Below are 288,358 nucleotides of genomic sequence, written 5' to 3'. Positions count from 1 at the left end.
CCCGGCATCTCCTCCTGTTATTAAACTCGGTCCCATTCTAGTCTTCACGAGGCATGAGCATATAGTGCTATATTCTTTCTATATGTGTTATACACGGGTGTTCGGTTGGGACCTGGCTATCTCTCACAGGTTTATGCCCCCCGGGGTATGGTGGCTTATATACAGCCCCCTGCTGACATGTGGGCATTACCAGGGGAGTTCTTCCCAATTAACGCTGAGACTATTCACGCTCACGAGGTGATTTAGTGTCCTTCTCCACTCTGATAGCTGTTGTGTGTTTCTGAGTACTACTAGGTGCTTGTGATAACTGATACATTGGTTATTATCTTTTTATATCTTTAGGGTCGTGACTTTGACTACCCCATTCCTACTATTTATAGTAGAGAGCCCCCACAGGCACACTGTAAGGTAACTATGTCCCTTTACCAGTTGCCTAGTTCATACTCTGAACTTTCCAAAATATATAACTATCTACTAGTTTATTTTTGATGATTGTTGTTTTTATTTTTTTGCAGGTGCTATGATACTGTAGCGGCATTAATGCTTTCTATCCCAATTGTTAAATAGGCGATACTGTTATTCATTTCCTCCTGATGAATGTTCCACACCTCGCTCTTTAGGAACAGAAACATGTCGAGACAATTCTCTGAACTCTAGACAGAGAGTATAACTGATGACACATTTATCCATATTTGGATAGGGTACCTTGTTACTTTGGAAAGTACCCACAGTGGTCGTATGATTGTTACAACATCTTTTTAACTGGCCCCTGAGCCTGTTATGTATTCCCTATTTTTGCCTTTGCACATGGGATTTGACTATGCCTGTATTACTTACCTATTTATTTAATTGAGGTTTTAATCTTAATGATATGTTTATTATTAAAATTTGATACTGTCTTTTTTAACCATTTTTGGGTCCTTGTTAATGTTTTTACTAAAAATGTTTACACCACACACTTCTAGTACCTGCTAGATAACTCTGTCTCCTGATACCCTTATCATCGAGCAAGTGACTGGTCCAACCCCCTGGGTCTTCCCGATGGTTGTCACCAAAAAGCCCAAACAACCCGGGAAGGTGCAGATATTCATCGATATGTGCCTACCCAATGCCGCTATAAAAAGGGAGAGAAACATCAACCCAACCCCAACATTGGACAAGATCATCACTAAAATCACAGGGTAGAAGATTTTCTCCAAAATTGAACTCAACGCTGACTAACACCAGCTGAAGTTACATCTGGACTCGAGATACATAACTACTTTCTCAACCCACCTGTGCCTGCAGCGTTACAAAAAGCTAAGCTTTGGGATATCCTCGGTGGCAGTAGTATTGCAACATGCTATCCAAGAGGTAATACAGGGCATCCCCAGTGTACTAAATGTCAGTGACGATATCTTTATCCATGCTGAAAACATGGAGGAACATCTCCGCCGCCTAGAAATTGTACTTGACAAGCTGGAGAAAGCAGGGCTCATGATACACAGGGATACATGCGAGTTCCTGATGGAGGAGATCACTTTTTTTGGCTACGTCTTCCACAAAAAGGAATATTAGCTGACCCCAAGAAGGTATCTGATATAAAAGAAGCCTCTTCTCCCACCACAGCCACAGAAGTGCACAGCTTCCTAGGCATGGCCACGTACTGTGGCAGATTCATCCCCAATCTGGCCACTATGTCAGAGCCGTTCCAAGAACTCACCAGGCAGAATGTCAAATGTGAATGGAGCCAACAATGCATGGAAGCATTGGAGTGCATTAAGAAGTCACTGTAAGCCAACACCATGATGGCTTATTACAACCCAACTCTGGTCAAAGAGCTACATGTGGATGCAAGCCCAGTCGCACTCAGGGCAATCCTGGTGCAGAGGTCAAGAACAGGGGAACAAGACCGATCGTATACGCATCCAGAGCCCTCACACTAACTGAACAGAGGTACTCCGAGAAAGAAGCAATAGCAGTCCTGTGGGGGTGCCGACACTTCCATATCTATCTCTACGGACAAAGATTCAAGACATTCACCGACCACAAACCACTCCTTCCGATCTTCACGGGATTATCAGCACACCCTCCGGCAGGATATGAAAGTGGTTACTGCATCTACAACAGTACGAATTTGAGTCGGTGTACGAGGCGGGGGGTGGACAACCCCACAGATTTCCTGTCCAGGCACCCACGACCGGCGACACAAGGAGAAGTGGACTATGCGGAGGAGACAGAGGAACACATATGCCAATATGCCAGATGCCAAGTCATCAATGCCACAAAGCCCAAAGCAGTCAGCATCGCAGACATCATCGAGGCTACGCAAGATGACCCGTGCTGCGACATCATCAAAAACATGATCATAGTAGGGGATTAGAACTCTTTCCTACAGAATGTTCACAACTGCACCCGGCGGCTAGAGAATTCCTAACAGGGATGTTCCCGGTGCGGCAAGAACTGTCCATTACCCGTGAGGGCCTGATCCTAAGGGGCTCCCGGATTGTAATCCCCCTACAGCTTGCAAGACAGGATCATCTCCCTTGCACACGAAGGACACCAAGGGACGATCCATACGAAGGCCAGATTAAGACACCGGGTGTGGTTCCTGCATCTAGACACGAAGGTTGAGGATACTGTTGGGGCCTGCCTCCCATGCCAAAGCACGGGGGCACCCCCACACCCAGAGCCGATACAGTCAGAGGAATGCGGATCCTCGAGGTGGGACGCTATCATTATAGACATTTGCACCATACAGGAGGGTATCTATCTCCTGGTAGAAATTGACAACCATTCACAGTACCCCGAGGTGGAGATTGTCAACTTTGGCTGACACAGAAATCCTTGCACTGGAGAAAATGTTTGCAATGCATGTTTTACCACAGCGTGTCAAGAGCAACAACAGACCACTGTTTCATGGAACAGATTTGAAGAGATACATGGAAGAACTGCATATCCAGCACCATCACATCACCCTCTGTTGGCCACAAGCTAATGGGGATGTGAAGAGATTTATGAGGAAAATCAATGAGGTGCTACGCATCTCCAGAAGCCAAGACAGCAATTGGAGAGTGGACCTATACCAGTTTTTGAGAAACTATTGAGTCACACCCCATAGCTCCATGAATGTACCCCCAGCAGATCTCATGTACGGGACAATAGTAAAGTCGTCCATTCCCCATCACCCGAGCAAGGTATGGATGATATCGACAGTGAGAGCACTCATGCAAAAAGAGTTACAGCGAACAAACACATGAGCCACAAGAGGAACGCCAGGCACGCCAGACACAAAGTAGGTGACAATGTGTTGGTGTTGCGAAACCCGACAAAGTCAAAACTGGAATCGAGATATGATCAACAGAAAATGGGAGGGTTGTCAAGGCCCGCGCTCGAACCTAGTAAGATATAGAGTCCGAATAATGGCTTCAAAAATTGCTGAGAAATCACTCCAAAAGAAGTTCCAATGTCACAAAAGTTATTTAATATGGTGAACAGCCGACACGTGTTTCGACCACTGGTCGTCCTCAAGGCTGTATTAAGTAAATGGCCATGCATGTCGGTGTACAAAATACAAAATCAAATGATAAAATATTATTACATTTGGTTATTTCCCAAAGTAAAAAGAAAATGTCCAAAGTATATTACATGCGTATTACCAGAAATTGGTCGCACAAAAAGAAAAAATTTAAATCATACCATATTGTGTCACAACACCGGGTCAGGATGAACAGGAGGGTTCGGGGTGGTGGAAGGAAGAATAAGCAATAAGGGAAAATAAGAAATGTTTCTATGTATCCTTTTTCAAAAATTGGTTATCTCGGACCAGTGCCATTAAAAGTGAAATTAGATTAAAGTTAGAATAAATATATACATCATTCCACCTTTATAACTGGCTAATTGGGGAGCCATTCCATCCAAAACCAGATAACGTAATTAGAAACGATATTGAATGTTCATTGTACTATACTTCTCTTAAATTCAACACCTAAAAATTACACATAGTTAAGTAATTAAGCTTATCAGGCAAATGTTCCGTTTGATTAAATAACCTGTTGTGAAAATAGGGAAAAATTGCTAGTTGTCATGAATTCTGTGTATCAGCTTGGTCACAAGTTCTGCATATCAGCTTGGTCTTCCAATTATTATTTGGTCAACTGTAAACAAAAAGCCCCGAAATTAGTTTAAAATAGCTTATACAGTGTTTGGAGTACCCAAAAAGAAGGGAAAGAATGAATGAAAAAGGGTAACGTATCAGAATGCTGTAGCTACTAGTAAAACAATCCTGAAAATTAACGATCTTCTCCTTAAATCAGATTATGTGTGGCTTCCAAAAGCCCAAAGTGAAATTCACAGCTGTCAATAGCTTCTGTCACCTATAGATCTAATGTAGTGATATAATAAAACAATGTATTCTGTAATATTTTCTTAAACCATTATCAAACATTGTTAGAAACATTGTGTGATCTTATTACAACTAAAGTTTTAGATGCCAGGTCTTCATCCTTATTAATAACCCCCTCCTCAAACTATAGTACCCACTGCCCTTTGTAGTGTGTTAGATTGTATTTTAACTGATGTCATGACTGTGAGATTCTTAACACGGTCAGTTCTACTTATAATGCACAGTATACCATTTATTCCCTTGTTATAGTTTACCTTATTCAGTAACGAGTATTGGCGGGATCTATCCCGTGTGTTCCGCATTTCCATTTGGCAGAATCCCGTTCGCGCAAGAATTGCGAGAAAACGTGTCTTTTACGTGATGGCTGTAAAGACAGGAGGGGGGGTCTGCACTTCCACTCTCTATATGGTAGAGGGGAGGCACAGAGACCCCTGCCAAGATTCTCTATTACGGTAGCAATGGACGAGCAATCAAGCCCTAGCTTCTCGGGAGGTGATGCGAGCTGGTACTTAAGTACAGTGTAGTCCGCAAGCCCCCACGAAGGAATGTCCACACACTGTATCAGTTAAAACACAGTCTTTATATAATTAATATTCAAGGTCCTATACACGATCACGGTAACTCACTTTGTACTCTGAAAATCAACAATGGTAAATATGTACAATTCTAAAGTGGTACCACTAATGTTATTAGCTCTTATTAAAGTGCATATGGTCAGAATGACACACAGATCAAAATAAAGAGGAAACCAGCAGTAGAGAGAGGAAGGAAAGCAAGATGGTTGAGCAATAGTCAGAATACTGGTAACTACCGTTAAACACAGATCTGTGTGGAGATCCCCCCACCTGGGCAACCTGTAGAATAAAGATACAAGCCCAGTCCGTATATTGTTCACACTAGACTTTCCAATAGTTCTGCAACCCCAAAGTACCTGGCGTTGTAGCGTTCCTTGTCAGGGAAATCGACAACCCTTCTTGAGTGTCCTCCCTTTCAGGCAGGAGTCACAGGTCGTCAAATGTCCGACAGAGAACAGGTCCAGCTACGACAGTGAGGTAGCGCGTCGTTCCTAGCGGTGCTCGTTGACGGGGAAGCGTAAACGTCCTGCAAGGAAGAGGCGTGCGGGGCACCTCAGTGTCGATAGTTCTGGACCGCAAAGAGTTGAAGAACTGTGGCCCAGCAAGGGCATCGAGTTGTCGGCGTCTCTGTGGTCTTTGGGTGGCGGGAAACCCACCGGTGGATGCTCCTCAGCGCGTCAATGGTCAGGCCTTCTCCAGCAGGATACAGCGGCAACGATACGGATGAGAGCGTCCTTGGATCAATGAAGTCCTTAGGCAATGGGAGCGCGCCGGCTCCAGTCGGCCGCGGCGGTCAGCAACAGTGGTGGACAACAGTCTGGGCGGTTGTCCTTGGAGTTCTGCAGCAATCCCTGTATCGGGTCGACAGCCTGTCGAAGGTCTGTCTACCAGGGATCTTAGGCAAAGATCAGCTGTGCACGATGGTCCCTCGTAGCTCGGGAAGAGGGCACCTTACCAGGTCCTCTCTGGGTCGGTTCTTGAGGCACAGCAGCTTTCAGATTGTGAAGGAGAGCAACAGCAATTCTTCTCGTCCAGCAGGGCTCAAGGTTAAGCTTCATTTACTCCAGTTACTCGTCGTAGTGGACTTCAGCTTCCGAACACGAGTCCTAGCAGTGAGAGGTCCCCAGATATACTGTTGATCTCACATTCATTCCGCTGGGTCACACTCAAGCATCCAATCACAACTACGGGCATTCATGCAGGCAGGCAGCCAATCAGGCACACGAGGTATTCAGGCCATTCACTTCTTTCCAGACACTCACAACAAGTTATGTGTATTGGGACAAGCACCAAGCCATTCAACACTCCAAGCTGCATTCATGCCGGTTTCGGGCAGGGCTGTCTCAACCATTGTGTCGAACACCAGACAGCCACAACATAGAATGCATATTCGTCACACACTCCATTCACCCAGGTCCCACTAACAGGCGTACCCACAACAGGCAGTCGTTGAGAAGTCTCCAGCCAGTCTAGTCAGCACTTCCCCACACTACCATATACAGAACTTCCACCCAACAGCCAGTCAGGGTGGAGGGACAGAGGCAGGGCTTCCAGGGACTTCGGGAAGATCAAGGTAACAGGTGATGGAAGGCAAGAGGCCATGGGGGCCATTTTGTCTCCATCAGGAATCTACCGATTCCAATGACAGGGCTTGGGCATCCCAAAATGGAGGACGCTCAGGGCACCAGTCATTTCAGCACAGAGCTGCCACCAGCCCGTACCCTGCTCTGTGGCTCACACACAGGTGCCCAAAAACATACACTAGGGGCACAGGGTTGTACCCCTACCCATGGGTGCCATAAGGGTATCCCACGGGTCTGTTCACCAAACCAAAAGAGAGAGAACTGCACCGCCAGGAGTTCCACATGAACTCCTGCGTGGAAAACACGACAGAAAACACGATAAAAAGCAGTAAAGGACAAGGATACAGAGGCCCTGTCCCTCCAATGCATTTCCAGCATCACAGTCACCCCCCCCCAGACTGAGGTTAGGGTGCCTAATCTCCCACGGGATAGGCACCCTCATCCAGACGGTCAACATACCTTCTGGAAAGGCCATATGCGTTATCGTGACTCTTCCCTGGTCTGTGCTCAAAATTGTAAAGTCTAGTCCTTGCAGACTAATGGACCACCTGAGCAGTTTCGGGTTTTCACCCTTCATCTGCATAAGCCACTTAAGGGGGAAGTGGCTTCTGATCAGTTTGGACCTTGAAGGGAGACCCGGTAAGGTAGGGCCTAAAACTTCCAAAGCTCCAAACTATACTAAAACACTCCTTTTCAACAGTAGCCCACCTAAATTCCCTACCCTTGAGTTGTCTACTGATGAATATGATCGGGTGTTCCCTTCCTTTGTCACCTAACTGGGACAAGACAGCTCCAATTCCGGTGTCACAGGCGTCAGTTTGAACGATAAAGGGCTTGCTGTAATTAGGCGCACAAAATACGGGTGCCCTATACAGACTTGCTTTCAAGCCATCAAAGGCCCTCTGACAGTCTTCCGTCCAATTAACTTTCCTCGGTTGTTTGGGCGAAGTCAGAGCTGTCAGGGGTGCAGCTATGGTTCCATAGTCTGCCATGAAATTGCGATAATACCCAGTGAGGCCCAAAAAGGCTCTCACCTGGGTTTGAGTAGTCTCTCAGTCCTGTATGCCCTGTACTGTACTGGGGAGAGGTTGGATTTGACCCCCTCCTACCTCATGACCAAGATACGTGACTTTCCCCTGAGCTATCTGGAACTTGGTGGCCTTGAAAGTGAGGTTAGCCCTTTTTAACGCTTGCAACACTTTATCCAGATGAGTCAAATGCTCTTCCCAGGTGGAACTGGAGACGGCAATGTGATCTAAGTAGGCCACACAAAAGGCCTCCAGCCCACTTAGCCCATGGTTCACTAATCTCTGGAAAGTGGCAGGGGCGTTCTTCAACCCAAAGGGCATGACTCTAAACTGGTATAGAGTCCCTCTGGTGTTGAGAACGCCGTCTTTTCCTTGGCATGGTCCGTCAGAGATATTTGCCAATAGCCTGAGGTAAGGTCGAAGGTGCTCGCAAATTGGACAGCACCTATCGTGTCCACGAGCTCATCAGCCCGGGGCAGTGGGTGCGCATAATTATTGGTGATGGCATTAACTCCTCGGTAGTCCACACAGAACCGCCAATGCTTAGTACCTGCCTGGGAACTTTCCTTGGGGACAAGGACCACGGGACTGGACCAGGGACTGGTTGAGGGTTCAATAACACCCAGATCCAACATCCTGCCGACCTCAGCCTGGATGTGGTTCTTGACAGTATCTGACATACGGTAGCTCCTGCTTTTCACAGGCCACTGTCACCAGTGTCAATCTCGTGCCTACACCACGGTGTAAGGCCTTGGTGTCAGGGAAAACAGAGAGGCGTACTGCCGGAGCAAAGCCCTGCAGGTCCTCTGCTGCTCTGCTGTCAGATCGGGAGAGAGATGTACTCCCTCCACGGAGTCATCCTGAGGGTTGCAATGCAGCAAATCAGGAAGGGGCTCACTCTCATCCTCTTCTTGCCCTGAAGCTAGCAAGAGACATGAGACCTCGGCTCGCCTATGGAAAGGCTTGAGCCTGTTGACATGGAATATCTAAGGGGTGACCCCCGAGGCTCCCATGTCAACCAGATAATTGACCTCGCCCATCTTGGAGATTATGCTGAAGGGTCCAGTCCATTTATCTGCCAAAGCCCGAAGTTTGGTAGGCTCCATCACGAGGACCTCCTGTCCCGGAGTCCAATCCACTTGCGATGCTTTAAGGTCATGCCAGTACTTATTCAATTCCTGGCTGGCCTTAAGATTCGCTGTTGCCTGACCCATCATCTGTATCATCCTCCGTCTGAGGCCTAACACGTAGTCCCCCACTTGCGTGGCGAGACCTGGAGGGGTGGTCTCCCAACCTTCTCGGATCAAGGCAAGGGGCCCCCTCATGGGATGTTCAAAGAGTAACTCAAAGGGGCTGAAACCAACACCCTCCTGAGGTACTTCTCTGTAGGCAAACAGCAGGCATGGCAGGAGAAGATCCCACTTCTTCCTGAGGGGCTCTTCCAAAGCGCCCAACATGACTTTGAGAGTTTTGTAAAATCTCTCAACCAAACAGTTGGTCTCGGGGTGGTAGGAGGTGGAGAACTTGTAAGTTACTCCGCACCCTTTCGACATGGTTTTCATGTAACTCGACATGAAGTTGGATGCTCTATCAGAGAAAACCTCCTTAGGGAATCCAACACGGGTGAAAATGCCCAGGAGAGCCCTGGCAACCACCTTGGCAGTAACCGTCCGAAGGGGTATAGCCTCAGGGTACCTGGTGGCATGATCTACCAAGACCAGGATGAACCGATGTCCACCTGACGTGGGAGGGTCAAGATGACCGACAATGTTGATGCCCACCCTCTCAAATGGTGTGCCAACCACTGGCAATGGTTGCAGTGGGGCAATGACTCTGCCTCCAGTCTTACCAGACAACTGACAAGTGGGGAAGGCCCTGCAGTGGGCCTCCACTTCTACTCCCATCCAGGGCCAGTAGAAATGGGGCGAGAGCCTCTGCTTAGTCTTCTTGGTACCAAGATGACCAGCCAAGGGCACCTCATGCGCCAACTGCAGCAGCAAGGGCCTGTAAACCTGGGGTACCACCAACTTCTTGAGGGCACCAGGTTCAGGCTTAGTGGGTTCACTAATAAGGAGCTCACCCTCCCAATAAATCCGAAACATCCTAGGCACTTCTCCTTGGGCCTGGGACAGGGCCTGCGTCCTCAGACCCTCGAGAGAGTGGCACTCTCTCTGTCCCTTACAGAAGTCTGCCCGGGAGGGTCCCCCTTCAGCCAACAAGCATTGAAGGTCAGGATAATCTTCTGGGTTGAGAGCCTCTCCCACAGGAAAGTCTTCTGGCTCATCTCCCACAGGAGTTGAGATGGGATTTACCACTGGAACCAGCCTGTCCAGAGCATGGATCCAAATGGGTGCTGTCGGAACAGTGGGAAGAGCAGGGGCTCCCTCCACAGAGGCGGCCTTCTTACTCCTCCGTTTCTTTCGTGCCTTGGGTTTCCCCATCGACAAGGGTGCCGGGCTCTTAGCCGGACCATGTGTGACCTGCAATCGGGTGGCCGCCACAGCAGCCATGGGTAGACCGTCCGTGATCATCCCCAACTCGACCAAATCGTTTCCCAACAAAATGTTCGCAGGCACCTTGCCCTGAACCAGGAACGGAAGCTTTGCTGTCTTGTCTCCAATCCTAATGTTGACTAAGGCTACAGGCGATAATTTGGGATGCCCACCAGCTAACCTGGTGGTTTTCAGAGGAGCACCTACATAGTCCTCTAGCTTGAGCAGGGTCCTGTCCACCACTGTCATGCTTGCCCAAGTGTCTCTCAAACCAGTAGAAGGCTGGCCATTCAAGAGGACACTTCTCAAAAACCTACGAGTGTTTTGCAGGATAGTCGCCAGTACTTCTGCGTTCTGGTCCCATGCCCCAAGGGACACTAAGGAAATCTTTATGGGAGCACCGAAGGTGATCCCAGTAGAGGAGGGGAGGACGGTGGCCTCCACTTCAGGTACGGAGTAGGGGTAGGTCAGGCTGACAGCCGGGACTCCAAGTGCCTTACCCTTACACTTGGGGTCACCCATTCGGTGGTCCAGAGCCCGACATTCCCAACAAGTGCCAGGAGTGCAGGGTACGGTACTGGAGCCACTGGGACCCTGCTTTGCAGCAGGCGGACCACTACTCTTACTTCCACCCACAACAGACTTATCCCCACTAGGTTTTTGGGTCTTCAGAGAGGAAGGTTTTGGTTTACCCGAATGTGATTGCTTTTAGGACTCCTCAGTTTTCTGAGAGTCCCCCTTTTCTTTGTCCTTGTCCTTCCCACTGGAGTCCTTAGGGGACACCCAGTGGGAGACCCACTTGTCAGCCAACCTAGCCAGCTTAAAGGGGTCCAAAATGTTCTGGTCAGCAACATACTGACGCAGCTCTGGTGAACAGGCTTCCGAAAAATGCTCAAAGAACAAGAGGTGAGACAATTCAACAAACGTTTTCACTTTGTAACCATCAATCCACCCCATCATGTTCATGTGCACAGCACTCACCCAGTCAATCCAAGACACATTCTCTTGTTTCTTAAAATCCCTGAACCCTATAAGATATGGGGTAGGCGTCTTGCCAAACTTGGCAATTAAAGCAGACTTCATGCACTTATACCAACCCCTTTCTTCCACACTCAGCTTCAGAATACAGTCATATCCAGTTTGAGGCACTCTGTTTAACAAACACTAAGCCCAATTTCTCTTATCAACATCATGAATTGCACAAGCCATCTCAAACGCTTCAATCAATTGATGGATATCAGAACCCTCCGCATACACACCAACCAAATCTTTCATAAATTTAGTTGCTGGGGGCCTGACACTCTCGACTGGTTTTGCTGAAATTTCCACTCGAGCTTTCTCCAACTGGATTCACTGACATTCAGTGTCCCGGTTCTTGAGTTCGAGGTCCTTATCTTTGAGTTCAAGATCCCGGTATTTGAGATCCACTTGCTGGGCCAACTCCTCTTTCTTAAACTCAGCATCTAGTTCTAGCTTGCGATATTCAAAGGCTAACTTCATCCTCAATAACTCAAGCTCTAAAGAACTGCTGGGGTTTGCAACAGAGGCAGCAGGAAGGGTGGCATTTCCAGAGTCGGATTCAGCGACAACCCCCAGGGTAGAGTCCTCATTGGTTGCAACCCCCCTTCAAGAGTTTCACAATCGATCTGGTAGTCCACCAGGGCAGCTATCAGCTCCGCCCTAGACTTATCCACAAAGTATAATTCCCTGGTTTCACAAGCACTCTGGAGAGCCTCTAAGCTCACCGGAGTCAATTTACCATTCGCAATAGATTCCATTGCTTGTAATGCAGTTATCTTGTACACGCCTAAACCTTAATTTAACAAAGTGCAGATATCCTTTGTAAGTGGCACGGTTATACACTGAGTCTTAAAACCATAAGCATCCCACCGCTGCCACCAGCTGCAAAGACAGGAGGGGGGGGTCTGCACTTCTGCTCTCCATATGGTAGAGGGGAGGCACAGAGACCCCTGCCAAGATTCTCTATTATGGTAGCAATGGACGAGCAATCAAGGCCTAGCTTCTCGGGAGGTGATGCGAGCTGGTTCTTAAGTACAGTGTAGTCCCCAAGCCCCCACGAAGGAATGTCCACCCACTGTATCGGTTAAAACACAGTCTTTATATAATTAATATTCAAGGTCATATGCACGATCACGGTAACTCACTTTGTACTCCGAAAATCAACAATTTTATATATGTACAATTCTAAAGTGGTACCACTAACGTTATTAGATCTTATTAAAGTGCATATGGTCAGAATGACACATAGATCAAAATAAAGAGGACACCAGCAGTAGAGAGAGGAAGGAAAGCAAGATGGTTGAGCAATAGGCAGAATACTGGTAACTACCGTTAAACACAGCTCTGTGTGGAGATCCCCCCACCTGGGCAACCTGTAGAAGAAAGATACAAGCCCAGTCCATATATTGTTCACACTAGACTTTCCAATAGTTCTGCAACCCCAAAGTACCTGGCGTTGTAGCGTTCCTAGTCGGGGAAATCGACAACCCTTCTTGAGTGTCCTCCCTTTCAGGCAGGAATCATAGGTCGTCGAACGTCCGACGGAGAACAGGTCGAGCTACGACGGTGAGGTGGCCGCATCGTTCCTAGCGGTGCTCGTTGACGTGGAAGCGTAAACGTCCTGCAAGGAAGAGGCGTGCGGGGCACCTCAGTGTCGATAGTTCTGGACCGCAAAGAGTTGAAGAACTGTGGCCCAGCAAGGGCGTCGAGTCGTCAGCGTCTCTGTGGTCTTTGGGTGGCGGGAAACCCACCGGTAGATGCTCCTCGGCGCGTCAACGGTCAGGCCTTCTCCAGCAGGATACAGCAGCGACGATACGGATGAGAGCGTCCTTGGATCAATGAAGTCCTTAGGCAATGGGAGCGCGCCGGCTCCAGTCGGCGGCAGCGGTCAGCGACAGTGGTGGACAACAGTCCGGGTGTTCCTCCTTGGACTTCCGCAGCAATCCCTGTATCGTGTCGAAGGTCTGTCGACCAGGGAGCTTAGGCAAAGATCAGCTGTGCACAATGGTCCCTCGTAGCTCAGGAAGAGGGCACCTTACCAGGTCCTCTCTGGGTCGGTTCTTGAGGCACAGCAGCTTTCAGATTGTGAAGGAGAGCAACAGCTAATCTTCTTGTCCAGCAGAGCTCAAGGTTAAGCTTCAGTTACTCAAATTACTCGTCGTAGTGGACTTCAGCTTCCGAACACGATTCCTAGCAGTGAGAGGTCCCCAGATATACTGTTGATATCCCATTCATTCCACTGGGCCACACTCAAGCATCCAATCACGACTAGGGGCATTCATGCAGGCAGGCAGCCAATCAGGCACACGAGGTTTTCAGGCCATTCACTTCTCTCCAGACACTCACAACAAGTTATGTTTATTGGGACAAGCACCGAGCCATTCAACAATCCAAGCTGCATTCATACCGGTTTCGGGCAGCGCTGTCTCAACCATTGTGTCAAACACAGATACTAGACAGCCACAACATAGAATGCATATTCGTCACACACTCCATTCACCCAGGTCCCACCCACAGGCGTACCCACAACATACGGTTGTTGAGAAGGCTCCAGCCAGTCTGGTCAGCACTTCCCCACACTACCATATACAGAACTTCCACCCAACAGCCAGTCAGGGGGGAGGGACAGAGGCAGGGCTTCCCGGGACTTCGGGAAGATCAAGGTAACAGGTGATGGAAGGCAAGAGGCCATGCGGGCCATTTTGTCTCCATCAGGAATCCACCGATTCCAATGACAGGGCCTGGGCATCCCAAAATGGAGGACACTCAGGGCACCAGTCATTTCAGCACAGAGCTGCCACCAGCCCGTACCCTGCTCTGTGGCTCACACACAGGTGCCCAAAAACATACACTAGGGGCACAGGGTTGTACCCCTACGCATGGGTGCCATAAGGGTATCCCACGGGTCTGTTTACCAAACCAAAAGAGAGAGAGCTGCACTGCCAGGAGTCCCACATGAACGCCTGCGCGGAAAACATGACAGAACTCACAATAAAAAGCAGTAAAGGACAAGGATACGGAGGCCTGTCCCTCCGATGCATTTCCAGCATCACAATGATGTCACGCGTGAGTACGCGTGAAGTCTAATGTAAACAAACTCATTGTGTTTGACTTGATTTTTCGTGGCTATTCGCAAAAAAGTGACTGGTTGTTTCTTAAATTATTCTCATGGGCATATTAGTTTTATTTTATGTTGGCACTAGCCATTCAAAGAAAACAAATGAAACGAATCCATTACGTGGTGACGTCACGTGTAAAAACGTGTGACGTCAAATGTAAACAAACCCCTGATATAATCAAATATTGCCGTAACCCAAAGAAGATATCTTTTTGGCGTGGTACGCTATGGACTGTTTTAGTGAATGGATTGCCTTCACAATATGGGAATGCTAAAAATGCATGACTTATCCAGAAAAAAATATATACTGTTAGCTTCACCATTTATATTATCTTGTCCCAACCTGATTCGTATTGATTAGGATTACACAATGGGACATACGCGACTGTGCGTGATGTCAAAAAATCAATTATATGTTTGCCTGACCAAAAGCATATCCCATCTAATCTATATGCATCCTGTTCAGAAAGACTTGTTTTTGCCCCTACATGTTGTGCTCTTATATATAATCTTTGTATTCTGGGTTCCTCTATCATTACTGTTAAACTCCACACAATCATGCTAATTATTATATGTATTATGATGGGAGTACTTGAAAATTAATTCCTGTTTCTTTAATTATTTTGTAAACCAACACACTTCCTTGGGTTCTAGGTCCTGAGTCTGCAAACACTAGTCTAAAGATCTTGATACAGACGGTATGGCTTCACATCTCTCCCTCTGGTTGCGTTAATTTGAAAAACCTATATCGAAAAGTGGTTATCCCATCTATTTCATAGTTATTGGTTAATGGGTTGTTACAGAAAAACATGCATCTCATGATCACAATTGAGACCGACTTGAGTACTTCTCATAAAACATATAAATTTACATACCACCTTGTTTACCCATTTTAGCTTTCATTAGGCCTATGAATCTTATGTCATCTTTGTTGTTCATCTGATGTTGTTCTTGCCAATGAATGGCCAATGGTGATTTAGGTTCTACATTCCTCAAACTCGCCAAATGCTCTCTAATTCTTATTCTCAATTGTCTGATGGTACTTCCTATATATAATTTACCACAGACACAAATGATGGCATATACTACATAGCGTGTTTTACAGTTAATAAAATCTCTGATTCTAACAGTAGTGTCTGTGAAGACTTTACAATTGTTGTGAGCAAATTGACAATGATTACAATTCCCACATTTGAAAAAGCCAATGTCCTTGTTGAGCCAATTGGCCTTGTTACCTTCCATAAGACCCAGAAAAGATGGACTCAGTTTTTCTTTTATAGTACCTGCTCTGGTATATGCAAACTTGGGTTTTTTGGACAAATAGGGTAACAGATCATTGTCAAGTCTTAGGATATGCCAGTGTTTGGATACCATACGATACTAGGTAGAAGAATCTCATGACTACTGTGTTATGATTGATATGTGATCATCATCCGGTTTATTTTTTGCACACTCGCCTTGACAACTCTCCCATTTTCTGTTGATCATTTACCATTTACAGAACTTTGCGGCAAGCTCTGTGGGAGTGGAATTGCCCACAGCCAACCGTCTCTCTTTCTTTCTCTAATACATACATTTGGAATCAACAACTTTTCTGAAAATTTGAAAGTGGTCACTAGCGCACATTTGATATATACGATCCCACACTTTATATTTACTGGAATCGAGATATGATCACCATCCATGGAAGGGGACAAGTACTGAAGGGTCGATGGTGATGGCAAGCCGAGGACAGCAAACCATCACGAGAAACTCCTCCTGGTTTAAGAAAGTGCCCGAAGAGATGTGGATGTACGGAAGTGAGCAACCACAAGGAGATGACGACCCTGCACAACACCATCCGGCACCAGTGGGTGAGGAGGAGGACATGCGAGGTGGCAGCCCAGGTGAGCCATCAGACTAAGAGTTTGCACCTTACCAAATAGAAGGTGAGCAGAATGTGGGAGGTGAATCGGAGACAATGCTGCCACTGCGGCTCCATGCATACAGCCTGAGGGCCGCCTCATTATTTGTTAATGTTCTGATCAGTTGAAATAAAGGAGGAATGTTGTAATGTCTCATGTCTCTTTTTCCTGCCTTCCTCTCACCCAGACGGAGCCCCTTCCCTCTGCTCCCCAGCAACTGGACTACCACCTTATTGCGCATTGCTGGGGGTAAGGATCGAGACTTATGTTGACTTTAAAATTACTATAGCGAGCGACCTTTGTGTGTGCCTGTAAATTACACAATTCCATTGTGCTTGCGTTTCCTTGGCCTAGCGCGGCCAACATGCTGTGCTTTACGCACTACCCACTTGGGTTTAATATCATCTGGTACGTTTTGTCCTTCTGCATCCATGCTTGCACGCCATCCAAGATGGCCGTTGTAGTATTTTGAAAGTAATGTTGTTTCCTGTTGTGGGCTAGCCCCTGCCCCCTCCCATTGGTTGCCTTGGCCCCTTAAGCCAATGGCTGCAACCGGGAGGTGGGAGTCGGCGACACCATCTAAGGCCCACAACAAAGGCCCTGTCTGCCCCCGTACGCACCGGTATGCTGACACGCTGCCCCCCATCCCTCCTTGCCCCTTGTGATGGCTGTGTGTGTCCCCCACTCCTCCTTGACCTCCGTGATGGCCGTTTGTGTTGCCCACCCCCCAATTCCCAAGTTGATAGCTATGTGTGCCCCCCACGCCCCATTGGCCCCCCTTGATGGCCATGTGTGCCCCTCACCCCCTTGCCTCCCGTGATGGTTGTGTGTGCCCCCCATCCACCCCTTGACCCGTGATGGCTGTGGGTGCCCCCCACCCCATCCTTGCCCCATGGGATGGCTGGGTGTGCCCCCCTTGCCCCTGTGATCGTGTGTGTGCCCCCACACCCTCTTTGCCCCCTCTAATGGTTGTGTGCCCCCTGCCCCTTTGATGATTGTGTGTGCCCTCCACCCCCTCTGTTCCCCTGTGATGGTTTTGTGTGCCCCCCTTCTGTACCCCTTCATGGTGTGTTGTACCCCCATCTCCCCTTCACCGTTCTCCAGCACTTTGCTATTCATACATGCCTGCTGACCTGTATGATAGCTGACTGTCTGTGCCCCCCCACTTTTTGTTCTTCTTCTACCTCTCCCCTCCAGCACTATTCAGAAAGGTCTTCAGACCTAGTATGTAAGTTGCTTGTTTTGTCCTTCTCCTTCTCCCTCACTCCATACCTCTCCTCTTGTTAAATTAAGGCACTACCTCAATTGCTGTCAGGCATAGTAATTGTATCCGCCTATCTGTCTCATTCACCTGCCCTCTCCTGCTCCCCTCCCTATCACTGTTCATTAGCGCTTACTCTATCATTTGTCTCGTGACCTGTGTGATAGCAGCTTGTTTGTCTCTCCCCCTTCCCTCATTGTCTTCTCCTCCCACTTCCCCCTCCAGCATTATTCTGAAACATCGTCAGACCTAGTATGTTAGTCGCTTGTGTTTTTCTTCTCCTTCTCCCTCACTCCATACCCCTCCTTCACCACCCCCTCCTCTTGTTATATTCCGGCACTACATCAATTGTCATCAGGCATAGTAATGTAACAGCTTGTTTGTCTCATTTTCCCTCCCACACCCCTCCCCTCCTCTTTTATTGTTCTTTGCACTTGCACTATCTGAAATGTTGCCAGGCTGATTATGATAGTTATTTTTCACATTCAGAATTATTTCAAGAACTTGAGCACGTAGTATACGCAGCATGTTTTGCCTGATTAAGCTCCCGGACTGCACCCGAACTAACGCCTTAGCGTGGCCTACCACCCGCATATTCCCAGCCGGTACTCCCGGTATGGGAAAATAACAGCATGCATGCAGGAAAGCGGGCATTGAGCAGTAGAATACTCAGTGGTGTCCAGGTGTCTTATTTTTGCCCTCTCACCGCGGCCGAGGCCTCCATCACACTCCAGCCTCAGTCTGCAGTATATCACACTGAGGTGCTTTCCCTACATGTGGGCTTTTCAATCATTTCTAATACGGTTTATGTTTCCTTTTTGGCCACAGCACTCCCTCATGTGGTGTGGTCTGGTGTGGCTTTGGAAAGGACTGACATTTTTTCACCACCCCTCGAGGCCGTTGAAGCTGATCTTCTGGTGTGCCACAGTGATATTGCACTATCGAGCTCAAGGGAGAGGAAAACAAAGGAGGAATGAGGAGAATTTAATTAAGAAACATTTGTAATTTTTTTCCACTGCACGACTACACATTTAGCCTGTCAGACCGACAGTTTGCCGCTTGGTGCACCACAGTGTTTTTGTGAGTGGGTCTGGAGGCTTTAGGACCAGGGCGCAAAGGTGGGGAGTCGAACTCTGTATGCCCCATTAGCTAATCGGACGTTCTTTGCCCCTGGGTCCTGTTGATTATTGACTGTGCGGACTGGAGTGTGGATGTGATCATGTGCTACCGTATGGTTTGCTAATTTTAGCATTTTTGCTCCAGACCATTGCTCCTTCTTTTCCTGTCAAATATTGCGCAAATGTGCACATCTTTCAGCTTGTTGATTTCATTTACTTGTTTACCGCTTAGTTATTGTCGGTTCTTTTAGCATCTTATAACCCCTTAGAATTGAATTGGACTTCGGAGATATTGTCTCTGCATATTTGTAGTAGTTTAGTATTTTAGCATAGAGTCGCTGTGGATAATAGCGTTTTAATCCAGTTTTATATATAGGCGGATTCATTTTCTAAGGTATTTTAAATATTTTGAAAATGTTTAATTACTTCAAGGCACTGCACACTTTTGTGAAGGAGGGATTGACCAGCAGCCGCTGTGATAAGGGCAAGGATTAATTGTGATTTTTGTGTCAATGGTCCCATACAGGTTCTCCCTTGAGCCATGTCTAAGAGAAACACTGTTTTTGACGCCTCCCCGGTGAAAGGCTCCCAAAACAAATTACAAAATGTTTCAACCAAATTATGTGCTGAGCTGGAGAGCTGCAGGAGATAGTGACTGATGTGGTAGGCCCTAGTGACCCAGAGAAGACCACCGGTCCCTTTAGTGGCAAGATGGGAGGACTGCAGAAAGAGTCCCTGGAAGCTTTTGCCACAGATATGAGAGTCGGCCAAGAGGGGGGTGAAAACTATTCACTACCTGTTGGCAAGGTGAGTCTGGGGAGTCCAGCACTGCCATATTACCCCGTATAACACCACCTGGTCTAGAAGCCCCAGTGTATATCAACCAGGCACCCCCGAGAAGGTCACAGGGACAGAGGTACCAGCAATTTTGGCATGGGAAACCCCAAAGTTAGCTAACTTGGAACCACTAGAGGATGACCAAGTGGTAATCTCGCCTTCAATCCCCACCGCCACTAAATACTGAGTATTGAATACACTAGAATGGGTATGAAAGTGTGCAATAGTAAGGTACAAGGAATGAGGACTAAAAGGGAAAACAAGAAAAAAGGATGCAAAGGTAGGGCCGAAATATTCCCATACAAGGTAGGGTATAAAAAGATAAGGAAAGGGTCTGAAAGCAACAAAGCACATGATAAACGCCGAAAGACCTCGGCATTGAGCAATAAGGTAGAAGAGTGTAATAACAATGACCTAAGGGTAGAGCTGGGGAGCCTCAAGGAAGCTGTTGATAAATATTGGTTGTGTTAGGCCCCCTTATAGCAAAAGTAGATTAACAAAACTCCCAGCAATTCGGGAGCCTAGGAAAGCTGAGGGGCCCCATGAAAGACATAATGATCTCCCCAGCCAAGACCCAACAGGAACCACTGGGGAACTTGACTAAGGAGACATTTGGTAGTGGTCTTGCCAAGGAGCAAATCCCTGGGACTAGACAAGTAAATGATCATCTTAGTTGGACCAGACCAATTACAGATGTCATCAACAATCAATTAGCAAAAGCAAATAAAGGCACACATATTTCAGCCCGTCAAATTAAACCCACAAAGAGTCCCCAATGTCCCTGGATTGCAGGTACTCATAGCTCCAATATGATCGCTACCTAGCCTATGAATTTAGGAGGCACACAGTTAAGAGATAGAGGTGTAATTGGCAGATGTATTGCGGGAGCAGCTCCTCGGCCCGGCATTCCAGGAAGGCCACTGATAGGGTCGTCCACTCAGGCCAAGCATTTTTTTCACCCTTATCATGTAACTCCGGCTGGACCTTTGCCTGTGAGTGAAAAAGGGGGAAGTGTGCCCAGGGGCAAGCTGCGTGAGGTATTGCATTCTGTCACTCTCTATAATGTGCCTTGTTTGGAAAAGGGTGTCTACGAAAATCCTGATTCCGTGATCAACAAATGTACCTATTGGCTTTGAAGAGGGAGACCCAAGTGTGGCCCTCGTGACCCCACCCGGCTCGCAGCCCGAAGGCAGAGAAATGGGAGATGCACCTCACTCCTGGGCCCCTCTTTGCCATAGTTGATGTATCGCAGAGGTGAGAAATGCTATTCACTTAGACAGCCATTCAAATCGTACCCGACTGACAATTTGGAGGAGATACAGTCATCATCGATCGAATAAATTGACTGACTATAACCTCGAAAAAGCTGATGACGTCACCACTGACATCATGATATAGATACATTAGATATGAAGCATATAGGCATCCATGTACGAAGCTACACGACCCCGATAGTTTATTGCAGATAGACACGAAACAAATGCTTATGACTCACATAGATAGATGACTGTCACACAAACACATAAATACTTTGCCAAGCGAAACCAGCAAGACGCCATGAATACGTACAAATAGCTTGCTCATGCTTTTTTGCAACTAATATGGACAACCATAAGAACCAAGATGGAAGTCATAGGCGCATTGAATTGAATGGGGAAAGGCTGGCAGATTGATCCATTTAAAGCAGACAGACAGAGCTTCCAGTGCAGACACAGTGCACAGCCTCACCAAGGACGAGGAGAGACAGAAAGGTTCCAATTCACCAAGGTGATAAGACACCTGCAAGGCATATAGCCTAGAATCCTCATAATTACAAGCAGGAGAGCTTCATTTCGTGGTCCCTACACGTGACCTGGAAGAACAGGACAGTGCCTATTCATGCGAGGCAGATGTGGAAAGGCTGTTCCCATCGAACTAGAGGTGGAAAGACACAACTATTACACTGCTTCAAAGCTGAATGTTCTGTCTCAGGGCTAAGGCGATCAGAGATGGCAACTTGTTGGGAACACACAATGCCTTCATAATCATTTACATTGCCTTGAACAGGTTCATGTAGCCTGGTAGCTGTCCAATGTCCCAAGGCCGAGAATACCTGTTCTGCCCAATACCTAGCTACCTTTGATGGTAAGGCCCACTAAGTTGCATGAGTCAATTACTCTGAAGCTAACCTGAAACTTTGCATTTGTTACACTTAGAAGTGGTCCTAGGAGGAGCCACCAAATATGGCTATCCAATGGTTATACTATCCCCTATATATTACATATATAGTTTTCCTAAATGAATCAATTCTCTTCCCAATAGGTTTTTTGGAATGCGACTTGTTTTTGTGATGTCACTAGCAGTTAAAATGGTGTGACACACGTTTGGAGGATGTGAACTCGTGGAATGATATGCTAGTCTAGTGTGATCCCTGTCATTTTGATTGATATTAAAGACAGTAAACTTCGCCCAATGTTTGAGTCTTCCGTTCTTGCGGCAGGGAATTTGGTGGGGTTCAAGTACCCTCTTGCTGGTAATCGGGGTAGCTGCTAATAGTGCCCCTGACACTCCTTTGCAGTTTGACATGTAAGAGGCTGTGTATCTGTTATTAGAGATGACATTCACTATTACTTCAGATTGAGGAAGCCAATGTGTGACGATGAAGCTATTCAGGTCATCTTAAAAAACAATGCTTTGGTTGACTGGTTCCTGGCTATCACTATGCATCCCTTTCCAGCTGCCCCTGAAACAACCTGCATACCTTTAGGCCCTGCTGGTTCAAGGTCCTTGGATTGTCCTTTACCACCCGCCCCCGAACCAACCCGTACACCTTTAGGTCCCACAAGTTTAAGGGCCCTGGGTTATCTCGTTGTTGGACCCGACAAAATGGGAAGTAGGACCAGCAGGGGAGGAAAGAAGGGCCTAGAATTTAGTGAAGTAGACTGATAGGATGTCCCCTCCCGCCTCCATAAGTGTACGTTTGTTAGGAGCATGGCCTCTTAATCTTATTATTCTCAGGGTCCCACATATTGGTAAATTGTCATCTTAAATTAGGATTACAAAATGTTCTTGTTTGAGTTCACCTTGTAACTCCTAGCACTTCTCCGATAAGGTAGGATTCTTTCAGGATGGCGGCATTCTGCGTGTTACTGCGTACAGCTATATACAAAGATTAAGAGGCCATGCTCCTAATAAACGTAGAATTTACGAATAATCTAATCAGAGAAGACAACTGCATTGAAATTAAGATATCCTGCTAAGACTGAAAGCTAAATTACCACTCTAAGTATCTACATTAAGAGAGAAGATTTCTAAAACGGTTTTAGAAGATTAGAGCTACTAACCACTGTACACCCATCAGTTGTTCAAAATAACTTCTATGAACCAATACTGTATGAAATATGCATGCAATGTTACTGTGAAGCAACAGTCAGAACATTATGTTTACCTGGGAAAACAATGTATTGAAGCCTTGACTGATTAGAAAACCGTGCATGACCACTCCACTGTTGACATCTGTATAATGGCAGTACCTGAAAGCAGTTTTGTGCCTTGAGAAAGCCTGGGTATGGACGAAACAATTGCACATGCCTCCAAATGGAGAATGTTGGCACTACTTATTATCTAGAATTCATCTAGTATTAAACCATCAAACAAGATTAAAAATCAAGCTCTCAGTACAATCATTTGCACTATGGAAGCCTAGGCTCACACTACAAACCTACCACACCCACAGCATTTAATTGTAGTAACCGACTGACTAGTGAATATCAGTCAGTGCTAGGTTTTGCTGCCAGGCAACACCAATAACGAATCATCAACAATATTCCCAGGGTAGGTGCACTGAACAATATTCACTATCCCCATATCTGCTGGAACGTGGTTGTGAGGGATCGCCCATCAGTCCTCCAACGCTATTTTGTTAGAAGTGGTGGTGAGGCTGAACCCACGTTGTGTATGTGCCATTTCATCCTTGTTGTGGATTTGGCTCATATTCTGGTTGTGCTGGCATGCTTTATAGCTTTGTTCTCAGCCAGCTAGCTAGGATTCCTTGGTGTGGATATCTATGTATAATCTCTTTAGGGCCAGTTTTCAACTGACCATCTCAATTGCGGGTAGAGCATTTTGAAGAGTGGTCTGGCAGTTTGGCAGGCTCCTTAGGCTCTTGAGAGAGGTTGTTTTGCTGGACGAGTGTGTCATGCATATTTAAAGAGTGCCTGGTCTGCCTTAGACTAGTGAACCCGTGGGCCCTTTAAGACGAGGTAACAGTATCTGAGATGGATGGGGATGCAGATCTTACTCTAACATCAATAATCAAACCGACTCAGGAAGTTGGCAAAACATAACTGTTTTTAATAGCAATTATCTAAAACAGGAAGTACAGCGGAAATCAACAGACACCGCACAAGTATTCTCTCTCAACGTATCACATGAAAAAACACAACTTTATACTACAAATGTGTCATCACTGACGTCATACTACATGGCAAAATAAGAAAAACTAAGCTGGATTGTGGTAAGTATACTTTCTATGGGGTATGTGCAGTGATTGGATCTCTAAGGTCAGGTGGACAGCTATGCCCACCCCTAGTGGAAGTCATCTTCCGCGTCATGAAAATACACAACGTTTCACATGCTTTCAAACTATAGGGCTCTCTGCTACGTGGCCCTCTACAATTGGTTCACATGCGTGTACCCTTCTGGAATATTCCACTCACTAGCAGCACGCAAGCTGGTACCACAGGTGCTGGAGGGGTTGGCCCGATCAAGCCTCTCCACCCAATTAGCCCAATATCCATCATCAGACCTGCTGTCTGACCTTCAATTAGTCCTTTGAACTCGGCCTTGAAAAGGATCACTGTGCCTGAGAATGAAAGGTAGTGTGAGCATGGCCTTATCTTCTGGTCTTTGTGTAGCTTGCTGAAACTCTATTTTCATCTGACCATGTGACAGGAGACTGTGTTTTGATCTCCTTCTTTGCATTTAGCACTATTAAATGAATAAAACCTGGCACTTCTAGTGTTTTTACATTACACCTTAACAGGAGCTAGCCTTGCGTCTCACGTTCATTGTAACTCCTCGAATAGATAACCAGGTTCTTGGCACTGGGCCAGGCAAGCCTTATCGAATCTTCCTTCACAGTCAGCTTTTTCTGCAACTGTGCCACACTTCCAGCCCTTCTATTCATGGGGTCCTAGTTTGCTAAAATGCATCATGGAACATCCAGATGCTCCACACACACATATATATATATATATATATATATATATATATATATATATATATGTATATATATATATATATATATTCAGTGAAAAAACTTTGTTAAAGGGACGTTATGGTTAAGTTGCGCTACTAAAAACCTATGAAATTCAGTGAAAACACTTTGTTAAAGGGACGTTATGGTTCCAAGTAAAACCGAAAACCCCTTGAAATTCGCCAGTTATGGTAAGCTAAGCAACCATAACTCGCGCCACCACCGTGCACTGCTAAGACTAACACCCAGGACATCAAAGATGACATCACAAATGTCATTGATGACATCACTGATGACATCACATGTCTGGCTCACTATTTTTTCTTTTGCTGACATATCTAGGCCACATGGTTTTCTTCAGTAACAGTCAGAAACTAAGAATTATATTTTATTTGTAGACATATCCTTCTAGTAGATTCTTACAGTAATTCCCTTAGAGTACAGTCACATCATATGAAACATATACATATGGGAAAACACAAGCTTGAAAGACAGCAATCCTTTTTGTGCATAAGGATAATCACTAGACTTATGAGCACTTTCTGATAGTTCTGTTGTTTTTTTTATGGCTGTACTTTCCCTGTATATGGTCATATTTGTATACATTGTACTCACACTACTTTCCTTAGGGTCCAATCACATCAAGTGATACATATACATAGAGTAAATAGCAGCTTTGAAACAGAGCAATCATTTATTTGCATGAAACTAATCAGTTAAGTTATGAATTGTTTCTGCTACTACTCGTGCTTTTTTGCTAACTTCACTTTCCCTGTATATACCCATATTTGTATGTGTTCTTGTGTCTTTCTGTTTTGTCTATTGTAATGCAATTATGTAATACATGGGTTTTATTAGCTACTTATTACATATTTCACAGTACACAAAAATCTATTAAGAAAACAATTATCATTTCATTATTCAACATATTAACATTACGAATATCATACCTTCATCTTGTACGCTGCACACAATGTTATGTTTCTGTATGGGTAGCTTAGTATACTAGATAGAACCCCATAATAGGATGCTATGTATATCAATGCATCGTTCAATGCACTTATTAGGGTATATTTCTTGCAATGATTCTTGACACTTTTTTCGCAACATAATAAGAATCCCTTCTGCACATATTTCATGAGAAGTACATACACATGTGATGTCATCAGTGATGTCATCAATGACATTTGTGATGTCATCTTTGATGTCCTGGGTGTTAGTCTTAGCAGTGCACGGTGGTGGCGTGAGTTATGGTTGCTTAGCTTACCATAACTGGCGAATTTCAAGGGTTTTTCGGTTTTACTTGGAACCATAATGTCCCTTTAACAAAGTTTTTTCACTGAATTTCATAGGTTTTTAGTAGCGCAACTTAACCATAACGTCCCTTTAACAAAGTTTTTCCCTTTAACAAAGTTTTTTCACTGAATTTCATAGTTTTTTAGTAGCACAACTTAACAATAATGACTTTGACTTTATATACATGTCATATGGAACTGACTAGATCTCTTCTTATGAACTTGATGTTCGCGAACTTATTTAATGTTCGCGGACATGTTCGGAGAACAGTACCACTACCTAAAAACTGTGTGGGGGGGTATGTTTGATTGTTATATCATAATATAGGAACATTTAACAAATTCAAAAAGCAGCACACAAACACATTATATATAGTAATACATAAGAAATGTAACCCATATATGTAACACACTAACCATTCATTTAAATACAATATGCTCTGAAATGGAATATACCACAAGAAGATAAATTGGCTTCCAACATAATTACCTCACAGACACAACAGAACTGAGAACAAGACCATACCCACTGAATACATAGGACTTATCTTACCAGAAATAGTAAGTGTACTTCATTTTACTCATATATTTATAAACTTTCTGTATTAGATTAAAAAATATATTATCTTTTTTTTTTTCTCACAGAAATGCCTAGTACTCTGGAATGGCTAGAGGACAATTTCCCACATGAAGAAATGTCACAAGATAGTGAAACTAATGGTAAACACTTTATAATATAAACCATTTATTTATTATTTTTTTATATACATTTAACATATATATTATTTTTTTGTACAGAGCATACCAGAATGGAAAAAACTTCAGAAAACCCTGTTATGGATAACAGTCTTCACAATATAGAAGATAAAAATGGATGTATTGTTGGCTAATTTTAATAATTTAAAAACTTTTGTAGAAAATCATTTCAAACCAAAAACCTCGTACCATTGCCCCACATGTACTTGTCCCTCCTCACCATATCCCAGTTAATTATCCCCAAACCCTCTCCATAATCCAAAACGTTTTGATGAGATTTCCATCCCTTCTTCACCTAATACCAATCATGTTGAAACCCCAAATTCTCCTGTTTTTGTTTCTGTTTCTGCCTCACCTTCTCTGTCATAAATTATTAATATATGTTAAATAAAGTTTAATTTTTATATTGTATTGTGAATAGTTTCCGTTTTTTTTAAAAAAAAAAACAATAAAAGTGTCCGCGGACTGTGCGAGTGTTCTGAAATGTTCGTACATAAACGAAAATGGAGGTGTCCTGAAGAACACCACACCTGTTCGTACTGTTCGCTAGCAAGTTGAAACTGTTCTAAGAACACACGTGGTGTCCTGAAATGTTTGTAAAGAAACAAAAATTAAAGTGTTCTAAAGAACACTATATCTGTCCGTAATGTTCGCTATCAACTTAAAACTGTCCTAAGAACACAATTGGTGTCCTGAAATGTTCGTAAATAAACGAAAATGATGTGTCCTGAACAACAGTACAACTGTTCGTAGTCTTCGCTAGCAACATGAAACTGTACTAAGAACACACGCGGTGTCCTGAATTGTTCGTAAACAAACAAAAATTAAAGTGTCCTAAAGAACACTATACCTGTCCGGTACTGTTCGCTAGCAAGTTCAAACTGTTCTAAGAACTCTATTGGTGTCCTGAAAATGGAGGTGTCCTGAAGAACACTATACCTGTTCGTAGTGTTCGCTACCCAATTGAAACTGTTCTAAGAACACAATTGGTGTCCTGAAATGTTCGTACATAAACTAAATTACACGTGTCCTGAAGAACAATATATCTGTCCTTACTGTTCGCTACCAAGTTTAAACTGTTCTAAGAACACACGCGGTGTCCTGAAATGTTCGTTTCACGTGTGACGCACTTTTAATTACTTCAGAACCCGAACAGTGTCCGTAGGACATCAATGCGCATACGCTAACCAATCTCCGTGCACTTGGTGTCCTGCGGACAGGCGCTTCCTTCGCGGACTAGTTCACAAACGGATCATATGACCGCGCCCAGGCTCATCGTGTGTCCTGAAATGCGGACACTGTTCGTGTCCCCGAACAATTTTAAAGTACATTTTCAGTTAATTCATAATATTTTTCAATAAAATCGCACCATGGCACAAGTCCCACATAGCAATCTTCAGTTTCTATATACCTTTTGAAACTTTCCGATCCTTTTTTTGTGTTCGATCTGTCCGCGGACAGTACGCACGTCCGCGGACCGCGCACAAGCACCCCTATAAAAGACCACGCCCAAGAGCTTATTCCCATTGTGTTTCTGGCTATTCTTCAGAACACAGTGATTTTTGCTGCCACCTGCAGACTACACCATCATCGAGATGGCATCCTTGGCTGCTGAACTGCCACTTGGTGCAGCACCTGCTTCAGCACCACCACCACCCCCAACCCCTCCACCACCACCACCTCCCCAAGGGCCTAAAGAGGGGAACAGGAGTGAGGATGCGGAGGAGGAAGAAGAGGATGATGAGAATGAGGTAGAGGAAATCCCTACTACCCGCACTAGGCGTGAGTCTTGGGTGTGGCGGTTATTTACCATTCATGGGAATGGTCCTAAGGCTCGTGCGAACCGTGTTACCTGCAATGAGTGCAAAATGATACTCAGTCGTGGGAAGCACGGTAAGTACAGCTTTGGGACCACTCCTATGAAGCGACACCTGAGGTCATTTCACTCTGGGGCTATTCGCAGGGTTGTACCTTGCAAAGAACGTAGCAGGTTGATTTCCTCTACTTCATCCTCTGTTTCTGATCCTGTCACCACAAGGACCACCTCTGTGGGACAGCGTCTTTCTCAAGCTGCCTCACAGGCCATACAGAATGCTGATGACCCTTACCTTTCGAGGGTCACAGTTGTATGTATGTACTGTGACACAGTACTCTGCAGGGGGGAGCGACTTCGGAGTGCTTTTGAGACTATCGTCTCAGAGCACGAGAAGACCTGCTCACTACCCAAATAAAACCCACTCTACATCTTCCTCTCTCAGCTCGCCCTTTCTTATCCCTGTGGTTGGTGTCCCCCCCTTTACCCTCCTTTACCCTCCTCTCCTAGTGTGTCGTGTCTGAAAAACCAAAACAAATACAAAATTACAAAAATCAATAAAAAATAAGGCTCTTTTCAGAGCCGCCTTTCCCAGTTAAAAAATAGAAGTGAAAATAAATGAAGCAGCGCTCTTTGTATTTTTTAGAAGTCCGCGGACAGTTCGCGAACATTAAAAAAATTGGGTTGCTACTCCATCACAAACATTGTAATTTTCTCTGGAAAGAAGTGGTGGCTCTGAAAAGAGCCTTTGGGTGGTGTTTGTAAGTCAAAAATTGTAAATGCTTAACATCTACTTCAAAATCGTTGTTGTAATTCCAAAAAAGGTCGCAATGCATTTTGTACATTTCTCAGAAAAATCTGATTGCCAGCATAAGTAAGATGGACTCCATCTCTGCGAAAAATGTATGTACTACAAAACATAATATTTTCATTGTGAAAAGAAGACATGCCAAAATCTCTTAGAAAGCCACAAACAGCCTTATTAACATTGTGCCTTGCTTTTTCCATTTGTGGACCAAATGAAGAAGAAGGAAGCCACATTTGTCTCTGCGCAATCCGTGAAAATATCACTTGAGAATTAGGAAACATGTCCATAACCTTCCTAAGTCCTTCTTTCATAGCAAATTGCAAAGAAATTCCAGTCACATGTCCTAAACTGTTCCCTCCACAATGAATTACAATTATGTCTGGATGTTGCTCTGTCTCCAAAGTAGCACAGAGAGGTAGCAAGTCCAACCACTTAATTCCACGTACTCCATGCCAGTGTACTTCCACATGTGGGAATCCAAGATCTACAGCTACTCCACAGCTTTCTGCATGCACCTTCAACCAATGTATCCACGAATTTCCTAAAATCCAAACAATCTGTTTTCTGAAACACACAGCCATAGCTATCTTTTGTTCTCTCAGCAAAAAGAGTATCTGAGAAAATCTCTCCTGGCACAACACACCCACCAAACTTTCCTGACCAATCCCTTTCAGTGCTTATTCTCATTTGCATGACTTCTGAACCCAAAAATCCCCGGATGTAACTCCCGATGTCCGCGAACTACCGCCATGTCCGCGGACATATCGTAACATGAACAGCCCTCCTACCATTTCCTCTACACTCTCTCTGCCATTCCCTCATTGGATGTACCTCAAAAATCACATGACCATGCACCAATCACATTCAAGACCTCTACATCTAACTGCATCATCATAGATCAGCACTGCAAATGTACTCTGAATCTCTCTGAGTACAAGTGTCATATCATTGGCAAGCAGCATCTACCAGAAATACTGTACAAGTCTTCAAGATTTCTACTTGCAGCTCCATGCATATCCATATGCATGAACACAAACTTCAGGTATGCATATTTTCTGTATAGTAGATGAACACATTTTCAAACAGACTTTTACCTTGTAAAATCTGTAAAATGAATTTACTGTACTTTTTTCAATTTCCTAAAATCAACTATCACTTGTAAACCTTTATACTTTTTACTTTCTTTATACACACACACTCAAATCATGTTAAACTAACATTTTTTAAATGAAATATATAGACTACATATATTCAAACAAAATTGCATGCAAACACAATCTAGTTTTAAAGCTTTATAAAAATACTTATACAATTTCATATTTTTTGTTTTTATTTATTTATTTACTTAAATACTTTAAATTAGACATGACATTGAGGCACTATTACCTAGAACAGTTTACTTACAGAAATAGTGGTATTCACTAATATATTATACATTTCAGAAGACATAGTAAAGATATTTTTTTTTTGCTACAGTTAGTCATTCAATACAATTTGTTCATTAAGAACATATCATATGTACTGAACTGATGCAATGTATCTTATGTAAATAAATTAGTTTAATGGTTTTATAGAAGGCACTGATGATTTCAATTAAAAAAATCAATATCTAAATTAAAAACAGTCCTATATACAAACAAAGTTACTAATTTGAAGCTTTTACAATTGCAGTGAAGACCAGTTTCCAGAAAAGAAGCAGCCGAATTCGAAGAAGAAAGAAAAACTAAGAAGTCACCTGTTAATTTTAAAAAAAGTAAGTAAAATATCACCATAATTTGTATTATTAATCAAATATACTATAACATTAATACGAGCTACTGAGGTTTCTAAAAATAGAGATTTTGTACCATTTTGTCCAAAAATTTCCATGTCTTAAACAGCGATTTACAGCCAGAATGGCCCACAAATTTCTATTTTTGGACACACAAATTACCCAACTGAACCACTACAATTTTCATATTATAGAACAAACAACTGTTTTAATTGTATACATTAGATTTACTATTTGTACTTTTCCACACCACTAGCTTACTTTTTTTTTGTCATCTGAACCCCAGTTTAGTAACACATAAATTCAAGAATACCTATCCCTACTAGTTTTAGTTCCCAATGCACAATCACACACCATTACATACATCTTTATCATCTTACTCAAACACTCATGCACACAGCACACATACATTCAAGAATACCCCAACCCATATCTTCTTTATTTTTTTCAACAGACCCTAAAGAATGCCTACCAAAAGTCAAGTCCGTAGAGAGCAACGCAAAAGTAGAGCAAATGAAAATAAAGGTGTCCAACACAAGCATCCATCTCTAGCAGAATTTGTAAAAAAAAGTTGAAACAAAACAGCTAATACAATCATTTAGTAAAACACAAGAAGTTTCAAGTACAACAACTTCGCTTCCTCTATCAAAATGTAAAACAAACCAAAAAACAATTAGCAGAAAATCAACTATCAGTACAGATAAAACTACTTCTTCAAATTTTAATATAGTGCAAAGTAAGCATACCAAGAAAAGTATTTTAGCCAAAATATACCGTCACAAAGTCCTTCAAAATCTTATAAAAACAGGAGAGAAATCAGGTTCAAAGCTTAAAACCTATCGTAGGAAATTAATCTTAGAAGCATTGATGGACAGTGCAATTCTTCTCAAAAGAAATGTATTTATTTTACTGTTAAACAAAATGAAACCACTAACAAAACTAATAACTAAATTACAAAAAAGACTTCTCAATAAGCAAAATATCAACAGAAAGAACTTCTTAAGTATCAGCGGAGGTGAATGGAATCACACTACAAGCACAGAACCATATTTTAATGAAGAAGCGTACAAACAAAAGCAAACTAATACAATTGCCATACATAGCAGTGGTCGAGGTTATGAAAAAGTGAATAATACCATAATGGAACAAGAAGTACTTCTTACAAAAATATGCCCTGAAAACTTAGAATTACCCCTCCATTCAAATGAATCAGAACGTCTAGTGTACAAATGGCCATGCACGTCAATGTGTAACATTCCCAAACAATGTTTCAAATCTTTACGCCAATTCCTCAATAAATATGTAAAAAGCAAAGACAAAATCAAAATTAAATTACTGCAAAATATAGATACCTGTCCAGTGCGCAAGTACACAGGACTACAAGGACATTCATTGGCCTGCATTACAGGACCTACTTGTAAAACCACTTTCCATGATATCAAAAGGATATCAACACATCATTCAACTATAAGAAATCTAGTCTATAAACTGTACTATGCTAAAAGTCCTCCATTAGCACTAGCAAAGTTAAATAACATCCTTCTACATGGTACAGCAAAAGACCTACTTGAAGAAATTCACTATATCCAGAAAAAATATTTTGGAAGTGAAAGCCATTTACAGAATGAAATAGCTTTAAACCAATTAAGCAACAATTCTACACATGGCAACCTTTTGCTAAACACATACAAAAAAGAAATACTAAAATTTACAAGTACATCAGCTGAAGTACCAAACCATGTATGTGTATGTTGCCGTAGAATTTTTTATAAAAGTAACACAAAAACTGTGGACCTATCATACAAAATAGAAGACAATGAAGTTTCTAAATGGTTTGAATTAGCTCTCTACCTTGTAGCAGAAAACAAATATGAAATAACTGAGCCCTTAATACTTTGCAGTTATTGCACTACAAAACTTGACAACAACCAAACTCCTTCACGTTCTATCACAAATAATTTGGAATTATACCCAGTACCAAAACCTCTACAACAACTTAATTTATATGAGAGCATCATAATTCAAACAGTACACCCATTTCAAGCAATAATACGCCTTCAACCAAAAACAGCAAAATTACCTCCCTCTGAATTGGTAAAAGGCATTCGTGGAAAAGTAGTTTATTTACCATTAAATCTAAAAGAAAATGTGCATACTCTAGGAGTGCAACATCCAATGCAGCAATCTTTAATTATATTAGTAAATGGAGTACCTACAAAACACAAAAAAAATATGGCAACAGCTGGTAGATTTATATAAAGTTAGACAAGCCTTCCAATATCTTAAAGAGAATAATGAATATTACAAAGAAATTAATATTGAAGAAAACTTGAAAGATACAACTGAAATAATTCAAGAAACACAAGAAGCTGGTCAATTTGAGCTACTAGATCCTGCTACAATATCAAATACTTTAGACCATTATACAATTCATCCTTTGCACTGTAATGACACCGTACAAGATGTACTGGAAACTTACCAAATGCGTCAAACAAAAGGATCGCCAATCAGTATATGGGAAAAAAGTATAGAAGCACGTGCTTTTCCTCTACTCTTTCCTACTGGCAAAGGAGGAAGGTATGATGATAGACCTATTCAAATATCAGCTTCAGAATACCGCTCATTACGGATGTATTCTGAAGATCCCAGATTTAGACAAAATGTGGAATACATAGTCCACCTACTCTTTGAAAGTGAACTAGCAACTTTATGTTACGGAGTTGCACACATATTAAAATCAGGATCACACTTTCAAAATATGCCAGCTACACAATTATTAGAGAAAGTGCAACAAAAGGATGAGGTTTTACAATCAACTATTACAAATCTATTAGCAAATATGCGTGGTAACAAAGAGTACTGGTTTCGACGTCATGGAGATGTACGTTGTATGATCAGAAACCTTGGCCCACCCACTTGGTTTGTTACATTAAGTTGTGCAGAATATGCATGGGAAGATTTACATGATTTCCTACGCATATCAAATAAAAACAAAACAAACATAGATATTCTAACACCTGGAGAACTTTGTTCTTTGGATCCTGTTAATGTTTCAAGATATTTTCACCATCGCTTCATTGCTATGCTACATTTTATTTGTAATAAAACTGTTCCTCCCCTTGGAGAAGTGCAACACTTCTTTTGGAGAAAAGAATACCAAGCCAGAGGAGCACCACATATCCACATGCTTTTATGGATTAAAGATGCTCCTAAATTTGGTCAAGACAGTGATGCCACTGTTTTACAGTTTATTGAAAAATATGTCACTTGTGAAATTCCATCAGAAGCCACAAATAGTGATCTTCGTGCACAAATTTTACAATTTCAAAGACACAAATGTGGAAAATATTGTCGTCGCAAATACAAAAACAAAGGCAAATACTACACCAAATGCCGATTTGGTTTCCCTAGACCAGTTACAAATACAGGTCAAGTAAACAACCTCATGTCTTCAGTTAGACATAGTGTTAAAGGTAAGTCACCTAAAAATACATATTACATAAAAAGAAAAGAAGAAGAAAAATATATCAATGATTATAATGCAATCATTGCCCACTTATGGAATGCAAACATAGATGTGCAGTACATTGCAGACAATTCTACTGCAGTTGCACGATATGTCACAGCATACTTAACTAAAGCAGAAAAGACAGAGCTCCAAGACCTCTGGAATGACCTGTCATCAGATAAAACAGTATCTCAGAAATTATACAGCTTGGGCATGAAAATGCTCACCCATAGAGAATGTGGATCTTATGAAGCAGCTGATCGTTTAACTGGTACTTCATTGTATGGTAAATCTGAAAATATAGTATGGCTAAGTCTTGGTCCAGCTAAATCTAGAAAAAGAGTTCTAAAATCATATGAAAATATAGAAACAATAGCCAAACATGATCCCAACAGCCAAGACATTTTAAAAAACAATTTATTGGACACATACTACCCAAACAGAAGTAATACTTTGGAAAACATGTGTCTATACCAAATAGCCCAAAACTATACATACAAAAATAATATGAAACCTGATGAAAAAAAGGTAAATATAGAGTGACAGACTGTGAAGGCAGCTTAGTTAAACTCACTAAACCAAATTTAATTAATCATATCAAATTGTCATTGAAGACTCCTCAACATAAAGAAGTATATTACATGTCCCTGCTACAACTCTTCAAACCATGGAGAAAAGAAGAACAATTACTAGATAACTATGACTCATATGAGGATGCTCTCAAAGCAAATGAAAGCACTATAACTGATGTAAACTTTACACAGTACAAAACAATGTTGCACAATGAACAGCAACATGAAGAAGAACTCCAAGCCCAACTAGATAAGGATACTCCTGACAGTAGTCAACCTTCTGTAACAGGAAGCCAAGAACCACTGGGAGAACCACTAATAACAAATGAGGCAGAATTAGCTATGATAGAGGTAGAAAACACCATGTGTCAGTATGAAAATAAGGAAGACTTAACTATACTACAATCAAAACTAAACAATGAGCAAAGTAGCATTTTTCAGGAAGTAACAAAACAAATTGCACATGGTGTAAAACATGAAAATAAAGAATGTTCCTGCCATAATTATAAACCTATACTACAGTACGTCAGTGGTGAAGCTGGTTCTGGCAAAACATTCCTAATCAAAATCATTAGTAAGTTCCTTCAACAATTGACAAACAACAAACTGTCAGCTGTTGTCACTGCCCCACAGGTTTAGGTGCCTACAACATAGGTGGTGTTACATTACACTGATTACTAATATTACCAGTAGAACACCAGAACAAATTAGACTATTACAAACTTTCTGCAGAAGCTGCAATGGAATCACGCAGAGTATTGAAACAAATGAAAATGCTACTAATAGATGAAGTGAGCATGGTCTCCAACCTGATGTTAGCTTTGATTCACCTCAGATTACAAGAAGTACTCAAAACAGACTATGAAGAGCTCTTTGCAGGAAAACACATTATTGTTTTTGGAGATCTGCTTCAATTAACACCAGTAAAAGGTGAACCTATTTTAAAACATTAGGGCACAAACTCTGCCGTAAAACTGTTGGCAGCATTGGAAATGTCAACCTTTGGCAACATTTCCAATACAGAGAATTAACAGAAAACATGCGCCAATCTGCAGATCTAACCTATGCCAACATTTTAAAAAGTTTGAGGGTTGGTATACTTTCTAAAGAAGCAGAAGCAACATTGAAAACCTGGCACATTAATGCACTTTATGGCGATAATGCATGTGCTACAGATGTTATGGAACAATTAGCCCACAAAAATGTCAATTGTATGGCCTTAATGCCAACTCTTGCAAGCTGTCTCAAATTCAATGAAATAATGTTAAGTAAAGAAATGCAACCAATAATGGAAATTAGTGCCACAGACAAACTAGATGTACATGGTATGACACTACCCATGTGTGACCAAGCCACAACAAGACTAAATAATTTAGAAAAATCAATCTCAAACACAGCAGGCTTAGAAAAGATGTTAAAATTATCCTTAAATTGCAGAGTAATGCTTAAACGTAACCTTGACGTGGACCAAGGACTAGTTAATGGAGCACTGGGTACAGTTGTTGGCTTTCAAACATACCCACGTGACAACAAAATTCAGTTTGTCAATATACTCTTTGACAAACTTTCAGAAGTAAAACGGATAGGACGCTCAACAGCTAGATTCCTTCTCTTCAAAGATATGTATGTACGCAGAGAACAATTTTCTCTAACTCTTGCATACGCAGTCACGATTCATAAATCACAAGGTCTTACCCTAGACAAAGCAATGATAGATATTGGTAACACAGTCTTTAAAGAAGGCATGAGCTACGTAGCACTATCACGCTTACGTACACTTGACGGTCTATTTCTAATCAACTTTGATGCAAGTAAAGTAAACGCTGATATTCCTTGCATTTTAGAATATAATAGACTTCGCTCACTATACACTCCCCATCTAAACACATATTCTGTTCCACAAAAACTAAAACGTTGTAAAAGAAAACTAAATCAAACAGAAATGCAACAGGACGTCACTGCAAATCCTCCAAAAAGAGTAAAAGAAACTAATACTTCATCAAGTACCACAAACAAAAAAGAATCAATTAGAGAAAGTAAACCAGGTACTTCTTTAAAGAAGGAAGACAAACTCCAAAAAAAGCAGTTAGATACAGAACTACCTGGACCATTTAAATTCTCAAATATAGTTGGTGTAAGTTGCTATGCAAATGTAGCAATGAATATTCTATTTCAATTACCACCAATTGTTGACAACATTTACTTACACAGTACAGACCCATTGTGTTTGCAAATGTTAGTACTTCACAGAAATGCAGCAAACAATCCTGACAACACATATAGTGTTTTTGGAATAAGACGACAATTGGACTACTGTGCTGGAATGGTGAAATTCACTATAAACTCACAGGAAGATCCACAAGAATTTCTAATGTACTTACTACAAGTACTGGAAAACAAAAACATACCTATAAATGAAATCTTTTAGATTTCATACATGTGGAAACATACATGCACTCTCTGCAACAATGTGACACAAGAAGAAATCCCCAATGAACGCTTCATATATATATATCAATACCAAATTGTGAATCCATTCCATTTCAGCAACTTGTACAAAATGCAAACCATGGTAGATTATGCTCTACCTGCAATTCAGATAATCGCTCCACGTTAGTAATACAAACACATAGTAAATACATAATACTAATGCTTCTACGTTACAATGCAGATGTTACCAAAAACAACTGCAAGCTGACTGGATTCACACATGGTCAAATATCACTTGGTAAGAAAACCTTCACAACAATAGGTATAATCTACCACGCAGGAGCCACAACCAATTCAGGGCACTACACTGCATATATAAAAAAGAAATGTGGATGGTTTGAATGTAATGATAGTACCATTACTCTAAAGCAGAGATTACCAGCAAATCTTACAAACGCTTATTTGATGTTCTTAAAACCAAAATTTGATAAATAAACTGTATTTAAACCTTTAAGTAAATTTGTGTTAAAAAAATATAAACTGTTAGAATACTCCAAAAGCTATCTAACTGCTCAAAGATTCTTCAACAAATAATCAGATAAATGAATACCACTAAATTAGACCAAAAAATACACAGTTAGAATACGCCAATTGGTATCTAACTGTCCCAAAATTATAAATTTGTGTTAAAATAATATAAACTGTTAGAATACTCCGAAAGCTATCTAACAGCTCAAAGATTCTACAACAACTAATCAGATAAATGAATACCACTAAATTAGGCCAAAAAATACACAGTTAGAATACGCCAATTGGTATCTAACTGTCCCAAAATTTAACACTATCCAAATAGATAAATCAAAACCACTAAAATATATTAAAAAAAATAGACAGTTAGAATACGCCAATTGGTATCTAACTGCTCCAAAATTTTATAATATCAAAACAAATGAAGAATCTGTTACTGCTCCAAAAACAATACAACAAAGCAAAGTATAAAGCATTAGCCAGACACAACAAGTGAACACTGAAAACAAACAAACAAATAAATTGTAGCATAACAGAAAAAGTTTTTTTTTTTAATCCAACATGGATTTTCTTTTCTCCCACAGACCCAATGATTTTAGCAACAAATACAGAAACTGAGCAAATTGCACAGTACTCTGATTTGTACTCTACTAAATATGAGGGTCGAAAAAAAATAAAAGTATATTGCTTATACAATGTAATAAGTCAGTACAAAATACTAATACTAACATGCTATTTTCTTTTATCACAGAAATGAAGAAGAAAAACATGGACTCCCATTACTAGACCAAACAGTAAGTATACAATAATAAGGACAACCATAGCAGCATATCACATCCATAGTATCTAATACCTTTGTTCCTTATACATTTGTTTTTCACCCAAAGTTATAAGCAAATATGAATGTGATATGCTGCGGTGGTTGTTGCCAGGGCATAGCGTCTTGGGCGTCTACAAATGGCCATGCACCCAAGACTCTATGCCCTGGCAACAACCACCGCAGCATATCACATCCATAGAGTCAAACATTTCAACTATGATCTATGGGAAACTTTTAATGTCCGCGAACAATGTGAGTGTTCTTAGAACACTTTGAACTTGCCAGTGAACAATACGGACACCGTTTTCAGGACACCCCCTACGAACATTTCAGAACAACGCGATAGTTCTTAGAACACTTTCAACTTAACAACGAACAATACGGACAGCGTCCTAAGGACACCCCCTACGAACATTCCAGGACACCAGGAGTGTTCTCAAAAACGTCTTCAGAACACCCCCATTTTGTTTATTTGCGAACATTTCAGGACACCGCGGGTGTTCTTAGAACACATTCAACTTGACAGAGAACAATACGGACAGCGTCCTCAGGACACCCCCTACGAACACTCCCCGGACAGCGCGAGTGTTCTTTGAAGCGTCTTTAGAACACCACCATCTTGTTTATTTGCAAACATTTCAGGACACCGCGAGTGTTCTTAGGACACATTCAACTTGACAGAGAACAATATGGACAGCGTCCTCAGGACACCCCCTACGAACATTCCAGGACACCGGGAGTGTTCTTAGAAGCGTCTTCAGAACACCACCATCTTGTTTATTTGCGAATATTTCAGGACACCGCGAGTGTTCTTAGGACACATTCAACTTGACAGAGAACAATACGGACAGCGTCCTCAGGACACCCCCTACGAACACTCCCTGGACACCGCGAGTGTTCTTAGAAGCGTCTTCAGAACACCCCCATTTTATTTATTTGCGAACATTTCAGGACAACGCAAGTGTTCTTAGGACACATTCAACTTGACAGAGAACAATACGGACAGCGTCCTCAGGACACCCCCTACGAACACTCCCCGGACACCGCGAGTGTTCTTAGAAGCGTCTTCAGAACACCACCATCTTGTTTATTTGCGAACATTTCAGGACACCGCGAGTGTTCTTAGGACACATTCAACTTGACAGAGAACAATACGGACAGCGTCCTCAGGACACCCCCTACGAACACTCCCCGGACACCGCGAGTGTTCTTAGAAGCGTCTTCAGAACACCCCAATTTTATTTATTTGCGAACATTTCAGGACAACGCAAGTGTTCTTAGGACACATTCAACTTGACAGAGAACAATACGGACAGCGTCCTCAGGACACCCCCTACGAACACTCCCCGGACACCGCGATTGTTCTTGGAAGCGTCTTCAGAACACCACCATCTTGTTTATTTGCGAACATTTCAGGACACCGCGAGTGTTCTTAGGACACATTCAACTTGACAGAGAACAATACGGACAGCGTCCTCAGGACACCCCCTACGAACACTCCCCGGACACCGCGAGTGTTCTTGGAAGCGTCTTCAGAACACCCCCATTTTGTTTATTTGCGAACATTTCAGGACACCGCGAGTGTTCTTAGGACACATTCAACTTGACAGAGAACAATACGGACAGCCTCCTCAGGACACCCCTTACGAACACTCCCCGGACACCGCGAGTGTTCTTAGAAGCGTCTTCAGAACACCCCCATTTTGTTTATTTGCATACATTTCAGGACAACGCAAGTGTTCTTAGGACACATTCAACTTGACAGAGAACAATACGGACAGCGTCCTCAGGACACCCCCTACGAACACTCCCCGGACACCGCGAGTGTTCTTAGAAGCGTCTTCAGAACACCACCATCTTGTTTATTTGCGAACATTTCAGGACACCGCGAGTGTTCTTAGGACACATTCAACTTGACAGAGAACAATACGGACAGCGTCCTCAGGACACCCCCTACGAACACTCCCCGGACACCGCGAGTGTTCTTAGAAGCGTCTTCAGAACACCCCCATTTTATTTATTTGCGAACATTTCAGGACAACGCAAGTGTTCTTAGGACACATTCAACTTGACAGAGAACAATACGGACAGCGTCCTCAGGACACCCCCTACGAACACTCCCCGGACACCGCGAGTGTTCTTAGAAGCGTCTTCAGAACACCACCATCTTGTTTATTTGCGAACATTTCAGGACACCGCGAGTGTTCTTAGGACACATTCAACTTGACAGAGAACAATACGGACAGCGTCCTCAGGACACCCCCTACGAACACTCCCCGGACACCGCGAGTGTTCTTAGAAGCGTCTTCAGAACACCCCCATTTTATTTATTTGCGAACATTTCAGGACAACACAAGTGTTCTTAGGACACATTCAACTTGACAGAGAACAATACGGACAGCGTCCTCAGGACACCCCCTACGAACACTCCCCGGACACCGCGAGTGTTCTTAGAAGCGTCTTCAGAACACCACCATCTTGTTTATTTGCGAACATTTCAGGACACCGCGAGTGTTCTTAGGACACATTCAACTTGACAGAGAACAATACGGACAGCGTCCTCAGGACACCCCCTACGAACACTCCCCGGACACCGCGAGTGTTCTTGGAAGCGTCTTCAGAACAACCCCATTTTGTTTATTTGCGAACATTTCAGGACACCGCGAGTGTTCTTAGGACACATTCAACTTGACAGAGAACAATACGGACAGCCTCCTCAGGACACCCCTTACGAACACTCCCCGGACACCGCGAGTGTTCTTAGAAGCGTCTTCAGAACACCCCCATTTTGTTTATTTGCGAACATTTCAGGACACCGGGGGTGTTCTTAGAACACATTCAACTTGACAGAGAACAATACGGACAGCGTCCTCAGGACACCCCCTACGAACATTTCAGGACACCGGGAGTGTTCTCAAAAACGTCTTCAGAACACCCCCATTTTGTTTATTTGCGAACATTTCAGGACACCGCGGGTGTTCTTAGAACACATTCAACTTGACAGAGAACAATACGGACAGCGTCCTCAGGACACCCCCTACGAACACTCCCCGGACACCGCGAGTGTTCTTAGAACAGTTTCACTTTGCTTGCGAACAAAACGGACACATATTGAGTCCTTAGAACACCCCCTAGTCAGTTTATTTAGAACATTTCAGAACACCCGTGATGTCCGCAAACAAATCGAACACAAAAAGAACATCTAACACATAAAAAACACAACTTTCATCCTATCTCATACACTCCCACCCTCCCCAAACACTCCTACACACCAACACACTCTACAAAATACACATTTTGAACAAGGTTTCACCGCGCTGTCCGCGGACGTCCGTGAATCCAAGTTGGCGGGCGCTACCGAAAAATCTGACGCGCTTCACGCTCCACGCCGTCCAATCAGCGAACACGTTGCATGTCCGCGAACATCACGCAAGACGATTGGCCAATCAGGACACTGTCCGCAGAGTGAACAGGGAAGTGTGTCCGCGAACCGAACACAGATATCACTAATTTTTTTTACCTACTTTTTGGTCATTTTAAAAAAAACTACTGGACGGATTTTCACCAAATTTGCAAAAGCACGCTTTCGGGACCAAGCCGCTGCTCCTGGTCCAAATTTGGTGGAAATCCGTCCAGCAGTTTGGGCTGTAGGCGTGAGCAAAAATGTTTTCCCATTGAGTCTATGGGAAAAAAAAAAGTTTGGGACCCCCCGTATAACTTTACCCCCCCTGGACGAATCCTCACCAAACTTTGCAAAAAAATTCAGAGTGACCCAAATACTTTTTTTGCAATGTTTGGTGAGGATCCGTCCAGGGAGAGCGAAGTTATAAGCCACCCAAAAAGTGCTCTTCCTATGGAAACAGCAACTTAACCATAACTTATATGTGTATCAATATATATCCAAAGAAAGGAGGAGAAGGCGAACCACACCCCTGCGGGCCAGGCACTAGTGACAAGCTCCAAGGTGACAGACAAACAGAGAAAAACACTGCGTTGTAGATACAGATGTTTTTAATATTTAAAAAAAAGAAAAGTTGTACAAAAAAATATTCAGTACAATAAGCAGCAACACAAAGACAAACAGAGGCAGGACGCCATGGTGCAGGACCTGCAAAACAACGTGTTTCGCGCTACACTGAGCGCTTGATCACTTGAGGGGAGAAGGGTTAGCTGGTAGAAATACAAGCAGTAAAAGCAGTCCTATTACTCTGTCAGTCAACTCGATAGGCCATGGGTATGAATGGAAATGCAGGCGGCCATGATGGAATGGGGTCAGGTACATGAATAAGTAAAGGAGATGGAATACACCTTAAATAAATAGAAACTAAGGGACAAAGCCACAGACTAAGTGCATAATGCACATGAGATACTGCAAGTGTATAACAATACGGCAAGAAAATAAATAAATAAATCCATATAATGTTGAAATCAACAAACATGACACAGTGCCGTATGTGCAAATAAATATACACAGTCATCAATAAAGGCAGATATGAAACAGGCTAAGGCTAAAAAATCCCTAAATTTCAATTCTATATGCACACAGTAAAGATAAAATAGTACCCCATATTGGAAAATACTAGGTGACAGATTGGCAATAATATGGACAACATGGAGGTACGACATGACTTAGTCGTCCCGGGCAGAGGCGGACCCTTCAGACCCTGACTGCTATCCTGAGATCAAACTATCTGCTGCCCGTTAGAGGATCGCGCCTACTAGGCTTCCCACAACGCTTATGCTCACCGAGGTCATATAACCACGGCACCGCCTGCCTGACATGGCAAGTGCAACCCAACCCTACATTGACCCCACAAAGGAATTGAGAGGGTCACTGGTACCGTAAAGGTTTCATCCCTCAATGATACACTGACCCCTGCATGCTTGCATCCTAGTGCCTTGTGGAAATTGGCGCAGCAAATACTGGCTTCCTCCCTACCAGCCACAGGCTGACTTGCAATACTGAGCCACGGTGCTGATGGCGGCTCCTCCATTAACTTCCAGCCCGCCCTTAGACCCAGTGGCACGCCTGTGGCACCCAACAAATCTGTTCGGGTGCGTTATTTGCCTGCTTTGTTACCCTGTTGCGGAGTGACGGGGGACCCCCTTGCTCAATGTAAGAGCCTACGCTACTGGGGAACTACCCACACCCAGAGCGCCGTTGGCTGCTTTGCCCCCGGCACTTCATTGACCCTGTGCGGTGGAGACTTGCTGGAGCGGAACAGAGTGGCCACCCTCCCAGATGAAGAGCATTACCATACCTACTGGTTCCAATTTGGTAACAACTGTCCCATTAGCCCTAAATGCTGCCGGCAGGCGACAACCTCGCCCCCTGCTTCTGGACTGGGTGCATTGGGGAATGCACTGAGCACAGACTGAGGAAACCCCCCACATTCCTCATTGTAGGATCTGGTGACACCTGGGCACAAATCCTGGGGGACAACCAGGCTGAACCCAGCAGCAAGGTCAGCTCAGAAGCACTGGCACACATGTAGCGGCAAACTGCTGGTTATCTGTATTGGGGGCTAAAATACTGAGAGCACCGATATCCCCGGAGTATAAATCCGTCATGTTGGCGACAAAGAGCCCAGGGGCGGCGCCCACATAATCCTGCACCACTGCATATCGAAACGCTGTGCTCCACTATTTGACCACAGCGTGCTGGGTCGCCCCCCTGGGACGTGAGGCTCCCAATATCAACCTCTATCCACACTACCTCTACATGTATCAAATCCAGCCTCAGCTCAGTAAGCAAGGGTAGGCTGTGCCCACCCAAGCAACAAGTGGTGTCAGGCCCCTGTTGAACTCCAACAGTGTCCGGTCGCTACTTGGAGCGTTGCTACTGCGTACACAATCACCTTGAATCAGACAACCCACGCTAACCAAGGGAGCCTGGTGCCAGACCCCTTTGGGTGGACTGCCTGCACTCAACTGCAATGATGAAAGGAGCTGGCAAAAAACAAAGTTCAATGCACATGTTTGCCAAGAACGCGGCAAAGAAAACACTGATAAAGCGAACGAAGTGGGTGCGAGTGATTCTCCTGGAACTAGCACCGAATCCGGGGAGCCAAGTGAGCTCCTGCAAATGATGGAGTACATGTGGGAGGGATTCACCATGCTACACTCGAATCTCGATGACATGAGTGGCACAATAAGCTCCATTAAAGCTTGCATGGACAAAACGGATACTCGTATTACTCAGGTTGAGAACAGGGTGTGCAAACTGAAGACAAGGTGAGTGCACTCAGAGCTGACGTCACTGCGCTGTCGAGGCAGGTGCAAAGCATCGGTAAGAAGAATGGAGACCTAGAGGCTAGATCCAGGTGCAACAATATACGGATCATTGGCATACCAGAAAACAACATAGAGGGGTCAATGGAAGACTTTGTGGAACAAACATTGATGACTCTATTGGATAACCCAAAGCTGTCACCGCAATTTGTCATTTGAACGTGCTGATCGACTCTGGCTCTGAAGCCCAAACCTGGCGCCCCTCCTTCCCCAATAATAGCTTGTGTATTAAATTATCGAGACAGGGTTGCACTGCTCTGTGCCGCAAGAGCCAAGGGTGTGCTGTTGCTGGGTTCTTGTAGGGTCCATCTCTGTCTCTACCCGGACTTCTCTGCATCGGTACAGCAGGAGCATAAATCATTTCTGGCCAAGAAAAGACTGCGCAATCACAACATAAAATATGCTATGCTCTACCCTGCCAAGCTCTGCATCGAACTTAATGGTAAAGTGTACTTTTTCATGCTAGGTGAGCAAGCCATGCGTTTTATGGAAGAACACTACCCAGGATGATGAAGGCGGCCGCTTGGCCCTACCAAATCTCACTGGCAAATCCTAACAGGCATATTGAAAGAGCAGTAGCTCTGGGTATCATTGTCCTCTTTTCCTTAGCAACTGCTGAAACCCATCTACCACCCATGATGCATGATAACCGGAAATCCACTGTTTAGCATTCCCACAGTCGAGCCGACTGTGCTGCACCGGAAGCAGTCAGCGCACAGCCCCCCATGCAAGGCTGCAAAAATTGTTGGGATGTTCATGAAGGGGATGTCATCCCTCTGATTGGGAGAGGGATGGGGTGGAAGAGGGAAGTTGGGAAACAATTAAAAAAAAAAGTGTTCGACATGTCTTTAAGCACCAAATACAACCACAGCATGTGCAGTAAAGATATACACACCTACTTAGTGTATAAGATGACCATAATAATAAATTACCACATACATAGATCAGATGGGGAGGATTTGATGAATGATGCCACAGCAGCCCACAGTAATTATTCAAACAGATTAGATGGGGACTGAACCATTGCACCTAGTTAGTTGGAATGTTCGGGGGTTAGGCAACCCGATCAAGATGCAGTGCCTACAACTATACTTTGAATGACAATTGTACTGATGGAAATGTAATCAAGGTGGTAACCGAGGTAAAAACACTGGGTTTCTACCTTGATTCTACACTATCTCTCAAAAAACAAGTCAATTCCTTGGCTTCCTCCACAGCCTACACCTGCAAATTGATCAGGGCCTGTAGACCCTACCTATCTAAAACTAACTGTATCACACTAGCCAATGCTTCAATAATGTCTAAGTTGGACTATTGCAACACACTATAGGCAGGTGCTAACAAAACCACTATAAACAAATTGCAAATATTGCAGAGCAATGCTCTTAGAGCAGCCTTGGACATACCCCATAGAGAGCATATATCTGACTACAGGAAAGACCACCACTGTTTAAAAATGAGTGATAGAATTCTCCTCAAGACGGTATCTCTCACCTATAAAGGACTGAACAATACTGCGCCCCCATATATTTTTGCTAGATTGACCAGAAAATTCTCCAGTCATTACACCAGAGCTTCTAACCATTTCTTACTAGAAACTCACAGATTTAGACTAACTAAAGCGGGTGGAGTTAGCTTCCCTGTCAGAGCTGCTCATGCCTGGAATGCACTTCCCATTGCATTGAGAGCTGATCAGCCCTACTCTAGATTCAGATGTAACGTGAAAAGTTGGCTCTGGACCAATGACGCCCATTAACTGTTCCCCTGCACTTGATCCTGGATTTCTGTTTATAACTATCATGATTCCCCTAAAACTTGTTCTTCAGACCATCTCTCTTCTTTCTTTGTGATGTGTTGTACCCATATCTCGAATATATGTACTGTAAATACTGTAATTATCATGTACTGTAACCAATTTATGTAACCAAGATTAAAAATTCTTGCTTCTGCTGCGCCCGGTTACCCCTGGGTTTGAAGCGCATTGTCAAATAATAAACTAAACTAAACATAAAGTACACATCCTGTTCTTGCAAGAGACGCATGTACTGGTGCAGTCCTGTGAAGCATTTGCCAAGATCTGAGGCCCGCAGTGCTTTTACACTATCTACTCGACCCAATTTAGGGGAGTCATGACACTCATACACAAATCCATCCACTTTTCACATATTAGGGCCCTTACAGACCTGGCTGGACGTTATGTTCTACTGCATGGGACATTACGTGGGCTAGAGGTACTGCTTTTGAACACATATCGTCCCAACATAGATGATCCAGACTTCTATAGGGAGCAAATAGACATATTCAATCAATACCCCCTGATACCCATATTCTGGGGGGTGACTTTAATACCATATTAGACCATGACCTGGACAGATCTGGTGCTCGCTCCGCCAACCGACCAAAGCTGCTCAGGTGCTTCAGGAGGGACTCAGGGACCTCAGCTTAAAAGATGCATGGAGAGACCTTAACCCGGTGACACAGTGCTATTTGTATTATTCCACAGTTCATGACTCCCATTCCTGCATAGACAGGCGGCACATCTCTGACACTATGATTGGCAATGTGAGTGGGGCAGAAATACTACCTAGAAAGTTCTCTGATCATTCCCCGGTAACATTAAGGATATCCTTGGGGATTACACCCAATAAAGATAGAGCATGGAGGCTTAAGTAACAATCCCTGATAGATCCTGTGTTGAAAGCCGAGTAAGCTAAACACATTGCAGAGTATTTTTAACTAAATAGGGGCACGGTTGATATGCAGGCAATACTTTGGGAAGCCTTTAAGGCATATATCCGAGTAGTAGCCCTGGCCTCTGAGGCTGGTATACTCAAATGTATACATGGGGACATGCAGCGTAGCAAGACCCACTTACATAGGTTGGAAGAAGAACTAAAACCAACACCTGGCAACTACGTCCTGGGGGAAATTAAAACAGAGCTAGATAGGTTCCATCAGCACGCAGAAAGGGAACTGAAGTTCCTAGATGGTCTAAATCGGGCAAGGAGGTATGGCGAGAATGAGCAACCTGGCAGGCTCCTTGCTACAGTGGTCTATCAATCCTGTGGTAGCCAACATATCCCTGCTATATTAAGTGCTTCATGGACATTGGCCCATGCTCCAGAAGGGGTGAGTCAGGAATTGTTCACGTTCTACACAGAGTTATACGCCAGTACTGACACGGGGACCACTAGTGAAATAAATAGTTACCTGGACAGCCTTCCGCTCACGTCCCTCTCAGCAGAAACCAGAGCGCCCCTGGACTGTCCCATTACCCCTGAAGAAGTCTCCCCCGGCATCAATGAACTATCTGCTGGCAAAACTCCCAGCCCAGATGGCTTGGCAACTGAATTTTATAAACAATTTAAGCCTCGTCTTGTCCTGGAGCTATTGGCGATGTGGTCCGAGTCCTTAACAACTGGGGTGATTCCTCACACATCACGGGAGGCAGTGATCATAGTCCTGCTAAAACCTGACAAACCTTCCGAACAGTGCGGCTCCTACCAACCCCTCTCCCTTATTAACTCTGATATAAAAATATTTTCCAAAGTGTTGGCCATCCGTCTCGCCCCCTACATACCACATATCATACACCTAGACCAATCAGGGTTTATTCCTGGCAGACCCACTGCATTGAACTTATGGCGCCGATTTATTATACTGGCAAAAATGGACCCCAAAGTCCAAGCGGTGGTTGCAGCTGCAGCCCTAGACATACAAAAAGCGCTTGACTCTCTGTCCTGGCAGTTAATGTGGTCAGTGCTAGAGAAATGCAGTTTTGGCCCGCTCTTCATCTCATTGGTCAAATTGCTATAACCATATCCAGTAGCAAGAGTATACACCAACGATACCTTGTCAATGCTGATCACAATAGGCCGGGGGACCAGGCAGGGTTGCCCACTGTCTCCCCTGCTATTTGCTATAGTGATGGAGGTAATGGCAGATGACATACAGAGTAAACACATTCACAGAGGGATCAGACTCATAATGGAACCTGAAATCATTTCACTGTATTCAGCTGATGCGTTACTTTTCACACGAGGTCTCACCATACACCTGGCACCCATAATGCAGACCGTTCATGAGTTTGGAATCATGTCTAGATTACGGGTCAATTGTACTAATTCAGAGCTATTTCCCTTAACGGACTCTACCACTCCCCCGCCTGATCTGATGGGTATCACTTGGTCCCCAGCTGAAATAAAATACCTAGAGATAACTGTAACTCAACAAAAAGCTACGTGCAACTTCGGAGCTTACCTACCTCAACTAAACACCAAACTCCATGTCTGGGCAAACCTTCCGATCACTATTGCAGGCCGAGTGTCACTACTAAAGATGCTAATCGTCCCAAAATTGCTGTATTACTCTGTGAACATTCCATTGTGGCCCGGAACAGCATTTCTCGAAACACTAGAGAGGGCGATAGGCAGCTTTATGTGGCACACGGGTGTGGTGCGCCTTAAATGGGACAAACTGGCCAGGCCATATGAGAGTGGAGGCCTCTCAGCCCCTTATTTTGAGCGATATTGGGTGGCAGTGCAGTTTCACTCCACAAACTACTGGTTCGATGCAGACACGACTCACCCCCATCTAAAATTGGAAGGGTATGCCGCAGGCGCTCGGGACGTACGCTCTCTTGTACTCCCTCCACGCTTCGGCTCACGAGCAGACACAGACCCAGTCATGGTAACAGCCCTAGCAAGGGAGAAAATATGCAACGCTGATGTCCAGCAGTGGGACAGCTGTGGGTACGCCACTTTTGGGGATGTATATAGTAATCACTCCTTTAGAGAATTCAGTGAATTGTCTGAACCCCCCGGCCCCCAAGGGCAGTCAGCGCAATGGTTACAATCGGTTGGTATGCGCCGAGCACTTAAGCACACCTGGGAAATGTTTCCAATACAGCCACCCGATGAACCTCTACTCGAAATTGTAATGATGGGTACCACACCTGGTGTGATGTTTGGTAGGCTGTACAAGGCACTGCAGGACCGTGGCTGTGCACCCTTGATGAGAGTTAGAGAAGCCTGGGACAGAGATCTGGGGGAGACCATTACAGACAAGAGGTGGGAATCCATGTTCTGGCAAACACATGAGGTATCCTTTAACACAAAATTCCAACTGATTCAGTTGAAAGTTTTACATCGCTTTCACTACATCCCCATCCGGCTCCACTGAATCTCACATAGTCATCCGTCCACATGCCCCCAGATGCACAGCAGGTTTAGCAGACTACATACATATGTTGTGGGGTTGCCCGATGCTGGAGGAATTTTGGTCCGGAGTCTGCAATACCATGTCAATCATACTAAACACTGAACTCCGCCCCTCCCCAATGATCTGCCTATTTCATCAATTCGAGCACTTACGCGGCTCCATTCATAAACTGGCAATTCTGTTTGTTGCTGTCTGATGTATACTGTTGGTGTGGCTTCGCCCTGCTAGTCCAACTGTCTCCCAATGGCTAAAAGCAATTGCGTGGGCCTCAGACATGGAGGAGCGCTGAACAGCCTTGCAGTTTATGAACTCTCGCCCAAAAGACATATGGTCCCCATTCTGCAGCTATTTGATTTCTGCCCAATCTCATGCTGACAGCTCCAACGAGCTGCCACCTGCAATGTAATGCACCTGCAACTCCGCCCTTACTGACTCTATGCCAAATCCCCCCTACCCCGTTCCTCTGTTGATCGGGTTGCTCCTTCCCCTACACAAAGTGTACTGATGTATCATGATGTCAATGTATGAAACGCTGTGTATGTCGCTGATCAAACTGTTCTTGTTGTAATGTCGAACACACTCTTAAAATAAAGTTTTTTTTTAAAACAATGTTGCTCAATTCTTTACTTTGCCATCAGATTCTATAAGGTCTATATGCTCAATTCATCTTTTCTGTGTGCGTCATTTCTGCTTCATGTGATGTGACCAGTGTTCTCTTTCATTCATCTTCACACTTCTTCCGGAGTTTCCTGCAGAAGACCGTCATTTATTCGCAGGTACATCCTATAGGGTTTTCTCATTGAATACCTTGTTGCAAGGACTCTTTGCAGTATAGATACCACTACTAGCATTGTGCATGTCGTAATTTCCGGCTGCTAACATATAGGCAGAATGGGTCGGGACTTCTGGTAGAGGCCCTTGTTTCCTCCTATCACTATATCCACCTTTCCTCCAAGCCACAGATCCTTTGGGTTGTGGTAGCGAGTGGGTGTCCCTTTAGAATTTGTGGATGTGGGTATGAATATAGGTTCTTTGGATCCTGGTTCTTTCTGCTTTTGGTGTCTACTTCTTCAGTTCATCTGATGAGCATCTTGGGCTGGTACTGGAGGGCAGGATTGCTTGTTGATGATTTTGAGGCACAAGAACCTAGGTAGGAGGTCTTCAGTGCAACTTCTCTTATGAAGGGGGCCTACTCATTTGACACCCTAGGATCCTGGCAGCCTTTTGGGAGCTGTTTTGGTTCCACTTTCTCAGTGGTTCAGTGGATCCATGCTTAGACTGCAGCAGGTCAGGGATTAGTAAAGTAATCTTGGATAAAGGGTTTATCTGAAGAGCTCTTCCTAATCTTCTGGCACTGGGAAGTGTTATGCTGAAAGGGAGTGTTGGGTCTCCATCTTGCTTGGCTTTCCTTCTTATGGCTCCTTGAGTTAGAAATCAGCCTGGGGATGCCTTCTTCCCTGAGACTTCTGCGATTCCCTGGTGGGCCCCGAATTTGGACTATCGAGGGCTAGGACCCTTGCCTTACCTGAAGTAGTACTGTTGAGTGTCTAGATATGTCAAATTTTATGCTTGGCTTTTTACTCACTCCTGGGTTGGTCTGAGAGGGTTGTCATCCATACTCCTCGTTCTCTCCTTGGGGGAGGCAAGGAGAAGGCAAGGTGGCATGTGAATCCACATGGGATGGCCACTGCTTTCGCTGCAAAGGGGTAAGGGCATTCATTTTTTGTCCATGTTTGTGCCAGTCCGCTCCTTGGATCATTGGTATACTTCATAAGTAAGTACTGTAACAAGGAAGAGGGATGTAGAGGTAATGCTCTGATTATTTACCAGTGATCTTCATTACTCTTAGTCTCACTCATCCTATTGTCACAGTCCTCACACCTTTCTCTCCTCCTCCAGTGATAAAATCATAGCAGTTCTGTTGGTATACACAGGAGTATGCTTAACATCCTAGGCTGGAAGGGGCTATACAAATAGAAAATGAAATGTTGAAAGACATATCACCTTCATTAGTACTGTGATGAGGTACTAAGAGTAATGAAGATTACCAGTAAGCAATCAGTGCATGCGTGTATATGTTCAGTCCATAGCTCGCTGGCACTCCTCGTGATTCAAACCCAAGTAGTGATTCCACAGGTCTACCACTGAACCTGTGGGTAGTGGAGGGGACCTCTGGTCTGCTCGATGCCACTCTATAACATGGGACACCTTCTGTTCCTCATGGATTTCTAGTCATTAGCACTTGCTCTTTGCATCTGGGGACCTATTAAGGCCTGTAGAGGGACAGATGAAAAGAGAAAAGAAGGAATATGAGTCCCAGAGTGCAAAGATGTTCACTCTAGAAAGCAGTTGCATACCGCGCGAGGGGTTGTGGGTGGCACCTTGCCCCAAGAGTGGCTCTTTCCAGAGTCAGACCGGGACTTTGGCAGCACAATGAGGGCACCCTCATTGTTCGAGCTCGGGGCAAAAGAGCGTTCTCCCAGGGGACGGACACTTTTCTTTGTGTCAACAGAGCATTACACTGAGAGCCATTAGGTACTGATGTGAGAGGATAATATTAGCCAGTACTTGTGACACTTAAGAAATGTGTATGGGGGTGATCAGAAGTGAGAAGGGTGCACTATGGTACTCGCTTTATGAAATAATGATTATTGCTTTAATACCCATTGGGAATTTGTTAGGCTCACATTCATCTGCATGAGTCTATTCCAATTTAGCATGCAGGATGGGGAAAGTAAAACTAAAGCAATACTCGTATTGCTCAACATATTTCTGTGATGATGTGTATAGTGTAAAGTTATTTTATTATGAAACACAAGTTTATTATTTAATGTGGTATGGTTCCAAGACCTTGCTTTAAATAAAGGGTCCTTTAAGCACATGAAGTGCAAAGCATGTGTTCAGTTGCTTAAATTGCCCACATCACGGTTTCACCATTTAACCAAAGTGTGTGATCCTGGGTAAATCATTTAATCACACTGTGTCATTTCCGCAGCTCTATAAGTGATTCACTTCATAGTTTAGTTTAATATGCCATGCCATTATAAACAAAAAAGCCTAATGACTATAGAGTTGCTCCATATATATATAATAGTGCAATTTAGGAATTTTGCACCACAACGTTATTTGCCACTTTGCTTACTTATGGAAACATATTCTAAAGTCACTTCAGAGGTGCTTCTAAGTATCAAACATGCTCCTGCAATGTCCTTTTCTATGAAGTCACTTCTGGTGGTGCAATCCATATGCAAAGTAGGAGGTTTGCATGTATTTTGCCCCACAGAGCCTAGGCAGGCTCTAATAGATGGGTTTCCTGCATCTGTAATGATACTGCAGTTTTATTTTTGTTGTTGTTATGTGTATGTGTTAAAATGTCATCTGCCACTAATGTCACCAAAAACATTGATGGACCGGTGTGAATGATACTGTATAGAATCGCACTACCATGTACAATTTATCTTGTAAGACCATTTTGTAAAGCTACATAGCTATGATGATGTGATCATTAAGGAGGCCGACAAAGGCGCCAACATAGTAATTCTCAAAAGAAAGGACTATATAAAAATGGCAGATAAACATCTATGGCAACCGGGGTGTTATGAGAAAAGCAATCTAGATTTTGTGATGAAAACCATCTCTAGTTATAAAGAACATATTGACAAAAGGAATAGAGTGCAATTGAATACGGATGAGGAGAAGGGTTTTCTGGCTTGTGAGACACCCAGTATTCCTACTATTCATTTTTTACCGAAAGTGCACAAGGACATACTCAGAGTTGCCTGACGTATGACCAATTGTGAGTGGAAATGGTTAGCTAACCGAAAATATGTCCAAATGTGTTGATATTTTCTTGAGACCTGAAATTTTGAAACTAAAATCATACGTAAGGGACACTATGCAGGTATTAGAGATCCTAAGAGGCATTGAATGGAACACAAATCTAATTCTGGCTACAATGGATGTTAAGGTGCTGTACAGATCAATAGATCATCAATTAGCACTGTCAAACATTGAATATTTTTATAATACCAAATCTGCTTCCTACATGAAATCTGTTACAATGTTCAAAGCGTTTGTTGCCTTTACTTTGCATTATATAATTTTCTTATTTGACCGAGTTTTGTAAAAACAGATCAAGGGTGTGGCAATGGGGGCATGTTATGCACCTTTGCTGGTGAATTTGTTCATGTGGGATTTTGAATAAACACGTGATGAAATATCCAGATGTGACTAATAAAGTATGTACATGGATGAGAAACATTGATGATATTCTGTTGAAATTGAATGCTACAGATGACGAACTTACAGCTTTTAATGAATATCTTAATGTCAATGAGTTTGGCATTGAACTAACCTTGGAAAAAAGTAGTAAACATGTAACATTTTGGGATTTACAGATCACGATTCAGGGGGGTAACCTACACACCCATATGTTTAGGACGGACACAGAAGTAAACTCAATCTTACATTCTACTAGTTGTCATAAAAAAGTGTTATAGATAACATTCCAAAAGGTGAATTGTTGCATGCAAAACGGAACTGTAGTAGAGCTTGTGATTACATGGATGAGAAATTGCTTATTGAGGAAAGATTTGTACAAAGAGGTTATGCTATGGACATTATTGATGATGCCAAGACAAGATCTGACAATGTATATAGTGATGTGTTACTAACTCATAAAATAAAAACGGTCAAAAAAGAAAGAAAGACTAGAATGATAACCCAGTTCTCGAATTTTTTAAAAAACATTGGTTGATCTTGCAATTAGATGATGTTTTGAAAAAGCATATTGGAAACAAACCAGATTTTGTGTATACTAGAGCACCTGCACTAAAAACCATTTTGAGTCCAAGTTTTATGATTAGCAATGTTGACTGTACACAAAAAGCTGCCCTAAGTGGGAAGCCGGTGAAGGGCTTTATCAAGAGCATGAATGTGTAAATATGCATTGAACAATGTAAAAACATATGTGATGGGAGACAATCAGAAAATTCAAATACACGATCTAATTAATCATAGAAGTACATTTGTTATATATTATTGTCTGTGTTTGTAACAAATTATAAGTTGGCTCTAAAATTAGAGAATTGTGATTCCATTTTAGAGAACATTGGAACATGTCTATTACTTCAGAGAAAAGATTGCCACTACAAGAGCATTGGGACAAGGTGCACCAATTGGACAATAAGGAACAAATGAAATGTATTGGAGTCAAGCACATACCGTCCGGTAACAGATGGGGCGATCGTGAAAGAATTCTAAGACAAGAAGAGGCCAAACACATTTGCGGGCTACGGAGCACCACAAATGGACTAAATCAGGCCACGGAAATTGAGATATTTTTATAATTGATGATAATACTCACAAGATGCATGTTGGAAGCTACTTATATGACAATGTATATGACTGGCTGAATTGTTACTGACTGAAATATGCTATAATATATACCAAATTAGAAGCCTGGTAATATCAACCAGAATCGAGCAGCAACAATAATTAACTTTGATTTGGGGACCATGTTTAGTACTACCAGATCACACCTCCATCAGAATGATAGAATGGGAGTCAATGACCCCCTGCCGATATATGACAATTCTACTTACTTTTCAATCGGGATTGTAGTACAACTTTAAATGGCTTTATGTGTTTAAAGACAATATATCTTAGTATTTTGGGAATTTGAAAACTATTGTGGAGAATAGATAAATGTATAATAATATACATTGTTTGAATTGAAACAGCATTGCAGGTCCAAAATGGCCAACGTGATGGCGTAACTGATGTCATGACGTTAATGACGACATGCAATTAGTGGCGCTTTAAATGAAGGTCTAAACATAGCAGGGTGGTTCCAAATTGTTGATGCCGCCGTATCGGGAAATGGAAATTTGATGAAACAAATTCATGAATTACTTAAGGTAAAGTATTTTTAACAAGGCAAATACTAAATTTAGTGTCAATATAACATGCACAACTTTATATCTTTTTTGATTGACATGGTAGAATTTTAAGAAGGGTTTTTTTCAACTTTTGTTTAGCAATCCTAATCAAGAGTAGAGTACTGATTATGAAATACTCACATCAAACGCATAGAAATACATTGGGAACATAAACCGACCCCAGGTAAATTAAGTTGAATAATTTGGAGACTATCACACTTTATGATCAATGATCAAGATTTGGACATGTGGGCTATAATGGAGACTTAACCCAAATATATGTACAGTCTTACTATACGGGACAGAACAAGTGCTGAACTTACAAAAAACACAAGCAGCAATTTGAGGATATGCAAAGGAATCCTAACTAGGTAAGAATGCACAACTATTTATCCAATATGGAGTGATTGCTAGGACTATATGAAATTTAGTCTAACATTATTCTATTGACCTGGTTGAAATATTATAATGGATCTGTAGAGAGGGATTGAACAGCGGTTGTCATTATTATATATGACCACGTGACATAATTAACAGAATGTTGGGGGTGACATGACAGGGGTGGGGACCTGGAACCTAAATCAAACTTAATTCTATATATGAATTTTTTCATATTTTTTGTAATTTTATTTGTTACTTGAGTGATGAATTGACATGATTCTTTTCCTTGATATCTCATTAAGCTATGTGTTAAAATATATATATTTCCCCCCTTTCCTTTAGACAACTATCTCTAAAGAATATGGAGTTAGGGTTGATAATTCATTAATAAGATTGATACTGACAAATTGTACATATGAATTAGGAAAGTGGTCTCTGGAGATAATATGTACTGCCTATGTGTAACAACAGTAATTAATCTAACTACCTCAACAAAGCCCAGGTGGGCGAAACATTGGCATGTGCTATCTAATCAGTTATTGTAGGAGATTCCAGATATGTAAATTGATTTATGGATATTTCAGTCATGTTAATTGATCTACTATAAATTGTGAACCACAGCGCATTAGTGTCTGGATGTTTTCTTTTCATTGTTGTTTACATTGGTTGTTTGTAGTGTTTCAACCGCCTGATCACTGTTGCTGCAGGGGCTGCTTTATGTTGAGCACCATTAGGTGGGCCTATTTTAGAATTAAATAGACTTTTTGCACACATAATTTCTAGTTAGGGATTGCACTGTCCTGTTTAATTAACACTTCACATTTAGAATACATTTTGTAAAGTTGGCCACCCTAACAATGAGGGTGCTACCATTCGAGCAGGAGCACATGGCAAACAGGTGTCCATGTCCCACCCCGCTCTGGGCCACTGCAGCAGCTGCAACTTGGACACCAGACAGTGATTTGCATGGGCTTAGCAAATGGGAGGGACAGGGAGGACAACCCCCCGCCACAATTTTAAGCAATGCCATTTATCCTGCACACTATTGCCACAATCAGAGGTGAGGCGAAAGTGAACCAGGGCAGTCTTTTTCAAAATGTGTATTTTTCCAAATGTGCTTTCTTGTTCCCCTTGCCTTGAAAGGCTCAGAAAGACAAGTGACAAGGCCACACCGAGCAGGAAGGGGGATGCCCTGTCTGGACTGCTGTTACAGATTTGTAACAGTAAACAGGGCTGTACTTTGTGTAACGTCATGACTCATGTCATGTGAGTGCTCAGGCAGAGGGATCATATCAGGCATACTGAGACCAGTAAAAGCAGATGGTCTCATCTCCTGCACTCTTCCAAGAGTTATTTATTTCGAGCTGAGGTGTGACTTCAATGCCATCTGAAGTGTTGCACTTGCTACTGCTGTCTGCTGCAAGGACGCGTATCTGAACAGGCCTGTTTTGCTGCTCCAGTTAGGTTGCTAAGACGTTTATTTGCAGTTCTCCTTGCTAATGCACTGGAATGATCGGGGCTGAGTCAGCTCTGCAGATTCAATCAATCTTGCTGGCAGGCAGACTGGCCTGCCAATCTATCACAGACTGGCCTCGGCTTTCCTTGGATGGAAGGGCAGCTGGGTGCTCACACTACAGGAAGGGCTCAGAGAGAAACAACCCAAGCAGACCTTACAGTACTGCTCCTAAATGACCCTGCACACTGATGTCGAGCATTGCTTCTCTCACAACCTTCCTTCCTGGGCTGTGACGAGCCACTGTCATTTCAATATATAAAGTAGACCCCATAACTCTTTCATCTGCAAGTTCAACTAGTCAGTTCATGAGGAATCGCTGCCCTGCATTTAAATACTTGCCAGCGGGGAACTCACATCAGGCTATCTGGCCACATATAGACCGCAGTGCCATGCTGGACATATCACCCTTGATTTCTTGCTTCCCTAAAACACACACACTTCGAGTTATGAAAAAATGTCACAAGTCTCTGAAAGGCAAAAACAATACAGGTACATTTTAGAAAGCATGCATCAAATTGTATGTATCAAAAATGTCTTGAAGCAGCTATCATGGTCCTAGCGGGTTTAGCAGTGTTGCTGCACGTCTTGTTACAGAAAGCAAATTGCAGTAAGGTGTCTGTATAAAAGTGACACAGTCGCATGACATTCAGTGCAGCTCTGCATTTAGATATACATGTTGCTAGCTCTTAATTATAGCCCTTAGAAACTGATTTTCAATTGGAAGCAAACATCCTGCATGATCAAATTAGCATCTTAAATGCTCTGAGTAAAAGTACAACTCCAATTTTCAGCTATACTGTAATGAGAAATGTTGACTTGCTGTGATATTATCTTGACCATGCATTCCCACATGACAGCAACAGTACTACGTTTTTACACTGAGCTGAAGAAAAATTGAGTTACATGTCCTCCCCTGTGCCTTGTTTTTTATGACTATTTTGTATCACCATGAGTACATTCTAAGCATTTTATCATAGGCTTTGATCTGGTAACTACGCTTAATGCGCCCTTTATATTTTTTAACACAGGCAATATGATAATACATGTAGAGAAGATTCAGATACGTATGCTATATATATGGGATAAAGTACTGCTTACTATATGTTAGCGGGCTATTGCATGTCCCTGAGGAGTTCCGTGACCAAACAGAGGAACAAGAAAGAAGGTCACTGCACTCCAAGGTGACTTTCAATATAATTTTTATATACAGTATGGGGTATTTTATTCTGTATAATACATGGCCATACATTGTCATCCACTTTAATACACAAACATTTTCTTAATATAACGTAAGAAGCTAACTCTTTGCTGATCCATATAATCGATTTACAATCTGTTTGGATTTTAAAAAGCTAATATGCAGCTTTTACTGTTTTGCAAGAAAATACTTTAAGCAGTTTAACAATGCATTAAAAACGTTTCATGTTTAATAAATAATTTGATGCAGATTCTTGCTTGTATGTGTTAAACTGCACTCACATCAACCCTAACACTGCGGGTAGGTACACAGTCCCAACCCTGCTCCTCACACTCTCCTCCATCCAGCACATTGTGAATGCACAATGCCTCAGCACTGCACTGTCTACACACATGCACACTTGCTAAAACACTTCCCCCACGTACTACACTGCTTACACACATTACTTTCAGCACCACACACATTTTCCCCATAACTGATTTCCACTACACACAAAACACATTAACCCCAGAACTGTATACACATAGTACCGCAGCACTGCACTTAACAGACACACCGACTTCAGCACTGTGCAAACACACCACCTGCAGCACTGCACACATACCCCACCACCAGCACTACACGCACACACACTGCCCCAGCACTTCACTGCATCCACACACATGCACACACACACACACACACACACAGTCTTCTATGCCCCTGGTGCTGTGCGCTGTGCCTTCAGTTCCAGTCCTACCCTCATTCACTAGACTGACTTCAGAAAGAATTAGGGTCATTTCTTTCTGGAGTCGGAGTGCATCCCACTTCAGAAATAAAAGATCTAACTTCTTTCTGAAGTCAGACTATTTGAAGCCTTCAGCGACTTAAAGGATAGTTCCGGGACTTTTTTTTTATTGTCCCTACGGTTCGGCCATGTGTTTTTAAGCATAAATCGGTAGATCGTAGAAAACTTTCCTATGGACCTTACCCGACTTTTCGTCCATTAACGCACTCGAAATCAGCTGCCATTTTGTGATAATACTATCACTTTCCGCATCGCCCTGGCTGACCTGCTTTTGCGGCACTAAATCAAACCCCCCGCCCCTGAGCCTGACATCAGCAGGCGCGTACCGCCCATTTCCCAACACCAAAGCACGTTTCGTGTCAACAATCGGTGCGCCTCAGCTAATGGAGTGTCGCCATGGAAATGGCAGGACGCCTCTTTCCTCAATAAGTATAAACACACCGTTTCACAACACACAGCAGCCGATTTCCGATTCCATTCCTCTCTCTGTGTTACTTTGAGTATTCTGTGACTCGTTTCTGTGCTCTGGTCAGCTACCTTCGCCGCTTCTAGGCCTTGTGAACACCTGTACCATCTCTGTAAATTATTTTACTTTCTTTACAACACAATGGCTACAATAATGCCGTATATGTACGAGCCCGAGTACACCGAGGAGGAACTACTGGAAAGGCAAGCACGCGAAAACGATGGGGATTCTGACGGCAGTTGGGAGGACCAGTCAACGGATGAAGAGCCTGGACCATGTTGCATGGACGGCGTCTCCACCTGGTGCACGTGCAATCGGTGCGAGCTAATGCCAACTGAGGAGGAGAACTGCTGCTGCCGTGAAAATTCCGGGTGCTTGGCCTACATTTCGGAAGGCGAGCCAAGTCCGCAATGCATCACCAAGCTGCCAGAGTTCAGGGAAGCCTGCCTCTCACGGACCGTGTTGAGGATGATGATGGTGCTTATGCACGAACTTCGCGGCACTGTTCGTCCGCGTAATCCGAGTAACGAGTAAGTGTACTCTGGTTGTGATGTCAGTGATGCCACTACTATTTCATGGTCGTCTCCCACATATAAAATTACATCTACATATCATTCGAACGCATGTAAATTGGTTCAATTGCATCTTTCTTTTTCACAGGTGGTACAGGCTGGTGGCCTATCGTTGCTTCACTTGGTGGCTTCACGGGAGGCTCGGACACCGCGTTCGGAGAGTAATTCCTGCCTGTGCGGTACTTGCCATTAGACAACATTTGCCCAGCGACAGTGGACAATACCGCAGATTTTCCCTGGATGTGCTGCAACCGGAACTTTACAATGTGTAATGTTTATTATTTATGTTCAATTGAAATTAAGATCTAAAATAAAACCCAACATATATTTTAACTATGGTTGTTTTGATTTGATTTGATTTGGTATTTATAAACTCACCCCCCTGCCTTCCATGTACTCGATCCTGCAGCCTGCCTCTTACATGCAGTTAGATGGCCTCTCCTTGGTGAGGCCCTGCGGCAAACGAGTCTTGTCTGCACGACCACCGCCCCAATCCACCCCCCGCCCTATCAAAGGCAGTTCGCACCGGGGTACTTGCGCTGGCAAGTGGAGCTGTCAATGAGCGATAAAGGCCAAGAGGTGCCAAAGACCATGTACACTTCAAAGTGGTCTATAGAGCATGGGTTTTTGTTCCCATGTCTACCTCCAGACCCCTTGTCTCCTGCCAAGCATACCCCCTCACGCTGGACGCCCCCCTGCAATCCACATAAGTGTGTCTCCATTCACGAGTCTTCCTGTGTCTTGTCTGCACGACCACCGCCCCAATCCACCCCCGCCCTATCAAAGGCAGTTCGCACCGGGGTACTTGCGCTGGCAAGTGGAGCTGTCAGGGAGCGATAAAGGCCAAGAGGTGCCAAAGACCATGTATACTTCAAAGTGGTCTATAGAGCATGGGTTGTTGTTACCATGTCTACCTCCAGACCCCGTGTCTCCTGCCAAGCATCCCCCCTCACGCTGGACGCCCCCCTGCAAACCGCATAATGCCACGACATACACACGTCATTCATTCACAAACACACCCCTGTTTCGAATTCTTTATAACCCACTTCATATTTTGAATGAGAACTTCTTTGCGCTTTGCTAGTCAACCCGTGAAGGTGCTGGTTATCTGCTCTTCGTCTCTGTGAACTTCCGTGACCACTTCGAGCAAACTCGTCAGTTTGCAACCTGTGAACTGCTCCCTGTTCTACGACAAGAAACTACTCTGATCCCTGTATCTAACTGTTTGTTCGTCAAGGTAAGGCCATGTACCATAATCATTTTGCGTCCAATTTTTTAATTTATATCTATTTGCTAGTAGTCATCAAATTGCATCCATGTTTTCTTTTCGTTCAAGACAGTACATGCAAGGAACTAGTCACATGTTCTGAGTTTAGTCAAATTATTTTTCTATTTTTTTAAAGTTATTCAAATACTTATCCGCATGTGAATAACGTGTAGAGTTCCAAGAACCAAAACGAACCTTGCATTGGACCTTTTATGTGTCATTTAATTTTTTAACACATTGGTATTCATTGAGAATTGTTGATCTTTACTTTTCAGAACTTTCCACAATGCCTGCCTGTTCCATTGGCGGTTGCCCTTCGAAGACCCATAATAAATCTGAAGGTACTATAATGCATGTTTTCCCTAAGACAATAGATCAGATAAGAGAATGGGTCCGATATTGCGGATATCCACCGTCTGAGCTTGAAAGTAGAGTCCTAGAAGTCTTTGCGGACAAGAGGGGTGATCGATACCGCATCTGCAGCAGGCACTTTAGCTCAGACATGTACTCCACATCATTGCTAATAAAGAAGAAAACACCGCGAGCGAGGCGAAAATTGCTCTCAACCGCTATTCCCACTCTATTCGTCCACATCCCTCCACTGGTGAGTCAAGTTTACGGATCTAGCTCTCGGCCTTGCGGTAGTGTGTAGCATTAGCTAACAATAATTTCCCCATTTATGTATCCACTCAATATGAAGGCGGAAGATTCTCCATCCGTGTCGTTATTGCAGTCATCAGCCACTTCAAGCGCCTATCGGGTAATCTTACTTAGCTATTCTGCCACTGACTTGTTTTAGGCATGTAAATCAATACTTTTAATTTATCGTGTAATTATTTTACCTAATGGTACACCCTAGTACTCGTCCTCTAGTCTTTGTTTTCAATTATAATTATTGTTATCCAAAATAATGCAAGTACTGTCTTTCAGGGAGATGCTGAGGAGTCCAACGCATTGACGACAACCGTTGATGTCACTCAGATGCTCGAGGTACGTTTCCGGACAGTTCCATCGATGGAGATCATCAGATCTTGCATTCTTGTAGCGTGATTGTTACACACAATGTTTCTTTCGTTTTTAGCCATTGATATGTCCTTCTGTCGTCGCCCTCCTATGTGTCTTCTTTTTTCAATATTGTGTTCATTACTAATGAAAGTCCTATGTTTCAGGGAGTCGATGGAGCATTAGTCCAAGAAGAAGGGGGAGCATGCAGTTACGGGTCGGCGCAACAGCTTGCAGAAGTGTGCACCGCAGTTACAGCGTCCCTTGATGTTCTTATGCATTTCGAGGTATGGATACTGACAGTTCGATCAAGCGAGATCATATGACGTGATTACATCCGCTATACTTCGTTCTTTGTTAACGCAAGTACTATGTTTCAGGGAGATGACGGAGCTTCTTCTACAAGAACATCACCCCTAGTAGTTGATGCAGTCTCTGGGTGGTGACACTTCCAACGATCGAGCAAATCGAATCATATTTAGATATCCATTATTTATTTTAGACAACTGATCATTTGTGCAGGTCTATTTAGATGAGCCGTTGACGCCTGCACAAAGTTTATGTTCTTTTTAACAAAATAGAAAACCATACTAATGCAATTACTGTGTTTCAGGGAGTTGCTGAAGCGTCATCTTCAATAATATCATCAATGGAAGTCTATGCGGAGCCCGAGGTATGGATCTTGACAGTTCCATCTAACTAGATCAACAATGCGTGAATAATTGTCGTTTGAATGTTCTACACAATGCGTTCATTCGTGTTTTGCTATTGAGATGTACGTGGGTATTGGTCCCCAAGTACATTTTGTGTTTTCAATATTATTATACATACTAATGAAAGTTCTATGTTTCAGGGAGTCGATGGAGCGTCAGTGAGTGATGGATGTGCTTATCGTGAAAATATAGTCGTTGCATCGCAAGAGGAAGTGGAGACATGCACTCACGAGTCGGAGCAACAGCGTCCAGATGTTGAAGTTCGAGGAAAGAAAGTTTCAAAGAAAAAAAAGCAAAAGAAGGTTAGTGTCCTGGTCACTATATTATGTTGTTTTTCACTGTTAATAGTTCAATACTGTAAGTTGTGTTTAAACTGAACATCCCTTTTGCAATCTGTCCTCTAGTTGCGAGTGGGTGTACGAACTAGATCTACACAGACAGTGAAGCGAACGAGAGATGTTGCTTGTCAAACCTTTTGGCAGGGACTTGAGACTGGAGATGCATCGTGCCAATGGGAAGAATATGAAGTGATTGACAACGGAGCTATACCACCACCAGCCATTGATAGTGAATGTCCTCCTGGTAGTTCGGATGCAGTCGGAGATCAATTCACAGAATCCACACCCGCAAAAACTAAGACCGCGAGAAAGTTGAAGAAATTGTTTTATTCTCCCATCGCCGGAGAAGGAACAGATGTTGCAATGGAAGAGAATGTAATGGACAACAATGAAACACCATCAATATCACTGAACATAGCGGAAGACGTTATCAGAGATTGTACCTTTACTGTGAGTGACATGTCCTCAACGTTACAGGCCGAACCACCTGGGATGCAGAGTGACAGTATAAGGAAAGAGGCCAAATTCATTGTATTCGATAGTTGTTTGATTGATATTATTATTATGCTGAAATGTGGGCATTTGGTTGGTGGGGAAGTATGTGGGGAGCCATTGATTAATGTGACTTGTGCAATTCGAGGCACTAACCTTAAAATACATGCCACCTGTACACAATATCATCCGTTCTCATGGTCTGCACAACCCATGCTGGGGCAACTGCCAGCAGGCAATCTACTTTGTGCAGCGGCCGCACTTTTTAGTGGTTCAAGTTTTAAAAAGTTAGAGTATTTCTTTCAGTTTGTGGGAATCCATTTCATTGCGAAAACTCAGTTCTACAAATACCAAACCGATTATCTATTTCCAGCCATTAGCGAAGCTTGGAGAATGGAAAAAATGTCTATTGAAAGTACATTGGCGGGAAAACGGTTCAGGCTAGCCGGTGATGGACAGTGCGACAGCCCAGGATTTTCAGCCAAGTTCTGCACCTACCACTTTCAGGACATGGAAAGTAAGAAAATTGTGAGTTCGGTGGTCGTGCAGGTGTCACAAAGTACATCCTCAGTGGCCATGGAGAAAGTTGGCTTTGTAGCATCATTGCAAGAACTACAATCGCGGGGAATGGTGATCGACCTGATAGCCACGGACAGACACGTTTCAATTGCCAAGACAATGAGAGAAGAGTACAAAAATATAAATCACCAGTTTGACGTATGGCATCTTGCAAAAACAATAAATAAAAAAATGTCGGCTGCAGGTAAAAAAAAAGATATGCAAGGTATTTCACAGTGGTCCAAGTCAATCAGCAACCATCTTTGGTGGAGCTCAAAAACATGTGAAGGGTCGTTGGAAATTCTACTGGAAAAATGGCGGTCAGCAATGCTACACTGTAGCAACGTTCACCGCTGGACCACGAACCAACATTTCCACAATTGTGAACATGGCCATTTGTCCACAGAGGAGGCACGGAAGAAGAAGTGGTTGATTCCTTCATCACCCACTCACAAAGCCATTGAAAAGATTGTATTTGATAAAACTATAACAAGAGATTTGAGGGGACTCACGGAATTCTTCCACACAGGAGATTTGGAGGTGTTCCACAATATGTGCCTAAAGTACAGGCCAAAACGATTGCATTTTGGCATGGAGGGCATGATAAATCGGACTCTTCTAGCGGTCTTGGCACATAACCATAATGTTGGCCGTCAACAAAGTAGGACGACCGGAACTTTAGGGACGCTTCGCTACAATAAGGCCTTCACTAAAAGAAGTAAACAATGGGTGATCAAACCAGTGTTTGAGGATATGCAATATGAGTTTATTGAGAGACTTATTGTTGATGTCCTAGATAGGCACATACATGGAGTTGTGAACGAACCTGTGCAGGGGACAACTGCATTGCCACCCAACATTGCCTCTGTTCCATGTCCACCTAAAGCAGAGCTCATTGAGAAATACACATCACGGTTTAAATGATTGTAATTTGATTGTCTGTTCTCTCGAGTCTCCTCATGTCGCAGGCCCATTGAATATGTGTATCTATGTAATGTGTAAATAAAAGTGATTGCTCAGTGTAATATAAATCATTTTTCAAAAAATATAGAATGTCTCCGTATTTATGGTTCTCTGGGGCTGCAAAGCACGCAGACAAAATGCAAAGATGGAGTGTAAATTACAAGTCCTGTGAGATGGCCTTACACTGAATGTAGCTAACTAGGAATGTGTGCTCGTTCAAAGTGAAGGTCAGCTGCTTTGATTTTTTGCTCGGGTGCCGGAATGGCCCACGACTCAGTATAAGGTTCTATTGTTATTTGACCTTGACAGGCCGGGACCATCCCGAAAGACTTCTTTTCGGGGGTGTGGTGCAATAACGTAAGAAACGATAATGAATAAAATTTCAGAAACGATAGCCATTTAATGTTCGTTCATTAGAAGAAATAACGTCGGCATAGAAGGAGTGGTATTTCGGGGCTGCCCTACGCACAGACACAATGGAAAATGCAAATATAATGTAAGTAACTCTTTAGATGAGTTTATACCGCAATTTAATTACTATACAGTAGCTTTAAAGACGGGTTAAGTTGTACTTGTTCGTTCTATGTGGCATATTGTTTTGTACCGTGCACTATCTTGAGGAGAACCATCTCCTTTTACGGAAGCACCTCAAAACCTTCCTCTTTGCTTCTGCTTTCTCTCTCCCTCTCCCCTGCTACAACTGGTCCACTGTCTGCGACCTCGGTCCTGGGCCCTTCCACTCTCCACCTGCACTGCCTCCCTGTCAACCCCTGCACTGGGGGACTGTCTCAGTATCCTACAGCCCCCCCTTCCCAGCACTTGTTCTGCACTTACCTTGCCTCGCCACGCCTTGAAACACTTGTGTATAGGCGCGTTGCAAATGCCATATTATATCATATCAGTGACGAAGTGGTCCACTGGCGCTCAGGCGGCTCTGAAAAAGGCGGAGGAGAGGGGGTGGGTTACTGGAAATGACGTATAATACCCAGTTGCACTGTCCTAGCTATGAAATAATTTCCCGACCTAATATATAAAATGAATAATTTTAATAAAGATCTTATGGTGAGACTAATTTCATTTTTTATGTTTTTAAAACAGGTACATCCTTCATTATTGTCCGTGTCACGAGTACCAGACACCGGCGGATGGATTTTACAACCGCCAGTTGCTTCTCCGCGTGAACAACGTTACCACCCTGACCATTTTATGGGACGATCGCCAAGTACAAGTATGCCCTTACGCGGTACTAATGGCTAGATGCAACATACATACCGTTGTGGTGGCCTAGTGCCTCGTTGTTGGAACAGCATTGCGATTATCAGTGCGACCGAAGAGCTTATTTTATCGTAAACCAACACCCTGTGTACTGCACACGAACATTGCTTGCCTCAAGACGAACTATTTTGGATCGAGAGCAAAGAAAAATGCAAATCGCTGAATATTCTCTAAACATTTGATGTCCAATAAATGTACTTTACCAAATGTACCATGTTGCTGTTTGATTTTAAAGTACAGTTTCATATTCCGAATTGTGGCGCGCTGTGTTGTGAGCTGATCTGTGTTGGTTTCCGGGTTCTGTGTGAAGTCGCGTAGAAGACGCCTGGGCGCGTTTGCCTACGCAGCACAGTAACGTCACGGATAGAGGCGGAGAATATGAATGTTTTGATAAAGTCTGTTTCAGGGGCGGGGGTTTGATTTAGTGCCGCAAACGCAGGTGACCCAGGTCGATGGGGGGAAATGATAGGATTATCACAAAATGGCGGCTGATTTCGAGTGCGTTAATGGACGAAAAGTCGGGTAAGGTCCATAGGAAAGTTTTCTACGATCTACCGATTTATGCTTAAAAACACATGGCCGAACCGTAGGGACAATAAAAAAAAGTCCCGGAACTATCCTTTAAGAAAGTAACATTCTAGTTGCAGCAAGTACGCCACTCTGCATCATATGCAGGGCAGGAACCACTGTACGACAGTTTAGCATTCATTCTCCAATGTGCATTTGGGGGGAGAGTAGTAGGCCTTTTTTGGGGGCTTGCCCCCCTCGTCAGCCCCACTCTTGCAATGCTCTATACTCCCCTACTAGAATGATAGCACTACCATGTTTACACCTAGGAACAAGACATGATGCAGATCTCCCTTTCAGACCATGATCTGGACATTGGGTACAAACATTCACAGAGAATAAGATCCCTGGCCTTGACTCTAAGAAAAGGGGTGTTTTTCAAGTGGGACGCCTCCCAACTGCCCTTGTGACAGAGGACGTCAGCGTCTCCAGCCGGCGCTTGAGCGGCAGTGCTGCTGCGTCATGCCCCCTGCACGGCAGAGTGCTGGTGCCTTACACGGAAGTCGCCTGCAGCTGCTCGCGCGCCTTCTGGGAATTTCCTCACTTCAGTTTCCCTGCAGGCTGTCGATGCACTGATCTTTGGTTCAAGGGCTGCTTTAAGTGGATTTGCATAGCAAATTGCTATGAAATTGTCAATTAATGGGGAAGCTACCGTACCGATGCTTCAGTATTTAGAGACGGTAAAACGTTAATGAGCGATGGAAGTCTCAATCAAGCGCCTTTGTAATTCGAGAGAGAGGAATTGCAGGGTCCCTGTCCACTCAGGTTTAGTGATGGTCATGCTATAAATAAAGCACGTGTGTAATTAAAGCAATCAATGTATGGTGACTTGCTTCTCAAAGAGCTCTGTTTTATTTCCATCAAGCTACGCTTATTTTGGGACTGTCAGGACTGGGGCCTAGCTAGCCTTTTTGGTTGTAACCCCTGAGCCTCTATCCGGTGCTACAACAAAAAGACCCGGGGCTATAGCCCCCTGAGCCCCCCACCCCCTAGCAAAGCCTCTGCGTTTGTGTGCGTCTGTGTGGATACCTCTCTGCCTTACATATGCATCTCTCTGGCTCTCTATGGGCATCTATCTATCTGTGGGTCTCCTGCTATCTATCTTTCTAACTTTATGTAATTATATATGTGGGCCCCTACCTATCTATGTATATGTAGACAACCAGTTCTGTACAGGGTGCTCTGCGGGGAAGTGGCCATGCAAAGGAATGTATTTTTCTGCGGATTAAGCTTGAGGCGGTGTAGCAACATCCAAATCTGACTGTGAGCTAAGAATACGAAATCAACTATTTGGGTGATGTCTTGTTCAATTGTCACCTTGAGATACAGGCATGTATCATCTGTTTAGGTGTATTTTGATGTTACTTTTTCCACTAGGGTTTCCCAGTGCCGAACAGCCTCCGCAAAGTTACCAAAATTCACTAGACTCCGGAACTCATGTTATACAAATTTGTAATTTGATGGTGAGGAGCTGTTATGTTTGCACTGCAATGCACGTGTGTATGCCACCTTTTGCCTTGCACGATTGTACTCCGCCGTGCAAAGTGATAACTGCTCTAATGTCAGGTAGCGTTTACTTTTCATTTACAAATAAACCCTACTTTTAATTGTAAATGCTGCCTCACGTGTGAGAATGGCAAGCACCATTTTCAATGGATACCTGTGGGGTCGCCTGATTTATGCTTGTGCATAAAGCAGACAGACGCCATAGGAATAGCCAGCATTTGCGCCGGCATGAAAATCCATGTTGGTGGAAATGCTGCAGCATTTGCATGGCGGAAAGGAAGGGAGGCGGTGGAAACGCAAGTTGCATTCCGCCCTTACTCTCCGCCATACAAATGATTTAAAATAATCTGTGGAGTGAATGAAAGTCGGTAAAGCCTTACTCAAGCCTTTAACACCTCTCATTCACGTTACGGCTCAGAGGAACCTATGTACTTCCATGTCAAAACAACCTGCCAGGATCGGAACTGATGGTTTTGGTAATGCTGTTGGCATTACCATTACCTCCCGGTCCACTCATCCGCGTCCCATTACTTACTTCATGAGGCCCCTGCCTCTGACGCAGGACCTTCTTCTATTTCTTTTCTTCCATATAACTCCTCCCCTTAATCCCCTGCTTAAACATATTCAAGCCAGAGCATGGGACTCCCCCCCCCACAACCCATAGGGAGAGGAGGGTCATCAATACTGTGAAGAGGAAGAGTAGGACTAGGCGGAATGAAGATCACCAGTAAGTCATCAGAGCTTTAGCCAAGGTACTGCAGATCACAGGACATGCATAGCAGTTCAGGAGTGCTACAAACAAACTTTTGAGGCATCTAAATCACCATTTACCAGTAGAAGAAATGACCGAATGCTCATCTCAGTATGCTTCTGACCTTAAAGGCACCTGTCGGATATGAAAGGTCTTTGCCATTTATGGGTAATGAGCCATCAGAAATATTAAGATAAATGCCTAATCATAGCACACCAACCTTAGCGCCAGCCGGACTCTGACCTTAAGAAGGCCATTTTGTGAAATCGTAGAAAACTGATTTGGTATCGAGTGCTTTGAAACGTGCACTTGCGGAGAGATTGTAAAAAAGAACTGAAGAGCTAGATAGTAGAAACCCCAAGGTAATGTTTTCAATATGCAAACATCGGAATGCAAAATCTTTAAAAAAAAAAAAACAATAATCGCTCTACTTTGCATTCTGTGGCTGGATCGGTGGTCCTGTGTTCATAATGGGGAAATGAAGGACTACAATTCCCAGATTGCAAAATTTAAAGCAGGATTGGGCTAGTCTCTGCTGTGTGGAATGGAAAAAGTTGGCATGTATGCATTGGACATCCTTATTGGCAAACTGCCTCTCGCGAGTGCCCACGCAATGATCTCTTACTGAGAGGAGATGCTGACATGGAAATGCACCAATTAATGGCTTGCAGTCCATGGGTGTTTTTTAAATTACAAGCATATAAACTGGAAGTAAATATCCTAAGGGTATGTGCCAAATCCTCTTTCATGCTCCCTAACTAGTCCAGACCGCCAGATGTACTTCTCTATTACAGTACTAGCACTACACCTGAAGGCTTGGAGTATATTTCTGAGAAGTCTGCTACCCGACCTTAACATCTGCAAAAGAATGAAAGACATGTCCTAGTTATCCCTAAGCATTCAGAATATGGAAAGGAGGGCATTGCCATCATGGCCATTACAAACTACAATGCGGTGGCCTATCAACTATTACAAGGCAGGGATCAATGTCAGATTTTTCAATCAGAACCATCATATGAAATGAGAACTTTAACTGAAAAGCTTACCGAAGACGCCTCCATGTATGACCTTATTAGCAATACTGAACATGACTGCCTGAAGAGTGTCAACCCAAATCCCCCTTCTTTATCTCTTCTAAACAAAGTACAGAGAGACCTGACCCATCTGCTTGGCGACCTCTTAGTCTTTGGATGTGGGGCGCTCTCAGTCCCCATTGGGTAGGCACCCAGTGTGATTCTTGTGACTCCTAGCCATGCATGCTGGGAAGCCGCTTGCCTGCTAAAGAAGGACAGCCAGCACCGAGCCCCGAATGACCCATAGATTGCCGTCCCCTTACTGGTAAGGTGTTATCATGAATGAAATAAGTAGAAAGGCCAGTGTGCATTATCTGCTCAGAAAGGTTGCGCGGTTCCATCACTGTCAGCTTCTATCACTGTCGCAGATATGTCAGATATACAAATGTGTGTTCTTTCTTATTGTCATAAAAGGCACTATGTGAGCTGGTCGAAATTCCATTTTACTTTGTCACAAATATATGCGGGGGAGACTCCCTGCAGCGCCCTTCCCCCCCCAAAACTCCCCACATTAGTTATTCACCTAAACCCACCCCCACATACATTTGCGGCAAAAATCATTAAATAAAATTAAATGAAATCGGATTCCACCAATTCTTCCGCGGCCAAACCTTCTGTTACCGTCATAAAATGTTCTGTGTTGTTATATAAGCACCAAGGAGTTCACGGTGGTGCTGTGTGTCCTCCTCCTTTATCTGATGGGTGATTCCAGGCTGAGCTGAAGATGTTGGAGGTGAAGTCACGGTGGTGCTGTGTGTCCTCCTCCTTTATCTGATGGGTTATTCCAGGCTGAGCTGAAGATGTTGGAGGTGAAGTCACGGTGGTGCTGTGTGTCCTCCTCCTTTATCTGATGGGTGATTCCAGGCTGAGCTGAAGATGTTGGAGGTGAAGTCACGGTGGTGCTGTGTGTCCTCCTCCTTTATCTGATGGGTGATTCCAGGCTGAGCTGAAGATGTTGGAGGTGAAGTCACGGTGGTGCTGTGTGTCCTCCTCCTTTATCTGATGGGTGATTCCAGGCTGAGCTGAAGATGTTGGAGGTGAAGTCACGGTGGTGCTGTGTGTCCTCCTCCTTTATCTGATGGGTGATTCCAGGCTGAGCTGAAGATGTTGGAGGTGAAGTCACAGTGGTGCTGTGTGTCCTCCTTTATCTGATTGGTGATTCCAGGCTGAGCTGAAGATGTTGGAGGTGAAGTCACGGTGGTGCTGTGTGTCCTCCTCCTTTATCTGATGGGTGATTCCAGGCTGAGCTGAAGATGTTGGAGGTGAAGTCACAGTGGTGCTGTGTGTCCTCCTTTATCTGATTGGTGATTCCAGGCTGAGCTGAAGATGTTGGAGGTGAAGTCACGGTGGTGCTGTGTGTCCTCCTCCTTTATCTGATGGGTGATTCCAGGCTGAGCTGAAGATGTTGGAGGAGAAGTCACGGTGGTGCTGTGTGTCCTCCTCCTTTATCTGATGGGTGATTCCAGGCTGAGCTGAAGATGTTGGAGGAGAAGTAACACCTTGAGACCAGAGCTTCATTGGCAACATCATCATGGTATGAATGGGAGGTGCACTGATGCTTGGCACATTCCATGTATGAAATTAAGGATGACTGGAGATGTAACTCTTAGGAGGGTACTTACCGTAAATAGGTAACACATACTTTCTTGGATAACATTTTAAAATCAAAATACTACTTCGTCCTCAAATTAAAACTTTTTAAATGCTTCGTTATTTCCTTTGCACCAAACTGTTGTTTGTTTTTCATTAGCTTTGTTTGCTTTTCATCTGCCAACGTGCGTTTCAGACCGGACAGGTGCTTTTTCAAGCCTTTTATTCAACTTTCATTTTTGATGTGAAGGGTCGTCTTAACAACACCTTATCAAAGGTAATGGAATGAGTCTTTCGCTGGGTAAATTCTATGATGGCTTATGCAGACAGACCCCAACTTTCGTTTTGCTATTAGAGACAATGTTAACCAAATAGTGTTGGCAGGGCGGTAGATGTATAAAGAGGAAGGTAAATTATCAACAATGTTGGGCCATAAACCGATGGATGGGGGCACAAACGTTGAATATACTAGCCAAAACCCTAGACCACAGGGGCATAGCGCTCTTTGATGTTAAGTCCTCGGGAAGTCCTAAGCTGCAGAAGAATGGTTTGTAGATTGAGCAACCGCCCTTACCACAATTGGGGATAATGCCAATCGTGACCCGATTGAATAAGCAACCACTTTTCTTCTAGCACTGCTCCGATATTAAAATTTTAAACCTGGTATTTGGTATCTGATCAGTTTGCGGTACTGAAAGGTGATCAACCACTCTGTGATTAGAAGTGATTGGAATTCTGGGAACATACACAGGGAAATATACCAAAATGTCATCTCTGGAACTACAACTGCCGAAATGTCTGACTTCTTTTTTTCCGACCCCCCCTTACACCACATATATATGTGAGTATGGGTTATAATATAAGTATGGGGGGCTGCGTGTGGTCTCCCTCCGCATATGTATGTGGTGTAAAGTGGTTTGAAAAAGAAAGTCACCATTTTCGGCCGTCGGACTTCTGGGGGTAGCAGTAATCACATAAATCCTACCCAGAATCAGCAGACTCCATCCCTTGAATTCTCATTACCTGCAGACTGAAATTCCGACAATTCAGGTGTTTGTTCAGTGGTAGGGGGAACAAAATTGACCTGTGGGTTGCTGGCACGCTCCATCCAACCAGGGTGTGATGAATAATCTGGCTCGCAAACTGGACAAAACGTCCACACTACCATACTGCCAGATTTCTCAACCTCTCAGAGTGGGCAGATTTCTGCCCACGCAGAGCGGTGGTTTAGGATATAATTCCGAATTCAACATAATGAGCTGATAGACTGTGGGGGAAATGCGTGTCAAATGCACCATTCCAAACCACAGTCCAGAAAAGCGATATACGCCACACTCCCATCCAAGACCAAACATAGGGGGTTGTGCCAGAGAAAAGAAGGGAATGGGATTTTGATGTCACCCGCCTATAGGTGATGAAAGAAACCAGAGCAGGAGATACTGTTGCCCAGAGAGGGGGATCTAAAGGATAATAAGAGGTGTCCATGGACAGAGCCCTTAGATTCACCTCCTGCTGGAGAGGGGCTGAGATTAGGAGGAGGACCAGGGCATGGAGTATGATTGCCAGTTAGGCAAAATGAAATCCAGGAAGGAAAATGTAGAGGGAGTGAAATCCAGACTTGTCATTGGCAGCAAAGGTATGCTGTGGTCAAGCACATCAAAGGTAGTAGAGAGGCAAAGAAGGATGCACAAAGAGGAGTGGTGCTTGTGGTGGTATAAGGTATGAAGTTGGATATATGATTGAGTGTTGCATTAGTTTAGCACATTTCGCAGGATCCTAATTTCAGGGGATTGCAATAGTCACAGCAATTGTGGCATTGGATGAGTTATTTAAGGCCATAAAGAATCTAGCAAGAATTGGCCTGTCAAATTCTAAAACTGGGGAAACAAAGAAGACTAACCCAAACCTCCACAGACTGAACCTGCCGGGATTGGCTATCGCCAGCCTCAAAGATGAACGTCTTAGCTCGAAGATCTTTGATCTGATTTATCGTTGTTTTGCCATTCGGCACATCAGGAGCAATTCATGTGAGATGACTGCACACGCAGCCGGAAGTGAGAGCCTGGAAGAGCTATTCTCCATTAAGAGGTGTGGATGATGAGTGTTTAGAAATTGGAGGAGGCATAACACTGCATGCTGTGTGAAATAATGACTTCAAGCCGGTGACGCAATAGTTATTTATCTTTTGCTTTGTTTTTTTCCATCTTGAAAGGGAGTTCAAAACCTAGTTTAGATTTGTTTTTGGCTATCATTACTTTTCATGCTAAGAATTGGAGGCTACATTCAGGATGTGAAAGATAAAGCTGCAATCAGACTCTTTTTTTTCTTCAATGTCATAATAACAATCTATGGAGACTGACTGGTTGGTTTAATTAGTGATTTGTGCATGTTTCAAGTGATCTCTACAAAAGTGGTCTAATTTTGTGTGAGCTCTGTGTTTTTTTATACATTTTAAAAGCATATCACTTGACTGCCAGGACTTGAGTACCAGGCCGCCCAGTTTGCTCCGTAGCCACTGCCCCCACCAATGTGGCATCCCTGAGCATTTTATGTTCCATTTCCAAGACTGATTGAAGTGGTAGCAATCAAAGATTTTTAAACCTAAGGGAAGTTAGTCGATGTGGCAGTTGTGTGGCAATGAAGAGTGGGGGAACTGGTGTTGATATTGTTATGGAAATGTTTTTGTAGTAGGGAACAGGCAAAAGGAAGAAGAGAAGAGTTGGATAACTGAGCTAGATGGCACATACAGAGCTCTCAAGTTCCCGTGGCCATGCACGAGACAGTCATCCAGTCCTGCTTTTCCCTTTGGCGAGTCCGACCAGTAGATTCTTTACACCCACACCCTGTGAGTTAGCTTAATTGGACAGGCATTGTGGATGTGCTCTCCTTTACAGAAGAACAACTGGCAGAGGCCATTAGTGGGCCTTCGTTTTTTGATATCACCATTTCGGATTCCACAGACATTTCTAAGATTACCAGTGACTCTTGACTAGATAAATGTTTGTACTTTGATGCATAGTCCTCTGTTAAAAGAGTACATAAGAGGTTATATTATCCCTTTGGGTCTTCAAGTTCGAAATTAGCCTTGTCTTTTTTTAGATGACGAGGAGTATAAAGCATATTTCTCCGGGATTGGCAGTAAGTGCAGTAGGGATTGGCTAGTTCTAACTTTTAACGAAGCTCTAAATGCCAGCGAAAAGATGAACGAAGAGTTGGAGCAGGCTGAATTGGCTTTCCTCAATGATTCATGTATAAAAAATGCTAAAGCTAAGGTAGAGGTGATACAGAAACAGCAAGATGAATTTGTTAAGATTTTGACCAACAGGAAAATGGATACATTGAAAAAAGATTTAGCCAATTTTGACAAAATGAAAGTATATCCCTATCTCCAAGCAGACTATATTGGACAGTCATTTTGGACTCAACCATCATCGAACAGGGGTACAAGAGGAGGATATCATCACAAGAAATGGGTGACATTTTCTGACTCATCATCTGGGTCAGAATTGGAATCTGAGCAGCACTGCGACAGACGACAGCAGGAAACGGACAGTCTTTTTTTAGGCAGATGTCATTGGTGCCAAAGGGAAAGAGGAGATTATTTACCCCAACATGTTCAGCAACCAGCGGTGGAGATCATACCGCAGGTATTTCCAGCATTCGAGGTGAGGAACAGAGCATACCAGAAATTAATAAGACCTCTCCTGTATTTAACATATCTATAAGAAGCTGTCCTAGAGTTAGGTCTTTCCTTTGTACCCATGTGTAATGTTCCTAAAATAGGATTGAGATGGAAATTCAGCTGTTTTTTGGGACAATCAGACTTCAAGATACTTTTGAGGGCAGTGAATTGCAATCGTCCAAATTAGGATACACTCCTTTTCATCCCAAATCTACTTTTACCCCCACCAATAACATGGTGTCAAAGGAAGTCCTGACTTTTGAGAAAATCATTTTAAAGGGTTTTGAAAGATTGTTTAAGGAAGAGGTGCCCAGGTGTAGTTTCAACTTTGGCAAAAAGTGCAGAGAGAAACTTCAATCCCTTCACAGTGACCCTACCATTGTTATCAAAGGTGCTGACAAGTGTGGGGGCATTGTAATTATGGCTAGTACGTATTAAGATCTCAAAGCACTTAGACTACTTAATCAAGAAGACACTTATGGTTTGTTTCAAAAAGAACCTACAAGTTCTGTTAAAGATCTGATCAGTGAAATAAATAAATCTGTCCTCGATGGTGGTTTCTTTCTAACAAGGAACACATTTTATAGTCCCAGCAGTCCCAGATCCCCCTCTTCGATATTTTACCTAAAATTCATAAGGATGCCATGAGCCTTCCTGGCAGACCCATTGTTTCTTTGTGTAGCACTATTTTGGAACCCATTGGAAAACATATTGACTCCCAACTTTTGGCTGATTCCAGAGATGTGATCAACATCGTGGAGGGCTTATATTACGATTCTGTGAGCGACGTGTTGGTCACCCTAGATGTTGAATCCTTGTAGTTTAATATTCCACAGGTTGAAGCCCTTCGAGTGTGCAGGGATTACTTAAATAGCAGAATTCAACCCCACGTTGTACCAACAGATACTATACTGGAATTGTTGGAAGTGGCACTGAATAAAAACTTTTTTCGTTTCAAGTACCAGTTTTATATTCAAGTAAAGGGAACTCTGATGGGTGCTGCCTTTGCCACCAATGTGTCCACCTTATATATGGCTAAGTTTGAGGAATTATTTATTTTCAGTATTTCTAATCCATTTTTTCCAGCAATAATCCTTTTTAAAAGGTATAGTGATGATATTTTCATAATTTGGGATACCACCCGGGCTGACATTGAGGATTTATATGGGTGAATGGGTTAAACACCAACCTTAAATTCATTCTGGCTAAGAGTACAGAGTTGATCCTCTTTTTGGACTTAGAGATCAAAGAAATACAGGGCAGATTAGGGGTGAGCCTGCACAGAAAGACAGCAGATCGGAACACTATCCTTCACCATCAAAGCAACCATCCACAAATGCTCAGGGGCAATGTACCTTTTGGTCAGTTTCTCTGTATCAGGAGAAACTGTACCTTGGTCAAAGACTTCAAAAAAGAGACGGATATTGCTTTTGAGAGATTTTCCAACAGGTGATACCCAACCCATACTCTCAGACAAAGTATAAAGAGAGCGAGAAATTTGGACAGGTCCACTTTCTAGGAGAAAAACAGTAGCAAAGCGGAATCTTCCAGAATTGTTTGTGTGACATTTTTCAGTCAACATAGTAATGACATCAAGAAGCTGATTGTTAAAAACTGGCATATGTTACAACTAAATATTCCTGAGTTTGAACTGCTATTTTTTGCCGTCAAGAAAGGGAAACATCTTAAAAAGCACTCTGTATCTGCAGATAGCATCATGACTAAACCACCACGATCCAACATACAATCATTTTTGGGTCTTCCCCCTGTGAAGGGCCATTATACCTGTGGTGGTTGCGTGGTCTGTACATTTTTATTTACTAAATTGAGTTTTACAATCAAGAACAAAGAGTGGTATTTAAATTTGCACATCAAATGTAAGATATACCAATGTTATCTATATTATCCAATGCCCTTGCTTGAAAAGCTATGTAGGGAAAACATCTAGAGAGGTCATGACCAGGATAATGGATCATTGTTCTAAAATTAGAACGAGAACCATGTGGCCCCCTTAGTGGAACATTATGTTTTGTTTGGGCATAATGAGAATGAGATTAGATGGTGGGTAATTGATAAGATCAATGGCATTGACCAGAGGAGTACTGATCGCCTTCTATCACAAAGAGAGAAAAACTGGATGTACACTTTGGATACATACAGATCTGGTCTTAACCAGCAGGACGAGTGGAGCCCTTAGGGGTTACTGTAAGATTATGCTGGGCATTTGACATTGATGACCTTTTGCCTTTGGCAAGACACTTTGTAAATAAAGATAACAAAAGGGTTACGAATTAATTCCTGCTTGCTCGTATCTGTTAACTTACATAACTATATGCGTTGTGAATGCAATTGTGTTTAGGACAACAACAGTACATTTACCACATGTGGGTAAAACCTTGGTTTAACCCAGTTAATTGTATACTTTTTGAATGCAATTGGAAGCATGATAACAAAAGCACGATGTTTGCTTTATTATACATTTTTGATGTTTCACTCTGGTCTTTTGTAATTATGAAAAGAGAAATTTCACGTGTTCCTGTTTTATGCGACTGGAAATCATGTTGTAATTCCAGTGCACTTTTACATCATGATACAATGTGTATATGGACATGTATGTACTGTCTGTTGTATTTGGATATATATGCATTGTCTGTGAAATGGTAAACCTGTTTACCTGCTTCCCTGCTATTTATATATATTGTTAAAACACTTTATGAGGTTTCTTTATATTTAGGTTTGCCTTTTACAGCAATATGTTTATACATTGGCATTTTCCATAAGAACATGTGTCAGAGCAATGATGGGTATTTTTTCCACTTGGGACCTATGGTGGATGCTATACTTTGTTGATTTCCATGGTTCCTTCCACCGTATCACGGGGTGCATGACATGGAGATATTTAAATTTTCATATCACGTGATGAAGGACACACGCAGGAGAGGCTCACACACACAGAACCAGTAGCAACTCAGCTCTCTTCCCGTGTGTGTGTGTGCCATCGCATGCACGTGATCAATTATTATCACGTGATGGTTGCCAAGCTTCACTGGGGGCCGGAGGCAATCACAAAAGACTCTGCGTTACTGACCATAGTCAGGCAGCATCTTAGATGAAGTAAGATCCTTCTCCGTATTGTTACCGTAGCGGAAGCGCTTCTTGTCTCCCATGGGATTTCCGAGCAATCTGTTTATACAGGCTAACGGCGGATTGGCTCATGGCGACATGGTGCAGTCAAGGTAAAACGCTACACGACATGTTTCTCTGGAACCTAAGGGAAACCATTTTTGTGCAATTTGAGTGTTAGTCAGAGGGTGTGGATTATTTGTGGCCGACGGTCCCCCAATGGGATGTCTGACTGGATTTTCCCCTTTTTTCTCCCCACCTCCTTTTTTGTTTCAGTGCCATAATGCATTGGAGACACTGTGTCTCTTTTGTCTTTTTTATTCCACAGTAGGTGTAGACACACTGCAGCTAGACTGATAATGTGTCATTGGCTTTACTGTCTTTGTGACCTAGGGAGCAGTTGGGTGACTTTACAGAACCAACTCCTTGAATGCACGATTGGCTATAGTACCAGTAAGTTCATACACATTTTTATATTGCCATTTTATGATGTTGGTGCACTTTTCAGGTAAGGATAACATGTCTTTAAGAAAACATTCCCTAAAATAGGAGAGATGTTGAAACTAGGAGGAAGGGGAATTTAGTTACACCCTTCGGAGAGCTCCATGATAACTTGGAAGACATCAGTTTCACAAGCTGTCTCGCGTAGTAGACTATGTTTTTCAAAACTATATGTCACACTTATGTATAGGCATTTTGAATTGAGGTGACATTGTATGGTCTACCTACGCCTATGTCTGGCGCAGGTATATGTCTTTTCCTATTATACATCCTTTCTCTGAGGATATTATGGTGGATATTTTCAGTTTACTGCACGTTGCACTGAGGTCCATCTGTGTATGTATGTTTACTGTAATGGTGTTTGACATTTTTACTGTGTAAATAATGTGTTGCTAATGTAATATAAGCCAGTTATGGCATTTCTTAAAAAGAAAAATAATGTTTGAATACAAATAATGTTGGTATTCAAATAACATCCTCATTCTACTTTGTATAACATTGTAGATTTCTTTTGCCATTTCATATTTTCAAATTTAGGAAAACTACAAGTCCTAGAATTCCAAGCGAAAACAGGACTCAATGGCCTTTTCCCCCATGGCCACAGGAAATGTGAGACCTCTAGGCACATGAGCAGTGTGGGTTGTGAATTATTTACTGCAGATTGACTTGAGGAATCCACATAATCCTGTCAAGAGCAGCTATTTTGCTGCATCCCCCAAATCCCCAAGCCTTGGCCATGCCTGCTGGGAAGCAATCAGGCACCCTCCTTTAATGTACACACAACAGTTGATAGAGGTACAGGGGAGGACTACACAAATGGAACGTTGAGCCAGGGAACGGGTAACGATGTCCTCCCCACAACATTGCATACATCCCAGCCTGATCCATTCCAATCTGTAGGTGCTTATCTAGTCCTGTTTTTCTATCCATTCTGGAACTTGTAGTTCTGCTTTTATAGGGTGACCAGATTTTCAAAACAAAAAACCGGGACGGCCAACAACATAAAAGAGGGACTACCCCATCGCAGCCGACCAATTACCGCCCCTCCCCCAACACGCCCCCACAACCACCCCCTCAACCATATTTCCAGAACTTCTCCTTTCTATAAACTGTATATAATCTCATTTGTGCAGTTTTGTCTGTGAATTGTGCCATGTTGATTCAAAAAGAGCGTTAGCTCTAATTGATATTAGATGGCTTGCTGTACATTGATTTCTAAGACAGTCTCTGTGGCACAGTCAGTAAGTGTTCTGACTTGTACCTGAGAGGTTCGAGCCAACCCTCCAACTTCAAAATTTGGAAGTGTTGTGAAAAATAATTACGGGAATAATTACCGTAGCCCCAGGCGGGGTTTCTAAAAAAAAAAAAAAACCCGGGACCCCCGGACTGTCCCTGGAAAACCCGGACGTCTGGTCACCCTATGCTTTTACCATTATGCAACTCTGAGTACATGTCCCACCGATGACATCAGAGACCTAATTCAAAGATCCTAGAGAGAGCAGGCGGCAGTATTTTCTTTTAAAATGAATTCCCTTTATAGAAAAAATGCCTATACAGAAGCTCTGAGCAATAGCAAAGCTCCCGGATGCTGCGTTGCCTTTAAATGAAGGTTTCCTGTCCTAATTGGATCACACTATCAGTTACCAAGAGAGAGAGTCTGGGCACTTAAGACGCAGCAAGGTTCACCTCCTCTTATTGCTAGGCTACAGTGCTGCAGAATGGCTGGCGAACTCATTTAATGCAGCTTGGACTCATTCTTCCAATTACGTCTTTATGGCCTTTTAATTAGAGGGAATTACACTCATTTAAGCCATTCTTGTTCGCAGAGGCTTCTGTTGAGCAGCTGTTCTCACGCGAAGCTTTCACTGTGCGCGAGAGTAGCCCTGCCGCAGCCCCCTTACGCAACCAAGCTTTCGTCTGAGCAAGTCACGCGCATCATGATGACGAGCACTGAAGAGCGGGTGACCTGTCAGTGACCCGGGGAAGAAAACGTTCCCACTACACTTTAATAGCCACACTTTACTATTGGGTACTCGCTAAGGGCTCTGTGGTTGTCATAGCAAATGGGGTTTCTACTTTTTTCCTAGCGTCCGTCCTTCCAAGTCATTGCAGAGCTCCCGAGTTTCCCAGTTCTACCCAGTCATGTTTTTTGCTTGGAATTCCGGGAATTGTAGTTTTTTTGTTTGCATTTTAAATTAAGGGCTACAAATCCCAGATTTAAAACAAAATAAAAAATTGAATGGTTGGCTTTCTCACGCATGGAACCGTAAAACCTGAGCTCTGGTATTGTCCAAAAAGGTGGGGGACCCAGAATATTCATGGATAGGGCAAAGCCAGAAGAAATCCTGAATGGAATATTTTGTAAACAACAGATGCAGCCCACACTGAAGTTGTGAGAGGGGGTCGCCGATTTTTTGCGGCATTCTTGAATGGGGGTTTCCCAATTATCAAAACATGCCCAGAAACAGCTTAACCTTCTAACCAAGTACTCTGATTTAGTAATATCCCATATTCACACGGCATCACGTAGGCCCATAGCTCTCGACTCACCCGCTTTTGGCGGGTGTCACCCACCTTGAAAGCAGATGAATCACCCGCCAAGTCCCTCATACACCCAGTCACTTATTGGGCCTCTCACCCGCCAAAAAGAAAATCGGGGGTTTTCATCCGCCTTGGTGACAAAAAAGGTTGGGAGCTATGTAGGCCGGGGATACCTTAAAATGCCCGGCTTTTGCTGCAAAGCAGTATCTGCACCTGTGATGAAGCATAAGATAAGTGTTGAGTATCAACATCTCAAAGCAAATAATGCAGACAACACACTGCCCGCTATTCTCATCTAACATCCCTAGATATAAGGATGTGGTGATGAAATAACTCACAGAAAAGCGTGAAAGTCAGCTCCAGCTTCTGTTAGCACCCCATTTTGCATTCTTGTTCAGCACTTTTAGTTTGTTCACATAATGAATGCAGGACTACAAGCTACACAATGCAATATGATGCAAGCAAAACCAAAAAAAACGGACCGGCCCATGATGGCACAGCTTCATTGCTGTAACCTGTTCTATGAGTTGGTATTCTTTTAAGATATATAGACAGAGACCAGAATGGCATGTGCGACAGACACCTGTTTTATTGTTTGACACAGGCTTGCGTGATATTGCTGTGAGAAAAACAAAGTATGGTGCCATAAAAAAAGTGAAGCTGTTTATCTGCATTTCACACGCAATATTTTTTTTAAAATTTATTTGGATTTATAGAGCGCCCTGGGGCCCGGAGGCGTTGTGGCGCTATTACAGAATATTCACTTAATGCAATACAGTATTAACTTAGTACAGGTCAAGACAATATTCACTTAGCACAGGTTAGGATAGAAGTTTAACAGACAGTAGTGCATATACAATGACAGTGTAGAGGGGGTGTTATGAGGTTACAGAGGAGCAGTGCTGGAGTCTGTGCAGTGTGGTAACTAGTTAAATAACTTTGTTTTAAGCACCTTCCTGAACACTGTGAGGGATTCTATGTTTCTTAAGCTTGGCCGGAGCGTGTTCCAGGCTTTTGGGGCTAATACTTCAAAACTGGTGCCGCCAGCTTTGACTCTGTTGAATGCTGGGACTACCAGTAGTTGGGAGTATTGGTCACGTTTTGGTCTGATGGCCGGGGCCTGGTGTATTCTTTCAGCCAGGTAGGCTGGGGCGGTCTGGGAGAGGCATCTGTGTGTGACCGTTAGGGCCATGAATGTTATGCGCATGGGTGTAATTATAGGGGGGGGCAGGGAGTTTTGTCCCCCCCAACTTTTGTGACATGCCTTTTTGTCCCCCCCAACTTTTGGAGGGAAGGCATGGGGGCTGCAATAATCAATTATGTAATTGGACAGCGCAAGCCCGGCTGGGGTGCCCAGCAAGGCTTGCGCTGTCTCATTACATAATGCTGAGATGCCTGGCAGCTGCACTGCATATTCATGGCCGGGATGCCCTGCATGGCTCAGTCCCTCACCCTGGCTGGCCCGACTCAAAGTCAGCAACCAGGGTGCTGAACTGGGTGTTGCAGGTAGGGCCATCATAAGCACTTTTGGGGCCCTGGGCACGGACATCTTTGGGGCTCCCCTCCACCAAACCAAAGGAATTAAGGGATCAAGAATACTGGTCACGAGCCCCACCGCTCACCCGTCGCGCTCCCAACCAATAGGTTCATATGCTGTCTCGCAGCATAATAAGCACGATTACTCCCTTCAAGTCCCCCACCCTCTTCATTCTTGCTCTAATCAGAATGATAAACAAGTAGCATTAGAAGACCAACATTAGCAGTCTACATAGGGGTTACTGTTCTAGTACATACAGGATACTTTTTATCAATAACATCCTGGAAGGTAGATGTAGTATTAATGCAGGATCGTATGTACAAGGTACATGTAACCCATAATAGACACATAACTCACATTAGCTGCCTCACAGAATGCAAACATGCTCATGCATGGATAGAGACCACCAATTGGAAGGAAGGAGAACGCTACACATACCGTAGCATGGATAGTGGAGGCAGATTGCCATTAGATATCAAAGGAACAAATGCCTGTGGTGTGCGATATAAATATCCTCATACCATGAGAAGGAAATCACTTGGAAGGGCTGACAATTTTGAAAGGTTTAGGGACTGGGAATGATATGATATGATTGGTTATTTGTAACACGCTTAATACCCACAGGGTTCTAAGCGCGGACCCGGGGATCAAACCTGTGCTGCTCCATGCTATTTTGCTTCCAAGGCAAGCAGGTTGCCCCTGAGCTATCCTCACAAGATTCAATATTGAGAGGTTAGGCAATACAAGATTAAAGGAGATGCCCAGGATCACACATTGGTTAAGGGGTGAAGGGGTGAAGCTGGGATTTGTGCCAACTCTGCAATTTCTGCATTTTTCAACACTTTCTTTTCCAGTTTTTAACATGAACTAAAACAATCTAATTTTATCAAAAAACACACCTGGAAAGTACACAAATCACATTCCCAAACATGATCATTTTAAAACAAAATATAATAGAAGGGTGTTATGCAAAATGGGAATGATTCTAGCTTCATTCTCTCCATCATCAATGGAAGTATATAAGTACCAGCATACCAATCGAAGTGATTTAACACATTTAATCTGGGTTCATCTTTTGTATTTTAAAGCTATAAATACTTCCAAAACAATGGCTTGTGACATTTTCATTTATAAACGTGCATAAAAACCTGTTTTTTGTGTCAGACAAGGAGAACGTAAAATATGCTTGCTTGAGGCCTGCAACATATGGTCCACTCTCTTCTGTCTACCAACCCTTCCACCCAAATGTCCTACATAAGAAGAAAGATCAAGTAATGGGCAAAACTATACCAGCAGCATGCAAGAAGGCAAACCTCACAGAAGACAGCACAGTAATGTAAGATATATTAGATGATTTGACCAGGATCACTGTATCATATGCTGGCGAATCCAGGATACAAACATGAATGCTGTCGTTCCATAATCTTGAATTTGGATACTTATTCACCTCTTGGACTAACAGTTTATGCCATTGTTGGAGGAGATCATCTAGGTTTTACAACACCCCACCTGAACAAACCAATTTCTAGACCTTCATCATACGGATGATATTTTTGTTTTTATGGTGCAGGCCCATTGCTGATAATAGCAGATGTTGTTCTGCACATCCAATTACATATGCAGGCAGGTTTATAAACCTCAGCCACCCTTGCTGGAATTTGATATTCTAATTTTGCATAAGAACACATATCTCTGCAATGGGTGCTTCACACACTGCGCTAACTTCTGAACCATTGTGGCACTCAATTTATTAATATGCATTTCACCATTGCCTATTGCACATGATCAACATATATTCCCACAGGAAGGAAAGAATGCTACAGAGTTGGGCCATAAGGAACGCACAAACTAAGTATACCACAGTGAACACAGAAAGCAATACATGATGAATTGATCAAGGCAGAATGTACTTGCCAAAACAGAAAGGCATTGGATTTAGAGCCTCAGCAGCACCCCATAAAAAATCCTGACGGGTGCTATTTAAGACTGGTGAACAATGGAATCTTACTTCTTCAGATCAGCTAGCCTTGTGGGGCCCCCTCCAAGGTGGGGGCCCTGGCCAAGTGCCCCTTTTGCACTCCCATAAAATCGTCCCTTGTTGCAGGGCCTGGCGCCTGTGCTGCCACGCTAGCAGCTGTACTTCCAGGGGCCGCGGCGCAGAGAATCGCTTTCCGGCTTTGTGTTTGTGCGACACACAGACAGGAACTAGGAGGTTCATTCTGCTTGCTGGTTTCTGTCTGGAGGTGCGTGAGTGTGAAGAGGTAAGGTCGGTGTAACATAAGACATGGCCTGTGCGGCATTTGAAAGCAGAGCAGAGGTACTTTTTTTTTTATAATGTTTTATTGTGTTCGTTTGTTGGGTGGCTGTGTTGCGGGCTGACCCTAGTGAGGGCGCGTGTCATATTTGGACAATGTGAGCAGAGCTCACAGTACACATTAAGGACCCATGCATGAAGACACACTAACTATAACAAATGGTGCATTCTCTGTGGCACGCCACAGCTCTGCAACCCCTCTATTATTAGTCTAGCCACTTTTCAGATGCTACTAAAGCACCATCATCCTAATTTCAAAAAGAAGTTGATGGAAGGTGCGCCCTCCCCAAGAAGAGTGAAAAGAGTCAAGCTGAGAAAACATGTGACCCAAAACTGTTGTACTCTGCAAATTCTGTGAAATAAATGCGAGTGTTATACGCCTTCCAAACATGGTGAACTTTAGTTAAGCAGTTTTTGGTCTCGGTGCGCAGAAGGAACCTATGGGATTTTGTGATAAAAGCACACTTTTAGGAGCCGTGTATAACTTTCCCCCCTGCTGCCAAAAATGATCTTCAACAAACTGGCGAAAAGTATTTCGAGTTTTGCAGACACTTTTTCAGGACGGTTTGGTGTAAATTAGTAAATGGATGTCATGGTTCAGGTTACAGGCCACCAAAAACTGCTTCACTTACCAAACTAAGCAGGGGAGTATCCAGCATTGTAAGAGTGGGAGTGGGGGGTTAGGCGGGCGGCAACGAAATGCAGTGTGTGGAATTCTATGTGGTCTCATTGGTGCCCCAAATGGGCCACCCTGCCCCAATTTGGTAACATTAGTGTAAGATGGCATTTTAACACACAACAACAAAAATAAAACTGCAGGATCATTCCAGATGCAGGAAACTCATCTATTAGAGCTCTGTCCAAGCCCTCTGAGGCAAAATACATGCAAACTTCATAATTATTATATGGTTTGCACCAACAGAAGTGACTTCACAGAAAAGGACATTGCAAGGCGCATCGTTAGTCCTTGATACTTGAAGACACCACGGAAGTGACTTTAGAATAAGTTGCCAAAAATAAGCCAAGTGACAAATAACGTTATGGTGCAAAATACCCAAATTGCACTTTTGTTATATGTGGAGCAACTCTATAGTCATTAGGCTTTTCCATTATAATACCATATATTGACATACGCTTTGAAGTGAATCAGAGTCACTTGCAGAGCTGCAGATAAGGCACAATGTGATTAAATGATTTGGTCAGGATCACACACACTTGGTTAAATGGTGAAACTGTGATGTGGACAATTTAAGCAACCCACACATCTTTCCAGGTCCAGTTCATATAGATAATTATTAAGGTTTTGCTTTACATTTCATGTGCTTAAATCATTATTTATCGCAAGCCCTTGGAAGCAAACCACATTACATAATAAACTAGCCTTTCATAGTAAATTAACCATACACTGTATACATTGTCAAAGAAATACGTTGAGCAGTGGGAGCATGGCTTTAGTTTTATTCTCCCGATTCTGCATGCAAAGTCACAATAGCATCATGTAGATTAATGTGAGCCTAACACACCCCCCTTGGGTTTTAAAGCCATAGCCATTATTTTATAAAGCATGCAACATCATGCACCCTTCTCACTTCTGCTCACTTCCTCCCAATCACATTTCTAAAGGGACAAAAGTCCCTGCTAATAGTACTCCCTACCCCCCATCAGTGCCTAATCGCTCACATTGTAATGGTCTGTTGATACAGAGAAATGTGAGGACCCTCTGCTGCGCGGAGCTCCTTGGGACATTGTCCTGGCAGCGGGACACCTGTACCATTTAGAACGGGTAAGGTGTCCTGCTGCGCAGGAATTGTTCAGCACACATTGTCCTGCCAGCGGGACACCTTTGCCACTGGGTGCCCTCTTTGATGTACCGAATGGGAGAGTTGTCCCAATGAAAAATGTCCTGGTCTGGCTCTTAAAAGAGCCACAGGAAGCAGCTTGGCCCCCTGCATCTCCTGCTTGGTACTTCACTACTTGGAGCCATATGAACACAGGAAAACATACCTTAATTTTAATCAGTCAGAATCTTGGAGAAAAAATCTATCAGCACGTGCACATATAAGGTGCTGTGCCGAACCCAAGTTTGGAGATATATGGCATTTAAAAATGTTTACCAAGTATACTTAGTCACCCACTGCGCTGAATTAACCGATGGCTTCTGCCTTTGACTGAAAGGAAAAATCAAGGGAATTGCTGACATTCTAGTGAATCTGTTCCTTTCTGCCATGGCTTTATAGTTCGGCTAGGTCAAGTCAACATAGCCCAACATTTCAGGGATCAGGGGGTGATAAAGTCTGGTCTGCTCAATGGACGTTGCGCCACTGTTTCCATGTGTTATTGTATATGCACATATAAATGTTGTATGCACACAGTGTATGTCAATATAGGTGCTAGGTGCATTTGTGTGTGAGTGAGAGTGTATGCAAGCATATGTGTGTTGACTTTTGTGTCTGAATAAATGATAAATAATGCATTGTTTGTATGTGCTATTGGAATTAAGTTTGTGAATGTTATGCTGTGTCACAGGGTGCATGGCAGGCCGGCTGGAGATGTGTGGGGCCCCAATTGAATTTTAAAGAAAGGCCACCAGTCTTATGAAAGTTATAACAGAGCGTCAGCAATGGACTTTTGTGGTGTAGTAGTCTAGTGTTATCCCTCAGGGATTTGTGAATACGTTTTTACCTCGGTACAAAAAAAAAACATGCCCCCCCAAACCGCTAGTATACCCATCAACACACCCTACTACCTTTACTCCATCCGCCGCCTCTCCTGTAACCTGCAGACTCAGATCCAACCAGCTAACGCGGATCGGATCTGACGCTGAAGGGTCCCTTTTTCTTCTTTTTTTTTGTTGGGCCCCCTGCCACCAATGCTGAGGAAGCGGGGGACACCCCTGCAACTGCCGAAGTTAAAGATACTGAACATGGAGAGCGGCGGCGGACACCCCCGCAACCCCAGCTCTTCATGTTTGGTATCTTCGGCTTCAAACGAATGGTGGTGACCGAATTCAGTCAAATTTACCATTCATCCAAATTTTATCGAACAATTTGGCAGAAACAATCCCTGTGGTACGATCCCAACGATCTATGGAAGGTACAGGTTTCCACCCCAAATCATCCTAGAACTGGTTGCTGAGTGGGAGGATGACCTCACATCACCCACCCTGTGCTCCCAAGCACTGAGCCCCTTGGAAAAGGTGCTCAATGTACTGCATTTCTTGGCTACTGGGTCATTTCAGCACACAAGTACAATAGTTGGATGCGTCTCACAGGCCACGCAGTCACGCTGCCTACACCAGGTGTTGGCGATCATGACTGCACGCCCCTCAGTCCGCAGGCACATATACATGCCCAGAACACCCACAGAAAGGCAGGCCGTGGTCCAGGACTTTTATGGGGTGGCACACTTCCCCAAAGTCCTAGGTGCCATTGATTGCACCCATGTGGCTCTACGTCCTCCTAGGGCAACTGAGCACATCTATCGAAACCGCAAGCACTGGCACTACAACAACGTGCAGGTTGTATGCGATGCAAAGGGAATCATCACCTCTGTATATGCCGACTATCCGGGGTCCAGTCATGATAGTTTTATATTTAGAATGTCACCCCTAAACCGGGACCTCGAAGCTGGGAGGCATGGCAACACATGGCTCATTGGTGAGTACAAATGCCTCCTCACATGCATGCATGTCAGACACTGACAAATGGCAAAACCCAACTAATGACAACCACTATCACCTCCCCAGGGGACAGTGCCTAACCTCTGAGCACCTACATGATGACACTAATAGGGAACCCCACCACACCACCCCAGGTAAGATACAACACAGTGCATATTGCAACCCGGGGCATAGTGGAGCGCACATTCGGAGTGCTCAAGTCACATTTTCGCTCCCTTGAATGGTCTGGTGGCCAGCTGCTATATGCGCCTCCAGTAGTGTGCATGCTCATAGCGGCAGTATGTGTCCTGCACAACGTTGCAACCCGGCCGGGCATGCCGGTGGACATGGTGGTGCCCCCACATCCCCAACCACATGCACGGCCGCTGCGCATGGGAGGGGAAAGGGCACGTGGTGAGGCAGCCCGTACCCAGCTTGTGGCAAATTTCTTCACCTAATATCCCACCCCTGCGGAGTGCACACAGGCCTGGCACATGCCAGCTGACAATTGATGATGATGACAAAAGGGACAGTCAACTGTCACAACCATACCACCCTGAGATTGCTTTCCTGGAAGTGCTACATTGTGTGCATCCCTAGCTTCTTAAAGAGACCCAATGCTGTGTCAGTAAAAGGCACACATTCATGCAGCATGAAGGACTACCCCCTTGAAAAACAGTACACCCAAATAGTGGTATGTGACCCAACCCCTCCCAAACCCCATCTCAGCTGCCTAACACACCATGGCATGGGATGCAATGTCAAAGCAACCAAATGAATGCACAACACATGACACAAGTGTCACAAAGTGCACCGTCCGAAATGGAAACATGTCAGAGACAATTCCCTCTCACCAATGAAAAAGAAACAGCACACATAAACAAATACTTTCCAGCAAGTCAAAACATTAATACAGGACCCAACAGTGGCAATGTATGACAGTAAGCAATCATAATAGTGCAAGTGACACAACCTGACAAAGGCAGCACATCGACCCCTTCCATCTCCAGTGTGTTGGTGGTAGGTAAATGTGGCAGTATACTGCATACAACATGAACTGCATCTGCAATGGAGACAGGCAAGCTAAGACATGAAGAAGCTACATGCAAATATGCATAATGGGCAGTATGGAATACAATATACAAATCAACCATGCAGTGGAGAAATCATCAGCAATCCCCACTAGGGTTGTATACACAGTTTGGACTACAGACTGCCCATACAACTTATTGAAGCCCAATGCCTCTGTGTAAGTTACTGTCACACGGTGACACCCTTGCGAGCCCATGGAAAGGGGAAGCAGGAGTGATATATGTGTCAGAACCCCAAGTTTCAAACACAAACACAGGACAAGCCTGCATGGGCCCAGCTGGAACACAGAGTGGATGCCTACGGGAGCAGCACACTGTAACATGAATGTACAATCTGAAAAAAAAGTTATGAACAAAAAAGGAAAGGAAAAATAAAAAATGAAAATGAAAATAAAAAGAAAATGAAAAGTAAAACAAAAAAATTCAAACGAAAAATGAAAATCAAAACATCAAATTCAAATGAAAAAATCAAAATGAAAAAAGAAAAAATCATATGAAATAATCAAATTAAAAATTCAAATGAAATATGAAAAGAAAATGAAAAAATAAACTAAAAAATTGAAAAGAAAAAATTTAAATACTAAATTCTAAATCTAATTAAAAATGAAAAATGAAAAAGAAAAATTCTAAAATGAAAAAGAAAAATCAAAAAGAAAAATGAAAAATAAAAAGAAAAATGAAAAAGAAAAATTAAACTGAAAATCAAAAATGTCCATGGGTTGACGAGGGGGGGGGGGACCACCCAGGAAGGAGGTGGTACAGGGTGCACCCCAACACCCACATGCATGGATGTTGAGAAAAAAATAACCCTCCATGGGCTCATGGCCTGCACGGCTACCCGATAGTGGGAGAACTGCCGTCGCTGTCGTCACCCTCCGGTGGTACATTAGAAGGTGTGCGTGGTATGGGAGGCAGACCACACAAAACCCCTGACATGCTCCTCCATGGCAGCAAGCATGCAGGTCTGAAAGGTTTGGTTCTGCAGGATGATGGTCCGGAGATCACCATGCAGCACCTCACGGGTAGCACGGACTTCTGCCTGAAAGGACTCATGTGAGGCCCGGATCTCCTCACGGGTTGCCTGGAGCTCAGCTGAGATTGTGCATGTTAGCTGCTCCAGCTGCTGGTCTGACCTTGTACTCTGGGACACCTCAAGCGCACCCAGAATATCTCTGAGGGACCTGTGTGCTAACCTCAGGGCATCCCTGTGGGCCTGTGACTCTGCAGATATGGCTGTGTGCAGAGTCTCCCGTTCAGCTCCCCGGTCCCAGTTGGACGCCAATATGTCTTCCCTGTGTGCGTGGCACGTGGACTCCGTTGCCTGCTGCTGAAGCTCCACCTGCCTTTCTGGGGGGATAATGGAAGTGGCCACCCTATCCACAGCCTGAGCCATCATCTCACACTATGCCCCCTGTCGTGCTGCAATAGTATACATGGAGTTCTCCCACACAATATTGCCTGGTGGCACACGGCCACCGCATTGGCGGACACCACACCTGTTTGGGGCAAGGTGATGTGCACCTTGCTGTGCTGGCACTGCCTGAGGCTGCAGGACTGCATTCCTCCTTTGATCTGCTGGCCCAGGAACAGAAGAAAATATAGTGGAGTGTGACCCTGCATCCGTAACCGCCACAGGCGGACATTCCAACACTGAATGGCCTATTGAGGGGTCTACCCCCAGTGCATGTGTGTTGGACAGAACAGCATCCCTGCCAGAAACACTCACCTGCGACGGGACATTTGTCTCAATGTTTGATTCAGCACCTGAGGCATAGAGGTCATCGGAGGTGTACCCAAAGACACCCGTGGACAGGATGGTCTGTAGGACTAATGGATTTTCCTGCACCACCACCCCATATGTGTCAGGACCTCAAGTTTCAAACACAGGACAAGCCTGCATGGGCCCAGCTGGAACACCCAGTGGATGCCTACGGGAGCAACACACTGTAACATGAATGTACAATCTGAAAAAAAAGTTATGAACAAAAAAGGAAAGGAAAAATAAAAAATGCAAATGAAAATAAAAAGAAAATGAAAAGTAAAACAACAAAATTCAAAAGAAAAATGAAAATCAAAACATCAAATTCAAATGAAAAAATCAAAATGAAAAAGAAAAAATCATATGAACTAATCAAATTAAAAATTCCAATGAAATGTGAAAAGAAAATGAAAAAATAAACAAAAAAATTGAAAAAGAAAAAATGTAAATACTAAATTCTAAATCTAATTAAAAATTAAAATGAAAAAGAAAAATTCTAAAATGAAAAAGAAAAATCAAAAACAAAAATGAAAAATAAAAACAAAAATTAAAAAGAAAAATGAAACTAAGTCAAAAATGCCCATGGGTCGACGAGGGGGGGGGCACCCAGGAGGGAGGTGGTACAGGGTGCACTCCAACACCCACATGCGTGGATGTTGGGAAAAAAAACCCTCCATGGGCTCATGGCCTGCAAGGCTACCCGATAGTGGGAGAACTGCCGTCGCTGTCGTCACCCTCCGGTGGTACATTAAAAGGTGTGCGTGGTATGGGAGGCAGACAACACAAAGCCCTCACATGCTCCTCCATGGCAGCAATCATGTAGGTCTGCAAGGTGTGGTTCTGCAGGTTGATGGTCCGAAGATCACCATGCAGCACCTCACGGGTAGCATGTACTTCTGCCTGCAAGGCCGCATGTGAGGCCCGGATCTCCTCATGGGTTGCCTGGAGCTCATCTGAGATTGTGTATGTTAGCTGCTCCAGCTGCTGTTCTGACCTTGTACTCTGGGAGACCTCAAGTGCACCCAGAGTATCTCTGAGGGACCTGTGTGCTAACCTCAGGGCATCCCTGTGGGCCTGTGACTCTGCAGATATGGCTGTGTGCAGAGTCTCCCGTTCAGCCCCCCGGTCCCTGTTGGATGCCAACATGTCCTCCCTGTGTGCGCGGCACGTGGACTCCGTTGCCTGCTGCTGAAGCTCTACCTGCCTTTCTGGGGGGATAATGGAAGTGGTCACCCTATCCACAGCCTGAGCCATCATCTCACACGATTCCCCCTGTCGTGCTGCAATAGTATACATGGAGTTCTCCCACACAGTATTGCCTGGTGGCACACGGCCACCACATTGGCAGACACCACACCTGTTTGGGGCAAGGCGATGTGCACCTTGCTGTGCTGGCACTGCCTGGGGCTGCAGGACTGCATTCCTCCTTTGATCTGCTGGCCCTGGAACAGGAGCAAATATAGTGGAGTGTGACCCTGCATCCGTAACCGCCACAGGCGGACATTTCAACACTGAATGGCCTATTGAGGGGTCTACCCCCAGTGCATGTGTGTTGGGCAGAACAGCATCCCTGCCAGAAGCACTCACCTGCGACGGGACATTTATCTCAATGTCTGATTCAGCACCTGAGGCATAGAGGTCATCGGAGGTGTACCAAAAGACACCCGTGGACAGGATGGTCTGTAGGACTAATGGAATTTCCTGCACCACCACCCCACGTGCTCCACTGGTGCCTAGTTGGGGCTCTGAGTACTCCTGCCCCTGCGCCATCTCCTACTCCTCAACAGCATCTAGTGCCTCATCACCTGCACAAAAAGAAAACAACAGTAATGAAGACAGGCATGGACAGCATATCCGACACACATAGGCATCACAATCTACACATTGAATACATTAATGAGACATGTCACACATGACACTAACTCTGGCATGCATGCACTGGCAATGAAGTGGAAGGGGACACTAAAAGCAGACCAGACACTGAGGACTCCAAAATGGAAAAGCAACACATGTGCTGCATGGTGCATAGCACCTGCATCACACATTAGCCTGTGAGTGGCATGGAAAGTCCACAAACATGACACATGCCAGCACACAGATGGCACGTAGCATAGCCATGGCAGAATTGACAAGGACACCTAGATGGTAGTAAACCAGTACAGTCCCCCATCCATGTGAGACGCACATCATGAAATGGAACATGCAAAAGAGTGTGACAAAAAACACATGTGTCACACGCTGCAACAAAGCCATTGTTTACCAATACAGTGATGGTATGCACATGGATACATCAATGGTAGGTCACTTGGACATGACACAAGTCAATTGTCATGTTGAACATTCAAACAGGGCTCCGAAGTAATCGTGTGCAGTGCACGTATAGGTGCACAAAAGTCCATCAGCCTGATTGATGAAATCATTCCCATAAAAAGTTAACAAATGTGGGCCATTGTGGGGTGAAATATATGTCTCAAGTAAGGTGAATTTGGGGCAGAACGGCAAACAAAATGTGTGTTTATCATGCAAATGATTCCATTAATCTGGCAGAATGAAAAGAAAAACGATATTAACAATGTTGTGGCATGATGCCAGTTGAAGGGCAAGTGCAGTCATCAGGTGCAAAGTGTTTTCTGCGGTCAGTAGGGATACCGTGAAACCCAAACCCAAGGGTGGGGGACGGTTTGGAGGCACCACATGGGTGACCTATAGCAGTCATGACTACAAAGTCTGACCTGGCACTCAATCAGAACAAATCACCCAAGCAACATACACATGGTTTGCACACACACGCATGGCCACTCACCGGATATTGCCTCAAGATCTGGTAGGTCTCCCACACCTTGGATCTGATCCTCTACGATGAACCCTCCAGCGATTGCCTCGTGTTCTGTGAGTTCATCCTCCTCTGGAGGAGACCCACTGCCAGTCACCAGAGTAGAGGCATAATTGGAAGCCAGCTTGTTTTTTGCTCGGCGTTTGAGGTCATTCCACCGCTTTGAGCAATCATCAGCTGTGCGCTTCACAAATCCAAGGGAACTAATCTGGTCTGCGATGCACTGCCAGTGGGCCGTACGTTGAGCAGTCGTAGTCTTGCACCCTGCAGTCACCAGCATTTCGCTACCATGGGCCGACACGTAGCCCACAAGTGCGTCTAGTTCCACATCATTGAAACTCTGCTTCCTTGATGTGCCGGAGGGGCAGCCTGTTCCGCAAGAGCACGCTTCTTCCTCTTGAGAGGTGGTGCGGACCCTGAGTGGTTTATGCCGCTCTGGTCGGTAGGGGCTGAAGAGCAGGTGGACTGGGCACTGGAATGAGGCACTGGCACAATGACCAAAGGTCTCACTGCAGGCATTGGCTGCTGGGTGCTGTTGCCAGGAGCAAGCGGCACAACTGCCTTGGTGTGATGGTTTGGGACCAACACTGTCCCGGCTGGGTGACTCAGAGCTGGGGTGGATTGAGCTGCAGCTGCCCCTGCAGCCTCCTCACCCTGGCTACTTGGGGCAGCAGATGACATTGCTGCCCCAGATCCATGTGGCCTGGTAACAGCAACTTTCACCGCCACACGTGGTTTTGACTTCGTGACATGGAAGTCGGCCTCTGAGTCATTCCGTGACAGTTTCGTCACCAATCTGGGCCGGGTTAACAGGGCCTGAGCTGGGATGGTGTCAGCTGCATCTCCCCGACCCATTGGGGGGGGCATAGGTGTCCCTGATTGCTCCACAACACACTGGCCTCGTGGGCCACCCTGCCCACGTTGGACACCACTGCCACCTTGGCCACCCTGCTCATACTGGCCATGTCCCCTACCGCGGACACCTCTTGGAGGTCGGCCACCTTTGCTCCCTTACCACTTGGTCGCCCCCCAACCATGGCACTGATATTCTTATGTGAATTGGAGGTGCAGTAAACAATTGTCCTGGACAATTGGGGTGAAGGGGGCAAGGTGCTAGATGGAATACGTACCCCTGTGCTCTAGCAAGGCTGTCCGTGACCCCTGGGGGAAGATGACGGGTCACGCAATGCTCAGGCACCCCAAAAACAAAATTTAACGTGCACCCGACCCCTTGGTAGCCCACGTGCATGGAATTAAGGACCCGCAGTACGCTGTGGCACCCAGAAACACAAAAAAAGCGTACGTGTGTTCAACGCAGGCTACAATGAACTCTGAATGGGTATGCAACACACGGGGGCAACCACAGTGGAAAAATATGTGTGCGACTCACCGTCTGCCTGGAAAAAAAACGTGAAAAAGACACGCATGGGCGCGTTGGCAACATCCCCACCAAAAGAAGAATAGAATGCTGTCTCAGTAAACAAGGAGTACGCACTGCAACCGTTGTGAAGTAATTGCGTGTGAACCGACAAGAAGTACAAGAATCACCCGCTCGCTCTCCACAAAAAACATGTACAAGTAAATGGCGTCCTACGCGTACCTTTAAACACTGCCCACAGAAACGCCCATGCGTGCCACGTCACTTACACGCTTACGCACTAAGGGCCTTTCCTCCAATTACGCGCAGTGACACCCGGACGTGCTGTTTTTGCACATGCAGATTCACTATGCACCCGTGCCAAGGGAAACGCCTGCGTGTGTTACGTCACATATACGCTTATGTGCTAAGGGCCTTTCCTCGAATTACATGCTGACGTGCAGTTTTTTCACGTGCCAAATCACTCTTTATCAAGCTGGCAACACACGGAAGACCACACTCCTGCCCAGAAGGCCATTTTCCTTCCTCCCCAGAGCCCCGAGCCGCCTCCCACCAGCCATCTGCTGCTGCCTGCCTGCCTGCTGGCCACGTGCCCTGCTATTTGGTGCCTGCACGTCAGCCATCTGCAGGGGTTCAGTTGCTGTGACCACCCCTGCTGGAACCGAAGACTCCCGACTGCAGTTCCATCGCTCCACAGCCCAGCACCAGGACCCAGTTGCCCACCCACTCCTGCCTCAGGGGTTGCCATGTCGGGGCAAACACCATGTGAGACCACTGGCAACCACCAGCCAGAGAGGCAGTGGGCTGCCAGCTTCACAGCAGGAGAAGATGGCATCCTGGTGGAGCAAGTCTTGGTGCATTATGATGCCCTCTTCAGAAGGACACGCGCTGACAAGGATGGACAGGAGAGGATCTAGACGGACATCGTGGTTGCCATCAACGCGGAGGGGGTGGCAACCCGTGACCTACCACACATCCGTAAGCGCTGGGAGGACTTCAGGTCCAGGACCCTCAGGAAGGCCCGGCGCCTCTTGGACGCAGCTAATGCAGTGAGGTGCCAGGTCCACCTTACCACTGACGACATGAGGGTCCTGGAACACATTCACCCAGCGCTTCACCTCCTGGTCCTCGAGAGGAAGACCCGTCCGGAGTCGAGTGGTAAGTGTCCATGCGTACTGATTGGACGCAGTGCATGTTGAGGTGTGCCAGGAGTGTGCAGCTTGGACATATGTCTGGAAAGGCCCATGCATGGATGTGTATGAGCAGGGACATGAGCCTGCTGCATGGGAGTCCAGTCATGTGTGATGCACATCAATGGCGTATGTGTTCCAAACCATGATGCACAAATACATGTGGAGACGCACACATGTTGGCATTTCTGTGTATGTACTATGCCATTGTTGGGGTGTGACACATGGATGATGGTTCCACCTTCATGTACGTGCATGGCGTACATGTGCATGTGTGTGTTTGACATGTGTGCGACTGTGATACGCCATGGATGCATGTGACACAGACATGTAGGAACACGATTGGCAGATGTGACATAGTTGTGGATGATTGCACTGTGATAGCTGGTGGAGATGTACAGATGCATGTCTGTCTGGTGGCGTGTTTACATGTGTTCGGCACTCCCCATGTTGCTTGTGACATCATGCCAACCTTCGGATGTTCATGCTGTTGTGTGTGTATGGATGGTGCTGCCTGCTGCACGATTCCTGTAAATTTGTGCATGTGTGTGGGTTCAAATGATATGAGTGTTGGGGAGTGTGATGCCATCTGTGAAGTTTGACACTGCCCCTCATGTGCAACTGTCATGTGTGTATCCGACCATTGTACAGTGCCCTGATGCCTGTGTTCTGTCTGCAGCATCGACTGATGAAGAGGGTGGGGACGGTGCTGTGGAGCACAGCAGCAGGGATCCCATCGCCAGCCAGAGATGCAAGGCCCAGCTCCTCTCCCACGTAGTGATCTCTTCCGGGAGTGAGGAGTCTGGTGCCGCGTCCACGGCCGCAGCTGCCGAGGGGAGGTCCAAGAGGCGGACTCCTCGGCAGCAGTAGGGGCAGCTGAGCCCCCACAGGGGCCTATGGAGGAAGATGGCACGGAGTCATCCAGGTTGGTGGGGGGTTCGGTTGAGGAGGAGGCCGTGGAAGGGCCACGCACGGGGCCTGGAGGGGGGATTCCACTGGTGCTAGTGGTGCAGTCCAGGGGCAGGGACAGGAGGCAGCACAGGCCGCCGCGAGGTGCCTTTGTGTAATCATGTCCCCGATCCTGTGACTGCATCATCCGGCACCAGCAGGGATGCCTCTGTCCAAACCCGTTTTCAGGGAGGAGATGCGCATACAACTACTGGCCTTCCTCTCCCTGAGGATGTTGCAATCTGTGACCATATTGAGCCTGTCCTAGCTGGGATGGTGTTGCGCCAACGTGGTATTCAGGATGACGTGCAGGGTTCTCGTCTGGACAATGCATGTCATTTCGAATGCCTCTTTGGTCGCATCGACCTACTAGGACAGGTCGTCGCCACTGGGTTCATCCGTGTGCTGGAACTTCTTGCGACCCCATACTCAACTGAGCCCCCTATGCGCCAGTTGTCCTCTGTGCCATCTTCTGGCCCAAGTATCATCTGGGCCCCCTGTGGCGCTGCCCCTGAGCCAGCGGCCAGGCTGGTGGAGGACACATCCCTGCCACAGTCGGGAATCGGAGGTCCAGCAGGGGTGGCCACCCCACCAACTGGACCCCAGCAAGAGGAGGACGTGCAGGCATCAACAGGCAGGGCATGTGCATGGTAGCAGCAGGCTCAGGGTGGGAGCGATCATGGCTCAGGGCCATCAACATCCCAGGGGCAGGCATCAGCCGTCGGACAGGAGGGCCCAGGATTCAGAGTGTCTTCTGTGTGGCAGCAGTTGGGCCATCAAATCGATGCGTAGCGGCGGTGAGCGGAGAGGGCACAGCTCACAATGGTAAGGGCGGAGAACTCCATGCGCCGGGCGTTGAGGCGGGCTGCGTGCCTCGAGGCAACCCGCAGGGAGTTGAAGGAGGCCATGGCTGCATCCCTGCAAGACCTCGAGACCAGGGAAGAGGCCCGCCTCCGGGACATTGAAGTGGAGTTCGATGATGCCATGGCCCGGGACACCAATGAGTGACCCGTCGGACTAGCCCGCCACCTTTGTAAATAGTTATGTGGGTGTAGGTTTCCTTTTTGTTTTTTTTCTTTGGGGCACATGGACTATGCCGCGCCTTTTTGTCTATAGTTATTTATTAGGTAGGAGTTTGGTTAGGTTTCCTTTGGATAGTTGGGCTAATGGACCCTTGGATATTCTTTTGTATATAGTTATGGACCTGGATTTACTTTATTTTTTGACCCATGGTGGAATGCTTTGCTTTTTTTGGAACTTTGGATTTTGTTTTATGGACGGATGCTATGGAGCCATTTTCCTTTGGATTTTATTGATTTCAGCCTTCATTTTTTTTCATTAATTTTGGACATCCAGACTTGTATTTATTATTTGTTTTCTTGTGTGATTTGGTTTCATTCATTCATTTTTGTATTTCATACATATTTTTTTCTACTTTATTTGTGTGGTGTTCTCTCATTGTTTTCTTGCATGTCACAATGTGGGTTTTCTCAGTCATGTGTCGGCATTGTGGGGCTTTGACGGACATGTATTCATGGGCATACTAGTTATTTGGTATATATCATGACATGGGGAATTCAATGTGGAGTGGATGGAATGCTTGGTTGGGTGTTTGTACTGGGGTGGCGTGGGGTGGGATTTGGGTGGCCATAAGGGCCATGGGTCTGGATTGTGATGACGTGTTGGGTGGGGAAATGAATCGGGGCCTTCTGGCAGGTGCCCTCACTGGGGGTGGGGTGGGGGGACATGTGTCGGGGCCTGCTGGCAGGTGCCCTCACTGGGGTAGGGGACATGAGTCGGGGCCTGCTGGCAGGTGCCCTCGCTGAGGGTGGGGTGGGGGACATGAGCCGGGGCCTGCTGGCAGGTGCCCTCACTGAGGGTGGGGTGGGGGGACATGTGTCGGGGCCTGCTGGCAGGTTCCCTCACTGGGGTCGGGTGGGGGACAAGAGCCGGGGCCTGCTGGCAGGTGCCCTTACTGGGGTGGAGTGGGGGACATGAGTCAGGGCCTGCTGGCAGGTGCCCTCACTGGGGTGGGGTGAGGGACATGAGTCGGGGCCTGCTGACAGGTGCCCTCACTGGGGGTGGGGTGGGGGGACATGTGTCGGGGCTCCCAAGTGCATGGTGCCATGTGGCCTGCTGCGGGTCTGTTCCGCTCACCTGGCTCCCACAGGGGCGTCGGTCGGATCCGGATGGCTGCGGTCTCCACCGTGATGCGTAGTGCAGAGATGACTGACTGGACTGGCCCTCCTAATCTTGTCTGCGTGACCCATAGAAGTATTCTCCTGCAAGTGGAGAGATGGATTTAGCCACCCGTGGATTCAAGTGATGGCACCCCCCACAGTCCTCCCCACTAATCACCTCCGAAGTGCCCTCTCAGCAATCTCACCTTATATTCTTGAAAGATGAGCTCTCCATCCTGCATGGATTGCAGGGGCGCGTTGATGCCAGTTACTTCACTGGTTTGAAGGCGTGGGAGAGTTCCGGAGAGTATTGACTCTGAGGTTCCTGGCAAGGTCCAGTAAGTATCAAGTTCATAGAGTTCAATATGTCCGATGTTTCACTCTTGTCCCCCCTTCCTGCCTTGTCTTGCAGCTGAGATCGTGAGAAGATGCTCTCGTAGCAGCAGGTGGAGCTCAGGTAAGAGTCTGTATTACCCGACACTGTCCAGTAAATGTTGCACGTGTTTAACGTGTTGTTTTCTCTCTCTTTGCAGGTGCGGCACATGAAGATGTGGAGAGTTATAGAATAATGCCTCCGGTGCTAAATCAGGTAAGTCTATGGTGATAAGAGTTATATTTGTTGGTTTCGGCTCACCTTGTTGTTTTCTTTTGTCTCTCAGGTGCCGGAGTTCAGCGAAGAAATGATGGAGGCTGCGCCGAATCGAAAGATGCTGCGAGGACTGGTGAGTATGACGCGGCACTGCAGCTGGAGATTCGACGCGTACAGAAATGATGTTCGGGCGTGGTTTAAATAGCCTCCAAAGTCGTTCCAGGTAAGAAGTTCCCTAGAACCACGCCCGAGTAAAAAATAGTCCCTGTAATAAAATAGTCCCATTCAGGCCTCACGTTGGCTTGGACTCACTAGCAGCATGGTCTGCATCAGGTAAGTAAAGTCTATGAGCCTGGCGCCTTTGGCGCCAGGACTGATTTCTATGATGAGCCTGGCGCCTAAGGCGCCAGGACTGAACCCAAACAGCCCCCAGCCGGGGCTGTTGGTGTTTTAATAAGTGTCTGGATGCCTGCTCCCGGAGCTGATGGGCTTGGTCCTGATGCCCGGGGGTAGGCATCATGACAGCACTCCCCCCCCAAGGCCCCTCCTAAAGTTGTTCTTCCCCTTGGCCCTGGTTGGTCTGGGAAGTCCCGATGGAATCTCTTCACCAACCGAGGTGCATGAACATGGTCACTAGGCTCCCATGACCTTTCTTGTGGTCCGTAGCCCTTCCAATCGATTAAATAAAAAAGTTTTGAATTAACCATCTTGGAGTCCAGGATATTTTTTACCTCGAATTCAGGTTCTCCATCTATCAAGATGGGGTCGGGTGGTTTGGTTAATCTTGTTCCTGGTTGAACTGGTTTTAAAAGTGAAACATGAAAGACAGGATGAATTCGCATATTAGAGGGTAATTCCAGTTTGACGGCCACCGGGTTGATAATGGCCTTAAGGGTGTAAGGTCCCAAATTTCTAGGGTTAAAAGTCCGAGTTCCCTTCAAAGGTATGTTTTTTGTAGCCAGCCAAACTTGATCCCCAATCTGGTATTGTGGAGTTTCACTTCTATGTTGATCAGCATTTTTCTTATATTTCTCTTTTGCTTGCTTCAAATGTTCTGTTGCCTCTTTTTAAAGGCTTGTGTAATAGTAGAGTGCAAATGACTGACTGCGGGCATCTCTAAGTGCTGAGGCGAATCTAGTTCTGAGGTTCGAGGGTGGTGGTATAAAAGGGGCTTTGTCCGGTTCCTGGATGTACATTTTAAACCCCCCCCCTCCCTTTCCCTAACTGTGTTCTGGCCATTCCAGGGCAACCTCTCCTTCCACCCCTGCAGGGACTCTGTCCATGTCTCTTCAACTGCAGCTTGAGGTTCGGGGGCCTGGGTTGATGCACTCTGAATTCAATTGAATGCACATCTATTCCAGCTTGACTCTGTCCAGTTCCTGCCCCCCTGAGAATATCACCCACTGGTCGGGCTGGCTTCCTGTTCTGGCTGCATTTCATTCCGACCTTTGCTCCGCTCCACCCACTGCCTCCACTTCTAATAGGTGTTCTGGGTCGTATTTTGGCAGGAATAGGGCCCATTCCTTTGCTCTTGTCGGCGATCGATTGTGTATGAGCCTTGTTAGCTCTTCTATTCGATATAGGTCTAGTGCTTTGGCCGCCCATTCTTTTTCGCTGGGGAGGCTTTCCCTTTTCCATCCACTTGCCAGACATGCCCTAGCTGCCAGCAGGAGATAGTGCGGCATATGTGGTAGTGTCTCCCAGTTCTCATCCGTCGTTTCGGTTCCAAACAGCACCAGTAGTGGGTCCACCCTCCTTTTTACACCGTCCAGGTCCCTGATCCACCTCAGCAATTCTTTCCAGTACTGTTGTACCTTGTTACAGTTCCACAACATGTGCCAATAATCTGCTACAAGATCACATTTCCTCCAGCACTGGGGGGCCACCCCTGGGTACATTTTCCCAGCCTTGCCGGGTCCCACTGCCACCTGTAAAGCAGCTTGAGTCCATGCAGTTTATACTGGCAGGCCACTGATGTTCGATGGGCATTCAAGCAGAGCATCCTCCATAGATCCGGGTCAATCTCCCTTCCCATCCCCCTCTCCCACCTTCCCCTGAGTGTGGGAGACTCGTCCCATCTAGCCTCTAGTAATGCCTGGTACAACCTTGAAATGAGACCCTTAGTGCCCTTTGCCGTGTCTAGCACTCGCTCCGTGTGTGTCAGGTCTCTCTGCAATTCCTTCTTCCATCTCTCTGACATTAGCACCCCTTTCAGTTGAAGATATTTAAAGACAGATAAGTTGCCCACCCCCAGGGCTGCTTCTAGGTCTGTTATCCCCACAAACCCATCCTTCTTAAGGACCTGCCCCACCCTCTCCAGGCCTGCTTCAAACCAGTCCTGGAAGCGTCCATGGTCTGGTATGTTATCTGCTATGTTATCCCGTATGGGTGGTGCCCATATATGGCTCAGTGGAGAGGGCCATGCCGTTACCCCTTCCATCTCTTTTCTATCTCTCCATAACATCAGTAATGGGCCTAGGATTTTGTGCAAGCGGATTACTCTCGGCATTGCCTTCATTGGTGCCCACAACCATGCCCCCAAGGTAATTGGGCGGAAACAATAATTTTCTATCCCTACCCATTGTTCATCCTTGTCCATACGCAGGAGAGGAATCAGGGCCCTGTTTGTGCCGCTCTATAATACGTTCTAATCTCAGGTAGCCCCACCCCTCCCTTTTCCTTCGGCTGGATCAACAGTTTGTAGGCCACACTTTGTTTTCCCCCCTGCCACAGAAATCCAAGTATTTTCAATTCCCCGAAGTGTATCCCTGGTATGTCTATTGGTAGTGCTTGGTATAAATGTAATATTTGGGGGAGAATTACCATCTTGAGCCCGTTTAGCCACCCTAAACATGAAATTGTTAGCTTCTCCCATTTTTCCTTCTCACCTGCTAGTCTGTGCAGAAGTGGGGGGAAGTTGCATTCATAGATTCTTTCCAGCATCCACGGTATTCGCACCCCTAGGTACTTTATGCAGTCCCTTTCAATTGGTATCCCCAGGCCTGACCATCTCAACAGCTGTTCTGGTGTTCCCTCACCCAGGGGAAGGATAGTCGATTTATCGATATTTATCTTAAAGCCTGACACCTTTCCATATTCTCTTATGACCCGAAGTACTCTCTGTAAAGAGTCTCCTGTGTTTGAGAGGTACATAAGGATTTCATCTGCGTATATGCTAATTTTGTGCATCTGCTCCCCCACCGCAATTCCCTCGTCCCGCCTTATCTTCTCCCTCAGGGGCTCCATCGCCAGGGCGAACAGTAGGGGTGAGAGTGGGCAGCCCTGCCTAGTGCCTCTAGTCAGGTGGAATACTTGCGATGTTGCCCCGTTAACCATTACTCTGGCTGTTGGTCCCGTATAGACCGGTCTAATTGCCCTACGCATCCTCTCTCCTACCCATATTTATTGCAGCACCGCAAAGAAAAAGGCCCTTTCCACCCTATCAAATGCCTTCTCGGTGTCTAAATTTAGGAGTGCTTGTTCCCCAAGGTGCTCCCCTACATGCTCCATTAGATCAAGAGTCTTCCTGATTGCGTCCATCCCCTGCCTTCCCGCTACAAATCCCATTTGATCGGGGTGCATTAGATGTGGCAATTTCTCTTCAAATCTTGTCACCAGAATGCGGGTGAAAATCTTTTTGTCTACGTTTAAAAGGGAGATTGGGCGGTATGAAGAGCAGTGGGACAGATCGCGTCCCTCTTTGCGGATAACAGAGATCACGGCTTTACTAAACAATGGTGGGGCCTTTCCTGTCTCCAGGATGTGATTGTACAATTTGACCAGATGTTTTGTCAGGGTTCCTGAGTATTTCTTGTAGAAACTTATCGTTTATCCATCCTCACCCGGGGCCTTCCCACCAGGAAGGCGGGATATTGCATTCTGGACCTCCTCCTCCGTAATAGGGCTGTTCTATCTCTTGGGGTGTGAGTTTGCTCATATGCACATCAGTCAGGTATGGCCCTACTTCATCCTTCCCACCCTCTGCTTCGGTAGCATATAGCGTTTCGTAATACTGTGCAAATCCTTCCACTATATCACTCGGCGTGTGCCTGTCTCCCTCACCCACCACAGGGCCCCCAATTTTGTGACCCACCGCTCTCCTCTTTGGGCTCGAAGCCTAGCCACCAGGAGCGCATATGCCTTGTCACCTTTTTTGTAATATTTTTGTTTTAAGTATCGCAGTTTCCATAGCATCTTTCCCATACCCAGAGCCCTCAACTCTGTCCTTTTGACCAGTACTTTTCCCCCAAGTTCCTCTGTGTCTCCCTTTCCGGCATGCATCTCCTCTTCCCTTTCTGCTATCTCCATACAGAGCTTCTCTTCTTCCAGGCCCCTCTCCCTCTTCTTCCTTGCCCCCTCTCTAATCAATATACCCCTCCAGGTAGCCTTCCCAGCATCCCAAACTGTTTCCATGTTCACTTCTCCCATATAATTCAGTTCAAAGTACTCTGCAATTCCCTCGGCTAGGTGGTCAGAGAAGAGGGGGTCGTTCTAAAGTGACTCATTACCTTGCCACGTGCACCTTGGTCTATACAATCCAGAGATTTCAAAGGTGCCCATCACCATGTCGTGGTCTGACCAACCCACGGGTCTTATAGTACTATCCAACAGTCTTGAGCTCTGCTCCTCGTTAAGGAGGTAGTCAATTCTCGTATAAGTTTTGTGTGGGGGGGGAGTAGAACGTATAACCTTCTTCTCTGGGGTGTTTCTGCTGCCAGACGTCCACCATTGCATACCGTTCCTTTGCCCTTCCCAGATGACCCCATTTGACCCTCCTGGTCTTTCTGTCCCATGTTTCATTTGCCTAGGCATTAAAGTCTCCACCGATAATATATAGGTCTGCCTCCCTCTCACGTATTTTGTCTAGCGCTTCCTTTATGAACCGTTCTTGTCCCTGGTTAGGGGCGTATATTGCAGCCAGCAGCACTTTTGCACCTTCCAATTTTCCCTCTACTATTAACAATCTGCCCTCCAGTAGATTAGCGGCATCACAATCTTGGATCTGACATTGTCTGTGGAGGATTATTCCTACCCCTCTCTTTTACGTGGGTCCGGAAGACCAATGCACTCGCCCTACTCCACCACAACTCAATTCCTGCTCTTCTCCCTGTACAAGTCTGGTTTCCGCCATGAATAACATGTCCAGGGAGGCCTTCCAAAACTCTGTTATTACCAGTGACCTTTTGGTCGGGGAGTTCAGCCCTTTCACATTTAGGGTGCCCACCTTCAGGCCCTTCCTAGCTAAACCCTCCCCCATAGCTGATTCTCTCTTCTACTATTGCCATCTCATGACATGGGATTGGTGTTTCCTCAAGGTTTATGTCGGTTCCCCATAGAGGGATTCGCCCAGGATTTTATAGGTTAGCCCTGTTGGTGCTGGTCACCCCATTAAACTTAATATTCAACCATGTAACCTCCCAACAAGTAAGACCCTCCAACCTGGAGGTATGGACATTGAAATGTGAGACGCCCCCTCTCTCACCAGGGGCCACTTTGCAGAGGTTAGAACAGTCTCCCTCCAGCAGTTATTCCACATTTATCTGAGCATCTGCCCGAGCCTCATTGGGTAATGCATAGCCGCTCCCTTTCTCCTCACTTTTGTCTCAATCCCCTTTCTTCTCTTGAAGTGCCAGATCCTTTCTAGGCAAAGGGCCATTAAGCCTCATGAATTTCCGTCCCGTCTGGGCTCTCCCCCTTCTCTGTGGACCTGGGGCAAGTTGAGGGTGGGTCTCACCTGAGGTCGGGTCCAGCAGGCCCTGCGGGTCTTTTATCTGGTGTTCTGTATCTGACGTGAGATGTCTCAGGGCTTGCTCTGCCTCCTCGATTGACGTCAGCCTGTATTCAATTCCTTCGACTTCAAATTCCAGTGAAAATGGGTAGCCTCGTCTATGGCGAATCTCCCTCTCTCGCAGCCAGGTCGTGAGTGGCTTGCAGCCTCTTCTCCTTACAAGTGTAAAACTGGAGAGGTCTTGGTATGCAAGAACTTTATAGCCTTCAAATTCAATTTCTCGCTGTTGCTTAGCTCTGTTTAAGACCTCTTGTCTGTCTCTGTAACTGAAGAATCGTACCACAATGGAGCAGGGGCCATTCCTGTAGCGTTCCCTCCCCCTGTGCACCCTTTCCAGCTGCACCGTCCTTCCTCCTTCCGTTGTGAAGAGCTGGTGAATTAGTGCTTGTACCTTTTCTTCTGCTTGTCTTGGCGTCTCCCTGTCCGACTCCTTCAGGCTGAGTATTCTCACATGGTTTCTCCTCTCCCTATTTTCTAGGTTATCGATGTTTAGCCTCATTTCCTCTTCCCTAAGGTCTAGCTTTGCCATTCTGGCGTCCAGGCGCATCTCCACCATGTCGGCATTAAGATGATTATGTTCCAGCGCTTCTACCTTGCCTTCAACTGCAGTTACTCCGACCTTCAAATCAGCTAGCAACGCCTGAATATCCCCTCTCAAGGCCTTGATTTCTGCCAGAATATGTCCTATATCTTCCTTGGTGGAGAGTTGGGAGAGGTCAATTCCTGTAACCATTGTGCTGTGTGGGTGATCCTTATATGCTTGTCTCATTCCTCTGGGCACCAACTTTGGTGCTCCTCCTTTATCTTCCCTCTCGGTGTGCACTTTAGGCCTCTCTTCCTTCTTTCCTCTGCGTTTCTCCTTGTTCTCCGCATTGTCCTGGGTTTCTTTGCTCGTGTGTCCCTTTCTGCTAAACTGTCACCAAGGGTCCCTGAGTGTAACCACTCTGTTGGCCCTCACTGACACGTATCTCAGGCCAGTATAGTGTACAGTATAGTGTATAGTGTATGGGCACCCACCGGCAGTAATGCTTAACCCGCTGATGTGCGGCTGTCCTTCTTTGCCCCACTTGGCAATGTCAGCAACCACCACCTATGGGTATAGGAATGGAAGTCAGAGTGTGCCTCTAGGTCGCATCGGCACTTCGCAGTGGCGCAGCTGCAGTTCGCCTCTTCTGTGTCTGGGCTCTATGCCCAGGCGCTGTTATCGCTGGGTGCAGTCTCTAACCGTGCGTGGGAAGGGCTGGGGCCTGGGCATGTCCCTTCTTATCCATGCAGATGCTTGCTTTCTTCTATTTATATACGTCCCCACTCTCGAGATGGTTTCCCCCTTTTATGTGTGCCGTGTCCACACTATCGCCGGTGCGTTACGCTGTACTCTTCTGCCAGCTGAAGGGCTGGCCTCTCCGCTGTAGCTGGATGAGGTCCCCCGTGCTGTTGCGACATTTCCGGGGCATTGCCTTTGGTTTCCTGCAATGGGCAGCACGCATCAGCCCGTCACAATCACTACCTTCACGGGCTCTCTGCCTCCACTGTGTGAGACAGCTGCGGGGCCTCGCCCATTCGGTATGGCTCCTCCACCGGCTTCTCTCCTCTCTTCTTGTGCGGGCTGAATCCGTACAGGGCACTCCCTGCTCCAACAGCGTCCACTGGCGGAAGACTCTCAACTAAGGGCGGAGACCTTTTCTGTCACTCCACGCTCTGTGTCTCAGGGTGTCGTTGCTGCACTGCGGTCCTCCTCTCTGTGCAGCAGCTGTAATATGCGCCTCTGCTGTGGTACAACGGGCCGCATCCCCAAACTTGCATGGCGCTGGACCTGCAGACACTGTCGGGAGGAGGCCCCTCCGTGTTGCCTCTCTTCTCACTGTCTTACAGGGCTGCAATCAGCACCACAAGGCACCCTCAGTCATGTCACTACGGGCGGCAAGACCCTCTCAGAGTTTCCGCTGGTCTGGATTCTCAATATCATCTTTGGCATGCTGGAGGGAGCAGGAGCTGCATTCTCAAGCAGCCATCTTGTCCCACACCCCCTAGCGGCTCCCTGGTATGTCTTTTTAATGGATGTAATATAGGTATTAATCTCACTTGACCTCAGAAAACCTAACAAGGGGCAAATGACTGTTGCAATCTTAATACGCAGCGGTTTTTTAGCTTCAGTAATCATTGAATCATATAGATGACGTTTATTGTACACCCTATTGGAGTGCTCATACGTGCTCTTATATGTTCTTTTTATGCCGGTTATTTCGTTTATACTGGTGATCACCAATGAGAAGGTGGGCACTGTGTTAGTTACATCATTAACACTGTGAGCAGCATATTGCAAGAGTCTTACTACAGCATTATTTGCCTTCACTAAATTTGCTCCATTCCAGTCTTTTCGATTTTGACTCTTGTTTAAATAGATATTTCCATTTAGATCATACATACAAGGCACAGTTTTCATCTTTAATGGCTTAAGAAGTACTCATATCGGAAGGTGATCACTTTCATCACATGGTACAATTGCCATGTCCTCCACCAGAGCTAGCCCCCGCTGGTTAGCAAACACATAATCTATGGTAGGGGCGCTACCCCCACTGACACGCATATAAGCTACACCAGCATCTCCAGGACAATAACCATTAAGTCGTATAGAGCCATACTCATATAACATATTAGCCCACACCCTTCCTTGATGATTAGTCATAATCTGTCTGGCAGTGGCAGACTTGGCGGTGATACAACGGTCGATATTGCATTCATCAATATGAGCATTGAAGTCGCCCATTAACCAGACTGGAAAATTGTGCGAATTAAGTTCTAAGATACGCCTCACTGTCTAAACATTGCTTTCAGAGATCTCCCTATTAGGAGCATCGTATATATTTACTAGGATGACGGACAGTTGCATATAAGATATTTTGACAGCCTGCACCATTGTAGAGGAGCCCTTTAGATCACTAATAGCCCAGGGCAGCCTAACCAAGATCAATTAACCTCCCTTAGGATTATGGCCATCAAGGTGAATAGGGTCAACTAACCAGGTTTCCTGCAGGATAATGATTGGAAAAGTGTCCATATGAGACACTAGACCATCAGCGCCAAAGAGGTGCATACAACCACGGGTCTTCCAGGAACACAATAGGTTAACATCATCGAGACAGTGAGGAAAAGTGAGGTTTAAAAACAGAGGGCAGCCATTTCCAATATCCATCTCCTGCTATTTCTTCTCATTCACAGGAGGAACACGTGGACGCAAGGGTTTATTACAGTCACATGCCATGGTACTACCTCACTTCCAATTTGGATTAGCATTATTATTTCTCATTATTGTGTTATCACCACTTGATAGTTTGGGAGCAAACCTCATATTATGACCTTCTCTAGGCGGCAGTATACTCATTCTCTGTTTGTCTGGAGGAATTTGCACAGCAGTAAACAAGCCTATACAATGCATCTTCGTATTTCAATATATAATCTAATGTGGCCTCAGATTTAAAACATAGATTAGATATATAAGTAGATGTTTATTCAACTTGATCGAAAATATTTATGTCGTCTAATGAGATGACCCTCAAAGCTGCGACCGTATGAAGGATACAAAGTACTGCTGCTCTATTAAGCGGAGGAAGATTCACAGTTGGAGACAAAGGCTGCAATTGTAGTACCTTAAATAATTCACTATTCATAGAAGAAGTAATGATGTGATCCATTTTCTTGGGATTGGATACAGTAGCTGCCCAAATATCCGTAAGCTTAGGTTGTGCCTGTGGTCCAGTTGGGATATGACAATTTAAACCCTGAACAGGACAGCTAACTGTATAGCCCACGGTCGCACAGGGTACAGCAGGCCATCTAATAGGTATGGCACTGTCACCAAGTGACAAGGCTGCCACAGGTAGCATCTCACATAGAGATGGAACAACCTGCAGCCCCAGGACCGGAATTTGGACAGGCGGAGGCATGGGGGCGGGGGGGTTACCACTCACATTACCAGTCAAAGTTTTGTCAGACACTACGCAGGCATTCTTACACAATTTAATACGTTTAGCGTACATAAACGCTTGGGAGGTAACTTTGGTCTTGTGTTTGACAGCTTCTCCTTTCTTTACATTTTCAACAGTAGGTTTCAGAGACACACCTAAATTTCGGAGTCCAGATTTGTCTTGAATAGAATTAACATAAGATACTACACACCCCTGAAGAATGTCCTACATTATTGTGCTTAAGGGACAGAAACTTGTACAAGTTGGGAATCTATAAAGTACAAATTACAGTACAAATTAGAATATAGCCAAAATTGCTAAGGCAAAGGGATCTCAGTGTGAACGAGTTACATTTGTTGACCCAGGACTAATCATATTATTAGGACCCACTTATGTTGATTCACATATGTTGTTTTATGTTTTGTAATTGTTTTATGTGATATGATCATTTTTATAATTGTTTTTATTAGGAATTCTATTTTGTGTGATTAATAACATTTGCAATTTTTGTACATGAATAACACATTTTACAGTATTATTTAACTGTCAGATAGGATACCCATTTTTGACAGGCACGTTTTGTGAATTGAACTTCTTTTGTAGATGACAAATAGTTCTCCACGGAGTAAGAAATTTTTGAATCCCCAGCTGTGGTTACAGCCATTTTGAGAACAGTGCCCCATATTCTAAGCCATAACAGGTCAGGTGCCGCTACCAACCCCAATTCTCTGTGCACTGATGCACAGGAAGAAGAACCAGGGAGTCCCAGGAGCCTCTTGAGGTATCGATTTTCCTTAGCCTGCATGTCACCAGGCTTTTGGTACCCCCAAAAAGCTGCTCCATAGAGGGAGGCCGCCGTGACTTGCATGCAGTACACTTTGAGTGTCGATTCTAGGTGTTGACCCTTGCACTTTGTAGAGAAACGGTAGAGGCCCCCCAAGTATTGGCACATTTTTAAAGACTGTTTGGTTACATGTGCCTTGCTTGTCATCGATTCCGAAAATCTGACACCCAGATAGTCATACTCAGTTACCCTCAGAATTATATCACCTTTGCAAGTGATAGGGTCCATTTTAGTTAACTTCCTGCCCCCACTACAACTACGACCGCTGATTTTACAGAATTTATTTTAAGACCTAGGCTGGTCATCAAGGAGGCATAAGCATCCACCAAGGCTTGCAGGGTCCTGGGCGTTCTGGCCATAAGCACTGTGTCATCGGCATAAGCCAAGACTGGGTATGGCCTGCCCCCCACTCGTAGAAAGCCCACAGCAGTGTTCAGCAATGCTTGCAACAGCCCATTTATGTATAAGGTAAAGAGTAAGGGAGCCAATACACATACTTGTCGTACACCCAGTATAATATCAAAACATTTGGTGCACCGCCCCACATGTCCAAACCAAACATTAGCTTTATTGTTCGAATGGATCCCCCGTAAAACTTCCACAATATCTGCTGGACACCCCGTGGTCTCAAGCACAGCCCAGAACTTGGCACGATCTACCTTGTAGAAGGCCGTGCTTAGGTCCATGAAAGCGAGGTAAACCACTTTGCCCTTACAGATAACAAAATTGGATATCAGCAAAAACAAATTGAGCACCTACTGCATGGTGCCCAAACCAGGGTGAAAACCAAATTGTATATCTGTTAAAGTATTGTTCTCAGTGACCCAACAAGACCCGGCCAAAAATTTTGAAAACCGTGTCCAACAAAGAAATGGTCCGATAGGAAGATGGTTTAGTAATATCCCCTTTTTTAAAAATTGGAAATATTGTCGCAGTCTTCCACGACGGTAGATAATGCCCTGAATTTAAACATGCATTAAAAGATATAGTCAGCAGCGGGCCGATAGGTCTATCTGGCTCATAAAAAGGTCAGCAAGTATGCCATCTCGACCGGTAGCTCGATTGCGGGACTGTGTCCCAATTGCCTTGGTCACCTTCTCCAGAGAGAAACGTAAAGCCACACCCCCACAGTGGTTTTCCTCTCTTGCTCGACCTACATCATCCAAAGTTCCGAAGTAGGAGACACAATCAGATGCCCCTACATGAGTTCCCGAAAAACCTTGAGTTGCCATGTCACGAGACCACCTTGATACAAAATCCCAAAAACCCTTTGCACCATTAACCCTAATGGCCTCCAAGAATTACTCCCAGGCCAAAACCTCCAGCTCCAATTTCCCTTGCCCAATCGTCCTGCGGTAGGCAGTCCCCGCCTGAACAATGCTGTGTCTATCTACCCCAGGGCGCTTTAGAACATCCAAAATTGCCTGTTTTGCCAACCTGCATTTTTGGTCAAACTAATCCCTCTTTTCTGCTGTGCCTATTGGCCTAGGGATCATTGAGAAACCCCCGTAAATGCCTCAAAAATTCCCACAAAGGGACCCACCACTACCAGGTGACAATTAGATTAATTCAAAATCCCCATCAATGGAATCTGTTGACTGGCTAATATTTTCCGGTGCAGGCCAGAGTCCAGAATTTTCCCCCATTTAATTCTTCTTCAGGAAACCACATCGCCCTCAACTCGACATAAAGTGCTAATCACACATGAGTCCACATCAATTATACCTTTCAATGTTAAAACCAAAAGGTAATGATCACTGTTTCCCACCCGGGCCACATCGAAGTTCTTAGGTATCAGGTAATATTATCCCCATATATATGGTCGCCGTACATAATATTGCCGGGAAAAGGTTGTGGCGATATTATATCGGTGACCATATATATGGGGACAGGAGCAGCAAAAAAATAAAAAAAAAGACAAAAAAAAAGGTTTGGGAGTTGAGGGGGTGTCCCCCGCATGTTCCATGCAATAATGTCCCCACAAAAAACGGCCATTTTTGGGTGATATTTTTGCATGGCGATATTTTTGTGGGGACATTATTACATGGAACCATTTCTTAATGAATTTCCAAAGGTCCAACGTGAGACAAAAATAGTCTATGGTGGAAGAACCCACATGATTACTGAATGTGTGTTTACCGGGGATATCTGGGTTGATGTGCCTGTTCACTGAGCCCAGGCCCCACTGAATAAGCCAAGTACTAAGTTGAAGCCCCCTGGAACAAACACTTTTGTCCAGCATTTCTGGTTCAAGTACCATGAAAACATTTTCTTCAGTGGGTTCGTAAAGATCCTTGGAGAGACCACAGTCCATCTTGACATTGAAATCCCCGCCCCAGATGAGCCTTTTCTCAGCGATCATTGGGTCATCCATATACAAATCGACAAATTCCTTCAATTTACGCCAGACATCCCCCTCTGCCCTGTTTGTGCTATTATAAAAGTTCAATACATCGAACTCCTCTGTGCCCGGAAACTTGAACCTCAAAAGTTGTAGGAATTCATGGCTAGTCTCTACCGTCCACCCGGCAAGGGAGGGAGGCGTTGACCATCACTACCAATCTCGCCGAATTCCACCCAATTTGTTCTCCAACCGCTCACATTTGGCCACTAAAGTAGTGAGGAGATTTTCAAAAGCCCAAAACACATCATTCGATGTCATACTAGTATTGTTCATATCATTCTACTTTTATCAACAATTTCGAGCGGGCAGGCTAAAACTTCATTCTTAGTCACACTTATTTCCATTTGGGTTGCCATACACTCATGAGGGTCTTCATTTACTACATGGTGATTAGGGTTGCCTCGGGTTTCAGTTGAGCATGACTCAAAAAACGTGTGCGGTTCAATACTAAAGGGACACGGAGTAGATGACAAATCCATAATGTCCCCCATATAGTCGACCTCATTCACCTGGTTAGAAATGTCTAAACTATTACCATAATTTGCCAACTCATGTATCATGACCGTTACAATAGCCCTTTCAGAGGACAAGGCGTGGGTGACATCTATGTTGTCACGTAGTTGTTGATGTTCTTGTTCCTGTCTAGGTAACCCTAATTGCGGGTTCGCTAAGACAGTACCATTTACAGGCACAGTAGTGGAATTTTCCCGAGCTTTCACGTTTACTGCATCTTGACCATTCAAGACTTCCTCAGGCAGTGCAATAACGGCTTCAAGTAGCGTTGTCCCAATACAGCCCAATGAAGCCTTCAAATCCGCTACAATTTCCGTTGCAGCGGTTTCCTCCTCAATCCAGTTTAGGGGGCACAGTTTCAGAAAGAAGGTGGGGATTTATTTGACTTTACACCAGAAACGGGCTTAGAAATGATTTTCGGCGAGCAAATCCGACGACAGCGCCGCATAGGTTTGTGCATACTTAACGATGGGGTGCTATCACACATCTCTAGGTCTATGATGTCACTACACTCCACCAGCTTACATTCTGAATTTACTAACACTGCAGACATCACAGAAATACCTCTATATTGTTTAAAGTTGGGCGAGAGACCAAACGCCAGATGAGGATACAGCGTACAAATGAGGGACCAGGGGGGGTGTCCTAAAGAACGCTAGCAGTGTATCAAGTAAGAATCAAGTGAGTACAGACATTTTACAAGCCTAAAAGTATATGTCATCTGACGGTACAATTTTATCACCATAAGGTATGGTGGGGGACACACTCTCATGCAGACTTCTTCACGGGTAAATGTATCCTCACACCTTCACTAATCATGTGTCGTAATCAGATGAAAAATAGTAGACAATAATAGAACGCCCGAAGGAAACGTACTTACGTGCACAGTAACGATGACATTCAAACTTAAGCTAACTGAGTAAGAGACTTTGCTCTTGACCATGGAGTCACGGGAAGGTCCACCACTAGTAAAGGGGCAGGTAAATATAGATTAAACAATCAAAGACTTCGCTGTTCGCCGTGGGCCCCGAGCCCGCGAACAGTGAACACCACGTGCCCCAAGCACTTCCTCCAAAGGGCACGCGTTAACCCTTAAGTAGATGGATCCGGGTCAAGGGTGCGGGGCTACTTGTGGCTACTAGATCTGTTAGGCTAAAAAGGAGGGACAGATTCTAAGTGAGCAGTTCAAATAGAGGATACACTTTAAAGTTATAACATCGTTAAAGCCCACAAAGTCTACAAAGTCCAGCATGAGGCAGATAAGCACCTTTGCAATCTTTTTCCAAGTGGCCTAGTAGGGTGACAGCATCCACATCATCCACAGCGAACAGCACTTGCCCCAAGCACTTCCTTTACAGGCAGATCATTTTTCCCTGATTTGATGCTCACCCACTAATTCTTTATGTGATTGTGGTTATGGGCCTCAGAGGCTCTGACTTTCAGCCTGGCTGACTTTCAGTACATCCTTACAAAATATTGCAGCTAATGTGCTAGGCTGGGCAGATGCTTCTATCCAAATTCATTCCAGGTCCTCAAAAGTCAGACGAAGTGGCACCAGGATGGCGGAACCTCAGAGCTCTGCTACGGCATACAGACAAAGGCCCCTTGTATAGTGGCTGGCAGCAACACTGACACACCTAAGGCACATCCGTGGGGCAAGTTGCAATACATGAATGCTGCATTGCACAGTGGAACCTGTTATCCAAGGGGAAGTGCATGAGAGCCGGTGAGCCCTCATAATCCCAGCTTTTTGACTTTCAGGAATAAACATCAATACATTGCTAACATCAGGGAATTTCGAGGATCAGCTAAACTCACCCCCGGTTAGAAGCAAAACAGCCATGGATGAAAATACCACAAGGTATGCCCAAAATCCACACTCGATATTGACAGTTGACAGCGTTAAGCAGGTTTTAGAGGGCCTGCTGAAACCGGCTTCCCTCAAAGAACAAACACTCTACTTTTATTCTAAGGCACGAGGGGGTATATATGCAATTAATTCCTTCTGCTCTCACCCCATGCAGTGACCACCCTAGTTACTCAACTACCAAGTCCAGCACTGCCCCCTGAGGACAGAAACATACCACTGCAGCTCAGGCAGACTGGCCCATGGAATCAAATGATGTTATGTTATGGTGCATTTGTATAGCGCCTTTTTTACCATTGGTGTGATCTCAATGCGCTGTGGCATGAATGCCCTCGGGACCGCAGTCCAGGTCAGTGGAGAGAGTAGGGTAGTGAATAGTGCTTGGGTGCTCTCAGTATGTGTGCAGCCAGGGTGTTTTAAGTGGTGTGTGGCTGCATTCTAATGCTAGGTGTGGTGCGGTGGTTGTGTGAGGTCAGTAGAATGTGTGCAGCAAGGTCGATTGACTTGGTTAGCTGCATTCTGCCTGAGGCTGAGCTTGTATGTGAGATTTTGTGTGCAGCTAGGCCGATTTTCTTTTTTTTCCGTGGCGGATAGCTGCATGCTATTGTTTGCTGCTGCAGAGGAGAGAATTAGCATAATGGTATGTGTGAGTATCTGTGCAAATACGAGTTAGTCCCCTATTTCTGATTACCTTCCAGAGCCTGCCGCAGTGATCACATCTCCCTATTTTAGAGGTTTGGTGCTTTAGTTCTCCTAGAGGCATTCTGATGCTAGTGTGGAGTTTGTTTTCTTTAGCAAGCTTGAGTTTGTTTTCTTTAGCAAGCTTGAGCTTATCTTATCCCGCTTGAGGGTGTCATCGGAATTAAGTTGCCCGGTTACAAAACTTTACTTGTCTAAACGATTGCAAGTTTAAGGTCATCATAGAATCCCTTGTATGACCACTTTGACCATTTCTTGGCCGCTCTCCTAAGGCCTTCTGGTATAGGTTCAACAACAAAAAAGGGGAATCAACAAGAGTCTCTCGAGTGAGCACCCATGTGGTGCCAGACCCCTCTGTAGCTGGTCTTTGCGAAAAATGTTAACAGTTCTTTGAACTTCTCTTAATTTCCCATTTGCCACTTTCATTCAACACAGTTTGGATTGTTATCGGTTCTCCCCTTGACTCACCGGCTGTGATGAACCGCTTGGCTTTTCTTGTCTCTGGAGACAAGGACGGTACGACGGTAGCAAGCATCTCTCCCTGTCCTGCTTATCGGTGTAGGAGGGCTTCATGTACCGTTGACATCTACTGTAACACACACTGGTTATTGCTCGCGGTCGTATGATTCCTTCCACGGAGGCTTCACGGGTCTGGGTCGGAAAGGGCAAGGTTGCTTTTCTCCTGGTCGCCCCTTCAGTTCTCGCCGCCTTTCTCCTCCTCTTGAACTGCTGCCCTGGGATAGCTGTCTCATCGTGCGGTTTGCCTTGCTCGTCTTGTGCTCTCATGCTCCACCTTTTATCTCTGTGGGGAAGGGAAAGAGCCATCAGGTGTGTGTGGGATTCTTGTTAATTGCCTAACTTTGCGTGCCCTTGTGTTCGGAAATGTCAGGTAAATGGCTCAGGTATTAGTCCATTGTCTTCCGTAGTGTTCAAAAATGTTTGTGTAGGAAAAGAAGGGGGTAGAATTTCTGGTTATCCAATGGGATAGGATGGGGAAAAGATGTCATTAGGAAGGGAGTGGTTGGTCAACTCAGAAAGGTGAGATTTGTAGGTTTTGGGAAATGAAAGGGGGATTGTGGGAACAGTAGTGTTTTGTCAAAGTATACTGGGAGAATAATCAGACGGGCGTGGACAAAAATGACTTGGAGTATTTGGGTAGGAAACAGGGAAAAAGGGATTCTGGGAGATGTGGTTTTCAAGTTCAACAGGGTTTCTAATGGATTTACCAGATGCAGAGGCGGTGTTGACTACTGTTAAAGGAGGTTCATTTGGTGGAAGGGAGGTTGAGTTGGTACAGCCTATGAAAGCCTCAAAGACCTTGTCTTCCTCACCCCTTTTTTCAGTATAATACCGAATCTCACCTGGGGTTTTCCACCGAACACAACCCCAGGTGATCCTCCCTCGCTCGTCCACCCCCAGGTTGGGATCTAAGAGCGCCAGCCCTTCTCTGGCCACCTGAATCAGGGATTCTCGAGGTCTACTTAGGAGAATACCCTCAGGTTTCTCGCAGCATATACAAAGTCTATTTTGGCTGAATGTATATTTATAGTGAATAAATAAATGAGTAAAATGGTTTTAGAATTGCAATACAATTGATGACATTACTTTCCATAAAGCTTCTTCAACTTTGAATGAATTACAGCAATCTTTATAGCCTTATAGCGGCCAAGATACCGCTCTCCAAGGAGGGGTGGGTTAACCTAGTCAAAATTGTATCTATGCTTAACAAGTGGATATTGTCCAACGATTCTCAATAGAACTAAGACAGATTGGATACATTTGAGAAATTAGTGACAAGATATATCTGGCATAGAATAAAGCAAAGTTAAATACAGTAAAATGTAGTCGCCTTCCTAGAGGTATGTTTGGTCTGAGAAACTAAAAGTCCTATTTTGACTGAAATTCTAAAATAAATGCAACAACTACTTGTTTATGAGAATGCATAAACATTAATGTACTTGATAACAAGATCTTGATATTGATAAATACCTAAGCTGTATTTCACTCACTGTTCCCTGTATGTTTTGATAGTTGGAGGAATATGTAATTGGGTAAAGCACAAAGAAAGAGTGGTGGGAAATTGAGGTTAGATAAGCAATATTAATTAGTGGTAGTTTGTAGGAATTTCAAGCTTGCATTTTATATCAGTAAATCTAAGTCTGACGGCTCTTACGGTTTGCATAGCTTCTTATCACTTGTGGATATGAAAGGGTATTAGATTTTATGTGGGAATGCTTATTCTGTTTGGCAGTTTCCTTTCTGTTTTTTGTCTCTTGCTCATAATGTTTTTGTTTTACTTTGTGTCATGTTAAGTTTGTGATTATTATTAAAAATAAACAACAGTAATGCACATTTGCAGTGGAGAACCAGATCACGTGATGAATCATGCCTCAGAGTTCTTGGCCCATTTCGTCAATTTGACGTGGAAAGTGTCTGTCGTGAGCTCCCGATGAGTTAATCGGGAACCGCTCGCCTAGAATGTTTGGAAGTGAGTGTCGTCAACAGTTGTAAGCAATGTTAGTATATCATTGGACAAGTGGCAAACAGGGCACTGATAAAGGCATTTAACTGTTTCTTCTACTAAGGTATGCCCCTAGTGCCGACGGAGGCTGTTGATCAAAATGAAAACGAGTCAATATCTTAATTAGGCAAACAAAGTCATCTATGTGTTTATTTATGAGCTCTAGTGGTATTTCACGACTTCCTGAGGCAGGGACAGAACAGAGCTTCCGAAAAACATTACAGCACTACAGCTTAAATCTCCCCTCCGGGAGATGCTCTTTTCTTCATTGTGCCTGTCTGTGTATTTGATTTGTCGTTTTGCTTAGAGAGGCATGCATTAGATGTTGAACTACCCCACGTGTTGTAGTCTTCAAGGTCTAAATGGTACACTATGTTAAGTTAAATCAGGCCGAGGTCAGCAGAAACCGGTTCTGTGTTAAGCCTATGACTCGTGGAGCCAGCCCAGCATGCTAACCTTGTGTCAAATACCATATCGACATTGTGTTACATCACTATTATGAGGAAAGGGTGGGGTTCATTACGGGACAGGGACCCTGGCATGCCTCTTGGAATCTGTGAAAGGCCTCTACCATCCTTTCATAAATCCGTTTTTATATGAAAGAACATTATCAATTTCCCTGTGGTTCAGTTTGTATCATCTACCAGACACTGCAGGTGCTTAAAAGAAGTAATTCAATGTTTTTAGTTTGTTTCTCAATACATGGACACCTTTATGAAGGCAAGCTCCTCACTGTCATTCCAAATATAAGATGCATGAGTAGGTATTGTTAACAAACTGTGATTATATTGTTTAGGTGAGTGAAAAACATTTACAATTGTAATGACTATTTACAACGTTTCTTGAGTTTGATGCCCAATCATTTAAAGAGGTCTTCCTTTGGGGTGATTAGTCAAAGCATTTGTTGAAGCCAAATACGTCAAGGCACTAATTGAAAGTCTGGTTTATATAGTTGTCAAACATTGTGGGACACCATTGCTCATATGTTTAGATGTCACTGATGATACTCAACTGAGGGTGGAGATCGTGGTGCCTTCGGCAGCTGTTTTTGTTTCTTTTTACAAACAAATGAATAGTGGTACCTTATGGATCACGTTTATGTACCTTATGGATCACGTGTATGAGCATATCTTTCAGTTGCATTGCTCTTTACAAAAAATTACTGGCAACATGTTCCAGGTAAGGGGCTTCGTTTGCTCCTCCATTCTGTTCTAGGTCAAAGGTGACCTATTTTTTAACAAATGGGAATATCGCTGATCAATAATTAGGCTCCTCATTTTGTAAATTGTGTTTTGTCCACTTTTAGTTGAGGCACTCCTCTTGGTGGCTTCAGAAAGCACTCTAAAGACCCCTTACCTGTGTTTGTTGTAGCATTTGACAGTTTTTTTAGTTTGAAGATGGTCTCAGGTTGTGCCTTTGTCTGATTCCACTTTTAACTATTCCATTCCATGAAAGGTGAAACTTAGAGGATTCTCCTCAGGTGATATAACTATGAGCAGTGTGGGTGCATTCCTTAGAGCCAAGCAGGATCTCTGTGGGCTGCCCTTATATGGGTTACCTAGCTGCCACTTGGCAGTTTTCTTCTGAACTTTTAATCAATGAACCTTGATATCCCCTTCTTCTTCAACCAGGGCTTGCATCCTTTCAGATAACATGGTGATTGTCGATTTTCATCTTTCAGTTTAGGGAATCGCATGGATCTTCTCGGCATTGAAATGGCTAAGACTTCAGTTCCTTTTCATCTATCAGTAATGCTTATTTCCCTGTTGTGCACCAGGCTTGTTTGGTTATCAGAAGCTGCATGTAACTTAATACACATTCCCTGCAGTGTTTTCTTCCAGGTGTCCTCATTGGAAGAAGTTGTAGCTTGGGATATGAAAACAATGTGTTAGATTCAATTCTTGGCAATGTGCTGTTCATAGGTTGAACCCATTCCGTCCTCTTCGTAGGGCCCTTTCCAAGAAGCTGGGACTCTTCCTCCTGTATGCCAATGTAAAGGAGCCGACATACACCTCGGCAGGAGATCCTACCCCCTAGCTCCCCTGTATTGGAGACATGAGACCGTGTCCTGTCTAACACCAGCTATTGTACCAATATTGCAGCGAGTATTTGGAAGATGGTTTCCATTAAGACAACCATATCGGATGTTCCCTCGAGTTGATGACAGCCTGCAGGAGGAGATCCCTGAAGGAATACGAGAAAGAGCTAAGAAAATTGACTGATGACGTCATAAGAAGGTTTGTAAAAAGTCCTGAAATACTGAATGAAGACAATGTATGAATCCTAGAGGAGAAATGACGAAGCAAAGAATCTAGTGAACCTTAAAAGTGTAAAAGAAGAAGATTACACGTTGGAAGGTACTGCAGAAATCAGGAGTATAATGAATGTACAGATGCTGAAATGCAAGAAAGATTAAGTCATTGTATATGCTAGCTACAAGTAGTGAATAGAATGCAGGTCGGAGCCGCCATTGTACCGAAACTGGACATTTGTATCATGAAATAAATAAGCCAAAGCATCATGAAGGGAAAATTAAAGGCTCTGTTGCAGTAGAATAGCAGGTTGTTGGAGCTGCGTTGGGAGGCTGTCTGGCCTGACCTAAAGTCAAGAACTGAGAAGTCAAGGTCAGCTATCTACGCTGAAGAAGAACATGTGTGCGGAGGAGGAATCCACTCACATTAAGGTGCAAGAAAGGACACAGAGGATGCTAAGTCTTAATTCATGAAAACATTTAAAAGCTTGCAGAATTAACAGAATCCTGGTCTCTTGTCACGCGAGTCAAGGCTGAAAATAGGGCTTGTACTTGGAGTTCCAGACCCGATAGAGAGTGCCTTCACTCCCGTTGCATTCCTAGGACAAGAATACAGTACAAGGCCAAGTACAAAGGGAATTTCATGGCAGAAGGCATGGGTGATGAGAGATGTTGGCCTAATTGAGTGGTAGGACAGCTTCATGTCCTATCTATTTGAACCTAGGTCTTCGCTTATGGGCTGCTAATTGAACCAAATGTTCCAAACATTGACACAAGCTTGCCAAACCATTTGTATTAGTCTGTATAACGAAGGACTTTATCGCTTGAGAAACCAATGAAACACTGTTTGACTGATTTTTCTTAAATGACACATATGAAGAGGTAGGCATAAGTTGTCCACCTGATATCTGACATCCAATAACAAACTTAGCTTCTATATTATTGTATTTCTAGATGTGTCCCTTAACCAATCTCAACACTTGATAGGTTTTGTCACATAGCATGATGTCATTCTGACGCATAAAGAAGTATATAATTGTACTTTTTGTGGAAATCGCTGAAAATGAGCGTACGTCCATTGAAGTTCGTTGTACCTTCCTGTTTTAGATAATTGCTTATATAACAGCAACTTGCCATCTTCTTGAGTTTGTCTGGTTATTTGGACTCCGAATTATTCTGGTGCAATCCCATCCAGTAACAGATGCATGTTTCCAAGGGCCATTATCTCATGTGGTAACTCAGGATGGTTTTGATCTAAACTAGTTTGACTTCAGAGTTTCAGGCTATCGGGCATTCTCCGCCATTAGCTGGAAGATCCTGGAGTTTCCTGTGGAGAGCGGCCAATAGAAATAAGCTTGCAACAAAGAAAGAGACATGGGCAGGTCCCTCTATGAAGAAATGCCTTCTCGGATTCCACAGGTGCTCTGCGGATGGAATGTAAAGTGGTCGGATTGGAGGAGGAGTTGATACCAAAGGGCTTGAGTCGATTAAATGGATGTAAGTAGACAAAGGGAAATGGTAATATAAAGGGGCTGGATTGTGATAGTTTATGAAAATAAGTGGGTAACAGGAATTTTATGTGGGTAAATGAAAGCCTATGTAATCCTATTTCAAGGGAGATAGAAGAAGATGTCTCAAATTCCACTTGGAATATTCAGAGCGATGATGCACATGGTCAGGACCGTGGAGGGTGACGTCTTAAACTCCACACGGGGTAAAATAATTGGAGGCATTGAAAGAATACCTCTTACTATAAATATCATAGGCAAAAGAGAAGGTGATTACGGGGGTTGTTAATGTATATTGTGTTATTATTTTGATGTATCAATTTCTGAAAAGTGATAAATTGTGAAATTTGGAATTGGAGTTGCTTTGAGTTAAGTGTAGTAAACGATTGACGCCAGTTATAAAAGAGATAGGTTGTTCAGACAAAAGGCGATTGAGCAGCGATTGATGGAGCCTGCTCATATTGATTGTTTTTTACATTAAAAGTGTTAAGCAATAAGCCTTGAGATAAGTAGAGATTTATTAAATATAACAAGGTAACAATCTGGTAAGTATTGACAGTTAATTGTGACTTGTCATTATGGAGGATACTCCTCTTATGCACCTTTGTAAAACATTACCACGACATGCGCCCAAGATCAAACAGTACAGTGCAGAATGGGTAAAGGGCACAGCTGATAAGATGTTCATGCCATGGCCACAAGGGGGGATCCTTGTCAAAGGCAGTATTACAACATATGACCATATATGTGCACGCTGCGTACATAGGAAAGAAATCAGAGAAAAGACTGCCAGTTTTAGAACTCTGGAAATTTTATCAAAAGGAGAAAGAGGACCCGCGACCGGAGGAGTGGATGATTAATTAGCATAAAGGGGAGGGCATCGAGACCTCGGCTCCTCTTACTCCACCTGAAACTAAGAATGTAGATGCAGAGGAGACATGAATCTTTAAAAGAATTAAAAGTGGCAGCGGGGCATAGTAACCTGGTATATGCACCCCCCGCTTATTGTACTTATGACAGTCCAGAAGAGAGTAAAAGAAGGAAGACACGTGTAGGTTCATACAAGATAAATAGGAATGAGGTGAGAGATCAAATATATCAACAGATATAGACAAGGAAATTAAGAGATGGAAAGGAGAGAAGGATAGGGCCGATGAGGTAACGCTTGTACAGAACGAATGGATTGGAGGACAGATATTAACCAAGTTAGTTGGGAAAAGCATCGAGAAGGTTAGGCAAAAGATAGACAAAGACGATCAAGAATAGAAAGATAGGCAACAAGAGAAGCGGTTTAGAGAGGACAAGCAAGGAAGGACAAACAGGGAACGATGGGAAAAGATATATAGAAAAGAACGAGGAGAAAGACGAAAAGCACGCAGTGCAACAATGGAAGTATGAAAGTCGAAGGAAAGTGATGAACCGCTTGGCTTTTCTTCTTCATTGTAGTCAAGGTCGGTACCACGGTCGCAGGAGCTTCCCTTGGTCCTGCTCATTGTACTGCGTTCTCTTGCTCCACCTTTTATCCTTGTGGGGAAAAAGGAAGGGCCGTCAGGTGTGTGTGATTCAGGTTAAATGCCTGACTTTCCCTGACGGTGGGGTTGGGACATGTCAGGTGAACAGTTTCATTACAAGTCTGTTGTAAACCAGTCTTCATGTCTAAAAAGGGGAGGGGTTGGAGTGTCGGAATGTCCTGCGGGATAGGATATGATATGATATGATAGTTTATTTATATAGCGCCTATACACAATGTGTTTCAAAGTACTTCAAGGCAAGGGAGGGAACAAGGGAAAATACAATGACATTCATACAAGCCATGAACAGTAAGGATGTGAAATTAACTATCGTACTCGGCCTGACGACATTTCAGATAGTGCAAGAGCTAAGACATAGATAAGGAAGGGAGGGGGAGAGTGGGAAGGAAATGGAAACAGACAGGCGACTACCGTACTAGGCCTGATGACATTTCTGGTAGAGCCGGAGAAAAACAAGAGGTGAGGGAGAAGGGTGCAGAAAGGTAGGGGAGGAACAAAACAAGCGACTATCATACTAGGCTTGACGACATTTAAGATAGTGCTGGAGGGGGTGCAGGGTGGAAAAAAACAGATAGGAACAGAAAAACAGGGTTTTGGAATAAACGGTTTCTGAATGTGATGGGCTTTGAGATCCTAGGTGATTGGTTCTGTACGGAGGGTTTATGGGGTTTGTTTAGGAGAGATTTAATGGGGAGGGGCGAGGTAGATGTATGGTAGCCTAGAAAATCCTCAGGGATTACGGCCTCCTCTTCTGCTTTCTCAGTAACATACTGCATCTCCCTTTGGGCATTCTCCTGAGCATAACCCTGGGTTCCCCTACCCAGGTGATTTTTCCCTGCTTGTTTGCCTACAGGGTTGGGATAAGAGAGGGTCAGTCCTTCTGTGGCCACCTGAATAAGGGGTTCCCAGGATCTACTTGGGAGAACATCCTCAGGTTTCTCACAAATGGCAGGGCATATTAGACGTGTATGTAGAAGCCGTGGAAACATGCAACAAAATGGACAAAATTCAAGAGTGGGGCAGGCCATCCACCGCCATACAGCACACAAACACAAGAGGGCTGTGCCCAGGTTCACACATTCTATCAGACACAAGTACCACAAACACAGCAGGTACAACAGCAGGGGCCAGTGCAAATGCACCCAGCGCAAGGGCAGTAGCAACAAGCACCTATGCAGACACAACGGAATGCAAACACAGGGCAAACACTAGCACCTAGGATAGGGGGTGTCACTTTGGTAGGAGGGAACCCTTTTACGGTGACCGGGATGAATTTGTAACACCAGATCCCCAGGAGGAACCAAGGGTTTGTGTGACCATAGGGAGCAAATCTTTTTCTTTTCTTGTAGACACTGGGATGACTCGCTTTTGTATAAGGTAGGCAAAATACCCAATGTCAGGTATTGCTGTGAATGCTCCAGGGTTCTCTGGAGCTACGAATGCAGATCCTTTTACTGATAAATTACCTCGTTCTATAGGGGAATGTGACATGTCTGTCCCCTTGTTATATTTGCGACAAACGCCAATTAACAATCTGGGTAGAGATTTGAGGACGAAATTTAACATGCCGATTTCATTCACAGATCAAGGAGTAGTGTGCTCCCCTCCAGGAATACACTATTTAAATGTAGGAGAGTTTGTACTGGTATTTACAGGCCAAGTGATTCTACAAGGAGTTTCAGTAGATCTGGAAGTCTTCATGTATGGGGTGAGCATTTTATTAATATGGCTACCTAGATTAGTTGGGGAAATTGTGAGGATACCTGGTGAATTTATATTCAGATTACAAGTACCTATGAATGAGAAAGAAGGGCAGATTATTCCCATAGAATTGTAAGCAGCTATAGTATGAGGGAAATAGCAATGCTTGAAGGAGTAGCTGACGAAGGCAGAGAATGGAGAACAGTAATAGCTCTAGAGGAGGGATACAGATTGACTGATATAACAGATGAAGATATGTTCAGAGATGAATGCATAGATGATGAGGTAGTGTTTTTTTTATAAGTATTACATACTGGATAAAGACTGGGAAAAAGGCAGTCCCACAGCAAATGTCACTGATGCAGCAAAGACCAGCGTTCTTTCAGGAAGACCTAGTAAAGGTGCCAAGTGTCCTTTGGACTATGGGCCCATATGTCGTTGGCTTGTTGAAAGGAATAGGGGAGATTAAAATAAAACGCAAGCCAGGAGCAATTTTACCCCAAGCAAAACAGTACCCCATGTCTCGATAAGCTGATGAAGCTGATGAAGGCATATTTGAGACTATCTCAGCATTGATGAAACAGGGAATTCTAGTGGCATCAGACTCCTCGTGCAATACTGCGGTATATCCGATTAAAAGATCAAAACGGGGGTTGTGGAGATTTATCCAGGACTTGCGCCCTCTTAATCAGATTGTAGAAGCAGAATGTCCATTAGTTCCGAATCCTTCAACAATATTGTGTAGCATCCCAGTTGATGCTAAGTATTTCACAGTGATCGATTTGAAAAATGCATTTTTCTCGATCCTATTGCATAAAGACTCACAAGACCTTTCTTCCTTTACGTTCAGACTAAAAGATACTCATTTGCCTCAGTGGTACTGTGTGTCGCTGTCTATTTTTAATAGGGTCCTACAGATGGATTTAGGCATTATTGAACTCCAAAGTGCGGTAATTCAGTAAGTAGATGACATATTAATCTGTAGTAAAACAGAGGATGAATGTAGGCAGGACCCTGTTCAAATAATTACTGTACTGGCAGACAAGGGATACAAAGTAGGTAAGGAGACATTACAGTATTGGCAGGAAGACGGAGGGGATGAGGAACACGGAAAGAGGATGGTCCAGTAACAGATCCAAGTGAATTATTGCCACCACCAAAGTTGTATGTTGAAGATCAAGCGCTTATCAAAAACTTTACATTTAGATGGCATGAACCAAGGTTTAATGGATCATATCAAATAGAGAAAACTTCCCCTACTGCATTTAGGGTGTCTGGAAGAAGAGCGTGGTTACATTTGACAACGTAAAAATCTACAAAGGCGAGACCCTCCCTCTAGCATCCGCTGACTGGGAAGCAAGACAAGAAGAAGAATTGTTGTGTGTGCAGACTCAATCAATGATCAAGAAGAAGGACAATAAAGCAGTGTGATTAAAAAAAAAAATCTTTTGGAGTGGAATTCATTAGACACACCTTAAAATATTAGCAGGAAGTGCATGGACTTGGAGAGAATTCCAGAGCTTAAACATACTTTTAAGAGATTCTTTGAAAAAGTAAAATCACATTGGCACTATGCCCAAGCGCCAATTCCTTATCAAAAACTTGAAGAGAGATCAATACCCAGATCCATTTTGAGAAAATATAGTGCAACAATAACATATGACACTAGCCGATAGGTACAGACATAGGTTTGTGGTTGCAGTTTTCATGTGCTTTCTTTTATTCTTTTTGTATCTTACATTCCAAAGTCTTTATCATTCTGATGGTTCAATTGAAAACATGACACATGTGATTACAAATGATCATAATTTCTTTGACCTATTTGGGCATATCAAACGACATAATGAGGATAACCATGAAATGATATTATATGATATTTTATTTGTATCGCGCTCATACACAAGTGTTTCAGAGCGCGACAAGGCAAGGGAGGGGAAACAAGGGAGAACACAACAATGATCTTACTAGGCCCAGTGACATTGAGAACGTGCAAGTGCATCGGAAAGGGAAAGGGGGAAAAGTACATGGAAGGGGGAGAGTGGAAAGTGCGGAGCAGAGGAGAAACGGAATAAATAGTCATAAATAAAAAATAAATAGATAATGGAGGCAATAAACAGTGGTAGTGCAGCCAGCAAGTGGCAAGTGCTGTGCTTACGGCAGCCGACTGGGTAAGTCTGATAAGTGCAGAAAAAGAAGAAAAAGGGGGTTGGGAGACTGTATGGGTACAGATACAGTCCCCAGTGCAAGGGGTGGCCGAGAGGCAGTGCAGGAGGGTGGCAGGGTGGGTCGGTAACGGGGCCCAGGGGAACAGAGTGTGGCCAGGTGCATAGTGCCAAGAGAGAGCAGATCAGCAGGGGAGATGGGGATAAATACATTGATAATTCGGCTCAGTTGGGGAATAATATGTGGTACCAACATATGAAAAAGGTGGAGAAAAGGGCATCTGATGGGAGCTGTTATGTCTGCTCTCTCATCCCTTATGCCCTGAGTGCAGTAATAAAATGTATTTCAAATGAGATGCCGGCACATGATGCAAACTTTACTTTACTTTAGTTACTTGTATAGCGTGGCAATGGACCTGTGGGCATGAGGGTCCTGACATACATGAAAAGGAACAAACATCAACCAGAAATTGAGAATGCGCAGAGAAAATCTGCAGCGAGGCCAGGAGGGCGGAGTTAGGCGAACAGCCAGGTCTTTCGTTTCTTCTTAAAAGGCTCAAGCTTGGAACAGTAGACCCATGTCTCGCATGACGCCATGAGCCGGTCCTGGCGTTCCACTTCTCAATCTGGGACCTGCAGGGAAGCAGTGACACACATAGACTAGCTTACAGTGCCACTTCTGGCACGTATGCACTTCGTAGCAATACGAATTAGGCTGTAGGGTAAATAAAACCTTTCCAAATTCAAATATACCAGCAGCAGATAAGAACAAAAAATAAAAAACAATTGTCAAACCACATTAACATACTCAAAATTACTTCAATATGCTTCTGTGTCCACACAAGAAACGATGTCTGCCCACTCTTAGCGTACACAAAACAAGGACAGTGAAAAATAGGTGTGATTCCCGCCAAATTACTGCCCCCCAAGCATTTGCAGAAGCCATGTAACCAGCTCCCTATTCTTGTGGCGATGTACCTATTTTCACCATATGCATATCTCTATACGTTTAAAGGTCGGGATATGGCTTGTCCTAACCTGCAACGCCTTTTTGCTCGTTATTGTGTGATCATGCTGCACTTCTTTGCCAGACTGAACCAGAGTGTGCTTTAAAACATTGAGTAAAGCAAATGATTTGCAACTGAACATCTCCATGTGGCGGTTCTACTGATGGACATCTGTGCAATGCTATTTCAGAGGGAACTGTTTATGGTTGAAAGAAAACACAGACTTCCAGGGCATTAGGCCATGTGTTCGTCAATTGCAGAATCTGCATCTTTCAAGGCGAGGCAGATGGCTTTTCTGTTTGCGTGAATTTCCATCACAATATTTCCTTTCTAGAGGGTGCATTAGATTTTCCATGTCTACTTCAGTGGTATCATAATCGCTTTTATTCGCGTTGCATTATTACAAATCATTCAAGCGTACAATACATAAGAACTGTAATTCGCAATACAAAAATGCCTGGTCGCTCAATTCGTGGCTGCAGTGGACGTTTATCGCTCTCTTTCGGACCTGCTCGTCTTTTAGCCTCTTCCTGTCATGCTTACATTGTTTTCTCTCTTTCCAGACCATCAAATCCGGCGTTTACGGCGGGGTTTTGTCCCGCAATCAGCCCCCATCCTTTAGCATGTGCTGTCCCAAGCAAAAGCTCATCATGTGGGCGTCGACAAGGGCTCAGTGAAATATGTGTTTGCGTGCGTGCGTGTGTGTTCCCAAGCATGAGCGCGCGCACAAAATGGAAGCCACATTTGGGTATTCTATTTACTGGAATGTTAACATACTGGCTGCATAAGCGCAAAAGAGCTGATTTGTGAAACTCAATGCCATAATTTACAGTGAATATTACTGCGGTTATTCGATTCTGTCCAGGGGCCATAGATCAGGGGAAAAATGCTCTTCAGAGCAGCACAGGTTCGAATCCCGGGTCCACTTACAAACCTCTTGTGTATTAAGCGCATTATAAGAAAACAATTATAATTTTACATGAGGACATGAGAGGATTTGGGACTCATGCCCTAGTGGCAGATCCTTGCAAACAATGATTTTGGTTTAATGTGTTGTGTATATGATCATTCTAAACTCTTGCTCAATTTGGGGTTCACGCGCATTCTATTGTTCTATGTCTGGTATTTTTATCATTTCCTTGGAAGCTGTTCTGGCCAGCAAGGAGTTACGTTTCCCCTCTCTCCCTGATTTTATCCCTCCTGATTTTATCTATGGCATGTTGTGGAATTCAGTGCTTCCTGCCTTCACAATGCCAAGACTACATGGCTTTCCAGAAAGAACTCTGGCTTTTCCCATCATGAAAGGGGCCGTTGGGCCACTTGACCTACCACCCACGGGCTAGAAATTGCTTGGAACCCCATCATTATGGGCAGCTAAGAACAACCGGGACACAGAAGCTGGCTCCAGTTACCAATTAAATTCATGCTATGAACCTGCTGGCCCCCTACATGTTTTGGCAATGAACGCCTAATAGCTCTTATGTGCCAACACGTTAATTGTGTTACCTGAAACCAGTCTAGAAATGAATGGACAGTACTCCAAACACAAGGCATATTAGCACACATGTTGTTACGCTATGACTCTGCCTGTTCATCGTCTCCCACCAGGTACACACTATGTCCTAATATCAGGAGATGTCGATCTCTATTTCACTGGAAACCAATGTCCCAGTAGCACTTATGTTCTTACGCCTTGACTGGGTTTGATCATTATCTTGCTGCAGGTATGCACTGGACTCTCAGTGCAGAAGATGTCTATCTTTGTTCATCTTGACTAAGCCAAAATTAATGGGCAGAACTTCAAACCCAGGGCCTAGTAGCACTTATGTTCAAACAATATGATTGGGCCTGATCTTGGCGTCCATATACTACCCAGAAAAGTGGAGGCAATGCAATTACCACACCACTGTACTTGTAATGACAGCCACTAGTCTTTGCAATATACAAGCGTTTCTTGGTTTAAGAGATCTTTAACAGAGTCACATGACAGGCAAAAAGAGGCAGATCTAGGAGAAGGACTCGGGGCACCCCTCTCTCACTCCTCTGTCGCCTCCTTCTTCTGCCACCTCTTTGGCACCGCCTGCTGCTTCTCTGGCAACCCTGTTGTCTCCTTCCTCTGCCACCCCTCTGGCACTCTCTTCTCCCTCTCTGAATACCCTGCCTTCTCTTTCTTCCTCCTCTGCCCATCCTCGGGCACCCCCCTTCTAAAGAAGCCCCCAGCCGATGCTTCTTCTCCGGCTTACTATCACCTGATCTCCATCACTCCTTTCCTGGGCAAACTCTGAGAAAAGCTGGCCATCTCCCAGCTTAATCTACATACTGAATCTGTTGGTTTCCTCCATGATCACCAGTCTGGCTTCAGAGCTGCCAGAAGCACCGAAATTGCTCTCCTGAACACCTGTGAAGACTTTGTGAATAACTCATGGTGACAACAAGTAAGACAGACACAAGTGAGCACAGTTCAAGGGTGTTTATTGACCAATTAAAGTAGTATGCAGGTTGGAAAAATGCCAAATCTAAACCTAAATCTAAGGTGGGGACAGGTGCCGTCCATCAAATGAAAATAAAGCAGTCCTAGTGGTGTCAAGTCAAATAAATGGGCCTATACTGAGAAAATATATTGCCAATTCCTTAAACTAAGTACAAAAGTGTGTGGAGTTAGGTTTCAAGAAAGAAAGAGGTGTTCTCAAATGATAAGTCAGGAAGCAGTAGCCTGGGTTTCCATTCCCCACGTCTGAGCACGGGGTAAGGTGGAGTTGGTGGAGCACAGTACAGTCTCGGGCTTCTCTAGTACGAGACAACAGTTCCAATGGCAGTTCTCAGGACAGTTGATGGCCCAGTCTCGTTTCCTTTAGAAAGTCTCTGGCCTTCGGGCCTCATGTGTTCAGATAATTAAAACCAAAAGTTCCTTTAACAAATGAAAGTTTGTTATCAAAGTTATATATGGGTGATGGTTTGACCCCTGAGCCCCCCTATTCTGGGCTGACCCTTTCTATGTCATACTTCACAATTCTGCTAGGGTGACGGCTTCACCCCGGGTCCCCCTCTTCTGGGCTGACCCTTCTCAGTTGTATTCCAAAGTTCAAATAGGGTGTTGGCTTCACCCCTTGGATTTCCCTCGGATCTCTCTTGACTTTAACAGGAGTCAATTTCCTTGGTTTCTCAATGTTCACCTTCACTATGGGATTCACTTCCCTTTCTTTCACAGTGCTTGTAGATAAAAGTATTTCAATTGTACAGGGATTTTGTTTGACCCTCTGTATAACCACTTTGACCTATTTTGTGGGCCTTTCTACGGCCTTCTGGTACTTGTTGTTTTTCTCATATGGTGCGCGACCAGAGTTTCTCGAACTAGCACAAATGTGGTGCCGCTTTCCCTCTGCAGCTAATCTACCCCTCACACTTTTAACAGTTCAATTATAGTTCATCTTGGCCCTCTGTTTCAAATGTGGCCACTTGGCGATCCCTATTCAACATGGTCCTCTTCTTATCAATTCTCCCCTAGACTCACCAGCTGTGATGAATCGCGTGGCTTAAGCTTCTTCTGGAGTCAAGGCTGGTACCATAGGCGCAAGAGTCTCCTCTGCTCCACCTTATCAGCATAGGCTTGCCCTGTGTACCATTGGCATCTGCAGCAGGACACTTGTGCTATTGTTTGTGGTCTTTGATTCTCCTCCACAAAGGTTTCAGGGGCCTGGGATGAAAAGGGCAAGGTCCCTTCTCTCCTCGTCACGCTCTCGCTGCCCTCTGCCTTTCTCCGTCTATTGAACTGCTGCGTATTATCCGTCTCGACGTGATGTCTGCTGTGTTTGCCTTTTCTCGTACTGTGCTCTCTGACTCCACCTTTTATCCCGGTGGGAAAGGGAAAGGGTTGTCAGGTGTGTGTGTGTGATTCTGGTCAATTGCCTGACTTTGCCTGACCCTGGTTCTGGGACATGTCAGGTAAACAGCTCTAGTGTTAGTCCATTGTCCGTTGTGTTGTGTGAAAGTTTTTGTGGTGGAAAAGGGGCGGGGGCAGTGGTTTGGAATGTCCTACATGGGAGGATGGGGAAAAGGTGATAAAGGAGGGGGGATATTGCGTCTCACCCATCGGTGTCCCACTCCCTCAGGACCCCCCATCCAGGTGATCCTCCCTCACTGGTCCACCCCCAGGAACTGGATCCAATAGCAATGACCGTGTCCTGGCCACCTGGATGACAGATCCCAGGGGACTAGTTAGGGTGACACCTTTAGGTTTCTCACAACTTGCTTGCCAATCTTGACTCTAATCTCCCTTTTGTCCTCATTCTCCTCGATCTATCCTCTGCTTTTGACACGGTCAACCATGCCATCCTGTTCAATCACTTCCATGGCAACGTTGTTATTACTGATCAGGCCCTGGCCTGGTTGACCTCCTTTCTCACTGACAGACTCTCTCAGGTCCAACTGCAGTCTTTCCTCTCTTCTATCTCTACTTGTGGTGTTCCCCAGGGGTCTAACCTCTCTCCCTGTCTCTTCAACCACTAGCTGGCACCTCTAGCCCACGGCATTGCTACTTTCTGCTCTAATTTTCAATGTTATGCGGATGACACTCAGCTCTCTTTCAGGATCCCCTAAGCCACCTCTGCTTCTTCTCTCATACCAGACTGTCTGGCCGCAATTCAGTAATGGTGTGCTGCCAATGATCTCTGCCTTAATTCCTATAAGACTGAGATCCTCCTCTTTTGGGCACCCACTCCCTCCTTTCCTCTCTCTCTCTCTCTCTCTGGCTGCCCACTCTGGGTCCTCTTCCTGCTCCTTCCTGTGAGACTAAGAACATTGGTGTAATCTTCGGCTCCACCTTCTCCTTCTCTCCTGACATCTCTGATGTTTCTAAGAAGTCAAACTATCAGCTGAACCTCCTCAGAGGTCTTCTTCCTTTTCTCACTTTCCCCTAGAAGCTCACTATTTCCAGAGCTCTGGTCCTCTCTAGGCTGGACTATTGCAACAGCCTGTTTCTAAATCTTCCTGCATCTACTCTTTGACCATTACGACTTATCCAGAACAGGACTGTGAGACTTGTCCTTGGCCTCAAGGTCAGGGATCGTGTCTCTCCAGCTCTGAAATCTCTTCACTGGTGCCCGTGGCTGCAAGGATCAACTTCAAGACCCTCTGCATTGTCCACAAGGCTTTCTGGTGCCTGCGACCATTCTACCTCCAACTTTCTTTTCCAAAACATCTTCCTTCTTGAGCTCTCACCACATCCACCTCAAACTCTCCAAGGGTCAGACTCTTCTCCAAGCAGAGAGTTGGGGTCAGATCTATCTCCTCGGCTTGGGCCTCCCTCTGGAACAGCCTCCCTTCCTCTCTCAAACTTGTGCAGAACCACATCGGGTTCCAGAAGCAACTGAAGACCTTCCTTTTCGCTTCCTCTTTCTCTTCCCTGCTGATGCACCCGACTGCTCCGCGCACTGGTCATCTGGTTACCCTCTGAATCTGGGCCCAGGCTCCTGTATGTTCAGTTGCCCTCGCACTGCCTCTGGGCTCCCCAACACTTATCTGCAACCCTACAGTCCCTTCTCCCTGCACTTATGAGCCACCCGCTGGCTGTAATTGTGAGTTAACTGCTCTTCCCGCTGGCACTTCTACCCTTTCCTCTTCCCTGCACTTGCGGGATCTGAATGACACAAGGCCTAGTAAGATTGTATTTTGTTCTCGCTTTGTTTCCCCCTCCTTGTCATGCCTAGAAACACTTGTGTACAGCAGCGTTATAAATGCCACATCATATCATATCACCCCCAGGTTACCGAAGCGCCCCCTAGCTGCCTCACAAAGTAGTGAAATGGTATTGGTCGGTGAACCATGAGGAGCCCTTCGTCCCTGCTGGCTACAATACCTTCACCACAGCTGACGGGAAGCAGTAGGCTCTTGAGGGTTCATGATATATGCTGGGATTCCTCAACCACATTGACACCCTGCCACGAGGCCAGCTAGACATGCCTTCCAACATGCTTGTGTGCAGGAGTCCCAGGGTGATAGATAACAATGAAGTTTCACGTACGGCGTCCTGTGAACATCTACGCAGGCGGGCTCCGCTCAAAATGCCATCACTGGATCTACACAGCCAACAGAATAGATTCTGAAAAGTCAAGCAGACATTTTTGACAGCCCAAACATTGACAGAAAACAGTTGCAGTAACGCACCAAATGCATCAAAACACATGTTTCAATGCTGGCCAAGCCCTGTGTTGCGCGTCTCCAACAGCATGATGGAAAGATCTGAGGGGTTAGACATGTGTAGGCTTTTGGGCACCTGGAGTGAAAAGTAAGAAAAAGACCCATGGACGTTGATGGATCAGGATGACCGTGGCAATGGGGAGTTTGTGATTCTCCTCAGGAGGCAAACACACAAAAAGATGAACAAAAAGGGAGTCGGCCGAAACCATTGGTTAATTGGAAATCAACATGTTTATGCAAACCCACAGATCTGATGCTACCCCTTTGGTAGAAATGGCTAAGAGTAAACCTCCGACAGGGGTTTTCTTATTCCTTTATGGCTATTCCAAATGTCCAACCATGTGGCTGCCATAAGTTGCCAAACAGCAAGGAGACATGTAAGCTGCCTACCTACAGCAGTACAGAAAATGCAACTAAAAGGACAGAGTCCCATGCAAGGATTTTCTTTAGAGCCTACCCAAACCACAAGATTTGGTCCGGTCCTACCCCGATGCAGGAATATATATGCTCCATTCCATTCTATTGATGGGGTGAGTGGATGCAGGGGTGCACCCAAACATGAAGTTGCTTTGCAAACTTTCCAGTCACTCCGCACTATATCAGACTGGGTCAGTACGTGGGTAGCAACGGCAGGCATACACACTATCTTCGGTGTACTATATAGATCCCGAGGAGACTAGAATGCTGCCCCAGTCATCGTTCCTTCTCAACTTTGTAAGGCACTCGCATACCCTCTTAGTAGGGCCAGAACTGTGTAAAAGTTTAAATAAAATAATAAACAAGATATGCATTACTTCATGGTGACAATATAACCGAGGCAGGGTGAGATGTGCTAAAAATATGCATACATTTAGAATCATTGCATGCAAATTTATCTCATGAATATTAAGGAGGGTATCCTAAAAACTTGGCATGGATCTGGCCCTTGAGGCCTGGAGTTGGACAACCCTGTGCTAAATGGTATACCACATTTGTTACTTACACTCAGTCTCTGTCAAGCCAAAGATGTCGGGCCAAACACTTAGTGTTTTGGCATCATTTGTATTGTTCTGTAAAGTTGATTAAATATCACGTAAATAATTAAATGAAGCCATAGCTAATACATTTCTTGGTTCATTTCTTGATTGCAGAGACACACCACCGTTGAACAATCTGCACATGAAAACGAGCAGAAATAGCAGTCTCAAATGGCCAGTGACCACAGAAAAAGGGATGATGCAGGTGATCAGTAAGCAGTGTTGATTGCACTGACATGCCCAGAAATGTGCATGGACAGACTGCCTAGGCCCAGGAACAGACAGAGCCAGTCTCCAGAACCCCACGTAAGACATATACAGGGTAATTCATGGAATAAATGTGCGCTGAAAAGGGGAGCGCAAGCGTGAAAATCGCAGTGCACGCATGCTAAAGCCGCGCACGCAGCCGTTCATCGATTCATGGAATGCGCTGCGCTTATAAAACCTGAGATGTGTGCCAAATCTGTGGGTGGCGCATGGGGGCGCACACGTCACTAAACGGCGTGCGCGACGCGCACAGGGAAAGCGCACATCGTGTAGCGCACACAAAAAATGTGGGCGGAACACGGGGCGTAAAACACAGAATGGGGAACAACGCGTGGAAATGTGGGCATTACGGGGGAAGTACCGGAGGTAAATGCTCGCAACGCCCACACGCGCGCTAACAACACGTATTCATGGAATCGAACAGGGGAAAGCCGTGCGCCAAAAAGGATGCGCTAATCCGGAAACAGGTTCGCCAGCAGGAAGCAGAGGTAAGCGGCTCCGCGCAGCATAATTGTGCGCGCAAACAAAAAACAAGCTCATACGCTACGATGAATATACCGTTCCTCGCAGCAGTGGTCATGGGACACCGCAGGAGGAGGAGGATAGCCAGGCTGTGCATTTTTTTACCCAGGACCAGCCTTTTTGGGATGCCTGATGACCAGGTGTATGGGAGGTACAGGTTTCCACCACTAATAATCCTAGAACTGGTCAGGGAGTGGGAGGATGACCTCAAATCACCCACCCTGTGCTCCCAAGCACTGAGCCCCTTGGAAAAGGTGCTCAATGTACTGCACTTCTTGGCTACTGGGTCATTTCAGCGGACAAGTGCCATAGTTGGGGGTGTCTCACAGGCCACGCAGTCACGCTGCCTATGCCAGGTGTTGGTCATCATGACTGCACACCCCTCAGTCCGCAAGCACATATACATGCCCAGAACACCTGCAGAAAGGCAGGCTGCAGTCCAGGACTTTTACGAGGTGGCACACTTCCCCAAAGTGCTAGGTGCCATTGATTGCACCCATGTGGCTCTACGTCCTCCCAGGGCTACTGAGCACATCTATCGAAACCGCAAGCACTGGCATTCCATCAACGTGCAGGTTGTATGTGATGCCAAGGGAATCATCACCTCAGTATATGCCAACTATCCAGGGTCCAGCCATGATATTTTCATATTCATAATGTCACCCCTAAACCGGGACCTGGAAGCTGGGCGGCATGGCGACACATGGATAATTGGTGAGTATAAATGCCTCTGCACATGCATGCATGTCAGACACTGAGAAATGTGAAAACCCCACAACTGACAACCATCATCACATCCCCAGGGGACAGTGCCTACCCTCTGAGCACCTACATGATGACACCAATTTGGAACCCCACCACACCACCCGAGGTAAGATACAACACAGCCCATATTGCAACCCGGGGCATAGTGGAGCGCACATTCGGAGTGCTCAAGTCACGCTTTCGCTCCCTTGACCGCTCTGGTGGGCAGCTGCTACATGCGCCCCCAGTAGTGTGCAGGATCATAGTGGCAGCATGTGTCCTGCACAACATTGCAACCCAGCAGGGCGTGCCGGTGGACATGGTGGTGCCCCCACATCCCCAACCACATGCACGGTCGCTGCACATGGGAGGTGAAAGGGCACGTGGTGAGGTAGCCCGTACCCAGCTTGTGGCAAATTACTTCACCTAAAATCCCACCCCTGCGGAGTGCACACAGGCCTGGCACATACCAGCTGACAATCAATGATGATGACAAAAGGGACAGCCAACTGTCACAACCTTACCAGCCTGAGATTGTTCACCTGGAAGTGCTACATTGTGTGCATCCCTAGCTACTTAAAGACACCCAATGCTATGTCAGAAAAAGCCACACATTCATGCAGCATGAAGGACTACCTCCTTGCAAAATACCACATTAAAATAGTGGCATGTCACCCAACCCCTCCCCATCTTAGCTACCCAAGACACCATGGCATGACATGCAATGTGAAAGCAACCAAATGAATGCACAACACATGACACAAATGTCACAAAGTGCACTGTCCCAAATGGAAACAGGCCACAGACAATTTCCTCTCAGTAATGAATAGAAAACAACACACATGAACAAATACTTACCAGTAAGACAAAACATCAGTACAGGATCAAACAGTGGCAACATATGACAGTAAAAAATTAAAGTAGTGCAAGTGTCGCAAACTGACTAAGGCAGCACATCGCCAGCTTCCAACTGCAGAGTGTTGCTGGTAGGCAAATGTGTCAGTGTACTGCATACACTATGAACTGCATCTGCAAAGGAGACGTGCTTGTTAAGACATGAAGAAGGTACATGTATATAAGGAAAAAGTCATGGATGTAGATCCATATATAAATCCATCATGCAGTGGAGAATTGAACAACATTCCCCACTAGGGATGTGTACACAGTTTGGACTACAGACTGCCCACACAATTTATGGGAGCCCAATGTCACTGTGTAAGTTACTGTCACTTGGTCACACCCTTTGCAAGCCCATGGAAAGGGGAAGCAAGAGGGGTGTGTGTGTCAGCAACCCAAGTTTCTAACCCAAAGACAGGAGAAGCCTGCATGTGCCCAGCTGCAATACACAGTGGATGCCTACGGGAGCCACACAAAGCAACTCACTGTAACATTAAAAAAATTAAAAATAAATGGCCAAGTGTGGACCAGGGGGGGGGCCCAGGAGGGACGAGTTACAGGGTGTACCCCAACACCTACATGCGTGAATGTTGAGAAATAAAAACCCTCCATGGGCTCATGGCCTGCATGGCTACGCTACAGTGGGAGAACCGCCGTCGCTGTCATCACCCTCTGGTGCTACATCAGAAGGTGGGCGTGATATGGGAGGCAGACCACGCAAAGCCCTGGCATGCTCCTCCATGGCAGCAAGCATGCGGGTGTGAAAGGTTTGGTTCTGCAGGATGATGGTACAGAGATCCCCATGCAGTACCTCACGGGTAGCACGCATTTCTGCCTGCTTGGCATCGCGTGATGCCCGGATCTCCTGACGGGTTGCCTGGAGCTCAGCTGAGAGGGTGCATGTCAGCTGCTCCAGCTGCTGTTCTGACCTTGTACTCCAGGACACCTCAAGTTCACACAGAGTATCTCTGAGGGACCTGCGCAGAGTCTCCAGTCCAGCCCGTCGGTCCCTGTCAGACACCAACATGTCCTCCCTGTGTGAGTGGCAAATGGACTCTGTTGCCTGCTGCTGGAGCTCCACCTACCTTTCAGGGGGGAGAATGGAAGTGGCCACACTATCCATGGCCTGAGCCATCATTTCACACGATGCCCCCTGTTGTGCTGCTATAGTGTAGATGGAGTTCTCCCACACAGTATTGCCTGGTGGTGCACGGCCACCACGTTGGTGGGCACCACACCTGTTTGGGGCACAGTGATGTGCACCTTGCTGTGCTGGCACTGCCTGAGGCTGCAGGACTGCATTCCTCCTTTGATCTGCTGGCACAGGAACAGGAGCAAATATTGTGGAGTGTGACCCTGCATCCCTAACTGCCACAGGTGGACTTTCCAACACTGAATGCCCTATAGAGGGGTCTACCCCCAGTGCATGTGGGTTGGACAGAACAGCATCCCTGCCAGAAAAACTCACCTGCGACGTGACATATGTCTCAATGTCTGATTCAGCACCTGATTCATAGAGGTCTCCGGAGGTGTACCCAGAGACACCCGTGGACAGTATGGTCTGTAGGAGTAATGGGTTTTCACCCACCACCACCCCACATCCTCCACTGGTGCCTGGTTGTGGCTGTGAGTACTCCTAGCTCTGCGCCATCTCCTCCTCCTCAACAGCATCTAGTGCTTCATCACCTGGAAAAACATAAAAGAAAAGTAATGAAAACAGGCATGAGCACCATAGCCCACACAGATAGGCATGACGAGGCAGACATCCAGTACATGAATGACACATGTCACACATGACAATAACTCTGGCATGCATGCACTGTCAATGAGTTGGAAGGGGAGGCAAAAAGCACACACTGAGGACTCCAAGATGGAAAACCAACACATGTGCTGCATGCTGGACAGCACTGGCATCACACAGCCTGTGAGTGGCATGGACAATCCACATACATGACACATGCCAGCACACAGATGGCACGCAGCATAGCCATGGCAGATTTGACAAGGGCACCCAGATGGTAGCAAATCAGTACTGTCACCCATCCATGTGAGATGGACATCATGAAATAAAACATGCAAAATAGTGTGACAAAACACGCATGTGCCACACGCTGAAACAAAGCCAGTGTTCACTGATGCAGTGATGGCAGGCACATGGATACATCAATGGTTGGTCACTTTGACATGACAGAAGACAATTGTCATGTTCAACATTCAAACGGCCCCAAAATTATTGTGTGCAGGCCATGTGTAGGTGCACATCACTCAATCAGCCTGATTGGTGAAATCATTCCCATGATAAGGTAAGAAATGTGGGCCATTGTGGGGTGTAATCTATGACTGAAGTATGTTACATTTGGGGCAGTACGGCACAAAAATGTGTGGTACAAATGCTAAGGATTTCATCAATCAGGCAGAATGAACAGGAAAACAGTATGAGCAATGTTGTGGCAAGATGACAGCTGAAGGGCAAGTGCAGTAATCAGGTGTAAATTGTCAACTGCGGTCAGAAGGGATACTGTGAAACCCAAACCCAAGGCTGGGGAATGGTTTGGAGGGACCACATGGGTGACCCATAGCAGTCATGACTACACAGCCTCACCTGGCACTCAATCAGAACACATCACCCAAGCAACATACACATGGATTGCACACACATGCATGGGCACTCACCGGACATTGCTTCAAGATCTGTTAGGTCTCCCATGCCTTGGATCTGATCCTCTGTGATGAATGCTCCAGCGACAGACTCATGTTCAGTGAGTTGTTCCTCCTCTGGTGGAGACCCACCACCAGTCACTAGAGTAGAGGCATGATTGGAAGCCAGCTTGTTCTTTGCTCTGCATTTCAGGTCATTCCACTGCTTAGAGTAATCATCAGCTGTGCGCCTCAGAAATCCAAGGGAACTAATGTGGTCCGCGATGGTCTGCCAGTGGGCCCTACGATGAGCAGTCGTAGTCTTGCACCCTGCAATCACCAGCATTTCGCGGCCATGGGCCGACACGTAGCCCACAAGTGTGCCTAGTTCCACATCATTGAAACAACGCTTCCTTGACGTGCCGGAGGGGGGAGCCGTGTCTGTGGTCCCAGCCTGTACCGCAAGAGCACCCTTCTTCCTCTTGAGAGGTGGTGCGGACCCTGAGTGGCTCACGCCGCTCTGGTTGGTAGGGGCAGAAGCACAGGTGGACTGGGCACTGGAAGTAGCCAAAGGCACGATGACCAAAGGTCTAACTGCAGGCATTGGCTGCTGGGTGATGTTGGCAGGACCAACCTCTGTGTGATGGACTTGGACCAACACTGTCCTGGCTGGGTGACTCTGAGCTGGGGTGGATTGAGGTGCAGCTGCCCCTGCAGCCTCCTCACCCTGGCTACTTGGGGCAGCAGACGACATTGCTGCCCCAGATCCACGGGGCCTGGTGACAGCAACTTTCACCTCCACACATGGCTTTGACTTGGTGACACGGAAGTCAGCCTGGGAGTCATCCTGTGCCGGTTCAGTTGACAATATGGGCGGGGTTAACAAGGCCTGAGCTTGGATGGTGTCAGCTGTATCTCCCCGACCCATTGTGGGGGGCATCCCTGATTGGTCCTCCACACACTGGCCTCTTGGGGGCCACCCTGCACATCCTGGCCACATCCCCTACAGTGCCCACATCTTGGAGGTCGGCCACCTTTGCCTCCCTTACCGTTTGGTTGCCTCCCAACCATGGCACTGATGTTCTTGAGCAAATGGGAGGTGCAGTAAACAATTGTCCTGGGCAATTGGGGTGAAAGGGGTAGGGTACTAGATGGAATACGTACCCTAGTGCTCTAGCAAGGCTGTCTGTGACCCCTGGGGGAAGATGATGGGTCACGCAACGCTGAGGCACCCCGAAAACAAAATTGAATGTGCACGCGACCCCTGGTAGCCCATGTGCGTGGAATAAAGAACCTGCACTATGCTGTGGCACCCAGAAACACAATAAGGAGCATACGCGTGATACACACTGGCTACAATGACCTCTGAATGGGTACGCAACACACGGGGGAACCACAGTTGAAAAATACGAGCGCGACTCACCGTCTGCCTGGAAAAAGAACGTGAAAAAACACCCCCGCCAAAAGAAGAATAGAACTCTGTCTGAGTATACAAGGAGTACGAACTGGAACCGTTTTGAAGTAATCGCGTGTGAACCGACAAGAAGTACAAGAATCACCTGCTCGCTCTTCACAAAAAGCACATACACGAAAATGGCGTCCTATGCGTACCTTTTAAACCAGCCCACACATGCAACGTCACTTACGCGTGTACGCGCTAAGGGCCTTTCCTCCAATTACACGCATTAACACGCGTACGTGCTGTTTCTTCACGTGCTGATTCACTATGCACCCATCACGAGGGAAACACCCGCGCGCGTAGTGTCACAGACGTGCTTACACGCTAAAGGCCTTTCCTCGAATAACACGCTGACGTGCACTCTTTTCACATGCCAAGTCACTCCGTATCAAGCTGGCCATCCGACAACACACGGAAGACCACGCTCCTGACCTGAAGGCCATTTTCCTGCCCCCCAGAGGCCCGAGCATGCTCCCACCTCACATCTGCTGCTGCCTGCCTGCTGGACACGTGCCCTGCTATTTGGTGCCTGCACGTCAGCCATCTGCAGGGGTCCAGTTGCTGTGACCACCCCTGCTGGAACAGAAGACTCCCGACTGGTATTCCATCACTCCACAGCCCAGCCCCAGGACCCTGTTGCCCACCCACACCTGCCTTGAGGGTTGCCATGTCCGACACAACACCATCTGGCAGCTGTGGCAACCCCCCAGCAGAGAGGCAGAGGGCTGCCAGCTTCAGTGCCAAAGAAGTTGGCATCCTGGTGGAGCAAGTCCTGAGGCATTATGATGCCCTCTTTGGAAGTTCACGCCCTGACAATGAAGGGCGGAAGGGGATATGGATGGACATCATGGCTGCCATCAACGTGGAGGGGGTGGCAGCCCGCGACATGCAACATGTCCGGAAGCGCTGAGAGGACTTCAGGTCCAGGACCCTCAGCAACGCCCGGCGCCTCTTGAAGACAGCGGATGCAGAGGGGTGCGGGGTCCACCTTACCAACATCCAGATGAGGGTCCTGGAATGCACAAACCCAGCGCTCCATCCCCAGGTCCTTCGGATGCCGACCTGTCCGGTGTCGAGCGGTAGGTGTCCAGCGTACTAAATGGACGAAGTGCATGTTGAGGTGTGCCAGGAGTGTGCAGCTGGGACATATGTGTGGAAAGCCCCATGTATGATGTGTATGTGCAGGGACATGAGTTTGCCGCATGTCAGTCCAGTCATGTGTGAGTCACATCAATGGTGTATGTGTTCAAATGCATGATGCCCAAATGCATGTGGGGGTGCACACATGTTTACATTTCTGTGTATGTGGTATGCCATGGTTGGGGTGTGACACATGGATGCTGGTTCCACCTTCATGTAAGTCCATGGTGTACATGTGCATGTGTGTGTATTTGGCATGTGACACCAACATGTAGGAGGCTGATTGGCAGATGTGACATAGTTGTCGATGATTTCACTGTGACAGGTGTTGGAGATTTACAGATGCATGTATGTCTGGTGGCGTGTGTGCATGTGTTTGGCACTGCCCGTATTGCATGTGACGTCAGGCTAACCTTTGGATGCTCATTCTGTAGTATGTGTATGGATGCTGCTGCCTGCTGCAACAGTCCTGTTAACTTGCGCATGTGTGTCGGTTCAAATGATGTGTGTTGGGGAGTGTGATGCCATCCGTGAAGTTTGACACTGCCACACATGTGCAAATGTCATGTGTGTATCAGACCATTGTACAGTGCCTTGATGCCTGTGTTTTGTCTCTCCCTGCCTGTCTCCAGCGTCAACTGATGAAGAGGGTGGAGACGGTGCTGTGGAGCAAAGCGGCAGGGATCCCACAGCCAGCCAGAAACGCAAGGCCCAGCTCCTCTCCCAGGTTGTCATCTCTTTGGGGAGTGAGGAATCTGGTGCCGCATCCGCAGCCGCTGCTGCCGAGGGGATGTCCAAACGGGGAAGGTCGGAGGTGGACTCCTTGGCAGCAGAAGGGGAAGCTGAGTCCCCACAGGGGGCTATGGAGGTAGATGGCACGGAGTCATCCAGGTTGGTGGAGGGTTTGGTTGAGGAGGAGGCCGTGGAAGGGCTACGCACAGGGCCTGGAGGTGGGGATTCCAGTGGAGCAGTCCAGGGGCAGGGACAGGAGGCAGCACAGGCCGCCGCGGAGGTGCCTATGTGTAATCCTGTCCCCGATCCTGTGACTGCATCATCCCGCACCACCAGGGATGCCTACGTCCAGACCCGTTTTCAGGGAGGGGATCCGTGAACAACAACTGGCCTTCCTCTCCCTGCAGACGTGGCAATCCGTGACCGGGTTGAGCCTGTCCTAGCTGGGGTGGCGTTGTGTCAACGTGACATGCGGGATAACTTGCAGAGTTCTCGTGAGGAGAATGCAAGTCATATTGCATGTCTCTTTGACCGCGTCAACCTACTAGGACAGGTCACCAGCACTGGGTTCCTCCGTGTGCTGGGTCTTCACCCGACCCCCTTCTCAACTGAATCTCCTATGCGCCAGTCGTCCTCTGTGCCATCTACCTGCCCAAATGTCACCGGCAACCCTTTGGAGCTGCCCTGACCCAGCGGCCAGGCTGGTGGAGGACACATCCCTGCCACAGTCGGGAGTCGGAGGTCCAGCAGGGGTGGCCACCCCAATAACTGGACCCCAGCAGGAGGAGGACGTGCAGGCATCGACAGGCAGGGCACATGCACGGCAGCAGCAGGCTAAAGGTGGGAGTGATGATGACTCAGGCCCATCAACATCAGAGGGGCAGGCATCAGCCCAAGGGCAGGAGGAACCTGGATTGGGAGTGTCTTCCGTGTGGCAGCGGTTGGGCCAGGAAATAGATGCGGAGCGGCGGCGGGCGGAAGAGGCACGGCTCACTATGGTCAGGGTGGAGAACTCCATGCGCAGGGCATTGAGGCGGGCTGAGCGCCTCGAGGGCATTCGCAGGGATTTGGAGGTGAACATGGCATTATCCCTGCGAGACCTCGGGGTCAGGGAACAGGCCCGCCTCCAGGACGTTGAACAGGAGTTCGATGATGGCCTGGCCCGGGACATCAACAAGTGAGCCGTTGGACTTGCCTGCCGCCATTGTATATAGTTCATTAGTGTTAAGTTTCCTTTCTATTTTTCTTTCATTTGGGTCGCATGGACTATGCCCCACATTTTTGTATATAGGTATTTATTAGGTAGGGTTTTTGGTAGGTTTCCTTTGGATTGTTGGGCTCATGGACCCTGGATTTTTACATTGTATATAGTTCCGGAATGGATTTGACTTCTTTGAATTCTTTTTTGACATGGAGCAATGTTTTTTTTTTTTTTTTTACCTTTGGATTTGGGTTGATGGACGTACCCTTTGGAACCATTTTCATTTGGATTTATTTGGATTCAGCATTCATATATTTTTTATTCATTTTGGACATCCAGCCTTTTGTTTATTAATTTTTTTCTTGTGTGATTTTCTTTCATTCCGTTGATTTTGTATTTAATACATTTTGATTTCATACTTCATTTGTGTGGTATTCTCTCATTTGTTTTGTGCATGTCATGATGTGGGTTTTGTCATTCACTTGCCCCCATTGTGTGTGTCTGACGGACATGTATTGATGTGCATACTTGTTATTTGGGATGTATCATGACATGGTGATTTCAATGTGGAGTCGATGGAATACTTGTTTGGGTGTTTGGACTGGGGTGGCGTGGGGTGGGATTTGGGTCACCATAAGGGCCATGAGTGTGGATCGTGATGACGTGTTGAGGGGATATGAGTTGGGGCCTGCAGGCAGGTGCCCCTCACTGCTGGGTGGCTGGGGGATGCAGGGGGACATGAGTCGGGGCCTGCAGGCAGGTGCCCGTCACTGCTGGATGGCTGGGGGTGCAGGGGGACATGAGTCGGGGCCTGAAGGCAGGTGCCCGTCACTGCTGGGTGGCTGGGGTGCAGGGGGACATGAGTCGGGGCCTGACTGCTAGGTGGCTGAGGGTGCAGGGGGACATGAGTCGGGGCCTGCAGGCAGGTGCCCCTCACTGCTGGGTGGCTGGGGATGCAGGGGTACATGAGTCGGGGCCTGCAGGCAGGTGCCCCTCACTGTTGGGTGACTGGAGTGCAGGGGGACATGAGTCAGGGCTCACAAGTGCACTCAGGAGTGCATGGTGCCATGTGGGCTGCCTGCAGGGCATGGGAGGTTTTGTAGGCTAGTCCCCTGTGGTGTGGGCTGCCTGCAGGGCATGGGTTAGTCCCCTGTGGTGTGGTCTGCCTGCAGAGCATGGGGAGGGGAGAAAGGCCACACCCGGGAAGGCCCACAATGCAAAATTAGGTGTTAAACTCCCTGCGTACCCCAGTAATACACGTACCATGCTCGCACAAGGCCTGTCACGTGTGAAACTCCCCGCGCACCCCCAAAATACACGTACCCTGCTCGCCCAAGGCCTATCGCGTGTGAAACTCCCGCACATCCCCAAAATACACATACCATGCTCGCACAAGGAATATCGCGTGTGAGACTCCCCGCGCACCCCCAATATACACATACCCTGCTCGGGCAAGGCCTATCGCGTGTGAAACTCCCTGCCCACCCCCAAAATACACATACCATGCTCGCACAAGACCTATCGCATGTGAGACTCCCCGCGCACTCCCATAATACACGTACCATGCTCGCACAAGGCCTACTGTGTGTTAGACTCCCTGCGCACCCCCAAAAAACACGTACCCTGCTCGGGCAAGGCCTGTCGCATTTGAAACTCCCTGCGTACCCCAGTAATACACGTACCACGCTCGCACAAGGCCTGTCGTGTGTGAAACTCCCCGTGTACCCCAGTAATACACATACCACGCTCTCACAAGGCCTGTCGCATGTGAAACTCCCCATGCACCCCCAAAATACACATACCCTGCTCGCCCAAGGCCTGTCATGTGTGAAACTCCCCATGTACCCCAGTAATGCACGTACCACGCTCGCACAAGGCCTGTCGCGTGTGATACTCCCCACGCACCCACAAAATACACGTACCCTGCTCGCCCAAAGCCTGTCACGTGTGAAATTCCCCGCGTGCCCCAGTAATACACGTACCACGCTCGCACAAGGCCTGTCGCGTGTGAAACTCCCCGTGCACCCCCAAAATACAGGTACCCTGCTTGCCCAAGGCCTATCGCGTGTGAAACTCCCCGCACACCCCCAAAATACACGTACCACACTCGCTCAAGGCCTGTCGCGTCTGAAATTCCCCACGTACCCCAGTAATACATGTACCACGCTCGCACAAGGCCTGTCGCGTGTGAGACTCCCCGCCTACCCCCAAAATACATGTACCGTGCTCGGGCAAGGCTTATTGCGTGTGAAACTCCCTGCACACCCGCAAAATACACGTACCATGCTCGCACAAGGCCTACCGCGTGTGAGACTCCCCAAGCACCCCCAAAATACATGTACCCTGCTCGGGCAAGGCCTGTCGTATGTGAAACTCCCCTGCGTACTCCAGTAATACACGTACCATGCTCGCACAAGGCCTGTTGCGTGTGAAACTCCACACGCACCCCCAAAATACACGTACCACGCTCGCACAAGGCCTATCGCATGTGAGACTCCCCGCACACCCCCAAAATATACGTACCACGCTCGCACAAGGCCTATCGCATGTGAGACTCTGCGCACACCCCCAAAATACACGTACCCTGCCCGGGCAAGGCCTGTCGCGCGTGAAACTCCCTGCGTACCCCAGTAATACACGTACCATGCTTGCAAAAGGCCTGTCGCGTGTGAAACTCCCTGTGCACCCCCAAAATACACGTACGACGCTCGCGCAAGGCCTTTCGCGTTTGAAACTCCCATCGTACCCTAGTAATACATGTACCACACTCGCACAAGGCCTGTCGCGTGTGAAACTCCCCACGTACCCCAGTAATAAACGTACCACGCTCGCACAAGGCCTCTCACGTGTGAAACTCCCCACGCACCCCCAAAATACACGTACCCTGCTCGCCCAAGGCCTGTTGCGTGTGAAACTCCCTGCGTACCCCAGTAATACACGTATCACGCTCGCACAAGGCCTGTCGCGTGTGAAACTCCCTGCGCACCACCAAAATACACATACGATGCTCGCACAAGGCCTTTCACGTTTGAAACTCCCCGCGTACCCCAGTAATACATGTACCACACTCGCACAAGGCCTGTCGCATATGAAACTCCCTGCGTACCCCAGTAAAACACGTACCACGCTCACACAAGGCCTCTCGCATGTGAAACTCCCCACGCACCCCCAAAATACACGTACCCTGCTCGCCCAAGGCTTGTCGCATGTGAAACTCCCTGTGCACCCCCACAATGCACGTACAACGCTCGCACAAGGCCTTTCTCGTTTGAAACTCCCCACGTACCCCAGTAATACAAGTACCACACTCGCACAAGGCCTGTCGCATGTGAAACTCCCCGCATACCCCAGTAATACACGTACCACGCTCGCAAAAAGGCCTGTCGCGTGTGAAACTCCCCGCGTACCCTAGTAATAAACATACCACGCTCCCACAAGGCCTGTCGCGTGTGAAACTCCCCGCGCACCCCCAAAATACGATTACCCTGCTTACCCAAGGCCTGTCGCGTGTGAAACTCCCGCCTACCCCTGTAATACATGTACCACGCTTGCACAAGGCCTGTCGCGTGTGTAACTCCCCGCGCACCCACAAAATACATGCAGCCACCCCATCCACCCTGGGAATGCCTCACAGGCAGCCCACTCACCCTCCCCATGCCCTGCAGGCAGCCCATCCACCCTGGCCATGCCCCACAGGCAGCACACACCACAGGGGCTACTTTTTCTACGCAATTTACCTGGTGCGAGCGGGGTACGCATATTCCGAGGGGTGCTTGAGTACATTTTCACGCGTTTTGGCTGCCCCGGGCGGGGTACGCGTAGTATTTTCACGCGATTACAGTGTAGCGGCCCTGTAAGCTGGTCCAGGGTTAGCGCAGCCCTTTGCACTGCATTGGCAATTTCAATGGCTTTTCCTTGCGCAAGAGGCGTTCTTGGGGGCATAACTGGCGCTGTGGGATGTTCACTGCGCCAGCGCTCAAAATGGCTTAGTAATTCCATGAATACGTGGTGCGCCAGAATGCTGTTTAGCGCACACGGCTGGCGCACGCAGGCGCACGCTCCCTCTCTGCGCTGCTCGTGTGCGCTGCCTCTACGCTGAAATCTATGAATTAACCCCATAGTGAGTTACATGCACAATAACAGGTACAGGACTGGCCTACTTGGCCAATGCTAGAAATATATCAGTTTGCCACCATGGGTGCCGCCTAGTGCAGCCTGACAGAATTACCATATGGGATTGGCTACGGAAGCGCAATCACTCAAGTCAAAAGCTTTCCTCGTTGGCTGGGCTGCTGCATACATATTGTCAGACGTTTGCCCATTTTATGCATATTCCACGGTGTAGTTTTATCCAGCACTTGCAGTATCTGTAATCAACGGGTAATGATATGCCACAGTGTCCCTGCGTACATCTATACAATTCATATTCTTTATGTTTTTTAAGCATTACATTCTTGTCTATTGTATATGATATGATATGATATGATATGTCATTTATAACGTGCCTATCAACAAGTGGGGGGGGCAGAGGGAAAACAGACAACGATCCTACTAGGCCAGGTGTCATTCAAATTGTGCAAGTGCATGGGAAGGAGGAAGGGGGAAAGTGCGGGGGGGGTGAGAGGGCAGTGCAGTACATGAGATACAGAATAAATAAGCAATAAATGAAAGTGCAGGTGGCTAGTGAAACGGTTAGTGCATACCTCAAGTGTCAAGTGCTGGTAGTGAGACTGTGGGGATACAGGAACAGTCCTCAAGTGTGGGGGTTGCAATGAAGGCAGTGAAGGTGTATGTGTCTGGTGGGGGAGGGACCGGGGCCTGAGATCAGAGGGTGGCCAGGTAACCAATGCAGTTTCAGTTTCAGCCAGGACGTCAGCAGGGGAGAGGAGGGTTAAAAGCAGAGGCAAAGAGAAAGGTTTTGAGGTGCTTCCGGAACCGGAGATGGTTCTCCTCAAGTTTCAGAGAGGCAAGGAGGCTGTTCCAGAGGAAGGCCCCAGCCGAAGAAAGAGATTTACCGCCAACTCGCTGCTTGGAGAAGCGACTGACCCTGATGGAGTTGGAGGCGGCTGAGCGAAGAGCTCGAGAAGGAAGATATTTGGGAAGGGAGAGTTGAAGGTATTGATGCCCCAGGCCCCAGAAGGCCTTGTGGATAATGCAGAGGGTTTTGAACTTAATCCTTGAAGCCACTGGGAGCCAGTGCAGAGATTTCAGTCCTGGAGAGATACGATCCCTGGACTTGAGGCCAAGGACAAGTCTTGCAGTCCTGTTCTGGATGAATTGCAGAGGGCGGAGGGTAGTAGCAGGCAGATTTCGAAAGAGGCTGTTGTAATAGTCCAGCCTACAGAGAAACAGAGCTCTGGAGACAGTGAGCTTCTGGGGGAAGGAGAGGAAAGGAAGAATACCTCTGAGGAGGTGCAGCTGGTAGTGTGACTTCTTAGAGATGTCATAGATGTGAGGGGCGAAGGAGAGTGTAGAGTCGGAGATGACCCTGAGGTTTTTAGCCTCACAGGTGGGGGCAGGCAAGGGACCAAGAGAGGCTGGCCAGAGAGTGACAGGAAAGGAGGGAGCGGGTGTGCTGATGAGGAGAATTTTGGTCTTACTGGCATTAAGGCAGAGACCATTGGCGGCACATCACTCTTGGATGGCAGACAGACAGTCAGAGATGAGAGCGGGAGAAGAGGCGGCTGAGGGTAGCCTGAAAATGAGCTGAGTGTCATCCACATAGCATTGGAAGTTGGGGCTGAGCGCGGTAATGCAGTGGGCATGAAGTGGCAGGTATTGGTTGAACATCCTGGGGGAGAGGTTAGAGCTTTGGGGAACACCACGGGTAGAGCTAAAGATAGAGGAGAGGAAGGACCCAAGTTGAACCTGGGAGGGTCGTTCAGAAAGGAAAGAAGTCAACCAACACAGGGCCTGACCGGTGATCCCCAGGTTGTCACTGAGACAATTCAGCAGGATGGAATGGTTAACTGTGTCAAAGGCAGAGGAGAGATCAAGTAAGATGAGGACACATGGGGTGTTGGAGTCGAGGTTGGAGAGCAGGTCTTCATGGATGTTCAGGAGAGCATTTTCCGTGCTTCTGGCAGCTCTGAAGCCAGACTGATGGTTATGGAGACAACCAACAGATTCAGAGTGAAGGCCGAGCTGGGAGATGGCCAGTTTTTCCAGGAGTTTGCCCAGGAATGTAGTGATGGAGATCGGGTGATATTTAGCAGGGCAGGAGGGGTCGGCAGAGGGTTTCTTAAGAAGTGGGTGCACAAGGGAGTGCTTCAGGGGTGACGTGAAGACTCCTAAGGCGAAGGAGTGGTTGCAGAAGTCAGCCAGGGCAGGAGCCAGGGAGTCGATGTGGTCCTTGATGGTTTTGGAGGAACAGGGGTGACCCTGTTTTGACGAGACTTTCATAGATCTAGAAACATTGTCTGGGGAGAACAGTGGAAAAGCAGAGAAAGAGGGAGGAGAGGTGGCTGCAGAAGGGCCAGAGGAGGAGCAGGGAGTAGAGGGAGGAAGGGGAGAGGATGAGAGTACAGGATGTCCTGTGTTTTAGAGATGAAATGAGAAGCCAGTGCCGTGCAGAGGGCCTGGGAAGGGACAGAAGAGGTAGAGACTGCGGAAGGATTGGCCAGTTCCTTGCAGATTTTAAAGAGTTCAGACAAGTTGTTAGATGCCGCAGAGATGCAGGCTTGGATGTGAGCTATCTTCTTAGTGAGGACAGAGAGCCAGTGTTGCCTTTGGAGAAGGCAGCAGGCCAGTTTGTCAGAGGGTGTACATGAAGCACGCCATTTCATCTCAGCCACCCTACACTTGCGTTTAAGGGTGACGACGTCTGAGTCGTACCAGGAGTTGGACTTGGCTTTGGGCTTCAGGCGGATCCTCATGACAGGGGCAAGAATATCAAGAGAATAGCAATAGCAGTGAGAAGAATGGAAAGGGCTGTGTCAGGGTGAGAGTCAGCCAAAGGTGGAGGGGGAGGTGAGAAAGTGGCGGCGAAAGCCTCAACTGACACGAGCTTCATGAGTCGGATGACTGAGAAGGTGGGTGGCAGTGATGGGGTTGGCTTGGCCTAAGGGGTAGAGAGGGTGAGATGGGAGGAGAGGAGAAAGTGATCACTCCAGGAGAGAGGAGTGGTGACAGGGACAGAAAGGGGAAGGTCTGAGGAGATCTGAACATCCAGAATGTGCCCTGCAGAGTGAGTCAGGGGAGAATAGAGAATGAGAGAGAGTCGAAGAGGTCGCGAAAGAGTCCAGAGGAAGGACAGGAGGCATCCATGTGGAAGTTGAAATCTCCAAGAAGGAGGAGTTGAGTGGTCGAGACCAGGAGTGAGGAGGAGAGGTCCACCCACTCACAGAGGAAAGAGGAGATCTGACCAGGTGGTCGATAGATAGTTGCCACGATAAGGGAATGGCTAGGAGAGAGAGAGCCTGCAGACAAGGCATTCTAAAGAGGAGTAGGCCTGCGTAGGAATGACAGAGGCAGGAATCCACTCAGGGAACATCAGGGCTACGCCCCCTCCGGAACGGTTGGGCCTGGGCGCGGAGGGGAGCTTGTAGCCGTCAGGGAGGAGAGTGTCAAAGCTTGTGACAGAGCTGGCAGTGAACCATGTCTTGGTGAGACCGAGGACATTGAGGTCAAGTTCCTCGAGAAGGCAGCAGATGTCGGAAGAGTGTTGACAGCTGAACGAGAGTTAAGAGTGGCAATATAGAGAAGGTTGCCATCCATGAAAGACTTCCGGGGCGGTGTACAAATCAGGTACGCCCTGCAGAGTTGTAGAGGAAGCCCGAGGGGGGGGGGGAAAGGGACATAGGGGAAGGCAAGGTATCCACAGAGGAGACAGCAGAGGGAGGCAAGGAAACCAATGAGGGGAGAGAGGGGACAGCAGGAGAAGAAAGGAAATTGATGAGGCGTGGGAAGCGTCTATCAAAGAGGAGAAGGTTGGTTTGAGGGCCTTCGACCATGACGGTACCATTTGAGTAAACATTAATGATGATTTTGGACGAGTGGAAGGAGGCCAGGAGGGCCTCCCACCGTGTGCCACCATTAACGGGAGAAGAAGAGAAAGGAGAGATCACCGAGACCATATGTAGAGTCCATAGGTCTGGCGAAGGGTACGACAAAGAGGATGTCCGTGAAGGTTTGCCTGGAGGAGGCACTGGTATAGGTGTCAGCGATAGGGAGCCCTGGGTTGGAGACCAGGATGTCCTTTTTAAACATCTTCCTATCAGATTTAGTGAGGGGAGCAGGATAGTCGATAGAGAAGCAGTTAGAGAATATAGGAGAGACAGAGAGAACCATAGAGTAGGTAGGGAGAGGGAAGGACTCAGGACAGAGTGCAAGCAGACTAGACAGAGGCGAGAGGGCTTAACAAGACGACAAATGCTCAGATTTTAAGAGACTATCACAGAGAAATTTGTAAGAGCAGGAGAAAACACACCTAAGTTTGAGAGTCCAGAGTAGGGGGGAAAAGGCCTAGGTTTCACAGTGCAATTTTAAACATTTTCACAGCGCAATTTGTAAGAACAGAAGAACACACGTAGGTTTGTGTACCTACTAGGTGGACAGGGGTCAGCAGGGAGGTGTCAGGGTCAACCCTGGTGGGAGGCTGGCAACTGGCTTCCCCTGCGGACACCTGCAGACACAGTCAGGAGCCGCCTCTGTGGGAGCCGCCCTTTGCCTAGGGGCCCAAGGGATGGACACTAAAGAGGAATAAAGTGCCAATCGGGTTGTTGGTTGGGCGGGCAGGCAGGGAGGGAGGCGGGAGGAAAAAGCAAAGGGAAAACACACAGAGGGAGCAATGAGCAGGGGGCAGGGGGCACCAGAAAATACAAATTAAACAAAAGCAAAGGCCCAAGGAGGGTCTCACCCAGTGGAGTCGGGGCCCGCAGACTCGCTCCAATATGTCTGTTTATGCTTACAGAGCACTTACCCTGTGTGCCCTGCAAAAACACAAGTTGGTGCAAAACATGTTGCTTGCAGTTTGAAGCTTGCATTACATTCTTTTAAATTTGAATGCTGTGCAAGACTCCTGTTCATCAATATTGCCTTTTTGCTATTAAACATGGGAACAAAACACGTTGACCATGAGGTGAGCCTTACATGAAATAATGTGTTTAAATGTGTTGTGTGGAATTGTTTTTTTTTGGTGTGCAGCTGTTTTTTTCTCCTCATCATAATTGACTTTCATTTATAAAACATGGGCACTTTTTCTCTGGCACTTTAAAAAGCTATATACTGCATGTGTGTATATTAAGCTTATAAAACTGAACTGTACCAAACAAAACATTTTCTGGTAGGCCCATTGCATGGATATGTAGACAGATTTTCAAGGGGTTAATTGAAAGAACTATTAAAAAATCACTGGAATGAAAATTATTTTTAGAAATGCTTTTGGGTGAACAGCATTAGGCATTCGTGCTGCTTTGTATGTTATGATATTGTTGCATCTCCATTCAAATGGTTACAAAATCATTCACAAGTTAATTTAATAATACTTCAGTTATCTATACCATCATCATGTTACTTTTTATAGTAAGCACCCCCCTCCTTCGCATAAGCGGGGGTCTCTTGGTACATTTCAGAAAACATGCTAGTTGGTGATAGGGAGCAACTAACAGAGGAAAGTGAACACCCTGATCAAAGCCACGGAGGGGGAAACCAGGAAATGCTCAGCGAGTACCAATCAGTCAGCACAAGTTGAAGGTCTTGAGAACGAGGGCGTAACCCAGCCCCCCTCTGCCCGCCACCTGTGCGGGGGCTTCAAGAATGGCTGAAGATTAACTCGGAATTACAAGGAGGAGTCAACTCATTACATGCTATGTTGGGTTAATAAGCTTTCGTGCTGTGCCAAGTCCGCCATCTGTGGCATTCAGCTCTCATCCTTGGGATAAGCCCTCATGCTTGAGCCAGCACTGGATAAAGAGTGCGGCTCTTTTTTACCTGATAACTGCAGGCACTGGGTGTCAAGGTTGTTTGGTTGGCCCTGGTGGTGGTGGGGGGAGTGGGCTCTTCCTCACAAGATGTTCGCCTCCAGACTCTGGAATGATGATGTGTCTCAGGACTTGGAATGCCCCCAGAGCATTTGCAATTCAGAGATAGAAAGTTCTGGAAAAGGCACGAGCGATACTCAGCAAGAGCCTGGAAATATGGGATTTGTTGCTATCACCTGAGGTGATGCAGGGGGTAGAAGTACACAGTCTTCATGGAGTCTCCCTTCCCGAGACACAGTACAGCAGCAGCTGAAGATGGACTCTTTTCTGGTGCGCACAGAGCACGGTTATGTTCCTGTGTCCTTAAACTCCACCTAAACTCCTGTAACGGAAGTTGGTCTTCACTGCTGTGTGGTTCCAAATAATAGCCTGCATTTCACTTGCATTGGGGGTTGTGAGCATTATCAAATGTTAAAACACGGGGGAGGAGGTGCACCTTAGCCAATAGAGTAGTTTTTAACCCAGTGGTAAACCTCTGAAGTTCCGATCTCTTTTGGGGGTCGGTGCAATGTCTGATATTTTTTTATTTATTTCCTGTGCGATGGTTGAAGTGGGCGATCCTTCTCATCCGCATCTGTGCAACTTTGAAACTTTGCTTCCTCCTGACAGTAGTTCGTTTACCATTGAAACAGAAAAGGGCTCTTTCTTTTACAGAAAGCGTTCCCTTTAGTTTTCCACGGAGGCCATCTTTTCGTTTGGTTTTCACTTTGAGAAACCTTTGCATTCAGGGAGCATTGCATTCGGAAAGCAAATGTCTTTCCCACGAAGAATACCTTGCAGCTCATAACTTAGCGTGGGCACTCAGTGCCTTGCCTTCCCCCCCCCCGCTTTATCCGGCACTTCTTGCCCCCCCCATCCCTACTACCCCCCTCACCCCCCCTCTCCGCATCAGTCATCCCATGCAGGCGGAAGCAAAAAATTGACACGACACCAGTTTATGATTGGAAGGTTAACATGCCTCAGCAGCTTTATTTGCATAAAGTCTTGGAGTTATCTTACAGGCGATCCGTAATTCACCGTCACTGATATACTATTCCAAGTGCGGCTACCTAGGGCTTACCCCCCCCTCCCCCTCCCCATAGTCCTCGTCCGGTGGACGCCTCGGATTGAGCCCAGCCCTGGCTATCCACCTCTCTCTACCCCGGCCGTTGGTGATGTCAATTTTTGCCCCCATTTCCCCCTGCCCCCCAATTTTCTAGGTCTTTGTTGCGGATGCCCGACCCCCCCGCACACTTACCCCGTGTCCTAATCGGGCTCTAGCTAAAACCGGCAGCCACGCGGTGCCTCGCTAATGTTCAGGTTCCTATACCGGCACCACCACAAGTGCCCTTACAATTTCCTATACCGGCACCACCACAAGTGCCCTTACAATTTATTTACGTATCCGTATTTGGGCCGGCACCGCCCTCCGATGCCGTCCCCCACTTTCTGCCTGCCTAGTTGGTCGTCGCTTGCGACGTCCATCTAACCTTTTCTTACCAAACTTTACTCAGCCCCCCCTACGCCTTCGCGTTGTTCCGGTTATTGGCATCCCAGTCCTACCCCCACTATGCAAACCCCCCCCCAGGTCTCCCTCCTGTGTCCCCGAGCCCCCAGAAACTTCGCAGGTCCCACTCACTAAAGGCCCCCCCCCTCCAAATGCAGCCTTAGCAGGTGTCCCCCCCCCTTAGCTGGTGTCATATCTCTTCCGGATTCCCTGTCCCTCGTACTATCTTCCTTTCCCAACTGTCTCCCCCATTCCCCCCGGTCCCCTTATGCTGCGCCCCGCCAGGCCCCCTCTTTCCTGTCCTTGCTGGCCCTCCTTGTCCGAGCTCCCCCCCCGATGTTCCTACCTTTCTTACTCCCTCCTCCAGCTCCCCCCCTCTTGCCCCCCCCTTCGTGACGACTTCCCCCTGCTGTATTTTTGTCCCGGTAGCATAACCCCCCGTATTCTCCTCTTGTTCCCCCCCAACCAGCTTCACTTGCTGCCCTTTTTTAGTTTGTTGTTCGTTCCCTCCCCCCCCGCAATTTGGGTCTTGGAATTGTCTCCCAAGCCCCCTACATCCCTCCCCTTTTAACCCAGGGCCTCCCCCAAGCCTATTGCTCTTGGGGCGCCGTGCATCTAAACTCTTGGCTGCTCATTCCCCTGTGGGTCTGCTGGCAGTGCTTTGTAAGGGGATCGCAATGTAACTCCGCTGGGCGACCTGTAAAACAAAAGAAAACATTTTTCATTCACATACTTTTTACCGGGCGGGTGGGTGGGAAAACGAACGCTGCTCTGGCGAGACGGGAAACCGAGGGAGGATGTGTGATTGCTCACACAAGTCCGGGCTTTTATGGCCGGCTTCTCCCCGGTTTCCCGCCCTGCGCCTCCGCTTTCGCGCCCTTCAGGGGGGGGCGGACCTTGTATTACGTCATCCTCCCGCCCCCCCGGCACGTTATCTCTTACGGGCGTGGGGGGGAGGGGGAAGTGCGGCCTGGACCGCCCCCACTAAGGGGCGGCGCCCGCCATGCCAGCTTTCCTGGCGCGTTCGCCCGCCGTAGCGTGGGCACTCAGTGCCTTGCCTTCCCCCCCCGCTTTATCCGGCCCTTCTTGCCCCCCCCCATCCCTACTACCCCCCTCACCCCCCCTCTCCGCATCAGTCATCCCATGCAGGCGGAAGCAAAAAATTGACACGACACCAGTTTATGATTGGAAGGTTAACATGCCTCAGCAGCTTTATTTGCATAAAGTCTTGGAGTTATCTTACAGGCGATCCGTAATTCACCGTCACTGATATACAATTCCAAGTGCGGCTACCTAGGGCTTACCCCCCCCCCTCCCCCTCCCCATCGTCCTCGTCCGGTGGACGCCTCGGATTGAGCCCAGCCCTGGCTATCCACCTCTCTCTACCCCGGCCGTTGGTGATGTCAATTTTTGCCCCCATTTCCCCCTGCCCCCTAATTTTCTAGGTCTTTGTTGCGGATGCCCGACCCCCCCGCACACTTACCCCGTGTCCTAATCGGGCTCTAGCTAAAACCGGCAGCCACGCGGTGCCTCGCTAATGTTCAGGTTCCTATACCGGCACCACCACAAGTGCCCTTACAATTTCCTATACCGGCACCACCACAAGTGCCCTTACAATTTATTTACGTATCCGTATTTGGGCCGGCACCGCCCTCCGATGCCATCCCCCACTTTCTGCCTGCCTAGTTGGTCGTCGCTTGCGACGTCCATCTAACCTTTTCTTACCAAACTTTACTCAGCCCCCCCTACGCCTTCGCGTTGTTCCGGTTATTGGCATCCCAGTCCTACCCCCACTATGCAAACCCCCCCCTCCCCAGGTCTCCCTCCTGTGTCCCCGAGCCCCCAGAAACTTCGCAGGTCCCACTCACTAAAGGCCCCCCCCCTCCAAATGCAGCCTTAGCAGGTGTCCCCCCCCCTTAGCTGGTGTCATATCTCTTCCGGATTCCCTGTCCCTCGTACTATCTTCCTTTCCCAACTGTCTCCCCCATTCCCCCCGGTCCCCTTATGCTGCGCCCCGCCAGGCCCCCTCTTTCCTGTCCTTGCTGGCCCTCCTTGTCCGAGCTCCCCCCCCCGATGTTCCTACCTTTCTTACTCCCTCCTCCAGCCCCCCCCTCTTGCCCCCCCCCTTCGTGACGACTTCCCCCTGCTGTATTTTTGTCCCGGTAGCATAACCCCCCGTATTCTCCTCTTGTTCCCCCCCAACCAGCTTCACTTGCTGCCCTTTTTTAGTTTGTTGTTCGTTCCCTCCCCCCCCCGCAATTTGGGTCTTGGAATTGTCTCCCAAGCCCCCTACATCCCTCCCCTTTTAACCCAGGGCCTCCCCCAAGCCTATTGCTCTTGGGGCGCCGTGCATCTAAACTCTTGGCTGCTCATTCCCCTGTGGGTCTGCTGGCAGTGCTTTGTTCAGGGATTGGCCTGTGATTCCTCCAAGACTCTCTGCTGGCTGCTGGCGGCGGAGAGTTCCCCCCCCAGCTTGCTTCCACAGGGCACTCCCTGTTAAATGGCTGGCATCTTGGGAGGTGCCCCCCCACTTGGCCCCTCATACACATCCCGCATTCTGAAGTGCCGTCATCCATTCCAAAGACATCAAAGCAGTGCCTACCTCGGACAAGTGGGTCCCGTCCCCTTCAAAATACCCTGGTACTTTTATAGTGATGAGGGGATGCCGAATCCAAATCATCCCCCTGCTTTTCAGAAAACCGCCCATCCTATTATTTGTTTTCCGCCTTGCTTCTTCTATGGCACCGTGGCGCAATGCCCCCTTCCACTCCTGTCTTGTGATTATCTCCGACCACATCACCTCACATCCCTTGAACCCACTCCCCATCCCATGAAATAGTTTTCGCAATAGTTCTGACAAGTCCTTCCTTCCTTTTGTCACCAGATCGTTGCCCCCTATATGTAACAATATGATGTCAGGCCAGGGATGTTGCCTTGCCGCCTGTTCCAAGGTTCCCCATACGGATGTGACCTTCAAGCCACCCTTGTATATCCAGCTGATCTGTGTGTTCCGTAGGCCCAAGTTCCCGTCCCTAAACGCCTGCCGTGCTCTGGCCGCTGCACGGGCCACGAAGGAGTGCCCCACGACCCAAACCCTGGTGGCTTCTGTGGAGACATGACAAATCGTGTTAGCGTATGTATACTGAATAATTTCCCTCACCCCATATGTCGCCCTAAACCCCCCGCTCCCCCCTTGATTCCTTCCATTAGCGCACATATAATTTGTATTTATCCGATGACCATCTCCCGATCCTCTTTACCATGTCTTCCCCCAGCCCTTCCCTGCTTGCTGTTGTCGCTGCACCTATGCGAAATGAGTGAGTTGATTACAGCCCCGGATCCACCCCCGAAGTTGCCAGAGTTCCCTCCAAGACCCGCCTGAACTGAAAATTGGTAATTGGGGTTCGGTCCTTATGTAGGAATAAATACCCCGGCTCCACCCCCCTGATGGCAAAGTATGCCGTGGTGCATACCACTGGACAGAAAGCCTCCTGACCTAGCCTGGCCAACCGCAGTTCGCTTCCCTTGGCCTCCTGGTCTGTTTTGGAGATTCTAATATTGACCGATAACCCCTCCCCAATGTGGCGTACATCCCCCCATAGCAAGGCTCTGCCGCTAGAATCATTCTTGGCTTTGGCTACCAATTCACTTATCCGCAGCGCCCCAAAAAAGGCCAGTGCGAAGCATGACTTGAACATAATGCATTCGTATTGCGAGTGGCACACCCTCGAGGTTGCCGCCATCACCTTTTGTAACAGCTCAAAATCAATGGGTTTCCTTACAATGTTGGGGGGGGCCGTTGCCGTGACTGCCCCTGCCCTGTCCCATCCTTTTATTGCCGCTCTCACTAAGAATCCTTTCGTCGGGTCCGGCTGGCCCGCCAGCTGGCTATGAAATGCCACTGCGCTGAGATGTCCTACCAGCCACGATCTTGATTTCCCCGTCCCCTTCGCCCACAGGACGAACCCATCCACACTTTTTTCCAAACCTTCGTCCTGCAAATGCCTAGTGTGCAACAGAAATGTCTCATAATTAGCCTTGTATCTATTCCAAGTGCTCCCTGCTAGCGCTCTGGAAGCGAGCTTTCTCATTCCTTGACCCAACTCACTAACTGCCATAGTTCCTCGTTGAACGGAGTCATGATGGGCTGGGCCAGGCTGTGTGCTTTCCGGAACCGTGTCATCTGTAAACGAGAAAGTGCATCAGCCGCTTTATTATCCACCCCGGGTACATGTCATGCCTTGACAGCCGCATTCATCTCCAGGCATTTGCGAACCAAATGTCGTAGTAAGCACAATGTTGCCGGGCATTTAGCCGTGTGCGTGTTGACTGCCTGCACCACAGCCAAATTGTCCGACCATACCACTAATCGTTTGTTTCGCAGCTCATGCGACCAAATGTGCATGGCTGCCACCACTGGGAACAGCTCTAGCATGGTGATGTTTTTGCACCACCCCTTTCTCACCCATGCCTTTGGCCAGTCAGCCCTGCACCATTCCTTCCCTAATATTGCCCCGAATCCCACCCTACCAGCAGCGTCCGTGAATAGCTGTAACTGAGCGCATGCCGTCCACGGGGCCTGCCATAAACTTACCCCGTTAAATCCCTTTAGAAATGTGCGCCATACTTTGAGGTCCTCCCTGACCCCCGCCCCTAGGCGCACCTTGTGCCACCCCTTCTCATGCCTACCCGCTGCAGCCGCCAGACGTCTTGCAAAAACTTTCCCAGCCGGTATAACCCTGGCGGCAAAGTTGAACTTTCCCACCAAAGACTGTATGTATTTTATTAATACCTTCTCCCCCTGTAACGCCCCATCTATGTCGCTAATGAATTCCCTTATCTTCTCTGCCGGTAATCTGCATGTTCCTTCCACCGTGTCTATCTCTATACCTAGATAGGTTAGCTTGGTGCAGGGTCCCTGCGTTTTGTCCCCTGCCAACGGCACCCCCAATTCCTCCGCTAAAGCCAAGAAGTTATCGAGGAGTGTTGCGCAAATGTTCGTGCCCCCTCTTCCTATAAACAGGAAATCATCTAGATAGTGCGTTTTCCCCCCCCCTGCCCTCTCTTTTGGAAAGTGCCCATTCAAGAAAGGAGCTAAATGTTTCGAAGTATGCACAGGATATGCTGCACCCCATAGGCATGCACTTGTCGACGTATACCTGTCCCTCGAACTGAAAACCTAGCAGAAAGAAACTGTCTGGGTGAAGCGGGAGCAACCTGAATGCTGCCTCTATGTCTACCTTTGCCATTAGTGCCCCTTTTCCCGCCGCCCGTGCTAGGCTTATGGCCTGGTCGAATGATGCATATGTTACTGTGCATGCCTCCATGTCCAAACCATCATTTACCGAGTCCCCTTTGGGGTGCGATAGGTTGTGTATTAGGCGAAACTTCCCGGGTTCTTTCTTGGGTACTAGCCCCAATGGGGAAATGATGAGGTTGTCCAATGGGGGGCCCTGGTAGGGTCCTGCTATCCTTCCTAATTCAATCTCCTTGTAGATCTTTACCCTGGCCACGTCCGCCCCCTCTGAAATGGACTTTGCGTTATTGGCTGTTCTGGCACCTATGCGACCCTGGTATGGGATGCGGAACCCCTCTAGGAACCCCTGAGCTAGTGTGTCCCTCCCCAATGAGGCCGGGTACTTACCCAGCCAAGTGAGCAGCTTATCCACCTTGATGGGGGAAAACCCCTTGCTATTGAGGCAATTCACCAACCCCCCTTGTTCCCCCCCTCTTTCATACCCCCATACCCCACCATTACCCATGCTGTCTCTTGTGCCTGTTCCTGTTGCCGTGCGAGCCCTTGTCCCCTCTCCTCCTGATGAATCAATTCTCGAGGCACCTTAAGAGAAAATTGGTTTATTTTAGTATACATTGTATGTTGTGGCAACCCCCCGCATATATCATGGCACATTGCCCCATGACCAGGAAATATTCTTTCCAAGTCCATCCCAGCGCTCATTTTTGCGGGTCATTTGCCGCGGCCTTACTCCTGCACCAGCGCGCCGGGTGACCATTATGGCCACAGGTGGCGCAGGCATGCCTAAATTTGCAAGTTGCTCCCCAGTTGCATACTCCTTCGTTGTAAAATCTGCAAAATGCCTGTGGCCTCAGGGCCCCGGTGTTCAATCGCCCAGCCCCTGTTGGTCTGGGGATTCCTTCCGGGGCGGCCGACAGTACCGTGCCCGTGCTACCCCGAACAGGTTGTGTCCCCCAGCTGTTGGCCCATGCTGCCGTTTCTATCCGACCCTCTCTGGGTGCCGCCGGTCTGGGGGCCGTGTTTGGGCTGTTTTGCCCCGCCCCTTCTGCCGGGCGTACCCCCCCCACCTCTGTCCAGGGATTGATTCGCCCTCCCGCCAGCATGATTGTCCCATCTGCTTGTTCTACTGTCCCGCTGGATGACTCCAACCAATCCTCCACCGACTTATGGTTCCATTTTAGCTTTGGGTCGTGTTCCATACGTAAACGGAAACGCTGGTCCCTCAGGAACCATTCATTTCCGCCCTGTTGGTTATATTCGTGTATCACACAAGCCCTGTATGCCATCAAGTGCGGGCCCATGTCAGGGTCCTTCTGGTTGATAGTTTGGGACAATATTTTGAAAGCCGCGAGCCAGTTTTCCAGCGTCTCCGCCGGCCTCACTCTTTTTCTGGCGTTGGCCAATTCCCTCCCTCCAGTTCCCCGCAGTGTGTCATTCCCTTTGGTTTCATGTTCAAGTAGTGACAAAATGTCGATGAACTTGCCCTCCCAAATTTCTTGCTTTACCCACTCCGGCAAAAGCCATGCAGAGTAATTACCCCCAGTTGCCGGTGGTAATTTGGTATTTGGGGCCCCTACTCCGGTGCTCCCAATGGTGTTAGCTGGTATGTTCCCAGCTGTGACGTCATCCCCCCCCTGCCACACCCTGCTAGCCCTGGTAATGTCTGCCCCCGGTGCCTTGTTTTCCTTGGGGGCTGGTGTGCCCGTTGCCCCTTGCGCTGCCAGTACTGCCCTTACAATTTTTTGAATGAATTCTGACTCACCCTACGAGGTTCGTGGAAGCGCGCAACAAAGCCTGCACGGCCACCAATCTCTCCCAGGTCGCAGAGGCAGCGCGCCGCCATGCCCCCGCACGTCCCCTCCACTGCGCGCAGTCCGCCCCGCTCCCTCTGCAACCCACCCCGCACCGGCAATACGCCACCGAGGTTCCGGGAGGGTCACGCGCCCGGGCGTCACCCGACGCGAGGGGGACAGGGCCGGGAACGACCCTCCAGACGCGCCACCAGCCCCGGAGTCCCCACTCCAGTGCCATGAAAAAAGGACATGAAGCCCATGTGTCCCCCAGAGCGACAGCAGCTTGGCAGCCCCGTGGCATTCCCCGCATGCCCCCCGAAGTCCACACGACTCGCACAGACTGTCGCCAAATGCATGCATCCTCCGATCCCACCAGACCAAAATGATGCCATTACAATTTGACGCCTCCATCCCCCGTCCCTTTCTTCCTCCCCTAGCGATGATGCCACAAAACCATTGAGCAACCCATGGGCCGGCGACCCCGTGTAGGCATGCACTTCCCTCAACAACATACTTGTTTGGGCATAATATGGACGTCATGCGCAGCTACACAGTGCATTCACAACCCAAATTACAGTGTCCCCCGCCACTCTTTGGTGCCCAAGCCGATCCTGTACTCCCGCAGCGGCTGATAAGTGGACAAACATGCTCCCTGCCACGTGACAAAAAGGCGCAATAGGCCCATTAGAAGTATTAGAACCAGGACAAAAGAAGTTATGGTCGTCAGGGGTCAAGGGAGGGGGGCAGACAAGACATATTTGTTACCAGAGGCGCGGGGCCCTTAAAAGTGGGGCCCTTAAAAGTGTGGGGGGGGTGGTACTCGAACCCGCCACTTCAGTAGCTTGACGGAACCAGTTTAGATAATAATAATTTCGCACTTCCATACCGCTATGAACCCTGGGTCTCTGTGCGCTGCCCCACCACTACCCACGGTGTGTGGCACCCATCCATCGACCCCGGAGGACGAACGGCTGCCCCACCGGCATCGAACCCGCGTCAGCAGACTCCCGACGTATGAATGGCTGAGTCCGGCCCCGCCGGGACCAGAACCCGCGTCGGCAGACTCTGGCATGAACATGAGGATAAAATGTATGGCCAAGCATTGCTCTACTCGCTGTGCCACTCGTCCTGTTCAATACTAATTTTTTTTTTTTTTTTTTTTTTTTTTTGGGACTACTATAGTGCTATGAACCCTCTGGGTATCCGCGGATGCAAAAGTTTGAGTTTGGCCCGCCGCCGGGATTCGAACCTGCGTTAACAGGCTCTAGACGGATATACGAGCGAGCGCTCTGCTCACTGTGCCACTCGACCAGCTCCTACAGAATGTAGCTCGCAGAACAGACCAACGAAGCTACTTCAAACACCAGAAATTCTTTGGGCTTGAAAATAAACGCTGCACCGCGCCTTCTATAAAAGAGCCACCCATGTAAGGCACACTGACGAACGGCGGCCCTGTTAACCTCCCAGCAGTTCGGAGGCCATCCTATAAACAGACACCACCTGAAAATCGCCCTTGAAATAAACGCGGCACAACACAAGAGGCACCTAAATGCGGCACGGCGGCCAATAAAGACAGAAAATGCCCCTCCCCCCACCGAGAACCGGGCCCGACACCGCCTCCACTCGCTCACCCCACCTCCACATCACCGCGAACATATATCCCCAGTGCCTACCTCCAACGTTTGCTCCTCGAACCGACCGCTGCAGCACCGGGAACTCCCTCGAACTCGTCCACGACCTCCTGCACCGACGCGATACCTGTCCTCCTTCTACCAACGCTGGAACGCCACCGATACCACCGTCACCACCTTCGACCCTATCCCCAACCTCGCGTCCACTGCACACGATGCGGAATGCCTGCCTGCGACAAGAAAACGAACGCTGCTCCGGCGAGACGGGAAACCGAGGGAGGATGTGTGATTGCTCACACAAGTCCGGGCTTTTATGGCCGGCTTCTCCCCGGTTTCCCGCCCTGCGCCTCCGCTTTCGCGCCCTTCAGGGGGGGCGGACCTTGTATTACGTCATCCTCCCGCCCCCCCGGCGCGTTATCTCTTACGGGCGTGGGGGGGAGGGGGAAGTGCGGCCTGGACCGCCCCCACTAAGGGGCGGCGCCCGCCATGCCAGCTTTCCTGGCGCGTTCGCCCGCCGGTGTACCATGCCAGCATGTCAAAGCCATGAGCTTCACACGGCGGTTAACTTGTGCTTTCTGCCTTAACAGCTAGTATAGCATCCATCTGTTGTCTAGTGTATGTGTGTATACACTACCAATTGCAGATCAATACATTTCTAAATTTAAGTCGCAACCGTAGCTGCCTAGTTTCCTAGTTCCATGCAGAATCTTTGAACCAGCCCGGTCGTCTTTTCCCCGCTCTGCATGCTGGGACTTGTAGGCCCACCATTGCAATCGGAAAAAAATTACTATAAGTTCCAGCATGCAATTGGAAGCAAAATCGAGGACTGGCTCGAGGTGTCACGCATGGAACTGGGAAACTTGGCAGGGAGGCGCAACGGATGGTGAAGAAGGGGTGGTTTTTCTTCTAATCCGCGAATACCTTTTGCTCTAGAGTACATACAAAACTTAAGCACAATGTCTTTGGCTTGTATCACTCGGACTCAAGGTATTTGTCACCTGGAAAAGCATAGACATTCTGGCTATTGTTAAAACACTTATGGTCTGATTCATGGAATTATTTGCGTGCTGAAAAATAACTTTGCGCACTTTTCAGCACACAAAACCCCTTTTCCCGATTCATGGATCGAACTTTGCGTGTATTTCTGCGACTCTGCGCAGGTCTGTCACATCTTTGCGTACAGTCGAGCGATTTGCGCGACACTCCACGCAAAGTGTGGGACAGTCCTATGCAAAGAAATAAATAGCGAGGGGAACATGCATATTCCCCATTCTCTCGGAGAATGAGGAAGAACAAGAAAAAACATGGGCGTGTTGAGGGACGGGCAACGCAAAGAAATTGCACGCCCAGTCATGCGAAAACCCAACCAAATTCATGGATTTCAACGTGCAACTTCACGTCGGGAAAAGTCACGCACAAATCTTGAGAACTCACCACCACATGATAGGAGGCGCAAAGCACTATGCGCAATGGATCCAATGCGCAAAGGTAATGTTAACATAGCAATTTAAGGGTGATGGCATGTAGTTGAGGTGCTGCTTGGAGTTAGAGGTGATCGTGTACAGTTTAGCGGGGTGGTGCCTTGAATTACAAATGTTCCTATGCAGGTTTACCGGGCGGTGCCTTGAGTTATGCAAAATGGTATGCAGATTTATTGGGGTGCAATTTTGGGTTACCAGGGTTTGTACGCAGTGACGCAGTGGTGCTGCCTTGGTTGCATTGGGAACGGCCCGCTGTATACCCAGGGTGCTTGATGGTGGGGATGAAGTAGGCGTAAAGGTTGGTATATGTCGCTGGTTTTTGTTTGCGTGCAGACCTGTCGTGGGCGTTCCGGGTGCTACTCTATTTTCTTTGCGCTTAGCGTTGTTTTGCGGTTACAATTCCATGAATATGAGGAACACACAAAACATACTTTTGCGTGCCGGTAGATGCAAAGTTGTTTTACACGCAGAGTCCTTTGCGGGGACTTGGCACTTTTTATATGAATCGGGCCCTTTGTCTGCACTTGCCAGATTTTAGGCCTAAACACATTTTATTTCGCTAGCCCCAGTGGTGCAATTTTTCCCCAACATCTGAGAGCAATGCCCAAATGGGATAGCTTGGACTTGAACCTGCGTATTCTGACCACCTACGCAACACTGTTTGGCTCCTAATTTCGTGACCAGTTCCTATAAAGAATTCTTATGATGTCAGGTTGGATACCTCAATTTCAATGCCATTTATTCCCTTGCAACAGCTTTCATGGAGCGCAACTAAGACCTCTGCTTGGTACAATTTGAGAGTGACGTTTGTACATATCTCTCTTTATCAGACGGAACGTCACAGGACATTTTATGAATTTGACTTCCACCTCTGGTAGGTACAAATTAGCAGATTCTCAGGGAGAACATCCACCATGTAATACGGTGATATTTACCACCAAGAATATTGTGCACCTCCTAGCCTGTAATTGCAAGGGAGGTAAAGCAGGTAGACATTGGCAGCTTCCCCTGTTTTACCAGTACCTCTAAGCCTGTAATGAGGCCCCAAATTGGAACTGGTCATGTAGGGTTCCTGAACTACAGTAGGGGAAGATTAATTTGATACTAGGATGGATTACTGTAACCTCCAAGGTGCACAGAGAGAGCCCTTTGGCTACCAAGCCATGAGGCGTATCGCTCCTGGACAAAAAATGAAACGTACAGTACAATGAAGCATTAATCATTAATATTTGTTTTGAATGTAGGCCAATTTAGGTCAATTCATAAAAAGGCATTGGAGGATGCAAGACTCAAACTCGGATCTCTGACTGCTCCCTTTTCGGATGCAAGTGTTCAAAGCATTACACTACCAATTCCTGTACTATGAAGCCAATGTGACTGGGTTCTGCAACATGCAGCTCTCAAGATGATCTCTCACCCTGGACTATACTGCGTATGGCTAATGCGAGTGGTAGTCCAAAACATCTGGAGAGCCAAAGGTTGCAGACCACTTCATTAAAAGCATACATAGCTTAAACAAGGTCCGGTAGGTCACCATCAGTCACCAAGTGGTCGCTCACAATCTGGGCTAATCTCAACAGCCGCATTCTGGGTTTACATTTCCTGGACAAATGCATTGTGGAATTTGTAGTCCTAAATGATTCACATGATAGCAAATCTGGACAACCAGTGGCAAGCATTTAACAAAAGCAGTATGTCTTGGAGATGGCATTCAGTTCCTGCTCTTCAAGACAGTGGATAATGCAACATTTTGGGTGTGGCTAAAACCTTGCTCATGGGCACTGCAGATTTCATCTTGCGCCACACCTTAGGGAGCGGTGAGGTGGAGCTAGATCTGCTAGGCATATCAGCAGTGGAAAAATAGAATGAATCGTGCGTGTGTTGGATGATATTACGAAAGTCGATGACAAGGATTGCAGATGTTTCATTTAATTTCTGAGCATTTAGTGCACGACTTTCAGATGTTACTAGGATACCTTAAACAGAGCATTTCAGCTTTGTCAAATGGTGAAGCCATCTTGTGCACACTCTATACTTCTGGGACCGCTTTTAGAAGCAATGTAGAAAGAGCTAATGCCAGCCCCAAGCCATCTATCGTTTGTCTCGCCTGAAAACCCATTAAAGAGGTAGCATGTGCTGCAGATGTGTAGTGTGCGATCAGACGCTGGTGCAGTCAAGAACGTGACAATACAAAAAGGGTCAGATGTTGGTGGATTATAACAATGTCAAAAGGCTACCCGTTTCTCAAAACATCAGAAAGTAGTATTTAACAGGGAATCATAGTTTGAAACCCATTTTTATTAATCAATAACACATTGCCACATTAAATCACACAATTCTTCTAAAAATTTAATTGATCACAAAATCTATCCCAATAATTCAAGAGCAAATGTGCAAAATACAACAATTCACATACATCTTCCTTCTGCTTTGTTTGTTTGTTTGTTTCTTTATTTATACCGCGTGCGGAACCCTGAGGTAACTGAGCGCCGGAGACTTAGAGCAGGTTACAACATAATATAGACATACAAGATAATAAGAATAAGTGCCGGGTTATATGGTGGTCAAGGGCGTGCATCGGCAGAAATACAGTGGTGAGAAAAAAGGTTAGTATGTCAGACAATGGGAGAGTTCTTGTTGGGAAGCCAGGACTTCGTTTTTGCTCGGAATGTCCAAAAGGATGGTTCTGCTCTAAGGTTCACAGGTATGCAGCTAGGACCGGGAAGCTGGAGCCGCCTGCTTTTTTAGGGAGAATTTGGGGATGGATAGACAGTGAGAATACAGCGTTCTAGTTGGTCTGGCTGATATGTGTTTGTTGAACTTGTCTGCCAGGTACTTGGGGGCATCATTAGAGAGGCATTTGTGGACAATGACGAGTGATCTAAGGGGGATTCTGTCCCGTACCGGGTGCCAGTGGGCATCTTGAAGATGAAGATGTGGGAGTGTCGCGGGATACTCAAAGCGGCTCTGCAGGCATTATTATGCAACACCTGCAATTTGTTCAGGTTGCGTTCTGAGGTGCCAAGGAAGAGCGTATTGCAGCAGTCGATTTTTGAGAGCACTAACGCTCTGGCTAGGGTAATGCAGCTGGAAGGCGAGAGGAAGGCTTTGCAAGCGTTGATGAGCTTATTTGTGTAAGCTGTGGAGGTGGCTGTTGCGTTACTTGTTTTTTGAGCGAGAGTGTGGAATCCAGATAAAAACCTAGGGTTTGATTTCTTTGGCCACTATGATTAGGTTACCATCTATGTTGATAGAAGCGTACGGGGGGTCCAGTTTGTTTAGCCCTGGTTGGGAGTTGACAAGAAGGAGCTCAGTTTTCTCGTCATTGAGGCATAAGCCATGTTCTGCCATCCAGGCTTGGATCTCCAGTTAGAGGTTATTAATCTGTATGGTGTCCTCTTCATAGCAACCTGATAGGGTGATGAGAATCTGGGTATCGTCAGCATAGTTTGTGTATGTGACACCCAGGTTATCTAGGCGGTCGAACAATAGCTTTGTGAAGATATTGTATAAGGTCGATGAGATGCACGAGCCTTGAGGGACGCCACAAAGGATGGGGATGGGGTGGGCTGAAGCCTCCGACGAAAATACCCCGGGTGGTTCGGTTGGCGAGGAAGGATTGGACCCAGGCGGTCGCCTGGCTGGAGAATGTAGCTGATGCTGTCAGATGTTCCGTGAGGTAACGAGTTCGAAGGCTGCCGAGAGGTCAAGCAGCAGGAGAAAGGCTAGATTGTCCTTGACCTTTGGATTTTTAAGTCCAGAAGTGCTGTCTTAGTTCCGTGTCTTGGCCTGAAGCCAGATTGTCTGAGGCCCAAGAGGTTGTTCTCTTTCAAGTGCTTCTGGATCTTTAGGATGTAGGGGACAGTGGTGACTATAATTAGTAGGGTTGTTGGGGTCTAGGTTCGGGATTTTTAGGAGGGGCATGACCCACGCCTCCTTGTGGCTACTAGGGACTGAGCTTGTTTTGAAAGACGCGTTGATTAGGGCTGTTATGAAGGGGGCCAGATCGTTGGCGCCTTCCTGAATGATGGAGGCTGGGCAGTAGTCCCCTTGGCATCTGGAAGGCTTGAGGCCTTTGATGATGCTTTCCACTTCTTTTGTTGTGACAGGGGCGAAAGAGAAGGGAGGGCAGGTTGGAGTTTTAAGAGTGGTGGGGAGTTTGCTTTTTTGGCTAGGTTAGTCTTTTTCTGTTCGATTGTGGATTGTAGCATGGCAATTCTGTCAGCCAAAGCTTTTTGTATTCTCTCATACCAGTCTGCATCTTTCACGCAGGTTTCTGTAGATGTGGAGGGGGACTTGAGTTCCCTGGGGATGATGAAGAGCTCTTTTGTTCTTGATTTGGCATTGTCAATTCTGTTGTCATAGGTCTCTTTTTTGGCCTTGAGGATAGCAGTTTTGTAAGTGGTGGCTGCGGTGGCTGCTGCGTGAATAGTGCTTTGTTGGCCGGGTTAGGTGTTTTTCTCCAGGTGGCTTCTGCCGCTCGCTTGGCGTCCCTAAGGATTTTAAGCTCAGGAGTGAACCATTTGTTCAAGTGGGCTGCCGTTTGGCTTTAGTAAGTTTGATGGGAGCGATAATATCAACTGCTGATTCAAGTTTCAAGTGTTTTGTTTTAGAGGTCAGCAAGTTTATCCACATCTAGGTTGAAGTAATTTGCCGGGGGAAGGATATTGTGGATTAGAGGCCGAAGGCTTTGCAAGGTGATGTTACTGTTATTCCTGGCGAAGGTTTGCGGGATGGTAGCCGGTAAGGTGTTCGGCTGCACCTTCCCTTGGATGGAGAAGGTGATAATGTGGTGGTCTGACCAGGCAATTGGTTCATTTTTAAGGATGGGGGTGAAGCAGTTGTAGTCCGCCAAACAATCCAGGGTTCTGCCTTTGTTGTGAGTTGGGGCTGTGACCCTGTGCTTGAACTCTAGTTGAGAGATAGTATTTTCCAGGGATAGCGCATTAGCGTCATTGGGATCGCAGAGGACTAAGTTTAAATCCCCAAGTAGGATGATTTGTGATCCTGTTTTGGTATTATTAGTCAGGAGGTCAGACTTCTCTTCCTCAAAGGAGGAGATGAGGCCTGGTGGCCTATAAATGAGGTGCATAAGGATGGTTTGTACTGCATAGAGTTGGAACTTTACTGAAAGAAGTACAGCGGACCGAAAGCTGGACGAAGGGTTCACTCTATGGCCAAGGGATGTTTTGGCGATAAAGGCTACTCCTCCTCCTTTACCTGAGTCCCTGTCGTTCCTTAATATAGAGTAGCCCTCAGGAATGGCAAGGGACAGAGCTGAGCCTGCTGCCTGATGCAGCCAGGTTTCAGTAATAGCCAGAAAGTGAAGGTCGTTAGCGCAGATAAGGTCTGCGATGTCAAGCGCGTGGGCGACCAGCGATCGAACATTGATGAGAGCACCTCTGATCAGAGGGTGTTCAATTATGCTGATGTTTATTTTTGGTTATTGTCCATGATGTGCATAGGGCTGGTTTGTGGTTGGTTGGGATGAGAGTAATGGGGGTGTTTATTGTGGGATGTCATGGGGGTAGGAACCGGGAGCTGAGTCTCCAGTTTCTGTCCTTCACTGGGCAAGGGTTCCAAGGTGTGGGAGGTGCAGCAAATCGGCAGATCAATTCGAATAGCTGAGTGGCTGGCTGAGCATGAGTGCGTGATTAAGGTCTTCGTGGGCAAAGGTCATGGTGAGTGTGAGGAGTGGATGAGGTGTTGGTGGTGGGGGATTTTTGAATGGGAAGTGGGATAATGAGTCAGTATTGAGTAGAGGAAGTATCGTAGCTAGGATTAGTGTGGATCTACAAAGGGCTGCCATGTACGTAGTGGGAGTGTTTTAGGAACTATATTCAGTAGTGTGGTGCTAGTCCCAGAGCAGAGGAGCAATAAGCTTGTGCAAATACAGAGCAATTTGTGAGCAGAGGCACATTTTAGTAGGGAGCAATAGGCTGGATCCTATCAGGCTAGTACAGCAGGTGGTGGTACACAGGTAGTGACAATACACAGAGGAATAGGCTAGTTTATCAATGAGCAGTAGGCTACTCCCAATCATCATAAGGCACAACCAATAATGAGCAGTAGGCTAGTCCCCAACAGGATAAGGCACATTCAATGGTGAGCAGTAGGCTAGTCCCCAACAGGATAAGGCACATTCAATAGTGAGCAGTAGGCTAGTCCCAATCAGCATAAGACACATTCAATAATGGGCAGTAGGCTAGTCCCCAACAGGATAAGGCGCATTCAATAGTGAGCAGTAGGCTAGTCCCAATCAGCATAAGCCACATTCAATAATGGGCAGTAGGCTAGTCCTAATGGCATTACCCAAATTGACCTTTTACAATTGACCTTTTGCACAATTGACCTAATTATAGTGGTCCTAATTGACCTTCTGCACAATTGACCTTTATATTATTTTAGTTATTTTATACATGTATTGGGTTGGTTTTGGATTATAAATAATATAAGGGGATTGGGTGGAGGGTTGCGGGGGGTTTGTATTGGGTGGTGGGTTTTGGGGGGTTCCCCCCGCATATATGCCCTAATTGGCCTTCTAAATCAGGTCAATTCTCCCGAGGTCAATTGTGAAAAAGTCAATTAGTATACAACCGTCCTAATCAGCATAAGGCACATTCAATAATGGACAGTAGGCTAGTCCCCAACAGGATAAGGCACATTCAATAATGGGCAGTAGGCTAGTCCCAATCAGCATAAGGCACGTTCAATAATGGGCAGTAGGCTAGTCCCCAACAGGATAAGGCACATTCAATAACGTACCATCTAAATCCTACTTTTGGTATCAACTGCCCAGAGATTGTGAAAAAATTCCTTAGATGTGACTAAGACACCACAATCAATCAGATGTGCCTTTAAAGTTCAATAAACTATCCGTCAGTATTAGACTTCTGGTAGATAGAAAGCTCTATGAGCCGCTGCTCAACGTGTTTCTTTTCTTATGCATCACGTGCTGAACTTCACCAGGAGCTATAATCGTAGTCATCAGATATAATAAAGTGCATGTAGTTTCTGTAAACATAATAAAGTGATTATAGTTTCTGTAAGCAGGTGCTCTGTGTTCAGTCCGACTGCACCTTGAGAAAACGCATACAATTCCAAACACTGCAATGAAAGCACATAAAGTAGCTATTAGTGCTATCTGTTAGTTGGGTACAGAAAACTCAAATGAATTGCAGTTCATAAGGTGCTTAAAAAGGTCACCTGCGAAAATACAAAAAATAAATATATATATATAGCCAAGAACGTTACATACGTAAGCAATAAAGTCTACAGTAGGATGACTGGGAGTTACAGATTCAGAAACTCGGCTTGGTGGTGAGGAGAAGCAAGGGTGGTTACGAGTTTAGGAAATTAATGTCAGTGTTTCATGTCATTGCGGGTTTCACTGCTGTTAGCACCCCAACAAAACATTGGCAGTAGGGCAGGTGTCATGTTTGAACACTTGTTAGGATGTTCACACACCAAACGCTAAGCAATCAGCGTACGAACGTCATTAAAGGTGTTGAGACATGATTTTAAAGGCCATTCTAACATGGCCGCCGTGACAAGGACTTGAGTTGGCTTAGGGCTGGTCTCCTTTCCATTTCCAAAGAGTTCAGAAGGAGATGGTGGCAGCATCAAAAAGTAAGGTGCCAGAGCTGAGGGGGCAGGGGGAGTCACATGGCACGGAGAGAGATCCACTCGGCCACCGGTGGATCCAAAGATTCTGATTTGCTGCCATAATCACAATGTTCTAAGTGGGGTGTAATAATCTAAATGACTGATGTGTTCAGCTCCCATAGAGCAGGGCATTGGCTGCCTGTGTGACAGCGGGGAACTCACGCTCATGGGATCCTCACAGGCCCTATCAGTCTCCATCACTGCAGAAAACCTGATGAGGAGGATGCAATGTCTTGAGACATCACTCACCCAGCACCTGCCATGGGGGATTCATACATAGCTTTTTAACACACCCGTAGTGTTATCATCTCCATATGTTAGTGAAAAACTCTTTATTATGCGTGGATGGAAGCATGGTCATTTGAGTGCCCATGAGCTGTGGGAAGTATGCCTGACACGTGTCTATGTCTGCTTGATAAGAACTGGTGGGTGGATTTGCTTCTGAGGCCCCCATTTTGCAAACCAAAACTACCCTCAATGACATCAAACTAAGTGCCAAAATTCCCCCACCCCATTTTCAAAGTCTCTATGTGTCCATGTCTCTTCGTCTCACATGCACCAGAAAGGCATTGCTGTTTTAGGAACTTCACGTTTTCTTTACACAATGCATCACAAACAAGTTGCAGGACTGTGTGAAACAATAAGTGAAACCATGTGAGCGTATCACACAGTTCATTGTGTTGTTTGTGCTTTTCAGACTTGAAAACGTAGTTGCAAAAGCCACACGTGAATTCTTAGACTTAGACTTGGGATGTGGAAAATAAAGCTACAACTATGCTCTTCTTACCAAACATGTGTCTATAAAGATGTATATATTTGCCCACTTGGTTAATTAAGTGATGCATCCATTTGAAGTCCGCTCTATACAAATGTGTATTATTTTAGCTCTTGCAAGACTAACAGTAACACATATTTGTACGAGCTAGAGATGGGAAAATATGTAAACTAGTGCCCAAATTGCAGTCTGCGCTCAAATCCTGGGTTCACCACAGAAGTGTGTGATCCTGGGCAAAACATTTTCTCTCTCTCTAAACTGTGGTCCATGGAAGTGCTTCACTTCACAGCTTTGCACACAAGCATCACTTGTGTTTAATAGATTGCACTGTTTCCCTGTGTAAAATAACAATAGCGGCAATTCATGGCACATGTTTGTAATGACATTTCTCATGAGACCTCTATAGTGTCACAGACTAATGAATGACACGTGTGACGTGTCGCGTTCTGCGATGTTCATAGATATGCAAATACAAACCAGTGAGCTCCACGTCTTTAGCCACTTGGCCCCCAGAAAGATGGATGCCACTGAATTTGTTGACTTCAACATCCTAGCACTTTTATTCTTCAGTCGCTGATGGAAAGCGCAAACGTGTTTACGTCACTTTTAAGGCTTTTTTTTAAACATACAACACTTTTCCTCCCCAGATGGCCTTGCATATTACCTACCGACCAGCCCCTCTGGTGCACTGGCCTGCTGGCAAGTCTTCCGTTGCCTCTGTGGGCCAGTCCGGCTCTGACTCGCCCCTGAACTATCCTCACATTAGGCCGGCAGGAACCACCGCGGAATCGAATGATTATTGTAGAACAACCTCCCGTTTAACCCGGCTCGGCGCAGCTTGGTTCGCAGTCGGAGGAAGGCGAGACCTCGGCTGGCCTCAGCTCCCCCTGTACTCCCGCGCTGGTCTGAGGGGAGCGCCCAGGAGCTTCGCCTCCCTGCCTGGCGCGCGTGGCGGCTGAGCTGCCGGACGCTGAAATAGGCCAGACTATATATAATAATGAGGTAAAACTGGGACACCTCGGGCTGAGTACAGTGTCTCCCACGCGAAACTAGGTTACAAGAAAATAAGGGGATCTGAAAAGCTGAAATAGCCACCTGCAAGCAAGATGCTGCGTCATTTGCACAGCCCGTCTTTTAAGTCATCTGTTCGGGCTTCAGAAAGGGGGGTTATTTCGCTTCACCAACCGATGCGAATCCAACATTATCTATGGTCAGAGATATCCCCCAACACGACGTTGACACTGGAGACTCCAGGAGCATTGCTTTAGCTGGAACTCGCAAGAGAATGTCAGTGGACGGGTGTCTGTTTCGCTTAACACTGGGGTAATTTGGCCTCCATGTAGGCATTCCCAATTTGGCACAAAAGGGAGCTGAGGCAGACGTGGAAGAAGTAATCGTGCCATGATCACACTTTTCATTCAAGTGGAGAAGCTGGGATCAGAACTCTTTTTGGCAACACCCTCTCCCTCACCATATATATGAGCTGCATGCAAGTCTATCACCAAATGAACACGTTCTTTTGTTTTGTTTTTTGCTTAACAGTAGTTAATTCGAGTTTTGTCCAAGCACTATTTTGTAACATAAAAAGAAACGGGACCGACAAATCCTAGAACCCTGTACTCAGTCGAGCAATGATGTGCTCGTGAGTCATCCGTGATCTCCAGTGTCTCAAAAGGTGAGAAGAAGAAAGGAGACTGGTTACGTCCTTTCGCATGTCAATAGCTTCCTAAATTGTCTATTGTTACAGATTTATTTGCCTGGGCGTGTCCTATGCATAAGGATAGAAAGGGGCAGAGAAAGTTCTATCTATCCCTTCCTAAACTGGAAACTATCCCTCGTCTGCGCTGATGTGCCGCCTGTCTATCAGTGGATAGAATAAGAAGATGTGAGTTACTGGCTATCCAATCTCATTTGCTCATCAGGTTATAACTGGCTATATGACAGCCCAGGCAATTTATTGTTAATAATCAATGTTGGTCTAGACAGGGTTACCAGTATCTCTAGCCTCACTTGTTTGCAATAAAAAGAAATGTTTTGCAAGTGCGGCTATTTCACAATAAGTATTCAGGCAACTGTAACTTTAATAGCCAAAACTGAGCATCAATATACCCAGAATAAAAACTCAATTTCAATTTAGGGGCTACAATCAAGGTACTATGAAGACAATGCCAGAGGGATAGACAATATGGTTTCTAAGTCTCCCTGTGGCTGTGACAAGGCGTGCGGCAGGAAATCTCCTGCCGTCTCCATGTATATGCCGACCGGTTTCGGAGGTCCCAGTAATTAGTGCCACCATCTTCAGGACTGTCTTTGTAAAAGGTTGCAGGACCTTTCTGCTTCTAAAAATGGCTACAACTCATTTGGCCACTAGTCATGCATTTCCATAACTTTATAACATGGATGGAACAATCTCACCTCAAAGTGATTAGTGGAGACACACAGTCTTGCCCTGTAAGTGAAAGGGAGCAGGATCACTAATAATGATACCCAAAAGGTATCTAGTTTGGTTTCATCTAATTGGTCAGTTTTATAACATTCGGTATATGCACACAAAAGGTCTCACAGGTCACTTCCGTGACTGAGGTTCAGATGAACCTTTTGGTTGAATGTAGCGAGTCATACAAGTAACTGTGTAGAGGACCACCTGGGGCAAAGGAAAACCAACCACTCTATGATCGTCAATTTCGCAAAGATCTATTAGACATGATGCATTCATGTAAGGCAGTCATCATATCTATAATATGTAATTATCGTTGGACATAATTGGGGCAGTGGCATATGGTTCCACTGCACATAATTTGAGTACATAAATGCACGGAGGACCCTGGAAAGGTGCCCCTGCTGTTTGAATAGCAGTGCTTGGGGTTGGGCAGTCCTCGGAGCGTGGCATTGCTCACACTCTCTCTGTATGTCTATGTATCCCATTTGTTTACAATTAGTATGTAACTCCATATATTTAAGGTGCCTAGGCATGTCGGTTAGATTATGGAAAAGTGCCCGAGTTCATACATGTATTGTCATTGCGTTGGCATGTGGGCTTGTGTTCAGACAGCTACCTCACCATAATATGCTGTCAGTACATAAGCCTAACCGTACTTGTGGAGCTTATCAAGTTAGCATGCATCTGCTAGTGCCCAATGGTAAAGCAACAAAGCTGTGTCTCGTAATTGTGTGGGTGCTAAGGTAATGGTCGGCTTACCCATGTCCTTCAATGGGATGCAAAAGGTTAAGTTTGAGGCTCACATGGATAATGCAGAGCTTTTGTGTGAGTGCCTAATGCTTCAGACTCCTCCCCACCCCCCCCCCGATCCAAACAGAAAAAGGGTTTCAGTGCGTAAGCAGAATAGGATTCACTCTATGGGTGATAATTGTCTGTCCCTGGGAGGCTCTCATTGAACAGAGGAATGCAGTGACTGAATACTGGGAAGGATGGACCTACCTGAGAATGCATCGGCATGGGGCAGCAGCAGTATCTTCTTTTCGTGCCTACGACTATGTGTTAAAGGATATGTGGCATAGACTTCTGATCTCATAATGCACAATGGTTTGAGACGTGGGCATAGACATTGAGTGACCCGGTTACTAGACATTTGGTTGAAAAAAAAAGGTCGACAGGACAAATGGTCGACACCATTTGGTCGAAAGCCAAATGGTCGAATGTTTTTTTTTGTATTTTCCCTTTTTTTTTTGGGGGGGTCCCCCAACCCCCTTTTTTTTCTAAAAAACCCTTTTTTTCCCTAAACGAAAATCTAAAAAATATATATATATAAATAAAAAAAATTGGACCATTTGGCTTTCGAGCAAATTCCGTCGACCATTTGGCTTTCGACCAAATGTCTTTCGACCAAATGACTGGACAGCGAGTGACCCCTCCCCATCTGCCTTCTCCAGATAGCTCATTACCTAGTGAGCTTATGACCCTTGGAACGTGCATCTATTACTGGATGGGATTACACCAGAGTAATTCTGAGTCCAAATAAGCGGACAAACTCAAGAAGATGGCAAGTTGCTGTTTTATTAGCAATGATCTAAAACAGGGAGTACAATGAACATCAACGGACGTACACTTATTCTCTCAGCAATTTTCACAAAAAATACAATTATATACTTCTTTAGGTGTCAGGATGACATCATACTACATGGAAATAGTAAAAAAAACCTATCAAGGGTTGCAATTGGCTAAGAGACACATCTAGTTGTACAATCATATAGGAGCTAGGTTTGTTATTGGCTGTCCGATATCAGGTGGACAACTTATGCCTACCTCTTCATACGTGTAATTTAAGAAAAATCAGTTACAGAGTGTTTCATTTGTTTCTTAAGCTATAAGGTCCTTTGTTATACGGACTAATACAATTGGTTTGGCATGCTTGTGCCTGCATGGAATATTTGGTTAAATTAGCAGCACATATGCCAAGACCCAGGTGCAAGTAGATAGGAAATGAAGCTGCTCTACTACCCAATTAGCCCAACATCTCTTATCACCCATGCCTTCTGCCATGAAATTCTCTTTGTACTTGCTGTCCTGGGAATGCAACAGGAGTGAGGGCACTCACTATCGTATCTGGAACTCCAAGTTCAAGCCCTATTTCCAGTCTCGACTAACGTGACAAGAGACCACGATTCTGCTCATTCTGCAAGCTTTTGAATGTTTTAAATGAATTAAGGCTTGAAATCCTTTGTGTTCTTTCTTGCACCTTAATGTGAGAGAATTCATCCTCCACACACACGTTCTTCATCAGCGTAGATAGCTGACCTCGACTTCTCAGTTCTTGACTTCAGGCCAGACAGCCTCACAAGGCCGCTCCAATAACCTGCTATTCTACTGCGACACAGCCTTCCATTTTCTCTCCATAATTGTTTGGGTTATTATTTCATGATACCAATATCCAGTTTCTGTACAATGGCATCTTCGTCTTCATTCTATCTACTACTTATAGCTAGCCTGTACAATGACTGGATCTATCTTGCATTTCAGTGTATATACATTCTTCATACTTCTGATTTCTGCAGCACATTTTACAGTGTAATCTTCTGCTTTTACATTTTAAGGTTCAGGTGATTCTTTACTTCATCATTTCCCCTCTATCGTGTTAATTCAGTATTTCAGGATGTCTTGCACTCTTTTTTATGATGTCATCAGTCCATTTTCATATTCCTTCAGGCAGTTCCTCCTGCAGGCTGTCATCAACTCGAGGGTACATTCAATATGGTCGTCTTAATGGATACCGTCTTCCATATGCTTGCTGTGGTAGTGGTATAATAGCTGTTGTTAGACAGGGCACAGTCTCATGGCTCTAATACAGGGGAGGTAGCATCTCCTGTGGATATGTATATCTGCTCCTCTACATTCCCCCTTCCGGTTGAGTCCTCAAACATCTCCTCAAGTTTTCCTGCTTCTTTGAATTTTCTCTTGAAGAAAGGTTTCTTTGGTATCCATATCTTTGTCACCCCCTTCAGGGTGCCTGCATTTATTATGTGTTCATCCACACCCCTGGTCATGTAACTACATTCTCCACTTGGGGTACAGAAGACCCAATGTCCCACATAATTCTTAGGATCTCTTGGATGCAGGAATTTCGTTCCCTCAGGTACAACAATACTCTTTTTTAGGCGGTCTCTAATGGTACTTTCAGTCTGAACTGTGTCCTCTGTTTCACCCTTTACATCAATCATGATCTTCTTTCCACTGCCCTTTTGCCATTTTCTGGCATTGTCCAATTATTATCCTTATAACGCAGAATCTGAACATTATCATCACCAATATTGCTCCAAGGAACTTGAATATACTCTCCATCCAGTCGGGAATGCATGAAAACAGGTATGAGAACCAATAGCCTCTGTCTCCTCCTCCATTTTCGTGTGCAATTCTGTCAACATGGTTATAGCATCCGTCAGAGTCTCATTCTCACCGTCATGAGATGGTAAGAATGTACAGCAAGAAGGCCCGACCTTGGCACAAACACCTCCTTCCATTGCTGTAATCATGTCAAGGACATACCTGTTCTGGAGGGTCATTAATCTTATGTGCCTCCATTCTTCTTGTATGGTGTTAAATCCTTTTATAGTGACATTGATTGACTGCAACAGCTCCCACCTAGTAATCTGCAGCCATTTGGCATTCACTATTATTTGGAGTCCATGCATGAATATAGATGTCATTATATTGAGTCTCTCACATATAGATGTCATTATCATGGCATCTTGCTGAACAACTTGTGTACATCAGGAATGTCTTCATAAGCCTTGATTGATTTCAGTGAGAAATAATTCTCCCTCTTCATCCGCTGGAGTGCAAGTGATCTTCTTTTTCTCAAGTGCTCATCCACTTTTGGAAATCCCTCGATGTTCAGGTCGCTCTGGGGAATCACCAAGGCTGGAACATGGATGAGTACAATGGAACACACTCCTCCCCAGTTCCTGGGCAACTTCATATGTGCTCTGGATCCACAGACCCAATATCGATCCATTAGGATAGCAGTCCCCCTCTTCATTTCTGGGATATCAATTCTGTTCTTGCACCCTTTATTCTCTCCAACCTGGACTTTTACTTTGCTTCAAAAGCACATTGTTGCATTAATCAATGGCACTGCAGCCATTGTTCCCGATTCATCGTCCACCCATGTCAGCAGTTTAGAGTTCTTGGCCGATGACTTTATGCACTCAATGTTCATGTTCTGCACCTCATGCACTGGTTCCTTCCTTAGTAGATGAGCTGCACAGGCCATCATCCCATCTTCCCATCCTTTGGTCGTAATCACTCGTCCTTAGATGAACAGATGTGAACGCTCTCAGCATTCAGGTATTCCAGTACTTTCAGTTTTGTCAGAGCAATTCATCCTCTTCCTTTCTTCAATTATTACTTTGTCCTGTCCCATAGACTGATACACAAGCATTTTGTCTGTCCATCCAGGCTCTTTTTCCATTTGTGTTGTCTTGACATAATCATACTGGTATGGGAATGTCTGTCTTGATCACCATCGCAGGGTTGCCCAACTGCCTTGGAACTGTCCTCTGATAGTACATGCTGCTAGATGGCTGAGGCACTCGTGCCGGCATCTCTTTTGAAATTAATGTTCTTTCTGTACTCATGGCATGGGTGATGAGAGGGCAGAGATAGCAGATTTCATCAGATGCTCTCTCCCCCACCCTTTTCATATGTTGGTTCCACATATTATTCCCCAAGTGAGCTGAATTATCAATATAGGTATTTATCCCCTGGCTACTTTCTTCTGCATCCCTCTTATGTTGTCTGACATGCCAAAATAGGTTAAAGAAATTATCATCATTTGTACTTATACTGGGGAAGATCACATCGAAATGTAAGATACATAAAGAAAAAGAGAAATTACATGCATATCTATATCAGGCATAAGAGTCTAGAAAAACATACTGTGTGCCATGCCATTTCTCTTTGAATTGCTAGTCCTGCTGCAACTGCATTTTCATCCTTCTAAATCATGTTTAATACAATTACTCCAATCACATTTGCAGTTGTACAATATGCTCAATTATTGCAATTAAAAGCCTTCTTATAACTGGGCCAATCTTTGGGTCGTGGGGAAAAGTGAGAATATTGACATCTCTCCTAACAAGGGAAGGGTATGACTGGATTATAAACACAAAAACTCTATGTGTGTCACTTTCAGCTGGTGTGATGTTTTTCTTAAAATAGATATCTTCCCAAAAATGAATCTGGGTATTGAGCTCTCTTCCAATTTTTAAGAATGATTGGCGTTTGGCTATGGTGCCGATATGCTTTTTAATTTTTCAAATAATCTCTAAAAAGTATGTTTAATCTCTGGAATTCTCTGCAAGTCTGTGCACTTCCTGCTAATATTTTTAAGGAGTGTCCAATGAATTCCAGCCCAAAAGAAATGTCTTCATCCCACACTGTTTTATCGTCCTTCTTCCTGGTCATCGAATGAGTCTGCACACAAGGCAATTCTTCTTCTTGTCTTGCTTCCCCGTCAGCGGGTACTAGAGGCAGGGTCTTGCCTTTTTAGATATTTACATCACCCAAATGTAATCAAGATCTTCTTCCAGCCACCCTAACTGCAGTAGGGGAAACTTCTTCTACCTGAAAAGGTCTGTTAAACCTTGGCTCGTGCAAGGGTGAAATATTTGATAATCACCTGATCTCCAATGTACAATTTTGGTGGTGCCAATAACTTGCTTTTATTGGTCATTGGGCCGTCCTCTTCCATATTCTTCAACCCCTCCCTCCGATGCTTGACTTGATCTGAAATGAAAGAAACACTGGTAGTCATACATGTCAAATAATCCTGCATCTCATCACCTAGAGTCTGCGCTACACTATGGGCATCACTCCTGACTCTAGATTGGGACGTAAGGGCATCCCGATGCGGCACCCTGTTACTAGTTCATGGGGCGCAAGGTGATGATCCGAATCTGGCTGATATCAAAGGGTATACAAGGCTAGGGGTAGGCAATATAGCCATCCCTTTTTCAAAGTTAATCTGATCTTTGCTATTCTTTCCTTTAGGAGGCCGTTGGGCCCTTCACATATCCTGTTTGCTTGTGAGTGATAAGAAGAAAAAAACATATGCTTTATGCTCAATAAAAGCCCTATTTGTTCAAACAGCTCATTGACAATGTGTGGCCCATTATCTGACCTTAATACTTCACACACACCCTATCTTGGAAATATATCATGCACTAAGAACTTTGCAGCGCAGGTGGCATCAGGGTGGGTACAAGAACCTGCTTCGATCCATAAAGAAAAGGGACACACCACCACTAATAGATACCCATAGCCATTACATATCTGCAGTGTTAGGAAAGATTTCGTAATTGTAGGTAATTTTCCTTCCATGTGGCAACCCCTAAACTTTTTGCTGTTGTTTTTCACCTTGTTCTTGACTTTGCCAGAGAAGTGCAGCCTTCTGCCGCATTCCTCTGGGCTTTCGCTCCTTTCTTACGGGGAAACTGACATGCCCTTAAGACAGTCAGTACCGGGGAACGCTGTTTCCCGTAGTTTCTTTTATCATGTTGCGGCTTTCGTGCAACATGACACAAGAGGGAACTATAAGCTAAGTTACAGCTCTCTTGGGTCTCTAGCCTTCTACAGGCCCTAGATACTCGTTTAGGATTGTATCTGATCGGTGCAAGTGATTCAGGGACGGGAATGGTGGCAGCGATCGTTTCTTGTGTTTTGAGCTCCTGTTGGCGTTCTAAGCGCGTTTCTCGCGCTTAACCCAAAATGGTGGCCTGGCTCCCAAAATGGCCAGACCACGAGGCTCCTTCGTCCTGTCCGCTGACCGTCTTGCTCCCTTCACCTTCCCCAGGTTGAGCCGACCCGGGGCCTTCCTTATTTGGGCATGTACTTTCCCGCGAAACACGGATGCTTTCGCGGGCTTCTACACGTCTTGTGTGTGCCTCCAGGATGTGGGCTGGGATGTCTGGTCCCAATACACATCCTGGGTGCCAGAGAGTCTAGGGTGGTGTGAATGCCTGGGACCACCGTGGTCCGTGATTGGTCCACGTATGGTGTGAGTGTTGATGAGCGGATCTCCCATTGGGTCCCCTCCATTTTGGCGCGAAGGGAACCGTGGATAAGAGGGGGCTGGAAACACCACTACCATGTCGATCTCCTGAGTTCTCACGAACAAAGGAATACAGGAGCCAAGTATCCTGCAACCACGAGGCTGGACCGAGGAATCGCTGGTGACCCGCTGAAGGACTTCTCCTCTGCACTGCTGTCGCCTTGTGAAACCCTTTTCACCTTTGATCGAACCAGAAGGCCTGTACTGGTACTTCGACCCTTTGGAATAGCGGGAACAGCTATTCTCGGCATCTTCACCATCTCCTGCCAGTAAGCCTTCGGAAGCGTCTCTGGGCCATCCAGCTGACTGACCAGCTTACACGGGAGTCTTGCTCTGTAACCGCCGCCAGGTTGTGTAGTATTTCGAGTCCTTGTCACTCTCACACGCTTCGTACACTTGGCGTTCCCAAGTCTGAAGTGAGTAGTGTACATTTGGCTCAGATACACACGGCCGCTCCGTTGCCCTGCTGTGGTAACAAACTGTGCGGGTTTCTTCGATTGGGACGTCTTTTTACTCAACACGACGACGAGGCGTTCCCTGCTCTTCTGAACCTGCCAGCTACTGAAACGGACGCGGAGAAGCCTGGGTCTGCTTGCTTCGGGGACCGGTGAGTAGCATAGCTAGGATCTGGTCGCCCTCCTGCAGGAGCCCATTGCTTTTCCCCGCTGTGTCAAACAGCACCCTTTTCCGTACTCGCGCTCTGCTTCTGCCCACTGTGGAGGCTGCGCTTGAGTCGCGGAACTTGTTCTTCTTCTTTTGTGCACTAAACTGAACTGCCTGATTTCCCAAGAAGAGCTTCTCCTTTTGCCCGTTGGCACCAGCGCGTGCAGGTACTTTTGAGCACAAGGCTCCACTCTTCGCAGGGCTCGGACTTCCATCTAGTTAGGTGCCTCTGAAGGTGAACTGGGTATAAGCATTATTTCGCACTGCCTGTTTTCCCTCCCTTTTAGCTGGACTACACATTTCGTGCATATAACGCTTGCGACTGTCGTATTTGTATATATATTGTGTTGATATGGTATGTGTTGGTTTAATATTGTTATATTGTGATTTTCTCGCTACGGTCATTGTTTTAAAGGCCTTGAAATAAATGTGTATATATTTTTTATATAACAACTGTTTGGAGTAGTTTGTAAGTGATCTTGCTTTGTGTGCTCATTGCTGGCTTTCAGTCACCCTCACCCCTCTTGAGACCTAGTCTTGACCGCCACGATCGCTACCTTGATTGGTCTGGCTCGTCCAGAGGTTACCCTGTTCCAAGTAATTAGGTTGGCCTTCTGAACTTCTGCGCCACCAGGACAGAGTTCAGAAATCCGTCTTAACAGCTTTTATTGGTTATTGGGCCGTCCTCTTCCATGTTCTTCAACCCCTCCCTCCGATGCTTGACTTGATCTGAAATGAAAGAAACACTGGTAGTCATACATGTCAAATAATCCTGCATCTCATCACCTAGAGTCTGCGCTACACTCTGGGCATCACTCCTGACTCTAGATGGGGACGTAAGGGCATCCCCATGCGGGACCCTGTTACTAGTTCATGGGGCGCAAGGTGATGATCCAAATCTGGCTGGTATCAAAGGGTATACAAGGCTAGGGGTAGGCAATATAGCCATCCCTTTTTCAAAGTTAATCTGATCTTTGCTATTCTTTCCTTTAGGAGGCCGTTGAGCCCTTCACATATCCTGTATGCTTGTGAGTGATAAGCAGAAGAAAACATATGCTTTATGCTCAATAAAAGCCCTATTTGTTCAAACAGCTCATTGACAATGTGTGGCCCATTATCTGACCTTAATACTTCACACACACCCTATCTTGGAAATATATCATGCACTAAGAACTTTGCAGCGCAGGTGGCATCAGGGTGGGTACAAGAACCTGCTTCGATCCATAAAGAAAAGGGACACACCACCACTAATAGATACCCATAGCCATTACATATCTGCAGCATATCATGCTAGTCCACATGCAAATGCTAAAACGGTATTTGGATGGGGTATTACTCCTCTGATTGTTCATAGTTTATGCCCAGCTGTAAACTTCTGACACATGATGCAATTCACAATGAACTGTGCAACGTGTTCCAATAAATTGGGAACAAACTAGTACTCTGCAATGGTGGCAGCAAGACTTTCTTGGGTTAATTGCGCTGTTTTGGATGATTAAATTGTATCTTTGACAATTCCTCTCATCAGCGCGATGTCATCGTGTTTTCCTTGAATTGGTGTGTTTTTAGGTCCCGTGGGGGCATTGGGCCCTTTTTTCATGATCACTTGATGTTCATTATTGTATTCTTTACTCCAAAGGAGTAACTAGCACAGCAGGTTCATGTCTAATTGCCCCAGAGTTGTTAACATCCAATTTGATGTCACAAGTGTGTCAGCTCCTGTGAGCCAAGCTCAGCTATAGAAGGTGATGTTTATTCTGGTCAGACAGGAAGAGCCTGCCAAATGACAGGACAGGAACCTGAATGGACATGCCTCTTTTCTATCTCTTTGTGAGGGCAGGTAACACCTCCACCAGGCACAGCCGCACAGCAGGCAGCTGCCCTGGGCACAGGCATCAAAGAAGGACACCCATTCATAGGAAGTAGCCTCACACAGGGTGCTGCATTTCTAAGGGCCTTTGATCCCAGTTAGAAGCGAAGGAGCAATCTGTTCAGTGGAAAAAGACTTTTTTTTATCTCTGTCCCTTTCTCTCCTTGCTGTCCCCTCCACTTCCTCTAGAGCAAAGCACTTTCAGTGTGATGTCAGAAGGGCAAAGTCCATTTCTTTCAAGAACAGGGCTTGGACCACTGAGGCAGTCTAGGTTTAGTCCAATCACCTGCGGTCACTTGCCTTTAAAAGAAGGGGTCTCTCACCACTTCTTAGATTCGCTCTGGATCAACACCTGAGAAGAACTCACTAAAACTCATTTGAGAAAGTCGTACTTTCCAAAACTCTCAGCCTGAAGTGGAGGAAGAACCGTCCAAGGCAGAAGAGAGATCTGCCCTGTACCCACTCCCAGGGCACATTGAAGATGATCGTTGCTGTGGTTCAGGACCTGCACTCTACACCAGAATCTTCTAAAGTGGAAGAGCAGACCCTGAATGGAACCACACTGTCCTTGAGTTCCTCTGAGTGGGCTTCACCGTGTTCGGAGGACCAGACCAGCGGAAGCTTCCTGTTCTGCCGCACCAAACTGGTCGCCCAGTGTTCCCCGCACGCATAACAAAAGGGAAAACCCCAGCTCTGGCTTTACTGCTCCTTCACCCATCTGAGGCTGCATCGTGGCCTAGCTGAGCCGTCACCTGCAAGACCCAAAATAATTGTTCAATGCCGGGAACCGATCTGAACTGCTGGAGAGTCAGATGCCGATTCTTGCCAGAAGTTACAACTATAAACCCTCAAATGTGTCCATCACCGACCCGCACATTAGCACACCCAGATCACCATTTCGACAGCTGTCGCCCACCGACTCAAACCGTTATAGAGCATCACGTATCCCTACTCGGCCTGGCCCAACTGTGGAGAGATCCTGTGAATGCTTGACCTGCATCGCTGAGAGCCCCCCTTCAACAGCACAGAGCAACCGCATTCGCCCCTGCTCGATGCCCACTTGCTGCTTGGGCCAACATGATCCAACATGCCTGAACTGAGCTTGATCTGCACGTATCAACATTCAACACTGGGTTCAACATTGTCAACCCACAAAAGAACTGAAACTAGGTACTTTTGACCATGCACTGTCCCCTAGGTCCACCCTAGACACTGGTTAGGTCACTTCAGCACCTTCTTGCACCAAGACATATCCTTTTCTACTCTGAGTTTATGCTACATGCACAAATAGGTTTCTGTGTCCTGCAAGCACTCACAGCTTCATGCACTAAGCGTTTACTGTTTGCTTAAATATACTGTCATCCAAAGCACTGCATGTTTCAGTGCTTCACCTGACAATATATTTAAGCAAACATCAATATGCCAGTGTGTAGGTCCCTACACTTTACTTGCCGTAGCCAACAGGGCATGTCTGAAAGGGAACTGCACTCATGGCGCAGTGCCAAAATAGCCGTTACTGAAAGGGCTGCATTGGAATGTCTGGCTTCAGGTCCCCAATGAGTGAGTGTCAAAGACCCCTAGAGGCCCCACTGCATGGACAAGGAAGCCAAGGTGAGGTTGCTGCAAGCCCCAGAGGGAAAATAAACAGTTGCATTTGCTCTACAGCACTATTGCACTAAATAACAATTTCCTGCTTCACATGGAGCCTCTGAAGTGGTGCTTGACATGTCCCAGGTGTTCTTGAAACATGGTGGAGCACTGCGGACATGAATACACTTCTGCTTGTGGTAGTTCTCCACCACCGGTTAATTAAGAAAAGTGTTCCTGGTCCTGCCATCCCCTGTACTCCAATGGCACTTTGTGCCAAGAGAAACACAATTCTCTGATTTGCACCATGCTTCACTAGCCATCTGTGCCCCAGAGTGCGCCCCAGAAAAAACCTGACAACTGTGTCCTATAATGCTTGGAAAGGGGAACTCTGCTTTATGTATCTTCGATCTGCAGGCCTTTACCTGGCACTATTATATTAATGCCAATAATGGACTTCACACAGGGGATTCCAAAGGGGAACTAACTTTATTTAAGGAATCTCCACCCTATGCCACCTCTGGTCACATAACCACTCATGTGCACATATTGCGTGCACCAGAACCTTACAAACTGCCCCCAAAATGAAATAGAGTCTCACCCCATTTCTTCAATCCACCTCCTACAACGTCATATGACTCGGCGTGATCATCTCGTTTTCGGGATCATCTCTTTTCCCATGTCTCTCATCTGTCGTCTTGTCTTCATCACCAGAGTAACCCGAAGATTCACTTTCCCTCGGAAACCATGTGTCCTCTATGCTTGGATCAGGACTACATTTTCTGAAGAATTATGCGTTTCTGATTACAGTCTTATCCGGTTTAACTGCTGTGATCATGGATCCCTTTTTTCGGAGTCAATATCAAGGGCTGAGGGTCAATGGTGGCATTCCTTTATGTGTTCGCGATTGTTGCACAAGGACAGTTTCTCCGACACAGAAGTCAGAAGGGCGAGCCCTACGACGTCGATCTGCATACTCCTTCATTTTGGCTTTTGCCTTGGTGTCTCTGCTCCTTACCTCCGCATCACTGTCATATTGCTCTTTTGGCCACACTAGTTCTGCTGGGCACGCCCCTGTGGAGTTGTGCGGCTTGTTCCTGTAATCGTGCAAGAATTGATGGATTGTGTACTCCAATGGCTTGCCTGTGATATCAGAGATGCTCACAGCAATTTCAGGTTGGCCTTGAAACGCTCCACTGCACCATTGGCCTGCGGCCACAGTGGCGCGACCCTCTGATGCATGAACCCCATGTAATGCGCGAACTCCTTGAAGTAATTTCCAGTAAACGGGGGACCATTGTCTGTCTTCTCCATCTTTGGGATGCCATATGTGGAGAAGATGTGGTTCAAAGCCAGGATGACTGCCGTGGCAGCAGTGGATTGCAACAGCTGCACATCCGGCTAGCGGGAATGCTCATCAAGCACAATCAAGATGTATATGTCTGAGTGAAGAGGGCCAAAGAAGTCAAATGCCACATCTTCTTCCTACATTTGGTCTGGAAGCGGGGTCAAGCTCAATGGCTCTGGTCAAAGTGTGTGGCTGTAGGCTGACTAAGACGTGGCATGACTTCAGGGTCTTCTCTACTAGGCTGTCCCTGCCAGCGAACACCACCTTTGCCTGAGTAGTCGGTTGGTAGACACAATTCACTGGTGTCCCTCATGTGCTACATCCATAGCTCGCTGATACAGCAGAGATGGTAGTATGATCCTGCTGCCTTTTAGTAGGATGTGGGAGGGAGCAACAGAGAGTTCTTCCCTCACTCAAAACAGTGTATTCCACAGGTGTGCATCTATGGATGGGTTCAAAGACGCTTTATTGTACTGCCGAGCACCTTCGCCCAGTCTTGATGCAAGTAGATATCAGGGACATAGTCCGGTCCTCCCTAATCAGTTTTGAAAGTTCTTCCAGTGTAATCATGGATGGGCTGGCGTGATGCACAACATAGTTGATGTACCCCTCAGCATGGTTCCTCACCCGCCCCTGTTCTTGTCTCGGATGGCGAGAGAGAAATTCCACTGGATGAGCCCCCTTTTCGGGCTTGTGAACTATGTTGAACCTGTACTCTGGTAGCCTTAGGCCCCACCGAGCGATGGAAGGGGGCATTTGCGGTGATGGTTTTCCATGTATTGGAGTCGGACCTTGATGGTAATGATGGTAAATGGTTTTCCATATAGGAACAAATGAAAATGATTGCACACCCACACGACAGCAAGACTCTCTTTTTCTTCCTGAGAGTAGCGTTGCTCGGCTTCGTCAGGCTCTTGCTGGCATATGAGACAATCTTCTGTGGCGCGTGATCACTGCCAGAGTGCTGAGCAGGAATAGCACCAAGTCCCATGGGGCTAGCATCGACCATCAGTTCCGTTGACAAATTCATGTCAAAATACGATGTGCACACAACCTTCACAATGTCACACCTGATGCAGTGAAGAGCAGTTTGGCACAATGCATCCCATGTGAATGTATAGTCTTTATGGAAGGGTCTTAATGAAAGGGTTTATATGTAGTTTTATCTGTATTTAGCTTTCCTATCCATTTGAACAAGGACGGGAAAGTGGCCTCTATTTTCGCAGTTGGGGTGACGTACATGTCGACCATGATGCGGTATAGAATGTGGATCAGTCCCATCTGAATGGCCAACCAGAAACTTAGAATGCATCTACTAGTGGCTTCCACTGCAATAACGTGAAGAGTGATGTGATCCGATTTGTCTTTATGGTGACACATGGTCATGAATGTTCCTTTACATAGCAATTGCCCCTTGGCCCCATAGGCGTATATCTCTATTCTTGCTTTCTTAAAACATTGTGGCCTTTTCAGTCTCATGAACACATCCTCTGCATAACATCCACCATCGTACCTGAGAATATGAGGAAATCGTGTGTCTTTCCAAGTATCTTCAAAGGCAACGTTTGACTCTGAGCCATTGCCGTCGAGTTGTCCAGGGCATACAAGTAACCCTTATGCCTCTCGCCGCTTGACGCGTGTCAGATTCACTCATCGACGGGGTTGTCATATGAAAGTAGTGTATTCGATTTTTACCTGTCCTGCGTGCCTCGGGTGAGCGGGAATGCCTTGACTTGAATCTGCACCGTTCCCGGGATGCATGTTTCCTATCAGAGCGTTTATTTCTCTCATCTCTTCACTGGTGACTTGTGCCGATACGACCGTAGCTCTTTCTGCTATATCCCCACTCACTTTTGTGCCCTGCACATTGATCTGAAATGGTCTTCGCCCCCACACGCCTGTCCAAATGGCAGGAAATTCATACCCATTGCGGAAACAGTGTTTATTCTCCTGCTTCTCTTTGCTCACCGACGTGGCGTGAGCAGTGAGCTTGTTCACCAATTACTAATTTCCTGCCACCACAGGTGTTATTTGCAACTTGCTTAGCGTCGATACCTGGTGCTCTGGTGCTATGGTGGTTCTTGCTAGCACCAGTATTTCCACCAGGGTGTGTGTCTTCTGTAACCATTTCTTTTTGAATGTCACAGAAAGGCACCCTTGAATGATGTATGAGCAGGTTGCCTCCTCATTTGAGTAGCTGTAAAAATACAAAATTCTGACCTTGATTCTCAGTCTCGTTACAAATGTGTCCATTGAGTCACCTTCCATCTGGATTGTGTTGTGGAAGATATGCTGTTCAACATCACATTTTTTGTGTATTGGGAAATGTTCATTAAGGATGCGTTTGAACACTGGATAGGGATAGTCCACATCTTCAGGCAGCTCGAAAATAATGTCTCTCACTTCTGGGCCTGCAGTAAGCGTGAGGAGCCCTTTAATCCTCTTGTCATCTTGGGGACTTATAGCGTCTAGGTATACATCAAATTCCCTTATCCATCTATATCACCTGGGCCCTAGATTCAACATGTCTAACATAACAGAAGGGAGCAGCGTTATTATGGGAAATTAGTTCCCTACCTGTTGTGCTAGCTGCTGTGCTACACCTCCTGGCACAGGGCCCGGGTTTGCCTGCGCCTCGTCCTGACCTTCCATCCCGCTGCTCACCCCCGGGACACTTGTGTCAAATTTGCTGGGTTCTTCTGGTGCTTTGACTGAACTCTGTCTGTTAATTATGCAACTTTTTTGCCCAGAAGACCCTGAAGTCATGCCACGTCTGAGTCAGCCTACAGCCACACACTTTGCCCAGAGCCATTGAGCTTGACCCCGCTTCCAGACCAAATGTGGGCCCTCTTCACTTCCCTCTTCACTCGGACATTTCCCATAATAACGCTGCTCCCTTCTGTTATGTCAGACATGTTGAATCTAGGGCCCAGGTGATATAGATGGATAAGGGAATTTGATGTATACCTAGACGCTATAAGTCCCCAAGATGACAAGAGGATTAAAGGGCTCCTCACGCTTACTGCAGGCCCAGAAGTGAGAGACATTATTTTTGAGCTGCCTGAAGATGTGGACTATCCCTATCCAGTGTTCAAACGCATCCTTAATGAACATTTCCCAATACACAAAAATTGTGATGTTGAACAGCATATCTTCCACAACACAATCCAGATGGCAGGTGACTCAATGGACACATTTGTAACGAGACTGAGATCCAAGGTCAGAATTTTGGATTTTTACAGCTACTCAAATGGGTTACCAGACATTTGGTCGAAAAAAATTGGTCGACCAGACAAATGGTCGAACCAATTTGGTCGAAAACCAAATGGTCGAATTTTTTATTTTTTTTATTTTCACCTTTGGGGTCCCCCCCCAGCCCCCTTTTTTTTTCTAAAAACCCATTTTTGTAAAAAACGAAAACCCGAAAAATAAATATATAATTAAAAAAAAAATTTCGACCATTTGGTTTTCGACCAAATTGCGTCGACCAAATGTCATTCGACCAGTTTTAGGTCGACCAAATGTCTGGACACCACTCAAATGAGGAGGCAACCTGCTCATACATCATTCAAGGGTGCCTTGAATGATGTAAAAATCACTGATAACATCACTGATTTCACTGATTCAATTAATTACATCTTGAAATATGACAGCTCTGTTTTGTTACATAACATATATGTAAACCCTTCATACTTACACAGTACATTGTATCCTTTCCTTGTTTCTTTAAATGTAGTGTACAGTGTACAATTGTAAGTGTGTACAAATATTGTTACAATTAAGAGTAGTGTATAAGTATACATGCTTTGGAAAGTAATCTGTTATATTGGAATACAAATTCATAATTTATTTTCAAAATAAATGAATACAAATATAAGTAATAGCAATTTCCAAGTCTATGATTAAATATTTACCTTCTAATCTTCATTTATTTTCTATAAATGGAATTATGCAGTACAAGTAACTGATTGTTTTGTATGTTAACCACACTTTGAATGCTTAGATTCTGTATTATTACAATGCACACGGGCATGTACTTTCTTTTGTGTGTGATTCTTCTTTTATAAAATGTGTCATTTAGAAAAGAATATGTTCATTTAATGTTATTACAGTGAGGAGAATTGTAAATTTAAATGTGAACATTGACTATTTTCATAACACTTACTATGAAACATGTTTTCTGTTCTATCTATTCTTATTTTTTTACTACTACATATACTCAGGGACGTCATTTCACCAAAATGCCTGGGGTAGTGGAAGTGACATCACACGACCCTTGACCCCTGATGACAACACAGGAAGTGATGTCATTTGACCCCACCCTGAAGTGATATAGCGGGAAGCGATGGAACACCACCTTTCACCCGTTGACAAAACAGGAAGTGACATCACATGGGATTGTACACTACAAAGGGTTACGATATCACCATAATGTGATGTACATTTCATACAAGAATGGATCGCCATATGTATAGTTAAGATCAGTGTGTGTAGGCCCATATTACCAAATTACTGTGACTGCAAGCAGACATCCATGACCAAATGATAATGATGTGTTATTATATAGCACTCACGTTTAAGCGCTTTATATAGAAAAAATATACACCCAATATCACCCAACCTGTTTTGGTACTCATTTATCGACCTCCGAAGGATGAAAGGCTGAGTTGAGGCATTTAAGAACAGACTAAATCAGTGACTCACCCCCTGAAGTGTGCCTGAAATAAACCTTTAATGAGTCTAGCAATTATTGTATTGAATTCCAGAAAGACACATTGGGCCTCATTACAAGTTTGGAGGTAGCCATGCCCTTAAAAAGGGCATGGCTACCTCCAAACTTAGGTCTGGCTCTGGGTCCCGCGAAAGGGGAATAACTGGGCCATTCGACCTCGGCAGGCCCGGTAATTCCCTTTCCGCGGGACCCAGATCCGGTATGTCCCCATTCCCATTGAGCCCTCATAGGGCTCAATGGGAATGGGGAGGATGGTAGCAGCGGTACTGTTCAAAACGGTACCGTTGCTACCATCCTGTTCTGCTCGTGGGTGCCGCTCTGCACACCTGGCCTGACCAGGCGTGCAGAGCGGCACCCGTGAGCAGAACTCGTAATGTGGCGATACAGTGATAACGGCGCCGGCATCACTACCGGCGCCATTATCACTGTACCGCCACTATCGTAATGAGGCCTGTTATTTGGTATTCCTATTCTTTCTTATTTCGGGTCAGTGTTGAAAGTGTTAGACCTGTGGCACTCCTGTTCTCATTTTTCTTCTTTTTTTTTAAGGGGCCTGAACAAGAAAGCCAGCCACTCCAGAAGTAAAGAGCCACATGGTGCTGGCCACAGCCTAGGAGCTTGCAGTTGCGACCTCTGTCGACTCTTAAATGACGTCCCTGAATATACTTACTATATTATGGTTGAAATACCTGAAATAGATTCACCAGAATCAGGTACTTATGCTGTAATTAACTATTGTAATTTTTTACAAATACATGAAATTCAAACCATTTTTATAATGTTACATATTTGCATTTTAAAGTTTATAATTTGATAAGTACCGCAAATAAATGCTCCTCAAGTAATCATATATGTTTGTATCAGTGTATTGTTCCATATCATGTTATTATTATTAAGTGTTATAAAAATAAAATATGAGGTCAACAAAAATATTCTAACTTCTATAATGAATAATGACAAATATGATGTAATTATTGATCTCATCAGTGATGTCATGCATGATATAATTAGTGATGTCACCAGTGATGTCATCTGTGATGCCATATTTGTGGTCATACACTGTGCAATAGGGGGCACATCGCTAAGGTGGACTTGATTCAAATGTGAGTGCTATATTTCAGGGGGGGTTGTTGCATTAAATCTGATCACATTAACTCTCTCTTAACAAATGGTTTTTCACTGAATTTCAAGGGTTTTGTTACACCTCAGTTTCTTCAGGGTCCACTAGCCATGGCCATCGGCCTTGCCCACTGTATATGTTGTACCAATACTTTTCTTTTGGGCACACTAGCCACAGCCTTCAGCCATGGCCACTGGCCATGTCACACTATTCATTTGTTACGAAAACCTTTTTGCCCCCTGCCCAGTAGAAGTAGGCAAAGAAGATGTTAAAGAAATTCCTGCGGTAGAGTGGCAGTTCGCTGATTCTCACGATAACAGGAAAAATGTACTCAGAATTAAAAAGTCTTCTACATCCCCACACGCACGCAACAAGTCTCCCCCTCAGTTTTTCCAGGTCCATTCACTCCACTCAATTGCTTTTTCCCTCCCTAGCCCTCTCCAATTACCCATTATGACCCATCGATTTAAGTTAATATACTCAAGGGTAATTCCCTACTCTGTCTAGGACTGGGATGTCAGTAAAAGAAAAAAACGAAACAATGTCCTGACAGGTTCACTAAACACACATATAAATTCAATTTATAATAATCTCCTCAATGCCAAGGGTATGGCTCAAAATATCTGAAACAGCTCGTAGGTATGTATTTATTATTAACGTGTCCACCTAAGTCTTCGTTGGGATCTTTTAAAGTCTTTCAAATTCACCATTTCACAATTCTGTTTAAGAATTTTACAAAAATATCTTTTTTATTATTTTGTTATTGCTCACAAGCAAGGTCTATAAATTACCAAGCACAATTGGCTAAAAAGAAATTCCAAAGCAAGCACAATATATACAAATAGAGCAAATAGGTATCCATGTTAATGTACACAGTTTTTCATACAAATCAAAATGCAATTATTCAGAAACATTTGAAAAGAATTTCAAACATCAAACAGATCAACACAATGTGAAAATTGGAAATAATAGGACCCCTCTTGGAGGTTGAAACCATATACAGCTGAATTTGAAATTCTCAGTTCAGCTGGGGGCATTTCCAATTTACTGACTAAACTCGGGGTGGACACGTTAATAATAAATACATACCTAGGAGCTGTTTCAGATATTTTGAGCCATACCCTTGGCATTGAGGAGATTACCATCGATTCAAGTGGCACACATTTGTTTCTGCGTGCATCTTGCGGTGTTGCTACAGTAATCTCGTGAGATTCCTGCAGTCTTCCCCAGATAAACTAAAAATGTTCTACCCCTAAATGGCTCCCCAACCCACCCCCAAATCCCCAACTTCACATGGTGTCTTCTTTCCCACTCCCGACCTCTTGTCTGATGTGATTGTTATTGCTATTGTTATTGGTATTTATATAGCACCTCCGGCCAGGCCATCTAAGCTCTGTCATTCAAAACATTCAGTGTTCTAAAAGGGGTGACTTCATAAACAGAAGAGTTTTGAGTCTCTTTCTGAAGTCAAGAATGTTATTATACACTGTAAGGTTGTGGGGGAGTTCATTCCAAAGTTTAATGATATTCTCTTTCCTCTTCCACATACCGTTTTGAGTTCTTTCATTTGTGGCTTCTCCTGGTAATATTGCGGGAATCACTTGCATTGAGAAAACAAAAATGGTGGATTTTCATTTCTGAACATCCTCTCAGCCTCTCCTTCGAGACACCAAGACCAACATATATCACGTTTTTAAGGAACAGGAGGCAGCCCAATGTCTCTGTTGAATATTTAAAAAACTACTGGATGGAGTTACCCCAAACTAATCAAAGAAAATAAGTCTGTGCTTTATGTCCAAATTGTTTTTTTATTTGGTCCAAATCTGCCCCGTGGTTACAGCTTTTCAAAAACTGAATTTTTTCTCTCAGGAAAATGAATGTCAGTAGGACCTAAAACTGCGTTTTTATGCATTTTTGATTTTGTAATAACATATTTATTTTTTAACAAATTGGTTTCCAAGATTTCCAGTTAGTTTGGGTGGCCCTTAACAAACATTTTGTTTAGAAAATGTAATCCAAGTCCATCCAGCAAGTCAAATTTGATTAGCCTCTCTTGCCTCTTTGCTGCAAAAGCACTGAGGCCAATATAAAGAGTTTTAAGGAGCAGGGGGCACCGCCTTCTCTGTCAAATAATTTAAAAACTACTGGATGATTTACCCCAAACCAGTGAAGGAAATTAATCAATGCCTTGTGCCCAAATTGCTTCTTATTAGGTCCAAATCTGCCAAGCAATGTTTGTGCTACTGCTGTTCAAAAACTGCACTTTTTCTGTATGGGAAAATGAATGGGAATAGGATGATAACAGCGTTTTGTTGCTTTCCTAATAGCTTTTTCATTTCTTAACAAATCTTTCCCAAGATTTTCAGTCTATTGGGGCCCGTGACAAACGTTTTGTTTGGTAAATGTCGTCCAAATTCATCCACCAAGTCAAATGTTAGCAATAGAATTTTCGGATTTCCTATGACTCAAGGCACTCACCTTAACTAATGGGTAGCAACTGCCACCTTATCATATATATATGAATCATCACCAAATTTGGGAAAAAAATTAGATGCCCCCCGCCAAATGTTATTGCAAAAGTTGGTGTGGTTGTGTAAAGGGGGGACAAAGTTATAGTGTGGGTCCCAAAACCTTTGAAATCCAGATAGACATACATTTAATACATTGAAAATAATTTGCTCACACATACAGCACAAACCGCTGGATGGTTTTGCACCAAACTTGTGCCCGAATCTCAAAAGCACGGTTTTGCAAATTAGGTGTAAATCCGTCCAGCATAATGTTTTTTAAAATGGCCAAAAAGTAGGACCCAAATAATGAGTGCTATCTCCATGCGGTCCGCGGACCCACTTCCTGATTCCGTATTTGCGGATGCCCGCAGACCATTCAAAACACTGCATGGCGTTCGTGGACAGCAAACACGCACGCTGATTGGTTATTGAAAAAGGTGAGCTGAGTCAAACCTTTTGAAACGATTGCCATATTGGATCCACAAAGCACGGCCTTTGTCTGTGGACAGCGTGGCAGAAAAAACTCTGGAAAATACATTTGGGGTTATTTTGTGGATGAAAGACTGTCTGGGGAGCATGGGGAGTGGAAAAAAGATGGAACTGTTATAGGCGGAAAACAGCCGTGGGGTTGCTGTTGAGTCCGCCGTCATTTTAACTGTCTGCAAATGTATTCCAAGCTGCGAACACGAACATCTGTCTGTGGGCATCATTTGTACAGGGAGGTGTTCAGTGTCTGGGTATATTTATACATATTTCATGAAAGAAGTGAGTGTGAGTAATATATATGTGTTTGGAATAAAAATACATGTGTCAGTTGTTACTGAAGTGTGTAAAGTGGTTATTCCATGGCTAAAGATTATAGATGTGGCCATGGCCAGGTTATACCATGGCAAAGAGTATATTTGTGGCCATGGCCAGAGTTCAGATTCTTGGGGGCATGGCCATAGGAATCTGGACACTGGCCATGGCCACATTAATATGTGCACAGTGATAATGTAATTAATATGAATATAAATTGAATAATGTGGTTATTGGGTTTACAAATTGCAATAAACCTCATATTAGGTACGTGCACTTACGGGTTTATGATAATTATTGTTTTGCCATTTCCGTCTGTATTTATCCATATTTAGGTTTTGGCTTTTTTTTCTGTATTTATCCACATTTATTTTTTGTCATATAAAAAGATAATTCGCAACCCGTATTTTTGTGAATTTATTCGAATAAAAAAATACATTTATTAAAACATGCAGCCATATAGGAAAGAAATGCTAGCTCAATTGTATCCATAACAACAAACGGTTGCTCCTGTGACTGGTGCTGCCTTAAGATATGTGCTGTCAGCAATTTAAAGAACTGTAATGCTATTTTCATACAACATTTACACTCTCCATGCTGCCAATCTGCAATGTGTTTGGCCTGCGATGTATGATTGACATGACATCATAGAGAACCGGACAGAAAGACCTGTTTTTCATTTTTTTGGAATTTTTATACATAAATACAGACAGAAAGCAGATTGATTTCCGTCAGGATTAATGTAACTATCAGTAAAAACTGAAAACTGGAAGCCTTGGATATAATATACAATCCCCGGTCTGTAAAGAAAAGAAAATATCATTAGTTGTAGGACATAGGTTGCAAAATATAATTTATTAAAGTTATACACGTTTATTTTGTTTTACCCTCATAAGTACTACACTGTATATACTAAGTTTGGTAAAGCATTCGTGTGTGGTACACTTGTATTTACATGTAGTAATCATTGGGTCATTGGGAAACAAATCCAAGCTGGATTGAGAAACCCATTGAGTACATTTATAGTTTGCACCACCAATTACACAAACCCTCATATACACCTCTAATGTTCTTCAAAGTTACTTCTAACTAGTTTCACTGTGTGGTCAGTGCCAAGGTTAGGAGTGCCCTTTTCTCCAAAGAAACAGCAGTAATTTGTCTTATTTTTGTAGAAATAAAATGTCTCAATACCATGTGATTTGAATTCTAGACAGCAGATTGCATGTCTTTGTGATGGTGGTGGGTCCTGGGGAGAAGGGATGGCCACAGTTTTACTTGAGAATCTGTAGTGTGGTGTAAAATAAAATTTTAAGATGTCTGCGGAGCACAGCCGCCAATCTCGGACGAGTTATGGGGCTGCACGGGCGCAGTCACATGATGACATCTGGAGATGTCCACAGCGTCTCTATGACCACAGACTTCCGGCACAAAAGAAAATGCGTAAAAAGTTGTAGAAAGTTAATAGGATGACTAACAATGCTAGTGGGAGGTGTGGAAGGGCAACGTTTGAACTTCAAAGTCCCTAGAATGGCCGAAAATTGGATTTAAAGATTTCTGCAGTGCACAAACAAAAATCGCAGACAACACATGGGCACAGTCACATGATGAAGTTCGCAAGTGTCCGCGGTCACATCATGCCGTTCACGAACCATCACTTGCCCAAATGACAATACGCCCACATAATGCGACATTTGCAAGCAATTTAAAGTGTGACACACAGTGCGGACATGTTCGTAGATCGTGAATGTCGCATGTAGTATGACATCATTTAGGTCACCCAATTTGGACCGCAGACGTGTTATGTCATTCGCAAACTAATTAAGAGTGCATAGTTTGCTCCACGAACTAGGCGCTTTGTTCGCAAAACCCCAAACATCCATATTACAACACTTGCACAAAAATATGCGGACACAAACATAATTATAGTCTGCAGACGTCAAAATGGCGTTTTGGGAATAAAAACATTTTCACATATATTGTACATAATATTTACTTATTTACATTATATATTTACAAAAATAAATGTGGGACTTATATACATACATTACATTTATAATTATTTATTTTGAAAAAGGGATGGAGAATCAGAGTGTGCATCAAAAATAGGGGAATTTGGCGGTTTGTGTGTTCATGATTGGGAGAATTGGGGATGGAAATTTCATCAAAATGCTTATTATAGTAATGTTAAGGGAAGGATTGGGGTGATTTTTAAGGAAAAGGGTCTCAGGTACAAGTGAGACAATGAAAATCAATATATTACGGATAACATGATTCTACACATAATTAGATCGTTCTGCAACTTGATTTTTAATTTACACATTTGTGTGCATAATTTAGTAATTTTGGTTTCTACACTTTCTCCTTGTCCCTCGTCAGTGTTTACAATTGGTTGTTCATGCTTACTGTCCTGGATTTTTTATTCTTGGACTTTGTGGAGTATAAGATATATGAAAAAGAAGTAAGTTAATGACAGATTGTCAAGTTGAATTACTACAGTGCATGTTAATATATATATGTCTGTATTTACCATGAATACATTCTTCAACAGTCATTTCATTTTTGAGGAGGTACTCCTCCGGCCAGTCAATTGTGCTTGCCATTTGTATACAAATATATAATGACTACTTTCGACTATTGAAAAATTATTGTAAATGTAGTAACTTCCTATGGTGAACATTTGCAATAAAAGAGAAGGTAATGTTACTAAGTTTAGACAGACTGTTTTCGTGTGCTATCTTGTGCTTTAGTTCGTAAGAGGTGTTGAAGTGCATTGTTTACATAAGGTGTACAGTTATGTCCAGTATTTGGTATAATCTATAATATTGTGTAATGTGTAAAAAAAGTATTTTTTCCATTTGCAAATATTTAAATGTGTATCGATGTACATTTGGGTTGTATTAATTGTAATGTCGGCTTATGTTTATTCTTTCTGTTAAATGGAAACATGAATATGGGGTTGTCCCCTGTGTTTTTGGGTAGGTTCATGCCACCTGCTCTCAGGCAAGTCCGTGGATGTTGGAACTGCTGCATAGCGGGCAGAATGTTTTTTTTATATAAAGTTCGGAAAAATAATTTAATAAGTTGGAAAAAAGTAGAGTGCGCTTGTAAAAACCTAAGAATGTCAGTGAAAAACCTTTGTTAAAGGGATGTTATGGTAAAGTTGTGCTAATGAAAACCTATGAAGTTTAGTGAAAAATAAGGTACTTTATGGATAAGTTGCCCTAATAGAAACGTATCAAATTCAGTGAAAAAACATTTTTAAAGGGATTTATGGATACAAGTAACATCGAAAACTCCAAGAAATTTGCCATTTATGGTAAGCTATGCAACCATAACTCGCGCCGCTGCCATGCACTGCTAAGACTAACACCCAGGATATCAAAGAACACATCATGCATTACATCATTGAATTTGATAGGTTTTTATTAGCGCAATTTACAGGCTGTGCTATGGTTGATTCTCACCTAAAGCGACTCACATCCAGTCATGTGATCTACATAGCTGACTAATCGGGCAGCCTAGGTATTCACGCAAAAGTGCCAGTTCGCATCACAAACACTCGCCTGCATTGCCTTGCAAGTGTGTAGCTTTTCCTGACGACTTCCCAACCGAACACGCTCCCTACAGGCAATTAACTTTACATGCGCAAACCTCGGCTTGATTCAGTCGAAACCGGATATCTGGAGTCAAGACCATGCAAATAAACGTGCAGGTGGGGAGGGAGTTAGTTGCCCGAGAAACAGTTGACGCTATGCCCTGAGAACTGCTGCGGTTTCAAATCGGCCCCTAAACTATGCAGAAAACGCAAGCATTCTGTTCAGCAAGAGCTGAAATCCGCGCAATTCTTGTGTAAGAATTCCGCATGACGCCTCGCGCCCGATGATCCGACTGCTGCACTTGTGATAAATAAGCACCACAGACCTGATCGTTTTAGGGAGACTCGCGGTCTGGGCAACATCTGTCTTGGGCCATTATCATATTAAAACACAAGAGTTGTGCCGCGCTCTGGTTCTCAAGAGGCATTCTGGCGACTGCAAGCCTGCGCGCCCAACTCCAGAACAATTACACACATTATGCTAATGTCGCGCCGGTGCAGGATGAAGTGTTTACATTATAGCCTGTATCAAAGATAGGGAGGGGTCGCTCAGCTGCAAAAAATCTTCCCTGCTTCATTATCATAATTACAGGCTAGAGTTCGGAAAGATATAGATCGGCCGAAAATGAACACCTGCTGCTTAACACAGCTACAAACACTCAGTGCTATTCGAGCCTGGCAGCTTCCTCCCTGATCTACCCATGGGGTGACCTGGGTAGAACCAGTCCTGAGCAGGAACGGCATCAGGGCCTTTCAGCTTTTCAGTTGAAATGGACCTGAGCCGCAGCGGGGCCCCTCAAGCAGCTGCCTCAAGTTGGTAATCATATGACACATCACTCCTTTAATTCAGGACATCAAACCTGCACGTTGCAGTGCATATGTTGCAGGCTGCCTTTGCTTACGCCCTCAGGCCATCACCTCCCTCAGGCCTCGTGCAGTATCCAGCAACATTCGTATCAGCACATTACCTATTTACTCAGGTTCCATCTACATTCCCACCCTGCAGTCAGAGTGATTAATAGCTGTATTTAGTGTTTCAGCTGTCCACTGCCTGCCTGCCCTGTAATAACATGCAGCTATTAACCTCCTCACTGCATTCTTTTGAATCCATCACAACGCACACCACAAGTGCCTCAGACTGTTTTCTCAGCTGTAGGCAAGCCCCCCACAAACCCCATGTTGAAATTGGCCCCCATCAGCTCTGACACATTTTCTGAGCCCTGGTGTTGAAAGTAAGAAAACATTATTTTTGGGGTGGGCCTGAACATGTCAGCGTAAATAAGGAACCTTTATGTGGATGGTGGACTTTGTAGTTAAAAAGGGTGCTTAAAAGATTCTCTCACGGTTCCAATCAATTACAAAATGTACCTGGCATAAAAAAGGCAAACAATCTATGAGAAGGGTGGGTTGAATGCAATGTACTTAATTAGTAATAGAAACAAACATCTACTAAGATATTAAAAGTTTGTGGCATAAACTTAAGTGCCTCGTGATGCTGAAACAAAAAAACAACACCAATCCGAGAGATTAACACAATCCTGATCACTGGCTGGCTGTGCTAGATGGAAAACCTTTTTTCTGTTAAAATCTGCCTTGCACCTTTCTAAAAGATGAGGTTTCCCAAAGCTGCAACAATCAACAAAGGGCTAATGTTTCTATTTGGACCCAGATGTGTTTCACAGATTCCAAACTTCTAAAGTGATGTCCAGCTGCAACAGAGTCAGCATGTCAGGAAAGGAGGGGCATATATGCCTGGGGTTGTGGAGCCTGATAGGACACGTCTAAAAAACCAATTTCTAATGCTGTGTTGGCCCCGCCCCTCGGGCCCTTGTCCACTTAAAGCCCCTAGTAAAATGCTGATGTCTGTTTTTTTGCGTTGTCACTTCAGTTTTGGTGGATTCTGATGTGGTCATTGGCCCTGTGTGGCAAGCAATAGTCACAGCGTACCCAGAACTACCCATGTGTCCGGAAATTTTCTTCTATTCATTTATCCCTACCTACACCACTCCAAATAATGCATTGATTGTTGGGCTTTTATACTGTGCTAGATCACCACAGAAGTGGTCTCAAAGTGGCCATCCTTCTCCAAGCTCTAGGGGGGTTCTCTGTCCGTGCTGCGGGATTGCCAGGCTTTTTGTCTCTTGGAGGTAAATGAGAATAGGGGGTTAGAAGTGGCAGAAAAGGAGGGGTAAATGAAGGAGGATGGGAAACATGGAAGGCAGCTTTAGATGTGGGAAAGCATGATTGGAGAGACGCGACAGACCCTCCAGGAGATTGCGGCATGGCATTGAATATACTGTGGCACAGAAAAGCACATTTTGTGGCACACAATTGCATTAATTGCCGCATTTTTGTGGCACATTTTGTATTGACCTGAGGGTGTATGACAGGTTGCAAGGAAGAGGCAGTATGTGAGGCTTCAAGAGTGCCAGAATGTCATTATTTGCACCTTTTGTATGAATTTAAGAGGAAGGGCCCCAGATCTCCCTGGCTTGACAGACCCGTGTCGGTTTTGCTCTACTTCTCTGAATGTGCATGCCTATTTAATATTATTAACTTTATTGACCATTGTCAATTGTAATGGTGAAAATATTCTACCTCTATGCTCTATAATTCGACAAGCACACACGCATCTGGCTCACCAACATCCCTCAAACGCCCCAATTCCCCATCACAACTTACATTCCCAAACCTCTCACTCTGCCAGTCATGTGCATACTCATGTGATATGTCATACTGCCAAGTCACAACTCGCACTTCCCAGACATGCTCCCAACCCATGCCTTGAGCTCACCAGTTCCTCCTGCAGTCTACAGTCCTTCAGTCGTTCTCGCTCCTTCTGCATCTTGTATCCTTTTTCCAGGGGTCAAGTCCTAAAAATTGTAGTGGGAGGACTCATCAACAAACGCAATGGGATGTGACGTCACCAGAAATGAGCATATCACAGTGAAATATGCACATTTCATTAACTTGGCTTTGCATAACCACCCAAATTCCACAGGAAGATTGGCATTTGCCTTTCATAAAAGCCACACACACACAAAACCAAAAGAGGATATTTTCTTCTAATAGTGTTTTTGAAAACGTTAGAAGGTGTGCATGTTTTGAACTCCAAGACTTGCAGTACCAAAATGGGACATTTCACCTTTAGCTGTTTGTTATGTTTCATCAGGTTATTTAGCGCAGTGGTGAAGTGTCCGGCCTGCAAACCTGACAACTGCGTTTCCATCCCACAGGTCGGCTTTAATTCATAAATTCAAATAGGACGTTCAATGTTTCTCACTTTAGCTTGGGGCACTGGGTCCACCCTGTGTCCCCCCGTGTGTACCCTCGACTTGAGCCCTGCTTTCTCCCATTCTATTGTACTTTTCATCCATCCTTGCTCTCACACTACAGCTCGCTTCCTCTTTTCCGTCCGACCACTCCACCTCTGCTTTTTAGCCGACAGATCCCCATCTTGCCTGTCACTCTCTCTACTTTCTGGTCTTTCACCATCCCTCCACCCCCCACCCTCTGGCCTACAACACCCTCTCTGCTCTCTTTCCCACTGCTTCCCTCTGCTCTATCTCTGTTTTCTTACCCATCACTCCCATTGGGCCATTGCCTCCTCCTCCCCTTTCTCTCTCATATTGTGACTATTTTTTACATTTTTCAAAAATGTAGATTTGGGGCCAGTATCTAAAAAAAAAACGGGGCAATGAAAAATAGAGCAAAGGATGCACTATTTTATATGCCCATTTTTAGAAATTCTCACGTCCCTTTATTCTCAAAGATGACCTGTGCATTTCCAGGAGGCTGATCTGTAGCGCAAATGATGCGCTGGCCAGCCGGGTTGAATACTTTAATGTCAGGAGTGCTCTCCTGACACTCATTTTCCACAGGCTCCCAGCACCCAAGTAGGTGCTGGGAGTGCATTTCATTGTGACTGGCCCATGAAGCGCCTCTCATTGTAAAATGTGATACAAAAAACATTTCTATCCCTGTTTGAGGAATAGAAATGCAAGTGACAGAGCAGCGATTCATAACTCTGCTGTCACACTTTAAATGAAAATGTACGACAGAGTCAGCAAAGACCTAGTCATGCAATGTGCACCCGCTGCACTTATTTCAAACAGGCACATGCCATTAGCTTATTTTTCTGCGCATTTAAAAGCACATCCTCTTTATCATTTCTGGAAGCACTTTTAAATGTGCAGAAATACCCCTGATTTGTGCAAATGCGCAAAGAGATGAAAAAGGCCCTCTGAATGGGTGTATATAAGATGCGCCCATTCAGATTCCCGTTGTGTATTGGGATGCTAATTTTTTGGGCACAAATCATGAGATGTGTTGGTGCACTTCATAACTTGTGGCCAAAACAGTTTTGCAAAGTTGACTTTTGTCATCTATTAAAAAAACAGCAATTTTTGCAAAAAAACATGACGTTTTCACTGGGTTTTTTGAAAAAAACATCAGTTTGAGGTTTTTATAAAAACAGCTATTTTTAGCATCATTTTGCACGATTGCAAAATCGCGATACGCTTGAGGGTGTGAATATTAGATTGTTATAGGAATAGGCGAACCAGCTCGAAATAGATTCAAGCCTATCTAAACAATAGGGGCTTAACCAGGCTCGAAAGATTTGAGCCATGTAACACGAAGCACAAAATGGCTTGAGATTTTCGCACTGTAATTCACACCGATTGTGTACATACAAGCATTTGATGGTTCGGTAGGCTCGGTGACAGCTCTTTGGTAATACCGAATTCTAGTCTAGTGCCCCAGTAGCCTAGAATTCAGTATTACTGGTGGCTAAGGAAATGATACAATAGAGAAAAAAATGAATACAAATGAAAATGTGCAGAGGATGTGCTTTTTTCTTTCACATCCCTTTTCGAAATGTACAGATGACCTTTTCTCAAAAGTGACCTGTCCATTTCAGTAGGGGTGCAGCAGTGCAAAGATGCACTCGTCAGCTCTCTTGCATTAAAAGCAATAGTGCTAAGAGTTCTATATAGATACTCATATATGCCAGGATCCCATCACCTACGTGGGTGCTGGGTGCTGGGAGCGCATTTCACAATGATGGGGCAAAGGGCCCTTCATAGTTAAATGTAAACAAACTGTTATCTTTGCTCTCCTTTCCCCACGCCCTCATAGTGCGGGACATCACCATCTCATTTTCTGTGCTCTCATACTGAGGTAAGACCTCTGAAGCATTCTGTCCTCTTTCTCACCTTCTGGGTGTGTGTAGTTTGTGAACATTTGTGTGAAAGGCTGGACTGTGGAAATGGGTAGAACTCTAGAAAGGTTCACAGAGATCTTGATCTGATTAATGGGCCACTTCTGCTCTAGATTGTTGCATGTATTCATACGAGTTTGGCGTTGCACATTTGCTTTTCTATTGTGACCAATAAGAACACTTTTGTCTGTGTGTCTATGCAAGGAGAATTTCTCAATGTTAGTTTATACAATAATGACTGCCCCTGTAAAATCCTTCTCACTGAAGTGAAGTAAACTTCATTGCAATTTAAATGGGTGTTATGTCTGAGGTGCCCCCTTCCCGACTTCAGGAACCCCACCTCCATGGGGACAGTTCACACATGGAGCTGGGGATAGCCACTGAATAAGATAATGTTTGACCTGGATACTTAATAATGTACCTCCATCTAAGGTGAGAGGGCAAACCCTAGGACCCCCTTCTTTAAAAGAATGAAGGTTAAATAATGCAGACCAACATCCCTGATAATGTTGCTATGTTCAGCCAGGAAAGGGCAAAGATTGTAAAGAAACACCAGGGAAGGGGTAAGTGTTTCCTAAACAAATGTATGAGCAAATTTAATACACGATTGTGGGTACATTTTGCATAAGTTTGATCTGTACAGAAGATGGCTTGTTACCACAATCCAGTACACATATGACTTTATGCAGTCATTTCTTAATGCAGAGTGTGTCCATGAACAAAAAGAAAAACTCAGAGGAAATTAGATTAATTCTTACATCTTTTGCGGGAGGCTGTAACCTTTTATACACTCTCCCTAATTCTGGAAATTTCAGTTTGCCTTTCTCATAAATAAATAGGCACATTAGCCATCTTACTGATGTTGTTTCCTTTTGAAGAGGAATATTACCTTTGTTGCTGTCACAGGGGCTAGCCTCATGATAAATCAGCCTGTGTACAGTAAGGGGCCTGGGCTGGCAAGTGGCTAATAGCATGTTGCCCGGATCTCAGCTACTGGGCTGCAAACTGGGCATGGAGGCTATCCCTGACCGATACCCGAGTGACATAAAGAGGTGGACTGGCCTATATGGAACTTTGGACATTTCATGGTAGGCCTCTACACACTGGGCCTCTATTGCGTGGTAACCTATATGATTCCAAATGTTCTCATTGAAAAGGGTTGGGTTTCTGCAAATGTATAAAATGGGCCCACTTTGAAAAATATTTCTCGGGCCTCTTTTGGTTCCCAGTCAAGGGTGGACTGATAAAAGTGTCCCTAGAAAGAATTTTCAAAGTGTCCCTTTATCACTGTGGAAGTTACCACACAAAAGAGGCCCGGGATCTAGAGGTCTAGCAGGAAATCGCCAGAGTTCCATATAGGCCAGTCCACCGCTGTTCCCATTCCACCCTGGTAGCATATGAACTCAGTCTGGCCCCCAGCCCTTTGCTCGGCAGTGAAGCTGGCACACGTTTTCACCTCCCACCATTGGGGCAACACAAAGGCATAGCTGAGGCAGCCACTTTGCAGGGGTGAGTGCACCACCAGGAACTCCGTCAGTTCAGCTGTGCACTGGCACTCAAATGCTTAGAGGCTGGTCCATAGAGAAACCCTGTAGCACTCGCAAATGAGGCTGCATGTGGCAGTGATTGGGGGTTTCTACATACATCAGAGGTGTCAATGCAGGGCAGCTTAGTGCTTGCTTGTAAACAACTTCTTGTAAAAAGCACGCACGTCTTTTGTAAGGGGCATACAAAACTGGTGTAAACAAGAAACTGACAGGAGCAGAACGTCTCGACCTCCGTTCTTCTCTCTCTCTCTCTCTTGCTCCTGACTTTTGATTTTCCCTAGGGGGGGGGAGGTGCCAGTGCGGTGGACAGATTTTTAGGATGTTCCGTTGAAACTATAGGGACTTTTAGTGCAGCTGGCTTTTCCCGGGTTGGGGGGCGGGGTTGTCAGACGTACTCTGCGCTCCTGCCGGCTAACACAGGCACTTATGTGGCACCATGAACTTACACGTTTTTCGCTCTTTTTATCCTCTTTCAGTCTTGAATTTTTCCCCAAAGGAATCAGGAGTCAACTTATTACTGGCAAATCAAGTACTTAACAAACCGATTCACAGAGAAGGAATTGCAGCAATTAAAGCAACGCAAATATGAGGAGCATTGATCTTCTCACCCCCACTTCCCTCCTTTCAAAGTAACAGGACTCGCTAAGCACGTGCCTCATCACTGGCGCAATAGCGTTGGAGAAAAACTCATCGGGTTCACGGGCTAAGGAACCATCAATTCCACCACACTTACCACCACCCGTACCAAACAATTAGCTGTCGGCACCTGCTGGGCTTCCTCGTGGGACTGTAGACAACTGCCAAGCTGTTCCCAGGAAGCCTCACGCCGCAGAAACAGCCACTCCTGGAACTATCACAGTACAGAGGTTCATTCCTGGTCCCTCACTCCTCTGCCCTATCCACTCCGTGATGGTGTTCTCAGGAAACACGGTTAGCTCCCCCCGCCTTTCCAGGTTGGTGCCTGCGCCACCAGGTCTTGCCCATAGCCAGCTCTATCTCTGGGTCATCTGCCAGCTACGCACGTCTCTTTTGTCCCGATCAGTGGCGTAGCACCAAATTTGGGTCAACCCCCCAAGCTCAACAACAAATCACAGGCCATACCATGCTCTAGGCCGTAATAAACTACCACACTTGTGGAATTCACTCAATGGTCATGCTGCTGCAGGGGCACGCTGCACACTGCACTAGGAGAAAGATATATATGTGTTTTAATGCAATATACAGCAGCACACTTTATGAAAAAAAATTGCTAAAAAGCCAGAGTGTTTGCAATTGTTTTGTGGGCAACACCAATTCAAAAATCCAATACATGCAAGTCACCAACAGTGCCCAGGAACATAAATGCTGCAATTAATGTAATGCTTTGCTATTAAAAATGCTATGCCACAATGAAAACCTGTCCAACTTATTGCACAATGGAGACCAGTCTAGACAAACAATAAACATATTATAGTAAAACATGCCATGCAACATTAAGACATACCTAGAATGGGTGCGCCAAAATGCCTATTGAAGCAATAACAATGATCATGGTTATTTTGATCACAGACGATCAGAAAAATATACAATGCCACAGTACGAAATGGCTAGACCCAAATGCTAGTCTAGCCAGGTAATTACACTTAGCAGGACTGAATTATCGAGATGTCCAGTAAAATAAAGTCCCCAACCCCCAAAATCAGCCCCTCTGCCCAGAATTACCATCCCTTTTCCTCGTCCCAGTACTTACGTCTGAGGAACCTAGGACTAGGAAGAGTGGAACTAGGAGTAATGAAGATTACAGATAATTAAGCTGGGCATTACCTCTTCCTCATCCCACTGCTTGTGTATGAGGCAACGGGATTCAAACACAGTTACTGGAACTAGGAAGAGTAGGGCTAGGAGTAATGTAGATTACCATTAAGTAATCCAGGCATTAAACACAAGCGCACACACACACACACACACACACCCACACACACACACACACCCCCCCTGTCTGCCACCCATACACCATGCACTCACCCATTCACACACACTTAAATGCATTCACACGCATTTACACAAAATACATTTTCTAACATTTTGAATCCTTGGTCCAGGGTACGAAACCTCCAGCTCCCTGCAGAAGGAACACTTGTTTGTTTGTTTGTTTGCTTTATTGATTTATATAGCGCACCAAACCCAGGGGGTATCTGGGCGCATTACAGAAGGATTACAACTTAGCATAAATGGCATTACAGGCAATGCATACAAAATGTACAGCACAAAAAGAACATTGTAAAGCAATTGACAATAGATGATAGGCAATCATTACATCTTAGCATCCATGACATTACAGGCAATGCATACAAAATGTGCAACACAAAGAACATTGTATAGCAATTGCAAATGGATGAAAGGCTAGCCTTGACTCATCATTTGTCCTTCTCAGACAACCAACTTATGGTATTTCTCCTAAAGTTGGGGAAGGAAGGTTTGGTTCTTAAAAAGTGTGGGAGTGTGTTCCAAAGCTGGGCCCCCATAACAGGGAAGCTTATCCTCCCTGATTTTTTTAGTTTGTACCTGGGAACTAACAGGCAGGACCTGTTTACCGACCTGGTGGGGCGTGATGAAGATTTCATGACAATTTTCTCAGTTAGGTATAGTGGGGCCGCATGATTAAGACATTTATGAGTTATAGACACTGTTTTAAGATGAATTTTGTCTTTGATGGAGAACCATTTATTCTGTCTCCTTGACTCAGAGATATGTTCTCTCCTCGATATACTCAGAGCAGTCCTAAATGCATTATTTTAAAGAATTTGGAGTTTATTGACCACGTACTTGCTTGCACCTAAGTAGAAGGCGTTGCAATAATCCCATTTTGAAAGGGTGAGGGCTCTAGCTAGGATAAGACAACTCTCATTAGAGAGAAAGGGTTTGCACACCCGTATCAGCTTGCAAGTATATGCTGTGGCCGAGGCCGTGGCAGTGACTTGTTTGCGTAGGTGTTGCCTGCCTCCATGCAATGGGGTGAGTGGTGGAAGTCACTCTGCCTTAATAAAGAAATGATTTCTGTTACAGGACCAAACCGTAACAGGAATAATGTCTTTATGAAGGCAGAGCGACTTCAAAAAGAAACCATTTCTTTTTGAAGTTTGAGGGCTCCCTCCAACCCATGACATGAGGCCGGCAGGATGGCGGGCTCATCTTATAGGGTGGGGGGAGCCCTATGCCTTCAAAAATAAATAGTTTCTTTTTAAAGTCACTCTGCCTTCATAAAATAAATTTAACAGAAATCATTTCTGTATGAAGGCTGAGTGACTTCAAAAAGACATTTTTTTTTAAGTCCCAGGGGGCCACCCCCCCAGGAAATGTGGACATGTGGCGGTGCGGCCCCAGCACTGCAGGGAATGCGATGGCTGCTGCTACGTCAGGGTAGGTCGCCAGCTCCACCAACCAAACTCTGTGATAGAACCCACTTCCGATCGGGTAGCGTTTCTTAAAATGTTTTCCTTGCAGGGCCTTCCGAGGGAGATGAAATGTTGACAAGATCCAACCGCCCCTCTGATTGTTTAAAACCCCTCGATCCTGTGAAATCATTGGATCCTGGGCACTCCTCATTTTTATACCATGCAAATCCAGCTGGCGGCTCTCTTGTGGGGTTTGTTTTTTTGGGATTTTGATCCTGCCCCCTTTCCTCCCCCCCGGACGACCATCTTAAATGCTCACTAGAAATGGCCACCACCAACAACTCTTCCACCACCCCATACAATGGTCCAAAGGTGGGGAAACTATTCCTTACAAATAAATATTAGCATACAGGCTGATGCTTTTCAGTTCTGCAAACCAGAGTGCACAGCCTTTAATACGTTTCCTTCACTCCGACAACGGAAATTGAAAGGTGATTAACCAATATGGAGAGCTGGGTTAGTTTAACACAGATTCCCCCATCACCATCATATACCTTCGGTTCTCCTTGGGCAGCTCATTACTTAGCTTTGGGCCTGCCTTCTATTTTCCGCAGTAGGAAAGAGCAGGGGAGTCTCCATTGGCGTTAAGCCTTTCGTTTTCATGCACTGCTTTACACCTAGCACTGCACAATGCACTAGCAATTGGCAAAGCCAAACACACACCACAGTGCAACAGCAACATTACCATGGTGGCAGCTACCAATAAGGGACTGCCAGCTATATTCTGCGGTTGATTTTATGTTAATGTCCATTTGGTAATAATATATACGTATCAAACTCCGTGCCACTTATTAACCAATAGGCTAGCCACCAAGAACTCAGTCCTACACACCGGACATTAACGCTGACACTCCTTTGAGAAGCGCAGGGTCCGTACTGACTATATAGACCAAACTCTGATGCCGCAAGAGAGGAACCCATACAGGGTCACAGATCAGCTCATCACCCAGTTGGTGGGGAGGGTAGTTAGGGCTCTAACGCCCTGCAAGGTCCACACCCTCACAGATTCAGATGAGAAGGTGTTGAGGAGGGTTCCCAACCAGGACCACCCCTTTAACTACTCTCATTTATACCCCAAGTCGAGTTCTCAGAGCTAAGGAAATCAGCAATCACGTGAGATCCTCATCATCAATATGGGGTTTTCTATAAATAGCAGAGGTGTGCTATGCAAATCCAATGCAACATAGCATAACATGTCCATTCATACAGAACATATTCATGAATGGATATCATATATAGTACTATCCACACTAGACTGCACCAACATCTTTCAGGTAGGCCTCCTGGGATACTTCCTAAACAAACTACAAATGGTTCACAATGCTGGAGCTTGACCCCCAAGATGGAAACACATCATCCTGGCCCACCAAACACTCTACTGTTTGCCAGTCATACTTAGGAAACAGTTCAAAGCCATCTGCCTCACCCACGGGCCACCTACGGCACTGAAAGGGAATTCACCCACTCCAGGCAGACCAGAGCACCTCCCTCCAGTGACGCTGTCTAAGTATCGGTGGCACATGGCAACCTGAAACATGACCAAGGATCTTCCTTCTCGTTTCCTTCAGCCAAGCTCTGGAACTCAATCCCAGGGTGTCTACGCACAGAGGAATTTCACCTAACCTTCAGAAAATCTCGCAAAACTGGTCATTCTCTAAACTGAAACTGGCATACCAGCATGGTATGCTTGAAAACAGCACATAGTCGAAATATCTTGGACCAATCGCAATCAGTAGCCATCCTACATTCAGCACCTAAGGCCGACGGGAAACGATCAGACAATCCGGTGTGCAACCATAGGTACACAGCTCCGTAGACATTTTCCTTCAGGAGCATCCACCCCAAAAGACCATCCTGGGAAACGACGACCAGAAGGGCAACCCTAAATACTATAACACCCTTTCAGACTAGCCTCCTCCCACATGCCACTCACCTGTGCAGAAGTCCTAATTGAGTGCTGCAGTCTGCTCAAATCCCCCCCACTACCTGAGTCACCTCTCCATCTGTCATCAACTAGCCCAAAACACACGGACCACCTTCGTACACAGGAGCCATCTGCCTTCTAATGCCATATCAACGTGACAGAGCAATAGCACTGCTCGAAACTCGATCTCTAGTACACATACCTCCCGGGGCAGTGACCAACCAGGCCATGCAGTGCTGTCTTTTAATTGATCTTGGGTTCTGCTATCCAGATAAAGCACATATCCAAGTGTCATCACCTCAAACCACATAGAACCACACAGCACTCAGGACTCGGGTACTTACAGCCTGCACTCATCTACAGCCCCCGCTTCACATCTGCTCCCTACTCTATACCACAAACACCCAATCCCTCTTCCTTCTTTTTTGTATATCTTCATGCAGCAAGTCAAACCTAGAATGGCAGAGGTAGGCTCCACAAGACATCTGTTGAACAGCAAATCAAATTCAAAGTGTTTACATCTCATTTATCGATAAGCCACAACATCTGCATATCAGGATCATGTGTTGTACTGTTTCCTAAATATTTTGAGGGGAAATAATGGGGATGTGCTGGATTCTAGCAATACATTTTCCCTTTTTATGAACAAAGAACATCTACTGGACCAGCCATGAGGAACAACAGGGATAAAAAACGGATGTACGTTAAATGACTGAAGTCTACTTGCTTGCATTTTGTAATTCAAGCTTTTCAGATTTTTGTTTTTTATCCCCCACTTTGCATTTAGAGTATGCGGGGGACACCCCTGCAGCCCACAATACCGAACTAGGGGGCCAGGGGACACCGCTGCAACCCCTGCTCACTTAGTTCGCCATTTTGGGATTCGACCTTATCAACTATGCCGAATGCACACAAAATATGCATTTTTGATATGACATTTTGGGGCAATACCATAAAAACCACCAGCATTGCCTGACACCAGAGCACAAGCGGAAACTAGCAACCCTCAATAGAATTTCCCACCAGAAACCCAATCCAACATCCACTCCCACCGCAGAAGCCCCACAGACCGATCCAGTGCTTAAGCTCTCGATCAAAGAAGCTGGAGGAGGGAGGCAACAAGACGTGTTGGCAAAGCACAGCCTGTGTGTGGAGAGGAGCGAAATGCATGGACTGGAATGGGTTCTGGAAGGGAGCTCGTGCAGGGCATTGCCCTGGGCGCTTTTGTCTGGAGGCCTGCCAGAGGTTCATGTAAAAAGCCTTCCATAAATAGCCGAAGCCTTTCACCAACGAATCTGTCAATCGGTGGTTTTGGAGGAGGGCCTGGAGTTTGTCTGTGGCAGAGACTGTGACATATCCCCTTAATGTTCAATGCAGAGTAGGGCCGTGTATTCCCACTGTGACACAGGAGTACCCTGAACACATTGCAATGATTTTGGACACTCGACAATTGGTGGCTGCTTAGCGTTTGAAACACTGGCGTTTGGAAAGAAAATCTTGAAAATGCACTTCTGTTATGCTTTCGATTGATATGCTTAAAATGCTATTAATTCTGGTATTCCCTGGCATACCTTGTCAAGTCCTTCCTCCTATCTCCTAATGCATGTTCCCACCCTTTAGCAATTGTGGTATTGGTTACCATGCCAGCATCCCCTATTCACCCCAGTTAACCCAATGCTATATCCTCCTCCTCCCCTGCGCACAAAAACTTTCCTTCTGGTCTTTTCTAACCCGTTTTATTTAAATGTATATTAAAATATCCCACCCTCCATTTCTCTCCTGCACGTGCCACACCTTTCCCTCATGCTCTGTTTTTTTTTGTTCTAGTTGTTTCATTTGTTCTCACTTTTTCGCACGGTTGGTTTTCAAACTTTTGTGTTTTTAGTATTTGTTTACAAAATCTAATCTGTCCAAATGTTATGTTTGCACTTAACGCCCGATATTAGAGAGTCATGGCTGCACCTGCACCATCAACACTTGCAATGGAGTGAGGAGTATGTATGCGATGAGAGACCCAACATTGGAAGGATTTAGAGTAGAGAGGCAGATGCGTAGACAGGGTAGAGCCTAATGGGGCAAGACCCAACCAAAATCTGTAAATGCCCACTCAGCAGCACTGTGTGGCAATTTATAGATGTTAATGTCACTGCAGTGGGCCCAATTACCTTAGATTCAGGCCCCACTTGTTAGACAATCCTGGCTACGCCTCTGAAGAGTGGCCCAAGGAGTACAAAGATATCCTCTGAGTAGATGTAGCTCGATACACCATGGCATGGGTGTGATGCTTTCTTTCAGCCCTCAAGGCATGGTTTGAATCAGGTGAGTGCTCATTGTTTTGTGTGCTAGTGCTCCTATCCTCTTTGCGAGGAGCTGAGTGGGTGTGGTAAGTAGAATGGCAAAGGGTCTTAAAGCTGCATAGTCCGGAGACAACTCTCCCGTCCGTGTGAGATCCACTATAGAGGGCAGATAACAGTCCCCATCGTACGCTTCAGTAACTGAGGGAGGAGGTTATTGAAAGTAATTTTACACATCCTTGGAGCTCATTGTTAGAATGTTATCTGATCATGTACGTGCCTTGCTTCCTTCCTATACCCCAGATAAGCTTATTTTATTGTGCCAGATTGTTAGCCTTCCAGGTCCTTGGTGAGGAGCGTATTCATGTTGCCCATAGTGTTCCTCTTGGACATTGTGCTGCTGATGAGACTGTAGGTATGCTAAGGTTCCTGGGTGGGGAAATAACCTGCCAACATTGCATGCTTCTTCACTTTTCATCCAGTTTTATGTTCAGTTCACATGGGCAATTTATTTTTTACCTTCTAATCAAATTCTCTGGTGTCACCTAAAATCAAGAGTCTTTCAAGCATGGATCAGGGTAAAAACTAAGCTTGCTTTGCTTGACATCTGCTCCGTCCGAGGCCCTGGTGCTAGCCAGGAAACCCACAGATCTGTTCCCAAGCCGAGTTCTCAGGCACGAACAGCCCGCACTTCAGAAGACTTAGCACGCAAGACTGAATGCAGAACCAGCCAAAGCCTAACACACGGTTTAGAGGATGTCCTCTTCCTCCTCTTGGACTTCCTCCTCCTAGGATTTTCTTGGTCATTAAATTGACGATTTGCACCCACTAGTGGCTGTCCAAACCGGTATAGATGTCTTAGAGACATGTGTTTGTCAAGGTGAGCATCATGACCAATGAAAAGAGAATAATCCAACTCTCATTACTTGCCTAAAAGTTTTTTTTGCTGAATCACTGCCACAGACATGTTAAAATGTAAAATTGTGGGCATTCTTATGCTCCCAAAATGCTCTTTGCTTGTATGCAAATATCTTGGCTTGGTTCCATGACCTGGCCTAGGGGTGCATACCCTTCCTTCCCCCAAGCCCGGCCCCCACAAGGTGGAGTGGGTCCCCAGAGTACATTTTTTTATCATTTCCAGCACTGCCCTGCATGACTGAGGAGCATGCTCCATGCGTTCGTAGCAGCACAGTTAGGGTTTTGATGGACCTTTGTGGTGCCAGCTTCTTCGGTTGGAACATCAGGACTAGCAGGGAAACTGCACATAGGCAGGCTGTGAATTAAGCCCCATTGAGAGACTAACCTCGACCGCAAATAAAGGCTACACTAGAATCTTTCGTGCCACTACAGGATGTAATGAAGCCCCCTTGAAATATAGAATTGAAACTTTAGGGGATAGCAAGTGCTTCAGACTAATCCCTTAGGTTTCTACCCGCTATGATCAAGCCACCTTTCAAAATCATATACACAATTCATGGACAACTAAAGTTCATATGCATGAGTTCCTTACGCTATTGCAGCAAATAATTATTGCAAGAAAATTACGATTATTTAATCACCAGCTTTGGAAAGTCGCCCAAGCGCGGACCAAATGCTGGCTGTAATTTTCACATTTTTCGGGTTCTATTTAAAATCCTGTGATTGTGGAAACTCTAGTATTGCAAAATGAGAAATTGAAAATGAAAGCATTAATACCAAAATAATATCAGGGCCGTTGGTAAAATGAGCCATATTTGAACGTTTCTGCATTAAAATAATTCTAAGTCTAGGAGCCTAATAGTCAATAAATTCTGTGTTTGCAGCGGCATTAGATTTCATTGTGGAAGATGGTGGGTTAGCAGCGTGTAGATTACATGCAGTCAAAGTGTATGGAAACATTATTTCTTTCCCATGTTTCCATGTTTCTTGCTTTCCAACTTGAGTGGGGAGAGCCATTGTCCTGGGCTCGGCGGTCTATGAGATGTTCACTGCCGAATGACTCAGCGGTGACTGCAGCTCCCCAGAGGGAAACCAAGGTGTTGCTAGTCAGTTGCAGTTCTGGCATCTTCGTAGCTACTATTAACAGCAGGGGATATAGTGAGGGAGACAGTAGGGTGCTACATAATTTGAGGTCTCCCAGGCTTTGGTGGTTCGAGGTTTAAAGCCTGGTGCCACTGCACACTGACCTGCGGACCTGCTTTTTGCACCCTTCACCCCATTTTGTTTTGTGATGTTTATGGTTAAAGGTAGTTGTAATTCATTTATTCTATATTTCTTAATCAGTCAAGTGGTTTATGTCAAGCTAGCAGCCAGCGCAGGGTAGTCAGCCAATCATATCCCTCTAGTGTCTGCGTGAATGAACAATCAATGCCTGCGTTCGGAGGTGGCTTGCCTGCTTTGCCAATTTCACTTGCTTCTCCTGCATCCGCTGGTTGCCCATCTACTCATTCCCTCCACTCTTCCATCCAACTCCAGACACCTTTCTTCTTCTCCCACAGTCTAAATGCCGGTACCTTAACCACCAGAATTGCCCATATTCCGCCTTCTTCCCGTCCCACTGCCACCATAGACAGTGACAACAGACTGGCTCCCTAGTCCTCGTTGTGTCAATGGGGGGCATGTTGGTTTGGGGGAGTCTTCCCTTTCTTGAAGAGGTGCACCCATACATGCCCCCCTTCATCAAGGTGAACACCTTCCCGTTGTAAAAAAACAAACCCACACTATCAGCACCAAGGTATTGCCAGGATCAAGGCCAGGGTGTGAATAGCTTTAACAGCCACATTTGCCAGCACTGATGGACATTAACGACCCAAAGTCCTTGCGAATCCCAGAGGCGCGGCCAGGATTGTCTAACTAGTGGGGCCTGAAGCTAAAGTAGTTAGGCCCGCTGCTGAGTGGGCATTTACAGATTTTGGGTGGGTCTTGCCCACTCAAGCCCTACCCTGTCTATGCGTCTTGCGAATCCCACGCTTCCTTTGGGCCTACTTTTTCTTAGACTGGGTGATGTACATGCCCATCGCCGCCTGTGAATGAAGGTGTTCAAGATACATTGGTAATGTAGTGCGTGCAGTTTCATGTCACACTTGTATTAGCATTCCTATTTTGTCCCTAGTGCACCAACAAACATTGCATGCCTGTTCCCACCATTGCAAGATAGACACTAAGGTTCCCATTTTTGGGATACTTCTTATCGAGAGCATCACAGTCACATGTTGGCCTTTTGATTGTTAACTGTGAGCCTGGCCTTGCAACATATTGAAGATCAGAAGAGTAACGGCATGTCACTATTTGCTTAACTATGGGTCCGTTTCTCACCAGACAGATGACAGACCAATGCAGGGGGAGGGTATCACTGCACGAATGTCTTTTTATACACTTTTCTGATATTGCGGTATGCACCATCATTATTTGGGTCTTTTTTTCGTACACAAATGGAATACAATAGTATGAATAAAATAAAGATGTGTCTGTGTACTTAGGTATGTATTGAAATGTGTTTTTCAGACAATTACTCTTGCCACCCAAGACAGGCTATTTCTCTTGGTTACATTTGCTTGACCCACTGTTGGAACTGGCGGGATGGGTTGTTTGACTCTGATAACACCAATCGCAAAAGGATGCTTGCTTGGCAACTTTGTCTCTCTGCTGTTAACATTCATCTGATTAGACCCATTATGTCTGCAAATCTCTGCCTGTGTCGGTCCATCCAGAATTCATCCATGGGCATTGCCCTGCTCTGTACACACTGTGCCCTAGCAATCCACCCCCCTGGTCAATATTGAACTTTTTCCTGTAAACAACCAACCCTTCCCCTCTGACCTGAACCAATCTTCTGAACATGTCAGGAGACACAGCCCCCCTCCCCTCTGCACATCAATGTGTCTATGCACGATGGACTAGAACAACCTGTCATGTATTTACTGTTATAAGTGAAGAAAGGCAGAGCCAATAATTTGCAAACGATTGTTGGGGTACCAAGCACACTACTACTCATTTACCTCCTGTTTCCCTTGCAGTAGCATCCCCTAACTTTTGAATGGTGTCAGGTACACTTTCAAGCCCGCACAAACCAACACCAGCCACAGATTTAGCTTCACACAGAGCTTCTGACTGTAGTCTATGGCTAGGATTATTAGACAAGGTTAGTGATGTTTATTAATGTTTTAATAACCCAGTGATTTAAATTGTATTGCCATTGACTTATTTTCCCCCCTGTTGTTGGCTGGGGTTGGGTGGACCGGATGGATAGTAATCCTACTGACCAATGACTCTCAGCCTGGGAAGCTGGTGAGGGAGGATGAACTGTGTGTAGAAGACCGGCGCAGTTTCCCAAGATCATCCCTGGTTGCGTGTGAGAGGGCGGCAGGATGACGCGCATATCCATAGCGCTGAGCTTTGGGAAGAAGAGTGGTGTAATGTGGAGATGGCAGAATAGTAGCAGTGCGGACTGAGAGTAGTAGTAGTGCAAAGTAGGAGAGTAGCAGTAGAGTGAAAGGGGAGAGTATAAGTAGCATGGAGCGGGGAGGGTAGTAGTAGTGTGCGTGGATGAGTAGTCATCATGCAGAGTTAGAAGGGACGTAGTGCAGAGGCGGGGAGTAGAGGGAGTATTTGATAAAATTGATGGATGTACTGAACGAGTTCCTGAAGGCCCATAGGTAGTGCAACAGTGGGCAGCACAATAGCATCTGCGGAGGGTTATGCCGAGTACCCAAAAGAACAGTGACTATAAGCTGTAGAATGGAATCTTGAAGTTGAGGACAATTTGGGGTCTGTGAAGTTGGTGTACCACTCATTAGGCAAGACTGAAAGAGTACCTGGTCCTAGAGCAGGCAGGTACAATGGAGAAAGATCACACTGAAGGGAAAAAGCAGGGAAAGAGGATGAGTCATGTATGTTAAGAGGAGAGGCCACAGAATGATGTAAGTGAACATGGGGAAACAGAGAATGTTTACACTGGAAACGGATCTGCCTTGAAGTAAAACCACCTTTCATCAAACAGAATCAAACATCATTGAATTCTATGGCATGACAGGAGGCTTCATATTATGCATAACAATCTTTACTTCTGAACCACAGTAGCAAAGAAAAAACGTTTACAAACAAAAAAGTTTAAACAACAGAACTAAATAAGTTCACAGTCAATGTAAGGGGACCTCCCCAATCCATCATGGAGGACAGGTCATGCCCTGCAGATGATCAATGAGCAGGGACCCTCCTCTATATATGTCCTTTACTCTAATCTCAACTCCTCTTTCTTTGCTGCTGACACCACAGCTAAGTCACGCCTTCTGGTTGTGCCTTGCATTCTAGTCAGTAGTTGGCATATGAATTGTGTATATTATGAATTGTATATTATATATTGCATGTTATATGGTATAGCAGTGTTTTACTTTATAGTAAGGCTTTACTGTTTTCACCTTGAAAAAGTGTGTTTTCTTCCTTTCTTGTAACATTTATTGTTGTATTGCGCGCTGCTTTATTTGTAGCGTTTTTTTTCCTTTTATGAAGCAAGCTTCCATTTCTAATGCAATTCTTTCCTTTCTTTTCCGTAACCCAACACGCGCGGGCCTGTCGGAAGCTTTACCTCCAGGCCCGACATGCATTAGGTTGGTGAGCTTAGCAGCGCTGATGCCCATCACTCCAGACCCTACACCCGCAGGCCTGTTGGGAGCTTTCGCTCCAGACTCGACGCATGTGGGCCTGTTGATTTATTTATGTGGCCTTTGGTGTTGGTGGCACCGGTTGGGCCCGGCCACTTCATGCCCAGCACGCGCGGGTCTGCTTGAAGCTCTTGCTTCAGGCCCGTCGTGTGTGAGCCTATTGCTGTTTGTTAATGCTCCATTTGAAATTATCGGTGCTGGTGGACCCGCCCTCTCCATTCCCAGCACGCGCCGGCCTGTTACAAGCTGTTGCTTCAGACCCGGCGCACGTGAGAGATTTTATTTTATTATCTTTTAGATAGATTTTTATATATATATTATTATATTTATATGTATTTTAATTTATTTTAATATATATATTTTGAATTTATGATTCTCTTTGGCCTCAAGTGAGACCACTGTACCAGCCACCCCTGCCCCACATGCAACCCTTTCAGAAGCTTTTGCTTCAGGTGTTGCACACTGAGGGGGAGGGGTTTCTAGGAGCAACATTCTGGTCTGGGGAGCAAGAGCACACGGAATAGGGGTTTGAATACCGTTCCGTGCTTAGAAACCCCAGCTGTATAGGTATTAAGTGTGTTATAAGTAGAAAATAGGCCCAAAATAAATGTATTTATAACATTATGACTTTGCTGGAAAATATTGACACAGCTGGTTCGCTTTGCTATAGGCATAGCACGGCCTGCTCGGCTTCAGCCTTTGCCTGAGGTTACCCCCTTGTGTGCTGCTGAGTGCCACACCCTGCTAGGGTGAGCAGCTTGGATGTGCGCTTGCGCAATATGTTTTCTTATGTTTCCTCTGCTACGGCGAGAATATGTGCCGTGTATAATGAGCATTAACCTTTACCTGCTCGGTTTGGGTTTTTTCAGTACAAATAAAGAATTTCATTTTCCTTCTAATTAAAGTGAGGTCGGGGGGAAGTTTGGTATAGTTCTATAAGGGAACCTTCCTTGCTTATCCAGCCATTAGTACCGCAGACAGTCTTCATTGGACACTGCTTGGTCAAACCTTATTGCTTCACTAGTCTCTGCATTAGTAGGCCTAGGAAAGAGATCTTCCAGTTAAGCCCCAAAATGTTAGTATATCCAATTATGTTACAGGACAACTCAGTCTGTCCACTTCCCCATGTAATGTCTTCCCTCTTCCCTCTCCCCCCATTACCTACTCTCCCCTCCCAATGCCCCCTCCCATGGTAAGGGGTCAGAGAGGAGTTGGAGAATTACTGACAGATCTGGTCTGTTCCTCCTTGGATCTAATAGCTGCTTCCGCAGTCCCTATTTTCTCTACTGGTAGCCCAGTGGACTGGGTTTCGCCTCCAGAAAGGCGTGGGAGAAGCTTAGATCTCCCATTTTCCTCCACAAAGAAGGGTCAATCTAGTTGCTAGGGGGTAACATCACTCATCCTTCTTCCTTTATAAAGGTGGCCTTCTTTCAAGAATCAACCACTTCATGGTATCCTTTTGGTCCCAAAAAAGGGGGTAGATAAGGCCTGGACGAGTTGTCAAGGCAACTTATGGTATGTGTTGGGTCGGGTCACCCAAATTTTGGAACTGGCTGATTGCCTGTTGATGTGCAAGTCCCGCTGGGCTGGACTTTGAGAACGATTTGCCTGCTCGGCATCGCTAACGCCTACGTTGCTATAGAATGGTGTAAGTCCCTTCTCATGTGTCATGTGTCTTCATCTCAAATTGTCATTAGGCGAGATTGCTATTTTTAAAATTGCATCAAGAGGTGTACTTAATTAGTCCTCTGCTCGAGGGACATGAACACCAGTTTTTTTACTCTATTGCAGAGGTTGTGCCGGCAGGGGTCCGTCTAGACCTAAGGTACCTCCAATGATACCTCATGTGCTGGCCTGGGTTTTTTCTTGGGAAATGTTCACCTCAGATCACCAGGGGTTACAGTAAGTTAAGGGAGTTCATTTTGAGTTTTTCCCCTCTTTATCCGTTTTCCCTTGCCTCCTCCCCCGATGTTCAATAAGGTCAAGCAGAATTTGGTAGTTGTGGAGGTCAGTGATCTCATTTCTTTGAAGGGATGGTGGTACCAGCGTCCTTAAATCCTGAACACGATCTCTCTGGTTCCGATGCATGATTGGGGTGGGGTTTGTTCAACCAGTTATTAACTTATAAGCTCTAACATACATTTGTAATAACTTCAAATTGGAAGGGATTCTTCTTCTCATTGGCTCCCGTCTCCTGGCGGGTTGTACGATCAAGTTGCACCTCAAGGATGAATGACGGGTGGTTCCTGTTTCCCCCTTATCAGTAGTTTTTTTCTTCAGTTCTACTGATGGACTCGCACTTACAAATGTCCCTCCTTTCGGTTTGGTTTTTTCCCATCAGCCCCCTGATGCTTCACCAAGTTAATAAAGCTGGTGATAACTTACCTCAGGTCCAAGAGCTTTTCGGATAATAATATTTCTTTGGCGGCAGTTTGTGGGGTCCCTCCTACAATCATGGGTTTGTTTTGTTATGAATACAAGGGATTTAAGCTCTGCATCTTTATCCTTCCGGACGGCAGGCTCTCCTAGGTAAGGGAGTAATCCATCTTCTTCCCTTGAAAGGGAGGTTTTGCCTCAGACAGCTAGCCTGGGTTGTGGGGATGTGGTCAGGCCATCCAAGTTATCTTTCCCCTCTATATTTCAGGGCTTTGTAACGCCTCTAGTCCAAACATCTTCGCAAGAATCTGTCTTCCTCGTAGTCAGGTTTCTGTTCCCTAAGGTCAGACTGGAGCTCATTTAGTGGCTTAAGCTCATGGATGCCTGGGATGGCAGGACATATTTTCCGTTCCCTCTCTGGATGTTCTTCCAGAGTCAGATGCCAGAAGACTGGGCTGGGGGTGCCAAGATAGGATGGGTTTCCACAAGCAAAGTGGTCAATTTTAGTGAAGCAACTGCATGTCAGTTGTCTGGAGCTGTTAGTGAGCTCTCTTGCAGGCAAGAGTTTTTTCTCAAATTTGCATCTTTCGGATGGGCAACAATGTGGCTGTGTGTGTACCATCAGTCATCTGGGGGGACCAGATCCACGGCCCTAGCAGTTCTGACAAGGGAAATTGGATTTTCTGTCTGGTTTCAGACATTGTGTTAAATGTGGAGTTTTTCAGAGAATTAGCATCCCTGTTACGGCCTGGTTTCTCTGGACATATCCAGGACGGCAGCAACTGGATGTTAGATAGGTTTCTCTTTGCCAAGATCTTGTGTTTTGGGGTCAGATTAGGGGGTTTTCCCTTTGCCTCGCGTCTTATATGCTAAATTCCCCGGCTCTGCAATTAGGGTCCAGATCTCAGGGCAATGCCTTCCGGCTCTTTCCTCCAGGATTGGTTGGGTACATTTTCTTTCGTATGTTTTTCTCCTTTGAAATGGTGCAAGAGTCTTGTCGCAGATGCGCAGGCAAGCGATAACGCTAGGGTTGGTTTTCCCCGGGGGTGCCTTTCTGGAATAGTCAGAGGATATTGTCTCGTCCCTCTCCACCCGTGCCCTCTCTCTGTCCCGACAAGTTTTTCCTTTTGAGATGGTCTTCTGGACTCCTCTCCCTTATGAATTAGAACATTCTTCTCTTCATGGTGCTTTCGAGAGATTTCGCAGTTAACTTCTGGTGGAGTTGTTTTTTAAAGGGTAACATGTACATGTCGATGAAAGCATTCAGCTGCCACGGTCTCAGCGTGGCACGTTGTAGTTGATGGTGAGGCAGTGCATAGGCACTCCTTCAGGTTCATTTGCATTGGCATACCACCTAGGATACCACCTAGGATATGTATCCTTTCTTCTATTAGATGCTTATATCGTGGGATTTGGTCCGTTTTTTAGATCCTTCATAATGAAGATTGGTCTTTGTTACAACTGTTTTCCAAGTTATCCATGTCAGTTCTTTCTTCCTGTTAAGAATTTCTCTGGTCAGTGCATTGGATATAGGTAATGAAATGTTTACTCCTCAGTGAGTTTACTTTTCGTTTCATTTCAGGTGGTGTACGCGTTTGGTTTCTACCATTTCTTATCCAGGTTTTCTCTAGAGAGTTTAAGCTTTGTGTTTTAGTGTTTAAAATGTTTTGAGTTGAATAGAGGCTTTTAGCCTCCTAATACCTCTCAGTTGCTACCACTATGGGAACTCCTTGCAGGATGTCCTGCTCCCTTTGCCGGATAGATTTAGTAAGTTATGCGGAAACAAGGAGTTAATTCCTCCTTTTGACTCTTTCAGTTAAGGTTCTAGAGCATTAGGAGATTCTCTTGAGGGTACCGGGGGGTGAGGGGCAAATGGTCAAAGCAGCTGATTGGTCAGGATAATCATCATTCAAAACATTTTCATTATTTTTTATCACAAGCACATTGATCATGTTGGGGTTAATGTTATGCAAGGGCTTTAAACTTGCATAATATGAAGCCTCCTGTCATGCCATAGAATGGTTAATCCCTCTCACTATCGTGACAGGGGGTTTAGATTCTGTTAAAGACAGGAGGCGAATATTATTCCACCCTCCCCCCCCTTTTTTATGTTTCTTATTCCATCCACCCACCCTGTTCTGTTTCATATTGTTTCAGATTTCAGGTGAGAGGTCCTATCCAGAAGAGTTTCGTCATAGTTTCAGGTTGAGGAGAGGTTGAGATCCCTCCGGTTTCACTGGATCCTTTCCTCCGTGCTAAGCAGTTGGATCATTGCAGTGCGCTTCTGGTGCAAGACAGCTGCAGAAAGAGGAGTTGACATTATAGTAAAGGACATATATATAGAGGAGGGTCCCTGCTCATTGGTCATCTACTGGGCATGACCTGTCCTCCATGATGGTTTGGGGAGCTCCCCTTACATTGACTGTGAACTTATTTAGTTCTGTTGTTTAAACTTTTTTGTTTGTAAACGTTTTTTCTTTGCTGCTGTGGTTCAGAAGTAAAGATTGTTATGCATAATACTCGCCTCCTGTCTTTAATAGAATCTAAACCCCCTGTCACGATAGTGAGGGAGATTAACCATTATTTGCCATGCCTCCCAGCAAGGCTTGGGAAGCCGGCAGCAAAGCGCAGCCTTCCACCAGCAGAATGGGGAATGGTGTGCAGTTGAGAACCTGGCACTGGAGAGGCACTGCATAAATAAGTTCTGTTTCCCATCAGTGCCGGGTTATTACATTGTTTGGTTTGAGGCTAAATTACAAAAGTCCCAAACAGTAAAGATATTGGATGTAGAGTAATTTGAGATGTTGGTGCGCGCTTGTGTCGGTGGTCGGACTCGAGGCAATAGCATGGGGCATATTCCAGAGCACAACATTTGTGTCAGGTGATTCTTAGGTTTTCTCTCCTTACCCTACCACTTCTCTTAGATAGATTCTCTCCGCATAACCTCTTTCCATTTTCCCTCACCACATCTCTTCCCTCTGCATCTCTCCTGCTCTCATGCTTTTGGCCCCCTTACACCAATGACATGCACCCTGTTTCTTAGCTAGGCCACTCATCTCTTCTTCTTCCTCTCTCCACTCTAACACTAACTGCTCTTTCTATATCGCTCCCTTTCTTCCCAAGTCATCGGTCTCTTCTGTCTCAGGACATTTGGCTGTTCAGCTTGAGAATAGATGGAGGTTATGAAATCAGAGTAAGGGATATGAGATGTCAAGCAGGGAGAGCAAGACTGGTTTAGGTTTGCAGGGAGGGCTTTAAAGGAAAGGCATAAAAGCACTGAAGTAAAAACATTTTAGTGCTATGGAGTGTTTCTAAGGAGTTCAGATCACTAGAAGCGCGCCAACGGGAGCACACACCTGCCAACGTTTAAATTCCTATCTATTAACAAAGATCCATTTCCAGAGACCGTCTCGCAGCATATTTACTCTCACTCAAATGTACAGCTCTCTCATGAGCAGAGTATACCAGTGGCTTGGAGGATTGTGGGAGAAGTAACTCTTCCAATCCTTCAGTCCCTGTGTGAGCAGAAGAGTGGTGCGTTTGTGTTGCGCCCTACGCTTTCTATCACCTTGCACCCAGTGGTGGAAGTGTACCGAAAAAAGTAGTGTAACTGTGGTCTCGGCAGGGGAGAGGGTAGGCGGAAGGTTATGCGGCCGGGGCATTGCAATAGTCTTAAGTGACCAGTAACTAAGGCTCCTATTCCAACTTTTCAATTGCACAGGGACATGAATGGACACATTCTCTATATAGAATGGTGAATCTGGTCGTAAAAAGTAGAGAAATTAGTAGTGGAACACCGCCCCTGACCATTCCCGCTCACTTCGATCACTGCTCCCACCTTCTTTCTGTTTGCTCACACCCTGATTCTCTCTTCACACTTTAACTCTCTCTCTCTTTTCTACACTCACTCTGTCCTTGCAGTCCCACTTTCTCTCTTTACACCCGCACACACACTCTCTCCCCCAGACCGTGTGCTCCATCTCCCCTCTCTCAGTTGCTTTCTCTTGCACCCTCGGTCTCTCTATCGCAACCTTTATCACTGTCTCGCTGGTTCCTTTCAATGGGTCCCCTCTTGATAACTCGTCAAATCCGTTCTCTCTCCCACGCTCCCTTTCACCCTTGCCTTCTCCCATCCTTTCTCTCTGACACACCTGCTCTCTCACTCACCCTCTGGCTCACACCCTGTCTTGCAAACACCTTCCCATGCTCACCCCCCTCTCACTCACTGCAGCGATCCGAGGTCCTCCTGGGCTCGCCCTTCACTCTCCCTCCTCGCGCACTCTTTGCTGATACTAGAGCCCACCCTGGCATCCCCTCTCGCATCTTCCCTCACATCCTTACCATCTGCCCGCTTTCTACCTGATACGTATAAATGCAATATAAAAAAAACAGGAAACTACAAAACGATTGGCTTTGTCAATGCTTGTTTAAGAGGGACACAGGAAAACAGCATTGCAATCTGTCTTGGTAACACGATAAGGGCCCAGACGTTTCCGTGAACCAAGCTGCCGCTTCTTGCCGTGCCATGCCCTCTGTGTAAACGGCGTGGGCATGGCGCCAAGGCGCAGATCGTTCGTGAGCACCCCCGGCATTAAGAAGGGTAGGAGAACACATGCATATAAACAGCTGGGCTGATTAGGATCCCCTTTAATTTCACGAGAAACATGAAATAAAACCCACCGGGGATTTAGGTGGGGAACACAAATCTACGTGGGCGAGAACACAGATGGCCAGATTCGCGTTTAATTAGTATGAATGCGGATCCAGGCCAGGGATAATGTAGTGGACAGAGAGCTGACGTCTCCCCTCCCACTCCTACTGTACAGCGCGCATGAGTAAGCAGTCCCTCCCTGGATGCGCGGGAGACGAGGCGGGGCGCGCACTCCCTGGGAGGGCTCATCTTTCACGCGACAGATGGAGAGAATGGCGCACACCTGAAAGGATGTGAAAGTGAGAGCCCGGGCTGCCTCGCAACAGCAGGCCTTGCAGGGTCTTTCTGAGAACTCGGGCGTGCTAGTATACGAGATACAGGGCCTGGATTCGTGGAACTTTTAGCGCTGTGCAAAGTGACTTTGCACTGCCAACTGACACGTTGATTTACAGAGTGGTTCAAAGTGTATTTTTTCAGTGCAAAGTGACTTTGCACTGACCTTGCACGGACTTTACACTGGTGCAAAGTCACTTTGCACTACAAAAATACACTTAGTTTGAAGTGCAAAGTGACTTTTCACCAGTGCAAAATCACTTTGCACCGCGCTAACAATTCCATGAACCAGGCCCATTACCTCAACGTCCCTTCTGACTCTGAGGCCCCACCCTCCATAACAGAAACTCCCTCAAATGTATTGCATCCACCCTTACTTAATGTGTAGGCCATACATATTCTCCGCTCCCATCATGCCACAGGTCTTCACTTCCTGCCTGCAGGTCTGGACCCTCGTATGGTGCTGGGCTTCACGCTTCAGCAGTATCCTCTGATGAGCGGTGGAGGGGCAACCTGGCGTCTACTGGTGGGCGGTTGATGAGCACATTGTGCCCAAGGTGTAATGTTCCCAGGTGCCCCTAACAAGCAGGGATGTCCAGTTGAGGGTTGACGTCTCATTCAGGCTGAGAGTCATCAATGGTTATGACTGAGGCAAGGGGGGAGGCCAAGATGCCACCAAACAGATCAAATAAAAACAGAACCCATTGGCTGGCTGCTGGAGCAGGATGTTTATACAAGCATCCGGTCAATAATGAACAGGTGAGGCAGGAAGCCTGTGGGATACTGCATAGGCCATTCATCATCAAAAGAACTAGTCTGTTCATACTGATTAGAGAATGGATAGGGCCTTTGCAAAGCACATGAGTGGTGCGTACCAAGTATCTAAATCCCCCAAAATAGATACCATTTGTTGAGGATCCTTGGCAGAGATAGCTAAGAAGAGAAATGTGTCAGAGGAAAGAAGGCATTTAGAGGAGCTGTCATCCTCCAGCCCCGCATCTTCCTGTCCTCGCAGCAAGAGGAGGAAGAAACGATCACAGAAAAGGGACAGGGAGCGCCTGCAGGTCTTCAAAGCCCTGAGAGGGGAGCTTAGGAAGAAGAGGGGGGCTCCAACTTCCTCACCATCTTTGATATCATCTTCAATGTCTTCCTCTTCATCATCTTCTCAGAGAGCTGGGGAAGAAAGAGGCAAATGCAAAGCCATCACGCAGATGGACCGTTCTATGGGATTCCAGGAAGGAGGGAATGTAACCTGCTCCAGAAATGGGAAAGTGCCCTGTAGAGATATGTATTTGGAATGTTTGGGCACGCGAACCATTCTCCTTGTATTCTTTCGAAGCTTGGTTCGCATGAGCCATTGAACCGTTGGAGGCGATGTTGAGTGGATGGGCGCGGCGGGCCCCGTTGAAATAAACTTACCTTATAACCTCTCAAAGTGCCTCCCCCAATTCTTACATTGGCAACGAGATGAGGGGGCCCGCCACGGCACTCGGACAGTCCATGATCCGCGGCGAGTGATCAGCCGACTCGCTGAGAGCAGCTGAGCCCCCCCCTCAAAGGCCTCGCCAGCGCGGAAAGCTGAAGGCCCGGGGCTGTGTGGAGCGGCGGCGCTGCTGGAGCCGCTTTCCGAAGCCGCGCAGGGCTGTAGATTCAGCCGCGCTCCCCTGGCCACATATCTTCCATAGGAAGAAAGAAGGCAAAGAGAGAGGTGAGGAGAGACAGGGGAGGCAAGGGCGGACACAGGGTGGCAGCTCAGGATAAATAGTGGATCCGCCCTCAGCATAAAAGAAATACAAGCCCAACCGGCCCAAGAAATAAAAAAATAAAAAATTGAACGCCGGGAGACTTTAAGCAGGCATAATCAGGGCACATGAACCTCAAAGGATTATGCATAGAGGAACAGTGCCATGAAGTTAGTGCAGACAAGCAAATCTGAAGAGAATGCAATTAAGAGACAATTGCAAAATAGGCAGGAAAGAACTGACAAGTGAATTCAAGACTTGCTGGGTGGAACAAGTGACACTTTCTATTCATCATGGCTGCAGCTAGCATGGCCCCGCCCCCACCTTTTTTATCTGAGCCGGGAGCACCGCCCATAAGGTGGGACAGGTGGAAGAAGATTTTTGATACCTACCTGGTGGCAATTGGGGGCGACAAATTTGCTGCGGGAAGGAAAGAAGCGATTCTCCTGCACAACCTGGGCACTGAGGGTCGTAGTGCCTATGATGGTTTGCCTCAGCACCCACTAGAGGGTCAAGGTGATGTGGACCAGTACACAATAGCTGAAAGAAAACTAGAAATTCACTTTGAGGCAAAAAAGAACACAAGATTTGAAAGACACAAATTCTTTCAGAGAGTCCAAGAACCACAGGAGCCAGTGGAAAACTTTGTAGCAGCGCTAAGATCCTTAAGTCACACTTGTGAATTCGGAGTGCTGACCGACTCACTAATACGGGATCAGTTGGTACGTTGTACTAACAACATGAACATTCAGGAGAGGTTGTTGACCAAGGATGTGTCTCTGGAAGTAGCAATTGAGATTGCCCGAGGCATGGAACAGACCCACAAATACATGTCCACAATGAAGAGTGATAAACCAGAGGGTGAGGTAGCGGCTGTGAGAGCATTCAAGAAAATGAATTTGAGTAAAGAAGTCAAGTGCTACAAATGTGGCAGCAATCGCCATATCTCTACAAGAGCTTTTTGTCCTGCAAAGAACATTTTCTACTTGAAGTGCAAGAAGAAAGGGCATTTCGCCAGAGTGTGTAGAGAATCAGGGCAAGTGCAATACATTGGGTCAGGTGCAAGGATCTCGGAGCAGGAGGAAAACGCGGATGTTGTTCAGCTACCTCAGGCCAAACATGTGCTGCTGGTCTCGGAAGTGTCCGGCAAACATAGTGCACCGACCAATGTATTTATGATGAACGGAAGGGTGGTGGCTTTGAAAGTGGATAGTTGCTCTCCATGGACTCTGATTTCAAGGAAGACATATAAAGTTTGTTTGCGAAGAAGTGTGGGCGAACTGAAGGAGCACAGCATAGAGCCATATGCCTATGGCAATGTCAAGATAGACGTATTGGGCAAATTCCAAGCAGTGATTAAGTATAAAGGCAGGAGTTGTGATTCAGAGGTATATGTCACACAGGAGGGCTCGTCTTTGTTAGGCTGGGAGGAACAGCGCAAACTTGGAATCAGATTACAAGCAAGTGCCGAAGAGCCAGTTTCAGTAGCTGAGATTCGTGACAAATGGGAAGAAGAGTTCCCGACAGTTTTTAAGGAAGAATTGGGGATGGTTAAAGATTTTGAGCATGAGATTCGCTTGAGGACAGGAGCAGTCCCCAAAGTGCATAAAGTGAGGCCGATATCTCATAACCTGAGAGAGAGACTAAAGACTGAGATTGAGTCCTTATTGCAGAAAGGGATTATTGAAGAAAGTGAGAGTTCAGAATGGCTATCACCAGTTGTCGTAGCAGCCAAGGCAAATGGTGATATAAGACTTTGTGTAGATATGAGGGACATCAACAGGAACATTCTTGTGGACAGGCACCCTTTGCCGATAATCAGTGACAAGTTATCGACTCTCGATAAGGCCAGAGTATTCTCTGTGATTGACCTTTCTCAGGCTTATAATCAGATTCCCTTGAAGGAAAAGTGCCAGCATTTGACGGCGTTTATTACAATTTTTGGAACTTTCAAGTATCGGAGAATGCCATTCGGCCTTGCCTCGGCAGCGGCCGTGTTTCAGAGGGTGATGGTCAAAGTTATGGAGGGTGTGAAGAACATTGTGGCTTTCCAGGATGATATGCTTGTGTTTGCGATTTCTAAGTCTGAACATGATGAGGTTTTGAGGCAAGTGTTTGGAAGATTGTCAAAAGCTGGTATGACTGTGAGAAGGGACAAGTGTAAGATTGCGGTGGGGAAGGTGGAGTATCTGGGACATGAGATAGATGAACTGGGTGTGAGACTGAAAAGGTGTTTGGTGGAGGCTGTGGAAAAAGCCCCTGTGCCGACTGACAAAGACCAAGTGAGGTCCTTTTTAGGCCTTGCGGAATATTACCATAGATTTGTGAAAGATTTTGCTATAGTGTCTGTTCCCATAAGTATGATACTTAAAAAACGGTTGAGGTTTGAGTGGTCTCCAGAGTGTGGTAGGGCATTTGAAAGTATCAAGGAAGCAATCAGTAAAGCACCGTCTATTGGGAGGTTTCATTCCTTGGACAAAACAGTTCTGATTGTGGATGCTAGTCTGATGGGGTTGGGAGCCACGTTGGTACAATTGGATAAGGAGAATAAGGAGAGAGTTATTGCCTTTGCTTCAAGAGCGTTGAGGGGGGCGGAGTCCAAATATGCAGTGATCGAGAGAGAGACATTGGCCATGTTCTGGGCTGTTATGCACTTTACATTTTTCTTGTGGGGCAGGCGATTTGTAATTTGCTCTGATCATAAGCCATTAATGCAGTTGTTTGAGAGTGGAAGGAGGGCTCTGGGTTCGCCAAGGATAAGCAGGTGGGGCTTAGGTCTTCAAGGGTATAATTTTGACCTAAGTTTTTTGCCTGGGAAGAAAAATGTTGTGGAAGATTGCCTATCGAGGATGCCTTTAAGTGAAACTGAGATGGTGGAGGATGAGACAATGGAAGAATCTGTGGTAGCTGAAGTTAATGAGGCAGTTGCTCAAGAGAAGTGGTTGCAGGGGGAAGATTCTGATGAAGAGCTCAAGTTGATCAAAGAATGGACGGTGAAGGGGTGGCCCCACAAGAATAGTTTGGATAGGAGTTTTGACATATGGTGGGAAGTCAAGGAGGAGTTGAACATACATGAGGGCAGACTGAGGAGAGGACGATGTGTTGTACCTCCGGTGTCAATCAGGCAGACTCTTTTGGAACTGGCTCATGAGGGTCACCCAGGGGAAGGAGCGATGAAGAGAAAACTACGCCAGAATTTCTGGTGGCCGCGCATAGACAAGATGGCAGAAAGGTGGGTGAAGGACTGCATGGAGTGTCAAATGAGTGACAAAACTAAAGTGACAAGGGAAACTCCTTTAGTTTCTAACACAGTGCCAGAGCAGCCGTGGTCTAAAGTTGCTGTGGATATTATGGGACCCATTATGGGTTTGGGAGATGGATTGAGGTTTTTATTTGTGCTGGTGGATTTTCACACGAAATGGGTTGAATGGGAAGCGGTAAGAGAGGTCACAGCTAGGGAACTTATTGTGTTTCTAGAGAAAATTTTCTTTAGAGAGGGAGTGCTCACTGAACCTGTTAGGATAATGGGGTTCAGTTTGTCTGATTGGCAATGAAGACATTTCTCAGCATTTATGGCATTAGACATATTAGAACTGCGTTATATCACCTAAGGGCTAATGGCCTAGTGGAGAGAGTCAACCGTTTTTCGAAAGAAGGGTCGTAATTAGCTATGAGGGTGAAGCAGCCATGGAGGCAGATGTTAAAGATAATGACGTGGAATGATCTCACTACTCCGCATTCAGTGACAAAGATATCACCATTTGTTTCTCTCAAGGGAACGGAAGCAGGAAATAAATTGTGTCTAGGGTGGTTGGGAGTAGCAAGAGTAGTTCAAGTGGATAGAGAACAGATAATGAAATGTATCAGGGAGAGCCAGGAGAGAAATAAATTGAGTTTTGATGCTCGTTAGAAAGTGAAGGAGCGTGAGTGGAAGGTAGGAGATATGGTGTATATAAAGAATCCCAGATTAGTGAACAAATGTTTGGACAGCAAATTTATGGGGCCAAAGAGAATTTCTGCAGTAAGGAAGAGTGTGGTTATATTAGAAGGAGGAGAAGTCTGGTCTAAAGGAAAAATTGCAAAAGCATATGGCATGGATAGGAGAGTGGAAACAAGTGAATGTAACGACAGCAAAGGGAAAAGGGATGAAGAGGGTGGAAGTGTCCAAGGTGGGGGTGAAATTGGTCAAGGTGGAGGTGCTGAGGACAGTTCCGGTAGTTATCAGAGATCCAGGTCTAAACCAGTGTGGATGAAAGACAATACATCATAATGAAAGAATGTGTCATCTGTGTTTTAATTGTTAATCTTTTGGTGTTGACAAAGGTTAATTGTATCATCATGATACAAGTGTAGGAGTTAAATTTAATTTAAAATTTTACCATATGTGGTTATTTTCTATTCTACGTTGATAGTAGTGATGTTAATTTTAGTTTCATTAATTTTTTTGGAAATGATTTTTGTTTTCTTTAAGGAGGAAGGTGTGTAGAGATATGTATTTGGAATGTTTGGGCACGCAAACCATTCTCCTTGTATTCTTCCAGAGCTTGGTTCGCGTGAGCCATTGAACCGTTGGAGGCGATGTTGAGTGGATGGGTACGGGGGCCCCGTTGAAATAAACTTACCTTATAACCTCTCAAAGTGCCTCCCCCAATTCTTACATGCCCTCCTTCAAAACAATTCAAAAGGGCTGCAAAAAGGAGCTTCCTTTATTACCTGGGATAAGAGAAGAGATTCTTAAAGAATGGAAGACATCAGATAAAATCAGTCTCTTCAGGTTTCTGACTAAATCTTCTCAAAGGGGGAGGTAATGGTCTTCCACTGCCACTGCGGATTGAGGACCTCCTCCTAGGCCTGGTGGGCTGTGCATCAATGGCTCGGGAAGAAACTGTCCAAGATTGGATTGACAAAAAAGCAGACTCTGCAACGAAGAAGCCTTATTCGGGACCTTTCTTAACCTTAAGGACAGCGCTTCTGAACCCTCTTTTACGGAAACAACACTTGGGGATTTGCATAGCTTTAGAAGGGCCTAGAGGAAGTTTTGAAATGTGCCCCTGTCCTGGTGAACATGCAGCCTCAAGTAGTACATCTATCAGACCCGGCATTTAATGGAGTAAAAGCATCAAGAATCGCCATGGGGGGCACAGCAACCGGGAGATGTCATTTACATCCTAGACTCTTAGAGATTGATGCAAGATATGCATCAGAAGACAGCCTTTCTGGAAATTCCCTTTGAGGGATGCTATTTGTCTGGTAACTCACTGGAATATAAGGTGCACCGAGCGGTCAAGCTAGATAATGAAGTAGGAGACTAGAGTCCGGAAGATCCGACAGGCAGGCTCAAACAGCACGCTGACTATCGAGCTGGGGCTTGGACCAATTTTCCGTGCTTGACCAGGCTTAAACAAAAGCTCCCTTCCCATCTGGAAGCATGCAGAAATCTGACTGACCCACTCCCTGCTTTCAGCGGGTTTAAACAGGGGGCATCATGGCCACGCTATTGTCTAATCTATATATTGCAGACATGTCACTTCATCTTGCTTTACAACAATCTCATCCGCCCTAACTTGGCACTGCACAGATCACATGGCTCAGATATGCAGACGATTTGTTGCTGCAAAATCTTACGCCGAGGGGACTTCAAATTCCAATAAATCTACTTTTGAATAATGCTAAAGCATATATCAGATCAGTGCTCAAGTCGAGGGAATTTTGCGGGTGGATGGAGTCCCCCACTTTTTTCAGCAGTCCTCCCACTTTTTTCAGATGGCAACCTGATATGCTAATTTCTGGTGATGCCACATTCAATTGGTATATTAATGAGTCCCCCACTTTTTTTGTTTTTAGGGACTTGACCCCTGAATCTCATCAACATAGTAAAGGCAAAGGTGAGGACATTTGTCCTAGGCAGAAGATTCTCTCATTTTAAATGGACCTTAAATGGATCGACCATAGACCGCATCTCTAAGTATGATTATTTGGGAGTTACCTTTGACCAACATCTTAAGTGGGACTCACATATGGAAAAAGTAGAGGTGGAGACACGCAAACAGGTTGGAGCAATGAAACGATCTGCAGCCAAGCATGTTGACTTTTTATTGTCGTCATTAATCACCATCTACAAGACCAAGATTGTACCTAAACGTATGTATGGTGTCGAAACCTGGGGCAGAAAGAGAGATCAAGAATTCCCTCAACTTGAGGTCTTTTGTATCAAGTCCATCTTGAACCTTCCTGTAAGACGTCCCGTAGAGTTTCTATTGAGTAACTGAGCATTTGCCCGGAGATGTCACTTAAGCTGTTAAATGAAGTCATGTATTATTGGAAACTAAGAAATGCTGATAACAATCCATTATTAAGCTAGCTGTACAAAGAATCTACCAAATTGAGAAGTTATGCCAAGAATGTTAGTTCTACAGACAAGTTGAAAGAAGGCTGCACTTGAGAACAACGGCTTCAATTTAATTCAGCAAATATTGCTAGGCCACAATATAAAAGGATACTGAAAAAGGCAATAAAGGAACTAGATAGAGAACACAACTGGACCAACATAGCCACCAGGTCAAGTGACAGAGACTTTATTGGCTCTTGTGCTGTGCCTACTATTACAGCATTGTACTTAAGGGCATTCCCTAACTCTTATATTCCCAGATATAGGAGTGTCGACACTCTGGACATCATTGGAGCCAGATCTACCATAACTAGGGGAAGAACAAACCTGCAGCGCTTTAAACACACTTAAACGTAAAGCACTATTAGCGTTGCGGACTGAGGCCTTATTAACGTTAAAGACAGATATATTATGGGGCCTATATCTTAAAGGTTACCACATTCCACTTATTTATCATCTTACCGACTATTGGTTATCTATCTAATGGATTCTAAAAGGGGAAGCGAATGGTCAAACATTTAGGGAAATTTGACCTTAAACACATGTCCCAGGATAGGATAAGCATGGCACCGATAATTGCGCTTGCTTTGCTTCATTTGGTGTCTCTGTTATTTGTACTTTAACATGAATCCCTCCTGCACAGTTTTCCCAATGCTACTTGCCTTACATAGGGAGTTTAATGTGTTTTAGATGTTAGAAGTGTATTTGTATAAAAGCTAATATATTGGCGAAATTCCATCTGTTGCTTTGCCAGATTGTACTTGTCCTATTCAAGATTTTTACATGCAATAGATGTTTGAAGTATTGTGTAAAAAGCCTGTGTTTTGGCTGCATTATAATACAATTCAAAAAGAAATCATGCGAAACATCTGGGATTAGCAGCAGGGATCCAGGGGCAATGGTGGAAGAATGCTGTGTAACGAGTACTCCGAAACAACCAGGGGAAAGGCATTTACTCCATCACCCTCATCGTTTCGAAGCGGAATAGGATTTATTGGCTAGTGCTGGACCCGAAGAGGCTGAACGATTCCGCAACTTCCAAAAATTCAAAGTGCAAACTCTTCTACAGATTATCCCAATGGTGGAAATGGGAAACATTTGCTGGTGGATCTCACAAGGGCTGGGGTGGTGGCGAAGTTTGGAGGTGGGGCAGAGTTCCGAGGGGGCAGAGTTCCAAGGAGGCAGAGTTTAGAGGGGATGGCGCTGGCAGCTGACCTCTGATGAAAGGAGATGTTCAAAATAATAGTTGTAAAACAGCGTCATTACTTTCATGCTTCTTCTTTTCCAAACTCCACACTATTTATACTCCAACCCTAGACTAAACACACACATGTCTACTTCCCACCCCAAGTCGCCTAGCTGCACCCTAGGAAAACACTAGAGTTCACCGCTAACCGACGGTGAACTCTAGCATTTCCTGAAAAGCAACAGGTCACTTAGCTAGGTGACGATAAAGAAAAAAACTTTGAGTACAGTGCATGGGTCAACGCTCTGTACCGACAGTAATATAATGTGCTATGCAGTGGCGTACCAAGTGGAGGTCAGGGGGGCAAGCTGCCCCCCACAGGCTCTTTTGAGAGCATAACTGGGACTTTTGTCACTGGACAACCTCTCCTCTTTGGCACCTCAATGAGGGTGCCCAACGGCAAAGGTGTCCCACTGGGAGGACAATGTGTGCTGAGCCATTCCTGCTCAGCACGCGCATTGTCCTGGCAGCAGGACACCCCTTTGGTAGAGAGGTGTCCCGCTACCAGGACAATGTCCCAAGGAGCTCTGTGAGCTAATGTGAGCCCTTAGGCACTGATGGGAGGGAGGGGGGATATTAGCAGGGACTTGTGTCCCTTTAGAAATGTGCATGGGAGGGAGTGATAAGCAGTTAGAAGGGAGGAAATGCTACAGACTTTATGAAATAATGACTATGGCTTTACCCAAGGGGGATTAGTTAGGCTTACATTAATCTGCATGATGCTATTGTGACTTTGCATGCAGGATGGGGAGAAAAAAACTAAAGCCATCCTCCTATTGCTCAATATATTTCTGTATTTCTGTATATAGTGTAAAGTTAATTATGAAAGGGTCATTTCTTATGTAATGTGCCTTGCTTCCAAGGAATTGCTTTCAATAAAGTATTATTTAAGCACATGAAATGCAAAGGGAAACCTGAATAAATATCAATATCAACTAAACCAGTGAAGATGTGCTCAGCTGCTTACAATGTCCACATCCCGGTTTCACCACTTAACCAAAGTGTGTGATCCTGGGCAGATCAATTAATCACACTGGCCCTCATTACAAGTCAGGCATTAAGGGTTTAACGGCGCCGTTGGCGCCGTTAACCCTTATCGCCTGATTCATACTTTAACGCCTGCTTTTTGCAGGCGTTAAAGTCCAAGGCGCTAAGCGACCTTGGTGCTAATTACGGCACCGTAATTTACGGTGCCATAATTAGCGCCTTCCCCATCCCCATTATGCCCTATGGGGCAAACATGGGAATGGGGAAGGGCAAATGGTGAATGGGGAATTACCGCCCCACTCACCTTGGAATGGGGCGGTAATTCCGCCATCCACCATGGCGGAATCCGGCATGGACCATGGTGCTAATTGCACCATTGTCCACCGTCTGACATGTAATGAGGGCCACTGTGTCTTATCTGCAGCTCTGTAATGCGCTTCAGAGTCTATGTTAATTTATCATGCTGTTATTTAAAAAAAAAGCTTGACTACAGAGTTGCTCCATAAATAATAATAGTCAATTTAGGTATTTTGCACCACAAAATTATTATTACAGTAGTGACGGATGCCTCACTCCATCGGAGTCCAAACTACACATCAATCTTTTGGAGCTGAGGGCAATCAGACTAGTGCTGAAGGCCTTTCTGCCCTCTGTATGGGGAAAGAATGTTGTAATAATGACAGACAATACAGTGGCCATTTACTACCTCAACAAGAGAGGACGCGTAGGGTCACTACCACTGTGCAGAGAGGCAATGCAGTTCTGGTACTGGGCAATTCAATAAGGAATCTCCCTATCGGCAGTTCACGTAGCCGGAGAGGAGAACACGGTGGCGGACGCTCTGAGCAGGCAGTGCACAGTCTCCCACGAGTGGGAACTAGCTCAGGAAGTCCTTCAAGAGATCTTCACCATTTGGGGAACCCCTCAAGTGGATCTGTCCGCGACCAGTGTCAACAGGAAGTGCGAACGGTACTGGTCCAGGGAATTTCCTCCAAGAGGAGTTCTAGGAGACGCGGTCGTGGTGGACTGGGAATTTCCACTCCTGTACGCGTTTCCTCCGGTCCCCCTCATTCCTCATGTAATCAGGAGGTTGAGAAGGTTTGGGAAACACATGATCCTAATTGCTCCAGATTGGGCCAGGAAGACGTGGTACCCGTACGTTCTAGACATGTCCATCTGTCCTCTGATACATCTTCCATAAAGAGAGGACCTTTTCTCACGAGAGGAGGGTCAGGTTCTCCATCCACAGGTCAAAACCCTCAACCTTCATGCTTGGCTTCTGAAAGGTTGAGATACAAGGATTGGGACCTCCAGGATGACATGATGGAGATGTCGCTTTCGGGTTAGAAGACAAGCAACAAAATCTTTGTACCGTTGCTGTTGGAACAAGTTTTGCAACTGGTGCAAGGAAAAGAATGTAGACCCTTTTCTGTATAAAACACCGGACGTATTGTCCTTCCTTCTATCCTTAGCCAATATGGGGCTCCAGATTGGTACCATTAAAGTCTATCTGGTGGCACAGTCCATTTTTGAGTGCTCATCAGAGGAATGCTCTTATTTCACAATCCCACTGATGACTCAATTCCTCAAAGGACTCACTAATGTGTACCCTCCATTGCCTTTCCAGGTTCTGGTTTGGGACCTAAATCTAGTTTTAAAGTTTGTAATGTGTGCACCCTTTGAACCCCTGCACACATGTCCTCTAAGGTTATTAACCTTTAAAACCATGTTATTGGCTGATTTCACATCAGCCGCAGAGTGAGCGAGTTGCAGGCACTGCCAGTAAAGCCACCCTTTACAGTCTTCCATAAGGACAAAATTGTCTTGAACGTCAAACCATAATATCTGCAGAAAATCATTTTGGATTTTCATTTGAACCAGACAATTGTCCTGCCTTCCTTCTACCCTTCACTTCACCCTGGTAAGTAGGAAGAAAGACTTCATAGGTTCGATCCTAGAAGGGCACTAAGCTTTTACATTTCGAGAACATCCAATATACGGTTTGATGATCAGCTATTCATAGGGTATACAGGACACAATCTAGGTCAGGCTGTTACCAAACAGACCTTATCTAGATGGACAATTCTGGCAATTTCTGAGTGCTGCAGGCTGGCAGGGAAAGACCTTTCTGAAGGTTTGCAGGCTTATTCCACCAGGGGCATGGCTACATCTACAGCCCTTCAAAGGGGTGTTCCTATTAGAAACATCTGTGGCGCGGCAACATGGTCTTCGATCCACACGTTTACAAAACATTACTCTCTGGATTCTTCCCATGGCCAGGATGGGGTTTTTGGCAGGGCTGTTCTCTGCTCTGCCCATGAAAATGCATAATATGTAATTCTACTCCCTCCTCCAAATTTTAGTACTGCTTTGGGAGTCTGTCAAAGATAAGGAATAGGTTGGAGGACACAATCCAATTCGAAGAACAAGTTACTTACCCCTGGTAACGTTCTTTCGACTGGATGTTCCTCCAACGTGTTCCTCATCCCCCTCCCATCCTACCCCTCAGTAGAATCTCCCATGCTATTACAGCTTCCGCTCCATCAAGGTTGAGTACTGTCATGCCCATATCTATGGGCATCTCTGCTGCAAGAGGAGGAGTTAAAACAGAACTGAGGGCAACATTATTGTTTGATTGTCGAAGCTTGCTCCCATCTTAGATTTAGATTAGGCATTTTTCAAACCTACCTAGGCAGTTTAATAAACACCCTTCAACTTTGATCACTTGTGTCTGTCTTTACTGTTGCCACCATGAGTTCCTTACATAGGAAAAGCACAATCTCATGTCTCCAATACAGGGGAGGTAGGAGGGCAGGATCTCCTGCAGATATACACAGCTCCTCCTCTACAACTATTTTTCCTTTTCAAAAGACTTCCTATCACACTTTGTACAGCATGAGGGCAAGCATAGGTTTAGACACAGACATTTATTTTGGACTATTAGATGACAGCCATTAGAAACATCAGTTAAGGGAACCATCCCTTTAGAGTCAGGGCAAGTCAGGCATTCCACCACCTCAGGTGCCTTAGTAAATAAAGGTTTTAAAACGAATACCTTTGAGATTGTGTTTTCTTGATACATGCCTGCCTCACATAGGAAAATCAATTGTTATAGTAAGTTTAAAACTTGGACTTTCTGGTGATATGATATGATACGATATGGCATTTGTAACTCTCCTATACACAAGTGCTTCAAACAATCAACCAGTGACCAATCACCCATATTCGATTAGTAATGTGTCCCAAAGCATGACAGCTATGACAAATACTAGGGACAAAAAGAAGAAACTCCAGTGCATTTCACATCTGTTGAGCAGGTAGATACTTGAAAAACCTAGCAAACATTTTAGCTCGGATTCTGAGCTCAGGGGAACAGCAACCTGGAACGCCAACATTCTCTCCTCCAGTTTCCAGCACCACCATTCGGAGGTGGGTGGAAGGATTGGATGGGGAGCTGTTATGCTTTCTAGCTGGAAAAGCTGATCCAAAATATTGTTGTAGGGTCTGCATGTGGACCGGTGTTGCTGCAAGTATGTCTGAAAAGTCTGTCACTTCTCTGATTTACAATAGTATCGCTGAGCCTTCATAAATCACAAAAGTGGTATTCCCAACCCGGGAAAAGACTTGAAAGAAAAGACACAGAAAATACTTGTGCAATGGATGTTAATGACACCTATGCCGCTAGGTACACACAGCTAAAGTGGCTACCTGCAATCAGATGCAGTGAGGGCTCGGTAGTCCAAGTGTTCACGAGTACGCACGTTTTCACATTTTGAACATGTAGTAGTTGAGTGCTCTGAAGTTTTGGTGGATATAAGATAATCAAATTGCTATAGTAGAGTCCAGATGAATTACATGTCTTGTTCACAGTGTCTCGATTGGGGAAAGTGAAAAAAGCCAAGCAGCCTCCTCAGCCTTCATTCAGAGTTAATAAAAAAACAAACCTTGCCATACTGGAGAAAGGCCCAGATCCAATACCAGTGGCCATAGGTTTGTTTTCCATGAAAGTGGAGAAGAAGAAAAGTAGGATTTCAGTTTTTAGTGGAATAAGCCTCAGTCTATTATGGTTCATGACACCGTTAGTTGCCTTCCAACAGTTGTCAAATCATATCTGTGTAACACACATATCTCCATGAACTCAGAGGAGAATTGGGTTGTCATCAGCAGTCATATGAAAATGTATCTCATAAGAATTTATAGTAATAGCTGGTCGGTACATATAACAATTTGAAAATATTTTTAAAGGGCTATCTGTGCCCTGACCAACAATTTCAATTACACACTCACACTAGTGCATATCATCATATAGAAGCATGTATTAGACAATGGGCCTCATCACACCGCTTCTGTGACGCAGTTTGCTATGAATGTCAGCTATTCGCAGATATAGCCAAGGCTATGGAAAGCTTTGTGCTGCAAACTCGGTCCCTGTACCCCCTCCAGCTCCCACATTTCACTCAGTACCCTATAGCCATCCTCCCACCTCTACCCTGATGGCAATTGCATGTTTTTTGACCTGCATATAGCTTTTTATTCTGTTTCATTTTCCCATAACCTCGGCTATAGGCGATTATCTCTTGCATCAAGAGAAAAGCAAGATGGCGGTTGTTTACTTTCTGAAAACCTTGATCCTGCAATGCATCGTGGGAGATATAACTATTATTTTTGGGGAAAGAGGAACCCCCTTCTCCATCAAATTTAAAATAACGAAAGCATGGAATAACCCCAAACCATGCATGGATTGCGAGTCAACGCTTCGTGCCCAAGTTGTTTCAGACCTGGTCCAAATCCGTACAGCAGTTTGGCCTGTGCACTTTGGCAAAAATTGACCTTGTTTGTCTATGGGAAAATGAAAGGGAAGTAGGCTGCACTTTTTAAATATTTTTTTTTTTTTTAGCGCTTAATATCTTTTTTCTTTTTTAACAAATCTTTATGAAACTTTGCAGTCTGGGCCCTTTTAATCACTTTTGAAATTTCGGCCGAATCCGTTTCTCGAATCAAACGTTATTAACAATAGAATTTTGAGGGGTTTCTATGTGTCTCCAACTCACCTTAACTATAGGTCGCAACCGCCGCCCTCTATTATATATACACATATATATTGAAAAACATAAGTAGAATGTGGACCCCTTAGAAACTCTGCACAGCATTGTGCGATTCAAAGTCAAATTTGCTTTCATAGCTTCAAGTTGTTTGAATATAAAAAAGATTACCTATAATGGAGCATGCATAAAAACCACAAAATCCAATGCAGCATTGATAACATGATAATAATTTCAAATAAAAACAAAGATTCAGAAAAACAATCAAGTTCAAAATTCATCTAGTTCCTCATATTCATATTAAAATTATTTATAAATAAAACCTACAGTTGCTACAGTTGCTAATTTGGCGAAGAGCATATAATAATAATTGTGTTTTTTAAGTATGAAATCACCCACCTACTCACAGTGCTGGACCACTTTTCTGTTATTTTGTCTTGCCTATGCCTAACAACGCTTTCCATGATCTAAAAAGCACCCTGCATATAATTTGAAACCACAGAAACAATTGCCTGAATCTCTGTACTCTTTGTACACAGTGGGGCATCATGGTCCTTTAAATACTAAATGAAGTCAAAAGGGGTTTTAGCCATTTAATACTCAGCCTCCAAAACTCTGAGCAAAAGGAATACAAATTGTATTGTGACACTAACATTTGTTCTCACCATGGGAACCAAGTTATCGCTTAATTCAGACATGCCATTTGGCCACTTCAATGTTAAATGGAAGAATGATCCCACATCTGAAAGGTATATGTCATCTAAATGCTGTTCATTACCACTAGAAACTTTGACATATATGAGGGAACCCTCTGGTCAGAAAAACTTGAGTTCGCATTTCAGACTCCAAGTAGGCCGCACACAGGTCTTTAACCCCCTTACATCTTGCTATCACGTCTCACTACTGATCCTATTACATCTTGTGTGGTGGACGGACTGTATCCAGTCTCTTTCCTGACCATATCCACTTACCTCAAGTATTTCTAGCAGATATTTGTGGCATATATCCAAGAGCATCAGTACTGCTTATTGAGTTGCACTCAGTGTGATAATATGGTCCTCTTTGAGGTTTGCTGACACTGTTTCAGTTCCTCTTCTCTGAATAAAGCTAAATCAGACAGTAGGAAGTTGTGCTCTGCGTGTTCTCTGCAATTAAGATGGTACTTCTCTTTCAGTGGCAACTGGTGATTTTTTGATTCGAACTGGGTGTTGTCTGCATATGCTGGAAATTAGGAGAGAAGGCTGAGATAAAATGGGCTTGAGAGGCAAGGTAGATGTTAAAGAGCCAAGCGAGAGCATAGAGCCCTGAGGGACAACAAAGGTGGAGAGTGTCATAGAGGAGAGAAAAGGGCCCAGCTGAACCTGCGAAGGGCGATCAGAGAGGAAGGAGATCAATCAGTGCAGAGCTAAGTCCATGATGCCAACGGTATCACAGAGCCAATTTATAAGGGTGGCATGATTGACCGTATCAGAGGCAGGGGAAAGGTCAAGAAGGATGAGAACGGAAGGAGAGTTGGAATCGAATATAGGGTGTTCAGGAGTACATTTTTCGTGCCTCTGCCTGCTCTGAAGCCAGACTGGTGGTCATTGAGAAAACCAACAGATTCACTGTGGTGGATAAACTGGGAGATGGCTTGTTTCTCCAAGAGTTTGCCTAGGAAGGGGATAATGGAGGGCGGTAGTTAGCCGGACAGGAGGAGCCGGCAGAAGGCTTTTATGAGGAGAGTGTGCATAAGGGAGTGCTTGAGAAGTAGCAGGAAGGAGCCAGTGGCAAAAGATTGATTGCAGAAATCAGCCAAGGCTGGAGCAAGGGAGGCAATGTTGTCCGTGATAGTTCTGGAGTAGCACTGGAGAACCTGTTTGGATGAGACTTTCATACAGCTGACTTGTCTAGAAACCTCATCTGGTGATATGGGAGAGGAGGAGGAGCGTCGTATGAAGGTAGGGGAGAGGGGGCTAAGGGAGGCCTGAGAGCGGGTGAGGGAGAGGGAAGGGGTGCCGAGGAGAGTGAGTACAGGATCTCCTAAGATTTAGTAATAAAGTCAAAGGCCAGTGCAGAGGGTCATGGAAGGCAGTGTGGAGAAATGGAGACTGCAGTAGGATTGGCAAGTTCCTTGCAGATTTTGAACAGTTCACCCATTTTGTTAGTGGCCCCACAGATGCAGGCTTGGAAATAGGTCTTCTTCTTCGAGCAGCTGGATAGTCTGTATTGTAGGGCAGTCTACCAGACGATGTGCTTGAAGCCTGCCACGTCCACTCAGTAGCTCTGCACTTGCGTTTCAGAGAGGCTAGGTCAGAGTCATACCAGGTGTTGCGCTTGCAGGCAGGCTTCATGCAGAACCTCATGACAGGGGCAAGGATGTCCAGAGTGTTGGAGATGGGGAGTTGAAGGTTAGTAAGTGCTGTATCAGTGTGAGAGTCTGTGGCAGGAGTGGGAGGGAGAATGAAGGTGGTGGCAAAAGCAGCAACAGACACTCGTTTTATTGGTCGAATGACGGAGAAGGAGGCTGGCAGTTTGGGTAAGGGATTAACCGGGGGACTCAGGAGGTCCAGATGAGACGACAGGAGAGCATGATCAGAGCAGGAGAGAAGTGTATTAAGAGGGTTGGAGATGGGGATGTCTGCTGAGATGCGAGCATCCAGGGTGTGTCCAGCTTAGTGTGTCGGACCGGAGGGAATAATGGAGAGGGAAAGAGAGTTACAGAGGTTGCAGGAGAGTCCAGAGGCCGCATCAGGGGAGTCAAGGTGAATATTGAAGTCTCAGAGGAGGAGGCGCTTGGAAGTGGATTCCAGGAGAGAAGAGGAGAGGTCAGACCATTCTGAGAGGAAGAGGAAGACCGGACCAGGGGGCCTGTAGATGGTGGAGAGAGTCCCCAAGAGGATAGAAGAGACACCAAGCCTGCAGATGAGGCATTCCAAGGAGGAGTAAAACTGAGTGGCTATGATAGTAGCAGAGACCCATTCAGGGAAGAACAGGGCCACTCCTCCCCCAGACCAGTTAGGCCTGGGTTTTGAGGGGATCCTGTAGTGCTGCTGGCAGGAGGAGAGTGTCATAACTCATGACAGTGCTTGCTGTGGACCACATATTGGTGAGAGCTAAGACATCGAGGTCAAGGTCTTCGAGGGGGTGGCAGATGTCAGAGAAGTGTTAAACGGCAGAGCAAGAGTTGAGGAGAGCTAAGTGGAGCTGATTGCCCCCTTTGAAGGTCTTCCATGCAGGGGTACAGGAATGTTGTACACCCGTCGGTGGTGGCAGAGGGGTGGCAGAAGGAGGAGTGGCAGGAGAAGGGAGGAAGTTAATGAGAGACGGAAGATGCCTATCAAGAAGAAGGAGGTTGGGCTGCAAGCCCTGGGCCAAGACAGTGCCATTCAGGTAGACATTAATGATGGCCCTAGATGGTGGGAGATATGCCAAGAGTACTTCCCAATGGACAGCACAATTAATGGGTTTGGAAGAGAAAGGGTAGAGCACTGAGACCATATGGGAAATCCAAAGATCCAGAGAGGGAATGACAAAGAGGGTGTCAGTGAACGTCTGCCTGGAATAAGCATTTACATATGTGTCAGCGATGGGCAGGCCTGGATTGGTGACCAGGAGATCCTTTGTGAACTTTCCCTTCCAGAATTCGAAAGAGAGATAGGATGGGTGATAGAGAAAATAGGGGAGATTGGATGCATTGCTAAAGATAGGGCCAATGTTAACTATAGGAGCTTTCTTTGAGATCCCCCAGGGGGCTTCTCAAATGGGAGCTGAATGGATGGTACATAGAGACTGGATGTCAGACAGTCAGCCCTCTGGTTCAGAGGAGGTCGGAGGTAAGCAGTGGATGCGTCTATTCTTCCCGGCTCTGATGGCGCTGCAGGTGGAGCTGTCATAATATCATCAATCAAGATGGAAGGAGTTGGATCTACTGGAGAAGATGCATTGCTGGAGAACAAACAGGAAGCTGAAGTTGAGGTTCCTGGAAAGCTGTTTACTCTGATGGAGGTCCAGCTTCAGTGGCACAGGGTACCTACATGTCTTGAATGCTTGCATTCTAGCTGGTTCTTCTGTGTACATCTGAGTCTTTAGAAGTCCCTGTCCTCTGATTTTCTCAGTTACCAGTGAGCTCAGTGTCAGATGTTCTTGCCTCTTCCAGGGAACATGAAGCAAGGATTCCTGAAAACAGGGGTCAAGAGCACTTTTTTTTTTTCCACTTTATTTTTATTGAAAATTTTCAACAAGAGATAAACGAATTCTCCCATGGGGAGCAAAAACAGGAACAAAACCAATTCCACCTAAAAGAAACTATTCGCCCCCCCGTCTCCCACCCACACCCCCCCCCACACCACAGGATGTCGAGGCCTCCAAAAAACAGCAGTGCAAAGAGCAATGAGCGCGGTCGAAACACAAAAACACAGTAGTACAGAAGGTCCAGCTGGTAACAGGGGCCCCACATTTTCTAAGACCCGGGGTTATCCAAAAGTGCCACAATTTCCCCTCCCCAGTGGCCATACAAATAATCACAATGCAAATCACAATTTCAAGGCTTCACAATCTGCATTCAGAATAACCACAGTCCATTCCTGCAGAAAGGAGGGCATAGAATCATTGACCATGGCAGCAAGTTTCTCGTATGTAAAGATGAAAATAAGCTTAGTGAACCACTCTGACTTAGAAGGCGCTATAGGGCTTTTCCACTTCTGAGCCAGAGCCAATCGTCCCGCCCTCAGCATGGCCCCCATCGCCTTCGAGAAGGAACCCACCTCTTTATCAGGCAAAGGAGTGCCCAGAAGAACCTCCAAAGGATGCATGGAAGGGCAAGTCCCCAGAATGTCTTTTATCCAACTAAGGACCTCTGTCCAATAGCGGCAAATAACAGGGCATTCCCACCACATGTGAAACCAGGTACCTTTATTGGCACACTGCCTAGGACACCAAGGGGAAACTTCCCTAAACATCTTAGAGAGGGCCGTTGGAGAAGAATGCTAGGAGTGTAACACCTTAAAATTATGCTCCGCCGCCGCTGTATATAGCTCGCCCGAAGACACTGCCTTGAATACAGACTGCCACAATTGATCATCCAAGGAAAAGCCCAACCGCTCTTCCCAAATACGTTTGAAAGGCTGCCTACCCACCAGATTGGAAGTGATAAGCACTTTATATATCTTGGAAAGGGATCCCTTCCTAGTTGTGGCTTCCACAAAAAGCCTCTCAAACGGGGTAAGGGGGCGCGACAGGTCGGCACACCAATGCGTCTGAGTTAGGATTCCCTTTAGCCTCAAATACTCAAAAACCGTTGGGGGCTTAGCCTCGAACAGGTTCACCAATTGATCATACTCCAGGAAGGACCCATCCCTGAACAATTGCGCCGCCCCTTCCAACCCCTGGTCAGACCAGGATTGTGTTTCTCGGAACCCCTTCTTGTCCAGATCAACCGGAGGACCCCACAAAGACGACAAAGGAGAGGGCCAGGAGGAGAGAAGCCTATTGTCCTTAGAGGGCTTCCAAACCGTCCACAGCACTGCGAGCGTAGGATGGGACTTAACAAGCCCTGGAATAGAATTCTTGGGAGCCCACAGGAAGTCCCTAACCTTTCTAGGATGGACCTGAGCATCTTCCACATACGTCCAATATGTGCGCAGATCATCCCTCAAGTGTTCCAGCAAAACCCGTAACTGAGCTGCCTTATAATACCCTCTAAAGTCCGGCAAGCCGAAACCACCCAGGGACTTGGGGAGCGTCAGGGTAGGAAACCCAACCCTAGGCCTCCTCCCATTCCATATAAAACGAAGAACGTGAGAGTGCAACGAGGCAAAGAACGAGTCCGGCACTATGCATGGGAGCGACAAAAAGAGGTAGAGAAGCCTAGAAAGTTCCCTCACCACCAAGGACAGTTTTGTTGGGGAGTTCAACCCCCGCACATTCAGGGACCCCACCAGCAACTTCTGCAGAGAGTCATCCATTAACCTGGCCATATAATACAATCCCAATTGGGTAACAACCGATCTGGAAGACCCGCCCTCCTCGCTCACCTGCACCTGAAGAAATCAAAAAGGGATCCCCAGAATCCCTACCCCTCCGAGACCAAGAGAACCTTAAAAACAATCCCAGAACCACAATAACAAATTGCAAACCTCCCCTGCCAACCCTAACCCCACCCCTAACACCCTGAAACCCCCCACCATCCCCTTACCCCTGAGCGCCTGGGCGGACTGCGGCATCTCCCAGCCACAACACCAGGCCACCAGAAATCGTCCCCCACCAGGGCACCACCCACACCTTAAAGCAACTGACATTATGAGCCCCCCTTTCAAACAATAAACCCCCCCCAAGCACCAGCCCCTGAAGCAACCCCCCCTCCCATAAGCCTCAACCAACCCTGGGAACAAAGAATTAAACAACCAACGCAAGGAACCGACACACCCCTGGTGAAGCCGACCACTTTGCCCGCCAGGACCACCTCCGGGAGCCAAAACCCAAAAGACATAGTTAAATCATGGAGGAGGCTGCTCTGGAGAGGGGGGCGCCACTTTTCTGAATTTCCTGTGCCCCCGCACTCACCGCCGACCCGCAAATCCAGATGGGCCAGGGCAGTTCCCACCCAGATCACCCCCCCACCCTCCACCATCGACGGGGGGTCCCCCAACAGTTCACGGGTGACACGTTGAATGTCCGCCTCTGAAGAAAGGGAGTACTTATCACCATCCAGCTCGAAGGCAAGGGAGAAGGGATGACCCCATCTGTAACGAACCCCCTTAGCCTGCAACCACTTCGTCAGTGGACCGCAGAGGCGCCGTCGAGCCAGGGTAAGCGCCGAGAGGTCTTGATACACCTTGATTTGGGCCCCATTCCATTCTATAGAACCCTTTTTACGTGCTAAATCCAGGATCTTGACTTTTTCAGCAAAGTAATGGAATTTCACAAGGACCGTACGGGGTTCACCCACACGCCCCCCAGCCCTATGGGCTCTATCAATGGTGGGCTCGCTGGTATTCTCACCATCAAAAAGACTGCTCACAATCGCCTTCACTCCCTTCACAATGTCTGCCTGGGACTCCCTCTCCCTCTCGGGCATACCAAAAAAACGTAGGTTGGAGCGACGCTCTCTATTTTCTAAGTCATCCAACTTGAGAGTGACCCTCTCCTCCCGCCTCTCAAGCTCCGCCAACCTCATGTCAAATTGTATCTCAAAAAGATCCGCCGAGGACTGATTGGCCTCCAGCGCCTGAACCCGATCTTCCACATCGTCCACCTTCTTATCCAAGGAGTCCAGACGCCTGTTGACATCCGCTCGAAACCCTCTTATCTCCTCCAGCAGGACCGCCATGTTGCGGCTCATCGACAAGGCCTCCGACGCTTCCGCCTGAGCCCCTGCCTTTCATGACAGCCTCCTTCCCCTCCTCCACCTCGACTTTCCAGAATCTTTGCAAGGCCAACACCCAGTCCATGCAGGAGGGAGCAAGAAGGCACTCCCACCAGAGAACAGCAGTCCCCTGAGAGACACTAGGCTGAGGCCCGCGGACCGGCCGCACCGGTCTCACCACTGCAAACCCTCAGCAGCTCCACCAAAGCACCCAGGGTCCAGAAACTGTAGCTCCTCCGGTTCAGAGCGTCCCCACAGCACCAGCCCAACCAAGTTCTTAAAGGGAGGACCGGTCACCCCCCTCAGTCCTCCACATAGAGCGGCCACCACGCTCTCCAAACCGGCTCCAAGATGCGTGGGCCCGGCTAGCCACTTCTCCGTTCAGTGCCGCGGGCCGGGATGAGCCCTCCGGCTGCACGGCACCGCTCCCGCACAGCACAGCAGGAGGGCGCGACAGGCCCCACAAGCCCCCTGCTCACACCCCGAATAGATCCTCAAGCCACGCCGCAGACGATTGGGCCAAGGCACCGCACCAGCTCTTCCACCAGGTGACTGCTCCAAGGGGGGTAAAACGGCAAAACTCTTTGCAGGGCTCAGCAGCCCGCTCCCTCGCAGGCAGCACTCACTCCCCAGAGGCGCGGGGAGGCCAAATCCATCCAGACCCCTCCACGCCCTGCCGTAGGGCCCCCTCACAAGGACCGGCCCCCCTCTTCCACCTCAGCCAGCCTTCAAGAGAGCGGGGGAAGGGGCCCCCCCCGGAGGAGAGGGATCTGAGGCGCCGCCAAACCTTCTCGCCAGCGGACCACAAGCGCCCTCCAGCCGGGTTCCAGCGTCGGCCGGGGCTCACCAGCACAGCACCATCCGCCGAGGACTGCCCACCGTTGCCACTCGCCCCAGACCCAGACAAGGCGGCCACGACCACAGGGCACTCCCGCCGCCGAGCCAGCGAGTGCTCAGGCAACTGCTCCTCCCGCCGCCACCGCTGCCGACAGACTACGGGGGCTGGATCCCTCGGAGCGCCGCAACCTGAGGTCCGAAGCAGACCCGGAGGAATGAAGGGGCCCGCAGCACCAGCGTTCGGCACCCGGCTCTGAGGGGGGGGCAGCCGCCGCGGAAGATCGCGAACGCGGGAAGGCCCGCAACCCCTCCCCCACCGGGACGACTCCTCCATCCCCGCGGAACTGCCGTCGGGAAGCGGGCCACACTCTGCGTCCCCGGCCCGTGAGGCGAGCCTCGCTCTCCGCTGTCCCGGCTCCACCAGCAACCAGGATTGCACTCACGGAGTGCCTGGGGGGTCCGCACAAAGCCTGAGGGGGTCAAATCTCCTCTCCAGGGGAACTAAGAGGGGCTCAGACTCCTTTTTCGGTGCCCTGGGGAAGAGCTTGACAGAGATGCTTCAGCACATCTCGACGCCCCCTGGTGGTCTCCCCGTCAAGAGCACTTTTGACTCATCTGGTTGAACCTGGTCAGGGAGAGAGAGTACCAGGCTTGGTGACTCTCTGGTACACAAAACCTGGTGCTGCTGCTAACGGGTCGGTACTTTGATATCTGGAAGGTGTTAGAAGTTTGCGTGTTGGAGCAGAATTATTCATATCCATTCTTCAGGATAACATCTTCTTTTGTACGTTCAGGACTTGACCCTACATTCTACAAAGTAATGAAACAAGCCTTCCTCTGGGAAAATTACTTATAAATAAAGTGCTCGACTCCGACACAGAGCCAACCCAAACTTTATCTGTTTGAATCCCTGAGAATTTTACTCACCGCTTCATTCTTAAGAGGTCAACAAACTGAATACAATGAAATTGGGTAATAATAGCTATGCCACTCTCCTCTCATAGAAATAACAGCTGGCCATTGGTCTCATTACTGGTGTTAAATTAGGGGCACCCCAGGGGTTCACCAGGCCGTACCCCTTAGAATCACAAAAGACTACCACAAACCAGAGGAGCCCGCTCAGGCCATACAACCAGCTGTTTAAGAAGACTTAGGGTGCAGTTGTCTCCTGGCCCTGAGGAGATTAGGTTTCTTCAATAGGCACATACAATGACCCTGACTTTGATGTGGTTTCAGCTGAGAGCTCCACAGTGAAAAAGTCAAGAAACAATGAAAGATACCAGGGTCATTGGCAGGTTGGTACGTTCGGTGTCACAGAGGTTTAATATGCTATATTTCCTGCTTCATTTTGGGTATATGTGCTATATTCCACAGGTATGAGAAGCTGTTTTTCCTAGATCAAATAATGTGGCCAAGATTGCATCTGACTTCTTTGGAATAGCAGCTGACAACCTCTCCACAACACGCTCTCCCTAAGAGCACATGCAACCACTATGAGTCAAATCCTGAAGATTGCTGATGAAAAAAGCACACAAACATCTATGCAACTTATCCTCCAAAATACTTAGTTATTACTTCATACTGAGCAAACTGCCAATGTTAAATATGCCTTAAAATGACTGCTTGCAACATGAGATTAGTTTTGCTTATCTTTAAACATAACGCAAGGTATTGCATTCTATTTATTTTACTTATGCACTTAACACCTAAGCGCATCACAAAGGTCAGAACGGCACAACTATAGGATATGAAATGCAAAATCAATTAGCAAACAGGCACTCTTTTGCTTTATGGATGTTGAAATCGGAAAGAGCGGGGGATAGAGGAAATATGGGATGAAAATGAGAGGGAGAAGTTGAAAAATGTCTCCAAGATTGCAGGTTGAGGCAGAGATAGGGAGTAAGGAAGGGGGAAAAGAGATGGCAGGTGAATGGAGGGGGGAGCACCGGTAGATGCTAGGAAAGAAAAGGACTTGAGTTTTGAAGGATTAACATGTAGATGGTGCAAAGACATCCAAGATTTGATAGATAAAAGATATGCTGATAGAGAGGAGTGGATAGGATCCGAGGAGGACGAGGAGGAAAGAAAGATGTGCGAATAGTCTGCATAGAGATTGTATGAAAAGCGAAAGGAAGAAATAATAGACAATGAGGCACTCCATAGGTTTGAATTCCGTTCCCGCGCTTAGAAATCACGTTATAAATGAACAATTACAATCACAAGAAGTGTAGAGAGAATCGAAGAGGACTGAGAACAGACCATGTAGGCACACCATAAGAAAGAGGGAGAACAGACCAGCCCAAGAAACAGAAATGGTACAGTTAGAGAGATAGGATTTAAACTAATTTAGAACAGAGGCCCGTAGAACAAGATGAGAAAGATGAGAGAGATCGACAGAATCAAAAGCCACAGAGAGGTCAAGGAGTACCAGGAGAGAGGAACATTTAGCATAGCATGAAGATAGATCAAACACTGAGACAACCAGAAGAGTGGTCTCTGTAGAATGACGGGGACGAACCACAGATTGAAAGGGAGGAAAAAGAGAATGTTGATTGACAAACTAAGAGACATGTGTATATACAACATGTTCCAATAGTTTAGATAAAAAGCGCAGGAATGAGATAGGGTGAAAGTTAGAAGGAAAAGAATAGTCAGTGAGAGTGAGCATTCTTGTGTTGCATTGTCTTGATAGACAAATAAAACAGATGTTTGGACAAAAATGTTAACATTTTAAATCTAAATAATGATGGGAAAATGACGTTGATTAAACAACTTGGTAAAACGTATAGAATAAACCTGCGTAAAGCTGTGTTCTGAATCCCTAATTTAATTCAGGCCACATTGCCATATTATTTCAAGTTTCAAATATGACCAATTGCTTTGGGCAATTTCCAATATGCTCAGCTAGATTGTGGCCATTTTTCAGTTTGCCAGTTTAGAACCTCACGGATGATTTTCATTTCATAAGCACAGTTAGCAGAGCATAGGTAGTTCCCATAATAGAAAACACACCAAAATATTGAAATTAGTTTGAATAAAGAATCCTTTTAAAGTTGAAATTAAATGCAATATTAAAATTATCAACAGTAAAGGGGATCAGGCATAACAAAGGCATACAAAAGAGGAAAACATGGATGTATAAAATACACAAGCAATAAAGAATAGTAACACAAAGGGGACTGGATGGCCAATATGCGCAAACCACCACTACCTGGACAACTTTCAACTCTCAACATGGCCTCACTGCCACCCTAGCATTCATCCTCCCTGCCTCCATACTGAAGACCGTAAACTGAAGCACCCGCCCCCCCCCCTTACCTGGCAAGGTAAGGTCCTTGAGAAAGCAGTAGTGATGCAAATACTCTAACACATTGACACCAACAACCTCCTTCATACCTATAATATCCTGATGCAGCATGGTCCAGCGCTTCCAAGAATCTCACCCCCCCCCAAGACTGAATTGCTACTTCTGTACAACAACACCTAACACCTTGACATCTAGACCTGGCTCTCTGCTGTTAACCTTGAGGGCCTCATAAACCAGCTGACCACATGTGACAATTTGCTTGCATTCTACATTGACAGACTCAAATGGCTTGCTACCAACTTTCAATGCTATGGAAAATCAAGACCTTCATCCCACCAAACACCTTCACATCTGCTGTCCAAGCCTTGGTCCACACCCACCTGGATGAATGGAAATGTCCTTCTGGAAGGCCTTCTAGCAACCACCCTGGCACCTCTGAGTAGTGTCCTACATGCTTCAGCACAACTCCATACATTTGACTACAGCACCTGGACCTGCATTAAACTGCAACGGGTACTGCTGAAAGTACCACCTTCAAAACCTGCTGCATCATCTACAAAGCTGTCTCTTTCGAGTCCCATGCTACCTTTCTGACAAGCTCAGCGTCTATGGAAGCCTACGATCCACCAAACGCAAGCACATCTGCAAAATTGAATTCTGCCAGTGCTGGAAGGAAAGAAAGAGGAGACAGGCCTTCTCTCTCTATGCCCCCAGAATCGGGGACCTCCTTCCCAGGGCCATTCTATGCATTTTTGGGGCCCTTGGCCTGGACATCTTTGGGGCCCCGCTCCACCAAACCAAAGGAATTAAGTGATCAAGAATATCTGGTGGCACCACCCCCCCCACCGTGATCATAACCCATAGGTTGATATGGCGCCTCACAGCATTCAAAATAAGGATGTTTACTCCCTTTAAGTCCCCTTACCCTCTTCATTCGTTCTCTAATCAGAATGATACACAAGTAGCATTTGAAGGCCAACATTAGCCATCTACGAAGAGGTTACTTCTCTTCTAGTATAAAAACAGGATAGTTTTTATCAATAGCGTCAGGGAAGGTATGCAGCCTGTAGTATTAATGCAGCACTGTATGTAAAAGGTACATTTAACCCGGAATAGGCAGAGAACTCACATTAGCTGCCTCAGAGAATTCAAAAGTGCTCAAGCATGGATAGAGTAGACCAATTGTAAGAAAGAAGAAAGCTACACATAGCATAGGATGGATATTGAATGCAGATTAGAAGCTACCAGGAAGGTTTCTGTATCCAGACAGACTGAGATTAGAAGTGGGACATGGTTTTCAAATAGTGATGCCATTAGAGAACAAAGGAACAAGTGCCTGTGGTGTGCAGTATATCAATGCTCACTATTATAGTGGAAGCAACCCTATAGCCAGTGAAACCATGAGTGAGGCTTTTATGAAGATCATACCCTGAGAAGGAAATCACTCTGAAGGGCTGACAATTTTGAAAGGTTTAGGGACTGGCAATTCTGAGAGTTTATGCAATACAAGATTAAATGAGATGCCCAGGATCACTCATTGTTTAAGGGGTGAAGCTGGGATTTGTGCCAACTCTGCAATTTCTGCATCTGAACACTTTCCTTTCTAGCTCTTACCATGTACTAAAACAATCTAATTTTATAAAAACTGACTTACAAAGTACACAAATCACATTTCCAAACCTGACAATTTTTAAAACCAAAATATTACAGAAGGGTGCTATGTAAAATGGGAATGATTGTAGCTTCATTCTCCCCATAATCAAGGGAAGTATAAAAGTATGAGCATACCAATCGATGCAATTTAACAGATTTTATCTAGGTATGTCTTTTGTACTTTTAAGCTTTAAATACTTCCAAAACAATGGCGTGTGAAATTTTCAATCATATACGTGCAAAAAAACCTTTAACTTTTATACAAAAAGCAAAACGATTTTTGTGTCAAATGAGCAGACCTTAAAATATGCTTGCCCAAGGCCTACAACATCTGGTCCGCTCTCTCCTGTCTATCACCCCTTCCACTCAAATGGACTACATAAGAAGAAAGATCACGTAATGAGCTAAACGATGCCACCAGCATGCAAGAAGGCAACCCTACCAGAAGACAGCACAGTAATGCAAGAGATATTATATGATTTGACAAGGATCACTGTATCGTCTGCTGGCAAAGCCAGGATACAAGCATGAACACTTTGGTTCCATAATCTTTTATTCGCCTCTTGGACTAATAGTTTATGCTCATCTTTGGAGTGGATTGCCTAAGTTTTAGAACGCCCCATCTGAACAAACCAATTTCTAGACCTGCATCATACGAATGACATGTTCGTTTTTATAGCAACCCCTATCTGGTACAGGAACATTGCTGATAATAGCACCTCTTATGCTGCAAAACCAAGTATATATGCAGGTAGGTTTATAAACATCAGAGATAGGAAAGGTTCAGCCAGCCTTGCTGGAATGTGCTCTTTTAATCTTTCATATGAACACATATCTCTGCAATGGGTGCTTAACACACTAAGCAAACTTCTTAACCATTGTGGCACTCAATTTATCAATATGGATTTCAACTTTGGCTTTTACACATGATCAACATAATTCACACAAGAAGGAAAGAATGCTACAGAGGTTGTGCCGTACAGAACACACAAACTATGTATTCCACAGTGAACACAGAAAGTATTACATGATTAATTGATCAGGGCAGAATATACTTGTCAAAACAGACAATAGGTTTAGTGACACGGCAGCATGCCATAAAATCCCCTGGCCTGTGCGATTTAAGTCTGGTGAACAATGGAATCTTACTTTAGATCAGGCAGCCTTGTGGGGGCCCCCTCCAAGGTGTGGGCCCTGGACAAGTGCCCCTTTTGCCCTCCCATAAAAACGTCTCTGCTCCTTCCCATCAACACGTGACTCACCCTTTTGCTTTGACATTTCAAAAAGGACCTAAGACTTTGCTCTTAAATGAATGGTTCCTGCCTAACACCTACATCCACACCCGAGGCCTCATCACGAGTCTGGCGGTAACCCTTAAATGCGGCGGTAGCGCTATTACTGCCGCATTTAACGGTCCTCTAGATCATGACCTTGCCGGATTTCTGGGGGGAAATCCGCTGCAAATTTGCCGATTTTCGGTGCTATTACCGCCGGCGGTCAATCCGCCGGCAGTAATATCACAAATTTTCCCCATTGGGTCCAATGGGGAATGAGGAATTCCCGAATGGGCCCAATGGGGAATGGGCACTAAACGTTCCGCCAAACCAGTGATCCGGCGCTAATAGCGCCGGGTGGTTTGGCGTTAGGGCTAATAACACCGGCGGTAATAGCGCCAGCGTTACCGCCCAACTTGTGATGAGGCCCACACTCTCCACCCAACCTGAGACAGGGTGCTGTGCTCCCGCCCCTGTTCGTTCTCCTAGTTGCTTGTCATTCCTTGCTGCCAAATTGCCCAACCTCCCCTTTCCCCGTTATTAGCTCTCCGCTCCCTTGTTTCTCTTCTTTGCTCTCTGTGTTCGTTCCCCTATGACTTGTAAAGCACTGAATAAATACAATAATAATAATAATAATAATCATTTTTAAAATGGCGCAATGTGTAAGAAATATTTTTATTAATTTAAGGCTACTAATTCAAGTATGAGTGAAAGGTGGGGGAACCCTCTTTTTTGTGTGGGGGCTTGACTCGGGAGGGTAATAGGTACAGTAAAACAAGAATTGAGTCAAAGCTACCCTGACCAAGAGCGTGACATAGGGTCACCGAGGTTCGCAGTGGAGCTAGATTGCTGCTAGCTCAAATAGACAAAAAAAACCTGAAGAGGTGATAGTGACAAAAACAGTTTTTTTTTTTTAAATTTTACACTAACAAAGAAAACAAAACCAACATTTTTACAGACTGTACCATGGCGCTGAAGGTATGCATATTTGTGGGTTAGTATGCAAGGTGAAACAAACACAGTTTTTTACATATGTTGTTTTAAATAAGACATTTAGCCTTGTCAACACACTATTTTGTGTTTCTGGTCCAGTGTGAATGACTGGTGGCTGTGGCTGAAGAGATGGAACACCAGGTACCGAACAGTCTTCAGGACAGTTTGATCAAGTCAGGTAAGTAGTGAGGTCCGTTGGCCTGTTGGGTTACAGGGGACTGGTTAGTGCAATGAAAGAGGTGTCTGGAAGATTTAAAAACTGCAAAGGAAGGTGACCTACCATGTACAAGTTTAGTGGCGCCTTGGTCAAGTACTTTTGAGTCCAGGAAGTTGGACTGTAAGGCTGTCTGCAGAAGTCAGAGGCCTGGAGCTAAGTGGGTAAAAGAAATAGATCTTTAGCATCTTGATATAGATGTGGACTGTGACGTCGCGATCGGACAGAGTACTATTAAGAGGTGAAAACTTGCTAAGGTGAGGGAGTGTCTGTCTGTTTTAAGCCGTGACGGTCTGCTGACCAGAGGGTATTTTGACTAGATAAGTTGTGAAACGCTAAATGCTAAGTGAAATGCACAGATCTTTAAGGACGTGTGGGCAGCCCAGTGGATTTTAATGCGAAATACACAGTGAAGCTGTGGGGGCAGCGCAGTGGAATTGGTAGCCCATATCTAGACATGCAAATGATGCAAGTGCTTGATAGAAAGGATAATGAATGGTTTAGAAAAACACTCGGCAGTGGATTTCAAAAAGCCGTGCAATTGGTAAAAACGGCCGATGTGTTTAGATCAATAGGAGGTCAAGGTTTTACCAGTTAAAGCCTCATAATAAGGCTGGGTGCCTGTGGAAGGAGGATCAGGTGGATCGGGTGGATTACCTGCGTCCAAGGGTACGATGCGGCATGCCGCGGTGCAAAGCTCTTCATCAGAATGAGCTGTGTCACTGTGAAAGGCTGGTGCGCATGTGCGGTAGGTAAGTGCTTAGCTACTCTTGCATTTCACGCCTGTCACGGGGCTGTCTGTTCTGCGCATGTCAGAAAAAGGGGGAAAGCGTCTATCGTCAAGGTGGTCAAGTCACGTAATTTCAGGAGAAATAAACACGCACTATTGCTGTAAAACGGAACGGTCTCTAGAATTGTTAGGCATCACGTCCTTGCTGATTAACTAACAGCAATGAATGTGAAATGAAAACACAATACAATAGGATAGTGCTATAGTTTGTATAACTCATATAGCGTGGTTGTGGTAGCAATTACATAGCTTTCAGGAAACCAGAAAAACAGATGGGCACAACATTCTTTTTTAGCACATTAATGGATCGTTATAATTATACTTGCAATAGGTAATGTGCATCAAAAACCGAAACAACATCAGGGAAACACTTATGGTCTGTGTCATTAGTTTAGTGTTACATGCCTGAAACATTCTAGTTACATATGACACATCAAAAACAGAAAAAAGGGGTAACCATTCTGTTTTGGTGGAACATCGTAAAATTTGAAAAAGCACTTGAATCAAGAAATAGTGAACATACTATTGAAAAAAGGACTTCACAAAAAATGACTTCACAAAAAAGCCAAGGAGCAAAAATGGGAGGGAAAACTCTCACTGTGGTTGGGGACAGGTCTAGGCTCAGATGTTATGAGGTAAAGGATGATGGAAAGTCTCTGAGGCAGGCTTTTTTAGCTAGGAACCCGGAAAATATGTTTCCTTTAGTTTGACAGAGCGTTATCTATTGAAGAAAAGGTTCCATTCTATTGAAACGTTTAGGCCTTGTCTTACAGAATCCAGGCGATAGATCAATTTTTGTTCAAGCTTTCGTAGGGCTAGGTCTCTGTCTCCTCTGCGAAAAGGGTTGCTCACTGTTTGTAATATCGCCCAGAAGATGTCTTTGTGGGCATGGTTTTTGGCTTTGAAATGTGCCACCAGTGGTTTGTCTTCGACTTGGTTCCACACGCAGGATCGGTGTTCACAAATGCGTTGCCTTATTTCTCGTTTGGACTTGCCCACATGGTAGGTCACCTTCCTTTGCAGTTTTTAAATCTTCCAGACACCTCTTTCATTGCACTAACCAGTCCCCTGTAACCCAACAGGCCGACGGACCTCACTACTTACCTGACTTGATCAAACTGTCCTGAAGACCGTTCGGTACCTGGTGTATCCACGCTGTTACATCTCTTCAGCCACAGCCACCAGTCATTCACACCCACCAGAAACACAAAATAGTGTGTCGACAAGGCTAAATGTCTTATCATTTAAAACAACATATGTAAAAAACTGTGTTTGTTTCACCTTGCACACTAACCCACAAATATGCATACCTTCAGCGCCATGGTACAGTCTGTAAAAATTTGGTTTTGTTTTCTTTGTTAGTGTAAAATTAAAAAAAACTTGTAGCTTTGACTCAATTCTTGTTTTACTGTACTAATTCAAGTAGACACCTTGATCTAATGCCCTTTAATTATAGAGCCCCAACCCACAATTTTGGGCAAGAAACCAGCGATTTGATCAAAACTCAAATTTATTTAAGTACATTAATTAAAGGTGAAATTAAGGCAAAGGTGATCCCTAGCTTTATGCAGGGGAAGTCACCACAATATTACACAAGCACAGGTGGCTTGTATGCAAAAACGAAATTGACCAGCCTGCATTTATCTTACCATTTCTCACACACGCACATTCATTTCCACAATCAATTCTGTATTCATATTGTGGTTTGAAAAACAAAAACCATCGAATTGTAACTCTGCCGCTTACGGGCCATTGGGTTTAAATGTGCCACATAGCAACCAAGATGGCAGATGGGCTGGAACAATAACAGGATTCTTCAAAAACATTTTACTTTCTCTAATATGCCAGCCTCTTATAACTGCACATAAAGTGACACTTGCACAGAATATACAGGACTTTCGCTTCTCCGATATTGCAGAGGTTTGCTAACGTGTGTGCAGTTCAGAATATGCTTGCAATAACTTGCAATAGAATTGTGAAAGCCTTTGGTTTGGGAAGCTGTGTTATTGATTCAGAGCACACATAAGTATGCCCCCCCCACCAACCTCAGAGAATGGTTTTAGCATTTTATTAAACAGATATAAATTCTTCTTCCCTTTCACTTCTCAGATTAAGTCCCACTGGCACGAGATTCTAGTTCTGTGCTATGCATTCCAGAGTGAGGATTGCATGAAATGTACATCAACATCATCTGTTAGCTGGATAGAAATGGCACAGTTACAATTGCTCTTATTTTTTTTATTTAGTTTAAGTAGCTACTACCTGCACAGAACACACATCATCAAACTCATCTTCATTGGGCCATGATACAGGGCACTGAAACCAAGATCTAATGTCAACTATATCTGTAACTGCGCTTATTGTATTCTTTAAATATTACTTATTTAATGCTACACTGTCAGTGATGGAACACATTCCTTACACAGTACTAACAGCACAGGGAAAGCAACTTTGTATTTATTTGAATGTAATATCTTTTGGCTTCAAACACAATTAAATCAGGATTTAAGTCCCACTTGAAAACTACAATGTTTTCTCTATGAAGTAAAATCTCACTAAGTTGTAAATATAATGGGAAGCACTGTTGCATTTCACACAAAATATTAGAATTTTTCTTTTGGAATGAGCGCCCCTTGGTAAAAATGACCTCCAATTCCCCGCCATCCGAGGGACTTACGGTAATGATTATGGGGGTATACATTTGGGGAGCTTTCATACCTGGGGAGCTGGTTGTATGGCATGGAACTGACAGAAATCCTCAAGTGTTCCTAAGGAGGTTTCAGTCTGCAGGTTCTTCTATGCAATCAGGACCGATTCAAGTCCCCTTCTCTGCAGGTTCCCTTGTGGTCAGGACTCTTCCCATGGAACAAGAATCTTCCTTTCTGCAGCCCTTGAGTTTGCCTTTTTTGGATACATCCATCCATAATCATCTCCTACATTTCTCAATGCACTTGTTTATAGTCAAAAATATGGCGAAATGTGCATACAGAGTTGACTTCATTGCAAAAGATACATTCTGGATGCAAAGCTATTCTGGTAGTTCTTTTTTTACGGACAATCGCATTCTTAAGATTTTTTAAACACCTAAGATTCATTGAAGGGCAATGTTGTGGTAACCTTTTTATCTGTACCAACTCTGACTATGGGCCTCATCACGAGTTGGGCGGTATCCCAGAGGTATTACCACTGGGATACCGCAGGGGCTAATAGCATTACCACCAAACCCCCAGGTGCTATTAGTGCCGGATCACAAGTCTGGCGGAACGGGAATTCCCCATTCCCCATTGGGCCCATTCAGGAATTGCCCATTCCCCATTGGGCCCAATGGGGAATTTTCAGCATGACTACCGTCGGCGGTATTACCATGCAGTAATTGCAGCAAAAATCAGCAAATTTGCACAGATTTACCCCCAGCTAGGAGCTGGGGGTAAATCCTGCCAAACCCGTAATTTGGTGGACCCTTAAATGCGGCAGTAATAGCGTTACTGTCACATTTAAGGGTTACCACCAAACTTGTGATGACTCTGTGTATATCCTACTAGCTGTCCCCGGCCACGTGTTGCTGTGGCTCAGTCTGGTTAAATGGAAAAGAAAGAAAAACGAAAGCGCACATTTCTAATATGTTTAATTTCACAATGGCTCTGGTGGTTCTCCAGGTTGAGGCAGTTTAATTTTACCGGTGGCGCAACACATTCCTTTTGTTTCTCCATTAAATTTCAGAGCCTTGCAATAAGGACACACTTCAGTCATGGTGCCGATGAGAACATGCCGGCTCAAACGATAATCATCAGCTGGGTTGTACAGAAATGCAACGCGATTGTAATCGCGTGATTGCTGAGCACGGAGTTGTGTGTGATGCTGATCTGCTGTTTCTCGTTGACCTCTTTCAGCCACTCTTAGCCTGTCACATTCATTCTGTTCAGAACAAAACAGATCTGAAGCTGCAGAACGAGATCGCCATGCTCGCAACCGTGCTTCCTGAAGTCTGGCCGCACGTCGCTCTGCTGCTTCCTCGGCACGTATTTGAGCCACGGAAACATTGAAATGGAATCGTAAAATATTTAGTATAGCGTGTGTTGCTTTTATGTCCAAAAGATAGCGTGTTTTGCAGTAAAATGTTTAGTATAGCCTGTGTTGCTTTTACGTCCAACAGATGGCACTGTTTTTCAGAAAAAGTATGTTTCTACCTGTCACAGGTGTGACATCTATGTATGGTAGGTATATAAAAACACGTGCCTATTCGAATGCAACGTTGTGTCAAAATTTCAAAGCAATCAGTGAAGAACTTTCAGAGATTTAAGATTTTGAACAAACAAATATTTACATTTTTATTCATATAGATTGTATTATTGACAATTGTACTACCTGTAAGACACATACAAGATTTACTATGTCCTTGTTTTACATCTAATTGCCATCTTTGGGAAATTTTAATCACTAGTACAAGTAAGATTTATTGTACAAATGTTATTATGGTAATATTCAAATGTGGAATTTTACAAGCAATGGGCACTGTCACTTATTAAGGAAATGTTATGCAGAAAGAAAATATAAATGTAATTTTGTATGTGTCTATAACGTTTTTGCAAAAGCGTTTTATCATAAAACTGTACCACAATAAAAACTATTCTCTTACTCTGTTATCATGATGCTGCATATTCTATTTGGTTAAGCCCTTCCAATGGTCTGCCCAACAATCAAACACTCCCTGAGAATACAGCCTCTCAATATTCATTGGATGTTTGTATTTCGCCATTTGTGATTAAAAAAAGGTGGGGGCACAAACTGCTCACAATACTTTACATGCTTAAATATTTTTCTTTTATATTTCAGGGAAGCAAAATGCGATCTTAATGAAACCTGGATAACTGAAATCTGTCATCATGGACCAGTGGTCTTCAAACCTTTTTGGCCTGTGCCCCCCTGAGCAAAATGTAGGAAGCATGGGCGCCCCATGAAATGGCAAATGGACAGTAAATCCAAATGACTACAAACTATTGCGCGCCGTCGCCACACTGTGCTCCCAGCATAGTCCATGGGCTTTCCCCACCTGCTCCCATCACAGTCTCTGGACTGCCTCATCCCACTCCTAGCCCAGTCCCTGGGCTCTCCCCACCCCACTCCCCCACAGACACTGGGCTCTCCTCACCCTGCTCCCACTACTATCCCATGCCCCCCATCTTTCTTCCACCACAGTCCCTCTGCTCCCCCACCTCCCTACCAGCTGCCAGCACAGTCCCAGGCCAGTGTTGGCTGGTGATTTTTTTTAATGGAGGGAATGAATATTTCTCCTAGATATGCCATAGCAACCGAGCATAGTGAGGGAGCCCAAAACAATCAGGGGGGTTCAGGGAGGCTACCCCCCTGGATTTCTTTTAAAATAATGGGTTAAAAGGCTGCATTTCAGAGCACACTTTTTAAAATAAATGGGTTAAAAAGCCAAACAGTTTGCAATTGGCACTGAGGGGCCCAAGAGGGAGGTGCAGTATGTTGTTACTGGACATCGGTGACAGCTGCTGTGTTTCTCTATGATCCATTTATGTTCTAAAAACTGAGAATGCCACTAACACGCAGTATGCTAAGAAGCAATTCCCAAGGGTACTAGAACTTAAAGAGGCTGAATGGAATGTTGCAGCATGTCGCAAGTGCGCAGAGTATGATGACCCGTTTATCCAAAGAGAACAGTATTAAATATACTTTTTAAAAAGTTACAGCTATATGGTAGGGTTTGGAATATCAGAGTATTATTTTAGCTCTTTAAATTTAAACATTAACACATAGTTGTATTGCTAGAGCAGAGGAGCTGTGTTTTCAATTTTCTAAAGTGGAGATTGGGTTCATATCCAGGCGTCACTGTTTTTCTGCAATATGTGATCCGCGGACAATGATTTTATTTCAATGGGCAGTATCTGCCAAACTTGGGATTGAAGATATAAGTTTTGCGTTGAGGCTCTGAGTGGTGGGAAGGCAGGATGCCAGTAATGAGTTTTGTCTTTTGGAGGGTGGGTGGGAAGGCAGGATGCAATATATGGACCTTGTGTTGTGGGGTCGGAAAGGAAGGATGCAAGACAAGGTTTTTATTATGGGGGTAGGGCGGCAGAATGTCAGGTACAAGTTTGTGCTTTGGCAAATGGTTTATAGTGGTTATTTTGCCATCTTGGGTTCAGTTTGGCTTTTAGATCCAAACTAAAATAAAACTAAAATAAAAATCATGAAGTTGATACTCATATGCATGGCATTCACACACACACACACACACACACACACACACACATTGCCGTCACTGCTGAGTGGTTTGAATCCAAATCATAGGGCACAAGCGGAAGATGTTGATATAAAATGTCCACAGAGAAACACACATTTAGCTTCTCTTATACCAGGTAAAACCAAATGCCTCAAGGTAATGTTGACCCTGTCTACATGCCCCATTACATTCTTTCCCATTTTACCCCCCTAATGCCAGTATTTTATTTTTTTGTCTGGAATGTAGACTCTACATCCCCAAGCCCCTCTCCCCAAACATTTCTATTTCATTTCACACGGTGAGTGCACGACCATCTGGAATTGAGGCTGTGGCCCTCCAGAGGGTCGTGCCCCACTGTACAAAAAAGGAAGCAAGCACCCCTCTCTAGAAAGAACATCGCATAATAACCTCTTCTCTGGATTTTACCCACTTTGAGAGTCCGCAGACATTGCTTTTTGCTGACTGTACTTTTCATAACAGAGGAATATCCATTTGCATATCAGTCTTTGTCCCGCCCACAAGGGCAGTCCAGCACCGAAATGCCTTGCAAACCTCCTTTGAAGAAGAGTGACAACTGCAACCCCAGGCATGTGTTTCGGCCTAGTCGGGCCTCATCAGTGAGGTGGAGCTGTGCCTCTCTGAGCACAGTGAGCAAGGGGTCCATGTCCGACAGTTTGAATACTGCTGTAATAGACACATTTGTGGATATGTGAAATGAATATATAGCATGCTCAATCATTATTGTATGAATATTCATGATTTTACTAATTATTAAACACTGCAAAGCAAATTGTAATGTCAAATTGATGGTAAGACTCGAACTTAGAAACACACTTTTAGTTTTTTATTTCAATCACATTGCTATAGAATTACAAACATAATTAGTTACTATATGTAAAACGTAATATTTGATTATGCCCTGCATTTAAACTGTAGGCTAAACCATCATGATTCTACATATCATTCATATAAAAAATAATATTTGTAAGTGGGTCTTGCCAATAATTATTGAGTCAAATGATTGGTCTCTTTTTTTCTGCTCGCATTATACCAAAGCACATGTTTGGTTTCACGATGATGGATGCTTCAACATGTCATGGTAAGTGCAAAGACAATTGCTTGAAGCTTTCAATAAAACCAAACAAGTCTTTAACAGCGGATGCAATTCTCTACATATACTGAAAACCTCAAACTATTGGAATTAAAAGTTCTTTTTCAAGAGTCCCCTAGAAAATATTCCCAAAGGTTCGGGCCAGTTTACTCTGAGTTAAGACCTGGGTCAACTTGAAGTGCACACAATATCAATCTAAATTGAGCACCAATGGTATTCAAACTAATACATAAGAAGCATTTCTTTCCAACATATTTACACTATAACACGACGTGTAACATTCACCATATTTGAATACACTTTTCAATAATCTGTCAGTGGTTGGTAAGAGCAATACAATATTACATTAAAAAGATTCTGAATAAAAAGATGATTAATTCACTTCACTTAATGTACAGTAGGAAAACTGCAAGAACATGCCATTCAGAACACTTACTAACATCCTACCACTTGGCTTTTACCATGTAAATGTTTCTGTAACACTGTCCATGTTCCCCCTTTGAGATGATTATATTTTTCATATGCTTGGCCCTCTTCACACTTTTAGAGATTAAGTTCCATTTTATTTAAACTGGTGCTTTCTGCATCTCCTGTGTTCACTTGACATTGGTAAAAACTCCCGTCCTTGGGTGAACTGTACTCAGTGATACGATTTTGTTGTTGGGATGGTTTAGTTTGTGGGTCTTTTCCCATTGCTATCTGAGTGCTATCTCTCAGGTGCACCCGTGTCATGGTAGTAAGAGGGCGAATCATGAATAAATGATACATTTTTCTGGCGCCTCTCTCACTTAAACTTGAAACAATCTCCACCTGCATTTGATTCTCCCCAACATGACACAAAAGAAGAGAGCAATATAACTAAAAATAAAATGAAAATAGACAATTTGGAGAGCTTGCTTTAGATGAAATGCCCCAAAACATATTTCCTTGAGGGGGATTGCTTTGAGAAGGCTACATTGATTTGCACCTGTGGTGAGATGACTTTCATTGTTGGCATCTTGTAGTTTTCTTCCTTTATGGATAGTTACTACATAATTGACAGTTTCCATTATGCCTACTTGGCAAAGGATGACTAGTTTAAACAATGCTGAGTTATCATAACATTGTGGTTTTCCATTATGTTTAAGATTCGCATCATTCCTTATTTCCAGGATACCTATTTGACATCATTTCCACTTACCAGTATACCTAGTAAGCATTTGGGTGCAGTTGTATTATACATATATAGGATATCATGGCCAGATTCTATTATGGACAGTTAGTACATACTTGCCAGTTCCCCTTTCCGCTAGGCCCAGCTGGGACCTTGTGGCCACTTTCCATCATGTTTAGATAACATTGCAAGTTTTATTTATTCGGTGCTCACATTTTTGATTTGGTCACCTTACAGAGTTAGAGGCAGAAGCTTTTTATACCAGGCAGCATCCAACTGGAATATGTTAGATTAACATCTTCGATTAGAATGAAATCTCCTGACTTTTAAAAGGAATCCTAAAATGTGATTATGTAGGAAATAACATGCCACCTACAGATCAATAATCTCTGTTAGATCATCTGCATCGATAGTGTCAGGATACATAAATGAAGGCCGAATAATCTTGATCTAGAAAGAACAAATACTAAATGCTCAAATATTGCCAGTTAACACATCATCCTGTTTCCAGACCCTCCTCCAATTAAAACAAATGTATGCCTTGAAGGAGGCTAGGTGGTTTGCAGTAGATGAATGGATGTGTAAGACTAAGTGGGTATGGGCATCTTCCTAGTGCCAAAGGAAGTAGAAAGTGAGCAATATAGGGACCAGGGCGGGATAGTGGGAAGCGGCAGAGAAAACAATTAGCTGTCAATAGAAGACAAAGTGGGAGGGGCCACTGTACCACTTCAGAACAACCTATCAACAAAGATACTACTTGAGAGCAGGCAGTTCGACCACAAAGCAAATCCAAGAGTGCAATTCAGTGATAAATATACACCATGATCGTTTGGAATTTTAGCATAATTGATTCGGCTGAGTCAGCCAAACGCATTCAGGAAGTGCACATACATCGTCACCTTTTGCCAGCTATTGACATTATATGCCTTGAAAGGCCCAGGTGCTCACTCCATTGCCAGATATCGCCATCAAATGCCCGCGGTCCTGAGGTCAATAGCCAGGCTTTTTGAAGAAGGGCAGGGAAGTGGAAAAATGTTTAAGAATTAGCTGGAGGCATCGCACCACCACGCTGTATATTTTAAGGGCACGCACCTCCCATATGTGCCTCATAGACCAGGATCTCCACGACATGCTGAGCTGCATGCTGCATTTGCAGTGTACTCCTTTGCATGCAGGAGGCTACACTCGGCAATGAATGTTTGGCAAGGGGTACTGATTCCAGTAGATCTCGTCAACCTTCTAACTCTTGAAGTTGACAACATTTGACAATTAGGGCCTTCAACATCAACCAATCAGAACTAAGCTGGCATTAGAGGCTGTGACACTTCCATTTTAGTCAGTTGGCAAATGGGTGAAAACCATTGTATAGGTTATTAGCCCATTATCTTTGGCGACATAGCACATCTTTCAGGCTACTGCGTTGTGCACATGGGGTAGAGAGAAGAACTTCCAAGTTGGTGCCTGATCAGCAGATCTCCAGCATATGCATAGAGTGGACTTGAATATATGTAAGTGTGGCGTGCCATGGAACAAAGGGTCGTGACAAAAGTCTTGCCAAGGTGAGCCTGAGGGCCAATGTATAAACAGAGAAATTTGCAAACACATGGAGTGGATTTACTGAAGTTGTGGTCAAAAGATGGTTAGTAAGAGATGGGTCAGAATCACAGGAGGGTAACTATGGTTACCGAGCTCTGGTGCAAGAGATAAAACAGCTCAAAGCTAAACAGAATCTACAGGGTTGCAGAAAGCAGAGGTCTGTCACTCTGCCAACAAAAGCAAAATAAAAACAATGGGTGGAAATGTGGGTGTAGAGATATCGCGCGAGCCGCGAGCCCTCGCGAGATCTCGTCCGTGGGCGGAAGCCCCGCCCCCCGGCTCCGGCGTGACACACGGAGCAAGGAGGGGACGTGAGGAGACGCGTCCTGAGCGCTCCTCATAAATATTAGGCCCCAGAGCCTAAGCAAGGACAGAACTTCGTGGCACAAGCCAGCCACATGTTAAAGGGCCTGTTGTCCACCCATTATTCTTTGTGTGTGCAGTTACATACCCTGAAGATGTCTGCTGTTGAATAAAGAGACATCAAAGAGTCAACACGCTTCCTGTCATTTGTCAAGGATATTATACAACATAATTGGCGACGAGGATTACCGCTGTAACCCGCGTGGAACCATGCAAGGAGCGACACCACCACCGCCCTTCCTGCAAACTCTAGGTAGACCCGCCATTCCATGGCCGCAATGGCAACCCTTGTTCACGACATATGTAGAGGCCTTGGGCGGCGCAGGCTACTCGGCGGCATGACGAAGGGCGATGTTACTTAATGCCCTAGGGGTGGAAGGACAGAGGGTGTTCGAAAGTCTCACCCCGGAGCCGGTGGCTGGTGACAATGACGACGTTTTCAAGGAGGCCGTAAGAAGGATTGTGAAAAGGTTCGCAAGCAAAGAGAATACCGTCCTACACAGAATCCGGTTTTATAGCCGCAAGCAGGAAGCCTCAGAACTCGTAGACGACTATATTACTAAGCTGCGAGAACTGGCGGCACTGTGCAACTTCGGTAACAATGCAGAGAGCCTCATCTGCGACATGCTGGTGGTTCACACCAACAGCAGGAAAGTACAAGACAAGTTCATTTTGGAGAAGGAACTGGTGCTGGATAAAGCGATTGAAATTGCGAGAGCGGTCGAGGAAACGGCCGGGAGAAGGAAAGAACTCGCAGGAGGCCACAGTTCCGCTGAAATACAAGCAGTGGCATTCAGCCCGAAGAAAGAGAGACAGGTATCCGACTTGAAAGAAGGGAAATGGGGAAAGAAAGAACCACTGAAATGCCACAGGTGCACAAGCACGAAACATCTGGCGTTCGACAGAGAGTGCCCAGCCAGAGACAAAGAGTGCTCGGTATGCAAAAGAATTGGTCATTTCTCGATTGTGTGTCGGTGGCGCAACAAGAAAATCATGAGCGTAAACACGGAAAGGGAATCGTCCTCCGAAGATGAAGGAAGACCTACAGTCATCATGGTGAACAGTCCACGGGCCAGAAGAGAAAAACCCATTGTACCATCAAGATTAATGGGTTGGAAACAAGAGTTATGGCAGATTCAGGTTCCGATCTCACCATAATACCCCTGCGCACGTACAAAGAGATGATGGGGACAGAAAAAGTCCGAGTGCTCACTACACGGCACAAACCTACGGTTTTTGGCGAGGCGTCAGTAGACCTATTGGGCTACATCAAAGGGAAAGTGGAGTTCAAAGGTAGAGAAACCATCACCAAAGTCTACTTCAGTCAAGAAGGCCCGGTGGTTTTAGGGTGGGATGACCAGGATAAGCTGAAAATCAGACTGGACCCCAGCACGGAAGATCAGTTACTGTCAGTCTGCGGGAGGAGTGGACCAGTAGTTAAAAGTGATTATCCAAAACTATTTTCGGAGGAGCCGGGACATATCAAGGGCTTCGTCCATAAAATATTGCTCAAAACCAACGCTGTCCCAGTTAAACATAGAGTAAGGCCGGTACCAGCAACGGCGAGAGACACACTCAGAAGTCAACTGGACAAAATGAAGATGGATGGTGTCATCGAAGAAATTGAAGCTTCAGAGTGGCTGAGCCCAGTTGTACTTATAAAGAAACCAAACTCACAAGAGCTAAAGGTTTGCATCGACCTTCGCAGCCTAAACCTGGAAGTTATCACATACAGCTACCCACTGCCGAGCATCAATGAACTCATCCTCATGATGAAGGAAGCCAAAATATTCTCTAAACTGGACATGAGGAACGCGTACCACCAAATACAATTGCACAAAGAGTCCAAACCCCTCACCGCATTCATCACCCTGTTTGGAACCTACCAGTTCACCAAAATGCCATTCGGCTTATCGTCAGCTGCTTCAGCATTTCAACGCATGATGGATGCCCTACTACGGAACGTCAGAAACGTGGCCTATTTTCAGGATGACATCCTCGTCTATGCGGGGGATGAACAGACACACGATGCCACATTGAGGACAGTCCTCACCAAACTGCAGGATGCGGGAGTGAGATTAAGGCATGAAAAATGCGTATTCAAGGCGAAAGAAGTTGAGTATTTGGGGTACAGGATATCCGAGCAAGGGATAAGTCCCAAACAAAATTTAATGCAGGCCATAATTAAAGCACCGGAACCCACCAGCAAAGATGAAGTGAGGTCATTCCTTGGGTTGGCGGAGTACTATGCCAAATTCATCCCCAAATTCTCAGAAACCTCAGCCCGCTCCGCAAACTCCTCAAAAAAGGATCTGAGTACACGTGGCAAGAACCCCAAAGGAAAGCGGTGGAGAGCATAAAACGGCATATAGTAGAAGCACCGTGTTTGCAACCGTTCAACCCCGAGTGGGGTACAGTCATCACTACGGACGCTAGTGCATATGGACTAGGAGCTGTCTTAACTCAAAAGAAAGGTGACACGGAACAGGTGGTAGCTTTTGCTTCGAAGGCCTTATCATCAGCCGAACAAAACTACTCCACCATAGAGAAGGAGATGCTAGCATGTGCATGGGCCGTAGAACATTTCAGAACATATGTGGGGGCACAAAATTTAAGTTAGTGACGGACCATAAACCCCTTATCCACATGCTCAGCCCAGGAGGCACAAAGGTATCAACGCCCAGATTAGCATGCATAGCAGCCAAACTGCAGGAGTACACTTTTGAGGTGCAACACATCTCGGGATGGAGGAATTCGCAGGCGGACTGCATGCCAAGATTGCCAGAGGGCAAGGACAATGCCACCACCTTCCTGCAAGAAGAATGCATTGTAGCATCCATCACAGATCTCAAAGCGCCAGACTACCTAGAACTCAGTGAGAGACACTGGAGGGAAGAAGACGGAAAGGATCCGACCATGGAGAGGATCAGAGAGTGGATCAGAAACGGGTGGCCTAATGAGAAAGCAATGCCAGAGGGTATGAGACCTTATTGGAAAGTGGCAGATGAGATCTCAGAGACCGACGGAATAATAATGAAGTTGGACCAGATAATCCCGCCCATGAGTATGAGAAAGACCATTCTCTGCAGAGCCCACGCGGGCCACCTGGGAAACACCATGACACGTCGAAGAGTGAGAGAAGCCTACTGGTGGCCGTCCATGGATCAAGAGATCCGCACCATGATCGAGAGATGCCATGAGTGTCTAAACAGTGACAAGCGCCTTAAGATCAGACAGGCGCCCCTGATCCCCACTGAGGTCCCAGAAGCGGTGTGGTCAAAAGTAGGTCTAGATTTTATAGGACCATTGGAGGCGATGGCGCCCGAACATCGGTATGGCATAGTGCTAGTGGACTACTTATCAAAATGGGTCGAGGCCGAGTTTGTTCCCAACATTACCACCGCGACAGTAATAGAGGTCCTCACTGCCAACTTTCAGAGGGAAGGACTCCCCAATGAGTTGGTGACGGACAACGGGGTACAACTGATTTCCAGGGACATGGAACTATTCCTGAAGAAACACCACATACACCAGAAGAAAGCAGCACTATATCATCCCCAAGCCAATGGGCTTGTCGAGAGAGCCAACAGGTTCATCAAGGGAGCCATCCAATGAGCAACTGCCTCAGGGATGGACCCGCTCAAAACAACAAAGAAGGCCATAGCGGCTCACAGGCTGACTCCCAACGGGATCACTCAAATATCCCCGTTTCGCATGTTGAGAGGGAGGAGAGCAGCCTCCACGCTAGTGCCACCATGGTTGGCCAAAGTAAGAGAAGATGAAGAAGTGGACATTTCGGAAGTGGTATGGAGAATAGAAAACAGCAAGGCACGAATGAAAATATGGAGTGACAAAAGAAGAAGGACCACACAAGGGTCAGATGTCAAAGAGGGAGACTGGATCAAAATACGACTACCGACCAAGGATCAAATCACAGGCTCACGGTTCAGCAGACCCATAAAGGTGATTCACCGAGGAACCAACCATGTCCGCACCGAAGATGGACGCACATGGAACATGGAAAGAGTAGCCTTGTTTGGGACGAGGCAAGAGAGAGAGAAGACCCTGGAAAGATCTTAAGCCGAAGGAGAAATGGACTATGAGAGAGGGGAAGAACGTGAGCCGGTGACCGAGGGTAGAGAAGGGGAAGAAACTGAGCTGGAAGTGGATGCACCCACGGTAAAGCGAGAAGATGAACAGCATGATGTGCACAGCGAGAAAGGCGATCGGCCAAGAAGGGAGCACAGAAGACCGGTGAGATACAATGACTATGTATTGCAATGAACTGCCTTTGCATTATCAGGGGGAGGTGTGTAGAGATATCGCGAGAGCCGCGAGCTCTCGCGAGATCTCGTCCGTGGGCGGAAGCCCCGCCCCCCGGCTCCGGCGCGAAACACGGAGCAAGGAGGGGACGTGAGGAGACGCGTCCTGAGCGCTTCTCATAAATATTAGGCCCCAGAGCCTAAGCAAGGACAGAACTTCGTGGCACAAGCCAGCCACATGTTAAAGGGCCTGTTGTCCACCCATTATTCTTTGTGTGTGCAGTTACATACCCTGAAGATGTCTGCTGTTGAATAAAGAGACATCAAAGAGTCAACACGCTTCCTGTCATTTGTCAAGGATATTATACAACAGTGGGAGCCAATGTTTCCTGATTCCTCTGAGTAGCACAGCACTCCACCCCTTATATATGCAACGTCCCCTCTCTACAGGAACCCGAGAACCCCAGCTATGTTTCAGTCTCCTTGGCCTTCACCAGTGAGGTGCAGAGCGGTCCCCAACAAGCTCGAGGCCCACGTCTAGCAGACACGTTAGAGCAGTATTCTGCACACATCAAAAATCGCATAATTTCGGATTTCAAATCTTCTCGGCGATTTTACAAATGTCCATACCTGATGCCAAATGTCCCCACTCAGACGTGCATTTTTATACAATTAAACAATATCACGTTTTTATATAGCTTTGTGGACCCTATTTCATTAGCTTCCAAGCACTGTGATTATGTGTGATATGATTATGAGATTCAAACTTTGGTGTCTGGCGAAACCAAATCAATTGCTGAGCTTTCTTGCGAGGGATAAAACTGATAGGAAGGCTTAAGCAATAACTGTTTGTTTTGGTAAATGTGTAAAAACTCTAATCTTCCTCTTACAACTGTCCAAATTGCATGTTGTCCCCCTGCCCCAACACATCTAGTGTTCCATAATTCAGTCTCAAGCGACAACCACACACACACTGCTATCCTCTGCACTTCCAATTATTATCGACACACTCTTCTTGCAGCACAGAGTCTTTGTAAAGCTTGCTGTTGCTGAGGAAGCTGGGTTCCCATTATGTCAAATAATCAAATTGTAATAGCTCCTCGTGCCTCACACTTCTAAGCACTGTAATAATTAAGGGTTTCAATGTATTGGCCTGTGAGTGATGGAGATGACTAGGTCTTGCCAGGATTCCTCCCAAGATTCAAACCTGGCACACAGGAGCCACACAGAAGAAAGCCATTAAAAGGCTGGGCTAGATTTTATGAAGCATATTTCTAGAGTAAAACACCACAAATCACGTGTAGCTTGTTTCCTCCCGTTTGAATGGCAAGACACAGCTGGCCCATCTCTGCTGCCTTCCTTTGCTTCTGTCAGACAAGACTCACACTTGGCCGCATTGGACAGTTGTCACATATGCCTCTCTGAAGGGCTGGGCAGTCCACCTGGGCGACCTGAGTGGCCGGTGCTATGAGAAATGTGACAATGGTGGTCCTTTCTGTTGCAAGAGCACTTTATTTTGCTGAATATGTGGAGCTAGCAAAATAGGGTTTCTCTAAGTTTGGAAAGGCTAATATCAAAGGGCACATTTTCATTTTGTAGCTGTATGTTACTAGAGAACAGTTTCCTCTCTGCAAATATTTCCATGGCACCTACAATGTTGAGTTTCTTTGTGAATTGGTACATGAGGTTTTAAAAGACCTCCAATACTGTTTTCAACTCATCTTTTAGTGTCAGGAACCGTAAAAGATGGGGTGGAGTTTAGAAACTTGGTATTTTTGTGGCTATTGCTGAAAAGTGTACCTTTGCAAATGTGTATTGTTTCAATTTTGCACGGGTTATGCTATGAAGTATTTGTACTGTGCCCAACAGCACTGTAGTGGTGTTAAGGTGCCTGACCTTGTCACAGAAGTTGTGTATTGTGATCCTGCTTGGGTGTCGTCAGACCTTGTGCTGTGGATATGAAGAAGAAGGGTTGGGGGAGTTAAGGTGACAGGAAAGGGGCATTTGTCATGGACAAACAACTTAGATTGGGAAAGACACATGAGGTGATGAGGAGGGATCATGGTTGGGTTAGCCATGGTGTGTTTGCCAAGCCAACTGACAGAAGTGTTATCACCTAGAGGTGTACGTATATGGATGAATGCGTGGGGAAACCAAGAGGTGGGTGATGGGAATGCAAACCCTTCATTACTTACATGCACAGGTTCTGTAATCCTGGCCCAGGTAGCATTTTAAAATGCAAACTTAATTATTTTGGTGCTGTAAAAAAAACTCATTAAAGACAAAAAAACTCATTTGACGCTGTGTTAGCCAATAGCACAGCAATGTGGATGGTTTAATAATTTTGGACCGTTGGAGTTGTAAGAGGCTCCATACATTGCAGGGATTTGGATCACAGTGTTGTATTGTAATTTATAGATGTACACTTAGTGACATAGACAACTTTCCACACTGAATGTGTGAGTTAGTGCTAGTGCGTGCACCTGAACTAGTACAACCCAGGGGGCAACAGTTACCCCTTCGTCAAATGTGCTCCATGCTCTTTTTGAGGGGCGGGGCAGAGGGGTGCACTTCAGTGTCCTCCTGCTTCCACACCACATTGTTACTGTGGAAGATCCAAAATAGTATTTCTCTAATCATATGCAATTGACACCATTTCAGACACCAACAACTTTCCCAGCACTTTAACTAAATAACCAACTGTCTGTCAATCAAACGTCAATTCCAGTTCACAATCATTGTTTGAACATCATTGCTGATATTGCTCGGGGATGTCATTTGGGGGCTGCCAGGGGTCGCAGCTGTGACCCCTCTGTCCTCCCTTGTTACCCCTGCAATCACCCTGGCTACCCCTGTTTTTTGTTTTTTTACACCGGTAGCAAGGGAGATTGCAGAGCCCCCGCAGCCACTAGAGTGCGAGCCCCCCACCACACCAGGCCTAGGGGTGCTGCAACGCAGTCTTCACCCATCAGGGTGAAGGCTGGACCAGGGCTTGCTGCACAAGAAGGAAGTGCTCAGTAGGGGTTGCTGACTGTGATATGTGGCATGTGTCACATGCCATGTTCAGCTCCAACCCTTCCCCTCCGGCTTCCTTGCAGCTCACATACAAGAACCAGGAAGCTCTCCCAGCTTCTGGTTTCTGTTTGTGAGTAGCACGCAGTAGCAGTGAGTGGCTTGGAGTGATGGGCCGAAGCTGGAAAGACAGGTAAGAAGACTTTAAACAAAGAAATTGCTTTGTATTTTGCATGTGTGAAGTGCGTGTCAGATGTATGTATGTGCTATGGGTCAATGAGCGGTCGGGAGACTGGGCATCAGTAGAGCATTTTTGACACATAATTTATTGACTGCAGATTTTACTGACATTTTCAGAAACAGCTAAGTTCATGTGTGTCATTACCTGGCTAGACTGGCATTTTAGTCCAGCCAGTCTAGCCATTGCTTACTGTGGGATGTAATTTATTACTCCTCATCTTTGAAAAAGCAAGCATGTTAAGTAGCATTACCTTGCTTGGCAAAAGTACCTCAGAATTCCAAAGACATTATCAAGGTCAGTGAGTCTTGGGGCCAACTTGTGCCATTGTACGAGTGAAGACCAATATAGACATGGGTGCACAGACCTGTCGTCTGGTAGGCCAAGCCCAACAGCCAAATGTTGCCTTTTGGATGGTAAATTAGGGAATATTCCACTAACCTGGAGTACACCCATGTCAACATGTTTTTGCAGGATTGGGTCTGCGGTCTCAGGACCTGGATTTGTGAACATTCAATCACTGCCAGACTGAACATTTTGAGTCTGCCATCCACCAAAGAAGACCCAAATTGTAGACCCACTGGCCCCCCACAGAGAAAACACACACAGTGTTTCTATACCCATTTTATTTTAAAAAAGAAATGTACAGGTGGATTTTCACTACATGAAAAAAAGGTTTTGCACTCCATTTGCGTACGTTTCCTCCAGAGTCCAAATCAATTTTATAACCTTTGTTTTCAACGAAGCCGGTCAAGTGGCACAGCGAGTAGAGCGCTTGCTTTGACATCCGTGTAGAGCCTTCTAACGCAGGTTCGAATCCTGGCAGGGCCAAACTCAGCCTTTCATCCTTCCAAGGTCGATAAATGAGCACCACACACCGTGGGTAATAATAAGCAGCCTCAGATACCTGAGGGTTCCTAGCTTAAACAAGATAATGCAAATGTCACAATGTGTCCCCTTTTCTAAATGCTATGGTTGTAGTGTTGCAACCATCATGAATGTGAATGTTAGCATGTGTCACACATAGATGGAATTAGCTTTGGCCTGCGTTGCATCTAGATAGGATTGTGAAAGTTGGCATGCACCACAATTAGATGGCATTCTTAACCTTAGCCTGCATCGCATCTACATAGAAATGTGAATGTTAGCATGTGCCACAGTTAGATGGGACTTTGATTGTTACCGAGTGCCACACTTAGATGGAATCGTGATCGCTAGCCTGCCTCACATCTAGACAGGATATTGAAGATTAGCAAGTGCCACACTGAGATGGAATAGTGTATGATGGCAAGTATCACACCTAGACACAATTGCAAGGAAAGCAACACTAACTAACCAATCCACTAACAATTTCATACCTCTGCATATACCTCTCAAACTCTAACCAAACACAACCACAAACCTAAACACAGCAATCTGCACAAACTTCACTATAATGCAACAACAAAACAAACCACACATAGACTTGCACAACAGCACACAATGCCTACTGACCATAAAACACCCCAAGCCCAGCCAACGGACCCACCGGGCTGAGGCTGCCAACAGCATATCACTGCTCTCTTGCACTTTTCCAGCTTATTCCCACTAACTCTCCCCCCCCCCCTATTCAGAGCCGCCAGAGCGCCAGATGACCACTCCGGTGGTAGTGTGCGGTACAAATATCCTTTAACATTAACATTGACATCATGGACGCACCAGGTTTTTGGGGGAGGGGATTGATCGTCATTCAGTTATGTTGTAATGAGAAAACAAGTCTTTCATTGGCTCATATTTTACAGATTTATTAAAGTAGGCTCTTCTGATCCTGCCCACCCCCCAACCTCTGCTTATTTACCCTCAAAGAGCTGACCTCCAAGCTGGATGGGGTCGGGAGAGAGGGTGTTCTTCGAAACCCACAGCAGGACCAAATCACCCCTGCCCACTGCCTTTCCTGGTTGTGGCTGTGGCTACCTGCCCACACCAAGCAGGGATGACTCCCACTCAAAAGGGACACCCTCTCCAGTACCTCGTAATCACCCGGCTCGGACCCAGGGTTGTTGCTAGGTCTGGAAAAGATCCGGGGCTATGCTAATGTCGGGACTGTCAGGACTTGGGGCTAGCTCGCCTTTTGGTTGCAGCCCCTGGGCTTCTAATCAGGGCTACAACCAAAAGACTGGGGGCTATAGCCCCCCAGTCCACCCTAGCCAAGCATCTGCTTGGACCCTACCATTTCTTTCCATTGCTGACTGTTCCCTCCTGCTGCCTCCTTCCAAACTCGGCAAGGCCCAGCCTCATCGGTTCCAGGAACCGCCACACCTTCCACCCCAGGCCAACTGCCTCCCCCCTCCAGGCCGCACCCCCCACTCCTGCAGGCAAAAAGAGTGTTTTATTTTACACGTGCAACTCAACTAGGAGAAAAAACAAAGACACTCTTTTAATGATATACACATCATGATTTAAGACGAAGGGCCTGATTCACAGAAGCGTTTTATAATGCTCAATCCCATAGGAAAACGCTGTGAATCAGGCCCTTAATGTTGTGGAATGGATTGCACGATAAACCCAAATGAGAAGGGGCCTGGTCTTGCAGCGCGTGCGCCTTCTCAGATCTGTGCTGTAATTTAGATTCTACCAATCTGAGGTGAAGTTCGTTTTGGACGAGGAAATTATGAACAAGGACGGCACGTGGTAAGAACATGTGGCGTTGTCAGAGCAATAACATCAGTGGTGTGAAAACATCCTTCTTTTTAGAAACCTAGACCCCTCCTCCCCCACTATTTGTCTTTTCCTCTGTCTCGTCCCCTGTCTGACACACACACAGAGGCTCCCCACGCAATGAATCCTGGGTGAGCTGCAGGGAAGCAGCAGCTGGACTTCTCCCCTCAGCATTCAAATGAGGACGTGGCTGTGGCCCATCCAGGCCACCATCCAATGTGGTGTACGCCCCTTTGCTCGTGAGTGTTGTCATGATATCTGCATTTAGAGGGAGGAGCACAGAGACAGGGTGAGGGTGTGATACACGTATTATAGTAAATGAGTGCAGAGGCAGCCTGAGAGGAGCAGGGAGTGAAGACAATTGGAAAAGAACATTACTGTTATGACTGGAACATTTCAATGGGGGGGGGGATTTTGGTCTTTGCCCCTGACAGAACCCTGTGTAAAGTGTCAGAGTTTGGTAGGGGACTCCACCAGAAAGTGTGGCTAGTAGTGGAATTATTAAACAGGGTTTGCTGTACTTCTGAAGGCCATGAGGAGGAGGGCAAGATTGGCTCAGGAGTGTGTCGTGCTGTGCTACTGAGGAAACTTAGGAGCTCATTTTAGGTGGGGTGCAAATTATAATTATAATTGGTTATTTATAACACGCTTAATACCCAGAGGTTTCAAAGCAAAGCGCAGACCAGGGGATCAAATCTTTATTGCTCCATGTTGTCTTGCTTCCAAGGCGAGCGCAGTGCCCCTGAGCTATCCTCCCGGCCCAAATCCCACTGTTGTGTGGGATTTTCGCATTTTGAGGTCTTGGTGCAAAACAGGCAAGGGAATCAGAAAAAAAGTAGTGATGTGACCCACAATGCACGCGTAGGAGAACGCAATGAATACGTATAGATTCCGCCTTCTGCATAATGGCGTAAAGAGCAGGCAGAACCCAGAGGATTCAAGCCTCTCCCCCCACGTCAACATTAGATGCGGACTGAGATACTGGCGGTCCCTTCATGGAGTCAGAGTAGCGGAGAGAAACATTTTTCTGCTCTGTTCCTCCGATCCGTACAGGAAAACCCAAAACATTTTACATGGCATGAAAAACCGCGCATCTATCAAAATGAGGCCGCTATTGAATTTGGCCGGCCAGTAGCCATCAGGATGGATTACTATTACTCGCCCTTATGTTTTCATTCCCTGCTTTCTCTGAGGGTCGTATCTAGGTGCTTGTCTCCTGAGCTTTCCCACAGTCTGGCTGCCACCTCAGGAGCGGTCGCAATTCGCCTCTATACTGGCGAGGCCTGGTGCTTTAGCATACATGCCAACATTCTGTGACCAAAAATCTGTAGGAATCTTAAAGTTTCAAAAATAGTCAGGCGAGGAGGTAATGGTAGGAATAGGGCGCGTCAGCAGCCCATTGTCATTGAGTGAGCCCGACGACCGCGGGTTCATTCAATGACAATGAGGCGCCTGCCACGTCTTCTCCCACTACGCCAGCTCGGGGGAGCCCTTGAAAGACTCCCCCAAGCTGGCGTGGGCAAAAAAAACAAACAAAAAGTTTACAAAAAAAGTTTTTTTTTTTTTACAAAATCGGTATTTGTTGCCAATAAATCGGTAGGCGCTAGGACTGCTTAAAAAGCAGTATCCTACCACCTAAATCAGTAGGGTTGGCAAGTATGCTTTAGGGCCACTATGGTGGCGATGTGCACAGCATAACATAGCAGTGTAACCCTCTCATGTCAGGTGTATGCTTACATTGTTTTTTATTCTGTCATTTTTTGTGGCCAGAACCAAGCCCCAAAGAGCAAAACAATTGTTTACATTAAAACAGAGTTAAAGCAAGAGAAAAATAAAAAAAAGGTGATTCCGGGTCCCTTGTCTACCAATTAGTGGTAAGGATACATTGTGCACCGCTAGATCAGGGAGCCGGCTCCAAATAATCACAGCTGCGGGGCAGACACGCAGCATGTCAACAAGAGCGCACAAGCTGCCTTACTGAACTCCCCTGGGTACAGCATGTTCTGAAAAGATAACCCTAAAAAGAGCAGTAGAGAGTCTAGACCCTGCGAATGTGCAGCTACCATGCAGTGTTACTCAGAACAACAGCCTCTGCAGTACCTGAAAGAGAGGAGTCAATGAAACACATTGTGCAGCCATCACACCTAGCATAAGGAATATCTGGCTTCCAAAGAGAAAGAACAGATGATAATAACTTGCAATCAATTGTTGCTTTATGATCCCAAAAAATGGGGGCGAACTTCACGCAAAGTAAAGACTAGCCAGCATTGTCAATGTGAATCCTTAGTTTGTGCCCTGAAACAGCTCGTGTGTTTAAAACGCGTATCTGCACTGTAGTGCATATACACACCAATTTTGTCTGTAACCAAA

The 288,358-nt window shown here is 45.6% G+C and overlaps 1 long non-coding RNA gene across 1 annotated transcript; it reads left to right on the top strand.

Moving 5' to 3' along the window:
• Positions 1-80,007: 80,007 nt before the first annotated feature.
• LOC138569618 (uncharacterized) lies at positions 80,008-272,536 on the top strand. Its single transcript, XR_011303280.1, has 3 exons — positions 80,008-80,240; positions 198,602-198,765; positions 270,146-272,536. It is a non-coding gene; the product is annotated as an uncharacterized lncRNA (long non-coding RNA).
• Positions 272,537-288,358: the final 15,822 nt, after the last annotated feature.

Source organism: Ambystoma mexicanum, chromosome 2q (genome assembly GCF_040938575.1).
Source record: "Ambystoma mexicanum isolate Mex_15411 chromosome 2q, UKY_AmexF1_1, whole genome shotgun sequence".
Classification (NCBI taxonomy): Eukaryota; Metazoa; Chordata; class Amphibia; order Caudata; family Ambystomatidae; genus Ambystoma; species Ambystoma mexicanum.
This window is presented reverse-complemented; position numbering and strand designations above follow the sequence as displayed.